General features: G+C 41.2%; 2 protein-coding genes, 1 long non-coding RNA gene and 1 pseudogene across 3 annotated transcripts; 3 read left to right on the forward strand and 1 right to left on the reverse strand.

Moving 5' to 3' along the window:
* The first annotated feature begins 36,824 nt into the window (after positions 1–36,824).
* Positions 36,825–211,490, forward strand: KCNQ5 (potassium voltage-gated channel subfamily Q member 5). The gene is made up of 16 exons (XM_067532665.1): positions 36,825–36,852; positions 38,486–38,796; positions 42,981–43,084; positions 47,837–47,927; positions 90,521–90,647; positions 137,647–137,822; positions 139,265–139,390; positions 156,029–156,139; positions 158,559–158,654; positions 167,834–167,928; positions 170,061–170,087; positions 178,540–178,760; positions 195,249–195,357; positions 204,312–204,443; positions 205,385–205,514; positions 205,956–211,490. Exons 1-16 carry the CDS (start codon positions 36,825–36,827, stop codon positions 206,901–206,903), a joined length of 2,832 nt encoding a protein of 943 aa, XP_067388766.1. The 3' UTR covers positions 206,904–211,490.
* Positions 100,574–101,568, reverse strand: LOC137143035 (mpv17-like protein 2 pseudogene; annotated as a pseudogene).
* On the forward strand, positions 118,966–128,905 carry LOC137143082 (uncharacterized). Its single transcript, XR_010917106.1, has 2 exons — positions 118,966–119,161; positions 127,867–128,905. It is a non-coding gene; the product is annotated as an uncharacterized lncRNA (long non-coding RNA).
* A 2,715-nt stretch (positions 211,491–214,205) lies between the features above and the next one.
* DDX43 (DEAD-box helicase 43) lies at positions 214,206–276,129 on the forward strand. The gene is made up of 17 exons (XM_067532619.1): positions 214,206–214,587; positions 215,801–215,856; positions 216,917–217,049; positions 218,565–218,714; positions 219,327–219,408; positions 222,114–222,270; positions 222,360–222,478; positions 222,801–222,911; positions 224,292–224,433; positions 228,786–228,886; positions 239,840–239,927; positions 250,369–250,496; positions 254,958–255,071; positions 255,816–255,950; positions 260,310–260,397; positions 275,080–275,217; positions 275,579–276,129. Exons 1-16 carry the CDS (start codon positions 214,206–214,208, stop codon positions 275,191–275,193), a joined length of 2,100 nt encoding a protein of 699 aa, XP_067388720.1. The 3' UTR covers positions 275,194–275,217; positions 275,579–276,129.
* Positions 276,130–285,461: the final 9,332 nt, after the last annotated feature.

A 285,461-nucleotide genomic window follows, 5' to 3' on the forward strand; every position in this document is an offset into this window, starting at 1 on the left:
CTATTCAGTGTGTAAAGTTAAGCATGTGCATAAATCTTTGATGTTTCAGGAAGATAGTGTGTACATTGTAGGTTTTTATTAGTTCATTCCCATGGATATTTTATTTCTCCCTCATGCAAAAATCCTAAAAAGATCATGCAAAAAGAAGAATCTCCTACCCAAAGTGACTGTTTTCTAACGGGGCATTTGCCTGATGAAAAAATAACTTTTAGATTTAGAGGTGGTCTTCCACCAGTAGGCAGGATTTGTACATTTGTGGGTTATTTTTGTTTAGTTGCTCTGAAATCATTTTAAGTACTGTGTTATTCAATAAAGGTTTTTTTACTACTTCAATTTCTATGATAAATGCTTTCTTCTCTTTATTTCATAATTGTATATGGAAAAACCTCAAACTGCTGCTAAATAACTTAAAATAGGACTTTGGTGCAGGTTTTGGTTTGTTCTAAGTGCCAAAGAAATTACACTATATCTAGAATTGAGAAAATTATGGCTCTTTTTTATTAATCAGGAAAAGTGTTCTGAATTGGAAAGTGCTCTGTTTTGTATTTTATGGGCTGTCATGGTCTAATTAAGTGCAGAGCTGCTAAAGGACAAACTGACTGGGAGTGTTCCCAAATCTCACAACTGCTAGGGGCCTCATAGCACACAAGGAACTTTGAGTCATTAACAGAGGAGTTCTATAATACAAGCTGCATCAGAATTCTCTTCTTCTTAGGAGCCTTCTCTGCTTTTTGCAAAGACTTCTTCAATCTCTGTCATGATTAAAAAGGATAGCATCTGAAAAGAATTTCCATTTAATGTAGATTACATGAGTAAGATGGAGGTATTTAAATGTTGTCCCTTTAAATTTACCTGTCTCAGAAATAGAAATAAATTACTTCAGGTCCCACTTTGAGAGAGGTCAGTTGAAGGCTAATTAGCATTCAAAAGAATCTCAGCCAAGAAAGGCAGAGGGAAGAGGAATGTTGATGTATGCTAGGATTAAAAAGAAAAAGATATGTAAATAAACTTTAATTTGAACTGGGACAAATGAAAAGATTTGTTAAAAAATTTGGAGAAGAAACTGTTGTTCATGGACAAGACAAGAGGTGGAGGACACACAATTTACTTCAGGATAAAGGGAACGTTACAAAATTGAATGAAACTTGAGTGGATGGTAGACCACAATGTTCTCATGCAAAGAGGTGAAAAAGAAGGTGTATCTATTCCTGTGAAAATATGTGGACTTTCAAGGATTAGAATACAATTATGGGCTTGTATTTCATTGACAAAGTGGTTTTTACTGAAGGATAACTAATGTGAATTAGCAATCCCCACTGTAAAAACAAACTGGAGACAAGATACTGAAGAACCTGGGTGAGGTCAACCATGGGCGGGGTTATAGTGTTGATCTCGCCTAGCTATCTCAGAATAAACACAAGTGCGTGTCTCCATGTAGGATTTTACATGGAGATAACAATTGTGCATTTGTTATCTCACTGTAAAGAAAACCACACACACACTCATTTTGAAGTAGCGAAGACAAAATCTGTGAGGGTATAACAAGAGTAACTGGCTCAGTGGTTGAGGCTCTGACCAGCCCAAATGCTAATGTGAATATTTTCCATATTCTGTTTTCTCTGTGATATAATTACCAGCTTGCTATAGCAATTGTTGATTATATTAATTTGTTTAGTGTGCTCTTACTGAATGAAGAATAGATAAAGTAGGCTTTCCTACCATTTACATTAATTCTGATACAATTTTTTTTCTCATGCTCATTCTAATAAGCCCTGTTTTCTTTATGTACACAGTGCAGTTGTAGCTGTGTCAGTCCCAGGATATTAGACAGACAAGGTGGGTGAGGTAATATCTGGACCAACTTCTGTTGGTGAGAGACAAGCTTTTGAGCCACATAGAGCTTGGATAGCTTGTCTCTCTCACCAACAGAAGTTGGCCCAATAAAAGATATTATTTCAGTCACCTTGTCTCTCGTTTTCTTTATGACAGTTGGGTCTCACACTCTTGGGGAATCCAGAGCTACCCTGGAGAGTTAAAGAGTACCAATCCCCAAGAGCAAAGTAAGAGTAAATGGACTGATTCACATTCATAAGTTGTTTGCTCTCTCTGCTGCTGTTCACACTCTCACAGGAATTATTAGGCAGATGTTACTGGCATGCCAGACATTTTTTACAGTGTTCGTACAGCACCTAGCACAATACAATCTTGGTCTATGACTAAGCCCCCTAGGTGCTATAGCAATACAAACAATTAATACAACTACTAATGTGTTGGAAGGATATTGGAAATGCTCTGTACATCAACAATGCACCTTCTCTTCACTAGAAATTCTGAATCATCTGCCACCATATCATCAGGGAATGTGACCTATTTGGTATCTCACTTGTTTTCCAAATTATTACAGCAGAATATGAGCCTTTTTAATAGCCATGCTAGATCCAGATGTTACCAACTAATTTTTTAGTTTGTGGACATCAAAAATTATTATTATTATTATTTCAGTTCAACCCCAAAAATGAAATTTTCCTAATCTTTTTATGAATCAAAAAGTCAAAAGTATCAGTTGACCTGAAATGAAATGTTTTTTCAATTGAGTGTTAACATTTTAAAAATTATAAAATTGAAGGAAACTTTTAACCAAAAAGTCATTTCAGATAAGAATATCAAAACATTCCATTTTGAAACATTGACTTTTTTGGAATTGTGGTTCAACATGAACAATTTAGCAAAATCTACATGAATATACTAAGTGATGCCAAATCTGCAAATTTTTGCCAAAAAAAAGTTGGATGAAAAATTTCACTGAGTTCTACCTGTAAGCCCTGGTGTGATGCTGAGCCAGAGAGGGTTAAGCAACCAGCAGGCAATGTGACCTGAAAACAATCTGTAAGGACATATTAGAAGAGAACTGAAATGATAAACAGGGTCATCCCTTATAGACAGTTAGCAAAGCCATGTTAAATAAACTGGGGTTCTTGAAATGTAGGCTTGCATTGTTAGAGAATCCGAAGTAGATACTAACTATATTTGTGTTTATCTATAACTGGTTAGAAGTTTAACAATGTGATATAATTAGCTTAAAGATGCTACAGTTCTCTTCCTGTCTCTGATACTTCATTACTGTATTCTATTGTGTTAGAGATCAAAAGGGGATATTACCATTTAAATGGAACTTGTGGTGTAATAATATCATTGACTTCATTCTTCTTTAAAATTTGTAGTCGGTGGCGGCAATCCCTCAATAGTCGAGGATGATCTTTCACAGATTTTATTTTATAGGGGTCCTTTGGTGACTGAGGGGTCCGATCCTTGAACCACAGACTCGTTGGCAGACATTGCAGGTGGTGTTGGAAGACAGGGTTGGGCCAGAATTGCTGCATGACTCTTTTCTAGTGTTTTTCTGTGACCAGGGTGAGGTGATTTTCCTCAAAAGTTGTTGTTCCTTCCCTGACCAGTATTCGCCAATTAGCTCTTTCTTGGGCTACTGTCTCCCACTGTGTGTTGTTGATGCCGCATCTCTTGATGTTTGACTTGAGGATGTCTTTGAAGCGTTTCTTTTGCCCCCCCCCCCCCCCCCCCCCCCCCCCCCCCCCCCCCCCCAATCCTTTCTCCTTTGATGAATTGAGCATACAACAATTATTTTAGTAGGTGTTTATCAGTCAGTGCCCACTCTACCTCAGCTGGTGCTGTATAATCAGGGCCTCAACACTGAAGATGTTGGCCTCTGTGAGGACAATGATGTTACTGCGGCGACCTTCCCACATTAGGTTGAGGATCTTCTGGAAAAAGTGCTGATGCTGGCGTTCCAGGTTTTTCAGGTGTTTTCTGTAGGTCACCCAAGTCTCACAGTCATAGAGGAAAGTTGGGATTACCACCACTTTGTAAACCAGAAGTCTAGTGTGTGTTCTGATGTTGTGGTTATTGAACACTCAGTGAGACAGTCTGCTGAAGGCAAGGTTGCCATAGCAGATTCTGTGCTGAATCTCAACATCTATGTTTGCCCTCTGGGAGAGATGGCTGCCAAGGTAGACAAAATGTTCTACATTTTCCAGTTCCTCTCTGTCAATGTAGAACTTCCTTGCTGGATCTGATGATTGCCCAGGAGCAGGCTGGTGAAGAACTTTGTTTTGCCCATGTTCAGGGTTAGCCCTTGGCTTTTGTAAGCTTCAGAGAAGCAGTTAAGGGCGGTTTCTAGACCCTCCTTTGAATATGCAACTACAGCACCATCATGTGTGTACTGGAGTTTGGTTATTGTTGTCGATGTTACTTTAATTTTATCACACAGGCTAGAGTGGTTGAAGAGGTGGCCATCAGTCTGATATTGGATGACAAAGCCTTGTGGCAGACAGTCCTGAATTAGCATTTTCATAGCTGCTAGGAAAATGGAGAAGAGAGTGGGTACCAGTACACAACCTTGTTTACACTATTTCGGATGGCAAAGGGCTCAGAGGTAGAGCCACTATACAGGATGGAGGCAGTCATTTGGTCATGAAGGAGTCTTACAGTGGTAGTAAATTTGCTTGGGCAGCCAAACTTTGACATGATTTTCCAAAGAGTCTCTCAGTTGACAGAGTCAAAGACTTTGGTTAAATTGATAAATATACAGCTCCTGAAGTTGTTCTTGACATTTTTCCTGGATCTACCTACCTATGAAAATCATGTCAGTGGTGCCTCATAATGGTCTGAAGCCACACTGGAAATTTGGGAGTACTTCCTCAGCAAGAGGGAGAAGACAATTCAGAAAAATGTTAGCAAGAATCTTCCCAGCAGTGGGGAAAAGGGCAATGCCTCGATAGTTGTCATGGTTGGTCCTATCTTCCTTTTTGAAAATGATGTTGATGTTAGCGTTATGCAAGTCAGGAGGGATTTCTCCAGTGCACCAGATTTTGTAGAACAGCAAATACCAAATGTTTGTCAATGTTTCTCCCCCCCCCACTTTCAGTACTTCAGCTGGCATGCCATCAGGACCTGATGATTTACTGTTCTTCATTTGCTTAATTGCTTTGCAGACCTCTTCAGGTGTTGGTGGGTTGGTGAGAGTTTTCCAGGCTGGTGCTAAGGGATGGAGCCAATGGTATTGTCAGTCACAGTCAATTCTCAATTTAGAAACTCTTGGTAGTGTTCCTTCCATCACTCTTTGATGAATTCATTGTCTTTAAGAAGTTCTCTGAAAACATCCACTCAATGTGCAGCGGAAGACAAAAATGCTAACAGAATACTGGGAATCATTAGGAAAGGGATAGATAATAAAGCAGAAAATATCATATTGCCTCTTTATAAATCCATGGTACACCCACATCTTGAATACCATGTGCAGATTTGGTTGCCCCGTCTCAAGAAGATATATTGGAATTGAAAAAGGTACAGGAAAGCGCAACAAAAATGATTAGGAGTCTGGACAAGTTTCCATATGAGGAGATATTAATAAGACTGGGACTTTTCAGCTTGGAAAAAATATGACTAAGGAGGGATATGATAGAGGTCTATAAAATAATGACTGGTGTGGCGAAAGTAAATAAGGAAGTGTTATTTACTCTTTCTCATAACACAAAAAGTAGGAGACACCAAATGAAATTAATAGGCAGCAGGTTTAAAACGAAAAAAAGGAAGTATTTCGTCACACAACGCACGTCTTTCTTCACACAGTCAACCTGTGGAACTCCCTGCCAGAGGATGTCGTGAAGGCCAAGACTATAATGGAGTTCAAAAAAGAACTAGATAAGTTCATGGAGGGTAGATCCATCAATGGCTATTAGGCAGGATGAGCAGGGATTGCTGTTTACCATAGACTGGGAATGGCCGACGAGATGGATCACTTGATGACTAACTGTTCTATTCATTCCCTCAGAAGTACCTGACAATGGCCACTGTTTGAAGACGGGATACTGGGCTAGATGGACCATTGGTCTGACCTAATATAGCCATTCTTATGTTAAACTACCTATGAACTGTTTGAATGGTTAATTGCGTTATGCTAATGAATGCAGCTAGTTTCCGGTGAATGCCTTGCAAATAGGGATTAACTTCAAAGCAACAGTATACATTAGCTATTCTTCAGACCAGGAAGCCCTGCTGTGGCCACAGCTTGTTTCAGCTATAAAGGAAGTCAATCCTGATCCTGTTTATCTCAGAGCTGCTTAAACTTTCTCAGGTCAGGGAAAATCTTAAATTGCAAGATTGAGGTCTCCATGGCTATTCTGGATTACCCAAGAAAAATCTCATGGAAGAATTTGTACAAATGCTGCACCTGGACTGCCTATTGGACTATAGCCTATGGAACTGATTCCAGAAGGACGTTTACAAATCAGCAGCCTCACCATCTCTGCTATGAAATTGACCTAAGAACTTTATTCATATCTGTATGTATAATGATCTTTTAACCACAATAACTTTTTTTTTCTGTTTAATAAATATTAGATTAGTTAATCAGAATTGGCTGCAAGCATATATTTGGGTAAGATCTTGAAATATTCATTGACCTGGTGGATAATGTGTCCAACTCTTGGGATTGGTAGAACTTTATATTTGGTGAATAAAATTTTAAGTAATCCTCACTATATAGACTTGGCTGTCTGTGTGGGATCCAGCGGCTGGATTGGGAACTGCATTTTGGCTTCTTGAGAACCAGGAAGGTATTGTAGAAGTGGTTTGGTTACTGACTTGGTGAAATCTAATTATAGAATAAACCATCAGTTTGTGGGATTGTTTGCCCTAATTTTTGCAGTTTGTCCTGATTGAGCATTCTCATTCTCCAGCGACCATGGTCACACCTTGTAAGGTTCAGGATCAGAACAGGACAAGTATAGAGCAAAATGTAGTATTTTCTAGTTGCCCATTCAAGTAAAGTCTAATCTGATTTGAAATCTGTACTCATAGAGGTTCCTAACTTGTGTTCTTTACCAAAATCTAGTATTAAAGTTTAAAACAAATCTGATAAAATCTTTGGAGGACAGGATTAGAATTCAAAATTCAAAATGATCTTGACAAACTGGAGAAATGGTCTGAAATAAACAGAATGAAATTCATTGAGGACAAATGCAAAGTACTCCACTGAGGAAGGAATAATCAACTGCACAAATACAAAATGGGAAATGACTGCCTAGGGATGTAGTATTGCAGAAAAGGATTTGGGAGATTATAAATATGACTCAACTATGTAATACTGTTGCAAAAAAAAAGTGAACGTCATTCTGCCATGTATTAAATGGAGTGCTGTAAGCAAGACACAAGAAATAATTCTTCCACTCTACTCAGCACTGATACATTCTCAGTTGGAGTACTGCATCTAGTTCTGGGCACCACACTTTGGGAAAGATGTGGACAAATTGGAGAAAGTCCAGAGTAGACCAGAAAAAATGATTAATTGTCTGGAAAACATGACCTATAAGGAAAGATTGAAAAAATTACTCTGGAGAAGAGAAGACTGAAGGGGGACGCGATCACAGTCTTTAAGTATGTAAAAGGTTGCTATAAAGAGGAGGGTGATAAATTGTTCTCCTTAATCACTGAGGACAAGACAAGAAGTAAGGTGCAGAAATGGCAGTAAGGGAAATTTAGGCTAGACATTAAGAAAAACTTCTTAAAGCTAAGCACTGGAACAAATTACCAATGGAATGGAAACTCTGTCATTGGAGGTTTTGAAGAACAGATTATAAAAACACCTGTCAGGGATGGTCTAGAAGATAATACTTACTTCTGCCTCAGTATAAGGAACTGGATTACATGACCTGTTGAGGTCCCTTTCAGTCCTACCGTTCTATGATTCAATTATTCTAAGGTTTCAGAGACTTATTTAAACAAACTCTTAAATTAAAGAGCTAATTGAAAGAAAAATATGTTTTAATACTGACTGAAATAGTACAATTTAATAAAGAGAGAGCACATGCTGTTCTAAAGTTAGCATGCACTGTTAATGAAAACCGTTAACTGGGATGGAGAATGTCAACATAAGGAATGGGTTAGCTAAAATAAATGAAGTGTCAGACTGTTTTATTATTACTTGTCAACAATCTTCCAACAACATATTATAGAATTTAGCAACAATTTTCCATTTCTTTGAGGTAAACAAATGGGCAAATGTGTTAATAGAAGTCTTACTAATACTTTGTGGTAATACCTGTAATTATTTAGAGTAAGTGTCCATGAAATGTAGACCATATTCAGAGAATATGGAACGATTAGCTGAAAATAGTAAATCAATTCTGTGAAAAATAAATATGCCATGGACAGTGATTGTTACAGTGTGCACTTACCATAATATTGCCCCCTTATATCAGGCATAATGTTGCAGGTAACCCTGGCTCTAGCACCTCTTATAGATCACCAAGACCATAGACCAACCATCCAGCCAAGTCACATAAGAGTTCAAAGTTCAATCCCTTTCCAGACTAATTAGTCTCAACATAAACACCATCCTTCAACAATAGTTCTAAGTCAATCTTATCAAAAAGATGCTTCATCACTTCTGGGCTCAACTCACAGTTCTTCCCATGCTTCTCTTCTGTTCTCTGCTCTTTAGAGGCCCTAGCTCAGGATCTCGTGTAGGAGCATATCCGGCTCTCTCTGGGTCTCTTCCATTTCCTGTTCCTCTTCCAGAACACCAACCCCAGGTCTGCCTCCCTGGACATCCAGCCTCATGTTCCAGGGGCCCACCACAGGATTTAGCTCTACTCCAGTGACTCAACTCTCCACAACATCTAGCCTCAAATTACTAGCCCTTCCCTTACAGGATAGATGATATATCTCCCCACTGAGCTCCTTCAGCCTGCTTATAAGGCCTACATGCCGAATGGATTATCACCTAGCTCCATCCCCTCTGGGCAGGAGTGAACTGATCAATCACCCCACAGCTATAGAGCATGTTTCTCTTTTCCCCCCCTTCTCTGTGTTTTAAATAAATTTGTTTTGAGAAAAGTAAATGTGTATTTCACATATGTGCTCACCCACCTTTTTGCTATTATTTAATATATATTATGTTATTCACCCATCATCAAGGTCACTGATCTCTAAAGGAGATGCTCATTTGAGCAAAGGTTGACACCAGGGATGCCTACTTAGTAAACTGTATAGGTATGCAAAGTTATGCGGTGTATATTACACAAGGCCTTTATTCAAGGGGTTTATCTGACAGTTAGAATTAAATATAGATGTCGATCTACTGGGATTCAGTGGATATTATAAAGCTGTATCAAATACATTTATATCATAATGGCTTTCCCAAACCTCTTTCTATAGAAATCCCTTCACTTACAAATCTAGGAAGTTCCCTGTGAGAGGGTGACAATGGCCCATTATGAGGGAGCAAGGTCAATGCACCTGTGCCTCATCAGCTCACTCCATTTGTGCTTAAAAGAGGGTGCTGGGTCCTAGAGGGAAGTCAGTGAGTGAGCCACGGCTGTGCCTGGGGAAAAGAGGAGATTGGTGGGAGATGTTCCTTGTAGGAAGGCTGATGGCAAGGAAAGCAGTAGAGGTCTCAAAGCCAGGGCTGGAGAGGGTTGAAGGCATGTGAGCAGTGGAGGGGCTTACCTGGTGATATCTCCGAGCTGGACCCAGGGGAACAATGAGAGACTAGGTGGAGTGAGGGATGCTCCCCTAATGAGGATGATTGTCCAATAGAGAGGCTAAGGGGCGCTCCTTCTTAGAAGAGCGGGGTTGCACTCCAGATGGAAGGGCTGGGTGGCTATCCTTGCAGAGGGAGAAAATACAGAATGTTAGAGTCTTCCTTGAAGTAGAAAAAAAATAACAAGAACCAATGGCTGGAAGCTGAAGCCTGACAAATTCAAATTAGAAATAAGGCACAGATGTGTAACAGTGAGGGTGATTAACCATTGGAACAGTAGAGAAGTGGTGGATTTTCTATCTCTTTTTATCTTCCAAACAAGACTGGATGCCTTTCTAGCCAAACACAAGTTATAGGGCTCAACATAGGGCAGCTGTATGAAATATCATAAAGATTCTGAACTAGATGATCTAATGGTCCTCTTTGCCTTAATCTCTATGAATCAACTCTTTTTCTGTATCACATTCAAACACCTCATCCTCACCCTTCGGGCCTTTCTCAGTTTGACCCATTCCTACTGTGGAGAATGAGGGAATTAAATGTTATTTTAATAAATACATGCACCTCAGTGTGTGTGATGTTATCCTGCCTGAATGCAGAGTGTTAAATCAAAAAAGGCTGTAAGAGGGAAACCATCAGGAAACTAATCAATGGCAAAGATGAGGTGCTATCATAAGGAATGCCCAAGGTCCTTGAGAAAAAAATGGGGAAGCTATTAAGTGAGAAATAACCCCTGGCCAGACTGGTAAAGTTTAACTCTTCCCAGGATGGCAAATCTTCCTCTTTCTAGGCTGAACCTAGGATCAAAGGGTAAACTAAAACCTTGAAGATGATAGGGTAGGTAGGAAGGGGCAAAAAAAGAGTTTTGGCAGACTGAGGCTCTCACACAGCCGGAGTAAGACCCAAAATGCATGCTGCAGTGGCACAGTCTGCTTCATCCAACCAAGAGATTGAGATAACTGGACTAAATGGTGCATATTTCCCCTAACCTATAGGGGAATATGCATATAGGCTTTTTTTCTTTTATACCTTTGCTCCATGTGCTTTTCGCATTTGGGTGAAAGAATAAATAATGCTTTGTTTGGTGACAGGCTCCCAGAGGAAAAAGGTTTACAAGTACTAACCCCATTTGGATCTGTTGGATTAACATGGTTGGTAACCAGGGGGGCTGCAGCCCAGAGATCTAACCTAAGAGTAGTTGGACTGCATGAGTGAAATTAACCAGGCCTGTCATCTGAAGGGTGAATTCAAGAGGGTCTAAAAGTGCAGGTCACCTGGTAATCGTGACTCCTAAATCTCATCTACCACTTTCCCACTGGCTACTTCTGCTCTGCCAATTGGACAATGCATCTTTATGCTTGTTGTTTCTCCGTGGGAGTAGAACAATCTCCCACTTGAGCAATGAATCAAAGAAAACAGGAGAGAAGAAGCTGCAAGACAGAGCAGCTGCATTCATTCTCCTTCTTCCTGTTCCGTAAAATAGGTTCCTAGAGTGTGGGCTGTACTTACCCATCCACTTTTTCTTTAGCTCAGTCTCTTCTTATCTTGCTCTAGGAATAGGCTATCTGAGTATAACCTCTTCTAGGATGGCATTAAGAAATGTTGATGTCACAGCAGGGTTGCTGTTGTGATGAAACACCATGCTGGGACATTCTACTCTGCCAAATACAGTTACAAAATGTTCAGCTAAACAGTTTTTTGTACAGCTTCTTATATTTCCTTGGACCGTTTATTCCTGGCCTGATTTATTTCCTAGTAACTTTCAAGTACTAGAATTGAACCTACAACCACAAAGTTAAAATCATCTAACCCATTACCATTCCTCTGAATACTCTTATTTATTACTTCACAACTCTCAAAATATTTTCCGAATAGTTGCAGAAAACTCTATTTTAATAAATCTTGTTGAGAATTACACACCAATCCTCTTCAGTGCCTTACTGTGATATTTCAGGATTTATAGGCACCAGTGTCCCAAAACACATTGTAATGGGCTTAGTACGGCTCCCAAGAGAGATTCCTCTTCCACTTCAAGAAGATAATTTAATAATTTATATATTAATTTAAAAGCCTAAAATAGGCTAACTCCTGGCTCAGAGTTGATTTTCTAAATTGTTACTTAGTTTTCATCTCTCTTTCTTTCCATGAACTACTTTTTGTATCATTCATTCATATATTCATTGACAAATTGATCTGCTTTGGAAATATTCCTATGAGATATATATGAGATGTATAATATACAGTAATTTCTTTGGCCAAAAAATGTGGTCAATGCAGAATTAAAGTTGAGAATTTGAGTGTAACTGTGAATCAGAAAGAAAAGATATTTAATGGGATGTGGCCCTGACATTGGAGCCTTTCACTAGTGGGCAGATCCTTCCTGCTGGTCAGATACAGCATGTGTCATGACAGGAGGGGTTAGCTTAGTTTCCTCAGTAGGCATTAAATTGTGTGGTGAAGTTAGGTCTCCTAATTCCACAGTGGTTGGAAGATGTCCTTTCTAGATTAGGTATCAAACCACCTTGGCATGCTGACATCCAAACTCTCAGTTTAAGGTTTGTTTAATTCAGTGTAAAAGCTCTTTAGAGTTTGGAATTAAGGCCATCTCTGTCTTGGAGTTCAGAAGGCTGATTTAAGCCTTAGAATGTTCAGTGTTAGAATATTACAAGATGGTGAGGGTATTATGCCACTGTCACTTCTCCTTATCTCCCTCCTTCCCTACCTTTGTTCTCACCATTTCCGGAGGTATTGCCTTTAGATCAAAACTTGTAAAAATATATGTCTATTTTAATATTGACCAGGATTTATATAAATTAGTGTCTTTTCTCAGTTGTCCCTCAGCAACTAGCAGGTTATAGGAGAAGGGAAAGACCGGATACTGGGCTAAATGGACCAGTAGTCTGAACTAGTATGGCCATTCTTATGTACTTAGGAGATGGTAGCACCAGAATGGCAATGCAGAGGAGACCCTCCTCCGAACTCTGTTTCAGAAATTTGGGGAAGATAGATCCCCCAGGCCACTGAATTTTGGGGGAGGAAAGAGAAGTTATTCCAGAGATGTTTTGTTGTATGGAGCCAAAAATTAAGACAGTGGAGACATCAGGAGCTTTCTATGTCCTGGGCAGCTCCAAAAGTTATAGTTACAAAGCTGGGGTTTTTTTCTTTTAATTTTGTTCATGCGGTAGACACATTTTTATCCCAATACATGATTATGCTTTTGCTTACACGATAAAAATTGAAATATACTAAATAAACCTATATTCAGCAATAACTCTCACCTAACTCTACCAGAATATTAATATTCTACATTCTTACATATCAAATGCTACATTGTTATTTTCATGATAAAACAGTGAAGGTAACTTAGGTACTTCAACTTTTTGTTTGCTCAAGTTGCTGAGACACTATCACTGTTATTAAAGAGCTGGGAGTTGTAAACTGGGTATTGGGTTGGATTGTGCTTTAGCAATTAAGCATACCACTTTGGTTCTTTATTAAAACTGGGCATATTCTCTTAGATAAAAATCTCCATTCTACTGAACATTTTAAAACATTCTAGTTATAACCCTCTAAAATGAAAAATGAGTACCATAATGGAATTGAAATATTTGTCCAATTTTATAGACTAGAGAGTGCAGTGATTATATCCTATAAAATAAATAGCAAAGATTCAATGTTTAATTCTGTGTTCTGTATCATGGAAATAAAGGCCCAGTTCTGCTCCTACTGAAGTCAAGAATTTTGCCATTTACTTGGTGAGACCTAGCTTGCACCTACTGAATGTGTGCTTAGGACTTGAATTGACATGCTACTTTGGAAAGCAAATATAATCTCATTTGAACAATGCACATCTTCTATTCAAGTGAGAATTCTCAGTTCGGTACAGTTAGCTGCAGACAAGAGAGTGAGAGGGTTAAATTAAAGGTAAATGTATTTTCCAAAGGGATTGTGTGCCTTGAATGCAGAGCAATCAGTTGAATTGTGTTTCATATATTGTATTTATACAAAATGCAAGATGGTAAATATGACGATATTGATTGTACAACACAACCATCTTATATGTTACTTTTTTGAAAGGTGAGAATAGTATTCAGCATCAGTCCATTAAGGTGAAATTACAGTGAGTCTGGGAGAAAGGATGGAAAGGACTTTCTTGCCTCTCAAGACAGGCTATGGGCTTCATTCTCTCTCCTTTCTGTGTGTGGAATCTAGAGAGACTAAAAACCTGATAAGGAAACCATCTAAATGTTTTGTATGAATCTGTACCAGGGTGGCTGGAATTTAATTTTGAAAGTTTCATTCAGGGCTATTTGAGACCTGTCTGTGAAAAGAGCAAGGTAAGTGAGGAATGCTTTAATTATCAATAGGAATTAGGTTGTGTGTGTTTAAAGGGCATGGTTTCATTGAAAGTGGAAGAGTTTATACTTTTTACACCCACTCTCTGTCTGGCAGTTTAGATTTTACATGTACTTGCTTAACAAGCTTGTGCTGACTGGAAAAGAGCCCCAGTTCTATAATAACACCACTTAAGATAGGCAAAAAACACTTCACAGCTGCTCCATTGGAAAAAAACGGCTAAGAAAGGAATTTTTTTTCTTTATTGTGGACAAGAATCCACTCAGATGCCATGTGAACGTTCATGACAAGATGTCCTCAAGCTTTTTTTAATTATAGTTATTAAAACCTTTTTGCACGCTCCATTAATGAAACATTTGTTTTAAAATGTAAATACACTTTTGAGGTAATCACCTTGATGAGAACAGTTTTAGTTGTTGAGCTTTAACCAGAGTATTTTGTTGGCTTGAATCTAAAATGACAACTATGTACCACAAAATGCGCTTTATTAAAAAATACTGCCTCTCCAAAAAGGCTTAGCACAGAAAGATGGTTTGGATGGTTGGCTCCGCTAGTGCAGTAAAATCATGTCTGACATCTGTTTAATACAACTACATGGAGCTTTAAAGTAGAAGGGCAAGCCTGAGAATTAAAGCTGATAGAAACCTGCTGCCAATGCAGTGTGTGTGCTGGTGTAGTTTATTAATCTTGTCAGCTGTTATTACCTTTTATCTGGATCCTGTTAACTTAGGGTTTGTATTTAACTCATGGAAAAGATCCGCTTTTGTTTTCTTTGTTCAGATATGAAAAGTCTTTTGGCATGCATCTTCAAAGGCATTTAAGTCAGTAGCATCATGGAAATTTGGCTATGATTTGAACACTTGAAAACCTATAAAAATTAGTTTAGGTTATTTTACAAGCAATTGTTTCACAATCTACCTTTCTTCCAATTATTTTACCTTTTAGCCAACTTCTTTAATAATATAAAATAATTTCTCTCATTCTAAAGTCTGTTAAAAGTCAGTAATCATCAGTATTTTATGGGTAATTTCAACATTATATGTCAATTAGACCCATAACCACCACACAGGAACATAATCCAAATATCAGGGACCTGTCCACATGCCAGAGAAAAACACCCACTCTAACTGTCTGCACTAAACTTCGCTTAAACTCAGTTTCTTAGGAAAAAATACAATAATAAAATATGCTTATGCAATACATCATGAATCAGTGGAACATGTTTGTTCATCACATTCCTAGTTATTTAATCACTTACACTTGATTCTTATTATATTGTTGGATGATCTCCTCTCATCCATGGACAAAAGACAAATGTCAGTGCAGATATGAAAGAGAGCAAAGAGAGTGAAGGAGCTGCCTGCAGGAAACTTGAAGCCTGGAGCAGGCATGCTATATGAGCCAACCAGAGACACATCAACCAGGGGGTTCCTTATAAAGAGAACTGAAGCACGTCAGGGGTCTGACTCTGGGAAGTCTGCTAGGGAAGCATCTACAGAATATTATTCTGATTACATATGTATAAGACAGAAGCCAATGGAAAGATATAAGAATGTGAATAATACGTTAAGACATTCATGACCTATTTAGAATTCAGGCAGCTGCAGCCTGAATTTGTTAGAGCTAATGGAAGGTACCTGAGGTGGGCAGTTACACACCCAGGCACCTTTTCACGCCCTCAGGCTCTGAGGTACAGATTTTTGGGACTTTGTGTTTTTTAAGTTTTTAAGTTTATTTTGTCTGAATAAACCCAGGCCCCAGTAAGGGTGTTGTGGCTGGATGAGCAAAGTATGTGGAATTTGTGTAAAAGGGTCTGGCAGAGGGTGAAAAAAGAGCAGAGGAGGGCAGAGGGACCTCTGGCCACAGGAGGGCGCTCTCATAGAATCATAGAATATTAGGGTTGAAAGGGACCTCAGGAGGTCATCTAGTCCAACTCCCTGCACTGGGGGCAACCAACTTATTTAGAAAGTAACATGTGCCAGCTGCTTTTTGATTATGACCATCCTGAGAGACCTGAAGGGGGAAGAGAGAGTCCTTAAGAATAGACCAGGCCTATGTGTGTTCTTTTCTGGTAGACAAGATAGTGTCATGATCAGCTCCTGCTCCCAGAGTTTTTGCCGGTGGAGTCTCATTAGGTTTGATCTTGTCTCCATTCCTTTGTAACGGGAAACTTTGAGACACTGTGGTCTCCAGTGCCAGCATCACAACAAACACTCTACATCTGTCTCTTCAAATGCAGACAGCAACATCTCGCAGCTGCTCTGGTGCCTGAAATAAGAACCTAGATAAAGAACAGATGGTTTTAAACCTAATCCAGACAGGATAAAAAAGATGTTGCTTGGAGGAGTCCAGACTGAAGTCATAACCATGACCTCTCTCCAGAGTATCTGCCATCTAGCTGTGAAGATGCTGTTCAGGTTTGGGGTCCTACAGGACCACCTTGCTGATCCTGGATGGCCTCAGAAATGTCATCTCCTTTAGCTGGTCAGGAGGCAGCCCCCCTCCTCTCAGTAAGAACTTAGTCATAGTGATTCACAGGATCATCGCTTCCAAGCTTGACTAATGTGATACCTTTGTCTGGAGAAGAAAACAAAGGAAACAAGAAAATTCCAACAGACTCTTCGTGCAGCTGTTCTATTATTTTCTGAATAGGACAGATCAGCAAGAGTACACCACACCAGTGTTACAGGGCTTGCCAGATCTACTTCAAGATCCTGGTCATCATCTACAAAGCCTTCTGAGGATGTTAAAGAGCCATCAACCGTTCCTTTCCGTCCATACTGTTATAGCTCTCATCCAGAGCCTCATTATCATACTGTTATAGCTCTCATCCAGAGCCTCATTATCATACTGTTATAGCTCTCATCCAGAGCGTCATTATCATGCTGTCTTAATCATTGCAACCTCCTCCTCTGTAACCTCCCTGATACTCACATTGTCCCCCTCCACTACAGAATAAAGGACAAAAATTGCTGCTGAGACCATCCACCCTGATCTTAGAAACCTTCCATTTGCTCACCCTTCACCAGAAATCAAGATAAAGCATTTTTGTTCTCTCCTTCAAAACACTACAAAACTCAGTCTCTCAATCCATAGCCGCCTCATCATTTAATGTGTCACCTCCACTCTCTCCACCCTGCCAGTAATGCCAGACTTGATGCTTCATTTATCCTTCATTAAATTTGTTTTAAAGTCTTTACTCATAATGCTAAGCACTAACGTTTGTTTAGTTACTGAATAATCTTCTTTTATTTAATCTCCTCCAGTCCCTCTGTCATTCTGTGCCCATGTCAAGTTGGATCATGTCTGAAATTAGTCTTACAAGCTCTTCAGCACTGGGATCGTGTCCTCTTATCTGATTGTGAAGCATATTCTTGGGCTCTGTAAAATTTTTTCCCCCGTTACCTCTAGTGTGATACTTGGCAATATCACCACACTCTAGGCAGATAAAAGTGTGACACTGATATGTGTTATAATATGTCAGGTCAACTGAGTGAGACCGAGTGTTTCCCAGACTTAGGAACTGCTGTTACACTAAAAGGAGATCCTGTGGTGGTCAAATTTTTTTTTTTTGTAAATTGTACATGATGCAGCTGTACGTTGTTGCATTGTTGATACTATTATGTATTGTTTTATCAAACTAGAGACCAGAGACCCAAGTCAGGATCAGGAACACATGATGTGTTTGCATCAATTACCTTCAGTTTAAGTTTTCCAGGATGTCTTTGCAAGGATCTGGCCTAAGGACTTTTTTTGAAAGAGAAGACTGAGGTGGTTCTTTACATGGCCCAAATGCTGCCTCAGTTAACAAAGGGGCTTCTTGCACTATGCCTCTGCAAGCATCTCCACCATATCAGTGCTTTTAAAGTTTTGACTGTGGCCAGAGATATTTCCTCTTCAAGATGATAGTTACAATGTTCTGGCAAATCAGGCCAATTTCCCTCCTGCACTGTTTTAGTCTCTTAATAGCTTGGGTAGGAGCCAGTAAGATAAATGCATTTCTCTAACCCATTTTCTAATTAACACTATTAAATGTTTTAGGATTCTGGATACAATTAGAGCTTTCTGATTGGCTATTAATCATTAATGTCATGTCTAAAATGCCCAGTCTGTACACAGCTCCATAGTGCCTATGGTGTGTGAAGCACTTTACAATTGTATGTAAAGTAATAGACCCCACGCCAATGAGTTTACAATCCAAGGTCTAGCTTCTCTTCCATAATTTTACAGAAAAATTTAATTTCTTAACAGTGAAAAGATATGCTGAGCACTACATTTTACTGCTCTTCTTGCAGGTTATGGTTCTTTGACTTGAGACCAGTGTCAATAGTGTATTACTGTTCAAAACATGTTAGTTAAATAAAGAGTATATATTTGAATTTCATTACAACAGAGCATGTTGTGTTCGAGGGTAAAAGTTTCAAAAGTGCTATGTGACTACATAGTCAATGGGACTCAAGCTCTGATAAAGTCACTTAGAATGAAATAGCTAAAGGTATTTAGATGCGTAAAGATGTAAATAGATGCCAAGCAGAATTTTCAAAATCCCATTCTGTGCTTATCTGCATCTTTAGGCACCTAAACATCTTTTAAAATGTGACCCCTTGGTGCTTTGAAAATTTTCCTTTAGTTCTTTAGCATGTTATGCAACCATCATAACAGGAAGTCTGATTGCTGTTACAAAGTCTGGTTCTGCAAATTCTCTCTGCACAGAACTTCCCCTGACTTCAGGGGTTTCCTTATATAGTTGGGGCCCGGGTACACAAATACTTGGTATTTCAAATTGTAGAGATTTTTTGGAGAGAAAGAAACTTTATTGAGGAAGTTGCTTCCCTTCATAAACAAAGGTTGATTAGTGCTGTGCAATCTTTAACTCTGAACCTGTGTTATTCATCCCAAGCAACATAACAGAGATGCTAACAGGAAGAGGGAAACATTTGGAGGAGTAGGCTGAGACAGTTCCCCATCTGTGTACAGCATTTGCTTGCTGATAATCAAGGTGTGTAGTATACAGTCTTTGGTTCCTTTTGGATTCATCACTTCTCCTGGACTCACAAGGAACAACAGTGGTGTGAAATGCCTACTTCCACATTGGCTAGCCAGATTATTGCATTTGTTCCTCTTGGATAAAGATCTGGCCCCTGATTTCTCCTTTTTTTCACCTCCAGATGGGGTCAAGATTGCTGATGATTCAGTTTTTCATTATTAAAAAAATCAAATAACTCCAACTCTATGCAGAAACCAATACAATTACAGCTCACGTTATCAGGGAGTGATTGAAGAGGCTTCATGGAAGCTACAGTCTACAGATCTTTTGCATAAGATTTTATTATGTGTTGCCTAGTTTCCATGGTGATGTGGCACATAGAAGAGAGACACTAAAGGAACAAAAGCATTCAATAATATCACTACAGAGAAAAGGAAAAATTGTATCTTTGTTTTTACAAGTACAGGGCACTACTCTGCTTCTCAAAATAAGAGGAACTAAAGCCAATAAAGTGGCATTTTTTTCCCTAAACTGATCTTGCAGCACTGCCTTCACAAAAGAAACACAAAAAGTAGGGGAGGGTGTGGTGGAAAGCCACAAAGGTATATTTTTTTTAAGATTGCTGATTATTCAGTTTTTCATTATTAAAAAATCAAATAACTCCAACTCTGTGCAGAAACCAATACAATTACAGGAATAACATCCTAACAGTGGGGCAGTGGAGTTTGGTGTGGTGGATGGCAATTGTTACTAAACTCTGTCTCTCAGTGGCAAGTTTTCATCATCTAATACTGAAAAAAAAATGAAAACAATATTTTGTATGCCTTTAGAATTGACTGACAGTTTTGAAAATATGCCAGAGTGCACTAGACACAGGTCAGAGGATGTGAGATGCCACAGTGTGCATAATTTTGTAAAGTTTCATTATTTAAAAATATGGCTTGTGCTGGGATACGTAAAAGGCTTCCTGATTCCATATTCCAAAGAAATGTAAAAGTTGTTTAACACTGAAGGGGCACTGGCAACTTTTTAAAGCCCAAATCTCACATACCCTATGTTAAAGATTCCACTGGTGTTCTTTTGTAACCAGTTAATGGGGAATTAAGTTATCTTGAAAATAATATAAAGTCAAATTCTGACACCCTAATTCAGTTTTTACTCTGTTCTTACTCAGGCAATATCAATCGTATGAAATCAATTCGAGATTGCTTGAGTAAGGACTGAGGGAAAATTGAATGCCATCAGAACACAGCATATAGGGAAAGGCCAACGCTTGAATGAGCCTGGAGGAGGAATTAGCTTTTCATTCACTAGGTGTGATATATCCAGAAAAAGGCTGAAGCACACAGGATTATCAAACCCAAGTGTTCAAAAATCCTGGGTCAGACCTGAAAAATTATGGGATTGTTTTAACATCATTAGATTTTAAAAATTAAAGTTTGAGGTTCCTTTTATTTGCCTTCTGGATTTAGAGATTTTGGGGTTCATAATATTAAGCTTTTCTTAGCAGTCATGAAGGCTGGAAACTGATTTTTTTAATGAAATCTGAAATTCTCACATGACTCCAGGAATTCCAGCTTTAACTGAAACACCAAACATTGCAGTACAATTGCAGAAGTTGGCGACAGCCTGGGGAAGTTTACACTACTGCTGCCTTCACTTGATCTGACCTTGGCTGTAAATCCAGCACCTTTTACAAACACCAAATTTGCTTCACAGGAAAAATAAATTTTAAGGATGAAGTGCTGGTCCTATTGAAATGAATGGCAAAATTTCCATTGACTTTAATGGGACACAGTTTCACCCTAAATACGTATAACCTTGCCTTTCTGTGTCCCCTAGCAAGAAGAGTACCTAAGCAAACCTGCACACCCATGCTCTGTGTCTCATAATACTACGTACATAGGGATGGATTTGCTTATGTTATAGACCACAAAAGGTATTACTTTCCATGCTGAACCAATAGGATTGAAAAGGGGATGAGCATTGAAGAATCCATGCTATGACAGATCTGACCATCACAAGCAGATGTTTGAGATTGTTGAATCCACTTTATAAAGGTTATCTGTAACTTGTGAATCAGGCCGTGGAAGCATGAAAACTTCAAACTACTGACAGATCAAGGAGCATTGGTCTCAAGGTGTAGTGGCGGAGGTCTAGGTTGGATATTAGCAAAATCTTTTTTACTAGGAGGGTGGTGAAACACTGGAATGGGTTACCTAGGGAGGTGGTGGAATCTCCATTCTTAGAGGTTTTTAAGGCCTGGCTTGACAAAGCCCTGGCTGGGATGATTTAGTTGGGGTTAGCCCTGCTTTGAGAAGGGGGTTGGACTAAATGACCTCCTGAGGTCCCTTCCCATCATGATATTCTATGATTCAATGATTTTATACTATATTGAGATGTGCAAGATGCTATGGACCCGCAGAATATTCATAAACTTGTGTGCTGTGTGTTCCTGGCTCACTGAGTAGGTTTCCTGTGGACTCATGAGGGGACAACTAATGCAAAATCCCAATGCTGGTTATGCAGATACCCAGTCTTTAAAGCTTCATCTCTGGGGAAAGGGGCATTGACTGGTTTTACCTGGCTCAGGACACCTGAGAAACAGTGACCCCAAAACCATATAAGGGGTATTAGCCTTTTATATATATGCTTTTAGCACTTTGGTTGTTTTATTATATGTTTTCTCTGTAATGCTTTCATCTTAAAATAAATGTGCTTCGTCTTGTGAAGGCTGTATAGTCACTTGTTCCACTTGTTCCTTGTTCTCATTGTTCCAAGAGAAAAAAAGTGAAACTGCAGGTGCTGAGCTAGATCAGATCTGCTGGGATAATCATGGTGAATTGCATGGGAGCTGCAGCCTAAACCCCTAGTGTAGAGGGACGGGGATTTGGGTCCTTGCCAGAATGAAGTAAATGCTAGAGGCCTAAAACCTAAAGGGGCATCCCGGGAGCACTTCACAAAGGTGGTCAGAAGTGCAGTTACCCTGAAACTGAGACACATGCCTTTGTGCTTGATAGGAAAATAACATTTAAAGAAAGAGGTTGCATGGGCCAAAAAAGTTAAGTTTTCCTGTAACTTTTCTAATATGAATAAGTGGAAAGGGTATTTCTGGTTGATGAACTAAGACATAACACTTACAGTATCCTCAGGAAAATATTCAAGGACCTACTTTGGTATGGACTATGCTGTGTCTGTTTTTGGAAACATGGCTGTTGCTTCAGTCAAAAGTGAAATGTATCCAGTAGCAGATGAGTTACAAACCCAAATTGATGGCTTGTTTATCCAAATGTTACAAAATCTCTGATTTTCAGATTTCCTTTTGTGGTGACTACTGCCTCAACTATGTAAGCGTGGCTACCAAACTATGGTAATTATAAATGAGGGATAGAGCCTTTGGTGATACTGATGCAAAATATGCAAATAGCTTTGACTAAACATAGCTTTACCATGGTTTTGCTGTATAAATGTCAGGCTGAATTTAAGTGTTATGGAAACATTTGCTTTATCTTTATATACTGGAGTGTCTGCACAGTTACAATTTTCTCAAGTACAATTTACATTTATGATATTGTTTAAACGTATTTTGCATGCATTCAGCATGCACAGAATATTTTTTTTAAAAGCAAGCTAGTTAAGGTATTTTGCACAAACTCAGGGTCGAAAGGCTGCTTTCACATATATATACATGTTGAGTTTAGGATGACTAGATAGCAAGTTTGAAAAATCAGGATGGGAGGTAATAGGCATCTACATAAGACAAAGCTCTGAATAACAGGACTGTCCCTATAAAATCGGGACATGTGGTCACCCTAGTTGAGTTCCTGTTGATGTGAGAGCTGGACGTGTAGAAATTGGCACAAAAGATTTGATCTTGCAAAGGGGTATGGTGCTGAGCATCTTCTATATGAGGAAAATGTTCAGCAGACTGCAGAATTCAGCATGATGAAAGTATCATTATTTTAATATAATGACCTAATTTCATTGTAAAATACCAGATTGGGTAGCTCTATTTCAATCAGAAATTTTGCACTTCATGTAGCACTTATAGGAATTGGACACTTTCCCCTCATTTTCTCTAAGCACCTGGGTTGAAACTTGTCTAATGCTTAGAATAATAACTGGGTTAAGAACACTACGGCAATTTTAAAATTAAATTATATTGCCCCAGATAACCACATCTCTAAGTGTAAACAATATTGCCATTTTATGTTGTAATTTGAACTGATTTTATTAAGGGGTTCAAAATAGTAACACAACTCCAGAAGTTTATGTCGGACCATTTCAAACATATTAATATTCCTGTAGCTTACTGGAGTAGTAAAAAAAAAATATTTCAAAATACTTTCATAGGATCATCCTCTTTACTGAGGTACAGTAATAAGCACAATACAGCTTCATTGAACACATCACTAAACAAGAGGCAGCTTCATTGAACACATCACTAAACAAGAGGCCTCAAGAGACTATTTTTGCTATGTAGCTGTGCTTCACTAAGTCCCTTTTTTGCTTCCATACCAGCAAAAAAATGGTCCGTCTTTCTTTGATTGTGGCAAAGGACATAGTCTGAAAGCTGTATACTTAGAAAGTGTGATCCGAGGGTTCATCATTTTCATCCTTCCTTTAGTTGCCTATATTCTTTCAGATTGGGATGAATTTTGACCTCTATATTGTATTTCACCAAGCAGATATTTTGCTATTGCTTGATGCTAACAGAATGTGCTTACGTCTAACATAAATACATGTCAAGACCATGAAGACATAGTCAGAAAACATAACGCACACCTCTTATGCAGAGAGTATGGGGAATCTACAGACAATGGAGACTCATGATAATGATTAATAATAATGGTGCCTTTTCTAACGTGGACTACTTGTGTGGGATTTTTATAGGCCTTTTGCCTGGGCTGCTTATAACATTGATATTATCTGCTTTTGTTAAGATACCTAGAAGCCTTCAGGCACTTTTTTTTATTTATTAAAATTATTTTCCCAACCTTTTTTAGTGAAAGCCCCACTAGTTAACACTATCAAAAACACGTGCCGCCCCTGACATGCCCCCTCACCGGCCATAAACACATATAACCCCTATAAACACATATAATAATAATAATAACACTAAATTACATAAATAATAATAATTAATAATAAATTACTCTTACCTGAGTAAGAAGCTAAGCCTTCCCTGGCGTAGTCACCGCCGCAAGCCCTGTGTGGTCCCGCCTCTTCCCATCTCTCATGGATGGAAGGTAGTGGAGGCAGGTGCTGGCAGGCTGGCCGGGGCTCCCCCTGACCCCCACTGGCACAGGGCTGCTCCGCTCCAGCCAGGCGCCTGGCCGTTTGGGGCTGAGGGGGGGTACTGCTCTTCCACTCCAGCCGGTGCAGAACTCGGGGCTGCTTCTTTGCTCTGGCCAAGTGCCTGGCTGGCGTGGAGCTCGGGGGGTGGCTGCTCCTCTGCTGTGGCTGGCGTGGGGCTAAATGACCTCAATATTACTGAAGCCTCACGGACCCTTTGTAATCTTTGGCGGAGGTCCCGCACCCCAGGTTGGGAACCCTTGATCTACATGATCCACCTTGACACAGAGTGTGGCTCATTGCCCTGACATTACCAAGTATTGAAACATTTTCTTTGGGTTTTTTGCATAAACAAATGACTAAGAGCACATACAAAAAATTATTGTGATAGATGCCCTACTTTTGAGATGTTTATTTCAAACTATAAGGGAAATTTTTCTCTTATTTATTTAGAAGGAAAATATATCACTTTTTTTTTTTTTAATTATAATTTAGAAAAATGGGGGCCCTCTGGTGGCCAAAATAATATGCCAAATTTGTGTCTGTTATAATTCTAAACACTTGGGACTGACTAGAGTTCATTCTAGGTTAATCTGCAAAAAACCTGGTGGAGGTTTCTGGCCCTGGAAAGCTTACCAGGGGACAGACTGCTGTGGGGCTCCCTTACACCCAGATCAATGTAGTTGGTAACCCTACACAAAAGGAAATTTTCAGTAGAAAGGGACATAGCCAGTGTGACTGGGGAGTAGCTGATTCAGTGTTTTGAGATGAAGGCACTGGACTAAAACTAAGGAGATCTGTGGCAGAGATGGCAGTTTAACTCAGATTTCCTGTGACCTGGTGCTCAAACCCACTGGAGTTTGTTTTAGTTACATTATAAAGGCTTTCACCATGCAATCAGTCTGACTGTGGATTTTGTTTTGGATCGTTTTACCGAAGCAAAATTAAAATAATAAGAATAAATCTGAAGTATTTTTAAAAAGTAATGAATGAAAAGATATTTCTGATCGTTATGCAGCTACTTTCAAACAGTTTTTAATGGCAATTATTAAGGGCTTAATTGTGGCTCTTAGCCACTGCTCCTTGTTGTGAGTGGTGCAGTCCCTCAGGGGGTGATGATCTAGTCATTAGGGCACTAGCCCAGAACTTCGGATGTCTGGATCCAATTCCCTGCTCTGCCACAGATCTCCAGAGTGACCTTGGGCAAGTCACTTAAGGATCAGATTTTTAAAAGTATTTAGGCACCTAGAGATTCAGAGAAGTGCCCAATGGGATTTTCAAAAGCACCTAGGTGCCTAACTCTTCCTTGCCCAACTATTGGGTGTCTGTTGTACCCGGGGTCACTAGAAGGGAGCAGTCCCAGTATTTAGGGTGATGCAAAGTGGGGAAGGCTCCCTGTGCCCTACCCCCTTGTGAAACCATGCAATGGGCATCCATAATCAAGCCCAACAGTATATATGTATCATAAAGAGAATTTAATAAACATCAAATCTTGATGGTATCAGTTTATGGAACATTTTCCTAAAAATACTGAGATATAATTATTTCTATGCAGTAGGACCAGGAAAGTGAGTTGACATTTATAAAGAATGTACTAAAGGTTCCCAAAACACGACACAAGCCATGGCCTGCCTCCTACAGCTCTAAATCATACAAACAATTCTAACAAATGCATGTGGTGCCATTGCCTTCAGTAGGATTACTCTCATGAGGAAGAGCGGCATGATCAACATCTATGTACATACAGCACCCTGAAATGCCTCAAACTGTGCAGTGGGGGACAGCAACTAGTTAGTAAATAGTGTAATGCACAGCAATGGATGGAGCAGAAACTTTAGCAAAATTCACTGGAACAACCTCCAACTCTTATTAAATTTTCCACAGGATCTGTAATGTCCATGAAGAGTAGACAGAACCAAAGTTTTTTTGTGGTCTCATCTGAAACAAGTCTGGGCCCAGATCCACTGAAGAACTTAGGTGCCTAACTCCTTAACTTTATTACAATCTATCAATATCATTTAAATACAAAAAAATAAACAGTACACGTTTGTCATCATGTTTTAAAGAAAGCCAAACCACTGAACTGGTTTGGAAGTTATTGGCTATGTACCTGGAACCAACCAGAGCTTGTTTAAGTGCTAAACCAGCTTTTGACAGCAGTAGCCTTTTCTGCAAGTGCAGAATGAATATTATCCTCATTTTGATTTATTCAGTTCATTCAAAGAAACCAGTAGGGAGATGAAAAAGCAGGAAAGCTGTTTTTTCTCTTCTAATCTATTAATAAAAACTATGTGTGAGAAGGGGAGATCTACTAGCTCTAAAATCTTGAAGGCTATGATGACCAGAAACAGTCAGTTCAATTCACTAACTACAAATACTGCCTTTATTTAGTAAATCTGTTTGTTGTAAATGCACAACATGTTTTGCATATATTTGCAGCCTGTTTATTAAATAAAACAATATTAAACCACATTAAAATGCTGTTTTTGTTCATTTTAATTGAATCTGAAGTTTCATCCAAACACAGCTTGACATAAATCACAAGTAAAAAATTAGTCATCTGGTAAACAAGAAATGACTCATCCACTATTTTCTAATATAATAAAAAATGTAAAAATTAAAAATCTGAATAAAAGGTAAGCTATATAATTGCTTAATTCAATTGTATAGGTACAGTGTACCCTCCTGGTTAGGAAAAAGCAGCACCAAATTTAGTGTAATAGCTATATTTAGTTGCTAATCAGCACATTCTAATGGTTACCAATGGAAAAGCAATCTTTCTTTAGGATAATAACTGAAGTACAAATGTGAAACAGTTAAAATCAATTATTTAAATCAAGGTTTCCTGCTTGTTCATTTTAAAATCATGATTAAAATCACCCTGTGGGTGGCTAGATGCCTCAAAGCTAGATGCTACAAGCCCCTTTGTAGATTTTTTGGCCATGATAATTGAAAATAGATCTCTGATAAAATGCTAAAATGAAAGGCACATACAAATGTAATTGATTCCACAATATTTCTCAAAAATGGAAGCTGTGCACTTATATGTATCTTTCATATCCCATTCATTCTTGAGTACCAGTAATCCTGGCAGGCAGTGCAAACAGCTGTAAAATGAAATGTTGGAAAGTCAAAGCATCGGGATACAGTGTCCCCAAGGAGACGAATTGCATCTTGAAGCTGTTTAAGAAGCTCAAGGAAACAATTGGAAAGGGAAGTCTCTCCCCATAACTAAAGTGATCATAGTGAGTTTCATACTCTGTTATAAATTGGTGCAGAACCTGTGTTTCCAACTTTAGTCAGCATTTTAAAAAAATAACCCATTACCAAAACAGAAATATTATTGCAGCTAAAGGAATGCGCAAGTATACCACTGGTATGAGGAAAGTAGACATGCTAGCAGGAGCCGACTTCCTTGCAAACATTGCATGACATGTAGTCCCTGCTGTGTAAAGAAAAGATGCTGCAGTCCCTACACTGCTACCTATAACAAGTATACCGTCATTTGAGGTTGTGCCTATTAACTTTTCACAGTTGCATCCGGGCAGGATTTTAGATTATATTGACTAATTTAGCAGACAATAAGGAAAAACATTAATGTATCCCCCAAAATTGCCTAGATTTTAAAATGGAAGTCCCTGAAAAATTGAGTGTGGAGATCAACATTTCTGTAGGAGGGCTTTGTGTACATGGATGCATTCCATAGGTTGCTTGAAAGCAGTTTTGAGTGGGGAAAAAACTGTGGAAAATGAGTGTTGTAAAATATCTCAGCATTGTGGGTTTTTTGTCAGACGAGGGCACTGTACAAAATCATTAAAACATAAGAACGGCCATACTGGGTCAGACCAATGGTCCATCTAGCCCAGTATCCTGTCTTCCGACAGTGGCCAATGTCAGGTGCTTCACAGGGAATGAATAGAACAGGTAATCATCAAGGGACAATTAAAGATTGTATAATTTGCCATAATTATTTAGAAACTTGAGGACACAAATGGTTCTGTATTTGCTAACACATTCAGATGATGGGGTGGGGGTGAATACTTCTATAAAAGTTGTTAAACTCACATGGATAGTTTTGCATAACAGAAAAAGCTATATAACATCTATCCAGAGAATAGTACCCGTTGTTTCACTTCTTAGCTATCTTCCTTCAATTCTGGTTTTACCATAAGTAATATTAAATAGAAAGAAGAGAGGTTATGAGACTGATTTGCTTGTAATGCACAGATTCTGTTTGGTATAATTAATGTTTATAAATTGATAAAAATGTTCAAAAACGGGTAAAATCCTGCTCCTACTGAATACTGAAAGTCCCCTTGACTTTTGTAATAATAAATACCAAGTTCTTATAACACCTGCCATCACTAGTTCTCCAGATGCTTTACAAAGGAGATAAATAGCATTGCTCCCATTTTACAGATGGGAAAGCTGAGGCACAGAGAGGCAAAGTGATGTGCCCAAGGTCACTCATCAGGCCCCTGGTAGAGCAAGAACTAGAACCCAGGTCTGAGTTCCAGTCCAGTGCTCTATCCAGTAGGCCAGGATTTTACCAGAGATGTCTACCTAACAGTCAAGCACATTGATGTGCATTACAAAACACAAATCAGCTGAAACTAGTAGCACTATAACAGCCTCCCCACCCCCAAAAAAACCCATGACCTACTGCACAATTCCCACAAAGCTTAGGCCCCTTCACATGCCCTGGGAAATAGAAATGCATTGCTGTGTATTGAAATATCAGATAGTCTTCTTAAAACTCTCTGCTCCGGAGAACGAAGCTGAAGGTGAAGTTTGTTCCTGAATGAACAATGACAATTGGCTAATGAACTTAAAAGGGTAAGGAAAGTAATGGTATCTGAAAGGCCCATGCAGTCTGACAGGTTACTAAGGCTACACTGTTTAGCTAAAACAAAAGAAATGGAATCCCTGTACTAGGCTGTATTTCCCACTGAATCTTATGCTGTCTTAATTATTATTTATTATTGTAATTCCTAAGAGTCCTAAGCATGGACCAGGATCTCATTGTGTTAGGGAGTGTACAAACACAGAACAAAAAAGTGGTCCCTACCTCACAGAGCTTACAATCTAAATATAAGACAAGAGGTGACAGGGAGATATAGGTGAATGAGTACAGGGAAACAGTGAGACAATGTTGATCAGCATGAGAGGTTGTAGTTTCAGCACACCGGTGACCTAACAGTTGCCAGTGTTTTTGTAGGCATCATGGCAGGAGAGAGATTTAAGAAGGGATTTGAAAGCGATAATGAGGTAGCATTTTTAATCAATATTTTACATCTAAATTTTGTACTTTTTGTGCAAAAGTAATTTGACTACCGCTAAGATTATAGACAACATTCAGCCTTAAATACTCCCTATTCCCTTTAAGTCAAGGTATGTTAATGAGTTAAACAAATACATTTTCCTTAGTAAACTATTGACAATCAAAGACTAGTGGATTTTTTATTTGATTTATTTATTTATTTATTTAGGAAATGGAGAAAGTTGCTACAGACATTTGTAGTAATGGTTAAAAAACCCTCTGAACAAGGGCTATAAAAATTACTCACTGAGAGGTTGGGGCAAAAGGTACAGTGGTGCAACACCAGGCAAGAAAAAATCATTGTGGACTTTAAAAGTGAGTTAGCTTTCTAGGCAGAGAAGTGGTTCAACCATACCCAAAAGTGTCTAATCATTTTAGTAAATGAACTGAGGCCAACATTTTCAAACTTGGGTACCTAAACTTAGGCACCTAAATCCATATTTTGTCACGTAAGTGGCCTTAATCAAAAATAGAACAGAGGTTGCCTTTTGAACTGAGCTCCCACAGGTCACTTCTGAGACTATGGCTAAATACAGATTTTGGTAATAAACTTTAGGAACTTCCATTTGAAAATTGTGGCCTGCATATGCACCTCTCTTTGAGTCTGCTACAGTGAAACTTCTGTCAGCTTCCATAGATTTTAGAGGACGGTGGGTGCAAAGTTACATGGAGTTCCATCAAACCTGGCTCCTAATGAAAATGGACATGGATTCTAGTATACAAAAATTACAACACACCTCTTCTTACTAGGCAATTTGAAAGGAGCTACAGTTTGGAGGAAAAACACATGCTTCCAAACAAGTGCATCCTAATAGGATGATTATAAACAACAGTTTCAAATGAAGCCATTTGACTCAATCCAAAGAAATCTTTATATGCTGTCTCAGTGTTTTGTTAAACACTTGTACATGTGCAACATGTGCCATTAAAGACTAATTCCAAAGGGATTTTTCTATTGTACATGTTTGACAGAGAATGGTGTTTGTGCTTACTGTTCCCTAGAGAAATTTATCTTGATGCTTTATTTTTTCTCTATGGTGAACCAGATCATGAAATCTGCTGCCAATAACACAATAACACTTAACTTGGTGTCTCAAGAGCTCTGCTGCTTTAGCCACTTTACTGCTTACCTCTGTAGGCCAAATACAATAAGCTAATCCTGGAACACAGTCAGTTGGCAGACACTGACTGTTCATTTTCTCACTAAAAATATAACAAAGAAGATCAATTTAGGTCTACAAACATTTGTGTCACTGCTAATTTAAACCCTTTCATATGATGTGAATTGTTGTTCTGTTCTAATTTTTAAATCAGTGAATGCACAATATATAAATTAACAAGGAAATATTGTGTGAATAAAACTGTATGTCAAAGCCTATCAAAACAAAAACAACTTTTCAAATTGGTTTACAATGATGAGTTCAATCGGCAGCAAAACCTCGGGTTTTTGGCAAAAGTTTAATATTCTCTAAAGTTCTGTATTTCTACAAAAGTTAACAGTTAATTAACCAGAAAACAGAACTTCTAACGCAGGTTGTGTCACATTTTTATTTTTTTCATAACACACACACAAAAACCATTTAAAGTACCATATTCACATGTATTTTCATGTTTTAAGGGAGTTGAGAGCCCCATCCTCTAGACCTTCCATGCACAAGCTCAGTAGGCTTTCTTACAGAGAAGGTTTGCAGAATTAGGCCTTAATGTGTTACACTCCTATAGTCATAGAAAAGGTTAAAGAGCAAGTCATTTTAAATGAAAGTTTACAAGATAAATTTATGAGCTTTTTTCTATGGGAGAGCGCTTATACTCCACACAACTCTTGTCAAACAATTTTAACAAATTGTAATAACCTTTGTCATATCTCATTTTCTTGCATAAACAAGTCACATTGAAACTGTAAATGATGGAAAATTTAATCCACATGGCTTGCATTATCAAAACTGTTAAACTGTATTATTTTCCACCATGTCAGCAGTGCGTTATATGTTTTAAAGAAACACTGAAAAGATTACTTTTTAAGGATGATACCACAGGACCTGTGTAAATATGCCCCCCAAATCCAGACTAGCTGACATTTTCACTTTCGGTTATTTCTGAGGCTAGCAGAATATCCTAGAGCTTCTCATTCCATATCATTGTTAGAGACATTATTTCAACTGACCTCAAGGAATTTACTAGTCAGTGATATTAGGAAGAACAGTGGAACTCACTGGCACTGTTAAGATTCTCCCATCATCCCTATGTTGACTGTATACATTTGCTCCAGGATCTAATTTGGATCCCAGCCTGAGAGCATTTTTTTTCCTATATACAAGCCAATTGGAAGTTTTACTGAGGGGGGGGGGGGGGGGGGGGGGGGGGTGTGTGTGTGTGTGTGTGTGTGTGTGTGTGTGTGTGTGTGTGTGTGTGTGTGTGTGTGTGTGTGTGTGTGTGTTTAGAGGTATATATGTTTGCGTATTGTGTGCCAGCACACTCCTGTGACTATATAAAATAAGAAACTTCAACCCCAAAAATAATTCCTTATGAAAAGTAACTTTCTTAAATCATATGAAAGTGAAAGCTGTTAAATTTTCTGCTGATGTCAAACTAGTGGTCAAATATTTGTATTTTGGCCATGTCTTCCCCACTGTTCTGTTTGCTTGTCTGTCCATCTCTCACTCTTCACCTGGCATGTTCTCTGGGATATTTGTTCTGACAAATGAGCTGCTTCTCTCACCCTGGAAATGCTCTTCTGTCTTATCCTCAGCTTCACACTACACTAAAGCCACCTTATATGTTTAATTTCAAAATTGTAGACATCAAGATCTCCATGTATGATTTAAATCTGATTTTCTTGCATCTGCTGGTTGTCCAACATTCTCAGCTTTTTCACCTTATCTAGCTCTCTAGCTATTTGATACAGTGATCACTTATTAAGCTTCTTTTCATGAGTTTTTTAAAAAGAGTATACGGTTGTAGTCCACGACACATTAGAGTCTGCAAATTAGTTTGTTTTTCCTCTGCTTATTGTTTTTCATCTAGGCAAGATGGACCTTTTAAAAATTAACTTTCAAGGATTTTCTTTCCATTGTGGTATCCATCGAGGACATAGTGCTTTGTATGTGGTTTTTTGCTAAAGGATTGCATATGGAGAATGAATGGTTGGTTGTGTACAACAGGGAGGGAGGTGTAGGCTTCATGGATTCCATTGTTATTGATTTACTGTCTCCTATCTTTGCTTTACTATCTCCTATTAACCATACACTTTTTCCAGTATTTCAAGAACTAATTGTTAGGTAACAACTAAGTGATTCAAGAGAGAATTATAAAATATTCTTGAGTTTGTAGTCTGCCCATCCATTTGATATCTTGGACAAGAGTTGCTTTTTATTTGAAAATTACACATTAAAACTAAAAGCATTTATCTGAGCCTTTTCCTTATACTACAATAAAACAGTTCTGTGTCTACTTTAAACCCTTTAGATCAATCTCAGCACCAACATCTACATAAAATTAGCTAATTAGGATATCCATTTGGTAACGCCTTCTCCCAATGAGTCCCCAAAATAATAACCATACACTCTTGACTGCATCATTCAAAAAAGCCCTCACTGACCAACTGTACAACCTTTATCTTCCCTTACTGTTGTCTTGTTTATCCCTCATTATGTTGTGTTACCTCTGAGTATGAGGTGATATTTGAAGCTGGGTTGCATGCCAATTTGGGAGCCAGCAAAATAAGTGGCAAACTTATAGGGTCATACATTCAAACATTGTTGTCTGATCTGCTACTACAACATTTGCATGTGTAACTAAACTCACATTTGCATGTACTAAATGAGTTATTGTATAACTAAGGAGGTACTTTTATGTGCAGTTACCCACCATATGCCAGAAAGTGTGGGTTTTGTTTTGTGCATCCAACAAATACTAAATCATATTTTAAAAGTGTCATTTGGAGATCAAATCCTGCAAGGTGCTGAGCCCCTCCTTGGAAGCACTCAGCACCTTTTGTTGACTTTGCTAGAAACAGATATCGGAGGCACTCAAATCAGCACTTTGAAGAATCAGATCCTAGGTATCCACATTTCAAAATCTAGCTCATATACAGAATTGATCTAATAATTAATAAGTTCCTGGCTAGTTGGGGCACTGAATACATATTACAAGGATAGAGGGAATAAAAACATATATTTTTACAGGTGAGAATTAAAGGTCTCATTTAAACCCTCAAAGAAAAGACATTCAGAATTAGGACCGAAACTCCATTCTTCAATCCACTAGTTCAAACTCTGCTCTAAGATACCTTTGTGTATTCTCTGAGCCATGGAATTAGCTCTGTATTTACACCAATGTAACTGAGACCAGATTTTAACACTTTATTATAGCTAAGAATTTCTGGAATTTTCAAACATTTGTTCATCTTGCATACCACATACAATATGCTGTATCACCTAAGAAAACAGAGTGATTTAAAGATAGTTACAGCCATAATCCTGAGTATCCTCACTTTTATAGGATTTAAATTAGACTCAGAATAATAATTGAACATAACTTTGGTGGTCTAATTATCTAATTACGTAATTGAACAGATACATTTTTATTATTTACAAAAGAGGCAGTAAAGCAGTTTACAGATGTTTTATTTTCTGATAGTTTAATTTTAGCTAAATTATGTAGCAAATTAGCTTCTAAAACTCTACACTGAGTACATATTTCATTTATATAGTGATGTTACATGGCTAATGTTTTAAGAATATTTTTAAGTTGAACATGATTGATTTTACAAACCACCAATAAAATGTCAAGATAAAGTAGAGCTCTATTGCAAATTAATTAAATGCAGAATTACTGGTTCCTAATTAGCTAACACAAAAGTTTTAGATATGACTTGAACAAATATGAACACATGTGAGATTCTATTATCTTTCATGAATTGGCCCTTTTTCCATTTAGTCTGTTCTTTCAGAAGAAAGGAAATAAGATGAAAGGGTCTACATCAAAACTGATTCTGCTGAAACAAAATGGAAGTTGCTGCTTTTGATAAAATACAACACTATAGCTGTGGCTGAATAATTTTACAGTAACTTGCTGCCTAAGGCATATGTTTTACTGTCTGAAAGTAAATGCATGAGAGAACAGACCATCTGTTTTCTTCAGCTTGAACCAATATATGGTCCAGATTGAACCACTAGAGGCTGAATATAATTACAATACATTTTGGTCTGTCTGTCCTGCACCTGCAATGGCACTCTCTAGCATAGGTGCTGGAACTAGGCGTGCTGGGGGTGCTGCTGCACCCCCTGGCTTAAAGTGGTTTTCATCATATACAGGGTTTGCAGTTTGGTTCAATGGCTTTCAGCACCCTCAGTATACAAATTGTCCCAGCATCCCTGTTCTCTGGCATAACCTTGCGATTCCAGCTCCATGTATTAACAAAGCAGCACACAATTCAAATACTGGCATTTGAAAGTTCCTTTTTCATCAGACAAGGCATATAAGATGATTGTGCAAGTCCTTATACCAATCCATTATTCCTTCACTTCATCCATCAATGTAAAAATGGGTATATCAAAGCATAGTAGATGTAAACAAGTTTTTATGCATTCTTATTTTTGCAATGTTCTGAATACTTCTATCTTACCTGGCCTTAGAGCAGCTGTTTTGCTGTTTCCTGTTGTTGGGACTTCATCAGAAATTCTCTCTAAGTTTCAGCTAAGTGATGTATCATGGTCAGTGGAACTGGAGGCAAAGGACCCAGGTTCCCTGGAGGGAATATTTATTGAGGGGGACATCAGTGGAACAGGGAATGTAGGGCATTCAGCTGGAACTTACAACTTGGTCACACAGACAGAGCAGCGCACAGGGTTTAATACAATTCCGCTGGTTCAACTTAAGCTGCATTCATTAGACAAATGAACCTGTTCTGGGCATTCTCTGCAGTGCCGCAGCGGGCAATGTGAGCTCTGGAACTCAGTCTGAAGCCCCCTCAGAGCCCTGGAGTATGCAGACACAAACCTAGTTGGGTGATGGACCTCATGGAAGGAGGAGTTTGAGCTGTGCACAGACTCGGCCATGCAAGAGGAAGACAATAGCAGGGAACTAAAACTTACTCATCTAACTGGGGAACAAGGCAGAGAGGTCTGCAGCACGCTGATACTCATCATTACCTCAAGCCTCACAGCAGTCCTAGGAGCTCTGAGGATCTATTGCTCCCCAAAGCAGAACGAAACTGTGGAGCAACACAGGTCTTTCATGAGAGACTAAGTCAAAGGGGAGAGGGTAGATCCATTTGTTACTACCTTACACACACTGACTGCTACATGCAGTTCTGGGGACTTGACAGACTCCCTAATTCAGGATGGGATAGTCTGCAGCACTTGTTCACCACCTGCTCTGGGAAAGCAAATCTCCCATTAGATGTTTAGATTCATGGCATGCAGTTGAAGCCTCAAGAGAAAAGATGAAAGCCCTAGGAATTACTTAGGGTCACCAGATGTCCCAATTTTATAGAGACAGAGCTGATATTCCTGTCTTTGTCTTATATAGGTGCCTGTTAGTCCTCTACCCCATCCTGATTTTTCACACTTGCTATCTGGTCACCCTAGAGTTACCACACCCTGAGAATTACATTCTGTGAGACAACAACAAAGGAGAGTAGGTGGCCAAGGTTCCATACCCAAAGTGAGATGCATTTACCATGGGAGATAAAGGAGAAGTGCCCCTCCCTAGGACAGCATTGCAAGAACGTGGCAATTTGAACCATGATAGCAGCGTGTTCAAGAGCAGAAGAAGCTCTCAGATTCAATCAGACTTGTGCCTTCCCCCTCTTGTACATCAGAAAGCGGTGACGACAACATGACTCTCTCCTTGAGTCCAAGAGCATATGAAATTCAGGCTGTTGGGACAGAAAAATAACAAGGGACAATACCCCTCTGTGTATGCAACAGTGTTAATAGGGAAATGTCCTGTGACACTTCAACTATATAATGAAGCCTCCTGCAGTGTGATTCCTTGGTGGGAGTTGGACTTGAACACACCCATTACAAAGTGCAGGTGCAATCTAATAATATATAGTGAGAGCATAGTGTAGTGTACAGAAAAATGTGACCTCACCATAACTAACTCAAAAAATAATAGACAGTACTGACTGAAGTTTGTGGTGGATGGGAATCCCCACAGACCCTTCTTGGGGAGTACAGCCATGATCTGTTCAGGGAGCAGTCTTAGAATTTTATAGCTGCAGTGTAAGAAGCAAAAGGGAGAATCTCATGGACAATGGAAACAATTTTAAAAGCCTTTGGAATTGTTTTCAGTGGGGACGGATGCCTCAAAGGAAAGCTATGACTGAAAGTAGGCTGCACATTGGAATCTGTGTGCTTACCACACAGGAAAATTCCACTGGCACTACGTAATTCAGTATGCAGAGAACTCTAAAGTCTGCAGAACAGGGGTAGCATAGCACCTGTGGAGGCAAGTACAGCCAGGGCAACCAGTATCTGTATAGACCCAAAGCCACTGAACCAGGCATTGAAAAGATGCCACTATCCATTGTCCAGAATTTATTATTTCTGCCAGAACTTCCCAAAGCCAAAATCTTTATGATCTGTGATGCAAGGAAGGGGTTTTGGCACATAAGTCTGGATAAAGAGTCCAGCATGCTGACAACTTTTTCAACCCCATTTGGTTGCTCCAGAAAACTCACTCATGTGCTGGAAGGATTTCCCAGGGTGAAAATAATTGTAGAGAATAGCTTTATTGTAGGTGAAGAGAGCAATGGCACAGAAGCCGAATGAGAACATGACTAAAACTGCAAGCTCTTCTACAGCGATGCTGGGACAAGAACATAAAACTCAACTCAGAAAAAAATGTGACTCCTATTGCGGAAGTTGACATACATTGGACATCTGCTTACAGCAGACGGACTGAAAGCAGATCTCACCACAATCAAGGCAGTCAAAGACATGCCAGCTCCAGTGGATGTAAAAGGGGTATAGCGTTTCAGAGAAATTATCAATTTTCTATCCAAGTTCTGCCCATTACTGCAGCCAGGTGTGCAACCTACCTCAGCTCACAAGGCAGGCTGTTGAATGGAACAGAGCAGGTCCCCAACAGCAGTCATTTGATACGCTGAAACAAATGATAACAGATGTCCTGTCCTGAAGTTCTACCAACTAGGACAGCCACTGCCAGTCCAGTGTGATGCATTGGGAAAAGGATTGGGTGTACTTCTTTTGCAGGAGCAGCCAATTGCTTATGCCAGCAGAGCCCTGTGAGAGACTGAACAGGGGGTATGCCCATATAGAAAAAAAACAGCTTCTGGCTGTTGTATTTGGAATGGCCAATCCCATCAGTATACCTATGACCATCTAGTAATGGTGCAGTCAGACCATAAACACAGAGAGACAATCATAGCAAAGCCTCTTCTTAGTGCTTCAAAGAGATTGCAGACCACATTGATGCAACTCCACCACTACCAACTAGAGATGATATATTATCCAAAAAATTACTGCTGTTAGCTGACACCCTCAGCAGGGCATATATACCCAGCATCAGTGAGTTGGGGGAAGGGAATCCGGACATTGAATCCATTAACATGCTGCAGCTTCAATGGTGAAGCCGAGGGAAAGCAAAAACGCTATAGAAAAGAACGTCCAACTACAGCAGTCAAGAAATAGATACCAGCAGGGTGGCCAGAAGACAAAAGCCAAGAACTGGTAGGAGCAGAACCATATTTTCAAATTAAAGATGAGCTGAGTGTGCAGGATGGAATCATATTTCAAGGACCGAGACCTGTTGTCCCCACCTCATTCTCTAGGCATGTCTTTCAAAAAATACATGCCTTAGACCTGGGCATCAGCAGTATGTTTAGTGGTCAGGAATAAATCCATCTATCCTCTGTAGCATACCCACAGAATTAAGGGAAGGTAGAATCAGCTCTGAAAACACATAAGACTGTAACACAAAGCTGTTTCTTCTGGTTCAGACACCGTTTTAGCATTTTTTGGAACAAAGGAATACCCCACTGAAGGAGCGTCAAAACAAGTCAGCTCAGGCACTGATTGGACAAATGACAGAAACCCTGTTACCAGTAAAGGGAGATGTGCTGCAGCGAGAAGGAAGGAGACGGTGCTGAGAGGAAATGGCCAACAATCAGAAAGCAGGCACTGGGTACAAGCCAAGGGTCTGCCGGCCCTGGAGACAGGCACTTTTGTGAGAATTCAGCCACTAGAGAGACACCAGAAACAGTGGACTAAAGCAGTCATGAGGAGTATGGTGGCACCTAGGTCATTGAAGGTGACTATGCAAGAGGGACAAATGATCCAAGGAAACAAGAGGCACTTACAAGTCAGCAGACACGACACCCAGAGACAGCCTACAGATACAGAGGGGTAGCCATGTTAGTTTGTTTTTAGCAAAACAGTGAGACTCCTGTGGCACCTTAAAGACTAACATTTATTTGGGCATGAGCTTTCGTGGGCAGAAACCCACTTCGTCGGATGCATTTCTGCCCACAAAAGCTTATGCCCAAATAAATTTGTTAGTCTTTAAGGTGCCACAGGACTCTCGCTGTTTTCCTACAGACTCAAAAATCCTCACTGAACAGAGACAGAGAACCATCCAAAGGGCAACCCCATAGGGAGAAATGAGACTTCATAGAGAGAGAGTTTGCCAGACTCAAGATAGATGACCGGGAGGCAGAGATAGATCACTTCTGGTGTGGTCGCCTGTTGAGGAAATCAAACCATCTCGAAGACCGTGTAAACCAGCTGAGTTAATAGTAAAGACGAGACTCCAACTTGGCTATGTGCTAACAGCCTTTGGCTGAAGGGACGCAGGGTGGGGGCTAGAGGATCAATTATTTGTTTTCAATGTTTATATTTAAATGTTTGTAAAATGGAGAAAATGTATCACAAATAGTGGAACTAGAATCCGAGGGTTAGTGGTCCCTGGAGGGACTGCTAGTAATGGGACGACCGTGGAAAAGGAAGCTCATGAGTTAGGCTGGAAGCAACTCAGGCACATGGACGGAGCAATGCACAGGATTTACTAAAGTTCTACATGTTCAATTTAACCTGCATTCAGTTTCACTCTTTGAATACAACAGGTGAAACACATTCCTTTGCTCCATAATTAGAGATATATAGGGGAGCTCAGACAAATGGAGAAAGACATTTCCATTTCAGCGACCAAATATATATATTTAAATTAAAAAACAAAAATCCAGAAAGTAACTTATACCTGTTGCTTCATTCTGAAGAAAAGCATGTCTGTGATAAATAAATTGCAGAAATTATTCAAAAACTGTTAATGACTTTACTGTTGTTTAATGGGTTTGACATCACCTGAAAGCATGCTGAGTGCTTTATGAGACAAATAGAAAAACTCTCCCCAGCAGAGTTTACAGTCTAAGTTTAGACACAATGTGATGAGTAGGAGTGAAAAAGAGTAGGTAAGAGGTGGAGTGAGAAAACAGTGTTTACAGCATAAGATTACAAGATTATTTAGTTCAGATTTGTTTATATCCGGATAGATAAATTCAAAGATTTTTGTTTTGTTCTTTTATAATAATAATTATTGCCTCAGTTCATGTGCATGTTCTGGAAGAAATGAATATGAAGGAGTTATCTGATTGAAGGATGAGCAGCAGTTTGGTAAAATATCCTTCTAAGAATATTGCCCATGTAATGCTATGGGGCCTGCGTCTGCATGGATAATTGCAAAATGAATTATGTCTACACAAGGGCTAATCTAAATTGTGCACTTGGCTTTCCCAAACCTTTACCTTATTTTGATTCATAAATTGCTAGACTAGATGAATTCTGACTCTTTACTCATTTTCTAGTTCTTCATGAATTAATACTTTGTCCACTCTGATCACCTGGATAGCAATCCCCCTGATGTATGTTAGTTAATCATCATTTTCTGAAAGGAAGAATGGTTTTGTGATTAGGGCATTGAACTGGAGATTAGGGTTCATTTCCTGGCTCAGACACAGCCTTCTGGTGTTACCTCAAACAAGTCACTGAGAGCTAGATTAACAAAAGGATTTAGGCACCTAACTGCAAGTTTAGGTGCCTAAATCCCATAATCAGGTTCCATTGGAATTCAGCCAAAAAACCCTCAGCTGCTGTTGAACTCTGTAGTCACCTAAACTCACTTGGCACCTAAATGTTTGCAGTAAAAGCTCCTGAGACTTAGAATTTTTTCTGCATATGTTTCTACTGCTGGCACCGCTGCCTCCTCCTCATTCTTCCTGCCTCCTCCCCCCAGCTTCTGGCAAAAATGGAATAGGCTCCTAATGCCAAGAGAGGGTTTGCAGCTGAGAATCCCAAGCAGAGGGGAACATCTCCCTGCAGCCCAAACTCAGGCACCTATCTCCAGGAGAAGTGGGGGTAGCAGAGCTTAGCACACTCATCTTGGCACCTCCCATTGGCTAGTTTAGGCAGCTCTCCACCTAGCATGTGCTGGCTTTTGTGAACTCCACTCTGAGCCCCTCATCTCTCCCCTTTCATTTTGCAGGGAGCCAAGGCACTTAACCCGGGTGTTGTGAATCCCACTGATTTTCTAGGCACTCAGTGTCACCATGCCTACATTTCTTTGGGAAACTAGCTCTTGCTCGTTTTGTGCTTCAGCCTCCCTTTTCCATCCTCCCTCCCCCCGCTCCCATCCTTTCTCCAGCCTTTTATCTGCCTCATCTATTTAAACTGTCAACTCTTCAAAGCAAGGACTGTCTAACTCTGTGTTTGTACGATACCTATCTCTACCAGGGCCCCAGTTTTGGGTGACACTACTGTAATACAAAGAAATTAGAATAATTTTCAATAAATATACATAAAGGAAGCAAGATACAGTTAGAGCATAACGCATCATCACTTGAACAGTTCAGCAGATGGAGATCACATCCTGTTACTATAAGTCCTCAATCCATTTTATTTTGCCCTCCCTGACATGTCGTAGGCTTGATCTACACTAGCAACTTCTGTTGGCATAACTACATATTTCAGGAGTGTGGAAAATCCACTCCCCTGAGCAACATAGCTACCACCTCTCAGGGAGGTGGATTACCTATTCTGATGTGAGAAATCGCTGCAGGATTTTAAGTGTAGACAAACTCTTAGCAAAGAGAGCCAATGCTTCTGCAGTTCAGAGGATAGTCTTGTCAGCTGGGGGATGTAATTACAATGGGTTCATATTTAAAAGTGCTTACTCAGGCAAAACTCCCATTGATATCAGTGGGAGATTTACTGAAATAAAGACAGCAGGAGAGGCCCAAGGTGAATTTTTGCCACTTAAGTGTCACTCTGTGAAGGTTAAAATATGTATCTGCTATTGGTTTGGTTTTTTTGAATGGTGGCTGGAAAACTGCTTGCTGGCCGAGTGTGTGAAATGGGCTATTTTGCCCTTCTGCATGTCATAAAATTCTGTTGCTTTTCAAATATTTGCTTTTTCTGTACTTCAGAAAACAGTTTATGTGCAGGGTCGTCTTAGAATTGATCTTCAGAGTGGAATTAGTTTTCAGTGAGTCTAGTAAATGCTATAAAAATGTGCTTCCTCATATATGATGAAAAAATATGAAAACAATTCCAGCGTGTATCATGCTTGGTTTTCTTTCCTAATAGTATTCTTCCTTGGCATCCTTCAGGCTCAAGAGACCATGGGTATGTGCCCCTTAGAGATTTACTCAGTGGATTTTATGGCAGCCGTGGCTGTAGCTGAAGAGACTTACTCAAGAGAGACAATCTCTGCCACATTTGTCACATTTAAACGTGGTGTTTCGACCCTTTGTGCTCTGCTTTCTGCGAGCTTTTTTCTCCTCTACTAAGTTGAACTGCTTCCTCTCGTAGCTTTTGAGACCTTTATAAAGCTCTTGTTTCCAAAGGCTGCGGTCCTGAGAGTGATCTTGCCAGGTATCCATACCCATGTCCATTTCTTTGAGGTCTTGCTTGCACACATCCTTGAAATGCAGTTTTGGGCACCCTTTAGATCTTTCCCCAAATACCAATTCATTATATAGAATGTCCTTTGGGATGCACCCATTATTGTTTTGGCACACATTTAAGGAGTGTTTGCATGCTGGGTATATTGGCCTGCTTGAGAAGCTTAATGTTGTTGTCTCTAAAGATTCCAAAAATTCAATGAAGACAATGCATGTGAAAGCTGTTGAGCCTTTTTTCTGAGGAGAATATAAGGTCCATGTTCCGCTCCCATACAAAAGAATACTGATAATACATGCACGATATGCACAGATTTGTATATGTTCTGTCAGTTTGTTGTTTTGATATACCCTCTTGCTCAGTCTAGGTATTGTTGTGACAGCTTTTTCCAATGTGAATATTGTGTTCCTTTTCAAGTGAAAGGTTGACTGCAATAATAGACCCCAAGTATGTGAACTCGTTCACCACTTCAGGTTCATAATTATTGATGTTGATGGAGGGTGGTTCTTCAACTCCTTGGCACATCATGTTAAATTTTTTTAGGCTTACAGTAAGCCTGAAGTCCTGGCAGGCTTTGGAAAAATTGTCCATGAGGTTTTGGAGATGGGCTTTGGTGTGGGTTGTCATGCTGCGTCATCAGCAAAAAGGTAATAGTAATTCAAAAGAAAAGCACCCACCTTTGTTGGCTAATGTACCAACTATATAACAACCCTCCATTGTTATCTCATTGGAACACTGGAATATCAATAAACACAGGACACAGTACAGATGCTAAAGCAGAAGAGGGGTGAGGTGGTTAATTAAAAGCTATTTTCAGTGTGAAAAAATGCACAGTGTGGTGTTATTGTTTATATCCTACATCTCTATTACTTTGGAATGCTAGTACAGCTTGTGTAGTTCAGAGCAGTCACAAACTATTCCGGACACATGTGCCTACACTTTTTAGAGTCCAAAGAAACATGCAATTTCTTCCTTGAGTTTGGCTTTATTTGTAACTCAAACAACCATAAAAAATATAAACCTCAGCATAAACTATATGTGAGGCTTGGTTGTTCACACATTTTCCCAGTAGAACCTCCTCTGTCCCAGGCCCTGTTTCCTTCTGCCCCTGAGAGAGGCTCTAAGCCCCCTCATGGCCTAGGGGAACTAAGGGCATGTCTACACTGCCGCGTTGGCAGGCATTGAAGCAGCGGCATCGATTGAGCGGGTCTATGTAGAGTGCTCTCCTGTCAACTGAATTAGACCACCTCCCCGAAAGGTGGAACATAGCATTGATGGGAGATGCTCTCCTGTTGACGTCGCATTGTGAAGACACTGTGCTGCATAGACATAAGTACGTCATAACGTAACTAGCATATCTCACGTTGACCCAGCGTTGACCAGGCCTCACTGAATTTTCCTGGTTGTATAACTCAGCACTACTTGCACTGTCTCTATATAGGGTTAAAGCACATGATAGCAGGATGAGTCAGCAAGGAAACCTTGCTTCCCTGTGCAGGGTCCTGTTTCAGCTTGCTGTGCTATTGTGTGATTGACAAATGTTCACAGAAGCTACTAGTGGAATATCAATAGTATTGAGGATGATCACTTAGCAAAACAGTACAAGCGCTATAATGTATAATGCTCAAATTTCTGTCACTTTAGATTATCTAGGTGGGTAGTTAGTGACTGTAACCAGTTCATGGTTTGCAGGAAGTGAGTTGTTGCCTTGTTTGATGGAGCGGGAGTGGAGTGGGGGGGCCATGGGCAGAAGGGGCCTGAGACTTGACCTTGGACGCCAGAGTAAGCTGTAGCGACACTACACAGAGTAAGAAGCCCGCAAGGAGTGTGGCAGGGCTCTTTCAGAGACCCTGAAACAACAGCAGAGGGGAGGTTTTGCCTGCTGATGTTTCAAAGCCTCAGAGAATTGGACATGGCAGGCAGAGACCTGTGGAAGGACTGTAAGTAGGAGAGAACTGGGAGTGGCTGTTTTAATTAGTTTGAGACTTTGTGAATTATTTTGAACTTTATTTTAATAAACCAGACTCCAAGAAGGGCTATTTTTGTTGGACCTGTCAAAGCCTTTTTGGGGAGTTATTGAGGCGGCGGAGGGGAAACTGAGGCAGGGTGCAGCAGAGCCATCCTGGTCCATGAAGGGGTGCATGGGAGGCAGCTGGCCCTGTTACGCTACTCAATCTGGAGAAGACTGCACTGATGTTTTTACCAGTGCTGAACTAGTTCTGTGTATAAATAGAGGGCTTGTGTTTCTAGTCCTGTCCATCCGGTAACTCATCTAGATTCCCTTATTTGGTAGGCTTAAAATTATACAATCCCGAAAGTGGAAACTGGTCATTTAGGAAAGTAATGCCCTAAAGGTCTTTACAGCATTGCATTTGGACCCTGTTCTAGAATTGCATCTGTACTTGAAGTCTGTTGCTTTGAAGGAAAACATTTAATACAACAAAAGGTCACAAGCATCAATTTGCAACAAAAGAGCAGAAAATAAAAATGGTAAATGACATATTCAGTATAGGTGAATATAGAATAACTTGTGGACTACAGTGCTAAGCATAGCGGAAAAATACTCCAAATTCACAGCCACAATTTAGCCTGTTGCTTGCCAAATTTCTAGTAACTGCTATCAGAGTAAAAGCGGAAGGTTGCTCCAGCAGCTTCTGCATCAATAGCAAAGGCAGGGCTACTAGAGAAGGAGCAAAGGCTGCTCTGGTTACAAACAGACATTAAGAAGAGGAGATGCACATAGAAATGAAGAGGTATCCCACAAGAGGAAAATGAAGGTGGAAAGTTGACAACAGGAAGGGGGAGCTGAGGACAACAGTAACAAAGTGAAGGAGAAGGGCAGTTACAACAAGGGGAAGGGAGTGGAAATAAAACCAGTATAGGGATGCAGGAAGCAGCAGCAGGGGGATATTTATAGATGCACACTTAGGCAAATTTTGAATCCGAGGCTATGCACCTGATTCTCCAATCACATTAGGTGTACGCAGCAAATAAAACTCTATTGATGAGCACGTGTTACAGAGATGATAGCTGATGCCATATAAACATCTAGACAGACAGATGTCTGGTAGACTTCTATTGACGTTATTCCTGATTACATTGCTGGGAGGGAGAATTTGACCCTATAAATTCTATTTTAGGGTTCTCATGGCAAACAATTTGAGCTTCATTCTTCTGGTTTATTATGTCACCAGAACATCCAGTGTAACTCCATCAGTCGTATGCAACGTAATGGCAGTTGTGTCAGTCCCAGGATATTAGAGAAACAAGGAGGGTGAGGTAATATCTTTTATCGGACCAACTTCTGTTGGTGAGAAAGACAGAAAGCTTGACTCTCTCACCCAGAGAAATTGGTCCAATAAAAGATATTACCTCATCCACCTTGTCTCTCCACCGGTCATAGTTATGTTATTTATTCTGCTTCTACAGAACCAAATCCTGAAATTCTTACTCTATTAATAATCAGACGTTATTCAGGCAAAACTCCCATTAAAGTGTGGATGGAAATTCTTCTAGAATAGGGTCTGAGTATTAACATAGTAAGGACTTCAGGATTTGGTTCTTATTCAAGATTTTTCTAAAATGTAATACAAAATTTCATTATAGAAATACTAATACAACATTTCACTTAAAAATACCAATTGCAAAGAAAAATGTTGCAAATTAAATTTGAGAGTCAACCAGTTTATAGAAAGCCATCTTACCATTATCCTTTGGATAGATAAACATTGTGTAGAGAGTCTTCTGCATCATTAAGATCATACTGGCTCAGACATGCTGTATCATTATCTTCTTATACATGAATTTGATATGACATATAAATAAGGTTAAGATTTTGTCATGTTTTTTATAGTAAAAGTCACGGACAGGTCACGGGCAATAAACAAAAATGCACAGACCATTTGTCTGTGATTTTACTAAAAATGGTGGGTGGACAGGAGGGCAGGATTGAGGGGAAAGAAAAGATAGGTTGGGGCAGCAGTGGCTGGGGAGTGGGGGTTGGCCTCCGCTAATCAGCTGTTCTGTGGCTGCCTGTGCTGGCCCTGAACAGCTGATGGATGAGGGTTTGGCCATGGAACAGCTGTTCCGCAATTGGGGCAGCTGCTGTTCTGGCAGCCCCAGGACTGACAGCTGCTTCAGCCCTGCCCCAGAAAAAGTCACGGAAGTCTGGAAAGTCATGGAATCTGTGATCTCCATGACAAAATCATATCCTTACATGTAACTCAATTAAACCGACACTGTACATTTACCTGTATCATCTGCAATTAAAAAAAACCTCAGAATATCATAACATGCAGTAAGCAGATGCTGCCTGATTTGTCCTCTAGGAACCCATGTCTTTGAAATTGCATTCCAAATTGCTCCTGCAACTTTGCCATCATTTTGTTATACTATTTAAATGTAATAGTTTCCTTTCTTGAATCATGGTCTATGAATACTCAGCTCTGACTTGAATCGTCAGCTTGTAGCCAAGATAGATATTTCCTTTCTTTGACTGGAAAAATACTTAGTGAGGATTTTATATCAGGTTTTATTTTCTCTTTTCAAAATGTGATAATTTTCAAAATGACAATTTACAGTCATAGCATTAGGGGATGTGCCCAATTGTCATACAAAGCAGTGAGACAGTCTGTGACTTTGCTCTCTTTGATCTACCTTAGGTGGTAGTGGAGAAATCTTGTGGCCAACATCAAGGGATCTTTCAGATTATGGAAAGCTTCTGTTATTGATGATCTTTCTTCAAAACCCCTCAGACTAGTAGAGATGTGTGAATAAATAATATTTTGGGTTCAGTGGATGAACCGGAAAAAAAATGTTTGGGGACAAACAAAATATTTGGTATCGTTTTGGGGTTGTTTTTTTACCTTACCAAAAAAAATAAAATTGAAGTAAAATTTGAAACAAAAGTCATTTAGAATCAAAGTTGAAATATTAATTTTCAAAAACATTGAAACAAAATGTTTGACTTTTTTAGAATTGTTTTTTTTAACCAAAACAATTCAGCAAATTCAACCCACATTTGTGAAATATTTTGACCAATCCAAATCTGCGGTTTTTTCAATGAAAAAACATTATCTCCAAAAAATCTCATCCAACACTAGACACAAGTTCAGACTGGGTGTATTTCTCAGATTGGAATAGCAAGAGACAGCTCAAGCATACTCAGTCATCTCACCGAGAAAGACTCCTGTGTTATTTCCTTTAATTCTATTACCCTTTTATTATACTACTATTTAGAAATTTGTAAGTTTATAAATATGTAATTCTACCTACATTTCTTTGTTACTTAGCATAATATAGTGCCATTTTATTAAATGCTCCTATTTGTGAAATGCAGAATCGATGGACATATTTATTCATTGTTCTTAACAATTCTTTAATATTCTTTTCTTTTTCAGTTTTCTTCTTGTGTTTGGTTGCTTGATTTTATCAGTGTTTTCTACCATTCCTGAGCACACAAAACTTGCCTCTCGTTGCCTCTTCATTCTGGTAAGTGAAACTTATGAATACAAGACAATTTCACAGCCACATTAAACTCCATCTCACCCTAAACAGAGTAAGGTAATTTATGCTTTAAAAATATTTTCATCAACAAGGTGGAAGAGGCATAAAATAGGCCCATCATAAACAAAAATTGACAGGATCACTATTTCCTTTGGGATTTATTCGGCATAAAAAAGTGTTAACAAATACATGATTGTATCTTTGTTTTCCTCTTGAGAATTGCCATACTTCACTACTAATAGTTCTTCTGAAGCTTGGCTGTGACTAGGCGTGAAATACCCTGTTGCTGCTGTGGTCATCTACAGCCAGTATGTGACAAGTATTTACAGTATGATACTGAGATACCACAATCCTATGATTGGTAAACTGGTGCAAGCAAATAATGTGTTAATATGGCCAAATGTAAAGTTATACTTCTAGGAACAAAGAATATAGGCCATACTTACAACATGGGAGGCTCTATCCTGGGAAGCAATGATTCTGAAAATGATTTGGGAATGATGGTGGATAATCAGCTGAACATGAGTTCACAGTGCAATGCTGCGGCCCAAAGATTTAATACGAGTGTTGGATGCATCAACAGGTGACTCTTGAGTAGAAGTAGAGAAGTTACTTTACCTCTGTATTTGGCACTAGTGCAACCACTGCTGGAATACTGGGTTCAGTTCTGGTGTCCACAATTCAAGAAGAATATTGATAAACTGGAGAGGATTCAGAGAAGAGCCACGAAAATAATGAAAGGGTTAGAAAAGGGACTCATGGGCAAAATTTATTTAGTTTAACAAAGAGAGGACTAAGGGAGTGATTTGATCACAGCTTTAAGAACCTACAAGGGAGCATATGCTTGATAATGGGCTCTTCAAACTAGCAGTTAAAGATATAACAAGATTCAATGTCTGGAAGCTGATGCTAGACGAATTCAGACTGGAAATAAGACACACATTTTTCCCAGTGAGGGTAATTAACTATTGGAACAATTTACCAAGGGTTGTGGTGTATTCTCCATCACTGGCAATTTTTAAGTCAAGATAGATAATATCTTTTAGAAAAATATCCTATCTTAAACAGGAATTATTTTGAGAAAGTTCTCTATGGCCTGTGTTACACAGGAGGTCAAACTAGATTATCACAATGTTCCTTTCTGACCTTTGAACCTATGAATAACACATGTTTATTCATATACTTCTTTATGGGCCAGTGATAGCTTTTGGGGCACAATAGTGTTCATTTAAAAAGTCACCAGACACCACAGAGTTACCACGGTTATTTTGTATTCCAAGAACACAGACAAACAGCAGCATGCTAGGTAGACTCCACTGCATGGCGACTGTTGACAAATGTTGACTTTTTATGGTAATCACTGTATGTGCTCATTACTCATTCTCATCATAACAATTCTTAAGTAGTTAAGGAGTGGGCAGGCTAATTGAGGCACTGTAATTTCCAATGCAGTTACTATAGTGATTTCAGACACCCTCAAAAAATCAGTTAATAATGATAGCATTCAGATCCAGTTTCCTTATTTACTGATTTGAACAACACCTTGCAAATGAGTTTGTTTGGGCATCCTGTAATTGATGTTGTTAATGTAATTATTCCACTACTCTTAAAACTGTCTCTCTTTGCAATGAGTACATTCTGAAGTGTGACTGTAAAACAGCTTTGTGGGGTCCTACATTTACTCTCAGTGATGTGTTCAGGTCCAATGAGATCTATTCGTATGATTTAAGCATATAGGCTAGATCTTCACTGATGTAAATCATCATAGCTTCACTAATTGGGACTACTGTGTGTAACTGTCCAGCTCTGCAACCCGTTTTTGCTGTTTGGATTTTAGAGTCTAACCAAGCCTTTCTATCCCTTCATATGATCCTCAACAATTCAGAATGTAAAAATTAGGACATCTGTAGATTAGGCTGTTCACAAAAGGTTCTCTCCCTATTCAAGGAGTTCCATGAAGGAATGAAGGTAACCATCCAATATGAAAATGAAACATCATCAAACTAACCCAATTAGTGAAGCTAATTAGTGAGGACCTAGCCTGTATGCTTAAATCATTACTAAACTTGGAGGAAGCAAGGCTGCGTCTTAGCGCCCAACGACTTTGGCATCTTCTTCTCTATTTTTCTTAAGTATGCCTTTGGAAATGATCATTCCGGCATACTAATTTAATCAAGGATGGACGGCACCTTGTTTAACACGAGAAGATTACAGAGCAGAAAGCATGTCACCCAGCTTACTATTTGGGATCTACTTTTCACAGAAGATGCTGCATTCATCTCTAATTCATCCGATGCAGGTCATGATAAACAAGTTCTCTGATGCATGCACCAACTTTGGCATGGTAATCAACATCAAGAAAACGGTTGTCATGTCACAAAGTACCAGCATTCTACCTAAAATCTATTTCAATAATGACGCTCTGGACAATGTGGATCACTTCTGCTATCTTGGCTAAATTCCTACCAGCTCACTTAACGTTGATAGGGAACTTGATGCTAGAATCAGCAAAGCTTCTGTCATATTTGGCAAACTTACCTCACATACTTGGAACAACAAATTGTTAACCTTGAACACAAAGATGTCCAGCTATCACGCTTGTGTCCTTAATACCCTCCTTTATGGTTGTGAAAGCTGGGTCACATACTTCAAACAGGAGTGAAGATTGAACAGTTTCCACCTTCGCCGTCTTAGAAAAATCCTTGGAGTCACTGGGGACCAACAGATCACCAACAACAAGATCCTTGAGAGAACCAGCCTACAGTCTAGGCAGACTATGCTGGATGTTCGCAGGCTTCACTGGTTGGGACACCTAGAGCGCATGCCTCAAGATCGTCTGCCAAAGGCTGTGCTCTATGGCCAACTCAAGAACCATCTTAGACCCAGAGGAAGGCCAAAGCTTCAATACAGCGACAAGATCAAGCAAGGACTCAAGAAATTCAGCATTCCCACTGACAACTGGGAAAATCCTGCCCATAATCATTCAGTTTGGGGAAACCGGGTTAAGACTGGTGCAGTCACTGCAGAGACCCATCAGAGAGTTTAGACTTGAGGCCCGCCGATGAGCCAGAAATCATAGTGTGCTTCAACCTCCTACTGATGAGTGGACCTGTAGCTACTGTGGGAAGGACTCCGCTTGCACATTGAGCTCTTTTCCCATACCATTGTTAAGCACCACTGATGGACTGACTTTGTCACATTTCCTTTCATCTGTCAGGATGTTGGATGGCCAATGAGATTAGGGTGATGATTTTAATAGAAGTGGATGAATAATCTCTGAGGCATTAATACTAGTTGAAGTAGTCTGATCCAACATTTCTATTGAATACCCCTATGTGTTCGTAGAACCCTTTAGGAAGAATAAATCCTGTGATGAAAATTTTTTACACTTCCTGCTGTGTCTCTCTAATGGAATGAAGTATAAACACAGCAAAGGTCCAAGAGAAAACTGAAACTTAAACTGGTTCATTCCTGTTTGCTGGACCACATGTTCTTTTCTTCATTTGCCGACTCATTAGTTAACGTTAGCAAGTCTAGCAATGCAAACTTACAACCACACAATAATACAATTCAACACTAATGTTTAAGCAATTGCTTTGACTACATAAACACTCTGATCGTAGTCTTTAGTGCCACCAATTTTCACAGCTCCCTTACATGTTCTTGCAAATGTTCCACTTACACAATTTACCACAGTTTATATTAAATATCAAAGAATTGTTTGTTTCATACCGATGAGATACAGCATAACATACTTCTTTTCTAATGACGTAAAGTGGAAGTATAACAATCTCTGAAGTCGCCTGCTGGAATTCCATGAACAGACCACTTCATGGACTTATTCCAGATCATAGAAGATTAGGATTGGAAGGGACCTCAGGAGGTCCTCAAGTCCAACCCCCTGCTCAATGCAGGACCAACCCCAACTAAATCATCCCAGCCAGGGCTTTGTGAAGCTGGGCCTTAAAAACCTCTAAGAATGGAGATTTCCACCACTTCCTTAGGTAACCCATTCCAGTGCTTCACCACCCTCCTAGTGAAAAACTTTTTCCTAATATCCCACCTAGACCTCCCCCACTGCAACCTGAGACCATTGCTCCTTGTTCTATCATCTGCCACCACTGAGAACAGCCTAGCTCCATCCTCCCTGGAACTTCCTTTCAGGTAGTTAAAGACTGCTATCAAATCCCCTTCATTCTTCTCTTCTGCGGACTAAACAGGCCTAGTTCCCTCAGCCTCTCCTCATAAGTCATGTGCTTCAGTCTCCTAATCATTTTTGTTGCCCTCTGCTGGACTCTTTCCAACTTGTCCACATCCTTTCTGTAGTGGGGGGGCCCAAAACTGGACACAATACTCCAAATGTGGCCTCACCAGTGCTGATAGAAGCGAATAATCACTTCCCTCGATCTGCTGGCAATGCTCCTACTAATGCAGCCCAATATGCCGTTAGCATTCTTGGTAACAAGGGCACACTGTTGACTCATATCCAGCTTCTTGTCCACTGTAACCCCCAGGTTCTTTTCTGCAGAACTGCTGCCTAGTCAGTCGGTCCCCAGTCTGTAGCAGTGCATGCGATTCTTCCATCCTAAGCGCAGGACTCTGTTGAACTTGTTGAACTTCATCAGATTTCTTTTGGCCCAATCCTCCAATTTGTCTAGGTCACTCTGTATCCTATCCCTACCTTCCAGCATATCTACAACCCCCCCCAGCTTAGTGTCATCCACAAACTTGCAGAGGGTGCAATCCACCCCATCCTCCAGATCATTAATGAAGATGTTGAAGAAAACCCGCCACAGCACCGACCTCTGGGGCACTCTGCTTGTTAACAGCTGCAGATGGTATCAAAGAGCCACCCTAATTCACTACCATAAAACAAAACCAATAATGTTTCTCATACTCATATCTATTTTATTTTATTTTATTTTAGCCTTATTTTGCCTTGCACAGGATCCTGTGGCTTTTTTACTTATTTTAGCTGCTACTGGCAAGGTGAAAGAGAAGAGGTATAAGTAGGTAATCTAGTCTCCACCTCCTCTCTACAAAGGCCAGAGGAGCTGTGGGGCTTGTCTTCTTTCCCACTCTTTCTACATGACTGGGAGGATGTGACTATCTGCCAGCCAGAGGTTGGAGCACATTGACATCTGTCACAGACAAGGCATAGCAAGGCATTGATATGTGTACACACACATTCTCTCTCTTAACTTTTGACTCCTGAAAGCAGCAGCTGGGATGGGTGAGCTAAAGATTTAAAATATCTCCATTGACATCAAGCTTCAAAAACTTTCCAAGAGAATTGAAAATCTAGAATAAACAAGTCTTCCCAAACAGCTCTGTTTACTTAATTTTCAGGAAATAATTAGCCTAAACAAAAGGAAAGAAAGCATCAATCATCTCCTTATATCTAATATCACAAATAATCCTTTAATCTGTTCTCTGTATACAGTTGATGGCACTTGGATCTGAATACTGATGTGTATCCCATGCAGACAGTAGAATAAAATCTACTCCAACATCAAAAAATCCACAAGCAATTTAAGAATCCAACCAACAAAGCAGGAAAATAATTCTTGGTGTAATACTAGTTTCCTACAAGGAAAGCCATGCACAGATACAAAATTTGTATCCACGTCTGATCTGCAATCCACAGAAATGACCTGTGGATATGAATATCTGCAGATATAAAGTGGATATCCGTGGATTTGCAGGGCTCTATCTACAAGTACAACAACTACTGGCACTGTATCAAATAGTAAACATTAAAGAAGTAAAACTGAGCATGGGAAGGCAAAAGTCAAATCTTCTTGAGGAAGCTAGCCAAGAAAATAAATCTGGCACGGGGGATTGTTCTCTCTCATGACCAAATTCCATATATTTTAAGAAATCTTATAACACAGAGCCTGATTTTGCCACCAATATTTTTCGAGCCAGTGGTTGATTGTCTATGAATGATTTTTCAGTGGAAAATGAGGTTTCCATGCCGCAACTGGACTATATCACCAATGATACAATTCAATCTCCGTTCTAATTGATCAGCATGGTGCATCATGGGAGTCACAAAGCTAGGGGCATCCTGGGAGATGTAGTACAGCCAGACAGGCCAACCCTTAGGGACAATGGGGGCATCAGGCACCTGAACTACAACTCCTATGAGGCAATGTGCATTATCAGGAAATGCAATTTAATGTTAAACATACTTGAAACTAAATGTTTTGGGTTAGAGCAACAAACTAAAATGAAAAATTCCAATTCCAAAATATCAGAATGTTTTGACTGAAAATGTCAAAATGGAATGTTTAATAACTTCTAAATAAAAAATTGAGAACGTTTAATTCTGCCAAAAATGTCTACTCTTTGTATCCCAGTTTTGGACAAAAACAAATGTAGAAATATCAAAATTTCTCATACAATGGATATTCCAGTTCTCACTCAGCTCTACTTAGTCAAGTTCATTAGCACCTTTCTATAAGAGTGGTCCCATTCACGTGAACGAAAGGGATGAGCAATCAGAGCAACAAAAAATGGTTTTTAGAAGTTTTGGTGAAAAAATACTGTTGCAAACATTTCAAATCCATATCTACACCCAAAATGATATACAGGACCCTGCATTGAGTGCATCTCTGCATGAAATATCATTTAAAACAAGCTGTCGTATAGAAACCATTACTTGCATGTGTCTTCTTTCCGTGACCTACAGTATATAACTAATACACTATGTGACAGGGCCAGACCTGACGGCTATAGGAGGGTGCTGGAAGGCATCTATATCAGCCCCAGGCTCAACAAATCCTTGTTCCCTAGGTAATTCAGCCAGGGTTACTCCAGATCAGTTAGCTCACCTGAAGTCAATTAAGGAGCTTGCCACAGCAGTTAAAAGCCTCCGTTTCAGGCAGACAGGGGCAGCTGAAAGGGAGTTGGGAGAAGGAGCGGAGCGGAGCTGAGCTGCTACAGAGCATGGAGCTAGTACTGTTGCTGCCACAACACCAAGGTACGGGAGTTAGGGGGAAGCCCATCCAGGCGGGGCTGAGGGACCTAGGCCTGAAGGAGGACCCAGCCACTCAGACAACTGAAGGGAGGAGTTGAGGTGGAGGGACCTCACCCACACAGGGGAGGATCACAGAGACAGAGAGACTCAAGGCGAGGAAGGCGGAAAAACCCTCCTCCCCGATTCCAGGAAGAGGATTGCAAGCAGGAGGGCCATGGACAAGCGACTCAGGGAAGGTCGTAGCTCTCATGGACTAAGCAATTTGAGGTTACTCCTCACAGGGTCCCTGGGTCAAGGCCCGGGGCAGAGGGTGGGACCAGGCCCGCCCCACCCCACCCACCACCAGCGTAGCCAAAGAGAGCGCAGGACCCGCAGGGCAGAATAGGCCTCCCCCGCTACAACTAACACAAAACCATTATTAAACCATACTGTGCTACTTAATCTGAATATTAAACTCTTAATTCCTGTTACGTAGTCTTTGCATGTTAAAAAGTCACCTTATATTAGTGTTTCCAATCTATATATACATATTGTTTGATTCTTTTGTGGTGGTGGTTGTTATATAAGGCAAGATTGTCTCTAATCCTAATGTGGCCATGCCATGGACCCATTCCGTCTACCTGCATGGTCACATTAGGGCTACACGGATCACAGCTGTTAGTACCGTGTAGAATGTAGTTCCTGGACTTTCACTGCCCTCCCGTAGAGAGCCAGTGAGCAAGAGGAGGCAGATGATCTGGACTGTGCCGTAGGCGGTCAAACCTAGTGGTCAGGGCAGTGGTGGTCAGAGCAGGAGCTTTAAACCAGGAACCAGAGCAGGGACTCAGAGCCATAGACTGAGACAGAAGCCAAACCAAAGGTCTGAACCAGAGTCAGTACTGCCAGGGATGGGGATGCAGAAGCAGGGATCTGGAGCAAGGGAGGTGAGTAGGAACTAGGAACAAGACAGAGGTCTGGAACTGGGCAGGTCTCAGGATTTTTGTGGACAGTCAGGGTCCAATGTAGCAGCCAGCCTAGGATATTAACTAGTTGCTCCGACAACTTCCTGTGCCTCCTTCTGGCTTAAATAGGGAGTTTGAACCAATCAGAGAGGCAGAATATCAAATCCAATAGTAGGCAGTGCCTCTGGTGCACTAGTGTCAACCAGCGCAAATTCCTTGCTGGTACCAGCGGGCTGCTGGGTGGTAGCTGCTCTCTGAGAACTGCCTGGGGACCCGTGAACCTGGGGTTGAGATCCACAGTCCCTCATAGCAGAAAACCATGGCTCAACCCCCCATAACACCGCTGTCACTGGAGTGGGCAAAGAACAAATGGGGAAGTCAACTACCCTTCAGAACTATAGTAAGTCATTTACTTCACCAGAGTAAGAGCTGAGGAGGGGAGGAGACATAATCCCTCCTCAGTGTTCCTTCAGGGGTGGCACAGTTATGGGCTGCCCCTTATTCAGGGCTAAGCCTAAAGATTCCATCTACAGTCCCTGCCTGGAAGAGCTTGCAGTCTAACTTGTGTACAGGAAATCTAAATGTTAAGCATAAGGCTAAAAAAATTCCCCAGACTCTTACACATTCACAGAGACATACATCATTCCAAACGGCAAAGATAAAGATGGGCAGGAGAGCCAGGAGTTTTATGTTTGGGCTCTTGCACTAACCTGAAATGACTTTACTTAACTTCCTCCCCAGCAGAGAGCCTGAAAATGCCCATTAGTGAGGTAAAAGATCTTCTGACTTTAGTGAGGCTGAAATGATGTCCAGAAATAGTGCACCTTTTAAAGAGGAATATGGGTAATTTTTTTCCAATTTTGGCTCCTTGGGAGATTTTTATATATAGCACATAAGAAACCTTCCACTGTATTCCTTCCACACTTAAAATTTCTATCAATTTAGTTGGGAGTTACAGCACAAGAAATGCTAGCTCAGGCCTGTCTTTTCCATTGTCTGTCACATCTTAAATCAAAGACCCTTACAATGATATCCATCTGCATTTTCCAGGTGTATCTGTAAAATAAATTAGTTTGAATCTGCTTCTAGTATCTGTATTTTGCATTTATAATGAATGAGGTATATTTGTATATCATATAATGTTAGAATTAGAGTTCCAAATTAAGACCCCCAGTCCTGCAAACACTTATGTATGTGTATAACTTTGCACATGTGAGTAGTCCCATTGACTTTGATGGGGTTACACATGGTGCTTATGAGTTTGTAGGATCAGGGCCTAAAAAAAAAGATTTTGTACCCTATACAAATTCTCATGGTAGAAATAGCTCCGCACGAGATGAAAGGGAAGCTGGCAGATATGGGCTGTATTTGAGGCCACCTTCTTCTTAGACCAAGGTCACTTTATGCCAGTACTAAAGGAAAGCCAAGTAAATGCTTCTGATATTGTAGCTTATGCTGTTAGATGCTAGAAGAGATTGTTTAGCATATGTGCATCATGGAAAAGTACAAACAGGATGAGCATTGATTAAGTAATAGTAGAAGCACTGGCTACAAACTATGTAAGATGCAAATGTGGGTAAAAGTGGAGAGGGATAGTACTACATATGAAAGATACCATTACCTGTTTTAGATTTATTGACAGTTCAGAAGCACTGGATCTTGAATGATTATGGTTCTATGTGCTAACTGATAAAGCACAAGATAGAGTCTGTTACAGGCCACCAAATCTGCCTAGAACATGACAAGTGGCTCTGTTAGTATCTATAATGAGCAGAAAGAAAGCATGGATTATCATAGACGTCTTCACCCTGTGTTGAAGATCTCATGCTGCCACTAATAAAATGTCCTTGAACTTTCTAACAGGAAAAATATTGTACAGAACCATGGGATAATTAAATATTAAACCCACTTCTGACAGGTAAAGATGAAATTGATCACTGAACTAAAAATTATCCACTGTATACAAACAAAGATTACTTAAACTGGTTCAAATTCACAATTTCCTGCAGAACACAGATTCTGATATTTCCTTTTGTCCCAAATTGGAGTGAAAAGTTGAAGTTTCAAAATTACCCACAAAACATTTTTTAAAAAACTTTGTTTTAGAGATATCAAAAAGATCTTATCAAAACATTTTGTTTTGGTAAGATCAAAGCTCTTCATTTCAACTTTATAATATGTTAGCCAAAATAAGCATGGCAAAGCGCTCCACCTGGGTCCCTAGGTGCCGGGGTCCCTGCTGGAGCCAGAGGAAGGGAAGCACTGATCTCTCATCCCCCTAGCTGCTGAAGGGAGCCACTGCCTAGGAACCCATGTGGCGCGCACAGGGCTATAGGACGCATGCAGTTTCTCTGCTGCAGCCAGAGGGGGCAGGAGATCAGTCTCTTCGCTGAACTCCTTCTGTCTGGCTGCAGTGGGGATAGGGCGGCTGGCGGAGACTGATGGCCTGTCAGGGTTTTAAAAATGATATCTGTGGCCCTCGAGCCAAAAAGGTTGGGAACCACTGCTCTAGTTCACATTTTATTATTCTGTTTTATGTAGTAACCATTCGTTTCCATTACGTTCTTGTTTCTAGTGGAAACTCTTTTTTCTTAAATAAACCTTTTGTGTTGTTCTAAGTGCTCGTAAGTGCTGTGCATTCTACAGGATCAGGAATTTAAGGAAAAACTGGTAAACTGTGGTACCTTTTATCTTTGGGAACAGAGATCTGAGATTTCGGTGAGTAGCCAGTGTCAGGAGCTGGATATCACATGGGAATGCTTCAAAGGGATTTGGAGACTGGGATGCATATCTTGTTAGCCTGCAAGGCAAAGACAGGGCTGGCATAGCCCAGAGGAGTGTGCTCAAGTGGCTGAAAAGCTGCGGGTAGTGGCGAGTTAACACCCAGCCATTGCAGGCAAGACTCCCACTTGCTGGAGGAAGGGGTAACAAGCTGACCTACAGTCCTGGTTACCCCAGGAATTGTCACAGATGGCAGTGACTATACATTATAATTACAGAAACTCAGACAGTTGATAATAGGAGCTAAAGGTGTCAGTGAAAAAGCTATATCCAATACGGTTAAGTATAAAGAGATGAATTTTTATAACATATCAGAGAAAAAAAGAAATCGTAACAAAAGTATTCGTCTATTACTAAATGGACTTCATTATATTGTCAATAATACCTTTTTCTTTGTCCTTTCTTTTCTTTCTCATCTCTATTCAACATAAATAACATTTGTAAAAAGGGCTGAAAAAAGAAAATATATACATGTGAATAAGAACATTTTTCTTTTGTAAATAGGAAATTTAGTGTTTTGTTGTAAATGTGTAACTAGAGGTTTCTGTGTGACTAAGTGGCATTAACATTATGTTCTATGAGCAATACAGAGTAAATTTCCACCTATTGTAAGTGATCAGGGTATAACACAGATATGAAAAGGGCTCCTAAAATGCCATGTAACTATTTCTGTAAAAAGCAAAATGAAATCTGGAGTTACAATTAGAGCATTTCCCAGGCAGTGAGAACGATCTATAATTTTTCTTCTGCAAGAAATCTCTGTGAATTATATAATGTCAAGATTACCAAGGTTGTCACATTTCACTGCCTGTAGAATTACATATCATCCATTAAATTATTTCACTTGCTCTCACTGGATCTACAGTGTATTTCCTGGGGAAATACGTAGATATTGTAAAATGACAAAATATGGCTTGAAAGAGCAAACCACGAAGAGTGGTAAGTGCAATTTTATCTCTAAAACAACTAATCTGTACAAATCCAGAGCTAATATTTTAAAACCAGGCACCCCATATTGTGTTCTGTTTCTGTCATCTATTTATTGTCAAGGGGTTGATTCCAATAGTACAAATGACATCATCTGGCTTATCTTGAACTTGGTAGTGTTATGCATGCACAAAGTAAAAAGTAGGTAGTCAGACAAGTTGGAGTCCTGAATACCATTCTTGGTTACACTCCTAATCACTTGCTTCCCAAATCAGGAAGGAGTAGGAGTGTTGTGTGGGCAAGATGCAGGTCCCTGGGGGTGAAGGGACTGTTACACGTTACGCAACAGAGAATGTTCCAGCCAGTCAAGGAGTGGTTTTGAGGGGAGTCTTATCCTTCTTTGTCCAGACAGATGGTAGTCATAATATGAGAGTTTAAGGTAATAATCTACAGGGACAGAATCAGGTGGAAATATCAGGGTTCAGATTGGGATGTAAATAATTCCTTGGAGGGTAAGGAGGTGTCCCCTTTAAAACTAACAATTTTTTTTAATCCCTTTGAAATAAAACTGGCCAAAACTCAGGATTTCTGGTTTGTGAGAAATTTTGAGTTTGTTCCAAATCAGAATGGACCCGAATTTCAAAACACAGACATTTCTCACAAACACTTTGAAATTTGGATTCATTCCAATTTGGAACAAACCCAGATCTTCTCACGAACCAGAGATTCTGAAATGAAGCTCTTCTTTCAGAATCTCTGAACACACACCAACATTGTGTTTCTGAAACAAAATTTGTTCCTCAGGACTGGCAGCTACTGAGTGAAATTGACATTCTTGTGAGACTGACAAGAATGTTAGTTTCACTTGGCAGCTCCAGGGCAGCCCTGCCATGAGGACTGTCCCAGAGCCAAAGACCTAGAGCTTCCAGACCCCTGACCAGTGAGAAAAAAGACTACAGAAAACAAAATAGCACAGGGGAAAACATGCCAAGTACGGCACTACATCAGTTATATGAAAGCTTGGTATGAGCACAGAAAAAGTTCAGCATCTGGACAACATGCAGGAACAGAAATAAGCCCAGCCGCACAGCAAAGATATATAGACAAACCATGAAAACACACAGATTGTTACAGACAGAATGTGATTAAATCAATAAAAATAATCAATAAAATATTTATAAATAATTAAAAAATAAACTGTAAACCCAAAATAATGGCTAATAAAAGTATACATAAATGACCTATGTGTGTCATACAAAACAGACAAGGGTATAAATGTCTGAAATACAGCAATCCAAAGAGATTATAAAGCTCAATGGATGAGACTAAAGTCATGTAGCGAGGAACAAATTCCAATGCTGGGAGAAAGTGTGAACTGTTACTGAACTGCAGGGGTAAAACCACCAACCAATAAGTTATTATATAACATTGGTATATAATATAAAATAATATGGTATAACATTGAGGAAAACAAATCACACACACAGTACCTGACCTTATTAAAACAATGTATGCCATAGAGTGTCAGAATAATGGTATCAAACCTGAACTAAACATGAATGAGTTAATTTGTATATAGATATGATCACAGGAAGTGGATGTATATATACTTGGGAGATGGGGGATGCAAAGTCGGTTATAATGACACCCATAGTATTCCATTAGCCTTGAAAAAGAGATGATAGCTGCAAAGCGACAGCAGATGGCATCATTCATAGAGTGGAAGACCCAATAGACTGGGTTCATTCCTTAGTTATGGTAGAGAAAAAAAGGGGCAGTCAGACTTTTCATTGACCCCAAGGAGTTGAACAAGAATATCAAAGAACATATCCTCTTGCCAACAAGTAACAGAAGTGGTTGAGATTACAGGAGCTAAATTCTTCAGCAAACTAGATGCATCAGCAGTGTTTTGGCAGACTGGATAGAAAGAGCTCCAATACTTGCTCTTTAAATTTACTGTTTGGCAGAAACTGCTTTCTTGAGACTGCCTTTCTGAATATGTTTGGCACCGGAAGTATTTCACTGGATATTGTCTCAGAAGTTAGAACGTTTCACAGGAGTCAAGATGTTCATTGATAATATGATAATCAAGGGCAGTGGTTCTCCACCTTTTTGGGCTCAGGACCCATTTGTAAATGTTTATGGCCTATCGTGACCCAGTGAATATTCTGGGAGTGGAGTCTCTGGGGTGGTTTTGGTCAGGTCCTGCCTCTTGGGAGGGAGGTTGGGTGGGTTGGGTCCTGCCCTGCACTCACCCCACAGTGGAAGCTTCTGCAGCTCATGTGCTTTGGGGCTGGCTGGGCTTGGCTCTCCACTCCAAGTGTTGCAACCTCTGATGTTGCATTGCCACTCAGGTTTGGCCCCGCCCCCTGACTGGACCCAATTTGTGAGAGTGGAGTTGTGACTTGGCTCGTGGGGTTGCAGTGCCACTCATTCATATTTGGCCTACCCAGACTCCCGTTGTCATGACAGCTGGGCCAAACCTGAATGGTGCTGGTACCTCAGAGGTTGCAATGCCTGGAGCAGGGAAGCAAGCTCAGCCAGCCCTGTGAGACATGAGCCACAGCAGCTGCCACATGACCTTCTGAGACATTCTGGGCACCCAATTTTGGGTCCTGCCTGGTCTAGGGCAGCACTGCTAACATACTTCAGGAATGACTGCAGAGAGCACTGGAAGAAGAAAAACTTAAAACTGAACAAGGCAAAACAAATGAAATCACCCAGCTAGGAGAGAAATTGACCATGAGGTGAATAATGTCTGATGATTCTAAGATCCAAGCAATTCCAGCAATGCCGAGACCCAAAGATTGAAAAAAAGAGACCACAAGCATGTTGTGTTGTGTGATTCATACCTATCTGTGCTGCTCGAACAGTTAGCCTACGTCAACTTCTTCCCAATGATATGGAATGGACATGGATATCAGAGCATGAAAGAAATGTAAAGGATTTGAAGCATGTACTGGCTTTGGCATCAGTGCCAAGTTTCTTTTGGACGCAGTAAAAGAGATCAAACTCTCCACAAATGCGTCAAAAGGAGGGTTGAGAACTGTATTGCCACAGACACAAGGGACTGATTGTTTGCCTGTAATATTTAACTTCATTGCTTTAACTACAGCAAAAAAAATGTGTAAAGAAATAATAAAAGAAACCTTAGCCTTGCATATATGTCTGTACAAAGCACTATGATTTTCTCTATGGTCATAATTTCAACATATAAACGCTGGATTGTTGACTACCCAAGGAAAGGACTTGGAGGAGCCTGTATGGAAGAATACAGAGATTGCTTTGGAAAGAAGGAAATTATGATATCACAATGACCCTTCTCACCTTGTAATCTACAAATATGATCTTGGTCTTATGGACATCATCTTGTCATTGCAGACATGTTGCCAAGAGCATCCATTGCGCTTCACACATATTCCAGATCACTTTTTCATGCAATATAAGTAAATGTAAACATAATAAAATCTATCATGTGCTGTGTTGCTGGGACTATGGGATGAATTGGAAAGTGAAATCAGTTAAGGATGAAACACTATATTCAGTATCACAAGCGATAAGTAATGGCTGGAGAAATCAGCACTTCCTACCTGCATATTGCCAGTATTAAAGGGAGCTTTCAGTGATTTCAGGAGTAATCATGAACGTACAAAAATAGTAGTCCCATACCTATAAAAATTTTTTGTGTGGGGGTGGGAAGCATATAGATTTTAAACTTGCATAAATTTAAATGTATTTGTATATTTGCATAAAGTTACTTAAATTCTATACCGTAGTGTCTGTTGGTGGTCCAGCTCCTCCCAAAACACACAACTGCCAATTCGTTCTGCATACCTCCAACCCAACATCTTCCCCTGTCTTCCAGCACATCTCAACTCTGTCTTCAGCTCTGTAGTTCTTCTTCCCCCACCTCAGACGTGGAGGTGGGAGCAGCTCCAGAGGTTCTTTACTGTCCTCCCCCCAGATCTGCAGGCTGGCAGGAAGCACAATAAGATCAAAGGGTTGAGCACTCCAGTCGTTTGTGTAGAAAGGTGAAGGAGAGAGGTAGACACCTGCTTCACGTGCCAAGAGAAGATGCCTCTCAGTAAGTGTAGCAGCACTCTTTGGTTGCAATTCCCTATAAAGTGGAATAATGGTGAAAGACAGTCGGAAGGGGAATTCCCTGTAAACTGATAGGTTTTCTCCACAGACTCATGGGAAGGTCAGGAAATCCACAGTTGGGGGGGGGGGGGACTTATAGGTTGGCAGATCTGTAGACCCCACAGAGATAAAGAAAATGTTGTAAAGAATACACTAAGGGCACCTAGGAAAGAGTGAGTCAAAAATGGAGCTGGAGAAGTTGTATTCTGGCTGGAGATTAAGAGTGATATAGATAAAATGGTGAGCAGCTGTGGAACATAGCTGAAGTACAAAAATACACATGGGAAAGAACATCTGATAATGCATGGGACAAATTCAGAACTGATGTGTTTGCTCTGGAAAAACATGATGATGATAGTTTCAGCAATGTGTTATAAGTAGTGACGCTGAAAGGTACCAGAGCTTCAGTTATGATCCAGCCTGTTAAATCCATGGTTGCTCATCATAGAAAGCCAAGAATTGTAAAAAGAGACAATAGATTATGGGTCATGAACAGGGAATTCCTGGACAGAGCTGAAGCTTACAAATTTCATCATAAGATGTCCAGTCCTAGATACCAACACTGAAACAAGCTAGCGAAGTTCTTTATATAGGAAAGAACTTGCTAAGAATGATGTAGGCATTTACAGGACATTCATCACTGTGGTATCTGATTCCTATGCAATTGTACCAGCAGCACCCTCCACAGACGAGGGTGGATACAAGAACCATGGTGCCTGTGAAGTGGGTCTTCTGGTGCTGTGTGACCTGGTTTGAGGATGCAGGAAGGGATTCTGATCTTCCTTCATGACTGGTAGGGAACCTTATCTCAGGCCTGCTGCAAGAATAATGATTTGGTTCACAGACTAAATACTTGATATAAATATAATGTAGTAAAGAAAAAGGTTATTAAATTGTCAAAGAAACAAAGTCTGTTTGTTCGGTGTTTGAAAATACAGTCTGTTTGTTCAGTGAAGGTATAGTGCTACAAGAGTCAAGATCACTAGCACTTACTGTGACAGGGTCCCCAGGGTACAACCTGGAACTGTGGGAGCACTCAGCCTCTAAGCCCACCAGCCTGGGCTGTCTCTCATGTTGTGATGCTAGTGTCAAGCTATAAGCCTCCGACAGGCACTGCACTTATACAACCATCCACAGGCAGAGACACATCCAACTGAGTTACTTACATGAATGATCTCCCAACCACTCATGAACCAATCAAGAGAGCGGCTACAGCCAGTTCCCCCAACTCCCCAGCCTTGTACAAAGTGTATAGTGCTCCCTTTTCATTATTTTTATTAGAAATATTTACACTGTAAAAAAGATAAACAAAAGAAATAGTATTTTTCAATTCAACTCATACAAGTACTGTCGTGTAATCTCTGTATCATGAAAGTGCAATTTACAAATGTAGATTTTTTTTGTTATATAACTGTACTCAAAGCAAAACAATATGAAACTTTAGAGCCTACAAGTCCACTCAATCCTACTTCTTGTTCAGCCAATCACTAAGACAAACAAGTTTGTTTACATTTATGGGAAATAATGCTGCCCGCTTCTTATTTACAGTGTCACCTAAAAGTGAGAACAGGCGTTTACATGGCACTTTTGTAGTCGGCGTTGCAAGGTATTTACTTGCCAGATATGCTGAACGTTTGTATGCCCCTTCATGCTTCGACCACCATTCCAGGGAACATGCTTCCACGCTGATGACAGGTTCTGTTCAATAATGATGCAAAGCAGTGTGGACTGTCACACTCTTATTTTCATCATCTGAGTCAGATGCCACCAACAGAAGGTTGATTTGCTTTTTTGGTGGTTTGGATTCTGTAGGTTCTACATCGGAGTGTTACTCTTTTAAGAATTCTGACAGCATGTTCCACACCTCATCTGTCTCATATTTTGGAAGACACTTCATGTTCTTAAATCTTAGGTTGAGTGCTGTAGCTATCTTTAGAAATCTCACATTGGTACCTTCTTTATGTTTTGTCAAATCTGCAGTGAAAGTGTTCTTAAAGTGAACAACCTGTGCTAGGTCATATCTGAGATTGCCATAACATATATGGCAGAATACAAGTAAAACCACAAAGCAGGAGACATACAATTCTCCCCCAAGGAGTTCAGTCACAAATTTAATTAACACATTATTTTTTTAATGAGTGTCATCAGTATGGGAGCATGTCCTCTGAAACGATGGCCGAAGCATTCTTTTTTCCAGTGCAAATATTTGTAATAAAAAATAATATAAAGTGAGCGATATACACTTTGTATTCTGTATTGTAAGTGAAATCAATATATTTGAAAATGTAAAAAACATCCAAAAATATTTAAATAAATGATACTCTATTGTTTAACAGTGCAATTAAAACTGCAATTAATTGTGATTAATTTTTTTAATTGTTTGACAGCCCTTCTCCCAAGTATTGCTAAACATTGTAGTGCAAAGTTCTGTGTATCTTTTAACACTTTCTGGATCAGTCTAGTGATCTCAAAATTTAGCAAATGTGTCTTCTCTGGGTTGCTAGAAAGCATCTCTTTGTGCCAAGTTGTTAACCCTTCTGCTTTTCCAACTGTTGTTTACTTAGTGTCAACATTAATGTTTTCTAGAGTATAGGTATGTTGGCATTCATCAATGCAATGAGGTGGTGTGCCTCAGTTTCCCCTTCCAAACAGACTGGGTTTATTATGGCTTTTCTTCAGTGACAGGTCTCAAGCCTGTTTACAGGTATTAGCTGAGAAGCAGCATTACCATAGAATTCTTAGCAGAGGGTGTGTTCTTATTTACCACCACTAGCATGTCCAAAAGCTTTTCTCAAAGATCATGCATATTGCACCTTTTCGTAAGGTTTATCATCAAGTTTTTGTTATCAGGTTTAACATTTTTATCATGCAGTTTAACAGTAACACCAAACCCTTTATCACAGGTAGGCGTTCACAAGTTATTTTTATCATACCACGCCTTCTGTTTAGACAGTCTGGTTTGTTCAATACCCATTGTGTCTTTCAACTCCTTCCTGAAACTTAGAATGTGTTCAGTTACTGGTTTTATTTTCCCTTTAGTGTTCTCTTCAGTATGGGTCCTCAATCCAGTCATATCTTTGAGACTTTGGTACTCCAGGGTTTGGTGAAGTAAGGATGTAGGGGAATATTGCATATTGGCTGGCCTCTGTGGAGCTGTCTCCCTACCCCCAGGTTATGCACATGCAAAAAATCCATCCCCTTCTTGTGGTTACCCTGTGATCCCCACTCCCAGTACTGGACTTTCCCCGCCCCCTTTTTATAAAGGGTTATTATTTGTGCTCTCTGGGTTAAGAGTATCTATTCTTTGATTAGATGTAGCTTTTCCCAGCAGCTCTCCCTCAGCTGCTTTCTGTGTCTTATCAGCCTGGGGGAAGTCCCTGTCCCCTCTGCCAGCTGTGTCGTTTGCATTCTCACAGACTCTACTGCTGCCTCAGTAGAATCTGCATCCTGTCTTAAAGAGACACAGTTAATTTCCATAGGCATGTCAAGACCAGTGTCCTGGAAAACTCAGACCTCGTTTGGGGTACCCTCCATTACCCCTTTCTCTATTCCCAAGAACAAGAAGTCAATTTTGTTACTACTCCCCTCCGGAAGGTCAGTTACACAGTTCCCTCTCTGAACCTGTGTTATGGGCTGCATGCCTGGATGCACAGATGTTGAATCATCCATTCTATCCTGGGCATTCTCTCCCAAGTGACAAATGAGGAGTACATTCATGTATTCCCACTATTCTTTCCCCAGTTTCCTTCTCTAGGCTCCCCTGGGGCCCCTACATCTCTCTATGATCTCTAGAGTGAGATCTGTCCCTTGTTCAGCTGCAGCATGCTGACTGCTAACAACCTAAACAATTTTCTGAGGCTATGTCTACACTGTAGGTGGCACAGCCAGCCATGCAGGATTGATTTTGCGGGTTCAGTTAAGCAGCAGTAAAGATTTGCTCAATCGAACGCGGCAGTCAACGCTGTAAATCCACCCCGGCAAGTAGCATAGCATTGTGTCGACAGGAGGGCATTTCCCATTGGCGCAGTGCAGTGGAGACGCCGCGGTAAGTAGACGTTAGGAAGTCGACCGGAGATATGCAAGTTATTGTACGTAGCTTGCATATCTCGGTCAACTGCCGCCGAAATCCACGGCCAGTGTAGACCAGGCCTCAGTGACAGGCACTCTGCCTGAGGAGATGCTGCCTTCAACTGCAGTGCAGAAACTGGTCTCAACCCTCCCCCTTTATCCCCCCCCACCAACTCACACACCCACACACACTTGAAAGCATGCTGCTTTCCTCTGCTGCAGAGGAATCAAAGAGACTTTCTCCCTTTCCTTCAGCAGTTCCTGGGACTTTCTTTTCCCATCACAATATTCCTTCTTGCTACAGGCAAACACCTTAACAGCCTGAGTTACACAGAAAAAATCATTTCCAATAAGCATGTCAAACAGGATGCTTTTCCTCACCCCCACAATCAAACCACTTTCCAAATCTTCCCACGCTACATGAGTTCTAGCTAGTGGCAAAGGGAATCTGGTTCCACCCACCCCCACAATCTCTGCTATTTGGCCAGGTAATATCATAGAACTGAAGGACTGGCAGGGACCTCGAGACATCATCTAGTCCAGTCCCCTGCATTTATGGCAGGACCAAGCATTACCTAGACCATCCCTGACAGGTGTTTGTCTCACCTGTTCTTAAAAATCACCAATGATGGACATTCCACAACCTCCCTAGGCAATTTATTCCAGTGCTTAACTACCCTGATAGTTAGGAAGTTTTTCCTAATATCTATATGCTGACATCTGGCACCATACTCTGCTCAACCAGAGAAATTGGTGCCCCTATATCCTTCCACCCCAGGTATTCTCTACCATTAATTTTGATAACCTTAATGTGCTCCATGTCTGGCTCTGCAGAGGCTCTTCTCACAAAACCAATATGATAAGTCTCAAGCACCTGAGGTGTCTATGCTGAGGACAGCAGCATTAATATGGTCTATTTGCTGCCTGCTTCCTCCCAGCACAGGGCATTTATCCTTCAGGTGATCAGTGGAATTACAGTGATAGTACCTTTTGGGCTCATCTGTTTTCACAGGAGGTTTGGGATGGGAATTAAAGGAATGGTTTTGTGGAGGTGAGTGCCCAGCTTCCCAGCTACTCCTTTTTCCCAAGGGTAAAACGGGAACCCTGATTCCCACCAGGTTTAAACCCCTTTTTCTGCAGTTTAATCTCAATAAATGCCTGGGTCTTCTCAAAGGCATCAGCTAGAGATGCCATCCCATCCACAGTTTTCACGTTTGTCCCATGGGCACTAGTTCACATCATCTTTACATATGCTTAGGAAATGCTCCTGAGCAACAAGATGAAACATTTCTTCAAAACGTTCAACACCTTTTCCCCTCACCCATTTTCCCATCAGCTCTTTCACCCTGTTTCCATATTCCCCATTACTCATACCAGGACTTTTCTTGAGATTTCTAAATTTTAACCCGTGTGTTTCAGGGGTAATATGAAATCACTTCAAAATAGTTTCTTTGAATTTACAGTAATCTAAAGCATCCTGTACTGGCACTTCATTGAATATATTCAGAGCTTTAACAGTTAACTTTGCAACCAAAGTGGGGATTTTCTTGTCCTCGGGAATCTCATGAATTACATACAGCCTCTCAAAAGCAGTAAAACATTCTGTGACATCATTTGTCACAATTGTTCCAATTTGTGGATTTTTGGAGAGATGGCAATCAGTGGGGTTTGAGGGTTCTGATTCTGCTTTTCTAGCAAGTCCAACTGATGTCTCCACTCTCTTTCCTTCTCCTCCATGGCTAATTTCTGGACCTCAGCTTCCTTGGCTTTCAGCTCTAGGCCCTGTTGATGTGCTAACGCATCAGTTTGCTTCTGGGCTCCTATTTCCAATTCCTTTAGCTCCAAGATTCGCTGATGTTCTTTCTTTCTTTCTGCCTCCTGCAGTCTGAACAGCTCTGATTTGCAACTACATCACACTCACCCATCTGTCTGCTTTTCCTGTTCTGACTTCCCTTTCCTAAAATAAGCAAACAGAAAATAACAAACTGGAAACCTTCTCTTTGACTGTGCTCAGCCCCCAGACTTAAAGGCTTACTTAACATCGCTACACCAGTGGATGGAAGTGCAAATCTCACTCAGAACAACAAGCTGTGCACTTTACCTTGCTTGCTGTGCCACTGTGATGGAGTCCCTGTCACACTTGGTATAAAAGGTCTGCATCATGTGTGATATGTGATTTATGACACATGACCATCTGATCATACGCCATTTCAGTTAATTATCACAAAAATATTAGAGAAATTGGGATATCAAAAAATAATCCATCTATTAACACAGAATCAAGATGCAAAATCTCAGTCATAATTTGAAAAAATAAACTTGTAAAAGAAGCATGTCCATTATATAACTGATTGATGCACATTTTAGGCATTTATCTCCATTTTTATCAGGTATTACACTGGGAGCTGATTGAAAATCTCAGATTTTTTTCCCCATTAATAAAGTCTATTCCAGATTATGTTTTTCAGATTTATGATGCTACATCTCACACTATTTAAAAAAACTGTTGAATGGAATTCCATCTAACTCTGAAAGTGTGTGTGTAATTTATCTGCTTCTAAAATTTTACTTCCTAAAGTTAATGCTGGGATCATACTTATGTATCCAAGTTATAACTTCACTTTGAATAGTGAAGTGCACACATTATATTACTTTTGTCCACTGATTTTAATCTGGAAATGGGACATTGTAGCAGAAGTGGTAAAATTATACAGCTCATAAATATTTGAAATAAACCTTTTAATTAAAAAAAGGAAGGCTGAAATCAATAAAAAGTAGTGAAATAAATTATCTGATATGGAGAAGAATGTTCTGTAAAAGGAAGTACATATAAAATAATTACAGGAGACCATATCAGCGCAATAACATTAACTAGCACTTAAGTAGAAAATTTACCAAATTTTCTCATCTGAAAGGAAGTTCAGAACACATATTGTCTCAAATGTTTTGAGCAGGGAGATGACCTCCTGAGATCCCTTCCAACCCTAAGATTTTATGATTCTGTGAAAAACAGAGGTGCCTTTGACATTCAAGCATATGAAATGGGGCTGCAAATGGCTTACTTTTATTTAACAGGGAAGACTCCAATGCCTACCCCTTATGCAGAGATGATTTTGACTGATGCCTGTGGGTAGACAGGTGTCAAATGCCAGACACCTGAAATAAGAGAAATAACTAAAAATTTATAGTTTACAGAAAGAGGAAATGGTAGACCAAATCTTCATTATACCTTGGAGAGGGAATCCATCCTGTGGGGACACTTCTTTAAGTATGTTATTTTCCAAAATCAGTAGTGAGATCTATCTGTATCATAGCTAACTAAAACATTTTAAAGATGGTCAAAGGAATTTTGTTTAAAGGTTGGTGAATCTTGTTTGTTTTATCAAGGATAACATAAACAGTTTATAAATGGGCAGCAGTAAGTGATAATTAGTGGTGAACTGCACATCTGACCCTCCCTTTTGGTTTCTCTGAGTGTATCCCCTCTCAATACTCCTAGATGATTACACAGCAGTTCCACAACCATCAGAAACTTAAAACACTTCAGAGAGTACAGCTGCAACGCTGCAACTGCACCACACTAGAGCTTCACTGCAGATATTTACTACAGCAATGGAAAGGGTTCTGCTGCTTCTGTAGGTAATCCACCTCCCCAAGAGGAGGTAGCTACGTCAGCAGAAGAATTCTTCCATCAACCTAGTGCTGTCTACACTGAGGGCTGGGCTGGTTAACTACATCTCTTAGGGGTGTGGTTTTTTCGCACCCCTGAGAGATGTAGCTATGCCACTATCACTTTTCAGTGTAGATCAGTCCAAAGTTCTATGAAGTGAAAAAAGTATTAAACTCAGGTTCATGATGAAGCCATCCAAAAGTTCTCAAATGAAATAGTTTCTTATGCACCCACTATAAGGGACCAAGGAATAGGTGGTCTGGCCTAGTTCACAGCTGGGCTTGTGTCTACACATCAAGGAAAGCCAAAAGACAATAGTCCATGAACAGAGGTTGAAGTACTCACTAGAGCTGGGTTCAATAACCAAGAGTCAGAGTCAGAATCCAGCTGGGGTCAGAGACCGGAGACCAAAGGTCGTACCAGGCTGGAATCAGGAGGCAATCGTCAGGGTCAGAGTCAGCCTGGGGTCAGAGACTGGCAATCAGAAGACAAGATGTCGTCAGGAATCTCAGCAGGCCAGAAGTCTGTGTGGTTACCCAGACAACTTCCTGGGGCAGTCTCCATAGTTAATCATAGAATATTAGGGTTGGAAGGGACCTCAGGAAGTCATCTAGTCCAACCCCCTGCTCAAAGAAGGACCAACCCCAACTAAATCATGCCAGCCAGGGCTTTGTCAAACTGTACCTTAAAAACCTGTAAGGATGGAGATTCCACCACCTCCTTACGTAACTCATTCCAGTGCTTCACCACCCTCCTAGTGAAAAAGCTTTTCCTAATATCCAACCTAGATCTCCCCCACTGCAACTTGAGACCATTGCTCCTAGTTCTGTCATCTGCCACCACTGAGAACAGCCTAGCTCCATCCTCCCTGGAACTCCCCTTCAGATAGTTGAAGGCTTCTATCAAATCCCCCCTCACTCTTCTCTTCTAAAGACTAAACAAGCCCAGTTCCGTCAGCCTCTTCTCATAAGTCATGTGCTTCAGTCTCCTAATCATTTTTGTTGCCCTCTGCTGGACTCTCTCCAACTTGTCCACATCCTTTCTCTGTAGGGGGGGCCCAAAACTGGACACAATACTCCAAATGTGGCCTCACCAGTGCTGGATAGAAGAGAATAATCACTTCCCTCGATCTGCTGGCAATGCTCCTACTAATGCAGCCCAATATGCTATTAGCCTTCTTGGCAATAAGGGCACACTGTTGACTCATATCCAACTTCTTGTCCACTGTAACCCCCAGGTCCTTTGCTGCAGAACTGCTGCCTAACCAGTCGTTCCCAGTCCATAACAGTGCATGGGATTCTTCCATCCTAAGTGCAGGACTCTGCACTTGTCCTTGTTGAACCTCATCAGATTTCTTTTGGCCAAATCCTCCAATTTATCTAGGTCACACTGTATCTTAGCCCTACCCTTCAGCATATTTACCACTCCCCCCAATCTTAGTGTCAACTGCAAACTTGCAGAGGGTGCAATCCACCCCATCCTACAGATCATTAATGAATATGATGAACAGAACCAGCCCCAGGAGCAACCCCTAAATTGTCCTCTTGACCAATCAGAAGGCTGCAGGGTACTGTCACTCTGGACCCTTTAGGCAGTCAGTATTTCCTGCATATCCAATCTCTACAGTGTTCCCTTTAGGTGGCTCTGCCTGCTCTCCTTGTGACAATGTGGGAATGTCAGCCATCCCAGCCTCAACAGACTTGGGTTCTAGTCCCACAAATCCTTACATTTCTCCCCTCTGTAGGGGTGCTTTTCCTCTGAGTTGGTGCTGGGCCTGGCTTGTCCTGCTGGTCTTGAAACCTTTTCACCAGCTCATGAACAAGGACAGCAGGTTCCCAGGATCACTCTTCAGGATCATAGCCCTCCCAGTCAATTACGTTGTACAATCCCCCCCTCTGCAGTTGAGAGGTAAGGATAGGATTCCTCATGCCCTTGGACCTGGACTGGTGGGGGCAGCTGTTGGGGCCAGTCAGGAAAGGGGTCCTCTATGTAAGGCTTCAGGAGAGATACATGGAAAACAAGATGTATTGTAAAGGATCAAGGAAGCTGCAATTTGAAGGTGATGGGATTGATTTGCTGACAAATCCAGAATGATCTGGGGAATTGGTGGTCTAGCGTGTGGGACCTCATGTTTGTATGGAAGTGTTTTGCTGCCAGCCAGACTTTTTGAACCCCCATGGAGAATTGGGCCTTCCTGGAGTTGATGGTCTGTGTACCACTTGTATTCCCTTTTCACATCTTCAAGGTGATCCATGAGTTTCTCCTGAATATGATGAATTCATTGGATCCATTTGGTGTCTGCTGGATTCAGGGAGGCTGTTGGCATGGCCTAGTGGAAACATGGGTGGAACCCATAATTTGTAGTTAAAAAAAAAAAAAAAAAAAAAAAAAAAAAGGCTCTGCCCCATGTAAGTGTGATCACCATTGTTGTATGAGAACTTGGCATAAGACAGGAGGGAGAAACAATTATCTTGATGGTAGTTGACCAAGCACTTTAGGTATTGCTTTAGTACTTGGTTCACCCTCTCCATCTGCCCATATGTTTGAGGGTGGTATGCAGAGAAGGTAAAAGCACGAATATACATTAACCCAGGTGTTTCAAACCAAAAGCTTTTGAGACAAGCTGCAGACCTCGAGGTGCCAAGTGGTACAGTCCAGAAGCCCACAAAGACGGATCACATGCACCAAAAATGGCCTGCCAGTGGACAGTCATGGCAGACATGGAACACTTCTAGCCAGTAGAATGCATATGCACCCATCAACATAGATGATCCTGTCCTGTGTGGAGCACTGCATTTTGGTTCTGGCTCTTGTTTGTTCAGGATGTTCTGGCACCTCCTGGGCTAAGAGATCACCCTGCGAAGTGGATCAGATTAGATCAATCATGTCTTGGTATATTGTGGCACTAAGGAAGTTGTGAGGTTTTAGGAGACAGGGTGGTTCTTTGGTAGGCTCCTCGCCCTCTTGGTAGTATTCTACCTTTCAGGTAAGCCATTGACTTTCACGTTCCTGGTTTCCAGGTGATAGGTGATGATGAAATTAAACTGGGAGAAGTATAATGCCTACCTGAGCTGTCTTTGGTTCAAGGCTGAAGCCTCATGCAGAAATTCAGGTTTTCTTACGGTCAGCTCCCTTCAGCTGATGGTGCCTCTCGTCGAAGGCTGATTTAATCACAAGCAGTTCTTTATCTAATATTTCATAATTTTGTTCAGCAGGAGTGAGTTTTCAGAAGAAGAAGGCACAGGGGTGAAACACTTGTTGTGTACCAGGCCTCTGAGAGAGTATGGCCCAAATGGCTACCTTGGAGGCATCAGCTTCCACTATGAATGTCTGGGCTGGGCCAGATGTGCTAGAATGGGAGTGATGGTGAAAGCAGCCTTGAGCTGTTTGCAGGCATGGTAAGTTTCAGGCATCAAAACAAATTTGACAGTCTTGTGGAAAGAGACATGTAATGGAGGCTTTTGGCCCTGAGAAGCCTGGAATGAAGAGTCGGTAAAAATTCATAAAGCCTAGGAAGTGCTGTAACTCTCAGAGGGACCTGGGCCCTGCTCAGCTGCGGATAGCATCCACCTTCTGGAGTTCCCTCTCAACACCCTCTTAGGAAGGATATAACCCAAGAATCCTGTGGAGGATTGGTCAAAGGTATATTTATCCAATTTCACAAACAGAGTGTACTTCCGTAGTCTCTCCAGGATGGAACGAATGTGGTAGCAATGTTGCTCAGGATTATCTGAAAAGATAAGTATGTCACAGAGAGAGATGACTACATACCGGTCTAGGATGTCCCTAAATATGTCATTCATGATGTGTTGAAAAGTCACAGGAGTCTTGGTCAGACCACATGGCATTACTGAATATTTAAAGTGGCCATTGAAGGTTTGATTCATTTCTGGTCCTGTTGCACATGAAGTTGTAAAACTTCTGGAAGTCCAGTTAGGTGAAAATCCTGGCAGACCACACATGACCTAGTAACTCTGAGATTAAGGGTAGGGGATACTGGTTTTGGACTGTCGTCTAGTTTAGTGCCCAATGGAATGCTATGACTCTGTGTAGACTGTAATTTTTTTCTTAATGAAAAGGAGCAGAGCCCCTTCTGGGGAGGCGGAGTGCCAGATGAAGCCCTAGGTCAGGTTTTTCTGGATGTACACACTAAGGGCTGCCAGTTCTGGCTCAGACATTGCATAGATCCATCCGTAAGGGGCCTTCTCCCCAGGTTGCAGGTTTATGAGGCAGTTGTAATTCCAGTACAGTGGTAATGTGGCTGTGTTCTTCTTTTCCAAAACATCTGCATAATCCCAATACTTATCAGGGAGATGGGGACATGCACTTGAGCGGTTCTTACTGGCCAGCCTTCTGATCAGCTACAGGAGCTCAAGACCAGAGGGTTGGGGTAGACAGAACCATTGGCAGTATTTAGAGAGAAATTCAATCCTGTACTCTCACCAGAAGATGCAAGGGTCATGTTGCTTCAGTCAGGTGATGCTGAGAATTAGGAGGAAGTGTGGACTGGAGGACCCATCTATCATCTCTACAAGGACTGATGTAGGCTTTAAATGGAGGGAGATTTGTAGTGCTTGAGTATCTTTAGAATTTATGAAATTATTGAAGAAGAAGAAGAAGACAAGGCCCACTAAGGGGGAATCAGCTTGGCCTCATACATAACTATATTCATACTTGGAAGTGTAGGGAGGACCCATTTGTCTTGGATCTGGTTTCTTTCAAGGTCTGGGGGGTAGTCCTGAAGCATAGTGCCCTAATGGTGCCCAAATTGTCATCCCCCCCTAATATGGCCTAGGCTTTCTAGTTTCCCAATTCTTTGCTGGTTGAGGTCTGTGATGGGCAAGAGGTGAGGGCATGGTCTAAGTAATCTGCAATAAAAGCATACATTATTATGCCATCACCATTCCTTTTATTCCAGGATCAATCATCAGAAGCCCAGATCAGCCTACATCGCTTCATGGTTGGGCCCTAGGGCCTTTGGCATACGGTGTAGGTGAAGCAGTGGCATGGTGGCTCTCCTTTCATTCATGCAGCTGGTTGTCAATGAGAGATCAATGGAAGTATCCAGGCTGGCCGGGGTCTTGATGTGGACTAGCTCATCCTTTACCTTCTCACTAAGTCCACACCGAAAATGATGCAATTGTACTGCCTCATTCCATTCAATGTCAGCCATGAGTTGCCGGAACTGGGCAGCATATGAGGCAGTTGGTCCTTGCCCTGGCTGTAGCCTTTGTGGTGCAGCTTACGCTGAGCAAATGCAATGAGTGTCATCAAAAAATGTGGAAAATGCTCACAGGAAGGCAATGCAGTCCATTGACACTGAGTTGTCTTGCTCCAGCTGGGGGTGGCCCAAGTCAGCGTTTCTCTGGCTAGCAAACTGATCACTAATCCCACCCTGGCCTGGTCAGTGGGATACATTTGAGGACAGACCAGAAAAAGGAGATAACATTGGTTCAAGGGCCCCCTGAGCTTGTGATGGTTCCCATCAAAACACAGTGGTACTATGGGATCCTGTTTGAAGGGCAGTGGCCCTACTCAAGCCCGGATAGACTTCTTTTCTTGAGACCGTGCAAGCTGCTTGCAGAATGTCTAATTTTCTGCTAGGAGCTCTGAGAACCGCAGAACCCACTGAGAATCGCAGCAGATAGTTCTTGGTTTGGAGTTGTGCAATCTGCTCCTGCAGATCCAGTACCCCATGGGGTCCAACCCACCCCTTCTATTTCAGCCATTCTAGGCTTTACAGATCTGGGTCCTAATCACATAGCTCCTTACGCTCATCAACTCACTTTAAGGAATGGTTTTGAGACAGGAGTATTAATGAATATTAAGAATCTCAATTCAAAATAATTCCCATTATTTCTCTGTGTAATTTATTTCCTCTGCAGGAGAATGCATTTGGTACAATCTAATGCTAAAAGAAGTTTTAAGTACCTAACAGTGTTTCAATATCCAATTATAATTATAACAAGAACTGATTAAATCAAATCCCTTTGCAATGCTTTTGCAAACATGATGTCACCAATGATGCTGAAGTTTTGATGGTGTCATCATGTTTCAGAAGCAGATCTAGCCTGGAAAATTGCATCTTCTTAGTGCTGTTTTTGGCTTCGTTCTTTGTCTTTTGTTGCTGTATACTTGCTTGGATGAGATGAGATGAGATGAGATGAGATGAGATGAGATGAACAGGCTCAGAAGAGATCAGAGGGCCGAGTTGGTATGTCAATTAAGAGAGAAAGAAAGAGAGAGAGAGACTTTTCTTCATCCATAGTTTCTGAAGGTAGTAGATGGACCTCTTTCATCAGAAGCTTAGCAGGATCCAAATATCAGCTGTCGTTACCCTTTCATTGGTTGAGTACCTTCATGGAATGATCTTGGTAGCATCTTCAGGTCATGAATGTGCAGTCTAATAATTCATAAATTAGTAAAGTTGTAAATCATCAACTTCATGAACTTCAATGCCACTCACTCAAATTTGACCCGTGCCTTGTGATAGGAGCAACTGGGATCGGGAGGAGCCATCCTAGCCAAGCATGGGAGTGGAGCGCTAAGGCAGGAGTGGGATGCTGGAAAGCAGCCAGGAAGGTCACATGGATGGACTAAGTGGGGAGTGTTGGGAGGCTACAGGGCAAGGAGTTGTGGGGGGAATAGAGGATGTAAGGGGGAGTGGGGCATGTTAGGGATTGTGGCCTCTGGGGCTGAGGTGTTGGGAGCTGCTGTGAGTGCGATGTATGTCAGGGCTCCTGTGATGTGTGTAGGAGCTGTTAGGGTAAGAGGGGAGCTGATGGAGGGTTGTTGGGGTATGTATGGGGTGGAGGCACTTTGCTGAACAGTCCATTCATGCTATACAGGGCTGGCAGCAGCTGGAGCAAAACTAGATCAAAGTCGCAGTGCTGCTCAGTATTGGCCCAGCTGCCCCTTCATCATGACGGAGGGATGGCTGAACCAAATTTGAGTGAAGATGCGGGGCACCTATTTCCACAGTGCACAGGCCCCAAAATTCTTTAATCACCACTGGTTACAGTGGTGCTTTGTGGATGTGATATTATGAGTTTGGCCTGATTTTGCAAATTGGTCCATGTGGGCAGATTGCTGCACCCTCCCAGAGTGTCACTGAAGTGATTGTGGTTTGACACTTTATTGTTCTGGTGAGCAAAAGCTATGCTATGCTCTTGCCAACTAATATGTTTGTTCAAAAATATGTATATTGTAAATAAATCAGTAGTATCCTGTGTCTGCATCCACTCCTTTCCTTCCCACAAAGGAATGAACAGACTTCTTGGGTGAAATTCTGAAGTTGTTTGGAATTTTTTTCATTGACATCTACAGGGCCAGGATTTCACCCCTGGAGTTAAAATATTTGTACTACATTTATAATTATTATTTATTTTATTATTGCACTTAGGAGCTCCAGTCATGGACCAGGACCCCATTGTGCTAGGTGTTGTACAAACAAAAGAACTAAAAGATGGGTCCCTGTCCCAAGGAGCTTACAATCTAAGTATAAGACAAAAGATGGATACAGACAGGTGAGGGAATACAAGGAAACAATGAGGCAATACTGGTGAGCATGATAGGCAATGATCTCAGTAAAGCAGTAGCCTAACTGTTGTCAAGTTTTGTAGGATATTATGATTTATAGTTCCACTACCACCCACTCACCCTGATCAGGAATTCTTTGTGCTAACTGCTGAAAAAGCAGAGGTATGCACAGTCCCTTCCCACAAGAGAAATCATATAGTGTAACCTCAAAAAATGTAATCCTTTATTTGATATAACTCTTGTATAGAAATAGGGAATATATTAATCATTGAGGAATTGTTAACAAAAGGAGCAAATGATGTCATAGAAAACCTTATGATACCGGAATATGGTTTCTGATATTAGAATTAGAATTTCTGCTATTAGAATTGTACATCTAGATCAAAATTTATTAAGCTGTGGGGAACTAACTGTTTCCATGATATTCCATTAGTCAATGCATTAAAATTACTATTTTACATTCTAATTTCAGATGTTCCCCACTTAGCACAGCCATACTTTTGTTTTGATCCTGGATTTCTATGTGAAGTCACTGACTTTTTAAGTACTTAGCAATCACTGAAATCATTTTAATAGAAAAGGTAGGCATTGTCACAGAAATCTAGTATGTATTGAATATAAAGTACTAGAAACAGTGTTTTTACTTGAGTTCTTAATATTGATTTGTGAAAATGGAATGACAAACAGATGAAGACCTAATGGCAATAAACTATTATGAACAGATAAATGGATAACAAATATGTAAAACACAAATCACAGGAAAACAAGTAAGGCTTTATATAGTAAAGAATTAAATTAAAGGAAAAATATCTAAATAAGGCAGAATTTTATAATTCTCTTGGTTTTACACAAGTTGGAATTCACATTGTCACACTGTCTGAAGTGCCCTACAACTATGAGTGCCTACTTCAGGGCAGACTGTCAGAAAACAAGGCAGACCCCCAAGTTGGTGGTGTGTTCTATAATTAGATTTCATCAAACCAGTAACAAATGTGAACTCCTGGATCACTATACTAGTCTTACCATGGAGTCACAGGCAGTCCTCTTTGGCTCTCCAGTCTATCTTACCACCCAGACAAACTGGACTTTGTGATAAAAAGGTCACATAAACCAAAAATCACACCACATCAGATTGCTCCCAGTCCCAAGAAACCAGTCACTTACCCTAGATCAATTGGTACTCTAGATCTTACACAAAGACAATGCTGGTAGCCAGTTCTATAGCAAACTAACTAAAGGTTTATTAGCTAAGAAAAGGAAGTGAGAATTATTGAGAGGTTAAAGTAGATAAAATATGTGTACAGGTAAGTCACAGTCTGTAGTTCCAAATAGTCACAGGGATGTAATAATCTTCCAGTTTCCCAAAAGTCTCTCAGGGCTACCCAGAATAACTCTGGGGATCTCCATCTTCTCATTCAGTTATTCTACCATGTTAGAATCCAAATAGTCCAGAAATGCAGGATCTTTCCTTGAATCCATACTTATAGCTTCTTCTCACAGAAAACAAGCTTATAGACTCATAGGCTTTATGATCAAAAGGGACCATTATGATCATCTAATGTGACCTCCTGCACAATGCAGGCCACAGAAACTCACCCACCCACTCCTGTAATAGACTTCTAACCTTATTATTGAAGTCATCAAATAATGGTTTAAAGACTTCAAGGTACAAAGAATCCACCAGTAAGTGACCCATGCCCCATGCTGTAGAGGAAGGAAAAAAGTGTCACTACCTACATGGGCTTTTCCTTTGATGACAGAGAGTGAGGAATGCATTTAGAGTCTTTGACGTCCAGTCATCACACACAATGATCACTTGCTCTGAAATTAGCATTTTCCTGTTAAAGTTCTTCATTTGCATTCCACAAGGTTTCTTCCTCATTTGATGACTTATTTAGTTACAGGGGTATACACAATGTAAATGTTTGCTACTCAATTATAGCAGGATGCAGATAAGTGAAAACAATGCAAGTAACATCCCATTAGTTTTTATGAAGTTGAAACACCAAATACACGCTTATACATTTAACAATTACTTCGATCTATACTAATACACAAGTGAATTGACCTGGAGCTTCAGCATGAGCTGGCATCTGGTCTGCCAGCATCACATGCATTAATTATAAGGGTTAAGAAAAATGTCTCCAGAAAAGATTGCATACACATAACTGTTCTTACCACCATCTCTCTTCAAGATTTAAAAGCACATGGATGACTTAAGTGTAGTCGCTTGGGACAGTGGAAATAAATATTGTTAAGATCTGAATATCTATCAATTGAGCTAATATCATGACATCAGATTTTAAGTTGTGTTCCCTACTGCTGTGCAGATTTAGGGTTTTGGGATGACCTGTGATACAGAGGGAGGCCACCTGCAAATTGAGATCTGTGGTTTGGACTTTCCTTTCCTCTTGGTGGTAATTATGATAGTTTGGGAACATGTCTGTATCAACTTAGGAATTCCATTGTGTTTTGTGGATGCCGTTCTGTCTTTGTAACCTTCACAGTGGATGAAAGCATACATTCCCTAGCAGAAACTTGATGCCTAATGAACAGATGATGTCTGAGGAGCTGTGACAGAGCAGTCAAGGGCCATTAACATTGAAGGGCACTTCCCTAAAGGAACAATGGGCTTCTGTTAGGAGATCCATTTACTTTGAATGACTCTCTACACAGAAGCCGAAAAGAAGCAGGGGGCTGGAGCCTGGACCTCCCCATAGCTTGCAATACATGGGAAAGAGTCAGCATTAAAAGGGGTGTTTCTCTAAAGCCAGCGCTATTGTCATGGTACCTCTGTGGGTCACAGCTGAAAATACCAGATTCAGAACAATCTGCTGAGAAATAGGGCAGACTCACCCCAAACTGGTGGTTATTCTATCATTAGATATACCAAGCCAGTAACAAAAGTAAATTTCTGTCTCACCACACTGGTTAACAAGAAGTCAAAAATGCAGTTTCCTTAGGCATTCTAGCCCTTATTTCACCATCCAGACACTAGACTTTATGATTAGTGGTTATTGAAAACTAATTTAATCAAACAACGGGTTCTTCTGATCTCAAAAGATCATACCCAGGTCAGGATATAACTCAGTTCTTACCCACAATCACACTTTTGTCAATCCTTTAATAACTGAAATCTAAAGGTTTATTTATAAAGAAAAGAAGAAGATGGTAATAATTAGGAGTGGTTTAAATGGTTAAGGAAATCATAAACATGCAATAATTGCAAAGTTATTATATCAGGTTTGAAGCAGTGATGGAATAAACTGCTAGTTTGCAAAGTCTCTCTGGAAATTACCCAAACAGCTTGCAGGTCATCCGTCCTGGATTAGAGTTTCCTTGTTAGAAATCCAGCCCCAAGAAATGAAGCAGGAAATGAAGAAAAAAACAGAGATGTTTCCAGGGTCTTTTATACCCTCTTCCATGTGGAGGGCATTTTACTGTCCCAAACACAGCCCCCAGTTTGTGGAAAAGTACAGGCACAAGATAGATCTAGGGTCACATGAGCAAGTCAAATGCCCTTACGTAAGTTTCTGACTCACAGGGGCAAGCCAATGGCCACTTCAAGGGTAAGGCATCTGCAGGAAGAGCCATCTGGGCAGACTGAATTTCTTCTATGGTCCATTGTGAGAATCAATTGCCTTTGATGGGCCATCAACCCAAAGCTGTCTGGCTTCAGTTTAGATCTTACCTGGTGGGTGTTACCCAGGAATACACATATATAGGATACCAGTACATAGTCATTATTTATAAGTTCAGATACAAAAATGACACATGCATATAAACAGGATTATCATACTCAGCAAATCATAACTTTTCCATTGACGCCTTACATGACCTACTTTGTACAAGATTTATTGCAATTGTCTAACAGTGGTAGCAACAATGATACACATGGTCATATTTCAATCATACAACATCACAGCTACACTACAAACTTTTGCCAGTTTGATGGGGTGTGATGAGATGTGATTCCTGACTGACATAGCTGTGCTGGGAAAAGCCCCTCATGTAGACGCAGTCATAATAGCAAAATTGCATTTTTGCTGATATAGTTTATTTCAGTCAGGGGGCTGGAATAAGCTACACTGGCAAAAGCTTTGTTGCCGGTGTAAGTTGCCTCCACTGATATAGCTATACTGGAAAAGTGATCCCAGCGTAGACCTGACTAATGTAAGAGAGGTCAACCAATGCCAGAAAGAAGAAGAACAGGCCAAGCAGGCAAAGAAGAGTGACTTGGCCTGAGGTCTTGGATCAGGCCCAGGACTCACAGGGTTGGTGACAGACTGAGGGGGTTGCATTCAGGAGTTTGTTTGCCATAAATCTGTAACTTCTTTGGGCTTTGTAAGTGTAAAGTGTTTGTGGATAAGAAATTCCTTTGGTAAACCTGTGGTTGTTCCTTGTTTTACTACTATGTGGTTCCTGAGGGATGTAACTAGGAAACCAGAGCTTCCACAGCCAGGTGGATTCTTAGGGAGAAATGTATAAGCTACTGGGAGCTCAGGCAGGGTATGGCACTGGTTCCAGAGTCTAGGCAGCCATACTGCAGATCCCACAGCCCAAGAAGGATGTCATCCATGCAGTCTGCACCTGAGTGTGCACCTGAGAGCTAGGAACAGTGACCAATCACTGCCCAAACCCAGTAGCATAGCAGCATGTGGAATTAATTGTTTGAATGCACAACAGACTGGTGTCAATCCAAATATGGGGGTGGAGCCATGTTGTAACAGTTGGAACTTTTGCACTCCCCTTTGTCAAAGTGTTGCACCTGGCTGATCCAAAAGGGTCAAAGAGGGTGTGGGGTATAGTCTTACTTGCCACTTAGCCCTAAAAGGGTAAAGTGTAGCGTGAACCCTCTTAAAGGGGAGATGCAGTAGCTATGGTTCCCCTGGAACTCTGGGAGCCATTGGAATGTTTGAGGCACAACACCTCCCAGATATTCAGAGATGGAGTAATGCATAAATGACACAATTTTATGTCATTTTGAAAACAAGAATAGTTAAATGTAGGGCCCAATCCAGCACTCATCACTCAAGAATCAGCGGAGTTTTGCCTGACAGGGTGTGCAGGGTATGGCCCTGGAACCAAGATAAACTATTATGATCTTCTTTTAATTGAATAAGCAAACATTTTAACTTTTAATGAACTGTAAATAATTAATAAAGCATTATTATTATTATTATTTTATTTTCATTATGGTAGCACCTAGCCATTCTTATTTGGATGATGCCATTTATGTGCCATAGAAGTTTTACATGTTACTAAACTGAAATGGCAGAAGGTGATGCAAAGTCATCAGTAACAAAAGGTGTGAGAAAATGTTTGTTCTTCTTTTTCCTGGTAGCTTAAAAAGAATAGATCCATTTGCTTTCAAGACTTTCTGGATCCGAGCTGTTGTAAATTGGCATAGCTCCATCTGACCTCATTGGAGTTATACTAATTTACACCAACTGAGAAACTGGCTCTATATTACCACCAACCACCATTAATAGACAGATGCTGACTTCATCTGAAGTTTAGATTAAAGCTTTTTCATAGAACTATTTTGATATATTCTGGTCCACTTTCTGAGTTCCAAGAAATATTGTCCGTTGGCATAGAGGCCTCAGTCCTGCAATGAGCTCTGCATAGGCAGGGTCTGTACCCATTTGAAGGCCCATTGTAGACAATGTCTTAGTTTAGTGGACTACTTAGTATTATAAAACTTTAAGTACAAAAAACATAATTAAAATAAGAGAAGAGCTATTGTTTTATATGCAAATCTCTGTACACAATAGCTAGTATAACTAATTAACTATGACTCCCTTAGGACTGAGGAAAATTACCCAGAATATACAATATCAGCATTTTTTCTTTACTTAAATGCCATCTGATTCTGTAAAATAATGGTTTAGAACCACGGGAACCTGATGGCCACAGCAGGTATGCGGGAAATTAACCAAAAGTTATTTAGAGTTTGAATGGTTAATTGATAAGAAAACTGTGATAACAGTTCTTAGCCATTTGAATGTTATATTAAGGGAAATTTCTTATCACTGAAAAGCATCTAAGAAGCATGCTAATTTAACAATAAACTACAGCGTGAATCCTAATTAGACAGACAAAAAAACAAACAAACAATAAGCACCAACTATTTCTAGCTTTTGCTCAGCCTCTTTGATTTCTTTAATTATCAGCCCAGTTCATTGGAGCCCTATATAACCTTTTGTTAATTTCATACTTGATCTGCTGTGGAGGTCCATAGATCAGATACATTATGCATTTGCAAGGGCTGCAAGACTGGTTATGTCTACAAAGACAGCAGCAAATTCACCACCGTCGGATCAATTTATCTGGTTCGATTGGGCGGCGGTGAAGACACACTCAATTGATCCGGAAGTCGATCTAATAAAACACCTCTAATAAAACCCCTCCCTAAAAAGCTCCATCTATGGGTATGCATTTCCCGTTGGCGCAGCGCAGTGGAGACAGCACACAAAAGAGAAGTTATGAAGTTGACGAGAGTTACTCAAGCTACTCTGTGTAGCTTGCGTAAGTCCTGTCGACTGCTGCTGAATGTCGCTGGCAGTGTAGACCATGCCTGAAACACATGTTTATCTCCTCCAGATGTTAATGAAAATTCTGAGTGCAGAAAAATGTCAATTCAGATGGAGCTGATACTACTGTGTTCCGTTGAGCAGAATTAACAGTATTCCAGGAAGTAGTGAAGACTTTTTTCCCACCCAAATCAACCAAACAATCTGTTTTATCAATTACTGAGGAAAATTTGGATTGGTAACTCACCCCCTTCTACAAAAGGCTACAGTTTGTAGTATATATGTAATCACAGGTGCAGTCTGCCCTGATGGCTTTCTCAAGGAGGCCAGATTAAAAAACAGTGAGGTCTTATTCTGATTTACGTGTGTGTATCATACACATATATATGTATACACCATCTAAAAGGCATGAGCTGCTGGTGCATTGTGATTAGAATGACATATTTACAGTGTCTTTTAAAATGATAGTCATTATAAGAAGTCTAATAACTGACCAAATTATTAAGTGTATTTCCAGTTATGTTTGGTACTTATGTTTCCATCACTGAGGGACAAACCAACAACATGCAAAGTATTTTAAAGTCTGGATTTTGTTCTTGTTTTAGTAGTTAGTAGAAATTTTCAGCAGGCTCATAACTTCACTTGCTTTCATATATAAAATCAGAATCCTAAATTTGATCTGTTTCACACAGGAGTAACTCCAGTGACCTCAGGGAAGTTAATTATAGGCACGTGCTGATGTAAAGAAAATCAGAATCAGACAAATTGTGTCTAAATAGGTGAGCAGTCACACATAAAAACCATTTGGTAAAGTATCCATATGAGTCGGATTCCGCAGTCTTCATATGCCAAAAGTACCATTAAAGTCATTATCAGTTTGGGGAGAGTACGGACAGTGTAACTGGGTCCCCAAAGCCATGCCTAGACATCAGTAGGTCAGAAAATGGATAGGGAAGTCTGAAATTCTATCTCCAACTCCCCCACTTGCTCCCTCAGTATTGAATCTTCTGTAGCATTTAAAGTCTTCCAGCAGTTTGAGGCATCTCACAGCAGCTCATGACAGCTGTAATAACTGGCACAAGCGGTAGGTTCATTCTTTACTCTGATTTTCCTATCCTTTGGTTTAAGACAGAATTTCAAATTTATTTGAGTGTAGCTTATGACCGATGAACTTCCTATACACTTTAAATGATGAATTGAAAAAAAAATTCATATAGAAATATAGATTGGAAAATGGTGACTCTTCCAGTCATTTAGCTACAGCAATGTGCACTAGGGACCAGATCCTGCATACCTGTGCAAGGTATATAGCAATGGTTCCCAGCCTGGGGTGTGGGACCCTCTTGGCGGGGCACCAAAGATTACAGGGGGTCTGTAAGGCTTCAGTAATATTGAGGGCATTTAGCCCCCGAACCCCACACCAGCTGGAGCAGAGGAGCAGCCCCCCCCCCCCGACCTCCACGTCAGTCAACCATTCGGCCAGAGCAAAGAAGCAACCCCCCTCATCCCCCCCAAGGGAGCACGAGCTCTGCTCCGGCTGGAGCAGAGGACCAGCCCCCACGCAGCCCCAAGCAGCCTGGCGCCTGGCTGGAGCGGAGCAGCCCCGCATCAATGGGGGCCTGGAGCAGCCCTAGCCAGCCCGCCAGCACCTGCCTCCGTTACCCTCCATCCATGAGGGATGGAAAGAGGCGGGGCCACATAGGACATGCGATGGTGGTTGTGCTAGGGAGGGCTTAGCTTCTTACTTAGGTGAGAGTAATATATTATTTATTATTATTATTTATGTAATTTAGTGTTATTATTATCATTGTACGTGTTTAAAGGGGTTATATGTGTTTATGGCCGGTGAGGGGGCAGGACGGGGGGGGCATGTGTTTTATCCAGTGTTAACTAGTGGGGCTTTAATTCAAAAAAGGTTGGGAACCTCTGGTAGGATCATTTGCCAAGTGGCTGCACTTAAAATTTATTTTATTTGTGAAAATTTCTGCTCGTTTGAGAGAGATTCCCTAGACTTAAATGGGCAATACTGCTAGAAATGGTAATGTCTCTCAGAATAAACTAAGATGTTTCAGTCTATGCATTCATTCTAAAAGAACTCATACACTTGCAAAGAATGTCTGAAAGCAAACTCTACCTCTTTTACTCGCTTGATTTAAATATGCCCAAATGGAATTATTTTTTCTTCAAAATGTGTGTGTGGGAGAAAGCAATTGTGCTCCTATCACAAAAGACCTCATACCACAGGACGCCTTGAATCACATACAAGATTTCAGCACACAATGAATTTTTGTATCCACTTACAATAGTTATGAAAACACTGAGAATTGTCATTCTTAATGGTAATATTGAAAATGAACTCTAAACGAAACTGGCAGTAGCAGGCACTAGTGTAAAGTTACATAAAGTTTAGCACACTTCACCTCATTCATTATATAAACAATTTAGAGAATGAGTTTAACCCAAAAGGTTAATGCTGTAAAATAATACTTCTATATGGTGTTCATGAATTAATTTCATTCTTGCCTATTCCAGCTCAGAAGCATTAATAGGGCCTGGAGCATTAAGGAAGGCATATTCTGATGTGTGTAAATCAGATTTAGTACATGGGATTAAGAGATTATGACAGTTTCAGCATGTGTGCTACACAACGGGTGCTTCCCATGCACATGCATACCCAGTTTGCCATACAAGCTAGTTTTGTAGTAATTCATTCTAAACGTGACTAGATTTTAACAAGCAATACATTTTATTGGGAATCAAGACAATGATTGGAGCTCTGCCATGCTCCCCTCCTTCCACTTCCCAAAGAAAAAGTAAACTTCACCAAGGGAATCAAGTATAAAATGACCTGGATCCTTTCCATGAACACACAAAAAGTCAGAAACTTCATCTGACCATGTGCAAGCCAGATTTAACAATTTACCCTATAAAAGTGGTAGTTAAATAACTAAAATACTGTTTCTCTAATTTTTCCAATCAGATTGTATTTCCTGTTTTCATTCTTGGCCTATAGGAAATTGGCCTACAGGGAACGTGCCACATGGTAAACAACTATTGAGAATTACTACAAATGGAAGTATTTTGCAGTATTGTTAATGGATTCATTAAGCAAGAAAAGTAATAAAGAACATAAATACAGTAGAGTACAATGCAGTAATTCTGTCCATAGATTACCTTAGTGCTTGCTAAAATAGTGTAATTAAAAAAACCTACTAACCTAACATGTTCATTATTCCTTGGGTTTTCTTTAAAACAAATCATTGCTAGGCCTTTTCTGTTACTGTGTTTTGGATAAGGAGATCTCATCGTAGGTTTATATGTGATTTATGAATTTAAATACAAGGATTTACAAAGCTGAAAAAAGGAAGGTTCCACAGGAGCTTGTAAGTACAGTTTAATAAATGTATTAAATTTAAATCAAACTGACTCATCATTTTAAGAACGAATTGCATGTTTGGAAAAAGCTATATATGAGGATAGGCAAACACAAAGCACAATATATCAATATAAGGCCATTCATTATAAGTTAAGTGGGCCTTATTACACAGCACAAAACTATTTATGCCATTAGTTCATGTAAATGAGTTAGCCGCAGGTGCTGTCTGCAGCTGACTTGCTTCAGAAGTTTTACTTACTGTATAAAAAATATATGAATGATTTACTGGATAAAAAAAGGTAGGTCAACCCTTTCCCTGAAAATATTCCTCTGTTTAATTTATTTGTAATGCTTACTTACTGGTACCTTACTAGTCCTCATCCTGTAAGGATAACAAATTAATTGGTTGACACAGAACAGCTTTATTCTGGATAGAGAAACATTTTCACCTGCCAAATAAATGTAACTTTCATCCTCCATTTCTTGATAAACCACTTAATATGTTGCTTCAAGTACTTCCCTTTGCAATTTAACCAAATTCTCATTTAATCATTTTAAAACCAGTATACCATAACAATGACATTTTGGAAGTAAATCTAAATGAAGATTATAATACCAGATCTGTATTTAATACACTATTCTACATCACGTCCTTGAATTCAGATCACTTTAAGAAATGGTGAGCCAAATTCTACTTAGTTATACTACTGCAACTCCATTGACTTCACTGGTGTAACTGAAAGCAGAATTTAGCCTGCTGTATGTGCCACAAATATAGGCTGGAACTTTTGAAATGTGAAGACAATTGAAAGACAATTTCAACTTGAAAGTACAGAAAGCAAGGCCAGATTTTCAAATCTTTGACACACACAGTTGTATCTGGAAACCTTACACCTAATTTGCACACGTATTTACTGTCACACAAACTGAAGTATGCCATTGAACAGTTGTGGTCACTGCTTTACCTGACTTTATGAGAGCAGGAACCAGCCCTAAATCAAAAGGACAATACTAACACATGCTGCACCAGAAGACCCCATGGTGGTTTTATCTCAAACTGGTACAGAATAAAACAATGTTTCCTGAATTCTTCTGTGTGATCTAAATTATTTCACATGCATATCATTACCATGGAATGAAATGAGAATATGTCTGCCAGAATAATAAACTTTCAAAATAAGAGCCCAATTTTGAATATGGATGTATGCCATCTATGAGTGGGTAACTTGTAAAATCACCTGGAGCCTGATTGTGGAACTTGGAAAGTCACTGAAAGTTCTGCCATTGATATTTATGGTACAGGACTGGGTCCTTAATTCTGTCATATTAAGCAGCAGGCTTTAGAAGATATTTAGTGATGTGCAGATCAGGATTGTGTCCTTACTAGGGAAACTTTTGAGTGTTCATATTTATTGTATGGACCTGCAACAGTCCTAATATTTTGATGCCATAAAAGAACCAGTTTGGTTTGATTTAGGAAAAGGAATACAGTTAAATTTCAGGTGCATTAAAGGAATTGACTCATCAGGCATAGTTGTTGTCAAGTATTTCTTCCTATTTTGTTTCTGTTGCCTGCAGACAGAAATAAGACAGACATGTCTCTTCTTTGCCTTTCCAGGAGTTTGTCATGATTGTTGTATTTGGTTTGGAATATATCATTCGTATCTGGTCTGCTGGCTGCTGTTGTCGATACCGAGGATGGCAAGGAAGATTGCGATTTGCGAGAAAACCATTCTGTGTAATAGGTGAGTATCCCAGTTAATTTCAATTTAATTCCAAACGTTACAACCTAGCCATCACAGGTTGGCTGATTTCTTGCACACAGCATAGCAGATTGGGCTTATTTGCTTGATTTTTCTGTAATTTTTTTTTAAATGTCTGATTTGGAACCAATAAGTTGGTACAATAGTGAACCTGTGTAACAGCAGGTTCATTACCCTCATCTTCTGACCTCCTCGTTCTCTCCAGTTGCTAGTAACACTCACTTGTTGCATCTCATTTCAAAATAGATCATAAACTCTTAGGGGCAGGCAACACATTTCCCTGTGTGTTTGTACAGCATCTGGCACCAGGGGGTCCCATCCTGATTGCAATAGCACCCAAAGGCCCAAATGCAAATAATAAATAATCTCACCAAACAAGTCCTTCAATTGTAAATGGGGCTGTAATGAGGGAAATATGAGTAGATAGAGTTCCCAACACCATCCCAAAAGTATCACTTTTGTAGAAGCTGTGCCCTGGTCGACACTTACGTGGAGATTTGGCGGCAGTCGACGGGGGTTACGCAAACTACGCAGAGTAGCTTGCGTAACTCCCGTTGACTGCTGTGCTTCCCTTCTGCGTGCCGTCTTCACTGCACTGCACCGACGGGAACTGTGTTCCCGTCGACAGAGCGCTACACTACTTGAGGGGGTGGTTCTACTCAGTCGACTTCCTGATCAATTGAGTGGGGTCTACATTGACCACTCAATCGATCCAGAAAGATCAATCTGGCGGCGGCGACTGTGCCGCCATCAGTATAGACATATCCTGTGTTGTTTAGAATGCAAGAGCAGCCAGTATCAATGATGCTGCAGGTCCCTTACAAGTACACTAGCCAAGGTAAGTGTATGTGTTCATGTAAAGGTTGATTGGGAGTGTATAGGGAAGGTCTCAGTGGGTTTATACCATTTTGCATTAGTCAGAGATTATCGTCTTTAAAACAACATTAAGCACTGTGCAGTAATTCCTGTAATTATCAGTTGTAAGGCCTGTTTTTCCAATAATTACAGTAGAATTTTGAGTCCCATATCCAAACCATGGTTAGCCAAAATTAACATGACCTCAGGGAACCACATGTTCCCTTATTGCACAGCTGGCTAAAGAGGAAAGCATGGAGAGGAAGTTACCTATTTCCCCAAGGCCAGCTGACTGAAGAGGAGACAGAAGGTACTTGTGTGTGGAAGCACCACTCTCTCCTGCCCTCCCCAGGCAGCCTTCATTGGTGAAGCCAGCCCCTCAGACGTTCTCTCTCCCTGCATTCAGCCATTTGACTCTCCTGATTAACCAAACCCATAATTATTTGAAGGTTTTTGGTGCACTCAACTCTTTCTGGTGATGAAGGTTCTACTATACATAGTTCTAGATAACAAAACTAGAAAGTTCAGCACCGGTGGTTTATTAAGGATAAAATACATCAAATATTTAAATAGAAGAAACATTTAAAATTCCAGATTACTTGCTGCTCTCCTAGAACTCTTTGTTTGGAAATGGCCACAATTTGTTCAATCCAGTTTCAGTTTATCTTCAGTTTTCTTTCCTCCTACTGTGTGGAAACTTTTTAAAGGTGTTAATTTGTTTCATAAAGGAAATTAGTTAAGGGACACAGTCATGTTCACAGTTACAATATATATCCACACCTGTGTTACTGATGAACCTTTAGATAATTAAAGAAAGCCAGATTGTGGCCTATTCTGGGCGCTAACCCAAGGGAGTAAGGGGGTGGAGGGGACATAAAGTGCCCTATGTACCCAGGCATCATAACACTGCTTCCAGTGCCTAGTGTGTAACATGCTTCACAGTGCTGCTGTGTCCCCTCCTGCATGTGAGCAGGAAGAAGTGAACACAGCTTTGACTTTGACCCCTGTATCTACACCAGCATAACAGGGAGCACAGTCTGCCAGTCATAATCTCCCTTCTGGGCCATTCCAAGGGCAACACAACAACATGAACCCCATTGCTTGAGGCTAGGTCACAATCTAGCCTGGAATTTTAAACAATTGTTATATAATTTTCACTGTTTTCGTTGGTTGTTTCTTGCTCTTCACTGGTTGCTAACTATTAAAATGGCCCTATTTGTTTCTATCTGCTTTTTTAATGGTCTGGAGTATTTTCATGCTTCATGCCTCATGCTGCAGTATTTAAAAAATGAACTAATGGATAAAAAAACTTAATGAATACCTTTCTATTTGTTAGCATATGTAAAATGTTTTTCCTCGGGGTGGGAGGACTCTAAATGTTAGGCCTACACTATGTGACAGTATTGCTCTAAATACTTAGCAGTTTTCTTTTATGAGTTATTTTATTATTTCTTCTTGGATCACTTGAAAACTAGCATTCTTTTCTGTTTTAAAAAAATAGGTCTACTAAATAGTTATATGGCAGATAAGCTATAAGATATAAGAAAGTTCTGATAAGCAGAACTCCCCATTAAAGTCTGTGTAGAGGTCCTCTAAAACCCCATGATTTGAGATTTCTGATGAGGTTCAACAAGGACAAGTGCAGAGTCCTGCACTTACGACAGAAGAATCCCATGCACTGCTACAGACTGGGGACCGACAGGCTAGGCATCAGTTCTTCAGCAAAGGACCTGGGGGTTATAGTGGATAAGAAGCTGGATACGAGTCAGCAGTGTGCCCTGGTTGCCAAGAAGGCTAATAGCATATTGGGCTGCATTAGTAGGAGCATTGCCAGCAGATCAAGGAAAGTGATTATTCCCCTCTATTCGGTATTGGTGAGGCCGAATTTGGAGTATTGTGTCCAGTTTTGTGTCCCCCACTACAAAAAGGATGTGGAGAAGTTGGAGAGAGTCCAGCAGAGGGCAACAAACATGATTAGGGGGCTGGAGCACCAGACTTATGAGGAGAGACTGAGGGAACTAGGCTTGTTTAGTCTGCAGAAGAGAAGAATGAGGGGGGATTTGACAGCAGCCTTTAACTACCTGAAAGGGGGTTCCAGAGAGGATGGAGCTAGGCTGTTCTCAATGGTAGTAGATGACAGAACAAGGAGCAATGGTCTCAAGTTGCAGTGTGGCAGGTCTAGGTTGGATATTAGGAAAAAGTTTTTCACTAGGAGGGTGGTGAATCACTGGAATGGTTACCTAGGGAAGTGGTGGAATCTCCTCCATCTTTAGAGGTTTTTAAGCTGGGGCTTGACAAAGCGCTGGCTAGGATGATTTAGCTGAGGTTAGTTCTGCTTTGAGCAGGGGGTTGGACTAGATGACCTCCTGAGGTCCCTTCCAACTCTAATATTCTATGATTCTATGACTTTTTGTTTTTTAATCCTTATTTCCAGTTTATTCATTCTTCTTCCCATTTCAGTGTAATATTGATATTTTTACAGCCATGGTCTGTTTGCCCTTAATTTAACTTGCCTGTATATCCTCAGCAGATCTGATTACTTTTGCAATCAAACACAATTACTTAGGTCAGTGGCCTCAGAGCTGGAAGTAATAAATGTTTGGATTACCATAAAGGTCAAGTTCAAAAAGTCTTTTTTTTTCCCCCAACTTTCATTAATGACCTATCAGTATGTAGTACTCAGAACCAAAGGCGAATTCTTACAGTAATGAGCTTATGATATCAGTAAGTCTGACAAATTAGTTTACAAAGCAACTCTGTGTGCTCTTTGGTAAGAAAAGATACATCAGTACATATTTGTCAGCCTTGCACCCTACTCTCTGTCTCAGACAAATGGGAAATAGAATTATACTGTTCATCCTGGCTGTGTATTTTGTGGTAGATTTAGAGTTGCCTGCTGTCCTTTATTTTACCTAATTACTACTTGGCCAATGCATCTCGTCCAAAGAGCACACACACACTGACCCATGTACTAGGCATGTCAATTTGAAGCTGGAATCTCAGCGCCGCAAAGGAATATTGCCATGTTCTGCTGTAGAGGCACAGAGCAGTGACGGGATCAAGGCCCTCACTTCCTACCCTCTTTTTATTGGGCCCATTGACTGTTGATTTAATACGTGATCTATCCTAATTTTGACATATCTGTCCTTTATTTAGAAGAGTGATTATTGGGTTCCTATACTATTTATATGGGTCTTTAATTTATCCTCTTCATTAAGGCAGTCAGACTGGTCAGACTGTGCCATTAAAGCATAGAGTTGTGTAGGAGGAAGTGCACAGCCTTGGGGAAGCTTCCAAATGCAGTTTGCCTCAGGAGGGAACAATGCTTTCTGAAGTTCTCCAATATGCAAGAGGAAGGGTGCCCATGTGCCACCCATGAGGAGAATCTGCATACTCTCCCCTCTGTGCCTGCCCAGTGATATAGAAATGGCTGATGATTATATTAGCAATTCTCCTCTCTGGGCAATAATCCTTAGAGTGTCATCTATCATCAGAAGGGATCAATATTCAAAGTGCTGCCCATTTTCCTGCACATTTACCCAAGGATGTTCCAGCATTACAAAACAGAAAATCAGAGCTAGTGCAAAATTACACTATTTTCATTAAAAATCAACAAGAACAAGTCTGTGTTTGTGCAGCACCTAGTGCAATAGGGTCCTGTCCATGACTGGGGCTCCTATGTGCTACTGCAATATAAAAAAATAAATAAGAATACTATCAAGAAACTATCAGTTCTGGTCAAAAATTCATTGACATCCCAAAACAAAAAGTGCACTTGACTGGCAAGAGTATACTTTTTCCTTTTAAGGGCATTGGCTTTGTAGCATGCATGGGGGAAGGATGGTGTTATTATTAGAGCAGGGTGAAATTTTTTTTTTTTGACAAATAGTTTACTTGCTGAAAAATGCAATGTGACGTTCCCCTCTGCAATCTGAGCTGGTGAATCACTGTGTCACCCCAAATCCTTCACTCTTGGAGCCTGTCTTACCCTGCATTGCGGTGAGAACCCCCACTCCTGGGCAGCTCATGCACAGCCAATAGAATGTAAGTTGCTCCCAACTCAGTGAGTGAGTGCCTCTAGCCAGTCACTCATGGGATTATGCATGGGCAGGGTTATGCACCAGCAAATATCCTGGGTCCCAGGTGCAACCCTAGGAACTGCTGTCTTACAATGTTCAGTGCTGCCCACTGAACAATGCAAGCTCATATATTTGTCAGTTTATCAAAGAAATTGATGTGCACCCGCCTTGTTACTTCAAATGGAGTCTCTAACACACCTTAAACCAAATGCACTCTTTTAGGTAAAATAAACAAACAAATGTATTAAACTACAGAAGGATTTTAAGTGGTTATAAATCTGAGGAAAACAAGTCAAATTTGATCAAGATGAAACAAAAAGCAAATCTCATTCTAACATAAGCTTAACACTTTCAGCAACCTTACAAACTCAAATGATTCTCACCACAGGCTGGCTGGATTCCTTCAGCCATGCCCTCCCACAGTGATCAGCACTTCAGTTGTTTGGTGGTGTTTATAGATGTAGATGGAAAAGAGAGAGAATGCGGCAAAATGTCTCCCCTTTTAAAAATGTTCCTTCTTCCCTCTGGGGCCTTGTCCCCCTACCCCCGTTTCAGGTTAGGTGACAAACAATGTCCTTGTATGGGTTCATCCATGTCCTCAGTGAGCATTACCTTATCGTGGCTCCAAACTAGCCAAAGACAAGTGGGGTAGCTTACTTAACAGTCCCTTTGATCCTTTGTTGATACCTAGGCCAGTCCTTTGTTTCTGGAAGAGCTGGTTTGTTTTATGCATGCCTTAGTGAGGTTCAAACTGCCCCTCTTCTTTTGGAGGTTTTTGCCTGAATTGGCTTCAAGATATGAAACACACCTTTGGGAACATTACATAGTGAAGCCTCATAACCATACATATGATATTGCAATAAAAATACTACTATAACAATAAGGTTCAGTTGTCACGAGCATTCCAAAAACATAATACATGACATACTTTGCATTAAAAAATACACAGTTACACTATAAAGGTGATCATGGGGCGTGCAGTGTGTCACATGCAGTTTTGGTCGACCCAAAACTATTTGCAAATTTGATCCTATAAGTTTCATCTGGGAAAAATTTTTCCAGAGCCAGATTCAGATAGTGTGAGCATTTCCCCCTGACTCCAACCTTTAGCATAGTGGTTAAGGCACTTGGGACATGGAAGACCCAGATTTGAATCCCCTCTCTGGTACAGGGGGACCTGAGCACAGATATTCCTCTCCCAAACAAGCATCCTAACTACTAGCCATTAGGTTATTCTGGGGTGAATTGTGCTCACTCTCTCTTGTTGAAACCATTTCACTTTGTGCAGACTTTGACTCTCTCAGGGAGCTGATGGGCAGGATCCCCTGAGGCTAATACGAGGGGGAAAGGAGTCCAAGAGAACTGGTTTAAGAAACCTTATTGAGGGCACAGGAACAAACTATCCCGATGTGCAGAAAGAATAGCAAATATGGCAGGCGACCAGCTTGGCTTAACAAAGAAGTCTTCGAGGAACTTAAACACAAAAAGGAAGCTTACAAGAAGTGGAAGCTTGGACATATGAGGGAGGAGTATAAAAATACTACTCAATGAAGGGTGAAATCAGGAAGGCCAAAGCACAATTGGAGTTGCAGTTAGCAAGGGATATGAAGGGTAACAAGAAGGATTTCTACAGATATGTTAGCAACAAGAAGAAGGTCAGGGAAAGTGTAGGCCCCTTACAGAATGGGGGAGATAAACTAGTGACAGACGATGTGGAAAAAGCTGAAGTACTCAATGCTTTTTTTCCCTCTATCTTCACAGACAAGGTCAGCTCCCAGACTACTGCACTGGGCAGCACAGAATGGGGAGGAACTGGGCTGAAAGAACAGATTCAGGACTATGTAGAAAAGCTGGACATTCACAAGTCCATGAGGCTGAATGCAATGCATCCGAGGGTGTTAAGGGAGTTGGCTGATGTGATTGCAGAGCCATTGGCCATTATTTTTGAAAACTTGTGGCAATTGGGGGAGGTCCTGGATGATTGGAAAAAGGCAAATATAGTGCCCATCTTCAAAAAAACAGAAAAAAGAAGGAATTGGGGAATTACACACCAGTCAGCCTCACCTCAGTCCCCAGAAAAATCATGGAGCAGGTCCTCAAGGAATCCATTTAAGAGACTTGGAAAAGAGGAATGTGATCAGGAACAGTCAGTATGGATTCACCAAAGGCAAGTCATGCCTAACCAACCTGATTGCCTTCTACGATGAGATGACTGGCTCTGTAGATTTGGGGAAAGCAGTGGACATGATATACCTTGACATTAGCAAAGCTTTTGATACGGTCTCCCATAATATTCTTATCAGTAAGTTAAAGAAGTATGGGTTGGATGAATGGACTATAAGATGGATAGAAAGCTGGCTAGATCATTGGGCTCAGTGGGTAGTGATCAATGACTCAACGTCTAGTTGGCAGCTGATAACAAGCGGAATGCCCCAGGGGTTGGTGCTGGGGCCAGTTTTGTTCAACATCTTCATTAATGACCTGGAGGATGGGGTGGATTGCACCCTCAGCAAGTTTGTGGATGAGACTAAGATGGGGGGAGTGGTAGATATGCTGGAAGGTAGGGATAGGATAGAGAGTGACCTAGACAAATTGGAGGATTGGGCCAAAAGAAATCTGTTGAGATTCAACAAGGACTAATGCAGAGTCCTGCACTTAGGATAGAAGATTGCCATGAACTGCAACAGACTCGGGACTGACTGGCTAGGCAGCAGTTCTGCAGAAAAGGACCTGGAGGACAAGAAGTGGACAAGATGCTGGATATGAGTCAACAGTGTGCCCTTATTGCCAAGAAGGCTAACGGTATATTGGGCTGCATTAGTAAGACCATTGCCAGCAGATCAAGGGAAGTGATTATTTCTCTCTATTCGGCACTGGTGAGGCCACATTTGCAATACAGTGTCTAGTTTGGGTCCCCCACTACAGAAAGGATATGGACAAATTGAAGAGAGTCCAGAGGAGGGCAACAAAAATGATTATGGGGCTGGAGCACATGACTTATGAGGAGAGGCTGAGGGACCTAGGCTTGTTTAGTTTGCAGAAGAGAAGAGTGAGGGGGGATTTGATAGCAGCCTTCAACTACCTGAAGGGGGGTACAAAAGAGGATGGAACTAGGCTGTTCTCAGTGGTCGCAGATGACAGAACAAGGAGCAATAGTATCAAGTTTCAGTGGGGGGGAGGGTCGAGGTTGGATATTAGGAAAAAGTTTTTCACTAAGAGAGTGGTGAAGCACTGGAATGGGTTACCTAGGAAGGTGGAGGAATCTCCATCCTTAGAGGTTTTTAAGATGTGGCTTGACAAAGCCCTGGCTGGGTTGATTTAGTTGGAATTGGTCCTACTTTGAGCAGGGGGTTGGACTAGGTGACCTCCTGAGATCCCTTCAACCCTAATCTCTTATGATTCTATGAAATACATGAATATTCTCTAAAGCAGGGACTTGAACTCATGTCTCCATCCCAAAAGTGCCCTAACCATCAGACTAAAGGCTAGTCTGCTCTCAGTCACTCCTGCTGAAGCAGTTCCACTTTATATAAACACAGAAACATTCATTGGGCCAAAGAGAGACTGTGAGAACAACTCTTTAGCCTGGTGATTAAGGCATTCACCTGGGAGGTAGGAAAGATGGATTCAAATTGTGTCTCTGCCTGATTCAGAGAAGCCATTTGAATCCACATCTACCTCCAATTGAAAAATCAATTATTTGACTCGCTCTGATAGTTATCCATTGTGATGGGGAGAGGAGGACATGGGGGTTCTGTTTTAGGTGGAGGTAAGACATCTAGGAAGAAATGTGCCAGAGGCAGCTGCAGAGACCAATTAGAGAGGTGGATTTATGACTCATCAGTAGAAAGATGATAGCTGAAGCCATGACAGAAGGTGAGGTCACCCAGGTCTAGAGAGAGCAAAGGAAGGGATGTGTCCCTTTTGGTACAGGTTGGAAAGTAGGGGAGGGAAGAAGGTAGAAGTGCTAAGGAAGAAGATACTAAAGGAATAGTATGAGAGGTAGGAGAGCTAGTTAAATAATTGTTCTGAAAGCCCAGTGATGACAATCAGTGAGGATGGTGTAGTGTATCATTTCAAAACATCAGACAGAAAGAGGAGAATGAAGAAGGAGAAGTCACACTTGGATTTGTCCTGGCAGCATTGGCTGGTGAATTTCATTAGTGCAGTTTGAATGGAGTGAAGTAGGGGAAAGCCAGATTGAAAAGGCTCCAAAAGTCTGCAGTGTAAAAGCCAAAATAATAGGTCTAGGCAACATGCTCAAAGAATTTGGAAGTCAATCGGAGGAAAAAGATTAGACAGTAGCTGGACAGGCAGGAGGGATTGAAACAGGATTTTTTAGGGCAGATCCATGTCTGAGAGAGAGAGAGGCAAAGGAATCATATGAGAGACAGAAAGAGATTATACATGGGTGAAAGAAGAAGAATAATGGCATGAGGGAGGTCGTGAGGTGAGAGCAGATGAAAAGGAAAATTGAGTAGATAATTACTGTTATTATTTCAGCATGTACCTTTCCAGCCCTAGCACCCCCCAGTCAATACATAGCAATATCAATCATCAGTTTATCATAGCAAATACAGATTTAGGTAGAGAAATCAGACAATAGAAATATACAGTAAAATTTTCTCTAAATTCAAAAAAATATTTGTAAAGGGATTGAGCAAGTGGCATGTCTACATAAAAGTTTAATGAAATCAAAACCTTGATCGATATATTTCATACACATCTACAACTGATTCAGCCATTTCCCTTCTTCAGGGAGATAGGACTGGATAAGCATGCCAGATTTTGAATACTCCCTCAGTGTTACATATTGCAGGGTTAGACTGAAAAACTCTCCTACATCCACATTATTATTTTTAAAGAATTTTCATGGACATCTTATGGAAACCTATGGCTATAAAGCTGCTCTAATGCTGAGGCGTTTTTATTATTGGTCAGAGCATCACTGCTCTTAGAATCTTTCTCCAGTGTTTATAGTTGTTTGCTTCTGGGTTTGAGGTATGAAAGGGATGTGTTCCATCACAGAATAACCATAACCACATAATACACTTGATACATAGAGTGAGGAATAGTAAGTTAATCACCTGAACTTACGGCCAAACACAGAGATCTGCCTTGTAAAATTCCCCAAACTTCTTGAGTTCCTGCAAGTTTTCCTTCATACTTTGGCCCTCCAATGAACCTAGTCCCATGAAATACCACCCTCTTATAACTGAAGAAACTACTATCTGATCAGTGGATACTTTTGTAAGGACATTATTTATCCTTTTAAATCCCCTTCCTGAATGTTCCTTCTAATCAGAGGTACCAATAAAGTATTAATTGTCCCATGGATGCACCGGTAGCCAAAATACATGCTGCCTAGATCAGCCGCCACTTTGGTTTGTTGTTTGTCCTGATTTCCCAAGTCTGCTGAAGTATGTCTGCAGTCGCTAGCAGTGTGCCACTGCTCACTGTGTTTGTAACCAGAATGAACTGGCTACTGAAAAGGGGCTTCCTGTACCAGGAGAAGAGAGCAAAGAGCTTACTACCCTGGCCAAATATCTTTCTCCTTGTTTCTTTTTCCTCTTCAACAAATCCATATTAACGAGGTAACTCAGACAAGGGCATTTGTCAGTGATCCCTCATCATCTTCCTTTCCCAGACTCTGAGAATTCTGTCCTGTGAGAATTACCATGTTATGATTTTCATGGGTCTTATTGTAGAATGCAGAAGCTGGAAAACAGCTTGATATCTTGTTGAAACAGCTTGAGATCTTGTAGAAAATTAATCAAGGCCATGCATAAAAGGCACTGCTAGCAAACATATCATTAGGTTCTAGTTAAGAATTCTGCTTTTGAGCTTTATTGTGATGTCACCACCACCCTGCATTAAATTGTGGCATACAGCAGAGAGAAAATATAATTATTGAACTTGCATACACAAAAGCAATACTTAATGTATATGTCAGTACCTGTGCTGTTCATATTAACTGACTGTCTACAAATACAGGGTATACTTACATATAGCTTTTGTACAGAACTATCATTATAGTGCTCATTCTAAAGCTGAAATGATAGCTTCAGGCTTTTAGTTGGTTACCAATAAAGTTTTGAAGTTTGTAGGCTACCTTATTACTCTCTCGCTTTGCAAGGTGTCTTCTTTCTACTGATGGCCATAGTCAGAGAATTGTGCAACTTGCAAGATAATTATATTCTGGCATCTTCTGCATCAACTGTGGTTCACTAGCCACTGAGCTTCCTCCCCAGCAGTTGCCAGTGTCTCCAACAGCCCCTGAACCTGGAACTGCAGTGTGTAATCTATCTAGCTCTGCATCGAAGGATAATTGTTCCTTGGCAGTTCTTATGAAGCTACGGTTCTGGCAGTAGAGTTTTCCATTGAATCTGAATGCCCCAACCTTGTGCAGGTCCAGATTCGATTGCGCCCCTCATTTGGAATGTTTTGACCTAAGGTTTTGGTTTGAGCCCACTGTGACAGAAAACACCCCTGTATTCACACCCTCCACACTATTGTAATAATCTTTCTACAAAGTATGCCTTGTAAGGTATCATTTGAAGACATAATTTGGTGGTCAGCATTGTCCTGATCAAATATGTGTGGCAATAATGTGAAGTTATAAGATTCCCCTATATGGCGTATGTTCCAACCCGATAGCCCTGCCCAAACAGAAGGCAAACAAGTCTGTCCTAACCAAAGGAATGTGTGCTCTGCTTAATTTGCATTTAAGCAATAAACAGGCATCAAGCAGGAAGGGAAGACAAAGGAAGTTCAAAAGGTTGAAAAAAAAAGCAGGGAATATCCTTCCACATAGGCCAGTGGCTCTCAATGTGTGGCCTGCAAGCCACTTACAGCCCAGTCAGCACATGCTGTGTGGCCCATGTGACATCTTCAGGGCCATACAGGTAGTAAATATATTGTGTGGATGCAGCCCGCATAACACACAGAGAGCTGCATATGAGTCCCACAATGGTAAATAGGTTGAGAACCACTGACATAGACGCTTAGACTCCAGGGTCTCAGCTGGAAATGTTTTTCAAAAGGGGGACTGAAACTATAAAAAAAGAGGGACAAACACCCCAAGAGACCCCTCTTTCTCTCCCTGCCTATCCCATTCACCACACCTGAAGCAACAAAGGAAACAGGTGTTGGATTCTTGGGGGAGAGGTCCTGACCTGACCTGAGAGTTTGGTCAGTAATCTGCTGAAGCATCTGGTGAGAAACTTTGCTTGAATCCAATATAGTTTAAGTTAAACATTAGTAAATGTTCTTTATTTTTCTTGCAACCATTTTTGTTGACTTTTATGCCTCATTATTTGTACTCACTTAAAATCTCTCTCTTTGTAGTTAACTTGCTTTACCGTTTTATGTAATCCACTGTGGTTAAATTGAAGTGTCTGCATAACTGTTTGAGATAATAAACTGGCATATTATTCCCTTAAAGGAATAACAGACTTAATATATTTGGACTGTCCAGGAGAGGGCTGGGCAGTTCAGGACATTCATTTCTGGGGAGGAAACTGAGACAGGGGATGTGTCAAGGTCAACCTGCACTATAACCAAGACCGGTTGGAGCCAGAGTGTAACCCAAGTGCAGCTGACAGTCTGTAGTTACACACAGACACGCAGAGTGTGCCTTGCATGTTGGAAGGCTGTTTGTGAGCAGCCCAGGTGGGTGGTACTTCAGCAAGGCATTGTAAGGCACCCAAGGTTTCAGGGCAGGGCTGACCCCTCCCCCCACCTCCCCACTGATCTGGACTGTACCCTGGTATGTTACACCCACCCCTAGTGATATAAGATGTTTCCAGTGCAGGGCAGCTGTCCGTGCTTTCAATGTTGTATTTCTCCAGTCCAGTAATGCTTTTCATGGATCTCAGTTAGTCCATTAGTAGTTTCCTTACAGCTGCTCCTACTTTATCACTAGACTAGCTGTAGTACTTGGAAGTTATAAAAGTTCAAATTCTGCTGATATTTCAACTGCAAATTCTCAACAAGGAAACTTAAGTCCATTCTCCATAATCAGTCTCTTGGATGTCATGCCTGGCAAAACTTGCTTTAGAGCATTCAGTGATAGCAGCAGTTATCATATGTTACAGGATCTATTTCTCATTAATCAAAGCAGTAATTACCATCACAGGATATTTTTGTCAGCCCACTGTAAACAAATCTACATCTAGGCTGCTGCAAGGTCAGCTGGGGGTTTAATTTATTTATGAAATGATATGTTATGCACCCATCACCATAGTATTTAGGTCAGGGCCCCCACATGGCGGGGGGAAAAGGGTACATTTTAGCAGGGCCCAGAGGTCCTGGGGGGCCTAGCCCAGGCTCCAACCCCCATTACCATGAGGAAAAAATTGAGACTAAATTGTAGATCGTGCCTGAGGATATTTATAGAAACTTATTTCCCTGTAGCTATGTATCTATGGTCCAGATCTTGTGAGATTTGCTGGAGCCAATCAGAAGCAGTGTTAAAGCAGTCTCAAGCAACATTCTGAACAGAGAGTTGCTGGGCCTGCTGGCCCAGCCCAGGCCCTTCTCTAGAATAGAGAGTGTGCGCTTGTGCAGTTAAACTAGGACTTGTAGTTTGAGACTGAGAGACAGAGAGATTCGTGCTCCTCTCTGTGACATGGTCTATTATATCAAGATCACCAGTCCCAGAATTCCTTGTGCATAGGCAGGAGGGAGGGACAGCTGGTGGGAGGGGCAAAGCAAAGCACCATAAGACGGTGGGAGCCAATGCTGCTGCTTCTTCTGGTAGGATTTGCAGGCCCAAAATATATGTGAGTAAGTGTTTAATTCACTCACAGTCACACCCACACACCCCATACTGCCATGTCTGGTGGTGGCTATAAATACAAATCAGACAGCCAGAAACGTAAGGAGGTAAAAGAAAGGGCTAAAGAAGCTAAAGGACATCAATCTATCTTCCGGTTTTTCAAATCAGACAAGGCCTTTCTGCAGTCAGGCAATGTATTAACTGGGGAAGCAGATAAACAAAATCAAGATGAAAATTATTTCAATATAGAGACTGTGTCTATGGCACTGGAAATTGATGACAAAGAAAGCTGCCAGAACATGCATCATGTGACTACAATCTAATGCTTGAAGATAGTCAGGTAGTATCACCATTAGCACCACCACATTCAGAAGGTTTACAAGAAGCAGGAGAAAGTGGTGCTACACTATCTAATTCTTGTCTTTTCAAAGATCCAGGCCCATGGCCTGAAAACATAACAGATTCTATCCATCAGAAAATTGTTCTATCTGGTATCCTGACTTTTGAAGAAATGCAGAAGCTAGCAAAGTCAATGCCAAAAGATGTTGATGGGCATAATTTTCCTGAATTTCTTCTCAAATGTAAGACTTCCAACAAGAGAGAAAAGATACTATGCGACTGGCTTGTTTGGAGTGCTATCAACCAAGCACTGTATTGTTTTCCATGTCAGCTGTTTCCTGAAGAGAGGCTGAAACAACACAGTATGCTGGCAAAAAATGAAGGGTATTCACCAATTGTGAAAAAATGGTGTAAACTATATACTAAACTTCCTGAACATGAAAAGAGCATAGAACATAAAACTTGCTATTGCCAGTAGAAGCAATTACAGCAGTCACTGTCAGGTGGACATGGAGTGGGCGGTGAGATTCAAAAACAAATATTAACAGAAGCTACAAGATGGAAAGAAATATTGGAAAGATTGTTGGATGTTACCTTATTTCTTGCTTCACGAGGTTTAGCATTCCAAGGAGATAATAATCTGATAGGTGACCCACACAATGGTAACTTTCTTGAAACTCTTGAGATTATAGCTCATTATGACAGCATCACTTGTGACCATTTGGCTAAAGTCAAACAGAAGCAAACAGACGGCAGAACAATGAAAGGACAGGCTCATTATTTCTCATGGGAGAGTCAGAATGAGTTTATTGAATTATGTGGTAAGAGTGTGCAGAAGGCCATCCTTGCAGAGAGAGAAAAGGCCATTTATTATTATACCATATGTGATGCTACTCCTGATCCTCTCACCATGAACAACATGTGTTGATATTGTGATTTCTATTCACAACAAAGACAGTGGTACATTTAACATTAAAGAAAGGTTTCTTGAGTATATCAACTTTGATTTTAAAAAAGGAGAACAGATAGCTGAAAGACTGATTGGCAGCTTGAAGCGTCATAACATTCCTCTGGATGATGGTAGAGGTCAAGAATTTGATAATGGCTCTAATATGTCAGGGAAAATAAAAATGCAGGCCTGAACACCTATGTCCAAAAATGAACTTGCTGTGTATTCTCCTGGTGGTTCCCATTCACTAAATCTTGTAGGGGTTAATGCTGCCATAGCCTATACTGAAACATTAACATTTTTTGGTTGTGTTCAGCAACTTTTTGTGTTTTTCAGTGCTAGCCCAGTGAGATGGAAGATTATAACAGATAGCTTACACTGCTCACTCCACTCTCAGTCAGACACACGCTGGAGTGCACGTGCTGATGCCGTCCATCCACTCACAAAGCATCTTCCAGGTATTCTGGAAGCACTGGAATCTGCTCTTGAATTAAACTTGACACATGAAGCTCAATCACAAGTAGAAGCACTGAAAAGGTACTTCAGCTCATTTTTATGCCTTTTGATGGCTAGCTTCTGGTACAAAGTTCTTTCAAGTACTGAGAACAGAAACAAGAGTTTACGAGCCAGAGCAATCTCTCTTGAATCAGAGGTAGATCTCATTGCTAATACTATTGAAGAAATAAAACAACTTAGAGTTCAGTGGCCCAAAATTCTACAGAAAGCATGTCTTGTAGCAGAAGGCATGGAAATTTTGGCACAATTGCCAAAGAAGAGAGGAATGAAACGGAAAAGATTTCATGATGAGACATCTGAGCCTGAGGAATCCTGTTCTATCATCTCTGAAAAAGAACCAGAGTCTTTATTCAGAAGGAATGTTTTCGATGCAACTTTGGACTATGTCATCTGGAAATTAGAGCACAGATTCAAAGCAACCAATGACATTTGTTTGACATTCTGTTCAGTCCTAAAATATGTGACACTAGAGCCTGGGGAACTGGAAGAAGCTTCTAAATGTCTACTTTACAAGTGTCCTACAGATCTTTCTGAGAATTTTCCTTGTGAAATGTTGCACCTGAAAAAAAACCTTCAGATCTACTTTTGGAAAAGAATATACCCCCACTTGACTTATTAAATGAGATTTACAAAACACAACTGCAACTCATTTTCAGTAAAGTGTGCATAGCCCTATGGATTTTTTGCACAATGCCAGTGACTGTGGCAGAAGCTGAAAGAAGTTTCAGCAAGCTAGCATTCATCAAAAACTGAAGGCGTTCTACGATGGGGCAAGAAAGGTTAAGCCACCTAGCTATCTTGACTATTGAGTGTGAACTTGCAAGAGAAATTGACTTTGGGAGGCTAATTCATGATTTTGCAATGAAAAAGGCCAAAAAAATAAAGATGTAACGTTAATTGGCCTAATTATAAAATGTTTGCAGTCACATTGGTCCATTAGAATAAAAAAATCAAAACATTGACAGGATATAAAAATCAATAGAATAAAGGGGATATACAGGATCTATAATACCTTTATAATGACCAAAAAGTTACAAAATAGTCAGCAAACTTGTAGGACTCTCAGGCTGGCTGTTATGTTAAACAAAAATAGCAAAAGGGGAGGCATTTTTCAGAAATGTAGAATATGTAATAGTAATTTCAGAATTCTTTTTTCATGGCTCATGAGATGGTATGTATGGGATGAGAGATTGTGGTATGTGTGTGGGAAGGGGCCTGTGTTACAAGTTTGTACTGGGCCCGAAAAAATTATGCTTGGGCCCTGATTTAGGCACCTTACATAGGCTAAATGCAACTAGACAGTAAATCTACTGCCCTCAATAAACAGCATAAACAACCCCTTTTCTGTATCCCCTGAACTATAAACAATCTAATGATGGTCCGTAGTTAAGTATATGCTTGACCAAAGAGACATGCCTTGCATTACATTCTAAAGGTTGGCAAAGTCAAGCTCAGGAAGGATCAAACGTCATAGTTGGGGACCGTCTGCTGAAAATGCCTTGCTATAAACTTCAAGCAAACAAATTCAGAGCCAAACCTTGCTCGCCTTACTCCAGAGAATAGTCCATTTATAGCCAACAGGACTACTCACTTGAGCAAGATGAACAGGATTTGTCCCTTAGTGACTGTTCAGTGAAAGTGCCTCCGATGATCTTAGTTGTCCCAGTGAGGTGCAGAGGAAGAGTGAGGGTTTTTAAGGTAACTAAGTCCCAAACTCTATAGGCCTTTTTTTTCCACAGATGTTTAATGGCATCCCTTCATGTCTGGCAGTACTGACATAAAAATTTTTGTAGTGTCTGAAACACTGGATAATCTCTGTGGTTCTGATTCTGTCACCCTTACTCTTGCTGAGTAGGTCCCTATTCAGTATAAGAATGGACCTACTGGCAGACTCAGGTACTGCTTACTGTGAGTAATGATGACAGACCAGTCCTCTATTTTTATATGCTCCTTACTCACCATTCAAAGGAAGTCTGCTTGGTTGATATGCTCCAGTTCTTGGTTACATGTTTTTGACGAGCTGAGATCTCAGCAGTCACTTTTTTTTGTGATCTGATTCTGCTCTATATGTGTTCTTATATCAGCAGTAGCATCATAGTACCTCAGCACTTTCCAGTAGTGCATTAAGTGATCTCATTAACATCTGTCATGTGTGGGTCATTCTCTCTCTCTCATCCTCTCCCTAGGGAAAGAATTGTGTGTGCAGCGTCATCTTGTATTTTGGTAGGGTTGCTTTTAAATCCACACTGCTATGTGTTTATATTACAGCAGGCAAGGTTGAAGAAGTACACCTTGCACTTTAATCAGAAGGTGGTGAGGTTTATAGTGATAGTTAGCTCCTGTGGAAGTTTGTTCCACTCTAGGACTGGCCTCCAAGAAAGCTCTGTTTCCTTCACAGATGAGCTTTACCCTTGTGGTAGAAAGTTCTGTTGTGCCCGAGGAGTGGAGTTGTTGGGATTAGGACCATAGTCAGAGTATTATGTGATCTTTTTAAATATGTTGGGCCCAGGCCCTTGAGCACCTTAAAGATATTCTATGGCAAGCCAATGCAGAGAGCAGAGGACAGATGTGCAGTAGAAAGTCCGTGCTGAATGTCAGAGACCCTTTTTTGTACTGTCTATCCAAGTGATATTTTAATTACTTTCTTTGAAGGTCTTTGGGAGTTAATAACAAAAACTATTGAACATTATTTCCAAAGCATTATGTACTGTGTCCACATGTGTGGTCTCATCCCAGATTAAATCAATCAAACTTGGTACTTGCAAAAACAAAACTAAGCATTCCTTAAACATTTGAGCATAGTTTTTGCTTTATTGTAAAAAGTGTCCTAAAGTCAAATGCCACAGGCTGACCATTTAGCAGTCAGGAGGAGGCTCTTAATCCATATTCACCCTGTAATTGCGTTACAGATTCCTTTCACATCATATTTCAGAGCTGGATGGTTGGTCACTAACCTTTGAATCTCTTTGAAAACATTTTGATGCTAGAATTCCCAGCAGCATCCCTGAGACTTCAACACATCAAAAGGTTCATTGATCTTGCAGAGGTGTGATAGGAATTGGACAGATAGTCGACAGCCTTGAAGAATACTGTACACTTTGTGCACATTTTACACAAGGCACGTCCAAAATTGCTCAAATGTTTTTAAGGACTGGCTCTAAATCATCTGCTATTAGAGGTCTCCAGTATATGAAATTGCTAGCAGAAGTGGCCTCTCTTCTTTTCCCCTCCCCGCCAACACTCTTTTATTCAATCTGAGATTTACATTCTGTGCTCTATTGAGCTGTGTTATCAGATTACACTCATGATCTCTGTTGAAATTCATAAGATATTTACCATGCCCCAACCTAAATAGTCATCTGCAATAACATCCGCCTCCCAGAGCACTTTTAGGACTTAATGTTAATGTTGCAGTCTCTCATCTAGAGCAGGATTATGCCAGATATTCACAGACATCTATGTCAACTGAATGGAGTCCGCAAAGTAGTAAAACAGCTCCTATCTCAAAATAATTGTCAATCCATTTTTACCTTCTTTTTTTTTAAAAAGAACTGCTTTAAATGTTGGTTGCCGTGAGAGTTTCCTTTTGGTATGACATCCAGTGAGATGCTCCAGGCAGAGAGCTGAATAATTTAAAACCTTCCCATATTGATCAGCCACTGGTTCCTTTTTAAGATGTATATTATTGTATACTTTTGCAACTATAATATTGCCCTCTAACTGAAGTGCCCAATCTTTCACTAGATTCTGGTGGACGAGGGGGGGAACTGCCTGGTGACAGATTACGTTAAAGTCCAATTTGTGGCATTTCCCCTTATGAGCATGCCAGTATGCATTTATCTGCAAGGTACCCATATGTGCCATTGTCAAACGTTAGTCTAGAGTTTCTGTGCATGAGTTTGTGCAATCTGTCTTGAGTCACATTAGGGTAATTGTTAAAGCTTATTACATTGAACACAGGATAATTGTCAGTCTGATATCTGGATATCTGAGCTATGTTTTAGGAGGCTTTCAGGTTTAGTTGTGCAATCAGCTCTTTCTCTTCGCTTGTAACAGCCCCAGTGGGTGATGGTGCAGATAAACTCATTTGAAGAAATATGATTGTTGTTACCTGCTTGGTGTATATTATAGGATCTCTCTAACACTACTTACAACTTCCTTGATTTTTTTTTTAATTGTTGGTAATCACATTAATCTCCTTTGGCACTGATGGTGAGCATTTGCTTCACTCATGTTTTTTCCCTCTAATAAATACATTTTTGCAGTTCTTTGCCTACAGAAGGCTTTGGGGTTTTTGTTTGTTTTGTTTTTTTGTTTTGTTTTTCAGTTTGACCTATGATGTTTGAAACTATCTTGTGTGCATTGTATGTCTTCCACTCTGTCTGATGCTTTAAGTTTTTGTAGCTATTATTGTTAGTATTTATTTTGCTTGTTTACTGCTGCAACTTCATCATTATTTGTGCCTAAGACTAGTTTGTTTCTAATAAATTCATCTGTAAGCGAGGCTAGATGGTGCAGAGTAGAGGGTATATCAGGATGCGGGTAGATGATACAGTCACATTAGTATTAGTCTGTAATTACTGTTTCATTTTGATCAAATGTGTTGTAATTTAGAAAAGGTGCATTCTAATTTCTTTTGGATAGCATGTGTTTTTCAGAAGTGGCTAAAACTTCTGTTGTATCTTGCCAGCCTTAATTTGTTAATTGGAAGTGATGACAAGTTAAAATGCAGGCCTTGCCCATTGCAGGCCTTGCCCATATGTTCAATGTGGCCAATCTGATTGCCAAGTCTTTTTTATGTAGACTTACAACCACTTCATAATTGATCACAATGTCAGAAGAAGCTCCATTTTCCACAGAGAATGGAATGTTGCTCATAGTCATTGCTGAAGTGACTAAAACCCTGATCTTCAGAGTAGTGCAATGGGAATTTCAGGATCAGGCCCCAAATGACTATCCACAAACTTATTTTTGACACCATATAAAGTGGAGCAAGGAGGAAACATTCTGCAGCACAACAACAAATTTATTAATATCACACATTTAACAATATTAGATAATACCACATGCCAGTAAATGGTGCTTTGTATCTACAAATACTACATGTAAGTATATACTTTCTTTTAGGGATCAAATCTGGCCAGCTTGCAGCAGTTCTGCTAGTTGGTTATTTTCCCCTGTAGCTACAACTTGTGCTTCAGAATCTAAACTCCAATTTTTAAGAAAATACAAGTTTTTAACCTTTATTATTGTAGCGATAACCTTAAAAATGTAAAGCAGATGTAACAATGCAATGATAACTATCTAGTTTTGCAGATAGGCTGAAGTAACAGGTCAAAGAAAGATGTCAGTGACCATATTTGTTGCAAAAGTATGTTAACTCTGAAGCTTAATTATAAACATTTAAATGTCAACATCGTTAATTATTACATTGTTGTTTAAAGCATGAAAGAGACAAGAGGAATGACAGTTTGCAGTGGCCTTATTGGTCCCAGTACATTAGAGAGACAACATGGGTGAGGTAATATCTTTTACTGAACCAACTTCTGTTGATGAGAGATGCAAGCTTTTGAGCTTACACAGAGCTCTTCTTCAGGTCTGGGAAAGGTACTCAGAATTGCACAATTAAATACAAGATGGAACTGATTGTTTAGCATAAGTAGTTAACACATGTTGTAAGAGACCATTCAAGGTGAAGTGGGTAGTTAACACCCCTGAAGTCACAGGAAAAAGGAGGGTTAGTGGGTTATAAATTGTTGTAATGAACTATAAATCTAGTGTCTTTAATGAGTCCATGATTTTTACTGTCTAACAAAATTATGTTTTTAGTGTCTAACAAAGTCCCAGGCTTGTCTTTTAAAGGTGTTATGCAGGTTTCCTTTGAGGACAAGGATTAAGAGGTCAGATATGGAGTGATCATTTTGTGAAAAGTGTTTGCCCATGGGTGGTGTGGTGTTTTTGTCTCATCATTTGCCTGTGTGAGTTCATTCAAGAGTATAGTGATTGTCTTGTTTCACCCACCTCATTGTTATTGAGGCACTTAGTGCACTGGATGAGATACATCACATGTTGTGATAGGCATGTATAGGACCTCTGGATCTTGAAAGGTGTGTTGTGTGTGAATTGATCTCCATAGTAATGGAGATATGTCTGAAGGTTTTGCATCTGTTGTTATGGCAGGGTCCAGTGCTGCTTTGAGTTGTTATGTCCTGGTCTGTAGGGAGCTTGCTTCTGATCATGAGCTTGGCAATGTTGGGAGACAGGAGTTGTTTGAAGGCCAAAAGAGGAGGTTTGGGAAATATTTATTTCAGGATGTGGTCCCCACTGAATATGCATTGTAATTGTTTAATAATACCCCTTATGAGTTCCAGAGTGGGGTAGGTGACAACTAGGTGTGTGTGATTGGAGGATTCTTTTTCCACATTGAAGCAGTTTCTCTCAGATATTTATATGGCCAATTCCGTGATGTGATCTACTTGTCTGGTGGATTATCCTTATTTGGTGAAGGTGTTTTAAATGTGTTAAGGTTTGTACCCCAGACTTTCTCCTCAGAACATATTCTGCGTTCTGAGGAGCTGAGTGTCTGGTTGTAGATGACAGATTTCTTGGTATGTTTGGGGTGGTTGCTGGATCTGTGAAGGTAAGTGTGGTGATCCGTGGGTTTCTTTTATATAGTTTTCTGTAGGGTTCTATTGTTGAGGCTGATCATGATGTCCAGGAAGTTGATAATGGTGTGGAAGTGTTCTATGTTTGATGAATCGGGTGGTGGCTATTGAAGTTGTGGTGGAAATTTGTGAGGGTGTTTTGGTTGTCTTTCAAGAGGATGAAAATATCATTAATGTATCTCAGATATATCATTAGTTTTGTGGTGCATTTGTCCAAAAATCCTTTCTTGAGGTGACCCATGTAGAGGATGGCTCCTTAATATGCCAACCTCAGTACCTGTGGCTGTTCCCATGGTTTGGATGAAGTGTTTGTTGTTGAATAAGGATGTTATGGGTGAGAATGAAATAGATGAGTTTGGGGTGGGTATCTGAGTATTGTCCATTGTCTTACAGATATTTGAGGCAGGCAGCAATGCCATCTTTGTTGGTGTATAGGGAAGTGACATCCAGGGTGGCAAGAATGGTGTTATGAGGGAGGTTGTTAATATTGCAGGCTTTCTGGAGGAAGTCGGTTGTGTCATATTTCAAATATCTGAGTAATCTGCTCTGAGTTATATCCCATTTGGGGGTCAACTGTGTGAGGCATGGAAGAATATCACCACTTATTTTTCCCATCTGACCTTGACTTGCATTTCAAAGAATTCTCATAACATCCAAACTTTACACTGCACAGTTTTCTATCATTCAGAGCAGGACTTCTTAACCTGTGCAGGTTGACAGGAAGGGTCACATTCCACTAGTAGAGAAATAAAATGCAGTAAAATCCTGAGGTTGCTAAAACCAAATGAGACCTGGGGTTAGGGAAGGAAGGAAATGATCTTCTCTCTCCATCCTTCTCCTGATGTTGCTGCTGTCTCTGCTTTTTCCCTGCCCCACCCATTTAAAGAGTGGCTTCCCTCCCCCACACTTCCCTTCAGCACAGGGATCAGCTGTAAGGTAAGTGGTACTCCATGTGGCCATGGAGCTGTCTTCACAGCTTCTTGAGGTGCTGCTGCCCCTCAGCTGACAGTTGTGTGACCAAGGAGAAGAGACCAACTCCCATTCCGCCCCCCCAATCCAGCTACAGCATCTTCACCAAACAACCCAATACAAGACTCCCTACCCCATATCTAGAACACCCAACCATCTCCCAGGAACCCCACTACCTAGTGAGCAACCCCAGCATTCACCGGCTCCTACCACCACCCCAACACTAGTCCCAACAGTATCCACACTCCCAACACCCCTCACCCAGCACTCCTCAAAAATAACTCACAGCTTCTTGTTGATACCGTAATACCACAATCTTTTGTAGTCATGGTGAGTGGATTAAGGCCCCCCCAAAAAAAAGGTGGTTTGGGTGTCCTGAGTGAAGAATGGTTGGAACTTCCGATTGGGTCTCTCTCTGTAAATAATATATCAACTATATATAATTACACTGCGCCCCCAGGCCTCCCCTCCCCTCTGAGACCTGCTCCCTCACACACCATTCCCTTCTTCCCCCTTCCCCAGATTTCCCCCCACCCACCCCCTATGGACCTACTTCCTGAATCCTTCCCTTCTCTCCAGTCCATTTATGGCACTACCAGCCAACTTCCATACTGAAAACTGAATACTCCATTTTTCTATATCTTAATCAGTTTGTAATCCAATAGATCTCAACATTTAATCTATTTACAATCTATTCTAATGCAATATGAAGTTCACTCACTCCATTTAAAAAAGGGAGAATGGATGACCCAGGTAATTATAGGCCTGTCAGCCTGGCTTTGATCCTGGGCAAAATAATGGAATGGCTAATAGGGACTCAATTAATAAATAATTAAAGGAGGGCAATGTAATAAATGCCAGTCAACATGGGGTTTTGGAAAATAGATCCTATCAAACTAACTTGATATCATTTTTTATAAGATTACAAGTTTGGTTAAGAAAGGCAATAGTGTTGAAGTAATTCACTTAGACTACTGTAAGGCATTTGACTTGGTACTGCACAACATTTTGAAAAACTAGAATGATACAAAATTAACATGGCACCTCACATTAAATGGATTAAAAACTGGCTAACTGATAGGTCTCACTGTAACTGTAAATGGGGAATCATCACTGAGCAGGTGAGTTTCTAGTTTGGTCTGCTCTGATAAATGGAACTAAAAATTCACCCTAAACTCAACTGTGAAAAGTATGTGAAAATTCATAAGATATCACAATAACCTATGACTTTTTGCCTGCCTGAGAATTAACCATAAAAAATAGGTCAAGTTGTTTTCAACAAATAAATGCTATGAAAAGGTGTAAGAAAACCAGAGAAAAATTGAACAAACAAACTGATATAAGTCAAGGTCTGTGATTAGATCATTCGTGGCAAACAAGAAAATGTGGGAACAAAGTTATCTATGTCAAATTTGGCCTTGTGGAAATGGATTTAATTTATAGACAAAATAATGAGAATAAAATATGCTACCCACTTTCACGTCCATCAAGGAAGAGACTTCGGAGGGGCCGGGGAGAGAATAGATGGAAGAACAGATTGAGGCTACTGAAGCAAGCTTCACCATCATGGCTGCTATCCTATCATCTCCTTGGACTCAGAATCTTCTTTGTCCTAATCCTGAGGAATGTCCTGACCAGCATCAGCCAAAGAGGAATCCAGATGACATCACCACCCCTACCAGCTCCAGCTGAATCCCACATACCACCTGAGATGAAACATGATCATACTTTAACCGCAGCAGCAACAACAGCTCATCTCAGCTAACTTCTTCTCTTTTCCTGAAAAGGACAGTTATTGCCACCTTTGATATCATCTAAGAGACTGTCAAACAAGGGTTTTTCCTTATAAAATTCTCTCCAGCTAAAGGAAAAGGGAACAAGAAATGTTGTTAAAAATAAAAGCCTGGTTTAATACTTTACATTTCAAATGCTTTAACTGTTTTTTTCTTCTTTTCTGTCTCTTTATTAAAAGGTTAAAAGGATTTGTAATAGTGTGTTTGCAATGATACAAAGCAGGCTGAGGTCTCTATACCAAACCCCGGACCTTGTTTAACGCTGTTTCATGTTGCATAATGACTGGGTTAGGTTAACACTTTTGGCCCATATATTCCATCTAAATTAATACAACAGGTCTCACAGGAATCAGTTCTTGGCCCTGTAATATTTTTATTAGTGACCTGGAAGAAAACATAAAATCAAGTTTACAGATGAAAAAGATTGGGGGAGTGGTTAATATGAAGAGCACAGGTCACTGATGCAGAGCTATCATTTGGTAAAGTGGGCTCAAGCAAACAATATGCATTTTAATATGGGCAAATGTAAAGTAGTACTCTAGGCAAAAAAAATTGAAGGCCATACTTATGGAGATTTTATCCTGGGAAGCAGTGACTGAAAAAGACTGAGGGTTCATGGTGGATATTCACTTGAACATGAGCTCCCAATACAATGTTGTGAGCAAAAGAGCTAATGCAATCATTGGATGTATAAACAAGAGAATTCAAGGAGTAGAGAAGTTATATTACCTCTAATTGGCACTAGTGTAAATGCTGTTGGAATACTGTGTCCAGTTCTGGTCCCCACAGTTCAAGGAGGATGTTGATAAATTGATGAGGTTTCAGAGAAGAGCCACAAGAATGACTGACAGACTAGAAAACATATAGTGAAAGACTCAGTATTGTATTTAGCTTAATAAAGAGAAGGTTGAGGTGACTTGATCGCAGTCTATAAATACCTATATGGGGAATAAAAATTTGATAATGGGCTCTTCAATCTAGCAAACAAAGGTATAACAAGATTCAATTACTGGAAATTGAAGCTAACTAGTAAGACAGGAAATAAGATGCAAATTTTTAACAATGAGAATAATTAGCCACTGGACCAAAGAGTTGTGCTGGATTCTCCACCACTGGCAATTTTTACATCAAGATTGGATGTTTTTCTAAAATATATGCTCTAGCTCAAACAGGAATTGATTCAGGAAAATCCTTTGTCCTGTGTTATACAAGAGGCAGACTAGATGATCACAGTTGTTGCTTTTGGCCTTAAAAATCCATAAATCTCATTCTTAAAATGAACTCACATCTTAGATCTTAAGTATCTCACTGTTGTGCTTCTGATCATCGGGTATGTTTCACTAAAGATTAGTTTTGTTAAAGATTTTTCCTATTAAAGTAAGGAGATATCCCATTTTATCTGAGAGAACCAATCCTATAATTAGATTTACAATCAGAGAGTATCATTAGTTTGATGTTATGGGGTAAATTTTTAAAGCAATTCATAAAGATTTAACAGTGTGACTCTCATTAATTTCAATGGGAGTCGTGCAGCTAAATCACTGCACACAGATATGAAAATTTACCCCTGCATGTCTCAAATTTTTAGTGCAAAAGCTGTGCTGTGATTCATTCTTCTGGTTAATAGCGGGCTTTTAAAAAGTAGATAATGTTATGTATGGTGGGTGATACTTTACAAGTAAGTTCTAAAGATAATTAAGTGTTAATGCTCTGGAGTATCAGGTAATGTATAAATTGCTGATAATGGCAGGCTGCCATTTCCACTAATTGACAATAATTCTAAATATCTAATATTTAAAACTGGATGAAATATTCATAACAAAATCTTTTTTCAATGAAAATTACCTGATTTCAAGTTATGGAATATCCATAAAATGCATGTAATTTTATTAAATTTTAAATTGCCCAAGAAAATTTTGTGCTTTTCTTTCATGCAAAAATTCATATGAAACATTTTCACATAACTTTTTTAGATTTCAAACTGGGTTAGATGCTTGTAATTGATCACAAAAGTCACACGATATTGGTTCTGGTTCCCTATTTGGCTGGAGCTGTGTGGGGAGTTCACAGAAAACAGACTGGCTCACTTTTCAGAAGGGAAGTTGCTTTTGAGTGTTGTGTGTGAAACCATTATGAAAAGCTGAAAAGGGCACAGCACATTTACACGGTGCTTTCACATGTGGTTTAGCTATGCAAATTACAGCATGAACATTTCTTGTAAAGTTTTATTCCTCTTGAAATCATAACATACTGATCATAAGAATCAAGAACACTTCGGTAAACTGAGATTCTGGTGGGAAACAGGATGAATTTGCTCCTACTCCAGACATCAACCAACAGTAAAATAACCATTATTCTAAAACTCATTGACCTTGCTCAGCCTGCCCAAATTTGAATGCAAAAAGTCATGAGTCCTCAACTGGCTCCCCTGTTGGCAGCCGACATGTCACACCATAGATGATGGAGGAGCTGGGAACAGGTTTTTTAGCTAAAACAATTGTAGTAGCATGACCAGTAGTAAAGCCAGCAAAGTTTCTTGCATTGATTTCCTCCTCCCCCAGGAACACCCAGTCACTTGCTTTGTAACTAATGGACATCATCCACCACTAATACTGAGCAGTGGAAAGTCCCGGTTGTCCAGCACCTTCTCTTGGTCATCAAGTGCTTAGTCACTTAGTCCAGCACTTAGTCATATTCAACAAAAGTAGTCCTAAAGCAGAGGGAAACAGCTTCCATTTGGACCCCGCCTACTTTCACTCAGCAGAAAGTTCTGATAATTGCTTTTCCACTGCAGCTGCCAGTGCCCCAGTCTAGCTACACCTTGGAGTACAGGACCTGGTACACACCTGCTGGTATGACTGATGCTACAAGGCAATCATGGCTTGTTTCTTTGTTTCATTAGTTGGCTGCAGAAGGCTTTTTATACACTTTACCAGATAGGAGTGATACATAGGCTTCTTCAGTTACCGTGTTAGAAACTCTTACTCTTCCAGAGATTTATTGCTGAAAGCCATAGATTTTGTCAGCTGTCTCAAAAGCAAGATTAAAGTGCTACTTAAAGCATGGTGTTCTGAGTGTTCTGGTAGGTGCATATGAATTTGATCTGATTAAATGTTTAGAGACCAATTAGCGGAAAAGGCTAATAATACATGAATCCCTGAAGGGCTTCTACTTGAATCTAATCTTACTTTGCAGAAAGCTTGCAAGAGTAAAGCTTTCTTGAGTCAGCTATTAATAATGCAAAGATGGTTGAAGTCAAGAATAAGGCCCTACAGCTACAACTGCTCCGTCTTCTAATGATGTAATGAGCACAGCTGGGTCACTTCACCTAAGTCACCTGATAGACTGCCCTGACTGATTGGCTGAGGAAGCTAGCATGCCTATTCTTGAGCTCCATAGGAGGTTGTTGGCTGCTTAATGCACAGCTTGTAGATTCTCTGTCTCCCTATGGCTGTTTTGCATCTTTTGTGCTCTAGTTTAAACACTATGCTGTATTTGGTTGGCCTTGTTCCTGTTCTATCTGAGTCTTGCTTCTGCCATCCATGACTGCAGGTAATCTGATTCTGACCTTTGGCTCTGATTCCTGTCTCTACCTTGACTCTAGCATTCAGACTCTGATTTTGATTGCTGGTTCTGTCTCCTGCTCTGACCACTAGGCTTGACACTTGCTGATCGGTTGGCTCAGTGCATACAAGTAATTCAGCCTAGCTAGGACTAACAAGCTAAATTCCAATAATATGAATCAATGTTTAATGCTCCCACTAAATGCAAACAAAAATAAACAAAAATATAACATGCATGTTTCAATCATGGCTCTCGATTTACTGAGGAAACATGCTGGAGTATGCTATATAAAATGTTGTTAGAAAATGGGGCAATATTGCACAGCAGTGTCCTGCTATGGATAAATGAACACTCAGCATGCAACAGTACTTTATGGATGTATTAATGAGCTGTAGAAGTTGCTTCCCATTTAGGGATTAAACTAGCTTTGCACTATAAACCTGATTTGAAAACACCTGACTTTCCCCCAAAAGAAATCTGTCTCTTGAATTTTTATATGACTCAACCAGTGGTAGAACTTTATTTTTCCTGGAAACTATCATGGTGTATTCAAAATTTGTCACTGACTCTTTGAAAATGTTCCTAATCTGTTTTGGGTCATAGTGTTTCCTAAATGACTTGGGTACACAATTCAAGTTTGTTGTGTTTGGTTGTCCCTACTGAGAAGTGGCTTATGGGTTTGGGTGGGAAGTGTTTGTTTTGCTGTGGTGTGTATGGGGTTTTTTTTTTTTTTTTTTGTTTGTTTTTTAAATTTCTTTACAGACTTCTCCAAAACTACTGTATTATAATTCAGTATAATCAACTTGTGATGGGGGTGTACATAAACAGACTCTAAGATGTAGAAAAGGGATTAAGTAAGGGCTCATTAGAGGGAGGATATACCAAGGAGACACAAGGAAGCTCTACTTCTCCTCAATGTGGAAATGAGCCTAAATCCAGGGAGTTAGAAGGATCTGGGAAACTGACTCTGTAAATTAGGAACTGTTTGTTTCTCTTCCTTTGGCTGAAGTAAGAAATCTTTTGCCTTTTCGCTCTTTTTCTCTGAGACCAGGCTGAAGAAATCCTAGGTCCTGACTCCTCATACTTCGAACCGGAGTGGGGAAAATGTACTGAACAGAAGTGTGTGTGTGTCTGCACACCCTGAAGTGGCAGTATTTGTTTATATCTTTCTTCCCTACGCTCCATTTGCTGTTATCAACACTACTGCCTGAGTCGCACTTGTTCAGAAATGAGTGGGTGGTAGAGAGCCTGGGAGGGAATGTAAAAGGGAGGAAAAAATTGAGAGGGAACAGAGAGGAACATGGTCTTTGGGAAAGGAGGCTGAGGCTGTATGAAGCATGTGACATGCAGCCATGCCTTTCAGTCTCAGAATGGGAAGTTATAGGAGAAGCAAGAGCAACATGGGTGGGGCGGGGTCGTCATTGAGAAGGGTATACAGAAAACTGGGGGAGACATAGGATGCTGCAGAGGGGTAGGGTGGAAACAAAGAGGTGCAAAAGGGAATGTCAGGCATGGAGGAAGGTTATAATAGAGTGGAGGACATAATGGGTGTCAGGTAAAGGTTGGTGGCTGGGTTGTCTGGACCATCATATTCATTTTGTGCTGCTTGTGGGATGCAAAGTAAACCAGAGAATTCTCCCTGTGCAAGGGGAATTTTCACTAATATGAAGCTGGAAGTGGTGGCAAAGCAGCCCCTCTCTGCTCTGTGTAAGGGGGAAGCTAAATACTTAGCTGACAAAATTACTTTTTCTTTACAAAAATTCTGTACTTTTTTTTTTAATGGAATAGTTAAGGGATCCAAACAATTCTGCACCGTATAATCTTTCCTCATCACTCACTATAACTTCACCCAATTTGCATCACCCACTCTGCCTTAAGTTTGTTCCTGGTTGTAAATATGTGGGTGGCCCAAAGTATAGGCGAGAGGAGGAGGAAATTCTGCCCTAAGATAATCTAGCCCTGAGGTAGATAGGGTGCTGTTGAACAAGGTGCTGTTTTTACATAGTCACTTTTTAGAGTACATCTTTACTTGTACTCATAAGTTGCAACAATGTACATTCAAACTACTTTATAACAGATGTTGTCTCCTTTAAGTGTGTTCAAATATCTTAACTGACTTCTGGGACCTTGTCAAATGTTTCATCTAACTCAATGTAGGGAATTTGAAGGTCAAAGCATTGTAGTGTAACTAATCCCCAAAACACTTGCAATTTTATAACCCTTGGACTGATATCTTATCTGATTCCTGTTTTGTGCATATTTTATTGGTCATGGCAAGAAGATACCTTCGGTAAACTATTTTTATGTTCCATTTTATTGACTTTCTCCTATTTTTTCTCTTTGCCAAAAATAAGTCTCTGTACTCTGTGATGAGCTAGTTCTCCAAATAGATCAGCCTTGGCTACTTAAAAATAATTGCCAGACTAGAACAAACAAGTCAGTGAATCACTTTTACTTGTTACCATGATCTCTAAGTTATTTTATCATCTATTCAGGTAATTCCAAATACAGTGATGATGAGGAAAGGGAAGGAAGAGGAGAATTCAAGACAGAACTTGTATTATTTGGTCTTTTCATGGGAGTTTTTGAAGACTGGCTTTGCATGGTTTAGGAGCATGAAAGCCCAGATTTCTGCGCAAAGATCACTCTTATTGACCTTCAAGTAACTGGAGTCAATAACTAAAGTAGTCTTTTACCACCCTGGTAGAGGAAAAACTCAAGACAGTAGAATCAGTAAGATTAAAAAAAGGAAACCTTCGGTGCCCAATCATTGTGACACATTTGCACATGATATCCTTTTTCTGTAATCCACTATCTCATAGCACTGTTGTCCTGTTTTTCAATAGTAATAAGCCTGCTCAGGTGTGAACATTTACTATTATCTTGACATCTAAGCCATTTCACTTTCTTATTTCTGGAAATACCACTATTTTGCACCTTGAAAGAGACTGTAATAGCAAGTAAAACCAATGATTCTTTTAATGACAATTAATATGGCTCCCATCCAGAGAGTGTTATATACTTGAGAACTCAGAAACCTTTTGGCTAGAGTGATGGCAACATCTGTGAAAATCAAACAGCATCATGTATCCAAAGAATTTCCTGTAGGTGTCCTGCCAATTACTTTTACTAGTAGGTGATGATTAATCATAACCTGTCTGGCATCTGAGCAGAGAGATCAGATTCCATAGCCGAGAGAAATGCTGTTTGCAAACCCTGCTGAAAACAAGTTTTGCTGGGATGCTAGAGCCTATGTACTGTTCAAATATCTTTAGTAAATGCAAAATCAGGGTATCTGTGTGTGCTTAGTTTCTGTTTTGCAAAACTAATGGCTGATCCTGCCAGGTTGCTGAGCACTTTCAGGGGGATGCTGAGCCCTCTGAACTCTCAGATTAGGCTAATCTTACTAAGAGAAGACCATTTGACAGATAACTTCGAACTAAGTAGTTATGACACAAATATTAGAGTATATTCTATCTCTCCAGCCATATTCTATTTATGTATTATATCTCACTGTCTGGTGCTAGAGGATCTTGAATGACTACGTTGCTCATAACTAATTTGCTGAAGTCCAATTTGGGCCAGATTCTGTCACTGTTGTTCATGTTGAGGCGCACTTTATTCCACGAATAGTTCTGCTCATTCCAATAGGACTACTTAAGTGTAAGATACTGTTCATCATAAGGATATCAGAATGTGGCCTTTAATTAGTTGTTCTTTGAGATTTTTTTCAGTCCTGTAAATTAGTGAGGTTCAGGATAGTCTTAAAGATTCAAAATATTGAAAAAAGCTTCTATCATTTGCGTTTACACACCAAATTAATGTTACCAGGATCTCCTACCTAATATTGGACCAGATTCTGCTACCCTGTCTGTGTGAGAGACCCCATTGGTTTGAGATGAGTGGGACAATTGACAGAGTAAGGCACTGCCAAGTGTGGTAAAGACACCGGAATCTGCCTCTCTTTAAATCATTGCAATATATTATTATAACTGGTTTTACTCTTCCCCTTTTTAAACTGTTTCTGCCAGTGGAGGGAACCAGTCAGTGAGACCCTTATTGAAGCTGAAAGCATTTTCATGGACAGCCATGGTTCGATATTTCCCATTTTCTCACTTTCCAAGAAATGCTAGAGGAATAATTGTCCATTTTACCGAAGAGTTATGATGTTTTAAACTGTTTTGAAGGTCTCTTTTAGAAGAAGCAGAGATCAAAATGCAGCTAAAACTGAGTGACTTACAAGGTTGTGTCAAAAGGCTTCTATTAGTGCAAGCATTTTTTAAAGTATTTATGTGACCAGATCCCTTCTGTTAGCAGTCTGAACACACTAAAACGCGTTAGAGACTCAAACTTCATTTTGATATACTGGTAGCACGACCACTTTAGGAGTAAAACCAGGCTTATCCTACACTCATTAAGTCAGTTCCTATGATGGTGTAAATTAGTGATTTGCTCCAGGCTTAGGATCTAGCTCATTAAATATATTTTAAGTGATGTGCTTGTGTACAGTGTTCTGTTAAACATATTTTTTTTAAATTGTGCATTTGTCTGATAAAAATCCTAAATGAATTTATATGCAAATTAAATGAAGCCTTCAGTCCCCTGCCAACTTGCCACTGGGGCCATTGATCCCCAAAAGGTTGTGCATCTATATAGACAAATTGGAGCGAGTTCCAAGAAAAGCAACAAAGATGAAGAGACTAGAGGGATTGACATATGAGGAAAGATTTAAAAAAAAAAACTGAAGACCAAATTCTGCCCCAAATTAAAACCCCCTTTCAGCCCTGTGGACTTCAAAGGTAGGAGAGACGTTTTAATGAAGGGTAGAATGTAGCCAAACTATTTTATTTATTCAGGTCCAAGGCACTGTGGAGGAAAGAACATAACTGCTCTTATATAACTGAAGGATGAATTGTGTTAAGTGTTAAAGTGAGAGGAATTGCTTAGTGTGCTACCATGCAACTGCAGACATGCCATTACAGCAAGTGCCTGAGTACCCGTATCTACTTGACTCTGCTGATTTGCTCATGGAGTACAATAGCTTATCCACAGAATAATGATTCAAAGCTATGTAGTGCTTTTCTTGATGTGTATCTTTCAATTTTACAGAGTTGACTTGTTGGTTCTGTTTTGGTTTTTTGGCTTTTTTTTTCCAAAAAAAGAGGAGAGATGACCAGAGCAGAAGAAAAGCTTTCATTTTGCCTTGTTTGCAGGCCCACATTTGATGAAATCAGAAATATTGAGCTTTTCCTGATTTCCATTTACCGACACTGTGTGTCTGTCACTCTTATCCATTAACTGCATAGGTGTGGGATAAACCATTTTAAAAGTGCTCAAGTGACTTAGGAGCCTATGCCCCATTTTCAGAAATGACTTTAGACACTTACACCCAGATTTTTAAAGGTATTTAAGTACCTTTAAAAATCTGGACATTAGGACCCAATGTTTAATTGAAAGCCTTAAACTTTCCTAAACCTGAGTCATAAATCCCAAACTTTAGGATTTGGGCTTCTTAAGTCACTTAGGCGCTATTGAAAGTTTTACCTGTGTTCTTTCACCCTCTTGGCTCTGATTTTATTTATTTTTTTTTTTCTTAAGGGTTATTATCCCTTTGGGCCCCTTTGGTTTTACAGGTGGACTTAAAGCTCAGAGAACTCTTTTTATAAAAACTGTAGCACATATTAACTTTCTTTTTTGTTTGTACATTTTATAGTATCTTTACATATATAGCTTAATTTTAATCATATTTAAAGAAACTATAATGAAATAGTAAAATACAGCAACAATGTGTGTTGCCTGTATGACCAACTGACAAGATCCTGAATACTGAATTACGTTAAACCTCATTGAATTAGGATTAATACCTTGGGGTACCTTGTATTAGAAATGCAAATATGCATGTGCTTTTGTGACATTGTATGGAAGTGCTTTAGCAGGAAGGCAAGATTAAGGCAATCTCTGGAAGTTCTGAGGAAGTTCAAAGGTCTTTGGCACAGTACATGTGAAGTGGATTTCCAAAGGTGGATTGCCTTGCTGGACCACTGAAGGGAAATATGGAGGCAGTTGCTCTGAACTGTGACAGTCTGAATCCACTTGTGAACATCAATCCTGGGCTGCAGGAAAGCACCCACACACTCTTGTAAATTAAGGTTTCCCAAATGGGTATATTAAGAAGAAGAAAAAAATGATAGCTCTTCATTTGTTATATGACTAAAATAAGCATTTTGTGTTTTTAGTATGTTATGCTAGAATTTTTAAACAAGTATCTCATCAAAACATTTCCTCTTAATTCTTTAGTGTTGCTGACTCTCATGAGTTTCTCTTGATATTTGGAATTGGAATGAGGCTGGTTTCTGGGCCTTGCTGTGGGGATCACACTAGTCACCTTTTGGGCCTGGAAAGGAATCTTTTCCATCACTGCCAGATGGACCTGGCTGGTGAAGGGTTTGTTTTTGTTTTTACCTTCCTCTGAGTAGCCCAGGAATCCAGAGAGAAAAGCTAGAGTCTGGGGTCAGAGTCAGGACTGGTAACTGCTGGCAGAACCGAGGTAAGGGCAGGAACTGGAGGAGAAGTAAGGATCAAGCACGGTGGGAACAGGAGCAAAGGCAGGGGTAAGGCAGGAGCAGAGCAGGAACAGGTTTGAGCACAGGAAGCAGGATCCAGTGCTGCCACAACAGAAAATCACCTTGTTTCTCAGACATCTCCTGTCTTAAATAGGATGACTGGACCAATGGGTGGAGCTGGCTGATCCTCCAATCAGGGCTCCTGTGGGTGGTGCCATGGCTGTGGCTATAGTCCTACTAGCTTCTCAATCCACCAGGTTTCTTCAAACACTGGGTGGAGGCCATCTTTAAACTCCTAGGTCTGGTTTCAAGACTGGTGACATCACAGTCTATTTCATTGATAAACTGGAATTAGAATCAAGATTAGGACTCCTCCTAAAGAAGGTGGGGAAAGGGCTTAAAGCTCTTAATGTATGGTATAGCAAGGGGGTCAGTCCCTCTTCTCCATACCATCAACCCCCATGAAGGGTGTATGGTGGTGGGGTCCTAGCTATAATCATCAGCCCAGGTTAAAGGGGGTTAGGGAAATGTGGGCAACCCTTCCCTAGGTGGTACGGATTTACAGAAGGCAGGTTAGCCTCCACTCGCTGAGTTGTTGCTGGATATAGTTTCCTTGATGTGTTAAGTTAATAAAGTTCCAGTTTCATTAAACCACATTCTTGCTGTCTTGTCTTTTCTCCTACTCTGTTTGGGATAAATGGTTCCTTGGACCTCTCCTAAGGCAACTATGCATCCCCCTTCATTCTCAGCAGATTGACTGACAGTCTGTCCTCTGTTTACCTATGAATCTTATAAACCAGAATAATTTTCAAGTAATGTGCACAATTATTTCAGTGATCAAAAATGAATTAAAATTAAATGTATGCTATGTTCTATCCAGATAAAAAATAAGAGATGAACACTGCAAAGCTCATATCAGTTCACAATGTCATTTTATTTGGAATAAGATATTCTAACACAGCGGTTCCCAAACTCTACCACATTGCATACCACCAACCTAAAACGCCACCACCAATTTTTTATAAAGAGACTTAATGTAGCTGCCGATTCTCCACTTATAAGCTACCTTGGCAACCAGTTCCGGTTATGTGGCCGGAAGCCAGAAGTTTGGGAAGCAACCAGCCGAGAATCCCTAAGCTGCCCGCTCCAGTTGTCAAAGTAGCTTAAGTGGCATGTCAGGAGCAGCTTAGCCTGAAGTTCTGCTGCTGACACTCTGCTTAAACAACCTTGGCAACTGGAGCATCAGGCAGCTTAGACTCGTACCATTGGGAGGTGGCCTGCATACCACTGATGGTACACATACTGCAGTTTGGGAACCCCTGTTCTAACACATCAGTGCTGAACATGGGTAACAAGAATAGCTATTGGTTAAAAGTCTGATATACCTAAAATGTGAGTAGTATGGAACAAGCATAGATCGCACAGGCCTGACTGACATCAGTGCTATAGTTTAAGCATGCTCAAGTCTGGTGAGAGACCATCATTAACCATAGTTCCTGATCACATTGACACTCCTGTACTGTGTATTTAAATAGGTGATATGCTACTAATGCATTTATTTTATTCTACACCCTAGAGACATGATTGCATTCATCCATTTTCCTATTCTAATCTGGTTCCTAAACTGTATCCATCAACATAGTACCTTTTGAAGCCTTTAGAATTTCACAGCATCCAAAGCGTTCATAATAGCGACATTACAATGAAAAAGTCTTTCTACGTAAATCAGTCTATTAAGGTGATTTGCAATACCTCATTTTTCATTATTATGGAGCTCTTAGTATTAAATAATCCACTATTATACTGTCACCATTGAAGCGCTTATAGTTTAGGTGTGCCAATAGCATTTTATTATAAACCCTCGTTTCCAGAAGTTTATAAATACACTGTAAAAATATGCTTTGGTCTGAAATATGAATAAGGCAGCCTATGATCAGCTTGCATCTATTTGACTGTTAAATTCAGGTTGGCACATCTCACGAGTAAATTTGCTGAGTTTGCAGGTGGTTAGCATTGCTGGACCTCAATCACTCATCTCTACTTCCATGTTTCTATTTTAGAGGTTTGTGACAATCTATCAGGCATGCTGAGTCACACACATTTCCTGGGCTTATCTGTTTTATTTTTCAGCCTCCAATGTTGCACCCTGGTAGTCACTAACAAAGCCATGATGTTTCCAGTGTCTAAGGAACAAGCAGCTCTACCTTCACTTCAATTCAATTTGCCATGAAATGTACTGGCGTCTCTACATCCAGAATAGAAGAATCCATTGTCTGAAATTAAATTTGAAATGATGTATTCAAAAGTTAATGTTGCCCAGGGTTTTTTAGGAGATTTATAATCTCCCTTGGAGTTCAGAAGGGAACACAATACGTGCAGGGAAAGTAGAACGGGAACATATTCTAAAAAGTTGTCTAAACCCACCACTGTATTTGAGGGGCATCTTGAAGTTTTGGAAAAACAAATATATGTGCAGGATATTGGCTGGAATGAAGGCTTTTGAAAATAGTCCTGGAAGCAGATAAAGAATCCCATCTATATAAAATGTTAACTGTCAGTTACTATAGAGAATGGAAGTAGCTAATAGTAAACTGGGGAGCAATATAATTACAAACCTTTCTGGTATTTCACTGAAAGATGTCGGGATAAATCTGAACTCTGTTGAAGTAAATGGGAATTTTGCCATTGACTTCAAAGGAGCTGATATTTCACCATAATCCTTAAAGCAACTAATGAAAATATACAAACCAACCCACTATCTATTTCCCCCCTCCTACCCCCGATCTAAGTTTCACCACTGAGAATAGGAGGAAAAACTTGACAGAATTTTGTTAAATCTTTTAAGAAGAAAAAATCCAGATGGTTCAAAAACCAGTTCAAGAAAATATTAGTTCTCTTACTTAAAAGGGAGTAAATGCCATCTGAGTCAGTGGGAAGACATGAGTATAAAACTGCGGTTAAGACTGGTGAATGAGGCCCTTAAGTTTTAAGTGTTCTACTAAGCCCTTGTCTATGTGATAAAATTGTACTAGGTTAACTTAGTGTTGTTTGTTTGTTTGTTTGTTTGTTTGTTTGTTTGTTTTTTAAATGAGATTGTTAAACCAACACACAAAGCTGTGTGGACACACTTATTTCACTTTACACAGACTTATTTCTGAAACCTGTTCCTGATTAACTTAATCTAGTCTGTCTACTCCACGGAGACAATATCAACATAGTTATGTTGGCACAGGGCCCTAGTGTCTACACATCCTACACCAAAAGGAGTTTTTCCTTTTTTGATGTAGGAACACCAATGCCACCTCCCTGAGTGATGTTAACTGTGTCAATGGAAGCATTCTTCCATCGACACAGCTGCATCTATACTGGGGGTTTTGTCATCATAACTACGTCTATCAGCAGTATGGTTTTTTTTCCACACCACTGAATGATGCAACTGTACTGCTATAACTTTTCAGTGTACTCTAAGCCTGGATACACAAAGGCCATGTCTATACTAGCACTTGCATTGCAAAACTTTTGTCTCTTAGAGGAGTGAAAAAAACACACCCGGGTGACATACATTTTACCACCATACACGCTCGTGTGCACAGCGCTGTCGGCGGGAGACGTTCCTGCTGACATAGCTATTGCCACTTATTGAGCAGGTTTTATTATGTTGATGGGAGAGCTCTCTCCCATCGGCATAACGCAGCTACATGAGCGATCTTATAGCAGCACAGGTGTATCAGTACAGCTGTAAGCTTCTAAATGTAGACCTGGTCAAAGCCTAGTTAAACTGAAATAGGAGTTTCTACACAGCCTTTTGCACCAGTATAACTATATGGGTTGAAAATGACATCTTAAATTAAATGTGTGTAGACAAGGTCCCAGTCTTTAGACAGAGTGTTAATGGAGACTTCTCATGGCGGAAATGCCAGTAGTAGGCATATTATCTAATAAAGACAAATGGTGAGAGAACTTACTCACTATTTCCCATTTGGTTACTGATCTTGGATTTAATTTCACTGAAATCTATCTGACTGTGCTGACCAGAATCACGATGAGATTATTATGGATAATTTTTTTGCATTTTTCTGTGGCTTTTGAGCATATAGGTTAACATTTGCATAGATCTCTTATTTTAAATTGTAATCCTCCTCCTATTTGATAGTTCTTTCTTTTTCTGTTAAAACTGTAATATGCCCTGTCCTTGCACAAGCGTCCAAGGAGAGGGAGGTGACAGAGGCTCTTCCTTTATGCCCCTATGCAGGGATTCACCAAAAGTCCTTCCACTCACCTGATGGAAAGAACCATGTGAGGCCGCACTAGGGAGGAGGGGTGCAGACAATTGGGGTTGCCAACTCTCACCATGGCAAATAAGATGATTTTGGTCCCAGCTGGAACCCATCTGGCAATGACTCGAAGCTCCAACCTGCGTGAGAATTTCAGCCCTGATTGAGGAAAACCCCTGATTGGCTGTCTGCCTGCCCCACTTCTGCCTCCTGGAAAGAGCAGCCAATCACAGCTGTGGCAGAAAGCTGGTAGACTGCCCTTTCTCTCTTCCCCCAGGAATTTTCGAGGGGGGGGGAAAGGGGAGAGGAAATAGTCAACATCATTCTTACAGAGGGAAGGAAGAAGCAGAAAGAGTCTGGCTGTTCCACTCCTTCCTCCCCTCCTGTGAAAGATGGGTCAACCTGCTCTTTGCTCCTCCCCCTTTCCATTCTAGCAACATCAGGCCTGGGAAGGGAGATGTGTGAAGGACATATGGAACTGCTCCCACTAAGGCCTGGGAAAAGGGAGAGTGGACCCCCTTGCGGCTGCCTCCCCAAGCCTGTGAGAGGACGTATAGAACTCCTGGAGCTGCGAGAAAAGCAGATGGTCAAGGGGAAGATGTGGTGAATCCCTGTATGAGGGAGGGCAAGGCTGGGGGACAGGCAGATGTGGGACTGGGCGGTGCAGAACTGATGTAAGGCTGTATGGGATGAAGCAAAGTTGATTGGGGGCTGCATGATTAATGACTGAGTAATCAGGCAGATATGGGCGTTGGTGTGGGGGGAGCCGATGTGGATGTTTGGGAGATGTATAATTCATTGCTTGTGTGGGGGACAGGTGGATGTGGGTTGGTGGGGCACAGAACTAATTAGGATTTGGGAAGAATCTGGAGTCTCTGTGCCGATAGGCAGCTAGCGAGAGCCACTGTAGTGACCACCAAAATTACTGGGCCCTAGTGATTTGGGAGAGTCACTGTCTCATGCAAATTCAGGAGGAGCACAGGATGTTCAAAAAGCAAGAGACCAAACTACAATATAAACTTTGTCCCAAACATTGAAGTTTTTTTACAAATCTCATATTTGGGGGGGGGGAGAGCATCTAACTTATGATTTTTTTAACTTTGTGGTCAGCAATGCTGCACTTTGTGCCTTCTTAAAGGATGATCGAGTGTCTTAGCACAGCTCCACCTCCCAAAAGGACCCACTGGGCCAGTGCTGCCCCAATCCAGGGTAATGTCAATTATGCCCTAAATGCATGGCAAACTGAACATATTTTTGTACTCTGGACCAGTGATATTCCTTGTTTAACATAATTCATGTTTGCCCCAACCTTCCCAACCCCTTAACACTCTCCATCTTTTTCTTGATCTCCAGCGGAATGTGTGACATCCTTCACATCTCCTTGAACACAAGCCCTCCCCTGATCACTAGGTTCTTCTCCCAAATCTCAGCAAGCTCCCTGCTTCCCAGCTTCTTCTCAGTCACCTCAGACAGACCTTTTACCCTGGGCAATATTTTTTCTAAAGGGACTGAAGTCTGACACCATATCTGAAGTCTGACCCCATAGCCGCACAGCTCTGGTCAGTTGCATTCAGCACTTGTGTGCTTGGGGACATGTATTGTTCAGATGTGCCCCAAGATGCATTGCCTCACTCTGCCTTCTGCAAAGTTTTAACACTTGTTGGATTTTTAGAGTGCAAGTGATCCAAGGAATATAGCCAGGCCTGATGAGACCTTTGCTCTGTTCATTTCAGTAAGAATCTGCCTGTTGGCAGTTGAGAAGAGGCCACATTGTTTGTAATATAGGGCTTTTCAACTTGGCTCAGTATGAGGTTTGGGTTGACATTCAGGCTACTTCTTACTTTTGGTGAACTAATCCATGGTAATTACGTAATCACTGGGTTCATGTGTTTCCATATGGATTAAACACATGGGGGGAGCCCTATACTATACACATGTGGGGAAAAAATGTGCAGGGCAAGTTAGTAATATATACACAACTTTGCAAGTAAGGATACCTGGAACTATTCTCCCCTTGACTTACTGCCTGTGCAAAAGAAACGAGGGCTATGTCTTCAAAACTGTGCTATATGCTGGTGGCACTAAGGAAACTGGGGCCATGTTTATAAATATAGGGGTTTACAATCAAAGGGGTCCATCACTTCTCTTCTGTGTAGGCCCCTGTGCTCTTTGGAACATGCTCACTTTTAGGAGCTGTTCTGCCACTGGGGGCAGATACATAAACTCACAGAGCTGCATGGTAGAAGTTGTGCATAGGATTCTATGAGAGTTGAGGCTAAATGTAAAACTAACTGTTTCAATGTAGTTCTTCTTAGTAAGCTCTTAACGTGTACACACGCAGACATAAAACCTACTCTCATACACATAACTATGCACATAAAACAAACCCCTTACAAGCTACACAAGCTATTTCTTCTATAAGTTGTGAAAGAAGAAGAATAGAGAGAGCTAATGTTAATTATTTCTAAATACTTGGGAAGCACACTCAGATGCTACAGTAATGGGTGGTAGATAAGTACCTACACGGATAGACTGGAAGGTAGGGTAGCAGGTGTTATAACTGTCTTTGAAAAGGATGAAGATGAAAATTGGAGCCCAGGGAGCCTTACTACAGTACCAGTGGTAGATTAAGTGATTGTTCAAAATAGAATTATAAAACACCTAGATAAACAAGATGGTGGTAGAGGCAAGGAGGGTGATGCTTGCAGAGACTGGTACTGCTTCATTTAGAAAAGATACAAATGAGAGGACACAATCCAGGAATATAAACTAATGAATAAATGAAACTAAAAGACTACAAATTTAAAAGTGATAAAAGGACATGCTAGTTGACATAATGCATAATTCATCTGTGGAATTTATTGCCAGGAGGATAGCATCAATGGAAAGAGTGGAGTCGCAGTTTTAAAAATCAATATTTTAGGGGTGAGAATGTCCACAATTAGATACATTTACCAAAAACAACTTTTAAAGCATATAAGCCTTTATGCTTTCAGAGGGGATATAAACCTTCATAGCACGAGTCAGCCACTAAGTGAATGGGAGGTAAGACAGTAACTTCCCCAAGGGGCAGTTTATTCCACAATTATCCGTTATAGATTTCTTACACCTTCCTCTGAAGCACCTGGTACTTGTCAGAGGCAAAGATGGGATAGGGGCTAGACAGACTTCTTGTTTGACCTGGCATGGCAATTCATACATTCCCATACATACATTTAATTGGGGAATCCCTGTGCAGTTGGGGATTGATGCCCTTGACAGCAGCCATTCCTTTCACCTGCAGACCTGACCATGGAGGGCCTTCTGTTGGATCAGAAAGTAGATGGGAGAATGCTGTGAAACTGGCGCACATGCACATGCTTTTGTATCTCATCTTCCCAGAATCATAGCTTCCCCTGAGTAAAGAATGCAAAATCTGGCCTGACGTACATTTTTATTATATTAATGCAGGCTCCATCTTCTGGCCAAACAAAGCACTTGGCTGTGAAATAAAGTCTGTATAACTTAAGGTCTGCTTTATGTTTTAAAGGTACATTGCAGAGTTCAAATCCTATTGGGAATGTTTTTAATATTTTTAAACTCCCTTCTTTTCTGTCAGTGCCATATAATTCACTGCATTTTCACCATTTAAATATCTGTTTAATTCCCAAAATACTCTGGACCAAATTATGGCAGCTTCAGGTCAGGTGCATTAGGGAATGGGGTTGCAGGGAGGAGGGTTGGCTGGATGAGGGGAAGGACGGTCCACTGGTTAGGACACTAAGTTAGGACATGGGAGATGTGTTTAATTCCCTGCTCTGCTATGAACATCCTGTGTGACCTGGGGCAAGTCACTTAGTCTCTGTGTGTCTCAGTTCCTCATTTGCAAAATGGGATCGTAGCATTTCCCTAGTTCTCAGAGGTGTTGTGAGAATAAATATATGCATTAAAGATTGTAAGGCACTAGATTCTGTACTGGTGGGAGTTGTATAGGTACTTCAGATAAACAGGGCACTGACAGTCTATTACTCATGCCTGCACAGAAAGCAGCCATTATACTGCTGTCTTGTGCTCCCTAACCACAAGGGAGCTACTACTAGTACTAGCAGCATTGCTCAGTGTCTTGTGGGTCATGTCCAGATGTGGTGATGGAGTGACCATTGCTCAGCTCAGCCTTCCACACAAGAGCTGGGAGGCTATGCTTGGGGGTGTACAAGCTACATTTTTTACAAACAAGTAGCAAGGGCCACTGGTGAGTACACCTACCCCCATGTCCTCTGGTGGACACACCTCAATATCAATGCAAAACTGATGGTTATAAAATTATCACTTTTAAAATATTAGATCATTACAAATTTGTTTGCACCTTTACTGAATATTAAGATATAGATACAACTATGTTATAGCCAGGATGCTTGAAAACATAATAAAACCTGTGTATATTTTAGTTAGTTATGTTAGAAAATGTTCAGGCTGGTTAAAGAAATTGCAGGAGGTTTCTGCTTTCTATCTCCCATGGACAAGCAAATGTAAGGAAGATAACCCTTTCTTAGCCATAAAACCATGCTGATTTCCCCAAAGCATTGTACAAACTCAAAAAAGCTGCATTTAAAACTTTGCTTTAACTTTTACACTATTTTCTTTTGTGCTATGTTTAAAGAGGTATTGGTTATGAAATTTGTACTTTGAACAAAATATTTAATAGAAGTTTAATTGCTATAACAAATAGGTTGTAACTCTAAGTAGCTTGGGTCAAAAGAAAGAAAACCAAAATAGTGTTTTACCTAGACCAGCACACCTCCCTTTATATAAGATAGCAGTATGGGACAAATATAATCCTTATCTCAAGAAAACAAGCCATGTAAAACATTGATGTTCTTGGAAAAGACCTGATCATGTGGGGGAAAAAATGTGAGGATGTTCCTTATGCAGGATACCTCCAAAAAGGAATGTGTTATCAGAGCAATAAATCTAGGTGGTAAAGTGGGCTATACCACCTCCCCCCCGTCACCATCCGTCCGCCGCCCGCCCCCCACACACACTTTTTTTTCCAAAGAAAAACATGTGAGCTGGAAACGTTTTGAACTTTTTTAACTGTTGAAATGGCAAATACCTTTGTGAAATGTGTACTTGCAAATATGTCAGCTAAATGACATATAACTATAATTTCCTAACATCATTGCTATGTAAAGGATAAAATGCTTTCTGTACCAGTGTTGAATCTACAGACCTTGCTAAACTAATTACTAATGTAAGAAGCCATTTAAGTATAGAATATTTATATTCCTGGGGAATTAATTAATTAGTGGCAGTGCTCAAGCATCTTCCAAATCAGGAAAATAAGAATCATTTTTCCAAAAATTGCCATGTAAAATCAACAACTTCTTTAAGTTAAAGAGACCTTTAAAAATGACTTAGACTGTTTTGAGAACTAACACACTTCCTATAAAGAACAAGAGTGTTTGGTCTTTTTGAAAACAGAATTTAATTTCCTGTTGAAGTCTAGTAAAATTAAAGAAATATCTCAGAAATGTACTGAATAAAAAGAGGGAATTAAAACTCGAACTTTAACGGTGTTCTGAGAATCTTCTACCACAAAAATGAAGGGACTATAATCATCCAGAAAGAATTACAACTCAAATGCCCATGTGCATTAACAATTTACATATTCATAAGATGAAGAGGCTCCTAAAGACAACCCATGATGGTACTGAGCCAGTGAAAGAAGGACAGCAGCCAATGTGAAATTAAACAAGCCTGAAAGAGGTGTGTTTTCCTGTAACTTGATGGAAGTAGGCAGGAGAAGAGTACTAAAAAACTCTCAAGTGAGCACTGCTCACACAGACTCTCCCTGCTACTCTGCTCAAAAACACACAGCACTCATCCTGTCCGTCTTTATGAGCAAGCTACCACAGTGAGCTAAGAAAAACAGAGAAGGCTCAGGAAGAAACCAACCCAAGGAAAACTTCTCCAAGACTTCCTCTCACTAATCCAGTTGAAATTAACTAAAACACTGCCAAGGGATTAGATTTAAACTCTTGTAATGATTTTATTGGGATATGGAAGTGCTGGTGTAACTTAAGATAGTAACCGTTTCTCCTGCTACTCACCAAAGGGCTAGAACATGTATTCTTGGAGAGAGACCAGCTGGCCATTGGTAAACAGATTTCATTAAATTTAAGATTTTTAATCATAATTGGCCTGTTTAAGACAGTTCCTTAAATGGCTTCTTCTAAATTGCACAGGTAGCAGCCGCCTGAAGCCGGTGGGCACATACTTGGCATCTCTCAGCTGTGCCTCCACTGCTGCTAGACAGGGTACTGCCACTATACTGCTATTCAGCACAATTAGGTGCCACACCTCTAGCTCGAAATGTACCTATGTCACAGGTGTTCTTTTGCATGCTTTAGGAGACAGCATGATTAAAATCAAGCAAAATCACAATTGATAACCATGGTTCTTTTTTTATTAAAGAAAGGGGGCAAAAAAACATTAAACAAAACAACATACATGGTAGAACACAAGTGATAAACTGGTTACTTCCATTATAACCTCTTCTGTACGCCTCTCTGTGGCGCTAGTGCGCTAACTCAATGAGAGCTAGCATGAGTATGGGTAAGCGAACAGCTACGCACCACTAGCTCGCAGTATAGACCTAGCCTAAAACAGTGGGAGTCACATCCCTGATTTGGTGGTAAGAGAAACAATTAGTAAGAGCTAGCTTACCATTTCTTGTTTCTCTGAACTAAATATTTTTAGTAATTTTTAAAATAAAATTACTTGGCATCCAACAATTTTAAATTACCCCTTTCTAGCTCATACTTCTCATAGCTGCCGCAGACCATAATGCATCTAGCTGTCTCTGCTTGAACAATGTTTCTTCTCCTCATCCTCTCCCAAGCATGACTCTGGCTCCAAGAGCTATAAACAAGCATTCTGCACCGAACAAAAGCTTTAAAACCTTTGTTGTGAAGAAACAAATTCTAATGCAAAGTATTAACACTCAGAGTGCTTAGAGGGCATTGTACCCAGAGTTATTTTTTTGTTTTCCCTCCAGGAAATTTTATATAAGGGGAGTTTGTATCCAGAAGCTCTTTACTGCACAGTTGCATCACATGGTATTTGCACTCATAGGAAAGAAAAATGTGTGTTTGTAAGTTTAAATACTTTCATTTGACTCATGTAACTGAGAGGGCTCTGTTTTCTCTTACTAGGTTTGTTTTCGTTTTTTTAATGCCATTTCATAGGAATGTTGCTATGGGGAAAAGCAGCACCGCAGTTTTAAACCATCTGATGATTTATACAGTTCTATACAAATACAGTGTCTTATTTTTTAGTGTCTTATTTATACAGTTTTATACAAATAGGACTTGAAAATACCCTCCACAAGGCAGCTAGTTCTTTCTGTACTTCCCACCTTAACAGTGTATGTTTTTTTAATATTTCTAATGGAGCTAATTTTCATCCTGAAGGGACTCTAGGCACTTTTTTAGACTCTTGTCTTGATCCCACAGTTCTAATACTGATAAAATTACCAGTGAATTGAATAGGAGTAAGGACGCCTTCTTATGTACAACTCCCTTCACTCAGCGCATGTACATATATGTTAATGATCACTTTATGTACATTAATATCTTCTGTAATGTATTTCTTTCAGACACCATTGTTCTCATCGCTTCAATAGCAGTTGTTTCTGCAAAAACTCAGGGTAACATTTTTGCAACATCAGCACTGAGAAGTCTTCGTTTCCTACAGATCCTTCGTATGGTGCGCATGGACCGAAGAGGAGGGACTTGGAAATTATTAGGTTCAGTAGTTTATGCACATAGTAAGGTAACTGTCACTGCAGTTCATTTCATTTAATTCTTCAGTGGATAAAACAAAACTCTGTGAAACTCAGTGAATTAACATCACCCCATATATTGATCAGATTCCAGTGAATACCTAAAACTTCCTAAAGTAATGTTGGCAATGTTGTGCATTATCAAAAATACATTTTTTCATGTTCATGTTTTTTAAAATATGCTAAAAATATTGGCCCTAATTCACCACCGGTTGGATGCTGGTGTAATTCCATTTAAATCAGTGGAGTTACGTGTGTGTGTGTGTGTGTGTGTGTGAGAGAGAGACACCCCCACATCACAATAGAATAGCCCATTAGTGGGTATTCCACTCCAAAATACAGAAACTATCACAGAAGGTAAAACAGAATCTCTATTAGCTGCAGTAGTATTAAGGCATATAATCTCTGTGGGCTACTCACTAGACCAGTGTTTCTCAATTTTATTTCCCCCCGGAACCCTCGCGCACCCATGCAATACCCTCCGCTGAAAAGTCGAGGAAATCTTCCTCTTTTCGGTGGCGCGGTGTAGGATTGTTTCAGCGGCGCGCTCTCCGAGCCATTTTCGGTGGCCCCATCAGCTGTTCAGCGGCACCCGATTTTTGGTACTTTCGGCGGCGCGGTTCCGCTTCTTCACTGAACCCTTCAACTCAGCCCACGGAACCCTGGGGTTCCACATAACACCATTTGAGAAACACTGCACTAGACAGTGGGTAGCATACTTGAAAAAATGTCAGAATGTTTGACCATATTCTGGGGCAGGGGTAAGTACTCCCATTAGCCATTTCATTGCATACTCCCTTCACTTAGACAAAGCTCCTGAGTTCTATCATTGTTTACAACTTTGAGGTCCATGGTGTGTGGTATAGTTAATGACCATGAAATCTTTTTGTGGAATCACTGGCATGAGCTGTTCAGAAACAGATAATGTAAATGAAAGAATAATATCTCTCTGGCCCAATGAATATGTAATTACTTATACTTAGTGGAACAGCTCCAACAGGAAGGACTGAGAGAGAATGACACTGTAACCCCCTGGTTGGGGGCACTCACCTGGGATGTGTGAGACCCAGCTTCAAGTCCCTATTCCAAATCACACAGACAGGAACTTCAACCTGGGGTTCCCCCATCCCAAATGAGTGCCCTAACCACAGCCTATTGGCTGTTCAACTTTAGGTGTGTCTTTCCCCATCCAGTACCTGAGAAACCTTTTTGATGAATCAGCATTTTCCAATGGAAAAAACATTCCACCAAAAAATTCCCAAGCACTTCTACCCATTGCTTAGAAACAATTTCTGTGAACTGAGAAGCATTTGATTTTTAACTGCTAAAATGCCAAAAGTCTCTGAACTGTTGAATTATTTCTTTCTTCAAATGCCACCCCACTCTGTTTGATCTTTTTAATACAGATTGATCTTTATTTTCTTTTATCTAGGAATTAATCACAGCCTGGTACATAGGATTTTTAGTACTCATCTTTTCCTCTTTTCTTGTCTATCTGGTGGAAAAAGATGCAAATACCCAGTTTTCTACATATGCAGATGCTCTCTGGTGGGGCACAGTAAGTATAGAAAGATCATTTGAACTATTTAACTAATACTGTAGAATATTTTGTATTATATGAATGCAGATAATAGTGGTCCTGAATATCCCAATGCCTGCACTTTGAGTAGGCATGTACGTCCATGAAAAATTAGTATGAATGCTATCATTCCATTCTAATTTGCTAGCATTTTATTCCCATTTTATACAGATGTAAAGCCCTGATTCAGCAAGACCTTTAAGCACATCCTTAACTTCAAACTTTGGTATAGCTGCTTTGTCGAAGTCGATGGGACTTAAGAACATACTTATGTGCTTTGCTGAAAGGGATAAGATTACTCACCAACTTAAGAGTAATCGTGTGCTTAAGTGCTTTGCTAACTGATAACTATACGTGACATAAGAAAATGGAGAATCAGGTCTAGATGTTTGAAGTTTATTCAAATTTCTCCTTTTTGATCTTGAAATCTGGTTTAAAAATCTCATCAGAACAAGCTTTCTTACCAGATCCCTCGTTTTTCTGTTTTCAGTGGGAATAGAATTGGAAGGTTGCCCTTACAGGGCAGCTGTTTGTTCATCTCCTATAGAGGCATTTCCAGGGGGATAAAGCAGCCCTCCTGCTCCCACTGGCATAGTGGAACACCTTGTGCTCCAGCAATCCCCAGCCAGTGCAATGATGCTATTAGTGTCAGCATAATTTAGAGTATCCCTTAGGCTGACTAAGGGGAGGCTGAATCAGATTCTGGCACGCTCCATGATCAGAGGACTAAAAGGGTAACTTTCTCACCTTAGGTCTTGCACTGACAGGCACTCAACTGGACCCAAGTCTTTCTTGTACTTCACCGATCCAGTCAAAATCTGAACTTGCTTAGAGAAACAACAAAAAAACAAATTCCCAGACACTTCTGAACCCAAAAGAATGGGCAGTTTGGGATTTGTTTACTTTTTGGGCAAAAGATCAGGTTGCCCAAACCTTTTTATTCGAACCAGTTAGCTCATTTATAAACCATAGGTTATCCTTCTCCCCCAAGGGTTGTATTTTTGAACAATCAGTGAGTAGAAATGCGAGCTTGGAATATGCAGAACCCAAAGTATCTGTTAGTTGCATAGCAACAGTTATAAAAAATACAGAAGTATTTTGCCTGATGAGACTTGTTTTAAATATCAAGAAAAATGTCTAATAAAATATTTAAAGCTCATCCTTTAATCGTAATGCAGGTAAGATTCCCATTGACTTAAGTTAAACCATCCTATCAAACTCTGTTCTCAGTTACACCAATGTAAATTACTCTGGATTTACTGCAATGCAACTGAAAGCCGACTTTGGCCTGAAGTCATTGAGTTCTGGCTGCTTCAAGACAGCAGGATCGGGTTTGTAGTTGAATAGTGGGCCTTTGACAAAGTCAGGCCATGACCCTGCTGTCAGATCCACATGATCTGGGCAGATCTAATTGCATGAACGAGAGCTTAGTTTTATAATTTGCTTCTCCCCTTCCTGATATTTTAGAAGGAAAAGCTGTGCTAGGAAGCAATCATTTCACAAAATGGTGGCTTAAATACTTTCTATACAGTGAAAATGAAAATGTATGACTCATAGGTCAGATAATTTGTGCAAACTGAGAAAACAGGAATTTTTTCTTGCCATCAACAGAAAAACAAATTATAATCAAAACCTGAAACTTTTTTTTTACAGTTAACCTGAATGCATTTAAATTCTTAATGTATTCAGCTGCATAAAATTACTGAAAATCAGTATATTCCCCTAATTCATTATTTTTGTTGTTTCCCTCTTAATGATAATTGCTGTATTATATGTAAAACAGTATGTGGGAAATGCTTAATGTGCTTCTTACTTGGTCTTGCTTGTTTCAATTGCCAAAATAACCCACATGCAGATTTTGAAAAGGTCAGATCGCATTCTAGGGGGCGTCAAACTTAGTCTCATTGAATTGTTTATTTGCAACAGTTATTCTAATTTACATTACACTGTACACACCAAGTCCCAGAATGGTTTTGTGATGCTCCTGGTTTTTGTTTTTGTTTTTTTTTAAAAGGGGGGGGCGAGGGCGAGTAGGGGTGCAACTCGCCATGAATAATCCTCTGAAATTCCAAGCTTCCAGAAACACTCATAATGCCATCTCATCATACCTGGTATGCAGTAATTAATTGACACTAACACACTCATTAAGTCAAATTATCGAAAGGCCATATCCTGCCATCATTCCACGTGTGATACTCTTATTAAGGTCAATAGGGGTTTTTCACTGAAATCAAAGAGAGGATATGACCTCTTAGTTTAAATACATCTAGATTTCCAATCTGCAACTCTAACATAACATAAATGCCATCAATATGGATTTTCTTGTGGCTGGAGCCCGCACAATTCTGGATTCTGTATGCCAACCAAGATTAATAGAGACACAAGTTAGATGATGTAATATCTTTTATTTGGCCAACTTCTGTTGGTGAGAGAGACTAGCTTTTGAGCTATGCAGCGCTCTTCTGCAGGCCTTAGACATCACCCACCACCTTGTTTCTCTAATATCTTGGGACCAGCATGGTTACAACAAAACTACATACAATATACCATACATACATACAATATACATACCATATAATAGGTGTCATGCAGCGTTCAAATAGCAAGAGTGCTTGGAGAGGATGACAAATTAATTAAATAAAATAATTCATTTAATAGACCATATATATTGTGGGGGCATAAAGCAGGGGGCATTCCTTGGCTTAAATATTTGTTATTCGAGCCCTGTGTGAGTGCTCTAGCATCGTCAGTGTTATGCTAAAGTGTGTGCTTATTGCAATTAACATATATGGTAATTTATTTTACCTGAAAATATAATTTAGCCTGGTGTATAAAAGATTCTTGTATAGCTGGCATCTTTTCAGACTTTCTCTCAGTAATATTAGCTTTTTCTTTTCTAATCATGCATTGTAATTACAATAGAATAAAGGAATATCTATGGGCAGCTGTGTGAATACCAAATGAGTTCATTATGGATGATAATATTACAAGGAATACGAAATACTGGTGATACATTTCCCATTCAACGCTATCAGAACTTGAACAAATTTACTTCTTGCAATTAAGTTCATGGCATGCAGAGATTCAAAAGTTAATTTATTTAAAAACATGTAAATGCATCTGATAAAGAATAAACTATTACAATGTGAATTAAACAAAGGAAATTGTATTCTTGGAACCCTTGGTTCTAGGTGATGCTGCTTTTTTTGGATGATCAATACATGTGTTCTGGGCTGGTGAGATATGGTGACATTAAAACAATTAAAACAGATCATTTGCCTCTGCTATGCAGAGAGGGCTAACAGTTATTTTGTCAGTTCTCCAGAAGCTTTCCTCACAAATTGAGCATCAGCAGTGCTCACCACTTTGTTAAGAGGGGACATTGTTTTTATTCTTCAACCCTGAAATTCCACTGCAAAATGTTTCCCAAGCTTGCTTACCCTTGGAATCTAATGGCAAAATCGTGCCTATTGCTGTTAGCTGAGAACACACTGCCTTACTTCCTATGTGCATGGTATAAGAACCATACTGCTGGTGTAGGACAAGAGGCCTCCAAAAGAGCAGAGAGTCATTGATACCCTTCACCATATGGTAATTTTTCCATGTTTTCAGGACCTGACAGGAGTGCACAGAATTGCTTTAATATGGTTCTGCTTTTTTCTTCCAAGAAATTCCAGGGTTTTATGCTGAGTGACTGCTCTTCTCTCCAGAGGGTTCTCAGGTGTCAAGACCCATAGGGCTCAAAATGTATGTCTAACTTTTTGGGAAGGTTGTTACCCTACATTCTCATTAATATGTAGATGACACTAAGCTCCACATCTCCTTTTCAGCAGTCCTACTGAAGACATCTCCTTATTCTCCAGTTTCTGACAGAGATAGGAAAATGGATGAAAGCAAGTTGATTTAGGCTCGGTCCTGAAAAAGAGGTAGATGCTGAATGGCAGGGGGAAACACTTTGAGGAATTAGCGAAGTCAATAATCACTCTGTCAATGGAAAGCATCTGCCTGCCTTTTGTCAAAATGATTCATAATTTCAGGGTCTTACTAGCCTCATAGCTGCTACTGGCTTCCCATCTGGCAACAGTGTTTGTCAGGCCAAGAGGCCATTCCGTTTGGATGTGGACCCCATTATCAGTCTGTATCCCTGTACTCACCCTTTTTTTAAAACAGTAATGGATTTGTACAAAGAACGCCTTGTGAGGTATCATTTGAAAACTCATCATTTGCTGATCATTATTGTCCTGGTAAAATGTGTGTGGCAACAAAGTATGTAAAGTTATAAGATTCTACTGTATGATGTTACTAAAACATATTCTAAATCTGAGGAAACGGCCACAAACCAGTTCCTCAGAGACAAACTGATGCCTCAGTCAGGTGTCAGTGAAGTCAAATAGACTATCACATGGCTACGCGGCCATTCTTTCGCAAGAAGAAGGGTGTGAGTGATAAATTTACATCTTGGCAATGAACAGCTGGAGGTTCCTATCTCCATAGACTGTCTCCTGAATCTCAGCTGGAGATGATTTTCAAAGAAAAAGAGAGCTATAAGAAAGGAGAACAAAAGCTGCAAAATATCCCTTCATCTCTATTCATACAACACCTGAAGGACAAGGAAATTAACAATGAACTGGGGGAGGGGTCCTGGCTGAAAGAATTTCCGCCAGTAAGACAGCTAAAGCATGTGGTGAGAAAAGCCTTTGCTTTGAATTAGCGTAGTTTAAGTTAGATATTAGTTGTGTGTGACAGGGTCAGACTAGATGGCTACCAAAAAGTGCTAGAAGGCCAATATATCAGCCCCAGACACTCAGCAAGTCCCTTTTCCCCTGGTAGCTCCGCAGGGGTTACTCCAGGTTAATTAACACACCTGGAGCCAATCAAGGCCCCACCCAGCACTTGTTAAAAGCCTCCCCTCCAGAAAAAGGGTGTGGCTGGAGTTGTGAGAGTGAGGTGAGCTACCAGAGAGTGTTTGAGTAGGCAAGACATTGTCAGAAACCAGGAGGGTTTAGGAGAAGGAGCAGAACGCTGGCAACAGAGAACCCTGCAGGTACAAATACATGGGGAGGGAAAAACCCTTCCCGAAGAGGGCAGAGGACCTTTTCCAGGCCTGGAGGCCTGAGGGAAAAGACCCTGCCAGAAGGGGAAGATAGAACTGGACATTTGGTTCGGCACTACCACGCCCAGTGGGGCTGTCAGAAGTCAAGAGCCTCCCCTACCAAGGAGGCCAGGAAGGGCCCCTGTCTGAGCAGAGACCAGACATTAGGTCAAGGGGCACGAGGAAGTAAGCTAGGGAAGCTAGCGCTTTCCTGAAGCCACAGGACGAGGCTGTTACTTGTAGGGTCCCTGAGTTCGGGCCTGGAGTCAAGGGTGGGACGGAGCCTGGCCACCACCCCCACCCTATCAGCCATTCACTGGAGGGGCAGGAGCCCCAGCGAAGAGGCAAGGGTCTCTGAGAACCAGAGACAGGACTGGGACCCAGCAGGGAGTGGTCATCTTAGAGAGTCTGTATTATCCTCCCTCACAACTAGAGGGTGGAAAAACACTAAGGGGTGAAGCAGTTTCCTGACCTACCGCTAAAAGGAAGCGCTGGACCCACCAAGGTAGAGGAATAGCTTTGTCACCATTGTGTTTTACCTTTTATTTCATAGTAACTAATTCTGACTTTTATGCCTCATTACAGAAAGTTAGATTTTAAGCGATTACAAGTAATTAATAAACTTGTTTCATCTAAACCAATGTGTGTTTGGATTGAAGTTTTTGGGAACTCCATTTGGAATAACAAAGTTTGTGCATATCATTTTCTATTAATGAAATGATAGACTTTACATAAACTTGTATTGTCCAGGAGGGTGCTGGGCAGTACAAGACACACATTTCTGCGGAAAGTCTGGGACTGGCAGTCTGCAATGTAATTCAGAAGTGGCTGGCTAAAGCACTCATACAATATAGCTGGGAGTGATTTACGTGCTGGTGACTGTGTGTGAGCTAACCAGGAGTGGTTGTTCTTGCAGCAAAGCAGTGTAAGAGGCATCCCAAGTTGGTGAATTGAGGGAACAATGCTGTGCATCAGTCCAGATTGTACCCTGTGGAATGTCACACTCCACATAGGCAGGCTGACATTACTATAGGTCATTCTACTAGAGCATAGCCTTGACAACCACTTGAATATTTCAGCTAGTGTAGTACATGGCTGCCTCCTCTAGCTAGCCTGTCTTTCTCTAAGCCCTGGCCTATACTTACCTGGCAATTCAGCGGCAGTCAATGGGAGTTTCGCAAGCTACACAGAGCTCTAGCTTGCATAACTCCAGTCGACCGTTGTGCTTCCCTTCTGCGCAGCGTCTTCACTACACTGTGCCGACTGGAACCGCATTCCCATTGACGCAGCGCTACGCCACTTGAGGGGGTGCTTTACCAGCGTAGAATTCTGGATCGATTGAGGGGGTCTTCACTGACCGCTCAATGGATCCAGATAGATTGATCTGACAGTGGCGACTTTGCCACCATCAGTATAGACATACCCGAAGATATCACTCCTGTGCTTTGTCCTCAGCAATGGAAGCAATTCAAGGTACTGTTTGTTATCTACGACCCCTAAATAGCTTACATCCCATTTACTTAAACTATTTCATTCCCCTTGCCCACTGATGACCATTGCATTAAACAGCACTGCTTTGTCCACCTTTCCCAAGGGTGACCTTTGAGAGAGCTAGAGGCAGGATGTTGTCAGTAGTAGGCATTTTCCTTGGAAATTCACTTTTGCCAGACAACTGTCCAAGCCTGAGCTTGGCCACATTTAGAACATTAAGTAAAACAGTTCTTTTTGTCCAAGCTTTCCATTAATCGCAAGCATTGGAATCCTTGGCACTTAGCTTATTCTTGTCCATCTCTAACCTTTAAAATTCAGTTTGCTCTCTTTTGGATGTGAGCCATTTGGAGTTAAGTAAGCCCACTCTGTCCATAAGTAATTTTTTGCTGAGGATGAAATTCACTCCACTTGCCTAAAGCTTGAATATACATGCTCTGTGCAGGAGAGGTTCCAAATGGTTCCAAATGTATCGACTTCTGTCCTTCCTTTGGTCTAAGTCAGTGAAGCTGAGAGGGAGACGCTGACCCATGGGCAAAGCAGCACCTCCATATTAATTGTCCAAGTTATTTCAGCCATATTACATGGAAAGGACACTTCATCCTTCCTGGCAGCATGGACATAACATGGAAGGTGGCAGTTGGAAAAAATAAGAAACTAAGAACTTTGTGGCTTGGAAGCTGGAATGTTAGGACCATGTGCCCAGGACTGACTGGTGAGGACAGCCTACAATACACAAGCACATACGAAAGTCAGCTTTGATAGACCACGAGCTGTACAAACTCAGTGTTGACATTGCAGCACTTCAGGAAACAAGACGTGGAGATGCTGGTTCTGTCCAAGAGGCCAATTATACCTTCTTTTGGCAGGGTAAAAGCAATGAAGAAAATTCTGTATCGTGTTGGTTTTGCTGTGAGAAATAAGTGGGTAAAGCTCCTAGAAAAACCTATTGGGAAGTCAGAGTGCATTATCGCTCTTAAATTTCAGACAATTATTGGTTTTGTGAACATCGTTAGTGCTTATGCACCAACACTCCAATCTAGCCCCAAGGAGGATACATTTTATGACTCTGTATCAAGTCATCAAAAGAATACCATCAACTAAGCAACTTTTCTTCCTTGGTGACTTCAATGCAAGAGTCGGCACAGATAAGTCATGGCCAGATTTGCCAATGCTAAAGTGTTGTGGGCAGATGAATGAGAATAGTCAATAACTTCTTGAATTCTGTGGCCAAAACCAAATATGTATTACCAACTCAAATTTTACAGGAAAAGATTGCCACAAAAGGTCATGGCAACATCCACGATCAGCCCACTGGCACCAATTAGACCTTGTCATTGTCAGGAGGAAAGATCTACCCTCTATAGAACACTTGCACATGTCATAGTGTTGATTGTGACATCGAACACTTTTTGATCATTAGCAAAGTGAAGATTACGGCTAAGAAACTATATAGAGCAAAACGTGGGAGCAAGCCCAAATTCAACGCTACTAACATCTAAAACCAGAGAAAATGCCAGGAGTTTGTGAAGGCTTTTGTACTCGGCATGCATGGGAAGTCACTACCAGAGAAAGCAGAGGAATTTTGGGGAGATTTTAAAACAACAATCCATGAAACAGCTTTAGCTACATTTGGGTGAAAGAGATCATAAAAAAGATTGGTTTGAAGAAAATTAAAATGAAACTATTAACTTTTATTAACACTAAAAACACAGCCTATCTGAACACATTAAGAAACCAACAGAGAACACCAAAGTGAGACTTTGACATGCAAAAGGCAAGGTACAGTGAGCAAGTAGATGCCATGTAATCATTACTGGACCAAGTTTGGTGAAGAGATATATAACAGCGTCAGATACAGGAAATCTCAAAGTAATGTATGATGGCCTGAAAAAAGCTCTAGGCTCCACTATCAATAAGGATACCCCTCTTAAATCGCAAAGTGGTGAAATTATTACAGATAAAAGTAAGCAGCTGTCTCATTGGGTTGAACATCATTCAGAGCTATATGAAGAAAGGAACATCACCAGTGAATCACTGGATCAAATAGCAACTCGACACACTATGCCAGAATTAGATGTGGAGCCCACTGTAGAAGAGCTAAGAAAGACCATTAATTTGTTATCAAGTGGTAAAGCTGCTGGAAAAGACGGCATCCCCATGGAAATTCTTAAGTGCAGGAAAGAAAGCCTACTCCCGTGTCTCTATCAGTTGGTACTTTTAAAAGCTGGAAAAGAGGCTGAGGTGCCACAAGAGATGTGTGGTGCAAACATCATAACTATAAAAACAAAAGCAAAAAGGGCAATTGTAACAGCTATAGGGGTCTCTTGCTACTAAGTGTAGCAGTAAAAGCTTTTGCAAAAGTCATCTTAGTGTGCCTACAACAGTTGGTGAATCATGTCTACCCTGAATCACAGTGCGGATTCAGGGCTGAAAGATCAACTATAGACATATTTTCTGTGTGTCAACTTCAAGAAAAGTGCAGAAAGCAAAACCCAATCATTCTACCAACCATTTTTGTGGACCTAACCAAAGCATTTGACACAGTCAGCAGAGCAGGTCTATTTGCAATACTAGAAAAGACAGGATGTCTGTCAACCTTGTTAAGTCTTATATGTTCATTTAATGACAACATGAGCGCAAATGTCCAGTTTGATGGGTCTACTTCAGACAGCTTTATGATGAAAAGTGGAAAGAAGCAAGGATCTGTTCTTGCCCCTACGCTGCTTGGAATCTTTTTTTCTCGATACTCCTGAACTGTGTGTTTAAGGACGTGAACAATGGAGTGGATGTCCACACAAGATCAGACAGGAAACTCTTCAATCTCTCATGCCGTAAAGTAAAAAAGGTGTTAATCAGGGAACATCTATTAATTGATGATGACGCCCTTATAACCCATGATGATCTACAACAAGAACTCATGGACCGCCTTTTAAATGCTTGTCAGGTATTTTCTCTCACCATTAGCATTAAGAAAAAGTTGTATTAGGAGGGGGGGTTCTACAAGGTCCTTTGATCATCTTAAATGTAAACTAGCTAGAAGCAGTCCAAAAGTTCAGCTATTTAGGTTCTATAGTGACTATCCATGTATCACTGGATGAAGAACTAAACATTTACATTGGAAAGGCTGCCATCAGCTCGAGTAGACTAACTAAAAGAGCACGGAATAACTCAAAGCTTACCATCAAGACCATGGGAAATATGGACAACTTTTATGCTCATCAGAAGAAAACATTAAAGTTTCCATTTATGCTGCTTACACTGCATACTCAACATCAAATGGCGAGATAAAATTGCCAATGCATAGGTTCTTCAAAGGGCAAATGTACCAAGTGTGAGAGCCCTGCTCAAGCAAAGACAACTGTGCTGTGACTGAGGCATCTGAGTAGGTTGGAAGATGGATGCATAGCTCCCCATATAGTATGTCCTTAGGTATCAGAGGGAATAAGAACAACAGGATGTCCCAAGCTTTGCTATAAAGATGCATGCAAGCGAGATATGAAGAAATTTGGAATTGATCCTGACTGATGGGAAACTTGGCAAGTGATCATGGCAAGTGATCCTAACAAGTGGCGCCATCATCTCCATCAAGGCATCAAAGTCCATGACGGGCTGGCTTCTATAGCTTGAAGAGAAAAGAGCTTGTAGGAAGCAAGCCGCTCCCAACCAAGATACATATATTTGCAATAACTGCCAAAGATTGTGCAAATCTGAGATTGGACTATTTAGTCACATGAGACATGGCAAACCATCTGCATCATCATAAAGGATGCCAATCAATCAATCATGCAGAGGAAGTGCAGAGGCAAAATTCTCTCAACAACCCAGCCCCAGGGTGCAGGGTTGCTACACAGCCCCTCTGACACTCTTTTGCCATGGGTTGTATTCCAATCTGTAGGCAAGAATAGCACTACAACCCTTTTGTGTTGGTTTCCTGGGTACTGGAACACTGTGAATATGTACCTGTGACCCCTCCTCTGACCATAGCTTCAAAGTAACTTTTTGTGCCAGTGTATGGAGAGCTGTCTGAGGCCATTTCATTGGCATGGTGGAAACCTGCCCCTCATACAGCCCTTGATACAGAGGTGCTGTTGCAAGGCATTGTGATGACAGTGACGGTGGCAATCCCTCGATTCAAGGATGATCTCTACCATGGATTTACACATGAGTCCTGGGTTGACTCAGTAGTCCAATCCTGGAACTACAGATCTGCCTGCTGGAAGAAAGTTATTTCTTTTTCTTTCCTTCTTTCTCTCTTTTCAGTTTCGAGGGCAAGACACTTCTCCTCAAAGTGGGCCACTGCCCGATGGAGGATATGACGCCATTGAGGTTGATTGGTGGCTTGCTCCTTCCAACTTATGATGGCCACATCAGTTTTCTTAAGATACACTACAAAGATACGGCATATCTTTGTAGTGTTTCCTCTGATCACCATAAGATCTCTTACCATAGATAAGCTCTCACTATCAGCTCGTTTTGGAAGGTGAAAATCTGGCATCCACACACAATGTCCAGCGCAGCAGAGTTGGTGCATAAGGATCATTGCTTTAATGCTAGTGACATTGACTTCAGTGAGGATGCTGGTATTAGTGCGGCGATCTTTCCACTTGATGAGAAGGATCTTCCAGAATCATCATTTGTAATACCTCTCCAATCTTATAAGGCGGTGTTGGTAGGTCACCCAGGTTTCGTATCCATAAAGGAATGTAGGGATGACAACTGTCTTATAAACCTGAAAATTGGTATTCTTCCATAGATCACAATCCATGAAAATATGTTGAAGCATTTTTCCCAGAGGAAGCACTTGCGCACTGGATCCTATGCTGAATCTCACTGTTGATTTTTGCATTTTGAGAGAGTTGACAACTGAGGTAGCAGAAATGTTCAAATGTTTCTAAAGTCTGTCCTTCAACAGTAATTTTTGGTGGATCATGTGCAAGACCTGAGGCAGGCAGATAGAGCACTTTAGTCTTCTTAATATTAAGTGGGAATCCTAGGTTTTGGTAGGCTTGTGCCAAAAAAAAATCCAGTATGGACTGAAAGTCATTCTCAGTAAGCACAAGGATAACACAATCATCAGCATACTGAAGACCAATAATGGATGCCCTAGGGATTTTACACTTCGAGCAGAGACATCGAAGATTAAAAAGCCACCCATACATTGAATGTCAACTCCAGTGAGGAGATGGTCTTTAATGAGGACCAGAATGACTGCTAAATAAATGGAGAACAGGGTTGCCCAATAACACAACCTTGCTTAACCGCAGTTTTGATGACAAAAAGGTCCGTCTCCAAACTATTACAAAGAATGGTAGCAGTCATCTGATCATGAAGAAGTCTTCAAATCTTAATGAATTTTGGAGGACAGCCAAATCTAGCCAGCACCTTCGACAGGGCTTCATAATAGACTGAGTCAAAGGCATTCATTAAATCAATGAAGGCTAGGTACAGGTCCTGATTTTGCTCCCAAGACTTTTTTCCTGGATTTGGCAGGCAATGGAATATCATGGAGGTTCTCCCATGAGCTGGTCTGAACCCGAACTGAGATTCCAGTAATATTTCCTCAGCAAGGGGACATAATTGATTTAAAAGAATACAGGCAAGAATTTTCCTTGCTGTAGATAGCAAGGCAATGCCTCAATAATTTCCACACTCTGACTTATCTCCATTCTTAAAGATAACAAGATTGGCATTTCTCAAATCCTCTGGAATCTTCTCATTATATCAGACTTGAAGAAAAAGTTCATGGAGCTTCTTTACCAGTTCTTCACCTCCAAACGTATAGATTTCAGTGGGTATGCCATCTGGTCCTGCTGCCTTGTTGTTCTTAGTTTGCATAATGGCTCGTATTACTTCTTTGAGGGCAGTGGGATCAGCAAGTGATTCTTTTTCATGTCATTGAGGTATGGATTCAACAGTGGCATCAGAGATGGTTGATTCATGGTTCAGGAGTGACTCAAAATGCTCCTTCCATCTGGCTTTGATGGATTCACTGTCTTTAAGGTACATCAACCCATCTTGGGCTCACAGTGGCACAAGACCATAGGATCATGGACCATAAATAGCCCTTGTTGCCTGAAAAAATCTCCTCATGTAATGTTTATCAGCATAGAGCTTGATCTCTTTAGCCTTTTCTTGCCATGACCTATTTTTGATGTCACGAATTTTCCTTTGGGCCTTAAGTTGCTTATATGACACCTTCTTCTGTTGGTGTGCTGCCATATGCAGTGAGCTTTCCTTTCTGGTCAAGCAGGTCCTGAATCTCAGCATCATTCTCATCAAATCAATCCTGGTGATGGTGGGTAACCTACCCAATAGACTCTCAGCACAAGCTAAGAGAATGTCAGCCTTTAGTCCCTTACAGAAATTTTCATTATCATCATTTATAGGCATGGTGGCAAACCTCTCTTTGAGAGACTGCTGTAGTTTCTCCCGAGTCACTATATCTTGAAGAGACTAGATGCTGAATTTCTTTCGTACTGATTTTGCCTGCTTATGGTGCCTTGAAGTGATCTGAAAGTTCATGATGGATCTAGCAAGGCAATGATCTATCCAATGGTCATCAGTTCCATGCACAGCCTTCATGATGCAGATATCTTTCCGATCTCAAGCTCTGACAATAACTTAGTCAAGAAGGTGCCAATGCCTGGAGCGAGGATTTCTCCAAGAAGTCGTACACTTCTCATTTTGTCTAAAAATGGCATTCATGATAATCAGGCCATGTTCTATGCGTTTACTTAGAAGAAGGATGCTGTTGGAGTTGGCCTTCCCTTCTCCTTCTTTTCCAATAGCACCATTCCAAAGACATGACTCATGCCCGACTCTAGCATTGAAATCTCCAAGGAGAATAATCTTTTCCTCCTTGGGAATATTAGTCAATACTAGGTCAAGATCTGAGTAGAATTGTTTCTTGATATTCACATCAGCATCAAGTGTTAGGGCATATGTGCTGATGACAATAGCAAACTGGTTGTTGCTAAGCATAAGGTGTTCATTGATTCCTACAAGTAATTCTGTAAGCTGCCTAACAAACTACTTCTGAATTGCAAAGCCAACACCATGAATGCATCTATCTTCTGCAGATTTCCCTTTCCAGAAAAAAGTGTAGCCTCCACCTTCTTCTCTCTGGGCACCTTTTCTCACTCAGGGCAGTGATGTTGATGTTCTGTCTCACAAGCTCCCTGGTGACAAGAGCAGTTCTTCTTTCTGGTCGTTCATTATATTTGTTACTCATCAGGGTGTGAACATTCTGTGTAGCAAAAGTCACTGTCTTTTTATAATTTCGACTGCAGGCAGAGTGATCCCCCTGGATGTGGTAATCCAGCCAGGAGTGGATGAAATTGCCTACGTCTGGGGCACCTCTTCTAGCCCTCTTCCCGTATGGGGTGAGTAGAGGGGATCCTAAAGACGACTACTCAGTCACAAATAACAGCTGCTAAATTACACCCTGTCTTGGTCCAGGTGCCAGACGACCATCTAAATATTGCCACCTACATGTAGATTTGTGACTAGGAACTGTCAGATTCAGTAGATGCACTAATCCTGTCCCCATAGTCCATCACCACAGGACTTGGAAGATTGGAGAATGTTATTTCCTGTGGTAGAAGCCTGCACATGATTTCTTTTAATATGGAGAGGCTGATGCACCTAGAGCAACCACAAGATCATGACAGGCTGGCAGTCTGGAATCCAGTGGCAGGGAAAGGTCCAACATGACAAGATCTCCAACTTGCATCAGCCTTCATCTGCTTTCACAACTGTTGAGTTCTCGGAGGCATCTCTTCTGCTTGATCTGCCACTGAGGACTGGCGGGGGTTGGTCGAGGGATTAGGACCGTGCTTTGTCTGGGACCTCCTCTCAGACCTGTTTGCCTTGGGTGACCCTATCGGGAGTACGAAGCTCCTGACAACATAGCTCTGGGAATCATTGGAACACCCATGCCCCTTCACCACAATAAGGTGACAGTCCCCAAAAAGGTTCCAACCTCTTCCCAGAATGAGCAATATGCATCTTCTGGAAATGATTTCTGTGATCTATTATCTTTGATGACTGATATTAAACAATCTTTTCCTGATAGTGTGCCCCGCAGTGCACATCTGTTTCTCATGCTCCATACTTAAGATACTACAATCTTGGGCTTGTTATGCCTTTGAGACATCTTAATAAACTACATTAGACAGTGGAACAACATCTGGGATACATACTGTAGTCAGCAGTGGAATGAGTTCAGTGAGTGGTGGTAACAGCTGATTTACATGGGCACAGCCTTCCAACATATACTGAGCACTGTCATAATCTGTATTTGTGCTACCCAGCAGTGACCCCTGCCTCTACATACGGCTTTCTAAGTGTATATGCACTGTCTTTGATCACCTTTTCATATGAAGGAGAGTCATGAATAGTGTTTTACAAATGCCATCCTTCTTCATTTATGCTATCCTCTTGCATCTCTGGGCTAATAAAAGATGATTTGAGCTACTTCTTTCATTAGTGTAACAAGGACACCTCACTCCAAAGCTGAGTGCTCGGGTGCAGCTCTGTGCAGGCTGCTGTGGGCTGAGGCTCAGTGACACATAATACATGGTTTTTACTTTGTTTGACTTTCCATATGCCATCTTTGCATTCGGGAAAGTTATGGCTAATGATTAGTGTTTGAAGTGACAAATTCCTCTGAAGTCGTTGAGACACTAAGGCCAGGTCTACACCTAAAAAATTAGGTTGACCCAGCTACGTTGTTCAGGGGTATGAAAAATCCATATCCCTGAGTAATGTAGGCAAGCTAGCCTGCCCCCTGGTGTAGACCACGCAAAGCTGACCTAGCTACTGCCTCTCTGGGAGGTGGATTGATTGCAGCGATGGGGAAAATCCCCCCTGTTGCTCTAGTGAAGTTTTAGGAGGAAGTGCTATAAGGGCTTGGCTGTAGCACTGTGCTGCTGCCACGTTTCTAATGAAGACATTCCCAAGGTGCTTTTTTTACACAGCCTTGTTGCAGTGTAGCTTGTGATGCCTCTTTTCACCCTATGTGCTTGGGGTTTTTATGCTACAACAGAGAGTATAGCTCTAATTATCCAAATGAGTTCATAGAAAATATAACTTCTTCCTGCACTTCCTTTGACCTTGGCTTATCTATTAACTTATACTTCCTTTTTAAGCACTGGAGTATTAAATCTTTGCATTGTAGTCTTTGGCACACATGTAGTTTGTGCAAATTCCTGCAGTGTACTCCGTTTGTTACACTTTTCTGTTGACACTAAATGGTGCAATTACACATGCACACAAAATGACAATGCCTCCTGCACGATTTCCATTTGCTCAGATCTACTACTAACAATTTCATTGTCAGAGATGACACACAACTCTTGATGATGGGGGGGAGCTACAGTTTAAATGTTGTGGGGGAGGGCACGTAACCACCCCACGCATCACCTCTGGGCTGAGGAGCAGCAGCAAAACCACGAGCTCCAGGGCAGCAGCAAGCAAGCGCCTCATGGAGCATCTCATGGCAGCCAAGCTCCACAGGCATCGGCCAGCTCCAGGCAGTGTCACCGGCTGGCTCTGGGCTCTTTAAGGGAGAGGCAAGAGCGTGTAAGGGGTGCAGCTTGGAACACCCAACCCAAGGAGCAGGAGGGCTACCAGGCAGCCAGCCAGCACCCCGGCTCCCACAGCACAAAGCTGGGGCCTGAATGGGCCGGGTGGCTCCCACTAGCTCCTGGCAGAAGGCAGCAGTTTTCAAAGTTTGAAAACCTCTGTGCTGAATGGAAGACAGAAATCTGGGTGGGGGGGCACGTGAACCTGCATGGCCCCCCACGCATCACCTTTGTTCATTGTTACAAATTATTCATATCCATTTATTTAAATAACCTTTTTCCTTTACAGATGTGTTCTAAAATAGAAGGGTGTGTTATAAGAGAAACATTTAGATTTTCATGTATCTTGGCAAATGATTATTTACAGGAGAAGTTCTTGCATTCTGTGTGTCTGACCTCTAGCTTTTCTTTCAGGTACTTTTATTACACATGATATTTATTTCGTTTCAGATCACATTGACAACAATTGGCTATGGAGACAAAACTCCTCTTACTTGGCTTGGAAGACTGCTTTCTGCTGGGTTTGCTCTGCTTGGCATTTCTTTCTTTGCACTACCTGCTGTGAGTATCTTTACAAAAACTAAGAAAAGGTAATAGGAACTTCAATAACTCCTAAGGCTGACACAATGTGAGAAGCAGCAGGAAACTTTCAGCATAAAGGGTCATTGCTTGAATATGTAAAGCTCCTTCAGTAATGTTAAAACATTTCTAAAGTGCCTTTTCCTAGAGTAAGGAAATCGGATCATGCAGTTGGATCATCTACATATAAAGCCCCTTTTCCTGTGGTGTTAGCCTGGAACACTGTGTTGTTATAACTCCAATGTTTCTAAAACTGTAGAGTTACTCACTTGTGAACTAGTACTTCAGATATGGCCATCTGTTACCTAGCCACAGAGTTTAAGTAGTACATTATTCAATTTAAAAAAAAAAAAAAAAGCATAGGCCCGTATGGTCAGTTTTGAAGCAGAATTCTTCACTGGTTTAATTGGTTCACTGTCAAAATTGATGTCATGATATGGCCCAAATGAAAGTGTTGTTGCAAAGACCTATCGTTGTTGAGTTTGTGTGGGTTCTCTGGCCTGAACAAAAATGGAAAATATCTTTTTCCAGGATTTGATCCTGCTGCATTCTGAAAGTCAGAAATTCCTTTCTCTGCCCGTGAATTGTGCTGTGTACTAGCAGTATGTTTCTCTCAGGGCTTTGAAATTATTGAGCAGATACCTTCTTCTGGATTTATTGCTGTTGGAAAAACTAGGACATTGCTAGTGGGTGGTCTGCAATGACCATGTTAGATCTATCAATTGACTGTAGTAGAATGCATTAAATCAGGCAGAAATTGTAAACCATATTGCACACACAAACTCCCAAGCTGCTTTTTATCCATTGTGTCCAAGGATTCTAACTGGCTTGTTATCCCCTTGCCTTGTTCTATTTCCTGTAACCCGAAACAAGCAAAAGAAAATAATAAACCATAAGCTTGTACTTTGCTACCTCACGTTTGAATCTGTCATAGGGGGGAACAAGCGTTTAACATATAGCTTCTGGCTTAGAGGCTGTCCCTCATTTTTCATAAAAACTTGAGTTTTGAGCCTCTTTTTAAAGAGCTAACCCCCCCTCTTTTTTTTCCTCCTTGCATGGTGACTCGGTTATTTATGGTGAGGAAATTCAAGCTGTGATATCTTAATGTTTTCCCATTAATGCTAATGGTCTTTTCTTGGATTGTACCATGCTAGGTGCTTGGAGCTAGCTCATCTAGTTGATCAGTCAGCAAGGAGAGGCTGCCTTTCCACCTTGTAATAGAATTTAAGGTCAGAAGGGACCATCATGATCATCTAGTTCTGACCTTCTGCTCATTGCAGGTCACAGAACCTCACCCACCCACTCCTGTAATAGACCCCTAACTTCTGTCTGAGTAACTGAAGTCCTCAAATCATGGTTTAAAGACTTCAAGTTATAAAGAACTTCAGGTGGAGCTGAATGTTGTGGCACAACTATGAGCAGTTTTATATCTGCAGAAATACATAAATTCATAACCACAGTCTGTATACATGTCTCATAATGTTCAAGTTCTGAACATTATAAACTCTTTTATAGAAGGCCTTACCTGTCATACTTTTATACACAATAACATTGCACAACCAGAATAGTTCCAGAGGGGTAGCCGTGTTAGTCTGTATACAGCAAAAACAACGAGAGTTTTGTGGCACTTTAAAGACTAACAAATTTAATATTTGCAGACATAAGCTTTTGAGAGTCTTCAGGTCTCTTCTTCAGATGCAGTAATACAGAAAAGGTGTATTACTGCATCTGAAGAAGAGAGCTGAAGTCTCTCGAAAGCTTATGTCTGCAAATATTAAATTTGTTAGTCTTTAAAGTGCCACAGAACTCTCGTTGTTATTGCACAACCAGTTGATTCAAGTAAGGATTCTGTTGGCTGACCTGGGACAAAAACAACACATTTCAACTGCATAAAACATTGTATCAAAAGTGGTAAAGATTTAATTATAAACTCTATTTCAAACCCCATAGAATGAATACTACAGATTGATTAATTCATTAAACTGAAAAACTTGCCATATGTAAGCTATTTTTGAGTTTTCTAAATCAGAAGTTACAACACAAGGTTGCGACTATAAATGAAGTCTATACATGATTGTCTGCCTACACATACCATGTTTGGAATATCAGTAGCACACAGTAGCCCATAGCAAAGAATGGTTTAAAGATGAGCAGCCATTCATAACTCTGCAAATGTTACTTCTTATGTATGAATCTCATGTCTTACAGTGAATGGACATTGTCTATTGCTAAACCTTGTACTGTAGCAAATGTGGTTGTTTGAAGTAATCAAACAAAAAAAAACCTACTGTGAATGGTGATGCTCTATTTTTATCATCCTCACAATAACTTCAGAGCTGATGTATTTCAACTAATTTTTAAAATTACCTTCCTAATGATAAAAACTGTTGTTTTATTCTAGGGCATTCTTGGTTCAGGCTTTGCATTAAAAGTACAAGAACAGCATCGTCAGAAACATTTTGAGAAAAGAAGGAATCCAGCTGCCAGTTTAATTCAGGTAAATATCAAAGCAGTGAGAGGATAAAAATAGATTTATAAGTGCTTGTTAGGTAAATTGTACCATCTGTATTATGCAAAGTTCTGCAGAAATATTGTTTAATAGCCACAAGTTGAAAATTTTGTTAAGATGCACAGTGTTCAGTAAACACCATGTACAGCATTTGAGTGCCTGGTTCATGCATTGTTGAATTTCAGATTAATATCCAGGCCAAAATGGCCATGCAAGGATGCAATTTTATGTGCATTCCTGCATGACAGTTTATTATATAAATTACTTGGAAAAACAGATTTGATTACTAAAGGACAGATTAAGAAATAGCACAGCACTCTTGCCCATATTCAATTACATTTCACTACTAGAGGGCTCAGATGAGTAATACATTTTTTTAGAATGTAGATTTTCCCATCCAGAGACTGGCTTTCAATATCACGCAATGTAAGAGCTAGAAATATGGTATTGAATAGTTCAGTGTCTTGAAATGATGAGCATCTTTTTACTGGTTGTATTGAGGTGACGGTGCAAAGCAAAGTTTTAGAAGAGAGAAAAGCAGATGAAAATTTTTAGCATATTTGATCATTTAAACCAGTGGCTCTCAACTTTTCCAGGCAACTGTACTCCTTTCAGGAGTCTGATTTTGTCTTGACTACCCTCAAGTTTCACTTCACTAAAAAATTACTTGCTTGCAAAATTAGACAAAAATACAAAAGTGTTTCAGCACACTGTTACTGAAAAATTGCTTACTTTCTCATTTTTACCATATAATTATAAAATAAATCAATTGGAAAATAAATATTGTACTCGTATTTTAGTGTATAGTATGTAGAGCAGTATAAATAAGTCATTGTCTGTATGAAATTTTGGTTTGTACTGACTTTGGTAGTGCTTTTTATGTACCCTGTTTAAAATTAGGCAAATATCTAGTTCCAGAGGGGTAGCCGCGTTAGTCTGTATACAGCAAAAACAACGAGAGTTCTGTAGCACTTTAAAGACTAACAAATTTAATTTCTGCAGGCATAAGCTTTCGTGGGCTGTAACCCACTTCATCAGATTAAAGAATAGAAATCAGATAGGAGGTGTATATATATACATCCAAGGGTAAGGAACAACAATGGGGAAGGTAGGTAGAAGCAAAGTCATTCAGTTAGAGTAGTTGAGGCCTATTCACAACCATTGATTAGGAGGTGAGATTGTGTGAATAGTGACAATTACTTCTACTAATGAGATAACCATTCCAAGTCCCTATTTAGACCCAGTTTGATTGTGTCAAGTTTGCATACGAGTTCCAGCTCTGCAGTTTCTCGCTGAAGTCTGTTTTTGAAGTTTTTTTGTAGAAGTATGCCAACTTTCAAGTCAGTTACAGAGTGTCCTGGGAGATTGAAGTGCTCTCCTACTGGTTTATGGATGTTACCATTCTTTATGTCTGATTTGTGTCAATTTATTCTTTTGCGTAGTGACCGTCCGGTTTGGCCAATGTACATTAATAGATGTGCAAGTGAATGAGCTCCTTATGGTGTGGCTGATGTGGTTAGGACCTGTAATGGTGTCACTAGAGTCAATGTGTGGGCAGAGCTGGCAGCGGGGTTTGTTGCAGGGATAGGTTCCTGGGTTAGTATTCTTCTTGTATGGTGTACGGTTGCTGGAGAGTATTTGCTTCAGGTTGGGGGGCTGTCTGTAACCAAGGATAGGTCTGACTCCCACAGCTTGAGCGAGTGAGGGATCATCTGCTAGGATAGGTTGTAGATCCTTAATGATGTGCTGGAGAGATTTTAGCTGGGGGCTATAGGTGATGGCCAGTGGTATTCTGTTGTTTTCTTTGTTGGGTCTGTCCTGTAGTAGGTGACTTCTGGGTACCCGTCTGGCTCTGTCAATTTGTTTCCTGGAAGACCTCTGCATACCCCCCATGGTACATGTACCCCTGGTTGAGAACCACTTATTTAAACTGTAATTTTGAACAATTATCTTAACTTTTTGTCATAATGGATTTCTTGCTGATGACTCTCATACTGCAGGTCTCTAGCTCTAAGCATAGGAAAAAAAGAGACTGAAATCAGTTTCCTACTGAACTTTATTGTATTTGATGTACTGGACTGAAATGCAAATATCACCTTAATGTACTTGTTTTGGAAACGGTCTTTTAAATATTTGCCATAAGGTGTCTCTTTTTCATACTGGTGTGGCAAATGAAAACAAAGAATCTGAACAGTTCATATAGCATTGTTTTGCTAAGCTCAAGAAGATGACAACGGTAACTTTGTCATGGTCAGGCACTTTATAAATTATTAATTGACTTAGAATTAATAAGTACCTTATCATTCCTTTTGCATCTACTGTCGGATGAGTAAAACTCTCCAAAATACATACGTTCTGATTGCATTCTTTGACAAGATTACAAATTTGGTTGATCAAAGTATCTGCATAGATGTACTATACTTAGACTTTTTAAGGCATTTGATTTAGTACCAATGTGTCAAGGCCAGTCATGGATGGACAGCCTAGTGGCTAGAGCCAGGGTCAGACATCAGAAATCAGAGTTGGGGGCTCAGTCTAAGATTAGGGACTAAGGATCAGTGTTAGGAGTGGAGGCTAAGTCAGGAGCTGGGAGTCGGTGACAGGAGGCAAGGCCAAGACCAGGAACCAGAAGTCAGAAGCAGAAGATAAGCCTAGCCATAACCCTGGTATCAGAGCCAGGAGGTAAAGCCAAGTCAGGAAGCAGGATGAGAAAGCAGGGTCTATAGCAGCAGCTGGCTGGGATTCCACTTAATTGCACAGACAAACTTACTAATTAAACCTGGGGAGGATTCAGTATGTCTGGACCAATCAGGAATGTTCTTTCAATCAGGCCATCTGGGGGCGGGGGGATGTCCTGTGATGTCTGTGCATCCCTGAGGCTCATGATCTGCTGAGTGTTTTCACTACCAGAGCATTTAGCTGGTAGCAAGGAAGTGGTTGCTGCTCAGAGAGTCTGCAGACCTGGGTTCTACACCTGCTGCTCCTAAAATAACCTCCCCTGCTCAGGGGCAAATCTGTGGCATCACTTGTCCAGGCTTTTTTGGGTTGCCTTTGTGGAAAGCCTCGATAAAGTTGAGGGCTTTTACATGGTGGGCTGGTTCCCAGGACTGCTCCTTGGGGCCATACTCCTCGCTGTCCACAAGGTACCCTGCTTGATCCTGGAATCCAGTATGGTCTGGACTAGGTGTTCTTCATGGCCTTGGACATGGATAAGTAACAGAGGTGGTTGCATTTGGCCCAGAAATGGGTTTTCTGTGAATGGCTTCAAAAGGGAGATTGGAAAACGGTGTATTTTGAGTGACCTCAGCAGGCAGAGTTTAACAGGTTAATTAGCTGGCAGATCTGAAATGAACATCACATAGATCTGGCCATACAGGACTTTGGCTGCAGGTCTATCAGACAGTCGTACTCTTGATGTGGGCACAGAGTATCCATGTTTCTCTTTTTGAAGACGTTGGCATGCTCCTGATATTTTTGGGGGTATGGAAGGATATCTCTGGGGAGTGTATATTCTAGCCAATGGCTATTGGCGCAAAGTCTGGCCAACACTGGGGTTGCCATTGTCTGGAAATGGGACCAGGGATCCAGAGTCTTGCGGTCTGCAGTGCACAGGCATCTCTTCCTCAGACTGCAGGCAGATAAGTCTATATCTTTTTCTCTTACGGTTGTAATGGGGTCGCATTCACCTCTCACGAGCATCCCCTGCCAGCACACTCTCTCTGTTTGTGGTGGGTCTTCAGTGGGAGGGCTGAGTCACACAGAGTCCGTCTGTCTGAAATAAAAACCCCTTCTGGGGAACCAGTTCAATGGGGGGACCTATCCCAGGACCCCTCAGTTGTCCTTTCTTTCCCTGTAGCTTCCCTGGGCTCAGGCCCTTAATCAGTCAGGCAGTCTTTAAAATGGCTTTGGCCCTGGTATTGAGCTATACTCCAAGGCTCCCTCCTTGGAGGCAATGTTCTCGTCTTCTCTAGGCCCTAGCTCTCTGGCCGGGCCACTAAAAGAGTTCAGTTCCCCTTTTGAGGTTCATTAAAGTCCAGGAGACTTTCTCAGTGGCTTGTGGGTGGGACCCAGGCCCTTTACTCTGAGTCTCAGCCCAGGGACCCTAAAGATAGCAGCTATCTGCTGTGTCCCTTTAATTAAACTGTTGCTGCTACAATTTCCCGAGCCACTTTCCCGTGGCCCCAGCATGTGCTTCACCCTTACGTCAGGACTTTGTCTTTGTATCCCGGCCGCCAGCCCAGATCTCCTTCTCACTCCCACCGGTCTCTGCCAGCACTGCTTTGTCCAAGGTCTTCTAGCTCCCTCAGCCAGCCCAGGCACACCATCCACACTCTTCCACCTCCAGCAAGGAGCTGATCTCACTCTGGCCCTGAAGCTCTGAGCCCTGATTGGCTGCTCTATGAAGCCTCTCTGATTGGTTGCTTCCCACACAGCTACTCTAGGCAGCTTGGAGGACCTCTCTATTGCCCTCTTCTGGGCCAGGATGCAGCAGGGCTACAAGACTGCAGCAGGGAGCCTCCAGACCTAGTCCACCCCATCACAGGTAGATACGCAGGTCACAACATGCCAGCCAATTTATGCTGAGGATCAAAGGCAAATGTAGGGAATGGACTATCCTGAACCACACCACTTCTCGATGCCCCTGTATTGCAGCTTCTAGCAGCGCGGTCTCCTGTGTCACTGGTCCTGAGAACAGGAGAGTCCCAGTTGTTGTCTCCACAAGGTCAGGCATGGGTTTCTGCATGCTAGGTATTTGCAGAGTATGGGATATCTCTGCATCTCTGAAGCTGTCAGTGGCACCCAGAGTCAATGAGGGCCACTGTAGGGGAATTCTCCAGGCCTTGCCTGGAATGTACAGCTGAATTTGCACACAGAAGTGTGGCAAGAGTCTTGGCAGCCCAAGACGTGTCCCTGACAGGCTTGAGGTGGTGGCAATGTGGTCCCTCTCTTGTCTTCTTTGTACTCACACAGCCAATTATCAATGCGAATAGGTCACGCTATGTATGAAAGTGGTGAAGCCCATGAGGGCCTTTTCTGGTGCCACTCATCTTTGACCTGAACTGGCTCAGCTGGGCTATCTCCTTCCATTTGGTATCTGTAATAAGTCTACAGATCTGAGTGGCATATGTGTGGTCGGCCCTGTTCTTGCTGGAGTTTCCAAACAGGAGCCTCAGCCATGTGGGTGCAGTGGGGTCGACAAAAATGATGGAGCAAGATGTTCCAATTGGTCAGCACTTCACTGCCCTGCTCCACTAAGGAAGAGGCCCAATCTAAGGCCTCTCCCAACAGCAGTTTTATCACCATACCTACTGTGGCCTGTTCGATGGGGTAAATCAGAGGACGGAGCATAAAAAGCAGGCGGCATAGGTTTCAGAAGCCTCTGAACTTCTGCTAATCCCTGTCAAACCGTTCGGGCAAAGGCACAGTGAGGCCTTGTTCTGGGGGTGGAGCAGCACCTGAGCTTGGAGCATGGCATTTCCTGCTTGCAAATGGGCCACCTGGTCACAAAATAAGATTTTTTTTACCATCAGCTGCACCACTTGAGTCCACAGGGCCTGATTTTTTCCACCTGGATTTCATTGTTCTGCTCCTGCACATCCAGAGCTCCTCGGGACTCACTGGACACCGGAACACCTCCTTTCTCTCGCTAATGAGTTGGAGGAGATGGTTTAGGTGGTCTGTGCAAACTGTCTGTCTGGGCTGAGTCGTGGGTGGCATACCTAGTAGCTAGAGCCAGAGTCAAACATCAGGAGTTGAAGTCGTGGGTCGATCTGGTGTCAGGAACCAGGGGTCAAAGTCAGGAGTTGAGGCCAAGTCAGGAGCCAGGAGCAGATGCCAGGAGATAAGGCTGAGGCTGGGAACCAAGGATCAGAAGCAAAAGACAAAACGCAAGAGAAATGGGGTATCAGAGCCAGGTGGAAAAGCCTAAATCAGGAGCCAGGGATCAGAAGCAGGACAAGGAAGCTGGGTCTGAGGCAGCAGCTAGCTGGGGTTCCACCTACTTGCACAGACAAACTTCCTGTAACCTTCTAGACTAGACCAATCAGGACCATCTGGACCAACCAGGAATGTCCTGTCAATTGAGCCCTGCAGGGGTAGCATGTCCTGTGGTGTGGGTGGGTGTCTGTGACTCACGGCCAGCCAAGTATTTCTGCTGCCAGAATTGCTAGGTGGTGGCTTGGGGGCAGTCGCTTCCCAGGGAACCTGCAGACTCCGGTTCTAGATCTCCTGCTCCTAACACAATGATATTCTAATTAAAAGATTAGCACTAAACAGTGTCAGTAAAGCACCCATCAAATGGATTAAGTATTGGCTAACATCTCAAAAAGCACTTGTCAATGGGGAATTGCACTGAATGGGGATGTTCCTAGAGCAGTTCCACAGAGATTAATACTACGCCTGACACTATTCAACGTTTTCAGCAATGATCTGGATGTAAATATAAAATTACTGCAGATAAGATTAGTGGATAACACCAAAGATTGGCAGAGTGGTAAATATTGATGAGGAAGAGGAAGTCATATAGTGTAATCTGGATTTTTTTGGTAAAATGGGCCCATTCAAACAAAATGTATTTTAATACAGCCAAATGCAAATATTCATACCTGTAGAATGGGGATTGAATCCTGGAAAACAATGACTCTGAAAAGGACTAAGTGAACAAATAACCCTACACAAGATCCCAGTGTGATGCTGTGGCAAAAGAGGATAATGCAATCCTTGTATGTATAGACAGGGGAGTAGAGAGTAGGTGTAGGAAGGTGATTTTACCTCTGAATACAGCACTGGTGAGAATGGAAGTGGAATAATGCATCCAGTCCTGGTGTCCATATTTTAACAAGGATACTGATAAATTTGCAGTGGGTGAAGAAAAGAGCCACACATTTATTCAAGCACTGGAGAAAATGCTTTACAGTGAGAGATTCAATCAGTTTAGCTTATCTAAAAGAAGACTGAGAGGTTACTTTATTGCAGCATCTAAGCCCTGGTCTACATTTACCTGAAAATTTGGTGGCAGTCGACAGGAGTTACGCAAGCTACGCAGAGTAGCTTGCGTAACTCCCGTAGACTGCTGGGCTTCCCTTCTGTGCACTGTCTTCACCGCACTGCACCGACGGGAACCATATTCCCGTCGACGCAGCGATACGCCACTTGAGGCGGTGGATTTACTGCGTCGACTTCCTGATTGATTGACTGCTCAATCGATCCAGAAAGATGGATCTGACAGTAGCGACTTTGCCGCCATCAGTATAGACATACCCTCAGTAACTTCCTGGGGAGAAAACACTGGGTACTAAAGAGCTCTAATCTAGGTGGAGAAAGGCATTGCAAGAATCAATGCCCTGAAGCTGAAGCCAAACAAATTCAGATTAGAAATTAGCCACAAATTTTTAATAGTGAGGGTGATTAACTATCGGAAAAACTACCAAGGTGAGTCTGTCTTCAAATCAAGAGTGAATGCCTTTCTGAAAGATGTACTTTAGTCAAACAGAAGTTAGTAGGTGCAACACAGGTAACTAACTGGGTGAAATTTAATGACTTGTGTTATACAGCAGGTCAGAATAGATGATTTAATGGTCTCTTCTGGCCTTTAACTCTATGAACCTATGAATAATTCTGGGATAAACATGATGATAAGGTATTCAAAAGCTTTATTTATTTTTTCACACATTCAGTAGCAATAAAAAAATGCACATTTGCAACTGAATAGCTGCAAAATCTACTGCTGGTCTTGAGAGCCCTGATTTTTCAAGTGTGATGGCACTGATAGCATAGAGCAATGCAACATTCTGATACTCCACTGTCATGCCCCAAAGTAGAAATTTACACATATGCAAAGCAGATGCAAAATGTTACCAAATGAGAATGGTAGCATGTTACACCTACTTTGCATTCTCTTCACACAGATGTAAATCACTAGATGGGATTTTACAGTGGAGAATCAGGCTTAATATTTCTATTCTTCCACTCCAGTTGGTACTAAATATGTCCAGGCAGAGCACATTGAAAAGACCATAGATATATGTAACCGAGATCCTAAGCTGGTATAAATTGGTGTCTCTCCACTGAGTCAGTGGAGACCTGGCTCATATTAGTATGGCATGACAGTACATATTGGAAATAGTGGAACAATATTCAGGAAACCTTTTAACCTAACTGGCTAGATCCTCAGCTTCTGTAAATTGATGAAGCCAATGTAACTACAATTTAACTACACCAATTTACGCTAGCTGAGGATCTGGTTCACCATTTTTGTCCAATTATAAATTTAAGAATTGAAAATACTTTTGATACAGTGTATTTGCTTCCCACTCTTCAAATTATTCGTTTCATAGCTTTAAATAGTCAAAAATCCCCAAACCAAGGAGAATGAGTGAAAAATATTGGAAAGTCTAAATAGTTCAATTTACATTTTCAAAACAAAACATTTTGACTTTTCATTTTTAAACAAGGTTTCATTTCTGTTTGTTTAAAAAAAAAATGAAAAGGGTAAAAAACCACCCAAAACCAAACCAAACCAACTTTCTTCCTGAAACAACTGCATGAATTTTTAAACCTGGAACAATTTTTTTTTCTTTCTGATTTTTCAATTTGGCCCCAAACCAAAAAAATATTTATTTGCTGAGCTCTAATTATGATACCCTTTTTACTTCAGTCTGCAGCTTTATGTTAAGTTTCTCCTGTGGGATTTTTACACTGCTTACCATGCTCCTTTTGTTTACAATTGTATTGTGATGTTTACCCAGAAATTATTAGACATATTTTACCATGTCCTGATTAGCAATATTTGCTAGATTGTATTCGTATCAATGTTTATTTAGCCAGCCTACCAGGTAATGTTCTTGGTTTGAACAAAGGCCAGACTTTCCATAATCAATATGGTGGCATTTTCATTTCACATATTGTTGGTTCCTTTGTGCTTTTCTATTGTTTCCTCATACCAGGCTGCTTGGCGGTTTTATTCCACTGATTCCAGCCGAACAAACCTGACAGCCACCTGGCGATATTATGAAAGTATTCTTCCACCCCTCAGGCATGTATCAGTGCTATGAATGATAAAAAAAAGCCATGACTTGTATTGGTTTACTAATCTGCTTTTCAATTTTTGTTTCATCCCCTGCTCCCTCTTGCCTTGTTTTTCTTTTTATCATATATCCTGCACGTAGTGTGTATGGCGTAGTTATGCGGCTGATGAGAAATCGGTTTCCATTGCTACCTGGAAGCCTCATTTGAAGGCCTTGCATACCTGCAGCCCTACAAAGTAGGTACAAATATGGCAGCTGGTGCTGTTCTTGATGTCTGTTGAAGCTTATAGAAAATGAATATTTCTGTTTGGTTTGTCTCGTTCTCTCTCTCTCTTTCTCTTTTTAATTCCTTTCATTAAAGCTCAACTAACAAATCGGGCCAGTATTCTAGAGGCTCCAAACTAGTGGGGATAAATTTGAATCCATTTCCATTTACCTATGAAATATTACTGCACTAACATAGTAGAAGCATTTTCTCCCAAACCCTCATATTCAAGGTTAATATGTTACTAGTATCCAGGCATTCTACCAGTTATGTTTTAACTATAATCAATACACATTAATAATCACAGTCTTCATGTCCAAGTTGGACTAATTCATCCTACTTACTGTAGTAAAGACATGTTAGTATTTTTAGTGCTCAGACCTATTGGTTTCCACAGAAAATCTTTTCTTCATAGCTCAACGAATGGTGCTTAGTGACTGACTGAATAATAATCAACTACCCTGGATCTTGGAACTTAAGATCCTGGGCCAGCTCCTCACCTGGTGTAAATCAGTTTAGCTCCACTTAAGTCAATGGAGCTGTGTCATATCAGCTGCAGATCAGGCCCATAGAATTTTTTAGACCAGAAGCAGATTTATTTGGAAGCACATGTAATCATTTATCCAATACAAGCGTTGCCTTTTTCTCTACTTACATTGCTTTTTACATAAATAAATTACACTACTTTGAACAGAAGTTTGAATTTCACTTTGTTATCCTTATTATTCTTTTGAAATCAGCATGTTTATTTTTCCAGTGGCAAATCTTCTATAGGGGAGCATAGGCAATATAATTAATTCAGAGACTGCTCTTTTATTCTTAAGGGCAGTATTTTTCTACGTTGCATTATGAGACTTTAGAAACATCCCTGCTTGCCAAGTGGCAAAGAACTTTGACATTCCATCTCTTAGGGAATGCAGCTCATAGTCATAACTTCAGGTACAATAAGGGTTTCCTTAGGGGATATTATGTCCTTGGATATACGCACATGTAATCAGTGGACTAAAACCACGTACCTCTGATGTCAGAATTTGGCCAATAGGGAGTACATTGATATCACAACCTGGATGAAATTCTCAGTACTTTGGCAGAAATTCACCTTTTAAAATTGGTTCAAGATTGTTCAGCAGATCTGAAAAATTTAACACAAAGCAATATGCCAAATGCCCCAAGTGTGGGATATATATCTTGGAATGGAGGATACTAAGTACAGCTTTGAAAGGAAAACAATGGCAGCCTTGCATGAAAGATGCAATAGAAGTCCTAAGTAATAGTAGTATTGTTGTTATGGTCAGTGCAAGAGACTAGCTGTTCATCTCAAACTTGTGCAATGAACACCCACACAGCAGTAAAGAGAAGATTACATGCCAGATACATTTAGCCAAAAAGGGTTGGCTGACTACAGAAAGCTGATCTGTGAATTTCAAAGAGTTGAGCAGGACAGAGCCATAAGTGATCCATTACCTCAAGTATTCATCCTGAATGCTTCAAACTAAAAGTAGCTTTCAGATTAAAACTTAACACAGAGTTCAGAAATATTGATTTTAATAAATGTGAAATATTGTTTGAGACAAATAGATATTCAGGTATAGGGCAACTTTTGCATAAATTAGTTAATATGAAGCTGTATAAATAATCTATATCCTGTCTGAAATAGTCTAGAAAACAATTATAGCCCAAGAAAAATAAAGCATAATCATGATTTTAAATAAACCCATTGCTGAGATATCCAAGTCCTAATTAAATCAAACATTTCATTACTACAGATAATTTTATCAAATAAAAAGTCTACAGCTTTCTGTTATGTATGTGTCACCAATGCATTTTGCCTAAGTAAGTGCTTTGCCAGCTCAGTCTGCAGTGGTATGTATTAAGCACGTTATGCATGTATTAAGGTGACTGAGATTATTTTTCAGAAATATTGTAGTTCTGAATGTTGCTTGAATGTTTTGTGCTTGCACTATAACCTGTGTGTTTCACATTAATTTAATTAACACATCCATTTACAATTTAACATTTATCTAACACCATCTGTAACTGAGTATTAACAATTGCTATCTGCATAACAAATTTGTTTTTCCCCCCATACTCTGACACCTGAAGGAAAGAACAAGGGGAAACTTCTAGCAGGTTTGTAGTTTTTCTATTTGTTATGTATTTTTAAATCTTCAAATTTTATAAAGGTGTTTTGAATGTCTTGTGTACAGCAGATTCCAAATAGGTTGGCTAACACAGAGTTGTAATAGTTGGAAAATAACTTTTGTAAACTTTTATTACTATATTAGCTGAAATCTCATTTTTATTTCTCGTATATTAGCACCATAATTTAGCAGAAATTTGCCTCCTTGTCTGTTTTCTCATGGGAAAATCTAGGGGACTACTAATCTTCAGAGCCACAGAGCATACCCCTATTCTGAGGGGAGATCCCAGATTTGGTGACTGCAGAATGATTTAGGCATCCTCTCCAGTTCAGAGTCTGCGAGCTAGATTCTGCCATAAGATAGATGGGCACAATGCCCATTGATTTTGGTGGAGGCTGTGGTTGTGTCTTTGAATCTGGCCTCCCAATTTCAGAGACTCCATCATCATTCTAACACAAAGGAGGAATCTTCCCTGACACAACTGTATGTCAGTCAGGTGACATAGCAGACATAACCTGTAAATTCTGGTCTTCTCCTTACTGGCAGCTCAGATCCAGAGAGCAGAGTCAGAAAAAGATCAGGTGGCTGGAAGAGTAACTACCCTACCCCAAAAACTAGAAATGGGGTATAAAGAAGTCAATTCTCCAGCACAAAAGTGATCAAGGAAGGAATGGTGGAGCTTATCTCACTATCTGCATGACACCCGAAAACATTTTTTTTAAAAGAAATAAAATATGGTCCAGAGCCAAACCTGCCCCCAAGTGCAGGTGCATGTGGGACATATTACAGTCCTGTAACACTTGTAGGCTGTGGAGCCCCATTTGAGGAGTTTGGACATTCCAACAGTCTAAAACATCAAAGTGAGGTGAACTTGTTTACATGGGCTTGCCATCTCTCTAGTGGCCCTGCAACTTGCAGCTTTTCCTTCTTGCTTTTGAATCTACAGTTTTCTGATTTTTCTCTTGATGTGCATATAACTCCTATTAATGTTACACACCTACATCTTGAGGTTACTAGATTCATTCTAAGATATCCATAACATCCAATTTATTTAGTCTCTTTCCCACATAACTGGCTTGATAGTGTTATCAAACTTGTCTTTTCATATGTAAATATGAAATTGAGCCCACTAGCAATTTATGCTACTTGTTAAATTGCACTGAACTGCGTAACATGATCAAAACTTTGCAAACATTATTCATACTTATTTTTCTTTTAGCAACAGTGCCCAAAAACTGATTTCAGGTTTTATAAAAAGATGTTTGTAGCTGTGGTTGGTCATTACTTTTCCCCTTACATTATTTTCTCAAAAAGAATGATTTTAGACAAAAGAGGAGCAAATTAGTCCCACCTTGACAGGTGAGCGTTTTTATACACACAGTTCCCTTTGCTATAAATAGAAGTTACACATAAAAGTCCCTGAACATAAAGATGATCATATATCCCATGATAAAGATAATGTGTAATAGTTTTATAGTCTAGGGGATTTAATCATATATCTTCAATGATTTTTTCATTGAATTAATACAATAGATGATGTATGGCCACATCCCCTTTGAAGATCTCAACTAATATTTTCTGTTATTGTTGTATATTGAATAGGTATCAAAATGCACTTTTTTTGCATATCATTAAAAGACCTTGCAATAACTTTTACACCGTAGTATGTTAACATTGAATTTTCTCAAGGAAATAATACAGTTGAAAAGTGTTAAAGATTATCAATCATTTTTAATTTTTAACTGATATCTTGGGCTTTAGTATAAACCCTGCTGACCACTCAGTGCCTTTTTAAGTGAAGTATTGTGTTGTTGTCAGTGGCTGTTAATATTTCTTACAGTGTAGTGTGGCTGTATGTTTATGACAGTTGAAATACGTAATGTACGTGGTCTTTTGCATTAAATAGGTAAATGCAATGTGCTGCAATGCCCTTTCTAGAGTTAACTGTCTTCTAGTCAACTTCTTTTTACTGTGATGCTGAGTGATTTGCATGTGATGCTGTGTGAACTAAATAGTGTCTTTACATTAAAATGTGTGTGTATTCACACTGCGTTGGATTGCTTAGTGAACATGCTCTTTCTTCTTAATTCTGTTTTAATAAAACAAACAGAAAATGTTTATCAGTTTATCTGAAGGTTATTTTAATTTCTTACCTATAAAAATGAATTTTGGACATACTATAGATTTTTCATTCATTAACTCCTGTTTGGACCCAGAACCTTTCAGTGTGTGGCTAAGTTGTCACTGAGTGTTTGGAGCATAGAACTGAGTCTTTGAGCTATATACTGTATGAACATTAATTTTGCTAAGGAAATGCACAACAGGCTATATTTAGTATTTCTAAATATTAAGTGCTGTTTTATTTTTTATCTTTTTATAAAGTTAGACAATCTTTTTATAGTATTTTCTTTGGTGTAAAATAGATTATTCTGTAAATGTGTTAGAGTTCTGCAAGCCATTTTAAATCTGAATTCCTATACACTGTATCCAAATATAAATATATAATTTAACAAATAGAATATACAATTTCTGTGTATTTATTTATCATGAGTAAAATTCATCCTTGTGCAGAGGACCAGCACAAGGTCAGTGCAGAACTTTTCACTTCAGCTCTTTATTTGGACTTTGCACGGCCTCAAGTTGTCTATCAGCCTTGTACTGATTCTCTCTGTAAGAAAGTAAATTTCACCTTAGTAGTGTAAGCTTTCATTATAATTTTAAATAGAAGTACTAAATAGTAGGCCTGATCCTGCATTCATTATGCTGGCAATACTCTCTATTACAGTCAATGGAAGTTTTGCCTGCATAAGAGTTCAAGAAAAGACCTATTATTGCTACCATCTTTTTAATTGGTTCTTTCAAATGTGTTATATTTTGGAATCTCCATATACATATCGTATTTGTTTCTCATAGGAGATTTAAATTAAATGATTGCCTTGTTTATTATCTTTGCCTCCACTATTGTGATAAAAGAATTGCCAGTGATCTGAAACCTGTCTTGGCTTATATGGAAAACCTAACTCCTTTCCTAGTAGTGGAATGCTTAGTAATACAATCCTCTATTTCCCCTCACTCCTAGTAAGCTCTGTAGTAATAAACAGAAGCTCTTCAGGATGTACAGCTCTCGGAAACATAGGTATCCAGCATCCTGTCTATTCACATATTTGAGAATGCCACTAACATCAGGTGCATGATTAGTTTACTTCCCCTTCTTAGTGCTTTACAATTTCTTACTTCTCCTAGGGTCCTTTCTTGATTTTTTTTTAAATGCTTGTAATTTTCCCTGTTGCTTGTTGCCTGCAGTGCTGTATTAATACAATGGCGATAAAGTGTTGTACATTATAGTATTGTTTATCAGCACCTCAAAATTCATGCAATTGGACAACTGCAGTGTGCAGCACGCATTGGCTTGTATAAGCCTAGATACCCTCTTCCTCCTGAGACTTGAATTTTTGGAATGCTTGATCCTATAAAGAGCTAAAACAGTTCTTGGATATTTGGATAACTACATTTTCCTAAATCCAAGAGGATTACTGCAACAGTGGAGGTTGTGTTCCCATGTCAAATAAATGTTAATTAGTGGGGAATACTAAGGTATCACACACGAGGTCATTTCAATAACTAAAATTTATGGTTGTTACTGAGAAGAATTCCCTTGGAGACTATGCCTGAATCAGTTCATTATCTACAATGTAGAGGAATGCATGCTAAAACAATGGTTTGCTTCAACTGGATTCTGTTGACCTCCTTATCTCTTACCAAACATGATCATTCCTAGCTTGTGGATCTCAGGGGAAAATCCTTTACTCTATGCCAAAAACTTGCTACATCAAGTTTTGTAAAGGTTTTTTTAATGAAATTATATATAAAATATAGTTTCTATTTGTGCAGAGACTAATCTGAAATAAATGCACTATTTTTCAAAACAATTCACAAAAAGCTTCAAATGTTTGTTTTTAAATTCCATTTCTATATTGAAGTCTAAAATAAAATTACTTCCTTGTAATTCTTGCCTTTGCTCATAGAAAGTACAAGGTATAACATAATCATTCTTGGGTTAGCACTTCTAGCGTGAGGCTGGTGGAGGTGTCTTACATCTTAAACTTCTAGGGTTGGATTATCAAATACATGTGAGACACTCAGGTTGATTTTAAATAGGAGTCATGTGCCCCCAGTTGTTGGTGTAATCAGGCTCCTAAGGTAATTTGGTCCAGTGGGGAATGTTGCTCACTGTTGCTCCAGTGAAGCCACAGTGACCCCTAGTGTCTCCCACCAGCAGTTCCTTCGTAAGTGAAAGACAGAAAATAAAAAGAAGTACAAAACTCTCTGGAAGAGAACAGTTCATGCATATGTTGAGCAGGGTGTGGAGTGGGATTGATGGGTGATATGTTGTAACTCATGCTTTCAGAGCACAAAAATTAAAGAGAAGTCCTCCTCTTTATTCCAAAGGTTCCAGTTGTAACTGATCCCCACTCTTACAGACTTTAACGCTCCAGCACTATAGCTATAAAAACATACAGACTTCTACAACAGTCGGGAAAAGATCACAGTGGGTCCAAGAAGATGGCCATTGTCAAAGTCAACAAATGGAAAGGAATAAAAGATTGGAGAGATAAAATATAAGCAACGAAGAACAGAGCCATCCCCCCAAAATAATAAAATTGCTAATGGGTAGGGAATAGTGGGGGTCATTCAGATTCTGGACATTTGGTCCCTGGTTCAGAAGACCATGCCACTTCAGGAAAGCACTTTTAACCATCCACTTCCCTGAATTGGTGCCTTAAAGCTTTTGTTGAGGTGGTCAGCGTTCATGGTGGAGTTACAAGAATCCTTGAGGGGAGCCTGAGGGCCTTCAAGCATTAATCCCAGAACCTGACAGTCCACAACAACATGTGCACACATGCCCCACAGTCTGCCCCATGCATTTTCATGATGTCATATTTGTCTCTAATGGACATCAACAGGATGGCATTCATTAAGGCACTACATCCATGACCTCTTTTAAAAAGATGGGAGAAAAGAGATTTGTATTAGTACAAATGAGTTGATTTAGCAGAAGTAATATCTACTTTTCATCTAATTTCATTTTTTGCTTGCAGTTACTGGGGTAATAAAAGAAAAAATATAATGCTTATCAGTCCTTGTTATGGCTACTTTATCAGTTTTCCATTCATTTTAATTAATGTAGGACAAAACGACATGTCCAGAAAGCTTTTGCTTTATAGGATTTCTCTAGAAAATAATCATTTGATTTGATGCTTGAGTAATTTAAAATTTTTACCCCTGGATGGAGCAAATACAGTCTATGGGGAGCACATGTACAGAGATAATACCCGTAATAAGAAATAGACTTGCATTATGTAATTCATGCACACTAGTGTGAATTCATTGTAGTGTGACTATTAAATGACTGCCTCTGAGATTACATTCTCATGACAACAGATGACAAACAAGTTACTGAGAGTTCAGCTGAGGCTTGAAATGTAACTGTTATAGTAAAACAAACCTTAGAACTTGCTTTTCTTTCAGATTATAGGTTCTGAGGGTCTTTTGTATTCAATATACTACAGGATTTAGTGTTCCAGGTGTGATTCCTATTTTGCAATGGAAAGAGATGACATTTCCAGTATCATCCCATGTTTGTTTCAACAATTGCTAACTTTGGGCAGGGGGAAAAAGGGATTAGATTGAGAAATTATAGAAACAGGTATTCTTTAAAGCCATATTTGTCTAATGAAGATCTTTCAACTGATGTGATATTTTATAGCATTCTTGAAACTGACTTCATTATAAGCTGCTCAGCATGTGCTTTGCTTGCTGCCTCCTGCCTCTCGGCCAGTCTCAGCTGTGTTTTGTATTCAAAGTGAGACATATTATGGTGCATGGAAAAAGATTATCTGAAAATTTCATAACTTCAGTAGTTCATGTGATTCCATTTCATCAGGGCCCGCACAGAGAGGGGGAAAAGGGTACACTTTAACGGGACTCGAAGGCCCTAGGGGTCCAGTCCCAGGCTGCAACCGCCATGGGTATGTGTGTGGGAGGGGGCCTGTGTTACAAATTTGTATTGGGCCTGAAAAAATTATGCTTGGGCCCTGCATTTCATATAGTTACATATGAGAATGCTGTCTTTTCAGAATATAGTGGAACAGTACACTTAAGTATTTATGTTTAGTTGCAGAATACATGGCTGTTGAAAACACTAATTTTTCAATAAAATGCAGGGACCAGAGGCAGTGTCTCAATTTAATGAGCAGTTATAGAAACAAGCAGATAGTCTTTGCCATGCTCCCCAAAAAGGTTTATTGCCAGTGGAGGGTCATTTCCTTAGTGCTAGAGCCAATAAATTCACATGACGCTCTCCCATGAGTAGCCTGTGATGGATTCCCAGGATCTGGTCTATGCTTCAGCCTTTAACCTGTCTCCTGGGAGTGCCCCTTTATGTGCTGGACCCCAAGGATCCCTACTGTTCCACAGGAACGGACCTGTGACCTCCACGACTCCAAAACTGGGCCTTCAAGCCCCAGCAACCCGTCTTTGTTTCTATGGCTGCCTGAAGCAATCCAGCCAAGCCACACTCCTGCTAGATACTTTTCCCCCACTTCAGGGCACATTGCTCTTCAGTAAAATATCTGCAGCAGCACCAGGCAACCTTTTCAAAATAAAGTAATGATTTATTAGTCACCTGGAAGATGAAGGCTGAAAGTCCTGGAGTGAGCCTGAGAGAGGTGGACTTAGGAGAGGGTTCAGGCTGGAGGGAGACAAGCTTTTGCCATGCCCTGTTTCCCTAAGAGGTCTTCCCGTCTCCTCTCCCTGTTCCTTTTGTCTCTCAGTCCCCAGTGAGCTTCCCTGTGTCTGTGAACCCTGCTCTTCTTAACACAGACACCTGACACATTTGTGTCTTTGTTCTCCAGACACAGCCATGCTGATTGTGTTCATGTGTTCAGCTACCTATGCAGCTAGGAATTAATTTTTAGTCGCTGAAATTTCCTGACCTTTAGAGGATCTTCCATTCATCTAGATTGATTCCAGCCTAGTTCCTGATAGCACATTACTACTACCCCAGGCAGCTACAGGGCCCAAAACACCTCATACTTCCTGCTTTATTGCAGGAGAAGCAATTTAACCCCTCTGTATCCGATGAGTAACAATACAAAGTCAGATGGGGACATGCATATATTGTTCATAAAAATATTACAGAAAATTCCCACATTTGTTACATAGCCACAATACAATTGTCTGTCAACCCTTCTTGGCAAGAATGGAACAAGTGCACAAGAAAATCTTCCCCTTGCACAATATGATTGAACTTAATCATGTAGGTACAACGTATCTTCATGCCTCCCAACTGCATACACAGGTTCAAAGTGGCTTCCTCCATTCAGTTTCCCATCTGTGTCTCATATGTAAAATAGTGACAATGAGTAGTTCAGATTTTTTTTATAGAGCGATAGAAAGAAAAGTGTTACATGCAAACAGCCAGAGTGATCAAATCAAGCACATTACATAGCACATACAAACGTGAACAAAGTTGGATTGTGCATTCTGTAAATTAGGGGCTCCCAAAACTCTGCACATGGGTAAATGGAAGGGAAAAGCCACAGATGCAGGAAGAAAAGCACTTTTTTTCCTGTAGTTCTCCCAATGTACTGGCCACCTTAAATCAACCAGTCACAATCCCTAGCTTGGCCAGTTGCAGTTGACTAATCCTAAAGTACCAATCTACTAGTGGCTGTTGCAGCTGATCAGTTCCCAGCTCCAAGACAGGAAATTACTTTATTAAACATACAGTATAATATCACATTTTTGTGAATCAGCCATCACATCAATAACATTTCTGGGGGTGTTTCGTTCATTTTGCTTTTTGTCTTGTCCAAATGAATGCTGTAACAAAGAATTTTAAATTTATGTGATCATTAATAATGAATATGAAATGTTGGAAAATGTCGTGTCTTGAAAATGCACGAACATAATAACATTAATCTTGCCTATTTAAAAAACAAAGCTACATGGCATGCAGAAATAATAGAACAATTTGTCTTGTTTATCTGTAGAGATGATCAGAAATGCACTGAGCTGGGCTGTCTTACATGGAAATATATTTATAATTGCCTAAAATTTAAATCCTAGCCTTAAAAGAATGTCTTTAAAGTTAAACCATTATTATTGGATTACATTTTATTAGATTTACTATATACTTTGATTATAGCTTTAATCTTTACTGTAAGGTGTGAAATCAGTGATAATGTCTCTATAGAATTACACTTATTTCAAATGAGTGCTATCCCAATGAATGAATATATTCCATGAAAGTGAAACATTGGTTAAAAATCTACATTGTGCTATCTTAAGTTTAGTTGCTGGAAATAAATATATCTATCACATGACAAAAGAAATGGAAATTAATTAAATATGAAATAATATATATTTCTCTTTCACAGCCAGAAGTTAAGTTTTAAAGAGCGGGTACGGATGGCTAGTCCAAGAGGGCAGAGTATTAAGAGTAGGCAGGCATCAGTTGGAGACCGACGGTCACCAGGTACTGACATTACTGCAGAGGGCAGCCCAACCAAAGTGCAAAAGAGCTGGAGCTTCAATGACCGAACCCGTTTCCGACCTTCACTGCGTCTGAAGAGTTCTCAGCCAAAACCAGTTGCAGATGGTAAGATATTTTTCATGTGTATTTTCCATTATACCTTGTCCCCAGTCTCTTCTGCCACAAGCCCGCCAGACATCCCTTACCATCCATTTTGCACAGTTCTAGGAAACCGCTGCAGATACTCAAGTTTGGAGAAGGGGTACTGGAAGACTGGCTTCCCAACTGGGATAGAGCTCAAGCTGTACTGCTTTTTCTGTGGTGTACTGTTTGGTGGCTGTGCTAGTGGTGAGCTTTGTGTCTCTGGTTGGAGGAAGGAGATGTACTATTAGATGTTTTAACTTTTCATTTCCTTTATTTTTATGGTTTTGTCTTAGACAAATTATGCGTAGACAATCCTTAACAGATAATGGATAAACAAGATCGTGGTTTTGTGTAAGGACATTTTGAAGTGACAGAATTTCCCAGAGAATGGAGATTCCAAGTTTTGTCCACTTCTAGTTGTTGGCTCCTCTTTTACGGAAGCTGTAGGAGAGCAGTAGGATCTGAGGTTATGCTTCTCCCCTTCTCCTTCAACCAGCGAAACACTTTCACAAAGATCCTGTTTTTTCACTAAAGGAACCCTGACTTCACCAAAGATCTTCTTCTATGATGTCACATAACCAGGGGCCAAGTGACCTCTCTAGCCAGGGAGAACCAAGGATATGGAGACCAGACGTAATGCTAGGCTTGGGAGGACTAAGACAGCAAGAGAGTCTGGATGACAGCCAAGAATAGGGAGAACCAAGTAACGTGGAGTCTAAGTTCAATTTGAAATGTAGTCAATTTCAAAAAGTGAGTTTAAAAGTAGATTTAGGTATTACAGTTGCCTCAGTGTTCCCTGCCAATTTTGGGTTTATATAATCACGTTTTCCTGTTTTATAAAGATTTGACTTCCCCCTGAAAAGCCCACATGTAAACAAGAAAGGAATAAAAGGGAAGCAGCAAAAATGATTGTACACAAAGTGCTGTCAACTGCAAAAAAGAAACCAATTGACAAAAACAGAGAAGTGTTTCTAATCTCTTTCCATGATGATAATCATGTATGTAACTTCTAATAATTGTGTAATAAAAAAAATCAGATATGAGTGTGATTTAGCTATCTGCATCCCTTACAAATCACATATGAGCACATACATAGAACCGAAATACATCGTAAACCTCAACTAAGAGTCTCCTACTCAACAGACCTCTTCAGGAAAAGCCTTGATAAATAAACAGGCTTAGCAACATTCCCTGACGGGCTGAAAACAAAACAAGCAGACCACAGGTTCTGTTGGCCATCAGAGGATCAGCAATCTGGAGTCAAGGTCCTGCTCTGGGAATCCTCAGATGTACAAATGTTGAAAGCAATGGTCTCAAGTTACTGCGGATAAAGTCTAGGTTGGATATTAGGAAAAACTTTTTCACTAGGAGTGTGGTGAAACACTGCAATGGGTTACCTAAGGAGGTGGTGGAATCGCTATCCTTAGAAGTTTTTAAGGCCCGGCTTGACAAAACCCTGGATGGGATGATTTAGTTGGGGTTGGTCCTGCTTTGAGCAGGAGCAGGGACTAGATGATCTCCCTAAGGTCCCTCCCAACCCTAATATTCTATGATTCTATGAGACTTTCATTTTAGAGGTTGAGCATTCCCTGCTGATCTCAGCAGCTATGGTAGAACAGTGGAACAGAAAATGGTTAGTAAGATATAAACCAGAAAGAGCTTTATATGTTAAAACCAATACCATGAACTGCACCTAGAAATAAACTGACAAGCAATGCAGTTTGATGAGCACAATTGTAATATTCCTTTTAATTTTACCACTTATTTTATACTCCTATCTTTCATTCTCTAGTCACATCACAGAGGCGTTCATTTCCTTTTTACCAACTAGACGACATCATTTAAAAATCTTTGCAAGCACTGCCAGATATTTTTTCCTAGACATACTGTAACGTATAGTCTTGTAGAATCATCAGAAATTGAGAAGTAGGAAGTTCCCATGCAGTCTTTGTTTTAGGGAAAAGATGCCAGGAATTGATCCTCTGGAATCTCTACAGGTAAAAAACTAAATAGAGTTTATAATTCTTCACAATATGCTTAAATACTTTTCAATCCCTCAGTAACTGCAGACTGTATGCATGTCAGCAATTTCCAGCTGCATGTCCTCCATTATGTACAGGAGCCAGTCAATATGTCAATTTCTCTTCTATGGCAGAAGGAGCAACAGCTTTAAGTGACACCAACTTTCTGGTGAAGTTTCCACTGGAGGACTCTGTCCAGCAACCTCTGTGATCAGTGGACATCAATTTGATGACAGCATGCTTACAACTGATAGGCAACACTTAGTAACCTCAAGTTCGCACAGTATATTCAGCAACTTCGCTTTTATTCCTCAGATACGCACTACCAACCTTGATGTGTTCAAAATTTTTCCGCACTTGCTATGGATTCCACACTTATTAAATGCTGTCTCCAGGTGGATGTTCAATAGAAAGGGTTTATAAACTGCATATTTAGCTTAGAGCATTTTTACTTCTTCTTGAATGAAAATACAGCATTTTATTTGTTGTAGTAATGTATTCTCACCTCCCAGGGGACAGGTCACTACCTCAGTTTTCTTCCTGAAGATGATCTCCCACTGGCTATTTGGCTGGGTGATGTTGATACTTTGGCTCTACAACCAAAGCAAAAGCTCTCCTCTTCTGGGGTAAACAAATATCCAAACACAAAACACCACACATATATGGCCCTCCTTGAGCCATGCCATTTGCCACCTATTAGTGTAGGAGCTCAGTGATCCATCTCTTGTATCAGGATTCATCTCTTTTTAGGCAGGGCTGGTACCAATGATTGACTGACTTCCCCAGGCTAAGGAACTTCTTCATCCTTCCCAGATTAAACAGTCTTTTCCTTGGTCTTCCATCCTTAACGCAGGGGAGTGAAAAGGGCTTCCTTCCACCCTTTCTTTCAAAATCCAGCCCGGGGTCCCTAAACAAAGGCAGGTGCTAACATCAGACCTCCAGCCCACTCTGTTACTGCATTGCCCCAGCCCTTTCTTTCACTTGCTTTGTCACATATCTGAATCTTCATACCTTTAGTGCAGAATTCACAAGCAGTCTCTGACTACTGAAAATCTTATCCCTCATAGGGATGGGAAGTTATTTTCTCTCCTGCCTCAACAGGCCTTGGACAACTTATTCTTCCCTGTGTTTCCTGTCTCTTCACAGACCCTTTCCACAGACTCTCCAGGGCTACTTCCCCAGCTCTGCTGGTGGAGAGCCCCACTCCAGGTCTTGCTGCATCCCTGGTTTATTTTCTTCCTGAGAAACAGGACCTGTTCCCTTTCTCCCCATCCTCTTCTCAGCTGGCATTGGTCTAAATCACCCTTTCTCTTTCCTTTCATTCTGAGATGAAATGAGGAACCGGTGGTACTGTTGTCTTCTGTAAAGGGCCAACATACCTTCTTACATTGTATTCCACCATTTTATGCTTTCTAGCCTTTGCAGGAGATATATAGCATTCTCTGTAACCTAAAGACATCACATAGTTTATTGAATAGTGTTCAACACTTGAGAAATTACAGACATATTTCATTTGATTAATTGAAAAAACCTCTCCAAGGAAATAGTTGATTTCTGTTCCTATCTCTAAGCTTAACAACAGAACATTATAAACTCACATGAACTCTCTGCCCTTCCATTCTCCTGAGAGTACTTACACTGAATCCTCAGGGTGAATGGATTATGAAAATCATGGAAAGAATGCAAATGTATACTTCAGCCCCCATATACTTAGTTATTACCATGTAATTTATGTATTGTAAAAATGACAGCTTTTTCTTTCAATAACACACACACATCTTGCCCTCATCTAAGGTTCATTTGATCAGGGGCAGGTCCTTAGTTTAGTTGTTTTTAAGCCCTCATTAGTTAGCAATTACTGATTAAGAGTTAAGCTGTTTGGTGTCTTTAATCTCTCTTCTGGATTTGTATGATCCAATATCTTGGGATAAAAAGATGCAGTGCTGTTAAGAATATGTCAATTGATATTGGTCAATAGGGTAATTTTTTTTGATTGTTTAAACTGATAACATATCTCCTCTGATTTTCATTATAGTTTTCACTGTAATTAGTAAGATTTTATAAACATAGTCCACCATTCTAATTTGAACTCTGAACCAGATCTGCTGCTGCAAATCAGCATAGCTCCACTGGTTTTGATAAAAGTTATTTCAATTTACGTCAACTGATGATCTGGCCCTATGATTCTATCATTCAATCTGTATATCTACAATACATATGGAGGGTCTAATTGTGCAAACTTTACTCACATAGGTGAGTACTCAATGACTTCAAAGGGAGTGGTTGCCTAGATGAGTGTTTAGCTGCAGAAGTAAGGGCTGCGCAATTGGGCTCAGAGAGAGAGAGAGAATACAGTATGGTGTGCTACAAAGATTTGACCTAAATGAATTTCAAATGATCATACACTCATGAGTGGTGAAAACATGAGTTATGAAGTCATGTCCTGCTTTGAGCAGGGGGTTGGACTAGATGACCTCCTGAGGTCCCTTCCAACCTCTATGATTCTATGTCACAAGAGTCCCGATTAAACCACTGTACCACACTGCACTGCCATGTATTCTGCACATGACAAATATATTACTAATTTAGGAATGTTTTAGAATTTTAAAAAATATTGTTAGAATTGTTCTTCGTAACCTTCTGCTTGTAAAGACAAGTGCTCTCATTACCATTACCCAGCAGCTGGAGCCTCTTCTTTTTTAATAGGAAGGGAGAGGGAGCGAGGACCAAGCTGACCCTAATGGGGTGAGTGCTTGGGGGCTTTAAGTCATTGCTGCTGCTACCCCTGCCCAAAACTGGGTGTTTGGGCTGAAGGCTCTCCAGTGTTGATGTCTGTCCTTGCCTGCCAAGGACAAGGGGGCTGGAATTTCAGAGCTCATATCAACAGAGCAGTTTTGTGGGCAGAAAACAAGAAATGGTGCAGTTTCTTACATGGCTATACCTTAACGTGTGGTGTTTACATACATATATAAGTGTAATAGTTTTGTGCAGGGCCCCTTGCTGCTCAGGTCCTCTGCTCCCACAAACCATTCACAGATTTCAGCTTCGTGCTACCACCAGTGTGCTTATGTACAGGTTGTTACCCACCACCGTCTATTGACACATAGTCCAGCCTAACAGCCTCAGGGGCCTCACAGTTTAGCCACTGACCAAGGGGCGCTCCCCCTCCTGCTGTGGCTTCTCCCTTTCAGGCTCTTTGCCTTCCCCTCCACCCCTCCTCTTGCATTCCCTTCCTGTGAGCCTTTATAGCACCTGGCTAAGAAGCCTGGCAGCTGCTCCCCATTGGCCTGCTCTGTGCTGGCTTACTCAGCTGGCTCCACTTCTCCCTCAGTTAGGGCTCCTGTGGCAGAGGGCTGGCTCAGCCTGTTTTCACCCAGCCCCCTGTCACAATGAGATGTGTCTGTGTGTATAACTATATCAATACATATAAATTAGGTGTAGATTTTTAGTTGGATATAATTTTAAAAGTTAAAAACAATCAAAACAAAATCATCCTTTCTTACTCTCGGTTTATGACCAGTTAGTGACAGATCAGTTAGTGATTCACTGTTATGATGTGATCAGCAATTTTAACTGTAGAATCATTGTGTCTATAATTAACTGGTTTTAGAAAAAACACTGATTCTGATTCATCATTCAACACGGAGGAACTCCTTTTTAATTAAGTATCGGGAGCCACTCCATGAAATATTGCCAGTATTTCTGCAGCACATTTTTCAGACGTTTAATAGCAACTAAAGCTAACTGATAATTATGAGAAGGGAATCTTTATGTAATGTTCATTATACAGGCAGAATTTTGGATTTTAGGATCATGCATTAATTATTTGATAGCCAATAAAAATGAGGCTTCTGATCTTAAAGAAATACTGGAAGTGTGCTGAAAAGAGAAATTAGATAAAATATAGAATAAGATAATTACTACTCTATGCATAGAGTAGTCTACCATCTAGCATATACACTGTCTGCATTGTATGGACTCTAGTTTTGCTTTAAAACCAAGCACAGGACAGGCTAAAGTGTGGAGCCACCAAAGTGGAAGCTCCGTTGTGTTGGATGCAGGATGGCCTCATACCTGTCACCAATGAGGGGACCAGTTTCATGACCTGCCTGAGCTTATTTATCTCTGTGGCTCATACAAATGTTTCTGACCAGGACCAGATTGCTCCAAATGGCAGATATTTCCAAAAACACTGCCAGAGAAAAATATCTCTGGATCCCACAGATCCCTTCGTGCTCAGCCCCTCTTCCAAATACACAAGTGGAACACTGTGCTGAACTATCAGTAAACTCTGTATAGTTTTTAGGAACAAAGTTTTTAAATATTTCAAGCAAAATGCAGATTGATATAAGTTTACTTTCCAAGTAGTGTTGCCTCCTTCCTTGGTTATGGCCTCCCTTCAGAACACTCCTTACAGCTCTCCTTTACTGTATGTAGTGGTGTTGTAACTGTGTCGGTCCCAGGATATTAGAGAGACTAGGTGGGTGAGGTAATGTCTTTTACTGGAGCAGCTTCTGTTGGTGAGAGAGACAAGCTTTTGAGGTTACCTGAAGAACAACTCTGTGTAAGCTCGAAAGCTTGTCTCTCTCATCAACAGAATTGTTCCAATAAAAGATATTACCTCACCCACCTTCTCTCTCTCACTTTCCTTTGCTGTGAGTCCTGAAAAAAAAACTTGACAACAGTTAGGCTGCTGTTGTACTGAGACCACTAGCTATCATGCTGACCAATACTATCTAATTGTTTCCTTGTACTCCCCCATCTCTCAGTATCTATCTCGTTTCAGGTTTTTAATCTAATCATAGAATCATAGAGTTGGAAGGGACCTCAGGAGGTCATCTAGTCCAACCCCCTGCTCAAATCAGGACTAACCTAAACTAAATAATCCCAGCGAGGGTTTTGTCAAGCCACAGCTTAAAAACCTCTAAAGATGGAGATTCCACCACCTCTCTAGGTAACCCATTCCAGTGCTTCACCACCCTCCTAGTGAAAAACTTTTTCCTAATGTCCAACCTAGATCTCCTCCACTGCAATTTGAGACCATTGCTCCTTGTTCTGTCATCTGCCACCACTGAGAACAGCCTAGCTCCATCCTCCCTGGAAGGTAGTTAAAAGCTGCTATCAAATCCCTCTCATTCTTCTCTTCTGTAGACTAAACAAGCCTCGTTCCCTCAGCCTCTCCTCATAAGTCTTGTGCTCCAGGCCCCTAATCATTTTTGTTGCCCTCCGCTGGACTCTCTCCAACTTCTCCACATCGTTTTTGTAGTGGGGGGCCCAAAACTGGACACAATACTCCAAATGCTGAATAGAGGGGAATAATCACTTCCCGTGATCTGCTGGCAATGCTCCTACTAATGCAGCCCAATATGCTATTAGCCTTCTTGGCAACCAGGGCACACTGCTGACTCATATCCAGCTTCTTATCCACTGTAACCCCCAGGTCCTTTTCTGCAGAACTGCTGCCTAGCTCATCGGTCCCCAGTCTGTAGCTGTGCATGGGATTCTTCCATCCAAAGTGCAGGACTCTGCACTTGTCCTTGTTGAACCTCATCAGATTTCTTTTGGCCCAATCCTCCAGATTGTTTAGGTCCTTCTGTAGCCTATCCCTACCTTCCAGGGTATCTACTACTCCCCCCATCTTAGTGTCATCTGCAAACTTGCTGAGGGTGCAATCTATCCCATCCTCTAGATCATTAATGAAGATGTTGAACAAAACCGGCCCCAGCACCGACCCCTGGGGCACTCCGCTTGTGACCGGCTGCCAGCTAGACATGGAGCGATTGATCACTACTCGTTGAGCCCTGTGCTCTAGCCAGTTCTCTATCCATTTTATAGTCCATTCATCCAACCCATACTTCTTTAACTTGCTGATAAGAATACTGTGAGAGACCGTATCAAAAGCTTTGCTAAAGTCAAGGTATATCACGTCCACCGCTTTCCCCACATCCACCAATCTTGGGGGTAGGGAACTAGCTTTTTGTTTTGTTTGTAAAGCACCTAGCACAATAGAGTCCTTGGTCCATGACTGGGACTCTTAGGCGCTATGGAATACAAATAAATGTAAACTGTTAATATTATTATAACAACAGGCAATTAATAAAAAATTTAATATAAAAATGGAGAGAAAAGAATATAGAACATTTTATAAATATTAAAATATTGATTTTGACAATGGCATGTCCTCCTCTAGAATACAGTGACTCATTTAGGTTGCCTCTTTAAAGAAGAGAAAACTAAGGGTGAAAAGATTCAGAGAGAAGGGCAATGAAGATATGGCAGGATTTTAATGAGAGACAACATTATCAAAAAGCAAGGTTATTTGTTTTGGAAAGGAATATTAATTCATGGGGAGTTGGTACTTAACTGATGTATTCAAAATCATGAAGGATACAGGCCCTTATCAAGCAAAGTGCTTAACTTTAAGCACTAAGTCACATTGAACTCAGTGAGACTACTCATATGCTTAAAGTTGTGTGTAATTAAATGTTTTGCTAGTTCAGGGACAGATTGAGAAATAAATCCATGATTTTTACCCGGTCTCATAACATGAGCATAAGGAGAAATTCAAGTACAATAAAAGCCAATGCATTGACAGTAGAACATATTGTGACACTTCCTGGGGCTACCCAGGGTTGTGAAGCATCTTGTTACCACCTACCCTTAGTGTAAGGAATCCTGGTCTGAGCCTGCCGTGTGTCAGCTCCCCACCTCCCCAGCCAGGGGCATCAAAGGGTCCCTGGCTCACACATATAAAAGGAAATATTACTTTACACAGAATATAGACCTGAGGATTTTGCACGTGGGCAACAAATCAAATACTTTGGGTTTAAAGGGTGCCCAGATCATTTTATGACCACTAACACTAGTTGAAGTAGAATGACATTCATAAATCATTGGGCATTGACTTATTGATATTAAAATATCCCGCTCGGATTTAAACTCATACCAACACAAAAATAAAGAAATTAAGTCTTCACACCACACATTTGCATAGTTACACTAGGCCTTAATTATAAGTAACAAATATTTCATTTGACTAAATTTTTCTGTTTGCAAATTATTACTAATTTTTGGCAAAGATCATTTAAAGAAATTTCAGCCTAGTTGGGAACTGTTCACTTTAACAATTTATGTGGTATGAATGTGGTCACATAAATCACATATATACTTTTTACTTCCTACTGGGTATCTGAAACATTTAAAGAGAAGAGGAATCCCTTGTTCATGTGAGAATATAGGTATTCATATAAAAGACAGCTATACCTAAACATTTGTACAAACAGAAATTGATTTTTGAAAATGTTCATGAACAGAAATTAAAAAGAGACACAAAACATGATAGAAGTGAATCAGAACCTAAACAAATGATAAACTCTCGTGCAGTTTTCAACCCGCTCTAGGGGCTAGTTACACAAAGGGGACTTAGGGAATGCCTACCTGGTGCTTTAGTCCACATCTCAGGGGTGTGTCACACATTAACTGTCCCATGTGGGCCCTGCTGGCACACACTAAAAGTTCCCTAGTGCATGTTTACATAGAACTGGTTAAAATGGGTCTATCTCTCACTGGACGATCGAGATGCTAAAGGAGCACTCAAGGAAGATAAGGCCATTGTGGAGAAACTAAATGAATTCTTTGCATGGATCTTCATGGCTGAGGATATGAGGGAGATTCCCAAACCTTAGTCATTCTTTTCAGGTGACAAATCTGAGGAACTGTCCCAGATTGAGTTGTCATTAGAGGTGGTTTTGGAACAAATTGATAATTAAACAGTAATAAGTAACCAGGACCAGTTGGTATCCACCCAAGAGTTCTGAAGGATCTCAAATGTGAAATTGCAGAACTACTAACTGTGGTATGTAACCCATCATTTAAATCCGCTTCTGTACCAGATGACTGGAGGATAGCTAATATGATGCCAGTTTTTTAAAAAAGGCTCCAGAGGCCATCCCGGCAGTTACAGGCTGATAAGCCTAACTTCAGTACCAGGCAAATTGGTTGAAACCATAGTAAAGAACAGAATTATCAGGCACATAGATGAATATGATTTGTTGGGGAAAAATCAACATGGTGTTTGTAAAGGGAAATCATGCTTCATCAATCTACTAGAATTCTTTGAGGGGGTCAACAAGCATGTGGACAATAGTGAGCCAGTGGATACAGTGTACTTTTTCATAAAGCCTTTCACAAGGTCCCTGACCACAGGTTCTTAAGCAAAGTACGTAATCATGGCATAAGAGGGAAGGTCCTCTCCTGGATCAGTAACTGGTTAAAAGATAAGAAACAAAAGGTAGGAATAAATGGTCAGTTTCAGAATGGAGAGAGGTAAATAGTGGTGTCCCCCAGGATTCTGTAGTGGGACCAGTACTGTTCAACATATTCATCAGTGATTTGGAAATAGGGGTAAACAGTCAGTGGGCAAAATTTGCAGATGATACAAAACTACACAAGATAGTTATGTCCAAAGCAGACTGCGAAGAGTTGCAAAGGGATCTCACAAAACTGGGTGACAGCACCAGAATGGCAGATGAAATTCAATGTTGTTAAATGCAGAATAATGCACAGTGGAAAACAGAATCCCAACTATACATATAAAATGATGGGGTCTAAGTTAGCTGTTACCACTCAAGAAGGAGATCTTGGAGTCATTGAGGATAGTTCTCTGAAAACATCCACTAAATGTGCTGTGGCAGTCAAAAAAGCTAACAGAATGTTGGGAATCATTAGGAAAGGGATAGATAAGACAGAAAATATTGTATTGCCTCTTTATAAATCCATGGTATGCCCACATCTTGAATACCGCATGCAAATCTGGTCACCCCACCTCAAAAAAAATATATTGGAATTGGAAAAGGTGTACAGAAAAGAGTAACATAAATTATTAGGGGTATGGAAAAGTTTCCATATGAGGAGAGATTAATAAGACTGGGACTTTTCATCTTGGAAAAGAGATGATTAAAGGTGGATATGAAAGAGGTCTATAAAATCATGATTGGGGTGGAGGAAGTAATTAAGGAAGTGTTGTTTACTCCTTCTCGTAGCACAAAAACTAGGGGTCACCAAATGTTTAAAATGAACAAAGGGAAGTATTTCTTCACACAACGCACAGTGAAACTGTGGAACTCCTTGCCAGAGGATGTTGTCAAGGCCAAGACTATAAGAGGGTTCAAAAAAGAACTAGATAAGTTCATGGAGGATAGATTCATCAATGGCTATTAGCCAGGATAGGCAGGGATTGCTGTTTGCTAGAGGCTGGGTATGGTCAATGGGATGGATTGTTTAATGATTACCTGTTCTATTCATTCCCTCTAAAGGACCTGGCATTGGCCACTGTTGGAAGACAGGATACTGAGCTAGATGGACCATTGGTCTGACCCAGTATTGCTTTTCTTATGTTCTTATTCACGTGCACCAAGGGAATTTTTAATGCTTTCCCCCAGGATTTACATGAGCCTGTTAGTTTGTGAAATGCTAGTGCAGACTAAAATTTATACCACTTTGTGCAAACTAAACCACCATGTGGACAAGCCCTTAGACTTTGCACTGCACAGCCTAACTTTCAAGTGCCCTGCCCGTGAGTCCACTCTACAGCCCTGAGTTAGGTGCCCAGGCTCCCTATGAAATTCAAGAATGCCTCTTCTCTTTTGGTTCCATGATTAGCTGCTCCCAGAAGCAATTGTTTAAGGGGTCAAGAAACTTTATCTCTGCATCCCATCCTGAGGTGACGTACCCAGTCAATATGGGGATATACAATGCCTGGAGAGACTTAGGTGGTTGAATAGCATTCACAAAAGACAGCATGCTGAGCAGGGAGCCGCATAAGCTAGCCAATAGGAAATGCCATGTAGAAGGGTGTGGCCTAAGCCCCTCCCCTCAAAGGGTATTAGCACCTAAAATAAGCACCTTCCTCTACTTTGGATTCACAGTGGTGGACTGTCTGCTGGAGACAGGTGCTTAAGCCAGGTCAGTCCTTTTGCACAAAAGCTGGTGATGGTCCTCTTTAATCCAATGAGCCAGTGGCTAGAGCACTCAGCAAGGATATGGAAGGCCTAGGTTCAAATCCCCACTCTGCATGATGTTGAGTAGGGACTTCAACCCAGTTCTCCTAGCTATCAGGTGAGTGTCCTAACATTTGGGCTATGAGGTGTTCTGGGATACAACTCTCTGTTGTTCTACTTTTGTATAAAATACTGAAGCATTCATTGGAGTAGGGACTTGAAATCAGCTTTCACACATCTTAGGTGAGTGCCCTAACCACTAGAATATGGAGTCAAAAACTCTTTCTTGCTTACTGTCTCTCTCCCTCAGTATGCCTACTGAATGGGGTCCCTCAGGTGAGGCAATGTCCAATTTGAGGAACCCGCTGATGTTTAGGCATGAGCTGGGCATCAACACTGAAGGGGCTTTGAGCATGTCCACCAGCAGAAATGTAGGCACCTAGGGACTTGACTGAAAAAAAACTAAGGCATCTAGAGAATTTAGGGTTACAGGGTTTGCCTAGAGGGTTAGATGGCAACTGAGCAATGGTTTTGATTATCTAAATATTTGGACTTAGATGACAGTTAGGCACCTAAATTCTTTGTGATCTAGTTCTAAGAGTTAAACAAGTAAAGAGAAAATAATCTGCATATGGTAATATTTACAGATCACCTTAGAATGTACAAATGAATTTAACAATATTGTAAAACTTTTTAAAGTAAAATTAACCAGTGTCATATGACAATGAGAGAGAATCACAGAACCAGTCATTCATCTAACAGTGAAAAAAGAATGTTATTAGAATAAGGAAAATAGTGTTATTCTTGAAACATATATGTCTTTCTGGCTGTTCAGCTGTACAACTTTTGCCTAGACTTTTCCCCAGACTCAGTACTGCTTGACCCCTGCTTCACTTTTGAGAAATAAACCAGTATCCACGTCCTACACACACACAGGTTTTAATTTAGTTTAAAACATTAAACCATATTTTTTGCAATAGATTGTATATTAAATCATCAAAGATCTATACTAAATACTTATTACCTCCATAATATATCATCAAAAGGCTTGTTTAAGCTGATAGAAAAGAAGAGTTTCAATAATATATGTAAATTGTTGTAAAGAAGTGTGAGTATGTGCATATGTGTCTGTATGTGTGTGTTTTGATCTGAGCATACAATACACAAAGTATTGTAACCTGGTATCTAACTGCAACATTGTATAGTACTTGTCCTGATGCTTTCAGAAACCAAATCAGACTTTATTGTTCACGTTCTTTTAGGAGTTCAGAGCTAGATAGACTGAGTTTCTAGACCTTGATCATTACTAGATTATTGTTGTTAGCACCTGGCTATTCCCAGGAAACAAAGGAAAGGGAAGAGGATAAAAGCTTTTCATTTCTCTTGAACAGGCAAATATGTCTTGAATGTTACTAACATTGCTAGTATAGTACTTTGAGGAAGATCAGAGCCACGTCATAGTTTTACTATAGCCAAAGTACATTGCTAAACAACAGAAAACACATGGCATTTGGAAAATATAAATCAAACCCCAGGCATAACTTGTGCACCAAACCATATGACATACGTTTATGAAGACAGATAAATTCATGGGATTAAGCAACAGGCCACAACTTTTATTAAACTTTAATATAGGGGAGGTCTTTACCTACTCATCACCCATCTTCTCCTATAGCAGGCATTTAATTGGTTCCAGGGAGAGGGTTACAGGGTTTCTTACCATATAACCCATTAAGTGGCACCAGGGTGCAGGGCTCATTACCATATAATTTATAACTAGCACAAAGTTTACAGGGCTCCTTAACATATAACCCATAACGCAGGGTGGCTGTCCTTGGCCTATGCCCCAGGTCTCAGATCTCTCTGAGTCTTAGCATCCCCCTTCCCCATGAGGGGGAAAGAAGGTGCAGCAGGGTAGGGACCTTGGTCCACAAGAGCCACAAGGTCTGACCTTTGCCCACAAGGCCGCACTCATCCTATTGTGGGAACCCAAGGCCCATTGCCAAAATCCCAGGTCTTTTGCCTCCTGGAACCATTCTGGAAACTAGCCATAAGTTCTAATGAATAAACACCACCATGCCAGTACCTTAGTTAGGTACTCAGTGCATTCCTCCTTAACTTGCTGTGGCTTGTTGGTGCTGCGGAGAAGGCAAAAAAACTCCCTGGTCCTCTGCCAATTGGCCCATGGGAGAAAAAATTCCTTCCTGAGTCCCTAAACAGACAATTGGCTAGACCTTCAGCGTCTGTCAGGCTGGGTTCCCATTCCTAGTTCAGCTGGGTAGGGTGGGCTGCTGGAACGAAGCCAAAAGAGGCTCCATAAGGCCCCTGGCTGGACTAAATCCTGGGAGCTGGCCAATGGGTGTCAGAAACTCCTGGGGTGGAGCTACCTATTGTCCCTTGGCAAATGTCTCCCTCCTTTGCTATTGGGACTATCCCCGTTTCACTGCCATCCCCATCAATTTCCCCCAGCCATTGATGTGGGTTGGTGGCATTTCCAAGTCTTTAAGTATTATAAAGAAATATGTACATTTTTCATATAAATCAAATAAGGTTTATAGCTTTTCCTCAGAAACATCATTGACATATTATATTGAACTCCTGCCATAGTGAGGGAAACTTATGTTAGTGGAAATATTAAAAAGAAAGAAGGCCATTTATTATGAGCAGTACCTCTTTTTCATGTTGGCTTAAATTTACAAGAACTTTCTGTTGTGTAGCTATAAATGTATTTTGACTGTGTTTGTGTCCATGAACTGCATGGAGAACGTCACAGATTACATGAGTCTGATCCAACACCAGCTTTATGCAGATCTTTCTTCGCAATGCTGCACTAAAGGAGCTCTTTCATTAATTAAGCAACACTTAGAACAAGACCCAGGAATTGTACTCTAGAGGCCACCGTTTAGAAATGTACTTTATTTTAAACTGCAGAAGCTAGAATCTCTTCTTTCACTAGTTTTATACAGTTGTAATTCTATTGACTTCAACAAAGTTACTCCAAATTTACACCAGTGTAAGTGAGCAGAATCAGACTCTTAGTGAAAATACCACTAGAGTAAAGGGAGACTAGTTTAGTACGGTACTTAGGGATGAGGAAAGAGATTCCATAAATAGGAGAAGTTATTGGAAAGACTAAATCAGAGACAGAAGTGTGGAACACCTGGAAAGTACATCATTTATGGTTTTTGGTTATGATTTTAATTATTAGTAGCTTTGGTGATGAACTTCAAGGTGGTGTATATAAAATAATATAGCAGGATATGTACATAGTTTATTAAAATTAATTAATAATTTTGGCAGGCATCCAAGCATTTATTAGGGCGGGGTCAGGGGGCATAAATATTTTATGCATAAAATAAACAGATTCCTTTGGTGCCAAAGCATGTAAAAACATGTCAGAGGAAGGATGCTTAACATAATTCCATGCATAAGTCACATTATAATATACTGGTGGAGGGGACTCCAAAGCTTATTAATATAAATATTTTCTTTATTTAAGAGGTAACATTGAGAACTCTTCAACACTGCCATTTATTTTTGTGGCAAAGCACTAGAGCTGTTGTAGATCATTTCATTTTTTCCACATTATTCTCTGCTGACCTTTCTGAAAGTAAAATATCCCATTCTCCATAGATGATAGAAGGTGGTTCTTCTGGCAATACCATTTCAGCATGATGCAAAGGAAGTACAGTGTTTCAGTGGTGAGGGCACTCCCCAGAAAAGGTCTCTGTACTTACTATTTTCTATGGGAAGTGAGACTTCTACATCTTAAGACTGGCTAGTACAGAGAGCTTCCTCGGCTCCCACTATGGCGGAGAAAGGCAATGCTTATGTGGCTTAAAGGCAGAAGGCTTATGTGAACTGGGATGGATTTCATCCTATGTCTTTCTTCTGTTAAACACAAGTTTTATCTGAAGTGGAGTGTTTGGTCATTTAGCTGTCCTCACACCAAATAAAATGCGCTCTTTGGAACAGGGACCAAGTCCTTTATTTTTCCGTTAAATGCCAGGTACGTTTATAGTGCTATATAAATAATAACTAATAATTAATAATTACAATATCTGTGTCTTTTATATATATTCTGGTTCTGCCATGGTTTCTGTTATCCTGTTGCTTCTTTCTAAAATAAAGAATGTAATGTGATGACACTGAAATGCCACGCAGACCTGCATTATAAATATATTGGTATTACAGTATCTATTTGGGGTATACAGAACAATCCCGTAGCAGGAAAATAGATTGGATGATTTAATAAGTCTCAGGCCTTTTTCTGTCTGTTACTAAAAATCTGCTTTTCTCTCAGCTTTTAGGTTGAGACTAGACAGCAGAACTTGGTCTCCTTAATATAGTTTTATTTCCCCAATATAGACAGCATGAGAAGAAAGCTACCTAAATGTACATGTGTTTTGTCTTGAAGTGCTTGTTACTTAGCCTGCAATTGTATCCTGCAGCTGACACCACTCTTGGAACAGATGATGTTTATGATGAGAGAGGATGCCAATGTGATGTATCAGTAGAAGATCTGACTCCAGCACTTAAAACTGTCATTAGAGCTATCAGGTGGGTGAAAAATACTTAGTGAAGAAATATCTGAGCGCTCTATTATTGACTGTTGAAATTATTGTATGGCTATGCTTTTTGCATCACTAGTAAATATGCTAGTATAATTTTTCTGCCCACTGCTATTCAGCAGTATGCCTACTAGAAGCTGAAATATTTCCACAGTTCTAAGTTGTCCTCTTTTCAACATTTCGAAAACACATTAAACAATATGGGTCTGCTTTGAATGGGATGAGAAAGAGAAAAGTGAAGCTTGATTTACAGTACATTTTCTGCAATTAAAAATACACTCAACATAGAGAGGCAAAGTCACTGAATGTATGTTACCAGGCCTGAAAAAGTTATAATATTTCTCACTTTGCAGCATCCAAGAATAGAAGAGAATCAAGGTGGGTGAAGTAATATCTTTCATTGGACCAACTTCGGTTGGTGAGAGATACGAGGTTTGAGCTACCTAAAGAAGAAGAGCTCTTTGTTGTTCGAAAGCTTGTTTCTTCACCACCAACAGAAGTTTGTCAAGTAAAAGATATTACCTCAGCCGCCTTGTCTCTCTAATATTTCTCATTGTCAACTTGACATTTTGTATTGAATTTTCTCACTCCCAAATCTTTCTGCAAATAGGGGCTGCTGCATCTCTGGAGGCAGAAAGAACCAATGTGTTTTTCAATGAAAGGAGCTTAGCCTGTCCCCATTGCTCACAGGTTTGACTGGCTCCAAGTAGTAAGGGCGACTGAAGACTCACTCAGTGGATCTGTCCAGTAACAGTTCAAGCAAATCGGGCTCCGTTCAAAGTTATACACTGGCTACAAGGCCCAAGGCTTCTTCTGCCCACCTGTTGCAGCCTCCTATGCCAGGCCAGCTGAGGAAGGAGGGTCACATGGGAAGACAGGGAAAGTTGTCCATAATTGTTGTATGTGTTTGAGGAGAATGTTAGGGCAATAATGAATTAAGAGAAATGGTGCAGTATGCCTCACTCAGGGCCAAACTAAAGGGATCAGTGTCCTGATTCCCCGAAGGATCGATGTCTCATCATAGAGCTCTCAGTCATCATGAAGCAGCTCATAATCCACACCATGCAGCAGAAGAGCAAAAGCAGCACACATCTAGCTAGATTTTCAACCTGACCCTGGTGCACCAGGTCCCCCTATGGTGGCAGGTTGGGCAGTATTATCTGAACCAGTCCAGGCGTACTTAGACCCACATTGTTGACTCCAGCATGGTCAAGTAGGTATTAGCAATTGAACCCTTTAAGAGTTTATTTTTATACCCTTTAACATACAAATGATGTCATTGCTAGTTACTGACTTGAGCTAAAAAACAATTTGGGACAATTCACCCTTATTTCCAGTCTTAATCCAGATAAGATTTACAACCTCCTTTCTTCCCAAGGCCTTTCCTTTCTTATCTGCTCCCTCATTCCTGGCTTACCAGCAGAAGAGTGGGAAGGTTTGGGCTTTTTTTCTTTTAAAACATTCTATGGCCTGGTCTACACTTACTGCGAAATTTAGCAGCAGTCGACAGGAAATATGCAAGCCAGTGGCATACTGAGGGGGGGGCCAGAGCCAAGCCTGCATTTGAGCCCTTTCCCTGCAAGTACAGACACCCCTCCACGGGGCAGCTGGGGGGGTGGCACCGGGACCCCTCCTGCCCTACACGAGGGGGGGGCATGAGGCAGGGGGCGCAAATGTAGGTTTGGCTCCCAGGTGCCAGAGACCCTCTGTACGTCACTGACGCAAGCTATATAGAGTAGTTGCGTATCTCCCATCGACTTCCTAAATTCTAATTAGTGCGACACCCCCCCTACGCTGCACTGACAGGTAATGCCCTTCTGTCGACACAGTGTTAATCTTTTTCTGGGGGTGGATTTATTCAGTCGACTTCCGGATCAATTGAGCGGGTCTCCACTTCCGCTCAATCGATCCCAAAGAATTGATCCGGCAGCGCCGAATTTGCTTCCATGAGTGAAGACATACCCTTTGTCTTGTTACTGCAGCTCTTTATCTTATTAGCTATTTTTGAAACCATACATCCTTCCCACACTGCAAGTAATACTGCTTATTATTTATGGCCTTCCTTTACTTGCTGATTAGGGCCTTCCTTGCAACACACATTAACCAAATATAAATTAACTTTATTTCTTTCATTTTATACTTATCCTACCATTTATGAATTTGGTTTAATTTCATTTTCTTTAAACTCCATCTCTGCTATAGTTTGAAATGTATTTCTCATTTATTATCCATTAGAACTTTGTCCCATGGTGTTCTGTTTCATATGCCTATATATTTTAACGTATAACATACTGTTTCCCCCTCCCCTACATGGTTCTAGAGTCTCAACCAGACTGTTAGGCATGTGTAAAGATCCTGTGCCTAAGAGAAAAGATTATTTCTGGCTGCTGGGATGTGGCAGGTTATTATCCTAGGGAGAGTCAATCTTGCCCCAATCTGCCTACACCTTGAACACCCCTCTTTCCCTGGCTTGTATTTCCCATATGATCTGCCTCCTTGCTACAGTTCCTGACCTCTTCTGGAGGCAGAAAACCAGGAGGAGTTGCATGGGGAGCTGAGTTTGAGGAAGGGAAAAAACAGTCATGGAACTAGCAGTGTAGAAGAGCACTGAGGTAGAGCCAGCACCCTGGGCAAGCATTATGGGGCTGCTGAATTGCTAGAAGTGGGGGAGCATGTTTTCAGACTCAACAGTGAAGTTGTGGGAGTCTCATTTAGTTAAGGGGAAGGCAATCTTCCTAGATTGTAATCTTCAAAGCAGGGACTATAGCATAGTATGGGTCACATGATGCTTGTCAGACTGGTGCTCCAGTCCTTACTGAGGCTTCTGTGTGCTCTGGCAATATAAACATTTTTTTAAATGAAGTGAGGGCAGCAGAGTCACTAAAGGAACTGAAGACACATTTGGTCAGCCCCAGACTCAGTAATGACAAGCATATTTGTACATAACACTGTAACTGGCAACATGAATGGGGAGGAAAATGCAACATCTGCAGGGAAAGAAATACCAAACAAATGGGAAGCAAAACCTTGTACAAGAAGAATCTTGTCCCTGTAATCCTTATTTCTACTGCTCTTGCATTTGATGTTGTTTACATGAGGTGATGCTGCTAATATTGTTCTAGTTGGACCTGATTGTGCAGTCCTTGCTCATGCAAGACTTGTCTAAGCTTCAGTAGACATTTCGATTCACTAAAAGTGCAGAGCAAGTCATGTAGAGATCCTTGGGAGCCAAATTTATTAGAGGTGTAAGTGAAGCAGTTTGATACAAAAGTGTCTGAAATCATTTGGCGCTCAATCCAATACAAAATAATTTACCTTCTGCTCTCTCCTGGATGATGAATCAGGCCATTATTTATGGATAATTCTTATGGTGAAGTTGTCTTACACCATCTGTAGTTTTATTAGATGAGTTTATTATACAGGGTATCATTCATCACATTTTATTTGAATTATAGAAAAATGATCCTGTTATATTTAACACAGTGACTCTGAGAAAAAATAATTAACCTTTCAAATAGTCAGGGGACTGCATAGTTCGGTTTGGTTTGGTTTATTTTACTTTCTGCTTAGTCAGAATTTGTTGTGAGTAGACTTCCTGTGGACTACTCAGCTTACATACAGCCTAGGTTTATGGTGAGTCTTTTTTGCTCCCTTGTGGTACAAGTAGAAAACAAGCACTACTGTGTGTGCCGTGTGCCTGTTGTGTGCCTTAAGGCCCAGTTCTTCAAATCCTTGAGCATCTGAATAACTTGACTTGTGGGAGTAGTGCCAGTGTGTGCAAGTGAAGTCATCCAGCTTGTAAGTGTTTGCATGATCAGACCTTCAGTTTGTAGCACACGTGAATATAAAAAAATAGTTTAACATTATGACTTTTAAAATCAACAAATACAAGGACATTCAAAGTTTTTTGATTTGTTATGTAATTCTTTTATTTTGAAAGAAGTCCATAAAATTGTTACCATAAACCATAATGGGTATTAAAATCTATTATATAAATGCTTACTTCAGAACTTTAAAAAAAACAGATTGACATATTTTTAACTGAGATTTGCTGAATCAATAGAATGTAATAACTCCAAAGGTACCCCCCCCCCCATTCCATCATTTAAATAATCCCTGAGTTTTTATGTTTCATAGTAACAAATAACTCCACTCTTTTTAGTTCTTCTTTATTATTTGTATAACTCATAACCTATCTCCTTCCCCTCCTTCCTCCTGTAAGATATTTTACATGTATTCTTGGAATCCAGTAGAAAACTTCACATATTTGAGGCACAAAGGGAATAAAGGCCTGATCCAAAACCCAATGAAATTAGTGGAAAAATTCCCATTGACTTCAGTGGGCTCTGGATCCAAATCCTAAATACTGAAATTTTTGAGAACAGGGCTCTACTGAAATTAAGCCAGTGCAATTACTATATAACCTCATGTCTGGAAAGAAATGGACGCAGTCATTACAGGTAGGATTTTTCAAAGCACTGGGCATTGGCCTAATTCTGCTCCAACTGAAGTCAATGAAAAACCATAGACGCAGAGCACTCCTAGTTCAGAGGAGGCAAGGAAAAAGTCCCTTGTTAAAAATTTCCTTGGAGTGTGTAACAAAATATTTTGCTCTAAAACATTAGGAAACAGTGATATATTAAAACAGATTCTCCCGAGATAGCTAGAATCATCCTGAATTCCAAAACAAAATAATCCCTTGGTCAAGCTAGGAAAAATGTTATTGTTTAACAGCCTTGAATAACCAACTTCCTGGTCTACGCAAGTGAATATAGTAACTTACTGCTTTCAGACAAGCTGCTGATCTACACTTAAGATTTTTCTGTACACTGATTAAGCGGGTTTATGGCCTGATAATGAAAATTGACCTTCGGCCTCAATTTTCTTGTAAATACCACCCAATAGTAGGTGTGACCTTGGCCTCTAGGGAAGCTACACTTAAATAGCTTAAACAAGTAAATCTGCAAAGAATGGGGCAGGCAAATCTCCAAATATTCTTCCATAAAATATACCAAGCCAGCAACAAACAGCTTCTGATTACTTCACTGGTTATTCAGAAGATAAAAATACAGTTCCCTTAAAGCCATCCAGCTCTCTGGGTTCTACCCAGACAGCCAAGTCAAATATGACAGGGATTACTGAAAATCTTGTCTATCATATATAAAAAAAAGTTCTACCAGTCTCACAGGACTGGACACATTATCAACTAGGTCAATGAATATTTCAGATCTTACCCAAATACATGCTTAAAGCCAATGATTACTAACTGAACTAATATTTATTTTAAAAAAAGAAAAGAGAGAATATTTATTTAAAGTTCATATACATACAGTTCCAAAGTAGAGATGATAAACTGAGTTGCAAAGTTCTTTTAGGATCAGGTTTTTAGCAGTGGTGAAATAAACTGCTAACTTGCAAAAGCCTCTGGAAATTACCCAAACAGCTTGGGGGTCATCAGTCTTTGTTTAGAGCTTTTTTGTTAGAAATCCAGTCCAGAGACAGTGAAGCAGGAAATGAAGACCAAACCCCACACTGGCAAGCAAGGGGCTTGCCAGGCAGCCCTGCCCAGCCACACCTGCGGGGCCTGCACAAGCTAGATGCAGGACTTTAAAAAGGGGGAAAGAGCACTTCAGAGGGAGACAGTGGAAAGGAGGAGATGGCTGCCTGGAGCACTGAGGGGAAAGTACTGCCCAGGAACTCAGTGCCTGAGACCTGACAACACAGAGTCCTGTGCAAACCCATAAAAGTGAGGCAAGTAACTGAGCAGGCGGTTCAGAGACTTGATTGGTGTGATTTACTCTTGGAAGCTAAAAGGGGCTGGGGTAGGAAGTGGTCCAGGGGTCCAGCAGCCTAGTACCCCAAGGTGTTGGGTGTAGCTGTCCAACATAGTGCTCTGGATTGGTGCCCGAAGGAGAGAGCTGGGGTGCTGAAGGACCAGACTGTGCTTTCAATGGGGAGACGCCCTGCCAAAACCCCTCCTGACCACTAGGCGGCACTGTTGGTGATTGTGCACATTCTACAGATGAGCCAACAGTTTTGTGTTTCCTACCTGCTTATTTGGACTAAAGAGTAGTTCTATCTTCGAGTGATTGCTCATATCCATTTCCATATAGGTGTGTGCGCGCTCCGTGCACAGTTTCCCGGAACTTTTTTGCCCTTAGCAGTCCCGGAAGGGTCGGCTCAGGCGCCCCCTGGAGTCCCACGCCCATGTCGCGGTACATAGGGCACTGCCGACCCCACCGGCCCCCAGTTCCTTCTCTCCGCCCGTTGATGGTTGCTGGAACTTTGCCTCTTGCTTGCAAGTCGCAGACCCTTAGTAGTTTTTGTCATCCAAATTAGTCAAGTTAGTTAGATAGTTTAAGAAACCCTCAGGGGTTTATTCTCCGTGTTGGGCCATGCCTGGCTCAACCGGTTTCAAGCCCTGCACCGAGTGTGCTAAGCCAGTCCCTTTGAGTGACCCTCACTCACGCTGCCTCCGATGCCTCGGGGAGCAGCACCGCAGGGACAAGTGCAAGATTTGTAGAGCCTTCAAGCTGCGGACCCAGAAGGAGAGAGAGGCGGGGCTGAAGGCTATCTTGATGGAGTCCACTCTTCGTCTGGTCTCCGAACCAGCGAGGTCATCTGCGGCACCGAGCCTCTCCTCGGTGCGGAGCGCTCCACCGGCACCGACATCGACGTCCCACTACGCCATCGTACAGCAGGCGAGAGAGGACGCGGGGTTTGGCAGAGCGTCCTGGCAAGGGCGGCGCAACGCTAACTCCTACCCACCTCCAAGTATGGCTATTTAGTCACCTATATGGGAATGGATATGAGCAATCACTCGAAGATAGAAAACAGGGTTACTTACCAGTAACTGTTGTTCTTCGAGATGTGTTGCTCATATCCATTCCACACCCACCCTCTGTCCCCACTGTCGGAGTCGGCAGAAAGAAGGGACTGGGGGCTGGTGGGGTCGGCAGTGCCCAATGTACCGCGACATGGGCGCGGGACTCCAGGGGGCGCCTGAGCCGACCCTACCGGGACTGCTAAGGGCAAAAAAGTTCCGGAAAACTGTGCATGGAGCGCGCACACACCTATATGGGAATGGATATGAGCAACACATCTTGAAGAACAACAGTTACTGGTAAGTAACCCTGTTATATTTTCAAGTTGTGACTAGTGTCCTTCTTTTATCTCTTTTCAACACAAAGCAGTATGGCCAAACTTTTCAGACTCCCAAATATGCTAAGTTTCCACAACTCCTGTTTAAGTCAGTGGAAGTTACAGGAGCTCAAGTCACCTTTGAAAAATCTGACCGCTTTTATTTAGGTGCCTAAAGTTACACAAAGTTTCCTGTTCTGAAAAAAATACCCATTGAACATCTGATTGCCATGTAAGTTGCACAAAATTGTGTAAAATTGTGCAAAATGGTCTTTATGTGAAATTTACATTAAATTTACGTTGATTATTTGCTGTTGAAGGGCACCCTTCATTGATTTGCAGTAAAATCCAACAGTCATACACCACAATCTTTATTCAACCATAACTCACATTGGTTTCAATTAGGAAAATGTCATAATTGTACTTAAAAGGGAACTGTGCCTCAGTGAGATCTATGACTGCAATGATTGGTCCCAAATCAGCACAAAAAAAAAAAATTAAAAAAGGAGAATACTGGCCTGCATGAAGAAATACGGCTAATCAACAAATGAAAAATTAATGAGAAATAAATTGGATGCACAAATTAAAGATATTTACAAAATGAGACGTGTGGTGCTATACTTATAGGGAACACAAGAAAGTGCATGCTTGTAATTAAATTAATTATTATGTTTTTATCCTCCTCCCACTAAAATCAGTGGGAACTTTGCTGTTGACTTCAGTTGGAGCAGAATTGAGGCCTTTAAATTGCATACAAAATTGTGTGGTTTGACTTAAATTGTCATTCATACAGCCATCCATCGCTATATATTTATCTCTAGGTATTAGAGAGAAAAGGTAGGTGAGGTAAAATCTTTTATTAGAGCAACTTCGGTTGGTGAGAGAGACAAGCATTTGCGCCACACAGAGCTCTTTTCCAGTGTTGCTCGAAAGCTTGTGTGTCTCATCAATATAAGTTGGTCCAGTAAAAGATATTACTTCACCCATCTTGTCTCTCTCATAGCCTGGGACCAACATGGCTATAACTATATTGCATAGATCTCTGGATATAGCTATCTAGATATAAATGGATGTATATCTTACTATTTTCTCTGCAGAAAATAAAAGTACACCCTTTTATGTGTACAGATTTGTTTATATAAAAGTACAATTAGCACAGCAATTTTTATCATTTAAGTTATTCAGCACGAGTGAGTTAGATTAAAATTATACACAGGAGGGCATTTGCTAACAGCATTTGAAGCTTTGAAAGGAACCAATCCAGCAACAAAACAAAATTTATGTATTCCATTGTTGAGACTTAGCTGTGAACATTCCCTGAACATTAAGGTCCTGTTTCAAAAAGTTGCTGTAACTTTTGAGAACCTGAGCAACCTCATTGACCTCAATGGGACTACTCACATGCTTCAAGTAGTCACATCTTTAAGTATCTTGCTGACTTTGCACCTAACAGGAGAGAACTCTTTGATGAGCACACATTTATAACTTTAAACAAGCCATTGCCTTTTTTAAAATTCCATGTAACATGTCTTTTACATGATAATTCTACACATGCAAAATGCTAACTTCTGTGGAGTTGTGCTTATAAGCTCGATGAATCACCTTGAAAAAGAATGGTTTCATTGACTATAACTCAGCAGTTCAGAAAAAAATATCATCAGCTTACCTTCATTTAGCTAATGTAACACAAAGCTGTCAGTATTATGATAAGATAGACAGAGCAGACATTTGAACCAGTATTGCTGACATTATTATTTTACAAAAATGTGTAAGGATTAATCTGGAAAAATGTTTCTTTCACAGAATCATGAAATTTCATGTTGCAAAGAGAAAGTTTAAGGAGACATTACGTCCATATGATGTAAAAGATGTAATTGAACAGTATTCAGCTGGTCACCTTGATATGTTGTGCAGAATTAAAAGTCTTCAGTCACGGTAAGGAAAGAATAATCCTTTATCATTGAAGATCCTTCCTGTGTAAAAAAATACCTTGAACTGTTTTGTCTTTTAGCATCAGAAGAATTGTGTGTCTTTTATGTTACTAAGTTCCTTTTGGCCCATGTTTTCATCTGTGCTGCAGCTTGGCATTCCTTTTTGAGAATGCAGTTGGGCCTACAATTAAATGGTGGGTGGAAAACATGTGGATGTAAATTGGGCCCAGAAAATTTTAAAATGTAGCCCCCGCCTTTTTTAAAAGCACATTCATAAATTGATAGAATATTTAATTCAGTGACTGTTTAAAAACTATTTTCACATCCCTTATATTCTCATTGAAGTTTAGAGTAAGAGCACACATTACAATAAATCTCTCCATACCACTCTCAATACTTACTTTTTTTAAAAAAAAATTCTATATTGTACTGATTTAATACTGATACAGCTAAGTATGAGGCATAAATGTTCAGCCCCATCCTTTAAACATTTTTGGTCATATTTGACCAATGGGACTACTAATGGTAGGAAGCAATGTATCCAGTAGTAAAGTGTTTGGAGGATTGAGAAAATAATTTGAGACTAAAACATTCCTCACAAATATATTTACTGTTACTTAAGAGATTTGTTACACGTGTAAATAAATGATAATAGAAACATAACTTCATTGCCATTTAGCTTCACATTCTGCTCTCCCCAGATGCTTTAAACCATGCTCTTTTATAGTATCTCCCCAGATGCTTTATTTCATGCTCTTTTATAGTATTTTTGTGAACTTTGATTACTATTATTTTAACAAGAATAAGTTCATCCTATTTCTTCGGCATTATTCAGAAACTGTTAAATAGCTGTTGTAATTCCAGTTTTCAATAAATGTACACAGTGCATACTTCCACAATATCAAAATTTTCAGGAAACATGATAGTCTCCAATTTCTTTCACAGTGTTGACCAGATTCTTGGAAAAGGACAAATCACAACAGATAAGAAAAGTCGAGAAAAGAATACTGCAGAGAATGAGACAACTCATGATGACCTTAGTATGTTAGGGCGTGTAGTCAAGGTGGAGAAGCAGGTAGAATGACTGTTTGAGACCATGATTTTGTTTTGTTGCTTATCACTGTCCGTAATTAATAATGGATGTTTTCAGTTTTTAACAATTTGGTAAAATACCTTTTTCTGGCATATGCACTATTTTAAATGTAGAAGTAAAACACACATAAATTATATTACATTAAATATGCTTTGTATACAAAAATGGAGAAACCTATATTACTGAAATCTGCGCCCTTCGGTAGATAAAACATTAACTTGATTATGAAACATCTGTAAATACACTGCTTTTAATAGCTTTATTTTTGGCGAGTAACTTTTCTATACAGAGAAACACAAGTTTGCTTTATATGCGGATTTTCCCTATTATCTGTTACATTTTCTCTTTACTTAGGATCTAGAGAGACAAATATTTTTAAATAATATTTTGTATTCACTTTAACCTTTTTTCCCCAATCTGCAGGTACAATCCATAGAGTCAAAACTGGACAGCCTGTTAGATATTTATCAACAGGTCTTAAGGAAAGGATCTGCATCAGCGCTCACTTTGGCTTCATTTCAAATGCCATCTTTTGAATGTGACCAGACCTCTGATTATCAAAGTCCTGTGGACAGCAAAGATTTATCTAGTTCTGCACAAACTAGTGGATGTGTATCCAGATCAGCTAGTGCCAACATGCCTCGTAGCCTACAGCTTATACTGACACCAAATGAATTTGGCACTCAGGCTTACTATGCTTTTAGTCCAACTATGTATAGTCAAGCAACACAGGTGCCAAATGATGGACCTGCCACAATAATAACTAATAATACATCAAACCAAATAAACCAGGCAACTAAGCCAACAGCACCTACAACATTACAAATACCACCTTTCTCCTCAGTCAAGCATGCCAACTGGCCTGAGCCTCTTCATACTATTCCTGTGACCACACAGAAAAATATTTCTGATGTCACCACTTGCCTTGTTACTTTAAAGGATAATGGACAAGTTGCACAGCCCAAAGTGACAAAGGATCTTTCATGGAGAAAAAGCCTTGATACTGAAGGGGAACCATTGGTCCCAGTTAAACCAATAGTGCAAATGGATTTAGGAAAATCTTTATCTGTACAAAACCTTATACAATCATCAGAAGAACTGAATGTACAGATTGCTGGTAATGATGCCAGTGGCTCAAGAGGTAGCCAAGAAGTGTACTCCAAATGGAGGGAGTCAAAATTATTTATAACAGATGAAGAGTTGGAAGTAGAGACAGAAACAGAGACTTGTGAAACCATCTCTCACTCATTAGTGGAAACAGCTCTCTCTACTGACTCTCCAAGGACTGGAATATCAAGATCATCTCAAAGCATTTGCAAGCCAGGGGACAGTACAGATGTACTCAGCTTGCCTCATGTCAAACTTAAATAACAATTTATGGGTTTTTTTCATTGGCTGAGTAATTCCTTTAGTCATACATATCATAGCATGAAGTATTTCGAAAGCCTTTTTAATAAGATAAAATTGCAAGAATCAGGAAGAATCTGAAAGGCAGTTGTATGAGCCCATATCTTCTAGTTGCATGAAAATGCATGTTTAAGTGACAGCTAAAATTCAGATTTATACCTACAGTACATCAACACTTTTGTATAGTACAGTAGGTTTAAATAATGAGTAATCTTCAAAGCTAATATTGCAGGATGTGTCGAAAAGCAAAGATCTGAGCATTTAAAAATAGTGTTGTTTCTACAGTGCAGAAGTAAAAATTGCAAGATTCAAAGCACTTTGCTTCTGAATTAATTAAAAATGTATATGTTCTGAATTAGATGATAGTTTGTTTACAACAAAAATATTATCCACAGCTGCTAGCAAGGTACCAAGGAAACTAGTAATATGGGACTAGAAATGGCTGCTAGTTGCAAGATATACACATTAACTCATCATTAATCGATTATTTTAACACTCTCAGAATCAGAATGTTAATTTCTGTAATTTTTTTGGTGATTTAGTGCTGTGGCAAGGTACTTTGCACACCACTTTCAGGTTGTTCTTTATGATAAGAACATTCTTTTGCTATGAAATGTACAAATTCGAAGGATAAGGGCTGGCCATCGAAATGGATGATCTGGACTATTGCACCAAAAATTCATGAGCAGCTTTCTTTACCCCAGACTTACTGATATTACTGACGTGCCCTTCGTGGGGATCTGAAGCATTATTTCTGGCCGCAGAATCAACAGGAGAGGAGGAGGCACTGCCTTTGTTGTAGAAGCAATTCTTCCTTCTGCCCTGAAGGTGGCACCATACTTCACATTTGCACCCTGATACTGCATGATAGTGTCAGAAGTCTGTGAAGGAAGTGAAAGTGATAACATATAGGGTATTGAAAGCAGAGGAAAAACAAAGGGGATAAAGGAAGAGAGAGAAACTACAGAAGGGGTGAAGAGGAAAAAAGAGAGCTGAGATAAACAAAGGAGAAGGAGAATAAGTTGGAGAAGAAAAAAGAGATGGGAAAAAGAAAATGGGAAATAACAGCAGGGAGGCCGAAACAGTGAAAAAGATCTTTAAAATTTTGGCCTATTGGTCCCAGACAGCTAGTGTTTCTTCCAAAAAGCGATGTCAGGCATTAGGAAATGGGAGAGGTAATAGAGAAAAACAGCTCAATTGTCCAAATTGAAGAAGACTGAATTTTTAAAAATGAGAGGGGAGGAGGAGAGAGGGAAAGGGGTCACGTTCTTATTAGCTCTACAATGCCATTTTTGACAAAGGTGCCAGGAAAGGACCCTCATACTCCTTCCCTATACCATCTCCCACCTAGTTTGGGGATTCAAGACTTGCAGCATATTGAACACTTTCCTTTGAGATCTCCTCTTGCTCTCATAGCCTTTCTACATTTCACTTCTGCAAAGGTGCAGTAGCAGTACTAGTGCCTATCTACGAGTCCTTACCAGGGCTTGGCCATGGAACCCTGTGAGAGCCTCCATCCTTTCCTACTGAACATGATTTCCATCTGTTGTCTTCCCTCCAAATTACAATGTACATTTACCACTGACTCATGGGCAGCCTGTTATGACCGGGCCACCTCTAGCAACAGGAACTCCAAATGTATGAGAGTGCCAGTTCCGGCTCACTCAGAGCACTTTTTGATCGAGGCCTGGCCCTGCTGATGTCACAGCAGTCTTAATCACGGCAAAATGCTGTAGATTGTATTGTGAAGGACTTGAAGTCTTTACTATGAATCCATTGTAATTTCTGCCTTCATATTTCTTTTACAGAAGTATTCCTGAATGTTACATGATAATCTTATGTGAAAGTACATGCATACTGTAGAGTGTATATATATTGTGTCACTGATACAGGATTTGTGGATAAGTTGCATTCTATGGCTTGGGCCAGAACAAAAGCTCAGTTGGTAAATTCTGAAAGATGTCTTGAAGCACAATTAGCTATCACTGAATTGCCATATAATATATCGCATTCAACCTTTACTACATTCTTCAGTGTGCTGTCTGATCATATTAAAGCCTAATTGCAAAGATATTTTTGTGATGATAAATAGGTTTTTCAACATCTCAGAACATTTAAATATTGACTTATTTGAATGTCTGCAGTTTGTCCAGCCAAATCTGTAAATTTAAAGTATTGTATAATATCTAAAAACTTTAAAATTTTTAGGATTTTATTTTCTTTTTCCTAATGTTTTATGGTGCCTTTCTTGCCATTTATATAAAATCTCATAATGTTCTAAGTGTAAGTCTGTACTTAGGTCTGATGTAGGGTAAAGAGCTGGGGCACAGGACAGCTAAAAAATGTGTCAATAATTAGACTCACCTCCCCCTTTCTCATTAAATATGAACACAACGGCATCATGAATTAGGCCCTAACTGCATCTGCTTGAGTGGACCCTGGCATCCACATTGAGCCTACTGAAGTCAGTGAGCACAGTCTCTGCCTGCACAGATGTAGTTGCAGAATCAGGATCTTGGTTTTTACTGATAATGTATCTCACTGAACTTGGTATTTTTGCCTTAAATGACATGCCTGAGTCCTCCTAATTTTAAGTTAATTTATTTAATACAATTCTGTGCACATAAACGAATTCTAATTCTATATGAAAATGTAAATGTCTTTACAAAGTTTGGATAAATCAGGAAGACCTTTTTATTTTTTTTAAACTTGAAATTTCTGATTTTTTTCTTTTATTGTCACCATTACACTTTTTTTTTTTTTGGTAGCTACAGTTCTTATCCTACAGGAAATTTCTTAACATTATATTGATGGAAATTGATGGAGAATAATTAATGAATCTGTAGAGGTCTGGAGAGGGTTTATTATGTGTTTTGATTTTTAAAAAGTGAGCTGTTCTTACCTTTTCTCACCAGGAATTTCCTGTGTCCCCAGTATACCTTTAATTACAATATGAGGACCAAGCCTGCTCCCATTGAACTCAATAGCAATAATTTGTTGATTTAAATGGGAACAGGATTTGGCCTTATGGGTCTTGTCCTGATCTACTTACTGAGTCAAAGCTTCCATTTTAATCAATATGAGTTTTACATGAGTAGGTAATAAGGATCAAATTCTGCCCTAGTTTACTCTCCACTGGAGGATTGCACAGTGTGTCAAACAGGACAAAATTTGGCCCTAAGTAAGGATTTCAGGACCGGGCCTTACACAAATAATTCTGATCAGCATGTTTGTTGTACCTGATTGAAAAGAGAACTGAAAAGAGTAGTTTTTGATGATGATGATGTGTTTTAAATAACTCTATATGCTCCTAGCTCATGTGATCTATACTTTTTATTTCAGTATGGATATAGTGTTTAGCCTAGGGTTCAAGATTGCAAAGATCATACACTTTTATTCACATGCCCACAGCTGTTATATGTGTTTTTGAGATAATCCCACTTAAATGACGGCTCTCATTACAGTATGATGATAGGTAATACACCTACTCTTCTGTGATAAATCAAGACAAACTGAAGTATTGATGTACTCAGGAACACCTGATATACAGTATTATTTGAGTCTGGGCCTGCAGTTCTTACTCAAGCAAAAATCCCATTGACTTCAGCAGGAGTTTTGCTTGAATCAGGAGTCCAGATTCAAACCCTTGTTTTGTTGGGCATCTATTTAAAGTGAAAATGATAATATTCCAGTTATTTCCTGAGGAAACTAATGCTTAGCTGAATTAAACCATATGTCACATTGACTATATAAAAAGTAATGCACAAAGTAGGGATGAAGGGAAGGGTAATTTTAAAAAAGCACAGAGAAAAGTAGGTCAGTCAGAAAACAGAACTAAGCAGAAAAAGAAGATATAAGAGCAACGGAATGAAAAAAGTGATTAAACATCTGGGGACAAATTCATCCCTGTGTGGCTCCACTGAGCTTCAAAAGAGTGAGAGCAGAAATGGGCCAAATCAGCCTTCTTTGGTGTAATCAGGCTCAACTCCATTGATCTCAATGGGATTACACCCACCTACACCAGGAGTGAATTTGTCCCACTGGGACAATTTCTGTCCTGACTCATACCTTGTACAATCCCATGGAGTGCAGTAGGATTGAAGGAGGTGTTAAGGAGAGAGAGAATTTGTCCGTCATATTTCTGCTTCACATTTTTTAAATCAATTTAGTTCAAATGGATTGCAACATCACACAAATTGCTATAATTATCCAAAAAGGTGAATCAGTTTTTAAATCTAAACCAAACCCCTGCAATGTCAAAGGAAGCGTATGAGGGGTTGCCATGCATTCAGATACATATGGGACACCTCCATAGGCACCAAACATCATCTGCTATTGAATGTGTTCTGAGACACTTCTGCTAGCCAATATGGCTGGGAGCAGTGTTAAAATGTCAGTTTTATAATGGTTATGGAAATTATAAGGGACACTTTCTCTGACGCTGCAATGGCTTTAGCCATTACATTACAATACAATGTTAATTGTAACTTCATGGCAAAAGTGAATCCATATTGTTGTTAATAAAAATGGTTTAAAAGTAGCTACTATGCATACTTGTAGTTTTTTTTTTTGTTTGTTTGGTTGATTTTTTGTTTGTTTGTTTTGCTTTGATTTTGATTAAAGATAAATATTGGTGCTTCATGTAGCTCAGGCAGGACTGGGCAGAATTGTGCACCTGAAAAATGCCCATGATTTGCTCGGTTTTTCTTTCAAATTTTATATGGCTTTGATTCAACTTGACCATGATATCACAAAATAAGTTTATTTGACCAAAATGTCCATACAACATAGGCAAGTGTGACACCTTCTAATGATTTCTAATGATGGTTTATCCGAACACGCTTCACCTTCACAGGATACAAATCCTCTCTGAGAGTGATTTTGGAAACTATTAAGAGCAGTATTAAGGAATTTCAAACAGCAGTTGCTGCACTCAGTTTTAATTTTGACCACTGATTAAATAGGGATTTTTGAGGAGAGCAGAAACCATAGTTCTTATAACTGCATGTATGTTCCCCTTTCATGCCAGGGAGCTCAGAACGCCCTCTGAGGCAGCGCTGCTCTATTCTGCCTCTAGTGCAGGGCTATGCCTATAGGACACATTTAAACTCTCAAACACTTAGTAGATTTGTACTGTTGACTAAAAGGTTTGTAATACTGTGTCTGCTTTAGCAAAGTGGGCCAAATCCAAATTTTCATTACATAGATGTGAAAGTATCAGGGTTATAATTTAACATACTAACCTGACTAAAAATTCAGTAACCTGACAAAATTAATCAGTTTTACCCCCAACTCTATTCAGTTCTCTGTTCCCTTCCTTTCAGTGATTTATTTCTGGTCTACTCACTTCCCACTCTATCAGTTCTCAGATTCTCCATTCGCAAACTATCCATTTCTTGCCACTCCATAACCTTGAACAGTCTCCTCCACACCATTCTGTGGACGTCTGCTCAGGTCTTTTCTTATCCTGTCCTCCTGTCCCAAGCTCTATTTCCAGTGCTGGAGGTTGCTGCTAGCTACTTTTAATTTCTGCTTCTGAGAGAATGGAGAGAACAGGAAGAAGAGGGGATGGGAACTAGAGAATCCACCCCGTATATATGGCCTGTATGGACAGGACTTGGGGGAGAATCTGGGAGAGGGAAGAAGCAGGGTGACAGAGAGGTTTTGGAGGAGCAGCTAGGAGGTGTCTTGAAGCTGCCTTCCTCTCCCCCTAGCCATCTCCAGCTGGGAAGAAATTATCCCTGTGGTTCTTTCCTCTTAGAGCATCCCAGTTTTTGTGAAGACCACTTTACGTCTTCCCAGGCCTCTCCTGGCTGTAGTGATGGGTGTTTGTGTCTTTGCTTCTCTCTACTCCTCTTATCTTTCTGGATGGTACAACAAGATTATTTCTGCCATTGTACGTTTTCTCCAGTCCTGACAGGGAAATAGATTCAGTGCCTGCATGTGCCTTCCCAAGCTGCAACAGAATGACATTTATTTAATTCTTTTCAGTTTCCCTAGTGTGCACAGGAATCTGAAAATCAGCAGTAAAAACTAACAAAACTGGCTGGTTTTCACTGTATTGCAACTGTTGGAAGTTTTGGGTGGCAACAGAGTGCATCTAATTTGTCTGAGGATTTAGGAAGACAGCATTGCATCCTCTTACCTTTGTCTGCATTTGGAAAGCTAACTTTGCAATCATTCAAGTTAAAAATATTGTTTTCTTTTTCTTAATGAAAGCTTACCTTCAGCAGAAAGGAATGGCACTCACCTGGGAACTATTTGCCCTGGGCACGAATGGATTTTATTGGATTTTTTTCAGCCAATGTCATGAATAAAAAGAACTGAATATGGATAAGGGAGACTGTAAATTAGGCCCAACAAGTAGATTCAAGAAATACGTCCACTATTTATTTGTATTACTATAGCTCCACAGAGCCTGATTCATGGACCAGGATCTCACTGACCTAAGCATTGTACAAAGAAAGAATGAAAAGACGGTCACTGTCCCAGCGAGTTTACAATATAAAACGAGACAACAGGTAGATACAGATGGATGTGAGACTACAAGGAAACAGTGAGACAAATGGGGCAGCATATTAGGCCTCAGCACACTAGCAACCTAACCACTGTCAAGGTTTTTTTTAGGCATTACAAATGTTTCTGTAAACTGCTCCCTAATGTCTCCACTTCCCTGTGGTGGGAAGCTTAGAGAGAATCTGACCCTAAATTAAGGGTTATGGCAGTAGAAGTGTTTTGGCATGGGATTGGAGCTGGTTATTTTTCTTGGGGGGGAGACCTGCCAGTTGGGAATTGGACTGATGCCACCCAGTTCACTCAAATAACTGGTGCATCACTGTAGCAGCAGTAGTGGCATGTAGAGACCCCTCACATTTCGTGCACATGCAGCGAATCTTGCTTAGTGTCCGCATAGCCCACGGGGGGTCCTAGGCTCCTTGCCTATGGGAGTCTCGCTGAAAGGCAAAATCCGCTGGGGCGGAGACAAGCCCCAGCTCCGCGGCTCCCAGCTGGAGCCTGGGGTCAGGCGACTTGGCCCTTCGCTTCCTCCAGGGGGTCAATGGACAGTCATTCGCAGACCGCGGCTAAACAGCCAATCACTTGGTAGAAGCGAAGCGCGATGGCCAATCAGAGCGCTTCCCGGCCTCAGGCTGTTGGGCGGGGCTTCTGCGGCTGGGCACGTGGCGGCGGTTGTAGTCTGTAGCTTAAAGAGCGCGCGAGCGAGGCTGCGCGAGCGCGACGCCCCCACCGGTCCCCACCGGCGCTGCCATGTCCGACTGGGAAGCAGACAGCGACGAGGAGTCCCGCGCCGGGAACCGACCGCTCGCGCCCGCGGAGTGGCGGCCGCCGATGGCCCCCGCCCCGGGCCGGAGGAGCCCAGCGCCCCCGGCGGGCGACAGTGGGCGACGCGGAGCCGCCGGGCAGTGGGCGGAGGGCGAGGAGCAGGGGCCGGCCCGGAGAGGCGGCGGTTCCCAGGGCGGCTGGAGGAGGCTGGAGGGTTCGCGGCCGTTCCCGCCCCGCGCCGCGGCACCCCGCGAACCCTGGTTGTCGGGACCCCGGGAGTATCGGCCCCGCGGCCCGCCCAGGGACCGGGCTCAGGGGGTGCCGCTCTGCTTCCAGCTGGACAACACCGTCATCGGGACCCTCATAGGTACCGGCTGGTCCCTGCCCCAGCGCCTGCCTCTGCCTGGCGCGGGCGGCCCCGCAGCCCTGTGCTGGTTCCTGGGCAGGGTGCCTGCGCGGCGTGCCGGGCTGCTGGCTGGCCTCGGCGTCACGTTTGACGTCCCTGTGGGGAAGCAGCGGTGATGCGTGCTGGTCTCACCTGCCCCCCCCCCCCCCCCCCAGAGACTTTCAGACTGCGGGGTGCCCTTCCCCCAGGGGCATGGAGGCACGCTGCGGTGGGGAGCGGTGGTGGCAGGTGACTTGGGCCAGCCCCGCACCGCAGGGTTGGGGTAGGGAGCACCAACTCCGCCCGCTGCCTCACCTCAGGGACGCTCCTTCCCCGAGCGCTGGCCCGATCTACCGGCTGTTGCCGCTCACCACCCCAAATGTTTCTGCACCCCATTGGGAGGGCGTGTAATGCCATGTGCCCACCCCCGTGTGGCTTCGGGGGGGCAACACCTGCCATATCCTCCCAGTCTCTGCCCCTGCTGGGTGGGTGACTGGGGCAGCGCTGGTAGGTGGTGAGCTTAAAGCACTTAGCAGGCTGCTGAGGTGGAGGGTGTTGGTGGGGGCTGGCTGTGGCACTTGCTTAGCCCCTTGGCCCTGTGGCTGGCCCTGGTCCCTGTTGAGGCAAGGGGTCATGAATGCCCTGTGATGCCCTTTCCCTGATGGACACATGGTCACCGGGGGAGGCCAGGCTGCATGCTTAGCAGCTGCTTGCCTGATTTCCCATTTGATCACCCTGAAGAGATGATGGCCTGCCTGGTGGGAAGAATTCACCACAAAAGACTCGCTCAGCACTGTCTGTTGGCTAGCCCCAGTGGATGCCTGAGCGCGCCTCTCAGCTAGCAGAGGGGGAGATGGAGACAAAACTTTTGGTGGCCAGGGAAGGAACTTGAAGTGTCTGCCTGGTACTATATTTGTTCCTCATTCCCCCCCCTCCAACTCCCCCCCCATTCACTTTTTTCTGTCTTGATTTTAAACAATCACAAATAAGCCAGCCTACTTTTTTTTCCTGCGTTTTCAAGCTGTGATTTCTTATTGTTAAATGCTCTGCCCTTTTTTAAGAAAGCAAAGGCTTTCTTATTTGGCGACCGTGTATAATGATAAAGTAATGATTGACAATAGTATACTTCCCACTCTTAGGAAAAGTTGGTCTGTGGTCAGGATTTGTTTAATATCTACAGTGTATTTTGTAACAGGTCGGGCTGGAACTAAAATAAGAGAACTTGAAGATTCCTCAGGTTCTAAAATACAGGTAAAGTACATTTTGTCAAGAAGTTATTGCTCAGTACTCTCTCCAGGGCTTGCTGCTTACGCTTCTATATATGCCAGTGATTGCTGCACTGTGATATGAGAGATTCTCTCCTTTAATCTGTCATTCCAGATGAGGTCTTTACCAGCGCCTTGTGACACCTCCCTGTCTCTACTGAAAATACCTCGCTTGATGCATCCTCTTTCTCTCCCTCACCCAATGGCTGTTCCACTGTGGATAAAAAGTTAAACAGACATTGGACCAGAGAGTTAGAATGACTTTGTAAGTCAGTGGTCAGGGTACCAACCTGAGAGGTGGGAGACCCTGGGTCCAGTCACTCATTATCCTATCTCCCCTCAGGCAGCAACGAGGTAATAGGATATGGGAGACCCAGGTTCTAGGGAAGTGCTCTGACCATTGGGCTATAAATTACAAGGTGAGCACCACCACCTCATCCAGCTGTTTTATGTGTGAAGTGAGGCAGGCACATAGGCTTGGTCTACACTAAAAAATGAAAAATCTACACCCCTGAGCGATGTAGTTATACCATCTTTAATCCCCCTGTGTAGACAGCGCTATGTCACCGGGAGAGCTTCTCCCATTGACATAGCTACTGCCTCTTGTGTAAGTGGAGTTAAGCAGGTGAGAGAGTTCTCTGAGAGACCAATTTGAGCATAGGCACATACACAATTATGTCAATGTAAGCTGCCTTGTGTCGACCTAATCATGTAGTGTAGACCCAGCCTAACCCCCAATGTAGACATACCCTTAAGTGTACTCGTACCCTTAGGCATTAAACTCTCCACGTTCATTGTGTAGGGAAGCTGAGGCACCTAACTTTGGGTTTGTGAATTGCAGTGTTGTTCTTGTGACTTTTCTAGGTGCCCAAAAATTAGGCACCATGATGTTTAAGACCCTTTGTGTAGCTCACCATAAGTCCTATGTTAGGCAGAGAAATTGAGACTGCAGAAAGGGAAAAAAACATAAGGAATGGATACCTGTGCATATTCTAGTGTATGAGGCTTGTGCTATATAAAAATTTAATTTGGCTTTCTAATTTTAGGTTATAAGGGGAGCACATGAAGCAGAAGTAAAGATTTTTGGCAGTAATGATACACAGAACAAAGCCAAAATGTTGATAGATGATCTTGTTAAGAGGTGTGGCCAAAATTACCGTGGAGACAGGACTGAGAAAGGTAAGAAACTTAGAGTGGAGAAATTGTTGCGTCTTTGACTCATGCTCTATTATAACATTTGACTTGTACTTAACTTTTTAACATGTACAATATGCCTCTATGCTGTACCACAAAAAAACAGTCAAAATTGCTTCAGGGGAATACCACACAAACTCTTAAAAACAAAAAAATTCGTTAGTCTAGCTAATGTAAGTGTTAGAAGAGGATACATCACATTTACCACTTGCACTGACAGACTCAGTGCCCCTCTGTGAAGACATGTCCTATGCCTCCAAATGCATTAAAACAATATATATCATATTACTCACTTCATTGAACTATGACTCTGATCTCGACATACATTTCTGTTAAGCATCAGTGAACAGGCAAATTGTAGGTATTTTTCCCATGAAGAGAGTAAGAGGTCAGTTAAGTTTCCACATAATAAAGTGTGGAATGTAATGTGTATTGTTACTGTATAGGTTGTAGGGATGCTTAAGCAATAATTATATTTTCTCCTCTAATATTTTGCTTGTGTTGTCTGTTATTTGTTTTGTTTATTTGTATTGAAAGCCCTTCGGGATAAGGACCATGTATGTCTTCAGATCTGGACTGAGGCACTAAAAGGGCAGAAAGGAATTGAACTCAGAGTTAGGTTCCACATTTCCAAGAGGAGGAATAGAGCGAGGAGTTGCCTGCCCAGTTTGGTGGCAGGTGAAGCTGTGAAATGCCTAGCATGGAGGACTAGCGGGTGTCTTTGAGGAAGGAGCAAAGCTGTAGACAGGAATACTCATAGTGGATTTCTTAATATACTTTCTGTATGTATCATAGCTAAGAAGGGACTGAAAGCTGCTATTCTGATGCACAAACAGACCAGAGCAGTATGAGAATGAAGCACACCACTACATTTTCCCCTGTGCTGACCCAGTTTATCATTGGGACTCACTTAATCACGGTCATCACCTGTGGTATTTATTGCAGTTGTGTCATTATGGTTAGATCTTCTTTCTGAGATATCCTAATTTAATTAATCTAATTTAAATGTACTGTACTATGCATTTGGTGTGTGTGCAGGGTGCATACTATGCATTTGGTGTGTGCTGCAGAAATGCGCCTTCTTTCCTTACAGTTGTTGAAAACAGATTTTTCTGCTTGATCCTTTGGGGCTCTGAGAATTTACCTCCCATTTTCTCCCAGTTCACACTCTGTCCCTGAAGAACCCATGTCACAGCAAGCCTTCCTTCTAATTGAGAGCGCTGCTTGGAGTTCCCTTTAGAACCTGTCAGTACTACTCTTGAGTAGCCAGAGTTTGCTCAGTGTCCCACAGCACTCTTTATTCTCTCCCTTTCCCAAAAATGCATTCATGCAGTTTCTGCAGACGTTTCTGACCTATAATAAATTTGGATCTGGAGATCAAACCAGGCTTCTAACCATGAGCCCAAAGAAAGAACTTTCTATTTAAACATAACATCTCAGACTTCAAATGGAAAAGATTTTGTTTGTTAAAAATAAAGCAAAGCTATTGTTTCTCAACAGGTTCCTTCAAACACCAGGATTTTGGCAGTAGGTGTTCCACTGAAATCCATTGTGATCTTATCAAGTCTGGAATTGGCCCACAGAAATCCGTGATTAACTGGGCCTCTCTCCGGGAAAATAAAGCTAAATATGAAGCTATGAAGTGGGCAGGTTAGTATACAGGCTTTGAAGGAGTGTGGTGTGCTAGTCTTGAATATAAAGTCTTGATAGCCTGTAACAGATTTTTAAAATGCAGAATAGAACATTTTTAGATCATGTGTCTGTGTTGAGTTGAAATGGCTGTGTATTTTTCACTGTCTGAATTATCAATTCCTGGTAGACTCTTGCACTTCCTTTAGTTTTGATTAAATGTAACTGCTTAGGCACTATAATTTTCAAAAGTGTAACTCTCTGCATCATATGGTCTCTGTTAGAGGAATAATTCCAGTTAGCTTAGACTAAAAATAAAGGGAGGTGATTTATTTAGCAAATACTTAAAACCCCCATATTTTTTATCTCTTCCTCAGTTTTTAGTTTACATGCTTTCCAGTAAGGAAGCCTCACACTACTTCTGATTAGTTTCTTAGTAGGGAGTGATGTGAGGATTCACAATGTTGTGTGGGTTTTGGGCTCTTCCATCTTAAATCTTGATCATAATTTTGGCAGGCTTCTACTAGTAACTGTTTTTTTTTAAACTATATGTTATACTTCTCAATAAGCACGTCTTTCACCAGTTTGGAAAGTTAATTTTTTAATCGCCTGCTTTTTTCCTAATTGTTTAAGATTTGCCTCCAATTGAGAGAAACTTTTACAAAGAATCACCAAAGATTGCTTCCATGTCACAAGAAGAAGTGGAGAAGTGGCGGTAAGATCTTTGTATAGGAAGCAACTGGTTGTTTTGGCATTGGAATGGTAAATTATTTATTGTTACATAGGGACTATATAAATGTTAAAATTTTCTTTTCGTTAACAGTTTTGTGGATTTTTTTTTTATTTGGGCTGGAGCCAAGGTGGATTGACTTTTTTAAAATCAAAGTGATTTATGTCACCGATTCTAATTATGACTTAAATCAGCAAACAGGAATCCTTGATTTAAATAGTCAGTTTTCATTGTGTTTTCCATTTGTACATCAAGTTATTTTCATAAAGATTGTTTCTCATTGGTTGATAACCTTAACTATATTTATGCTAAATTTGGTGCTGCTTTTTAAACTAGGAGGAAACACTGTATCTTTACACATTTAAGCAACTATATAGCTTAACTTATATTTATTCAGATTCTTAATCTTTGCACTTTTTATTATGTTGGACAATGATAAATGATGCTTTTTTTTTTTGTTTACTAGCTTAATTTTTTACTTGTGATTTGTGTTAAGCTTTATTAGGATGGAAATTAAAATTAAATTAAAATGCACAAAAACATTTTAATTTTTTTATTAAACTACCTTAAATATGCTGGATACATAAGAAAAAAGTTTATCAAGGCATGTTTTGCATTTAAAACTGATTTATTAAACAAAAGTATATCTGTAGTTAGTGAATTGAACTGATTGTTCTGATCACCAGGTCCTTCAAAATTTTTAGAATTGGCAGATCTCATTCTCACACAGCTTTTAGTCATAGATCGGAAGATGAAAACAAACTTTCCTGCTTTTTCAACTCCCAGTTGGTTTCTTTACTTGACTGAAATTAAGAAAACAGTCTCTCACCATATACGGAAGAGGCTACTGATGTCAAAAGATGGTTTAGCACTTCAACATGCTCTGGATCCAAGTGCTTAGCCAATGCCTTCCACCAATCAGGGATTTGATTTTCTTTAAAACTTGGCAGCAAATGTACTTTTTAAGTTTTTTTATTTAATTTAAATGATTTTAATACATTATTGTAAATTTAGGCCTTAACCTGGGTTGTCAATTTCAATTTTAATTAAAAAATCCATTATTTTTTAATGAAATCCTTGATTTTTATCCACCATGGGTTGAATATTGGGCAGTGCAGACATTTTTTCAAACTGGTAGAAGATGGTGGCTATAATCTCTGTAAAAGACAAATGTCCACAGTCTTTTTTTCTTGAATTTCAAAATCCTCTCTTCTTTTATGTTACAAAAAGATGATACTGGCAGTGTAGATGGTGCACAAAACCTTTAGTGTATCTACCTCCTGGAGTTGGGCATATTGTGAGATAGTGGTTTAGAGATCATTAGTTCCTTCCAGCTGTAATCTTCTGAACATTGTGTTTATCTTAAATGCCCCCTGAACTCCCGTTTCTTCATCAAAACCTTACTCAAACATCTTCCAAGCATTAGAACTTTGATTCCCACTGCCATCCTACTCTGTCCATGCCAGTAATCCAGGTAAGTACTAACTTGGTTAATCACTAAGTTCCAGCCACTTTGAAACAAGTACAAAGAGCATTCTACTTCAGTCATCTCATGTTGGCTCTAGTATTCTCTCTCCAGTAGTAACTCTGTTTGCAACCCTCTCTTGCCACCCTGAAGTTTGCAACCCTCTCTTGCCACCCTGGTTGCTATCACTTTTCCATGTGTGCTGCCCCAGCAGCTTTATCAATGTGCCTAACATATGTGTCTCTGTTAGGAAATATAACCTGTAATGTGAACTGGGATTCTGGTTATTGTCTGGAGGTATGTGTGCATGCTTCTATTTGCCACTTTTGTATGCTGTATGGAACTTCTTTTCATAAGATCAGAAAAGAGAATGTAGGGACCACAGCTATGGGCGAGTAAAAATATTCTGTAGTCTTTCCTCTTCTCCATTCCCATCTTACGTTATATGTGCTTTTATATAATTAATGTTTCTGTAATTTGGTTAATCTTTTTAAATAAGTGTAACTGAGGGAAATATTGATTGAAAGTGCTTTTCTCTTCCTGCTCCCTAATTGAATCAAAGATGTTGGTTGAATTGAATTTTGTATTTAGGATGGGTAGAGATGGAAAAACTAAGACAAACGGTTGATACATATTTCTTTCTTTAAAAAATATTAGGCCCTTTAAATATCTCAATGCTTGAGTGTGCTGTAAAGCCAGTTAAAGTGGGTTGCATAGCCTTCGAGTCTTTAGACCTTTCTGTTTGTTAATCTGGCATAGGTTGGTTTATTATTCTTTTGTTTTACTCTAAATTTGTGATATTTGTGGCTGTTTTGTTTGTATGGAGTGCTATGTCACAACCACTATTCTGGTGAAGGCCTAGATGTGATCCATTTAAAACTAGTCAGTGGTACTTTTCAATGACTTGGATTGCAATAGAACACAGATATTATTAGCAAATGTATAGTTCATTCAAGTAGAGTGTAATCAAGGTCAGATGTATGGCTAGGGTGTGAAGTCATATGCATTTAGAGCATCTAATTGTGGAGGGGAGTATCTAAAAGTGAAAATGAGAACTGAATGATGTGGAAGGGTGTCTCCTTTGTTAACATAAGAGGGATCATGGTTCTCTTTTTCCCAAGAAACTCTTGTAGACTCCATTATTTCTCAATTTCTGGAATATTTTTCTGTTTTGGTGTTCTTTGATTTTAAAGATACTACATTTATATTTTAAAATTCTATACAGAAAAGAAAATAATAATATCATGTGTGATGACTTGAAAGAAGGTGAAAAGCGCCACATTCCCAATCCTGTCAGTAAATTTGAAGATGCATTTAAGTATTATCCTGATGTTATGGCAAATATCAGAAAAATTGGCTTTGAGAAGCCTACACCAATTCAGGTACTGTGTGAAATTAATTCTGGTAAATGTCATATTTTAAAGAGAAATTTGCAATTCATATGTTAAGCACTTACATTGCTTTATTTCAGTCACAGGCTTGGCCAATCATACTTCAAGGAATTGATCTCATTGGTATAGCACAGACTGGTACTGGGAAGACATTAGCTTATTTAATGCCTGGATTCATTCATTTGGATTCACAACCAATGTAAGGGCTTGATGGAATGAAACTTTTTTAATTTTGTATTGCCTAACTAAGTTTTTTGTTTTTTTAAAATTAGCATTAAAACACAACTTACAATATTTTTAATCATTATTTTTAAAATTAACTATATTCGTTTAAGAAACTGGTAGCCCTGCTTTGTCTGAATAAAAGAATGTGGCAGTATATTGAGAAACTCTAGAAAAATATTACATTAAAATGTTTTAATATCTAATGTGACTATACTCAAGATCATGTTTTTCTATAGTATCGTATAGCTATTGTATAAAGCATTTTTAAAACATTTTTGTTGAATTCTTTCTTACAGCCCAAAAGATCAGCGTGGAGGGCCAGGTATGTTGGTCCTTGCTCCCACTCGAGAACTAGCTCTTCAGGTGGAGGCAGAATGCTCAAAATATACATACAAAGGAATTAAGAGGTAATCTTTATTCTCACCAGTTTCTTAATATTAAAGACACAAGTGGTAGCAGAAGTCTTGTATTACAGTAAGTCATGTCACTTAATCCTAAAGTATTATAACAAATACAAAAAATTTGAATTATCCTGTAGTCTTTAGGATATCTGATTTTCCTTTTGTTTTTTCTGGCAATGGAAGCATGCTGTTCACTTTGTCTGGGCCACAGATGTCTGTCATATTCTTCATTATGGAGTCTCTAAATAGGACTACTTCCTTCTGGGCTCTCTTTCAGTACTTGGTCAACAGTTGAGCTTCCCATAGACTGAACCTATTCCTCCTGTGTATTATTGTGAGGGGAAGATATTTTATTATTGGTGTAAAGTCTAAAGAGGTCCTTAATTTGTAGCTTTTATTTACAGCTTTTCCTTCTGTTTCCAGTCTTTTTTTGAGGCCATATTTCTTCATCTTCCTTAATTTTCCTCCTTTATCCAGTCTGTGGCTTCAGCTTGCTATGGGTTATTCTCTCTTGACCTCCTTTGTACTTCTTAATAGTTCTGAACTGAAATTCAGGCTCCACCACCTGTTCCTCCAGAGGTGAAACAAAGGTACAATTCATACATTTTATTCGTCACAGAATTCTCTTATAAAAATAGGACATTCTGTCAGTAGTTCTTCATTGCAATTTACTTCAGAATGTCTTCTCACGTGTTGACTCATCTGCATGCTAAGGTGCTGTGCTACCTGAAGAATTCTAATTCTCTTGTTTGCTGCTAGGTTAACTTTTTTTAAATTTTAAATTTTATGTATTTCCTTCTCTTTTAATGCTGCTGTGTGCTATAATAGGTGGTCATATAACTTGGGCTCATGCCTAAAATACTTTTCCATACCTTCTGTGATCTTTTGTCATTAAGTTGCCCTCCCAGTATCTGGTTTTTGTTTTTTTAATATACTTTTAACAAATCATTCAGGTACTCTGTCTATCTGGGATATGGGATGAGAAATTTCAAAACTGCCCAGAACAGTATGTAGAAACTAAAGCAGCACATTCAGTGAAAGTTATTAAAGATGAGGTTTAAAATGTAGTCAATTTCTCAGTGACCTTTTTATTGTTCAAATTTGTCGTGCTTAGTGTCTCTGAACTTAACTTTTTTTTTTTTTTTTTTTATCTGTGGCAGATTAAATAAATATGTTTTACGGTAAATAAAAAATTTAAATAAATCATTTGTGCATTTTGAACTATTTTGAACTGTAATCTTTTCTTGAGAGCTTTTAATACACAAATATTCTTTAAATATTATGAGGCAGTGTGATGGTATTATTTTCAATTTTGAAAGATTTATTTTTAATTGAACTATACTATTCAACTTCTGGAAAAAATTTTTTTTTTTTTTTTTTTTTTAGTATTTGCATATATGGTGGTGGAGACCGAAAAGGACAAATAAACATGGTTACTAAAGGTGTGGATATTGTTATTGCTACTCCTGGTAGATTGAATGACCTTCAAATGAACAACTTCATAAATCTGAAGAGCATAACATACTTGGCAAGTAGTCATCATACAAAACTAATGCACTTATTGGGGTGGAGGTGGATTAATCTGAACAAAAAATTAATTCTTTTAAAAAACTTAGATTTATTTTAATTGAATTGAGAATTTAAGGCTAAAATATGAAAATCTTACTCAGTACCATTAACTGAGTATCTCTGCTAAAGACACTGAACCACCACCCAGGGAAAACTAGACTCCTGGTATATGTAATCCATTTTCTTAAAATGGAAAATAACTTTTGTGGTCCATCTTTCTAAAGGTAACTTGAAAAGAACTTTTCTTAGATTGTGATGCTAACAGTATTTTGTACTGAAAGCCTTAAGTCTTTCTGGCCATTGGTAAGGAATTTTGTTAGATTTCTTAAGTGCATAATGTCCTTCTTAACCTTTACTTTTGATACAGTCATCTTTTTAATGCTATAGATACTCTGTTCTCTCATGTTCACAAATTATTTGTCAGTGGCCTTTTAGCTCTTAGGATGCTGGTTAATCACTAAGGATAACAGTTTAAATTGGCCCTTTTTTAGATTAACCCTATGAAATACTTTACCAGCTGGTCAGGACTGGATCTTCTTAACAGGCCTAGTTTACTTGTTAAAGTATCACGGCATGCCTCCCCTGATGCCACTACCTGCCTATACCCCAGGTTTAGAAATGATAATGAACCTGCAGGTCCCAAATATGTTAGGCTGTTAATAGAGATAGACAAGCATCATCAGGATTTTGGCCAGCTGAGAAATAGAATAGTAGTGGCTCTAGAGAGTAGCCTTATTTGATTGTAAAGTAGGAATGAGGGTGCTTGTTGGTGGCAAGAGAAGTAATCCTAGAGAAATTTTTTTTCCTCTCCATTTTTGTAGTAAAGAAAAGAAATGCTAGTTTTTAGTGCTCTAACAGCAAAATATTATATTCAATCTTATGCACTTTTTCAATCCTTAGAAAATAAAGTATGTGGTACTGGCTCTAACTAGAACAAAAGCTATACGTGCTGAAAACAACGTGACAGTTACGTTGCATGTTAACCAAAAGGCCTCACCCATCATCTTTCTGAATCACATACAAAGGGAGAAAATGGTTCTCCTTGAACTTCAGTTGTCAGCCCAGACTCTTAAGTATGGTTCCACTTTTCCAGCAGATGGGATACATACTCAGAAGATTGAATTTTGAAAGTGATCAACTTTAGGTACATGTAGACTGATTTTTTTTTCTAGAAGTGCTGTACATCCTCTACTCCAGTCCAGAAGTGTCTAAAGTTGGACCCAAAACTGAGATCATGTTTGAAAATTTGCACCTGTGTATTTTTGTCTCCCTCCCTTCTCCCCACCATTATAAGAGGCTTGCTGCTTCCCAGAGCTCAGTTATGTCTTCAGCAGGCAGAAAACACAATATCTTTGCTGGCTCATTGGAGAGATGATCAAAGAGTATTAAACTTCAGATTCCCATCATTCTTTTGTATACTACACACACAGTTTACATTTAAGATGCTGAAGGACTTGTGTATTTGGGAGAAAATTCACTGAGACTGCCTACTACCAGGCCCTGCTGCAAACCTCTGCTTTGGGCTTATCCTTCCTAGTAAAGTAGAGGAACATGAGACAGGAAATGGTAAGAAGAAAACAGAAAAAACTCTCCATGAAACACACAGCACTGCCCACTTCAGCAGGTGCACAAAAGATGTGCACAAGATGGATCAGCACCATCCTCTCAGCGCAGTCACATCTACTTAGGTCAGTCTGCAGCCTAGACCCAGCTCAGTAGTTCTTCAGTAACCCAGCCCACCTCTGTTAGTCTTCAACACTTCTTCAAAACTTTAAATGAAACTGGCATCTTCGCATCTACACTGGTCAGATGCATGTCCTCAGTTGAAGTCAGCATTCAGCTCTTCCCTCTTTGATATAAAACAATCCTGTGCTGTCACCTGGAATACTGGAACAGTTTTGAGCATGCCATATCAACACCTGTATAGCAGAAACCGAAGATAGTTTAGAGACATATGTTTAGAATAATTAGGGATAACAAAAAACTTAGAGAGGAGACAAAAGGGAACACAAAAGTCTACAGGTCACTTAATTACTTCCTTATTCTATTCAAGTGCTCCTATTTACCCTCTCTCAGAATACAAGAACAAGGAAACATAGCAAAACAGAAGAGACAAATTTAAAATTGATAAAAGTAAAGACTTCTCAGATAGTACCCAACTGCCCTGTGAAACTCTTTACCATAAGGTATAACTTAGACAATGGTCTTCAAAAAAGGGGAATGGGCGTTTATATGGATAGCAAAGAATGGCTAGAGTGTGAAATAATGAATATTAACATGTTGGAAGTCATATTAAATCTTATGCTTACAGGAATAAACAGGTGTCCAACTGTTGAGGATTTGGAAAAATGTTCACAGGGGGCTGGTTATCCCATAAATGCCTACTGCAGACTTTATTGTATCTTTGTCTGACATATCTGGTCCTGGACACTGTCGGAGATAGGGTACTGAACTCAGAGAAACCACTGATCTGATCCACTATGGCTATTCATATGTTCTCTTCCCTCCCTTCAGCTACAAAAATAGCTCACTTCCTAGCCCAGGAAATGCCTTCTGTCCTATCAGGAAGGACACTGACATCATACAAAGTGTTTAGCTGCTCACTATAATCCACAGTAGAGACTCCAGCCTTTACACTCCATTGTAGTATGTATAATTAGTGAAGAACAAACTTAAATCCTTTGAACATGAAGAAGGGCTAATAAAAATATTGAATCCCCCCCTTAATCTCTCAAATGAAATTCTGTTCATACATACGTTTCAGGGAATTCCAGTGGCACTGCAGTTTTGAGGAGTCACAGCTAGACTGGGACATCTGAAAAGGAGAAAATTGGGATGAAGATGATCAAGGGGATTGCCAGAAAAATCTCTGATCCTCCAGTATAAAAGAAGAGAGAACTTGGCGCCCCCCCCCCCCTTTTTTTTTTTTAAAGATATCTGTGTAACTGAGCCTATAACCCAAAACTGAAAATTAAAGGAGGAAAGTCCTCTGGACCTGGTTCTGAATGGCTTAATAGTTTTAATTTATATAGGATTCTGAAATTCTCACAGTTGCGCCCCCTTGTCAGAAATGGAGTGGATCATGAGTGGGGCTCAGATTAAAAAAAATTCCAATAAATTGCGAATCTCCATGCCCTATTTCCAGTAAAGATTTTTTAATAGAAAGTTATTAGATAGATGAAGTCACTTCTCATTTGGTCAAACTAATTTCCAACGCCCATGTGAGAGTGTGTATCCCTAAAAGACCTCCTACTTAAGTGCAGCTTTTAAAACAGCCATCAGATCTTTCTGTTTCCAGAGCAGATTAGATAGTTAAAGGTCAGGAGGTTATTAAAGCTTTCCAAGTCTTTCCAAAATAAAGATGTCCAGTTAGCACTTAGCATATTGCCCTGTGTAGGATCATCAATTTCACTTGTTTGTGGCACCACTAATGCCTCTGTGATGGTATCAGTAGCAGGCAAACGACTGGGGCTCAAACAATAGCCAGCCATATGTCCAAGATATAGCCTCTCTGTTTTTCTGTGAGGAATCACACCTAGCTTCAACCTCCGAGTACCATTCTTTCACTGTAATTGGGATATTACTGTGGTCAAACCCTATCACCTGCAAAGAGTGAAGGCTCCATTGTTTAGCCATTACAAGGTCTGACTCAGAGACTTAGGCCTCAAAAACTTAATTTTTCAGGAGTAGTAGGAAGGATCAAGTAGTGGTCAAGTGCACTTTATCTAGTGGATAAGAGACGGCTGAGAACTGGACAGTCCTATTACAAATGTTGTGATAAAATGTCTTTTTCTTCTCATAGTGAAGGACAAATTCATATTTCTGGACTGGCATAGAAAAGCTCTAACAAGTAAAACCGGAAACTTCATTTTAAAGTTTCTGAAGAAGTCCTCTTGATTGAAATGGTGCTGGGGGTTTTTTTGTTTTGTTTTCTGTTACATAATCAAAACTTCTGTTTCAATTTATATGCCAAATGAATTGTGTAGGGGACTATAGGCAAGTGAAAACTATTCAAAATCCTGGTGTTCTCTGGCTTTTGTTCTTGGGGGTATGAGTGAAAGCATTTTCTCAGAATATTTTCCTGTCTGGAAATGTGCCAGGTTTACCTCTTCATCAAGGAGTAGCACCAGAAACAATTTAGATGGTGAAAACTTGAAAAGTAGTGAACAGGTTTTGGAGTGGCAATAAGTAGATTCTGAAATGGGTTTTAAGGGGAGGAAGTGAGAAACATCTCTTAAGGAAAGTTTGCTGTGTAGTATCTTGCTGAAAACTTAACTGTAGAATCATAGAAACTAATCTTATTTTGCATAGGTTTTAGATGAGGCTGATAGGATGCTGGATATGGGATTTGAACCTCAAATAATGAAGATCTTATTAGATGTACGTCCTGACAGACAAACAGTCATGACTAGGTATGTAAATATTTTCAATAAATTAGAATTAAGGCTGGTATTAGTCATTGTAAAATTGTATAGTTATACTTATTTTTAACATCTAATGTTAGTGCTTTTTAATATAAAGCTTCCTAAATAATTACTGTGTTTATATTTATGAGACAGTGGATACCTGCTGTAATCTTTTTGATTTATCATCTTGATGTCAAATAGGGGTTGTTTTTTTCGTTTGTTTTTGTTGTTGTTGTTGAATTCAGTTTCATGGGAATTTTCAGATAATCTTGATATTGACTAGTTGGATAACTGGAGGCCTGCAAAGCTGCAGATCGGATGTGGATGCAAATTTTGTATCTGCACAGAGCTCTATAGCTAACGATTGGTAACTACTTGTGTCTTAGATTTCAGACAAAGACTAATAGAATGAAGTACTCGCCTAGGCCTGTTTGTCCAACTTAATCAGTGATAAATCTTGGACTGAAGAATTTATTGGGGTATTTAAAGATAGTTCACCTAGAGATATGTAGTACATAATTAGTTTTTTTTAAAATAAAAAATCCAAATGTGCAGGCTGAGAGAGGCATTTGGTACACAAAAACCAAATTTTCAATGTACTATATCTGTTTGTTTTTGCAAGCTTGTGATGCACATACCCACTGCAGATTGCCAGCTACTGCTTGGTGTGATACACGAGCATGCACTCTGCTTATATCAGTCTCTGCTACCCCTTAGCTATCCCAGTGGTCTTCAGTGGTAAGTGTCATTCTTCTCCAATATATGACCAGAAAGAAAAATATTTGATCATGCAAGACACTGGTGCACAATCTTTGCAACACAGAGGACTGCATGGTAACCTAACAAGATTCCAAGGGTTGTAAATAATTTTACGTAGCACTAAGTCAGTAAAAAAAAATGCTGTAAGTATGCACAGCATGATTGAATGTATGCCTTGGGGGCTTCAGGGAAGGTATATCAACAGGAAGACTATCTCTGCTTTGAAACCAAATTCTTGATGTCTGACTTAGATGTGGTTGTGCATGTAATGAAATGGAGACTTGCCCTTTGTGCAGTATGTAACTTTGATTCATAAGTCTTTTTCACAAAGTACTTGAGAGATCTTTTGTACAACTAAATAAGTCACACGGAAAGCATTTACAGAAATTCATTGTTTCCTTTGTGACATTTGGACTGAAGTTTAGTACATCAGTCTGCTCTAACTGAATTTGATATCTCTTTGGAGTCAGGTGAAAAATGGGTCTGCAAATAATTTAAAACTTGTTTTACCATGAAAGTCTCTTAGCCAAAGCTCAAATTTACCTTGAAGTTTTTTGATCCATGCATTCTAAATACAATGGTCACTCACTTTTTGAGAACTGTTATATTGAGTGAGGTGGAATAAATATGCTAAAGGTGTTAACATAACCCTGTCACTGTCCAATGCTAAACAGTGTTAAATAATGTCTGGAGTTTGGTATACAGAGAACTCAGCCTATTTAGTACTATGGTACACACACCATTAAAATCTTTTATTAAAGATACAGAAAAGCAGGAAAAACAGTTAATGTAATTGAAATGTAAAACATTAAGTAAGCCTTTCATTTTAACAACATTCCTTATTCCCTTTCCCTTTAGCTGGAGAGAGTTTTAGAAGGGAAAAAACCTTGTTTGGTAGTCTCTTAGGTGGTGGTAACTGTACTTTTTGGGAAAGAAAAATTTAGTTGAGATGAGCTGGAGCTGCTGTTGCTATTGAAGTCCCATCCCATTTCATCAAAGGTGGTGGCTGGGATTCAGCTGGATTCAGTAGAAGTGGCAATATTATCTGGATCCTTTTCTCTGGCTTGGTCTGGTCAGGACATCTCTCAGTATCAGGTTGATGAAAATCTGGGTTCCCATGAGATGTTAGGGGTGGCAGCCATGATGGTGACTGTTCTTAGGCCCATTGCTGCTGAAATCCCAGATCACCTTATCTAGGAACAAGAGCTATCTATGTTGCCTAACACCAGAGAGAGCATAACAACTTGGTAACAACTTATGGATGTTTTCTCTGTTGCACACCATGTATGCACCAGGTCTCTTGTAATTTCAGTTATATCCAATTTGCTTGGATATTTCTGCTAAGATGAGTTGGGAGTAAACTAAATGTTGTTTATCCTGTTAATGTTATGTGCTGGAGTGACTACCAGGTCAGAGAAGTGAGAGTAGTTTACACTTGTTTTGTATCTCCTATCTGAAGAAAACCTTCTGATTGTCAAAGTTTTTCTTTGCAGTCATGTGGAAGAAACAATTCCTTAAATTCTGCAGAACTGAAATACTACTGGGGGGGTCTGCATACATTAGACTGCATACCAAGAAGTCATGTGCTACAGCCTTAGGTTATAAAATATCAAGTGTCGTTTGAAGAAACTGGAGTTGCCTATAGACAAACTCCCCTTTCCAGCAGTCTTCAGTTGAGACCTTGATATCCTTTGAGAGTGCATACTGGGACATCACATTGAGCAGGAATTAACAATCTGCAGCAAATATGTACTTGGTAGTTTGATCTTCTGAGAGTTTAATCAATAGTTAATTAAATTAATGTCCTCTTAACCTTGTTACCTAGACCATTCAATGCTTAATATTAGGGCTTGTCTACACTTACCTCCAAGATTCATCAGCAGTCAACTGGAGTTATGCAAGCTACTCAAAAAACGTGCGTAACTCCCATCGACTTCTCTGCTTCTGTTCTGTGCGCCATCTTCACTGCACTGTGCCGACGGGAACTGTGTTCCCATCGACACAGTGCTACATTGCTTGAGAAGGTGGTCTTAATACGTCGATTTCTGGATCAACTCAGTGGGTCTTCACTGACTACTCAGTCGATCCAGAGAAATTGATCTGACAGCGGCGACTTTGCTGCTGTCGGTGAAGACGTAGCCTTAGAATTCTAGAATTAACTTCTAAAGTTCATCCAAGAATCCAATTTCTGCATAAAAAGTTTGATACCTTCTGCACAATGTTTTTCCTTATCTGAAAGTTGGTTAACAATAGATCAGATATGAAAATAACTTAATAACCCACACCTCTTGATAATTAGGTGGAGACATGACTCCCATTGTTGTCTGACTTTTCCATGCTGCCAGTATTTCATGAAGTTCTGGCACTGGGCCCTGTACCAAGCACCAAGAGTAGGTTCCAGAACTGAAGCAATAACTGATAGAAGAGATTTTGCTCCCTCCAGACTTGACTTCCTCTTTGTCCTCTCCAGACAAGGCTGTTTCATCCAGCACGACTTCAGTCCTCTGGATGATTTTAAAATGTATCAGGCGTTATTAAAAGAGAGAAGCTGCAGGCTTAGGTATACAGGTTGAAGAGGTCAATGAGTCCTCATGTCACCTTTTACCTTCAGTAGGTTCATCCAGGGTAGCTCTGCCAGTTAACAAGGCAATATTAGAGCCAATAAAGGCTTTATGGAAGACTCCATTCTCTCTGCCTCCCATTTCTAAAAGTGCAGAAAGAAAATACTAAGGGTTTGAGTATCTTTTATACTCTCCGACCTCTGTGTTCGTTAGTTGTCACAGTGACTAATGAGATAATGATGGGGCACCCAGGTGCCACTCCCAAATAGAACATAAGAACCGCTATACTGAGTCAGACCAATGGTCCACTAAGCCCAGTATCCTGTCTTCTAACAGTGGCCAATGCCAGGTGCTTCTGAGGAAATGAATAGAACAGGTAATCATCAAGCGATCCATTCAGTCAGCCATTCCCAGCCTCTGACAAACAGCAATCCTTGCTTATCCTGGCTAATAAAAAGATGCTAAGAGGTTAGACTTATTCAGCAGAAGGTTTAATTCAACAGGGTTTTCAGCTTGCATATCATCAACTAACAGGTTCAGTTGGGACAACACAATTTTAATTTATGGGGTTCCATGGTAAAGCTCAAAGAGCTGCTTCTGGAGGGTGCTAGACAGGAGTTCTCTTCCCTGATCAATGAGGGAAGACTTGTCGCAAGAACTTCACTGTGGTCAGGGCTAAATGCAGCAGACTGTGCAGCTAGAACCATTGCCTCTTCAGTGGCCATTTGTAGTTCATCTTGGCTGCAGTCTTTTGGTCTTCCCTATGAAGTCCAAAGTACTATCCAGAACTTGCCATTCAAGGGTCCTTCTCTAGTCTCGGACTAGATGGACAGCAAGCTCCTTGGATGTAGGACTCTAGCGCCATCCTGAAGTCCCTGGGTCTGTACACATCTCCTCTGGTCAAGAAGTAGTATCAGTCACAGCAGACATACTGACATTCTGCTCCTCTTTCTCAGCAAGATCTGTCAAATAAGAGTTCCAAGACTTATAGGCATATGCCTGACCCTCATGCTGCTTCAGCTCCAGGCCCTCAAGACAGCTGGGAACTGCAAAGCAGACATTTTGATGGGCCAGGCATACCAGTTTCCATCTCTCCAACCCAGAACCTCTTCACCTTTTGCAAATTGTGTCTCATGTCCACAGTGCTTGGTCCTGGATTACTTCAGACTAATGGTTTTGAGCAGTATGGAAGTGGGATATACCCTCCAGTTTGCTTCTACCCCTCTCTCCTCCCCTTCCTCCCTGTACCCCACAAGAAACTGCTTACTCAGGCAGTGCAATTGCTCCTTCACTTGGGAGCCGTAGAGGAGATTCCATGTGGTCTCAGGGGGATGAGGTTTTATTCCCAATATTTTCTAGTCTCAAAAGGATGGTCTTAGACCAATTTTAGACCTGTCTCAACAAATTCTTAAAAAGGATAGTCTCCCTTGCTTCAGTTATCCTTTCCCTGGATCCTGGGGACTGGTATGCTGCCACTGACTTTGATTGCCACATGGAAGTAGGCATTTTTTTAATCAAGCTCTCAGGAAGTACCTCCGATTTCTAATAAATCAGAATCATTACCAGTTCACTGTACTTTTTAGCCTGTCAGCAACTCCCAGGGTTTTTATAAAGATCATGGTAGTCGTGACTGCATTCCTCTTAAGATCAGGAATGCAAGTTATCCCTACCTATGCAAGGAGCTTTCAGAGGTTGGTCCAAAATGCAAGTGCAGAGCAGTGTTGTCTTGATCCAATTTATGTTCAATGCTCTGGGACTATTAATCAACAGAAAAATTTCTCCTCTCCCTGGTCCAGAGGGCAGAGTTTTTAGGGGCTGTGTTGAGGTCTGCTTGGCTGCCTTTACGAAGACATTCAGTAAAACTAAGACATTCAGTAAACAGGGGTTTTTTGTTTTTGTTTTTACCCCAACCCTTATCTTCAAGGGAAGAAGCCAGTCTCCATACTCAAGATGTGAGAAAAGTGACTGCCTTCTATCTCAATAGGACTAACCCCTTTAGATCAGTGGTTCTCAATAGGGGGTATACAGAGATCTTCCAGGGAGTACTTAACTCCTCTAGATCACTGTTGTTCAACCTGGGGGTTGCAGCCCCCATGGGGTCACGGGACTGGTTTGGCTGGGGTTGCAAGTGTAGATCTAGCATTAGGGGGTGGCAAGCAGGGCAGTTGCCTGGGGCTGCACGTTACAGGGGGCCCCACAAAGCCTAAGTTTCATGCTTCAGCCCTGCTGCCTGAGGCTTCAGAAAAGGCTCTCAAGTGAAAAACATGCTCAAGTATCCCACTGAAATGTAAATACAATATTTATATTCCAATTGATTTATTTTATATGGTAAAAATCATAAAGTAAGCAATTTTTCAGTAATAGCGTGCTATGACACTTTTGTATTTTTATGTCTGATTTTGTAAGTAAGTAGTTTTTAAGTGATGTGAAACTTGGGGTATGCAAGACAAATGATTTCTGAAAGGGGTACAGTAGTCTGGAAAGGTTGAGAACCACTAGCTCCTCCCCTAGACTCTGTCTGCTTCGCAGAGGGGATGAAGAGAGCCTATGTTCCCATACAAAGACTATCTGAGTGGGTATCAAAATGTATCTTCGCTTGTTAAGAAGTTTCTGAGTTGCATCCTCAGCCTAGGATGATGGCCCATTCCACCAGGGCACAATTTCTTTCTGTCGCCCTGCTTAATGTACCCATTGCAGACATTTGCAAAGCTGCTACCTTGTCATTTGTGCACACCTTTTCCCAGCACTATGCTAGCATTCATGTTCCTAGAACAGATACAGCCTTTGGTGAGGTTTTTCTCTGAACCGTGTTGACTCTGTCTCCTCAGCATCCTCCTCCATAATCAAGGAACTGCTTAGGAATCACTTGAAGTGGAACATCCATAGGGATAATAACTTAGAGGAGGAGAGGTTATTTACTTGTACAGTAACTGGAGTTCTTCTAGATGTTTTGTCCCTATGGGTGTTCCTCTGTTTGCACTCCCCTATCACCTCTATTTTGGAGTTCTTGCTGCTGGACTTCATGACTGAGAATGAACTGGAGTAGTGGCAACTTTGCCCCACCTTATATACACTCAGTCCTGAGTGCAAAGATGAGCAGGGTGCAGGCACAGACCCACAGACTGCTGACAGAAATCTGATTTGAAAGCGCAAGGTCATTCACAAAGTGGAGCACCACTGGAGACAAAATATCTTGAATTACAGTTACTGTACAAGTAAGTAGCCTCTTCCTATAGATTGGAATATGGTTTTAGAGTGAAATCTTATTGCATTTGATAATTTGTGGGCAAAGTTTCAAATAGTATGTGTGCAAGAAGCATTTGTTGCAAAGGTATTAACTACATTTCATGACAACTTTAACATATTTATAAAATTGAACAAATCTTTGCAACCTGTCTTTCCCCACCTCCATTCTAAAATATCTGTTTCACAAAGGTGTTCTGAAAATACTTAATGTTTTAAAATGACTTTTTGCAGAGGTAAAGAGGTATATGAATGCTGATGGCATAGTACATAATACATTTCCTAACAGGTTTCAGGATTATCAGTGACATTATAGTTCAAAACACATCAGAGTGAATGATTTTTGTCTCAAGTGTTGGTATAAATCTTATTTTATATATTAACATGAATATAAATACCAATCTATGTATTCTTCAGTCTCTAACCACCAACTCCCTGGTTCTGAGAATCCAGGCCATTGCATGCCACATCATAACTAGCAACAGGAAGATAATTCAGGTATAGGAGAATCCGTTAGTGTAGAGCCAGTGTGACTGCTTCTGTGTTACCCCACTGTCTGTGGCTAGCTGAGGTTTGTGAAAAAGAGAATGGGGACATGGCTGGGATTTTTCTGTGCCCCAGTGATCTCTAGATACTATAGTAACAGCCTTAAGGCTGTTAACAGCCTGTTTACTTTAGTGAGACAAGGTGGGTGGGGCAATATCTTTTGTTGGACCAACTTCTGTTGATGAGAGAGATAAGCTTACACAAAGCTGAAGAAGAGGAGGTTGGCCCAATATTACCTCACCCATCTTGTGTGTCTAATATCCTGGGACCTACACAGCTACAACACTGCAACAACACGTGTACTTCAGTGTAACCGTCAGGTGTTCTGATTTATTCTGGGAGCCCAGAAAAGTGAAATTTGGCTAAGGATTTGGGAATTCAGAACCACCTTTACACACTGACTCCTCTTCCTTCCTGGAGTTCCATTGTGCACTGCTCAGTCATAACCAAAGTACTGGGCCTAGTAGCAGACACCTCCAAAAGGAATTACAGGCAAAATTCAGAACAGATGTTTTTTTCTAGAAGTACAGGGAATTGTGCTATTTACTACTGAAAACCGTACTTGCAATTCATTGATTAATAGATTCCAAGGCTAGAAGGAACCACTGTGATCATCTAGTTTGACCTCATGTATAACACAGGCCATACACCTTCCTCAAATAATTCCTAAAGCATACCTTTTAGAGAGAGATTCATTCTTGATTTAAAAATTGTCAGTAATGGAGAATCCAACATGACTCTGGGCAGGTTGATCCAATTATTCATTTCTGTCACCATTAAAATTTTACATCTTATTTCCATTCTGAATTTGTCCAGCTTCAGCTTCTAGCCATTGAATAATTTTATACCTTTCTCTGCTAGACTGAAGAGCCCAATATTAAATATTTGCTTCCCGTATAGACTGTAGTCAAGTCACCCCTTAATCTTCACTTTGTTAATCTTAAATGGATTAAGCTCTTTGGGTCTGGTCACTTCATCTCAAAAAAGAAATACTGGAATTGGAAAAGGTACAGAGAAGAGCAACAAAAATGGTTAGGGATATGGAACAGCTTCCATATTGGCAGAGATTTTTTTTCTGCTTGGGGAAAAAAGACGACAAAGGGGGGATATGAGAGAGATCTATACAATTGTGAATGGTGTGAAGAAAGTGAATAAGGAAGTGTTATTTAGTCCTTCATCTAAGACAAGAATCAGGGGTCACCCAATGAAATGAATAGGCAGCAGATTTAAAACAAACCGAAGGAAGTACTTCACCACAGTGCACAGTCAATCTGTGGAACTCATTGCCAGGGGGTTTTGTGAAGGTCAAAAGTATAATGGGGTCCAAAGACGAATTAGATAAGATCATTGGTGATAGGTCCATAGTGGCTGCTAACCAAAATGATCAGGGATGGAATCCCATGCTCTGAATGTCCATAGCGTCTGCCGAAAGCTGAGAATGGATGACAGAGGATAGATCACTTAGTGATTGCCTGTTCTCTTCATTGCCTTTGAAGCGCCTGGCAGTGGCCACTGTTTTGAAACAGGATACTAGATAAACCATTGGTCTGACATTCTTCTGTTAGTCTGTCACTATAAGGTATGTTTTCTAATCTTTTAATTATTCTCGTTGGTCTTCTCTGAACCTTCTCCAATATTCTGCTTGAATTGTGGATACCAGAACTGGACATAGTATTCCAGCAGCAGTCACACCAGTGCCACACAGAGGTAAAATAAATTCTCCACTGCTATTCAAGATTCCTTTCTTTATGCATCCCAGGATCACATTAGGCTTTGTAGCCACATCATTGCAGTGGGAGCTCATATTCAGCTGATTATCCACCATGAACCCCAATCTTTTTCAAGTTATTGCTTCCCAGGATAAAGTTCCCCATCCTGTAAGTATGTTCCTGGATGTATACATTTACATTTAGCCATATTAAAACATACTGTTTGCTTGAGCCCAGCTTTCCAAGCAGCCCAGATTGCTCTTTATCAGTGACTTGTCTTATTTATTTTTTATCACTCCTCTAGTTTTTGCCTCATCTACAACTGTTATCAGTGATGATTTTGTTTTCTTGCAGGTCATTGACAAGAATTAAATAGCTTAGAACCAAGCATAGAATTTTTACACTTATGAAATAAAAAGGATCTTATTCAGGGGACAAGGCAGTATGCCGCATTTATTATGAATACAGAAAATATTTGAAAAAACAATTGTCTGAAACACACTTCCACATACACATGCACACAGTTCTGCAGGAGGGATATAATTACCAGCTTCTGTGTTACTTGAGCTGAATCACTGGCCAGGTGACTCATACACGAAGATGGAGCCAGGTCACGACACGATGCTCCTTGGGGTTTGCAGAATGAGCCCAAAGTCTAGTTTTATTTTATTTTATTTTATTTTTATATTTATTTATTCCTATTTGTGTCTATGGATTTTGTCATGTTATATAGTCATTTGGTTGATATAATCGTCAATTACGTTGGATATCGCAAGTGTGACAGCTTTTCCATTATTCTTTTATTCCTGTTTTACATTTTGTCTTGTTCCTGTCCTTGGGTGTTAACTCCCGTTTTCTGGGGTTATCTTGATCTTCGGCCATCTGGGTTGTACAAGTTCTTCAAACAAAAGCATCTTCTTTCCCTCCTGCCCTTGGAGGCCAAGAACCATTACCTCAGCAATTACTCCTTGCCGTCTAATCTCAGCAGACTCAGACTGCATTCACTCATTATTCATATTTATTAAAAATTATTATATTTTTATTTTATTTCATTGGTATATTATTTTATACTTACTAATATAATAAAATTTGTATACCTATATTAATGTTATTAATACCGATTTTATTAAAAGGAAATAAAAGAAATCTTATTTGTCCTCTCATTGCCCCATGATTTACACATCAACCACATTCCTGATATGCATTGGGCACTTTACTTCACTTGTAAATTATCACAATTAGATTTCAGGATGTTCCCAACATTCATACGTAGATGTTCACAAACAGGGCCCCAATGTGTCATAAATGTTAAATCACAAAATGTTTAGGCAGGATGTTCCGATTCATATGTTCAAGCAGTCAGTTATCATAGTGGAGCCTGGGGTGGCATGAACAATCAATCAATGTGTCCAGAACATTCCTATCTGTAATGCCTAGTTTTGTTCTTTCTTAGTGTGAGAATTAACCCTTAAGCTTCAAATACGTGTCTATGGTCCGGCCCTGCTCTGGTTCAGGCCTACATCACAATGCTGGGGCCTACATTAGAAACATACTCGATTTCCCTTTTATGATTACATTTTGAGACTGTTAGCCAGCTTTTAATCCATTTCATGTGTGCCATGTTAATTTTGTCTTTCTAGTTTTTAATCAAAATGTCATACGGTACCAAGTCAAATGCCTTATAAAATTCTAAGTATATTATGTCAACAGTATTACATTTATCAAACCAAAAAAAAGATATCCGGATAGTTGGACAGTTTTATCTGTTATTGATCTATAAATCTTCAAGATCATTTTCTTTTGAGTTATCAGTGACTCAGAAACAGGGAATGCCATTTTTGACAGAGTGCCACTCCCCCTCCCTATTTGTCCATTCACTCCTTCCTAAGTAAGTTATAACCATTGACTTTAACATTCCAGTTATATAAATCATCCCACCAGGTTTCAGTAATACCAAATTAATTGGATTTATGCTCATAAATGAGCAATTCTGATTTTTCTTGTTAAGGTTAGTACATAGGCATGACCACTATTGAGGGTGTAAGACCTTGCTGGAACGTATTGGGGGTGGGAGAGGGATGAATGGAGTATATTGGAGACTTTTTGCACTTTTAAAATATGTTTTTCTTCCCTCCCACCAGTGCTACTTGGCCAGATGGTGTTCGCCGCCTTGCAAAATCCTATTTGAAAGATCCTATGATCGTATATGTTGGCACTCTTGATTTAGCGGTAGGTTGTTTTTTGTAAAGTAACCCTTAAAGTCAAATTACTCCTTGTAGTTGTACATAACGTTAAGCGTTTTGGAACATTCCGATATTTTATTTAGTTAAAAGCATAACTCATTCTGGTCTTTCACAACATGCTCCAAGTAGGTAGAAATTAGTGGTATTTTAAAAGACCATAAGAACGGCCATGCTGTGTCAGACCAATGGTCCATCTAGCCAGGTATCCCATCTTCAGACAGTGGCCAATGCCAGGTGCTCAGAGGGGACGAATATAACAGGTAATCATCAAGTGGTCCATCCCGTCAACCATTCCCAGCCTCTGGCAAACAGTAATTCCTTCCTGTCCTGGCTAATAACCATTGATGGACCTATCCTCTATGAACTTACGTAGTTCTTTTTTTGAACCCCATTCATAGTCTTGTCCTTCAAAACATCCTCTAGCAAGGAGTTCCACAGATTGACTGACTGTGCTTCAGTGAAAACCCAGAATGCATCTTAGAACTGTAAATGGAAAAGAACTTTATAATAAGGATGTAATGAGACATGCCACAGAGCATTTAGGCAGAGCAGTCAGCTTTGGTAATGGACAAATGATGAAACAAATTTTATGAAGCTTCTAAAGAAGTAATTTGGTTAATAAAGTCTAGGGATAAGACTTTATCATAGAAGTCACTGATTCTGTGACTTCTAGAGACCTCCATTAAATTAGCCTTAACGGCTTCCACCCCATGACGTTGGGCTGTGGGACAGAAGCTGTCAGCTTCTGGGGGCTGCAGAGCCCTCGGGGGGTGGCAGCTGTCAGCAGCTGTGGGGATCCCCAGCTCCGAGCCCCGTGGCTGGCGACAGAGGTCCCGCAGCTCCGAGCCTCTGGCAGTGACAATGACCCCACCTGCTGCTGTCAGCTGGGGCAGGCGGCAGGGGCATCCTGTGGCTTGGAGCCAGGGTAGGCAGTGGGGGAACCCTCAGAGCTCCAGGGTCTTTCCACTGTCCATGGCGTCTGAGTTCCAGGGTCCCCAGCACCCATAGAGGTACCTGGAGATCTTAGCCATCACAGAGGAATCCCACAGCTCCCAGTTGCTGTGGGCGGTGGAGGAATCCCACTGCCCCCAGCCATGAGGGGTGGTGAGGAGACTCCCCAGCTCTGAGCCACCACAGAGGGACCTCAGACTGGAGCTCCGAGCCACGGGCAGCAGGAGGATGTCAGATCCTGGGATTCTTCCACCTCCCATGGTGGCTCTGAGCTTTGGGCCCCCCACCACCTGCAGCAGCTGACGGCTGGGATCCCTGGAGCTCACAGCCACAGTAGGGTGACCCCACAACTCCAAGCCACGGGTGGGACCCCAGCCTGGACCACCCTAGCTCCCAGCAACTGCACCTGCCCCCCTCTCCTCCCAGCTGCGCCTCCTCCTTCCCCCTGGGCAGCTCCTAGCTGCTGCCCTGTTATTTTTAGTAAAAGTCTCAGACAAGTAATGGTTTCCGTGAATTTTTGTGTATTGCCTGTCCATGATTTTTACTGAAAATAACTGACAAAATCTTAACAACGTTCTTCTCCATCGATACGTAAATGATTTCAATAGCAAATATTTCATCCAAAGCTACCTAATGGCCAGGGGCCCATGTACAATATTCTATAGCCACAAACTGCTATAGAAGTGCTCTTTCTGATTGTTATGTAATTTTCATCCAGAATTTGTCTTTGTTTTAAAAAAATATTCTGGCTCTTTTAGTTACAAAGATAACCTTTTAAATTGTGAAACAAATGTAAATTCAGTGCTCTGAGTATACAAACAACCTGTAATGGTTCTCAAAGGTGTAAAGTTCCCCTTTTATCTCCGTTTTTGTATTGACTCTGAAACCTAACAAATTTAAAAGTCAACTGCATTAATGCTTATCATTTTAGCAGAAATATCAAACTGGAATATTTAGACCTATTTGGATGTAGCATCAGATACTAGATTGGGATGAAATGTGCAACTGGTTGCATTCAAGGTTTGGGTTTGGAGGAAAAAAGAAGAAATTCAAACACCACCTCCCTAAATGTAAAGTTGCCTCTGCCTAAAAAACAAAAGGGAAAGATGTACTACTTCCCCAGTATCAGAAGTCTCAACTGGATGCTTCCCAAAAACAAACAAACAAAAAAAACTTTCCCATAGTTTCCTGGTGCCAAAAGGATTCACTATCCCTTATATAGTTGCTATATCTTCCAAAAGCTTCAGCAATGCATTTTTATTCTTTTTCAAGTGCTTGCTCATGTCCATTCCAATGTAGCTATGTGCACGTCTCATGCTCTATCGTCAGAAGCTTTTTTCCTAGTGGTATCTGCTGGTTGGCGCCCTTATGGCGTGGTTAATAAACAACTGCCACCCCCTCAGTTCATTCTTTCCATCAGTGACGGTCACTGGAATGTTGTTCATCTCTTGCTTTGCAAGCAATACTCCTTGGTGGTTATTTTCCTGTAAATAGATGCAAATAGTCAGTTAATAGAGTGTAAATAGTTAATTAGATTGAGCATTTACTCAGTTAGAGTCCTCTACCTTAAGGCTGAGGTTTTGAGCCATCCTCTGTGAAAGCTCCTGATGAGCTTTGTAGTCGTCCTGCACCGGTGCTATGGATGTACCAGCTACTGCTTCGTCTGGAGAAGAGGAGGAGGTGGCTAGGATTGTCCCAGGGTCCTGCACTTCTGCTGGCGCAGATGGCCCCCTACGGGGATATCATGGGCCTCTGCCACCTCCGCCCCTGGAACTGAACCCCTTCCCCATGGGGAAGGAGTGCTCTCACCTCAGAGGGCACTGAGTGTGAGCGACCTGTGTAGAAGCCTTAGAAAGCCTTGGTTGTCCACAGTGCCCACATTGGGCACTGAGGTGCCATCTGCCAATGGGTGGGAGGTCATGCTGGCGGGACAGGTCCCTGAGTTACAGCCACATATTTCTGGCCTGCTCAATACATCCTCCTTTCTGACCCATACGGCTCTGCCTGGGATTCTCAGCCATATATCGGTGCCGCAGCAAGGAACGGGGTACTGCGATCCAGCACAGTTTGACTCCCACACCACTGTAAAGTCTCTGGGCCTCCACACTCCAACCCTATCTCGAAAGCACTTCAAGCCTCAGCCTTTGGGCCATTTCTACCCACCACAGAACCAGCAGAGACAGGACTTTGGCAGATGTCAAAATAAGGACTTTAGAAGGAGGCACTCCCATAACTCTTCATCAGGCCCTAGGCAGAACGTTTGAAGGTGCACTCGGTAGTAACACACCAGACCAGAACCTGGATTTTACCCCTACATTTGGGAACTGTTTATCCCACTTTTACCAGGCATGAGTCAATGTCACCTCAGACCACTGGATGCTCTGCACAGTAGAATTGGGATACACCCTTCAGTTTATTTCTTCTCCTCCTTCCCTCACCATCCCTCTTTGGGGACCCTTCTTTCGAGAGACTTCTAATCCAGAAGGTAGTCGCTTCTAAGGATGGGAGCTGTGGAGTAGGTTCCTATGGAACTAAGAAGCGCGGGGTTCTACTCGTGCTACTGCCTGATCCTGAAGTCCAAGAGGGACCTCAGGGCTATACTAGATCTGCAAAACCTCAACAAGTTAACGAAGAAACTGAAGTTTCGCATGGTCTCCCTATCCTCAATCATCCCTTTCCTAGATCCAGGGGACTGGTATGCAATCCTCCATTTGAAGGATGTATATTTTCACACAGTGATATTCTGAGGCCACAGGAAATACCTCCAATTCATCGTAGGCCACAACCATTATCAATTCATGGTGTTATCTTTCAGCCTGTTGGTGGCTCTGAGAATATTCATAAAGTTCATGGCAGTAGTGGAAGCTTTCCTCAGGAAAGCAGGAGTACCGGTTTATCCATGCCTGGACAATTGGCTAATCAAAGGCTGTTCCAGGGAACTGGTGGAAAGGCACGTAAAACTCGTTCAGTCCACTTTCTTGAATTGGGGGCACCTAATAAACCAGCAGAAGTCAATATTCTTGCCAGTACAGAGGATAGAATTTATTGGGGCGGTCCCCAACTTGACACAGGCCAGAGCCTGCCTCCCAGAGAGTCATTTCAGAGCCATTGAAGCTCTCATAAATTGTCTAAGAACCTTTCCCATCACCACAGCAAGGGCTTGTACCTCTTGTACCTGTGTGGTGCAGCATGGCCGGCTCAGGGTGCGATCCTTCCAATCCTGGCTGGTGTCTGTATATATACTAGACTGTCACCCATTAGACAAGGTGATCACAAGTCCTCTAGCAGTTGTCCTTGCTCTAAAAAGGTGGCAGGACTGGAACATGGTATGTAGGGTGTCCCCTTTATCATGCCAGTCTTTTCGATGTCGCTAGTCACCAGTGCCTCAGATGGGGCCCCTCAAGACTCAGGGCCTCTGTTCACCAGACAAACTGATCCTGCACATCAATGTCAGGGAGTTGAGAGCAGTGCACCTAGCTTGCTAGGTGTTTCATCCCACTTGCAGAGCAAATGCATATCCGTATTCAAGGGCAATACAACAGCAATATTTTATATAAACAAATAAGGTAGAGCCCACTCTTCTCCCTTGTGCTAGGAAGCACTGAGTCTGTGTGATTACTGCATAGTCCAGTCCATTCACCTGGAGGTGTTTTACCTACCAAGCTTGCAGAACAAGATGGCAGACCACTTAAGCAGATCCTTTGTCAACCATAATGAGTGTTCCATTCACCCAGATGTCTTGAATGTTATTTTCCAAAGGTGGAGGTTTTCCAAAGTAGACTTGTTTGCAACCAGGCTCAGCAGAAAACATTTCCAGTTCTGCTCATGCCTGGGTCACAGCCTGGGAACCCTCTCGGATGCCTTTTTCTTCCTTTGGGAAGGGAGTTTGCTTCATGCTTTCCCTCCCACAGCCCTGATCCACAGGCTATTGCTCAAGGTCAGGAGGAACAAAGCAAGGATGATCCTCATAGCCCTGGCATGGCTGTGACAACATTGGTTCTCGATCCTCCTACACCCGCCAGTAGACAAGCCTATCAGCCTCTCCTTGTTCCTGGACCTGATCTTGCAGGAGCATGGCTGCCTGTTCCACCTGAACCTCATGTCGCTGCATCTGACAGCATAGAAACTTTGTAGTTGAGTGAGGCAGAGCAGGATCTACTCGGTGCGAATGCAGCCATCCTTAGAACAGCAGGAAGCCGTCAACCAAAACAGCATATTTGGTGAAGTGGAAGATGTTTACATTGTGGGCATCATGGAAAGGGGTCATCCAAATGAGACCTCCTTGCCCCTTAGCCTAGATTATTTGCTCCACCTGAAGAATGAAGGTCTTGTCCATATGGGTTCACTTGGCTGTGATTTCGGCTTTCCATCTGCTGTTAAATGGCCGATCAGTGTTCTCGAACCTAGTTTGCTCCCAGTTCCTGAAGGAGAGGGAGCACTTATACCACGGGTTCTCAAACTTTTTTTTCTGGGACCCCCTTTGAAAATATTTCAGGCTATGATGACTCCCCGCAAAAAGCGATGACCCCCCCCTTGACATGCCACTCTTATTTCTGCATTGCTGCTGGGGGCGGCGATGCCTTCAGAACACCTGGTCAGCAGCCACTGCTCTCCGGCCTCTCATCTCTGTAGGGTTCTGGCTGTCAGCCATTCACAGCATGTGTAGAGGCTGACAGCTTGTGACCCCCCCTATAATAACCTCGTGACCCCTTGAGGGGTCTCGACCCCCAGTTTGAAAACTCCTGGCTTATACCCTCAGGTGTGTCAACCCTTGCCTCCTCGGAACTGCTATCTGGTGCTGTCAAGACTCATGGAAACCTGTGTTCGAGCCTATGGCGACATGCTCCTTGCTCCATCTATCTTGGAAAGTAGCCTTTTTAGTGACCATTACTTTGGCTAAAAGGTATTAGATCAAAGTCCGTACCTCCAAACAGCAACATACCATTTTCTTAAAGGACAAAGTACAACTTTGATCACATCCATCCTTCCTCCCTAAAGTGGTCTCGTATTTTCATAGTAGCCAGGACATATTTCTCCCAGTACTTTATCCTAAACCGCACGCTACCGGGAAGAGCATAGGCTTCATTCTCTAGATGTCAGGGTTGCCCTGGCTTTCTACATAAAAAACCTTTTAGAAAGACCACTCAACTCTTTTTAGCAATTGCAGACAGAATGAAAGAAGATGCAGTCTCTGCTCAGAGAATCTCTTCATGGATCACATCATGCATACGAACGAGCTATGATTTGGCAAAGGTATCACCTCCTCACCTAACAGCACACTCCACGAGGTCGCAAGCTTCAGTAATGGCTTTTGTGGCACAGGTCCAATTCTGGACATGTGTGAAGCAGGGACTTGGTCCTCCATCCACACACAGGTTTACTGCACACTATGCCATCACGCAGCAAGCTAAGAGCGAAGCAGTGCTCCAGTCTGTATCAAAACGAAACTCACCCACCCCCTAACTAATGGCTTGGGAATCACCTACATTGGAATGGACATGAGCAAGCACTCAAAGAAAAAATGGTTACTAACCTTTCCGTAACCGTTTTTGGAGATGTTGCTCATTCCAAAACCCACCCACCTGTCCCTGTTGGAATAGCTGGCAAGAAGGAACTGAGGGAGTGGCGGATCGGCAGCTGCCTATATACCGTGCCATGAGGGCACCACTCCGGGGGACTCCAGCTGACCCAGTAGTTACCACTAGGAAAAAGCTTCCAATGACAGTGCACATGGTGCGCGCACACCTACATTGGAATGGACATGAGCAACACATCTCGAAGAACAGTTACAGAAAGTTTAATAACTGTTTGGGGGGTGGGATTTGGACTGACTGGTTATAGATTGAATTCATATTGTACTGAAATGTTGTAACAGCTAATGTGGGTTTTTTTAATCCTGTTTATAATTTTACTATAACCTAATGAGAAACTTATTGTTCAAAAGCATTTTCCTCACAATTTTATGTAGCATGGATGTTCTGAAATTTATCACGTACACGCTATTTGTATGCCATTTCACCCCTGCTTCACCCTACGTGCAGTAGTGCCATAAAGAAATTAGTACTTCTTTCACATCCAGATTCATTATTCTGACAGTGAGCGCGCGCTCTCTCTCTCTCTCTCTCTCTCTCTCTCTCTCTCTCTCTCTCTCTCTCTCTCTCTCTCTCTCTCTCTCTCTCTCTCTCTATATATATATATATATATATATATATATATATATAAAAAAATATATATTAAAATATAAAATATGAGCTTCTGTATATCCAACCATAGGCGGGACCTGGATATTTTATCCATCAAAACAAGACTTGATTCTGTTCTTTATGTGATTCCACTATTTCCCTCCTGCCTCCAGGCAGTTTTCAGCCCTCTTCGTTCTGCAGTGCAAAAAAGCTATCTTCCTTGGTCTGCCAACCTTGTTTTAATGATTGAATCCCTCGTTTATCTTTTAGAGGTTCAACAAATGCAGCTCAGTGTCTGATCTCCATGAGCAAAGTTTGCTCTCTAGTTACTATGTAAATATGATGATAGCACATAGATAGGATAAAAGAAAAAAGGGACTGTCTGTACACCTTTATAATAAGGTAATTGAATTTTATATTACCTGGGTACCTTATTTGTTTGTTCACCTTTCCCCATCCTCTGTCGTCATTGTTATTTTTAATTAGTATTAGTCATTCCTACTGGTCCCCAAACAAGATTGGGACTTGCATCTGCTAGTCACTGTGCAAATACATAGTAAGAAAAGTCCCTGCTTCAAAGAGCTTACAATCCAAAAAGCTAATACAGAGAAAGGGAGAGAGTATTATCATTGTCAATTTACAAGCAGAGAACCAAGGCACAGAGTTTGTGACTGTAAACTCGTGGGCTAATACACTAGCTAGATGAGATCATGCTTCAAACAACTTCACTGTTCCAGTTCCTTTGTTCAGGATGTTCCTTTATTAACTTAGAAAAAGATTTAAAACAAAGCAACCAAAAGATCTCCAAACTCCTCATGGTGTTAGCTTAGTCTTTCTTTTAGGGATTCACAACCTTCTCTAGCTGACGCTTCACAACAGCCAGCTTCTGTACTTCGCAGGTATCTCCTATTCTGGACCTTCTTTCTGATAGGTGAAGATATATCCCTCCAGAGTCCTCCTTTCCTCTGTGATGCTCCTGTCTGCTCTTTTGCTGAAGGAGCAGGAAGTCCCTATATGAAATTTCTTATAGGATACATGACTAGGATGAAGCATGTGACCTACAACTACAGCTCCTAGTTTTAAAGGGCCCAAGGGCTGTAACAGGCTCAGTAGGATGCATCTGTCTTCCCAGAGGTCCAATACCCTATTACTCCCTGCATGAGTGACAGCTAATAACTGTATGTGGCAGAAGTGGGAACTGAACACAGATCTGAGTCTCAGTCCAGTATTTTAATTACGAGATTCTTTTCTCTTTGCTGGTTTTTTTTTTTTTTTTTTTAATAATATAGTATCTTTGGGATAGGCAATGTGTCTGTCTACTTGTATAGCAACTAGTACAATTTGGGTGCAACCAGAAACCAATACTAATTACCAATGATATTGTGGTAATCACCACTTTTGTAAAAGTTCCCATAATCCCTTAAAGAAAGGACATTCCTTCCCAAAGACGGTGCAGATTCCAGTCTTCTTTCTTAATGTTACCAAACAGCTACTGCATTTCTACTGGCCTCTAACATTCATCTCCTTTGCAAGAACCTTTCTTGTTTGGAAAGGTAGCCTCCTAGACAGTGGAGAAATGACTTGATGTCAGTACTTTAAAAAAGTTCATTTAGCGACTTTCTTTGTATTTGTCTTCTCTTTCGACTCTTAAGTTTTGTGCCAAGAGCTATGGTTTATAATTTAATGGCCCGAAGACATCTATGTGTAGCAGCATGGACTGCAGATGTCCAGATCAGCCATTTTATAGCAACCTCCTGTTGCAGCTCAATTCCTGCAGATGGCCAACCTTCGCCGCCGCGCCCCCCCCTCCCTCCCCCCCATCCATTCGGGCTAACAGTCAACCCACGACCTGACCTTATTAGGGCAGCCAGCCAAAGGATCGGCTCCCATGTCATACATGGGAAATGAAACTGGCCATGGGAAACGAAACTTACCAGGAAACTGAACTAACTGCAAGTGTCCCCCGGCCATTCCGGTGCTGGCACATAGCCCATAGTTTTTATAAAAGGGGGTCTTTCCCAAGCCCCAGCGGAGAGTCTCATCGAAACCAGCCTGATCATCTGGTCCCAATTCTCCCCGCTCACGTCTTCCCCTTCCCACGTGTTTTGCCGGCCGAATCGAATAATGCTGTGGATATTAGTCTGGTGAGAAGTTAACTATCAGTCTGTATTTTACAGCTACGTTGTCTGTTTAACTGCCCGTTTGTGTCTTGCAATTAACTGTCTGTGTGAAGTCTCTGTGTGTCTGTGTAAAAGCCTTCTGTACTTTGCAGTTAACTGCCTGTTTGTGCCTTGCAGTTAACCGTCTGTGTGACCCCCCTTCTGTGCCCTGTAATTAACTCATTGTTTGTGTGAAGTCTCTGTGTGAAAGCATTCTGTCTGTCTCTGCCTCTGTGCTTTGTAGTTAACCGTCTGTGTAACCCCTTTCTGTTTCGTGTAAGCAACTAATTGTCTGTATAGCATAGTGGTAAGTGTCCCTGTCTGCTATGTGGGAGACCAGGGTTTGATTCCCCGTCAGGGAACCCCTGTCTGTTCAATATTAGTTTAGGTCTTTATAGTTAGTTGCCTGTTTAATACTTTCTTATATCAGTTTATGTTTTGTGCTTAATTGTTTTTATGTCCTTTTATATTAGTCTATATTTTATAGTTAATTGTTTGTTTAGATGAGTATAACTAGTTAAAAATCTATATTACTCCTGTGTTTATAATAAAACTCATTTATTTCCAACCAACTCATTATTGTCTCTTGGGGATTACTAACCTGTCGGAACACCTCCGTATTTGTTGGAGGAACATTTTCTTTGCACAGGCCTTCAAGGCAGTGTTAGAGTTAATGGGCAGGTATTTTTCCCCCTCCTCTTCAATCAAATGACATATAAGCCATCCCTTTTCTTTTTCCCAAGATTCATCAGCTGAGACAATTATTAGTCCAAAGAATGTTGGAACAGTACGGATGTAGATCTAAAACAAACTTCAGACTGCCTGCCACTAACAAAACATTAGCAGGGTTCTCCATCCTGCCTGCCTTCTGAAGCTTACAATTTACTTTTTTCTTCCAAGTTCTGCTCAGCGAAGAGTAGCAGACTTATCTTTCTAGTGTTTGACATGATCACTTCACAGGAAAATAGACTATGTAAGATTATCTCCTGGTGTCATTTACTGACTGTCAAATATATCAAATTATGAAGTGAAGTCTGTGGCTGGAGATATTAAGATGTGAGAATGAATTAACTGGAGTGAAATAAAATTATTCAAATTTTGTTTTTACTTAACATCATTTTTTCATGTTTCACAGGCAGTAAATACAATAGAGCAGAAAGTTGTTATTATCCCAGAAGAAGAAAAGAGAGCTTTCACACGCTACTTCATCGATACTATGAAGCCTAAAGATAAAGTCATCATTTTTGTGGGAAAGAAACTTACGTATGTAATTGTTTATCTAATGTTATATTTGTCTAGTTTCCTACCATATCTTGCTCATTATTTAGAAATTACTCTGGTATTCTTAGATAATAATTACAAACCATGACACTCTTAATTACTTTTAACCACAATGTAGTGTTAATATTTACTTACTATATTTCCCTAGCACTGTATATGACCATTACCTTTTACACAAGTTCTCTAGTATCGTAAAATTACTAATATGCATTGGAATGTCTCTGCATTGTGTTTAATTTAAAATGGGCTTTAAGATTTTCTATACTAAAAACTTTAAACTTAATGTCAAATGATATGTTTTGAAATTATTTAAATGAAACATTTTGATTGACCTGATTTGAATTTGTATTTATTTACTGGACTATCAGTTCATGAAAATTTGAGATTTTGACTTTTTGTTCCATTTTGGATGGGAAACATTTTCAAAAACTCTTGTGAGATGGGAAAACAGTTTTCCACTTAATCATCTTTCCCAGTACTGTCAAAGAGGAAGCTGAAAAGTCTCATTTGTGACTTTGCCATAGTACCCCCTTCAAAGCCTGATCTTCACTATGGTTCAGCTGTCCCCCCCAGTGCGCGTTCTTTGGCACTGGCAATCAAATACCAGTTGGGCTTGCTTACAGATCCTTTTGTATGGGCACCAGCTACATTAGTACCATCCACACTGATGACATTGCAACAGAATGAGAGATGAGCCCCTCTTTGGTGCTTATCCCTGCAGTACTGTTGTCTTTTGTACCACTTTTCTTGATACATGCAAACTTTACATTTACAACTTATAGAGACTTGGCTAAATTACACCTGAACCAGAAGCTCCTCTTCTCACATAAGACTGATAACATCTGCAAGACCTGTATCCGCAGTGGAACCAAAGGTACCAAAGATGAAAATTGCCATAATCACTGGCATCCATATTTCATGGAACATCATCCCAATCTAACTTTTTCAGCGATCAGCCTCTCTTCTCAGAAGTTTACTCTTCTACTTCTTCCTTCTCAGGGGATAATAGGAACCCTTCTTCCAGAGTTGACTTAATCTTGAGTGGGAGTCATAAAAGGAGACTTCAGAACACTCTCTTCCACTGACTGTAAGACACAGATTGGTCAGGTTCCAAACTACTTAGATCCTTTCATCTTGGCCTTGTGTGCCACCATTGGCCACCATGGAATTCTCAAACTAAATTTCCAGGACCTGGTAGAAATTCCCCCCCTTCATTTAGGACTAAATTACCCACGCTGGCTAGGTCTCCAAGAATGATGCAAGCCTCTCAGCAGGGTGAAGCTCACAACCTGGAGCAGAACATCTGGAGTGGTGGTGGCCATCTGGAGGAAAATTCAGTTCTTCAAGTGCTTGCTCATGGCTGTTCCATTTTAGGTGTGTGCGTGCCGCGTGCACCTTTGCCTGAGATTTTTTTCTCTCAGTGGTATCTGTTGGGCCGGCTATAGTGCCCTCTGGAGCCATGTGCTTATGCACTATATAAGGGGTGCCACCAGCTCTGCACGCTCTGTTCCTTCTTACCACCCGTAGTAGTTGCTGGCACAACCCTTCTTGCTACGGCAAGGCTCCAGTGGTTTTGAATTCTTCTTCGTTCAAGGTTATCATAGTTTAGTGTCTATAGGTCTTGTAATTAGCGTTAATGTATATAGTAGTATAAATAGTTCCTCTCATCAAGGAACTCTTTCACTCCAGGGGCTGAGCATGGCCAGGTCCCTGGGCTTCAAGCCTTGTGCCTCCTGTGGCAAACCTGTGTCGATGAGTGACCTGCACTTCAGCTGCTTAAAGTGTCTGGGGAAATTCATGAGGGACAAGTGCAGGTCTGCTGGGACTTCCAACCCTGCACTAAAAAGGACAGACACATTAGGCTGAAGGCTATCCTCATGGAAGCTGTTCTCAGACCAGTCTGAAAGCTGAGCTGCTTCAATTCAGCACCAAGCACTTCACTCCCCCGGCACTGAGCTCTTTCCAGCACTGTTCACCATCTCCAGTGCCAAGGAAGAAGAATAAGAAGCAGTGCATTGAGAGAGGGAACTCACTGGTGCAGAAGAGACAAGTGGGGAGAGGGCAGCACAGTGAGACCCGTGCGGGGCCATTCGTCCTTGCCCAGGCCAGTGATGGCACCATTGAGTCTGGTGCAGGACCCTCCATTGACATCCGAGAGCCCACCAGGGTGCCAGCAATCTGATTGTGTTACCCAGGATTCCTCGACCCAGTAACTTTAGTCTCTGCAAGTCGGTGTCAGGAAATAAACCAAAGGAAACGCAGTACTTCTGCCTGCTATATGGCTAGCACAGATAAATCCAAACCAAGTGCTTTAACTTTAAAGCTTTACTTAATGATCTCCACCAATTCCCATTAGAAGATTTTACCAAAGTCTCCACTTATTAGTTTTAAGCACATACAAATACAATAGATGATTAGAATACCCCAAAACTTAATAGTTACCCCCACTAATCTGAGGCAGTCTATGGGCAGTCATTGGGTGAATCAGTCACAGATTTCCAGATGGCCAGTCCTTCCATCTGTGCCTGGAGATCCTTCCAAATTTGTCCATGAAGTAATCCACCTGGCTCAGACTCCCTACCTCCCTCTTACACCCCAAAAGTTAAAGACATGTCAATCAAAATAATGTTACATAGCTGACCAAATAAATCAATCACTGGGCAAAAGCAGGAGTTAACAATTTTTTTTAGTGACGTCGCTAAGCGAACCGTCTTAAGCTATAAGGCTAGCAATAATTTCTCCATAGCTGCAGTTCTAAAATCTGTCCAGACTTCCTGTTTTTCACAGACATCTGCCCCAGCATATTCACAGAAAGAGAGAACGCATAGAGCCAGGCTCACATCACGTGTTCACTGTCTTCCTTCTCACCCTCCTCCCCAGTTTGCCTAGTTATGCTAAGTTACTGGAAAGGTCTAAAAATGGCTAAAAGCAGCAAGAAGAATAATTGATAGTCCATCCCAATAATTGGCAGTGGCTTGGACATCCATCTTATTGCTAAAATGCCCCTGTACAACCATTCCATCAACCCTGGAGGCTTTCCAAGTAGCAAAGGACCTTCTTTCTCTGTCAAGGGGTACTGGTACCCTCTTAGGGCAAGCCTTCCATGATCTTGGCATACTAATTGCCAGTCCCCAGAGCCCCAGCACCACTTGGAGGCAGAAGTGGGTACTGCTCTGCCATGATCTCAAAGAAAAGACTCCTCTTCGGCGTCCGAAGGGGAATCTTACATGCCACCTAATGCCCAGCATTGGTACCCAACTTATGCATCACCAAACTTCAGTACTGGTCCCCCTGCTGGCACCTAGTCAGCTGGGTCACTGGCCAGTGCAGTGGCTGCACTGGAACCCCTGGGGGTTTCCCCTGGTGCCGGGGTCTCCCTCCCATTTTTCCTACTCGGTGGTTTCAAAGAAACCTACTGGTCCTTACTGCTCGGCACTGACCCCATTACCAACGTCCAAGAGATGACGCAGGTGGACATAGTGCAGGCAGAGGAAAGAGCTTGTCCTCCAGCACAAGCCACTTCCTCATCCTCCCCAGACAAAGCTGTTGCGGGACCCAGTAACCTGCTTCCACAGGCTAACTTGAGTTTCCATGACTTGAGCAACCCATTAAATCAGGGGTTGTCAATCTGGGGCTCATGACCCTTCAGGGGGTTCCGAGGTTATTATGGAGGGGTCATGAGCTGTCATTCCTCATGCATGCTGGTAAGGGTGGCATGGCATAGGGGGTCATCACTTTTGGGAGGGGTCGTCACAGCCTGAAATATTTTCAGAGGGGGGGTGCCAGCAAAAAAAAAGTCTGAGAACAGCTGCATTAAATGGCCTGAATGCATGCCAATAGTGGGAGAAATCTTGAAATTGATTCTGCTTGTTTTTTAGTATGCTCTTGAGCCGCTAAAGGTGCAAAATAGATTTTATTGATAGTTTTTTCTTTTCACACATTCTCTAAAAGTGATCACAAGGAAGAATAGTCTTGTGGTTAAGTCATTGGATTAGAATTCTGTTCTGGTTCTGCATCAGCCTTCCTTGAAAGAGTCCCTAAATCGGTCTTTCAGTTCTGCCCCTATAAAGTAGATATCATTTTCTTTCCATCTTTTAAGGGTATTGTAAGGCTAAATCTATAAATACACAGGAGGCTTTCAAATGCTGCTGTGATAGGGACCATGTGAGTACCTACAGTCATACTCTAATTTTATTTCCTGAGCTGCTCCCCAAAACTCCAGCAACAACTCTGACCTGAATGAGCATTCTGACACTGACATTCAAAAGAGTTTACCTAATATATGCTTATGGATGCTCACTTCCAGTACTGTCACAATAAGTATCTTCTTAATTAGAGCAGGGTTTTATCTACGATAGATGTGAAGACGGGAGTGCTTATATGCTAGTGGGTCATTCCACATACATTTTTAAAGTATTTAAAAGTACCTCTATCTAATTTTAGAGCTGATGACTTATCAAGTGACTTTAGTCTCCAGGGAATTCCAGTTCAGTCTCTTCATGGCAACAGAGAACAGTGTGATCGAGAACAAGCTTTGGATGACTTTAAGAAAGGCAAGTTTTGCCGTTGAATACAACTCTGCTGAGCCTAGCAGTTTGTCTGTATTATATAAAACTTAATATCCACACTAGCAGCATAATGGTTTTTATCACACTTAGCAGTGAAAAGTTAAAATAACTTCAATGTTAAATGTGTGGGAGTAAGACTCAGAATATTTTTTTAATTGTATTAATGTATCAAATACTAGCGATGGAAAAACCTGATTAAGCAAGAGGAGATAAGTTGTTTCTTTATAAGTTTAAAAACTTCAGATTCCCAGGGGTGAAAATGAGATGACAGCGTAAAGTATTGCTGCCTTCTCTTTTATATTTTGGAAGCTTTAAAAAAGTCAGTATTTTGTTAGAATAAAGGCTATGAGTATGAAATGTAAGTGTCATTGGGTGGTGGTTTTTGTGTAGTAAAACTCACCCGGTCCATGGTTATGTCCTGCTTGTAGAATGGCATTGAGATGAAGGCTATTCCAGCGGTTGGGATACTAACTTGAGACTTGGGAAATCTGGGTTCAATTTCCTAATCCACTACAGATTTCTTGTATGATTTTGGCCAAGTCTTTCTGTGCCTCAGCTCCCCATCTATGAAATGATGCTCACATGGTGCTGAGAGGCTAAATATATTTGATTGTGTGATGCTCTGATATTAGTATAATGGGAGCCATATAAGCATTGAAAGTGGATTGTATATTGTACATTAGCAAGATAAAAGATCAATGTCTTATTTTCCATACATGCTTATTGCAGGCAGAGTGAGAATACTGATAGCTACAGATTTAGCATCCCGTGGGCTTGATGTACAAGATATTACTCATGTTTTCAATTTTGATTTCCCTCGGAACATTGAAGAGTATGTTCATAGAGTAGGACGTACTGGACGAGCAGGGTAAGTGGTTTTTCTAAATATAAACCGAATGCTTTTTCATCATTTTAAAATGACTGTAATGACTACTACTTGGGATACTTACATTTGTATTTAGCGTACATTTCTAATATATGGTTTCTAAAACATTAGAGCAACAGATAATGTAAATCTTACTGCTGATGCAACATGAGATCAACAGTAAATTATGGTTCCAGGGCATGATGTGTATACCAAGATACACATTAGCAATTAGCAAAAGGCACAACGGGGTTCTGGTGTGAGATTGGTAATTACTTGGGTTATGAACAAAAAATGAAAACTAGTTTACACCTGAGAGTCATGTTTTTTAAGACCTTACGTGCAGATATTCTAGATCAACATATTCTTGTCCTAAGTCTATTTTCCATTATAAACTACTGTACAGAATTCTCAATCAGTCAATTTCCTATGAATTCCATCAACAAATACACTTTGAATTTCAAGAGTTTCATCTTACTACAGTCATACGGCTTGTTGGCTTCAAAGAGAGGTTTGAATGCCAGATAAGCTCTTGAAATTTAACAAAACAAATAAGATGATGGAAAAGCACACTTTCTATATAGTCTTCCATCAGTGTTTGGTGATACATGGTGTTTGTCAGAAACTAGATGCAATCTTTTTTATTTCTTCTTAGCCTTGAGCCATAACAAGTGTGCCCATAATACCAGCAAAACAAGTGCCATTTAATCAATTCCTGTATACAATGTAATAACTTAAGTTCATAGGGAAACTCTCTCCATTAAAGATATAAGCATGGTTTTGCAGTATGTTTAAAATTAAGATGTGTCCATTGTTCTGACTGCAAGTGAGCGATCACAGAGTAAGTATTTGTCTCCATAGTAAACTGAGAAATGGAATTTGAAAACATTATTGGTATTTCTGAACGTCTTGCTGGTAGTTGTAGTCCTTATGCTCCAGTGTCATGACCGTCACTGGCAGTACAATGGGGTTTTAAACCTGTTCCCATTCTACTTTAATCAAATAATAATAAAAGCACAGAATATTGTAAAATTACATTTATACAATATTGTTCATCCTAAAGAAATCATAATCTCTGTGGGGTGGTGACCCTCATTATGGTAGTCAGTTTGGGACAACAGTTCAAGAAGTCAAATCCAGGGAGCCAAAAGAAAGTTTAAAAGTCTAGAAGATGAACAAATGATTCTATTATATAAGAGTGAATTCAGCAGTTCCCAAACATTTTCCCTGCATGACCCCCTTTCACATGTGTTGCTTCCCATTGTTGCAGCAGAATTCCCAGCATATGCCCACCCCTCGCCCCCCGCCCGCTCGGTGCCAACAGTAAAACCGTGACCTGACCTTATTAGGCTGCATCTGTTGTTTACAGCATTTCGTTGTTATGCTGTTATAAGAAAACCACCTACGCACCCCAGTGTCTTTGTTGCCCACAGATAACGGGCTATGTATCCAGTGCCATAACAGCTTCACCCAAGGCCACAGGCCTCATCATAATCTGGCACGTACTAATGTATATCCCTCCCCCAATCCAGAGCAAACCAAACAATGCGACGCATTCTCTAGTATAAAAAGGGGTACGCCCCATGCCCAAATTGAGAAAGCGTTCGCCAGCCTGATCACCTGGACCGCCCCGCTTCTCCCGTTCCCGTACTCTGAGCGCGAATCGTGAAAGCCGGCCCGTACCGAACGATATGCTACGACTCCTTCTCTGTTCCTAGTGGTGAGATATAAAAAGTAACTGCTTTGCCCGTTTCTCTGCCTGCTTTATATGATAATCATTTAAGCTACGTATTCAGTATTACAGCGTGTACCCCATATTCCTTAATAAAATTTTGTTGTATTATCCAACTGACTGATTATTGACTCTGGGGGATCCATAACCTGTCGAGACACCCATGACCCCAGATAGCATGGAGGATGCCATTTAATGGTATCCTCCATGCAGTGTGACCTCATGCACACTGTACGTGCAAGGTCGGGCCAACTGGACCTGTGTGGAGTGTGTGGGGTCACACTGCATGGAGGATGCCATTTTGTGGAGCTGAATAACATCCTCCTATGCAGCATGAACTTGCACATGTGGCATGTGTGGGGTCATGCTGTGCGGAGGGTGCCATTTTGCAAAATGGCAACCTTGCATAGTCAGGATTGCTACAACCCCATCTGCTGATGGAGTTACTCCACTTGGGGTTGCGACTCGTAGTTTGGGATCTGCTGATTTACCAGAAAGGAACAGCAGCTGCTAATGAAACTGCTTTACTAAGGCAAAATGAGACCGAATTCTCAGGTGTGGGTTGTCTGAGAAGACTGTACTGAACCTCTGATGGTTTGGAGCTCTGTTGATAGGTGTTGTCCTAATGATTTTGTTAGTATGTTTCTTGGCTTTTATTTTGGAGAGTTGGTTTTAATATATCATACAGATTTGTTCCTACAAAATAAATAAATATGGAATACGTGTGTGTGTGTGTGTGTGTGTGTGTGTGTGTGTGTACGGAAATTGCACTGCTTTTAAACTATTGATGTATGTGGTTACAGTACTTCAATGTCAGGAAAAAAACACTTTACTAAGTAAATGTTATACTTTTTAAGTCATATTAAGCAGAATGGAAACTGGCTGTACTGACTCTCATATTGATTTTCATACTACAAATGTCAAAAATGACGTTCTCCATCAGTAATAGGAAGTAAATTTTGAAAGTGGTCATCGTATCTGCAGCATGGTCAAGTGGGATGAAACATAGACTAGGAATTATGGGACCAGATTTTTGGTTGCAGTTCTGCCATTTAGTTAGTTTTTAACCTAGGGCAAGTCACTTAACCTCTGTGCCTTCACTTTCCCATTTGTAAAATGAGGATGATCTTATCTGGTTATGTAGAGTGCTATGAGATCTACAGATGAAATGTATAAGTGGCTAGTAGTAAGAGTGTTTATGGACTATTTAATGCAGCACTATTGTTTGTAACCTCATTAAGGGTATGGTCATCTTTCAAATTGTTATGACAAGACATAAGAATGTAAAATGTCTGACAATTCATTTGTGCCTAATGTGGATGAGATTTTGGACTGAGCTCTTTAAATGTGTATATGTTTTTGGTGGTGAGGATGATTGGGCTTTTTCACTGCACAACAGCAGCTTGTCAAATCATATGCATAGCTGCAGATGTTTTTAAAAAACTGTACCAAGCCTTTGCAGTTGTTGCAGAGGAGCGACTAGGAAGCTAGAAAACATTTTCTAGGATCTAGAGGTAAAGGAGAAAGATATCCAGTCTCTTCCTAGCCCAGGCATTATGATGATAAAATACGTGCTTGGGAGCTTGTGCACAAAAAATCCATTCTGTGGGAGGAAAGCCATACAGGAAAGACATGCAGACAGTGGGCCAAATTCTGAAAACCGGTGACCAGCAGCACTGGAAGGCATCAATCTCTGTAGTGCCTTGGAGCTACTGTAAATTGCTCAGGGAAGTTGTCTGCTCTCTTCTTTGGCTTCTTCCAATGCCAGTAGAGAGGGTACTTCATAAGAATATCAAGTCATATCTCTGACAGGAACAGCATGGAGGAAGGGTTGTAGTACCTCTGTTTATGGGTTTATCACTATGTTTCAACCCTGCGATTATCACTATGCACCTTGTTTTCCCCGATAGATTATTCCTGCTTCTGGCTGAAATAATTGATTTGGAAAGAGGAAGAGACCATTACAGGCTAGACAGAATACAAACACGTAGGCTGCTTTTGCAATTTGCTTTTGCACCCACCTTATTATGGGTCAGATTTGTGCTTTTCTGAATTTGGCTTAACATGTTCAATGTTTAATCTGAGGTCTTCTAGAAAATTAGTGTGTTTAGTGTTGTACTAAATGTTAATCTTTTTCGAAGTGGTCCTTTATAGGTATAGATATACCATATTCAGAAATGAATGGTTAATTCATTCTTGTAGAAAACACATTTAAATAGCAGGCCTAAAGATGTTAATAGGGCAGCAATAAATCAGTTTACATAGTAAAGGCCATACCATTGAGAAGTCTAGTCTTCTCCACAAATTCTGTTAGAGAACTTAATTTACAAATGGCAAAGTTATTTCTGAAATCTCAAAACTCTGAGCTCCTGGCTTTCTCCTCTCCTTGCACTAGCTTAGCTGCTTCTGCCTTTGCTCTGGTTAGCTGACGTTCTACATACCGTTTCTAAACGGACACCTAGTCACCTTCAAAATGGGTTGGCATCAGATACTCTTGTCTTTTTTTGCTGTAGGTACAGGAGTATCATCTGAAGTCAGTTCTGTTGCTGTCAAGTATATACTGATAGGAAGTGTTCAACAATCTAGTTTTTTCTCTTCTCTTGAGGAGTAAGCATGTATTTTTCTCTTAGACGCACAGGAGAGGCTGTAACACTTGTCACTAGGAATGACTGGAGGATTGCATCTGAGCTGATCAACATTCTGGAAAGAGCAAATCAAGTAAGAATGTTTACTTATCAGGGCACGGTGTGCATAGCTCTCAATTGTTTATATAACGACTAAATCCCATTTGAAATGGTATTTTAGTGTGAGGAAGGACCTTACTGAGGTCTGTCGTTAACCATATTGTCTGTAGTGTCCCCAAGAAAATTGGGAGTTTGGGCCTTCCAGCCTTTTAAAAAACAAATAAACTTGAGCGACTGGACATTCTGTCAGTTGTATTTTACCTCAATTGTAAAAAGGGAGACCAAAAGACAGAAGGAAGCTGTTCAGTATGGCAGTCTGCCTAACTTCTGTTAAGCCCTTTAGTATCCCAAGAAAAAGCAACTGTTAAGCAGACTGGCTGAGCAGAGAAAAAGGATGGTACAAGGGAGTGGACTGGGTTTTCCAAAAAGCATTTGTTGAAGTGCTTGTTCATACGTAATCCACTCTTGGTATGCATGTGCCCTATCTTCTGGCCAGCATCATCCATTGGGGCCGTGCATAAGCCCCGAGTGTCCTTCTGCCCAGTCCGAAGGCATAAAGGCTAGAACGGGGCCAGCTGCCCCTCATTTCCTTATTACTTAGTGGCTTTGAGATGGAACCCTGGCAGTGTCCAGGCCTCAGTGGACTTGTGTAAACTGTTTTCCTTGTAGATACTTGCAAATATGTATGTGAGGATTAGGGTTATATGCAGTGTGGAATATTAGGTATAGTTATTTTTCTTATTCAAGGGAAAATATTTTCCCCTGGTACTGGGAATTACTCATAACTGAACCTAAGTCTCCTAGCTTTAAAACCTGCCCCTCCTCCCCCTTGCTGCTTACTGATGGCCACACAAGATGTTTATTTTGTCCCAGGGAAAGGACATAGACTTGATCATTTTTCCATCTGTAGTCCTTTTCAAAAAGGACCTAGAAGTTGAAAGAGGCTCACTTCAAACTTCCTTTTAGACTGATCTGTAGCCTGTTTTGCATCTGGATAAGCAAGGAAACCTCCCTGCCCCTCCCTACCTCCTCCCTCCCCTGAAAAACTCACCCTAGGTCCAGAAATGTTCTAGTAAGCTTTGGATCAACAGCTAATTTCTGAGCCCCATCCAAGAGCATCCTGGCTGTGGAGTGTGGTAGGACTGTTTAGATCCCCAAGTAAACTTTAGTTGGGGTAGAAAGGATCAGCACTTCTCTGTGAAGCATAAAGATAGATCTCCTTGTGCAGACCTGAGTCAAAAGGCTGATATTGCCTTACTACTCCCAGTCTAAGGGGACTTCATGGCCTGGATCGGGTACTGCTGGACCCTTGAGGGTACTGGACCCTCAGTACTACCTTTGGGCGGTACAGAGCCTCAAGTACTGATGATTCATTTGGCGCCAGTCACATCAGCATTTGGTGCTATTACCCCCCTTCTCCACTTCTCAAGGCAATCTCTTTTGTACTGAGATCATTTGCAGTAATGGGAGCTACCAGCTGAACCAGAGTCGCTGTTGCTGTCCTTGGTGCTGAATGTGCCAGCTATCACTGCTGCTGTGGTTCCAAGTTACCTCTTCAGCACTGGTTGAGCCACATTTGGGGGTGCATCCTAGGATGCCCAAGTAGGGTAACTCTTCTGGATGAGGAGTGCGCCTTCTCTTCATCTGATTCAAATCAAAATAAAGAATAATCTCTTGAGGTCATATTCATAGGAATCCCTTATGACTCTGATTTGAGAGCCTCCATCAAGATCTAAAGATTACAAAGACAGGCACTCTCTTTCTTTGGTGAAATCCACCTGGCTCTGGGTCCTTTCTCTTAGACATAAACTCCTAGACCTACTGGAATATTTGGGGCTTAAAGCAACTGGGACAACCTCCATCTGCACCCCCTCCAGAATTAGGATCACTTCTCCTGTAGCACCTTAAGGCATGACAGTTTCTCAAGCTACACTGCAACACACTGAGCACCCCAGCAGAGATATCAAAAGAATAGCATCCTTCCATGGGAGTTCAGGCCGTCTGTGGCCACTTCATTATCACCTGATGAGGCAATGATTTCTTTAACTCCCTTTCAACCAATTATAAAAGTTTTAGGACTTTGTACCACATGCACAGGAATTTCTATTAAATGTTCTGTCTGGTGGACCGAGAGTTCCCACAAGGTCTTATCTATACTCCATGTCTAGTTGCCAGGTATAACCTATTAAAGAAGCCTTGTTGGAACTGGCAGAGGACATCTGGGAGACTTGACCGTCAATTGCATTGACATCTAAGGCGGCAGATAAACTGTATAGGGTACCATCCTCCATCTAAGAGTACCTATAATACCTAATGCACTAGGTACACTTTGTGGTCACAGTGGTCAATGAGAAAAACAGAAAGTAGCAACCAAAAATTACATCAAAACACAGAGGGCCAAAGTGTATCTAATTACTGAACAGTTAGCCTGCAATTAAGAATTGATAATTATCAGCCTATTTAGTAAGATACAATTACTTGAACTGGCATAAGGTCTCGGACTTTACTCATAAGCTTCTTCAAGAGAGTAAGGAAGAGTGCAAGTTAAAAACTTTCTGAGAGCAGCTGATAGCCCAAACATCTTTCCAGGCCACTTTAGATGCCTCCAATACCACAACAGGATGCATAGCAATTTCTGTCACCATAAAGAGAGCATCCTAGCTATGGTCTTTAATGTTGCATGGTTGGGGAGATGCAGACAATTAAAGATCTCCTCTTTGAAAGCTCTGAACTCTTGATCACAAATGCAGATAGTGAATCCTAGTCCAGTTTCTAGGAATACACACACCAGCTCCTAGAAGGAAACAGGGAATATGTCAATCTAATGTCACACACAGACCATGGCTGAGCTCCTTTTTCAAGCAAAGATCCTTGGAACCTTGGAGGAAGACCTCTTCCAGAAAAGAAGATCTTCAGACTCTACATATCCTGGACCAGATCTTTGGCCTGGATATAAAGATATAGAGGACATTACATTTCAGCCACAATCTTGGACAGACCGTCACCTGATTAAGGCTATTGTCAGAAACTTTCCAGCACCCTGGCAGTAAGGAAGACCAACGATCCTGATTCGACCATGAAGACTTATGGACTTCAAATTCCAAAGCCTGGTGAAAGGCAACAGCACCCTATCCACAGGAAGAGAAGTTGAGATTCTGATGAATCATTATTATTCTATACGAGTCTCAGACATTGACACACTGATCCACATAGATGTTATTGGTTTTCAGACACACTTCACAGGCTGAAGAGAAGGGGGAGAAACTTGAGCACCAATGGTAGAAACAAAGGCTGATTCTGACTGGATGAAACATTCATAATTCTTAAAGCTTACGTTGAGGCTATATTACAGGCCAAAATAGCCTTCATATGAGCCTCCATTTAGGCTACCAAACCCTGCCCCAAGAGTGTAAGTCACTTTTTCAATCCTGAATGCCTACAACCTACATCATAGCCAAGCATGCATCCAGTGTTGCAAAGAACTATCATTCAGATTTGCAGAAAAGATCACGCATGTTTAGGAAGCCTTCTCAAACAGCCTGTATCTGCTCTGCCTGCACCCACCAAACAGCCCACCTACATTCCCAGAGTTCAGACAGTCACTCATCAAGAAGTTCTACACTCCCTAAAGAAGTCCCATCCCAAGATTTGCGAATCCAACCCATATCCTTGAGAGAGTCATGAGCAGTTGGTGCCACTCTTAACTAAAATAGCTCACACCTCATTCAGAGATGGAGTTGTCTTTCCTTCCTCCTTCAAAAAAGCAACCATCAGACCAATACTAAAAAAACCCACTCTGAATACTTCAGTCCTTGCCAGCTATCGCCCAGCGTCAAACCTCCCATTGCTAAGCAAGCTCATAGAGAAGCTAGCAAAAGGCCAACTATAAGCTCATTTAACTAAAGCTAACATTCTAGACACAGCATTTTGGATTTAGGCTAGGACAAGAAACTGAAACTGTTTTTATTGGCACTAATGGATGATCTGCTGACCAAGGACAGGCATGAATTCTCTTTCTCCTGGACCTGTCTACAGTGTTTGACACTGTTGACCATGAGATACTGCTTTCTTACCTGAATGATGGGAGGAGTCTAAAATGGTTTGAGTCCTTCCTGGAGGGGGACACTGAAAAAGTAGCACTCGACCCCTCATGTGTGGTTCCACAAGGATCAGTTCTCTCTCCTGTTCTTTTCAGCATCTTCATTCTTCTGGTACGTGAATTGGTCAAATGACATCAACTCAGGTGCCAGCAATATGCAGATAACACACTGCTCTGCTTATCCTTCACCACGTGAACATATCACTACAACCAAGAAGGCCCAGTGCTTAGATGAAGAATACCTTGCTGAATCTGAACCTGAAGAGAACATAGATGACGCTGGTGAACAGAGGAAAGTATTTTGAGGAGTTGGCAGTCATAATGCGGTCTGCTTTTGGTTGACAGTTCACATCCATAATTGGTCAATTCAGTCTGTAGTCTGAGTATTCTTGGATTCCTTGCTCATGCTGAGTTCTTACACCCAACAAGTGATGCTTCCTACCATCTCCATTTGGCTAGGAGACTCCATCCCATCCCTGCAGGCGAAGACTGGCCTCAGTTATTCATGCCTTCATCACTTCTTGGCTGGTCTACAACAGTACAATTTACCTGGGCATGAAACCTTCAGCATTTAAACTCCAACTAATAAAAAGTGCTGCATCATGTCTTCTCACAACACAGGCTACCATGAGCACATCACACTGGCTTCCCATAGAATTTTGAATCAAGTTCAAGGTCTCGGATTTACCTTCAACGCATCCAAGGCCTGGGCCCTGGATACCCAAAAGGCCATCTGAAGTCCCATACAAAGACCAGGGTTGACTGCTTTGCTTGTCTGGCACAGTGGAACTCTCAACAATAAGAGTAAAGCACATCTGTGAAGGAAACTCAACTTTCTTCAGTGGCGGTCTAAGATTCTGAACTCCCCCAGGAATAAAGGACCATCACATGTCTCACCACTTTCTGCTTCAAATGCAAAGTGCATTTTTTTAACCTTGTGTTCTCTAATATAAACACATAGCAACAGGCAGGTATAGTTTTTTTTGTTTGTTTGTTTGGTTTTTTTTGTTTTTTTTTTAAAGAAACATTATCAGAACAATACACTCCACTGCACATGCTTCTTTCTCTGCGGAGACTGAGAGAACAAACGTGACAGATGTGTAGTTATAGTGTATTGTTTAATACACTACTGGAAGGCACTCAGATACTAGGGTGATCAGCACAGTATAAAAACCTATGTAGAATAAAATAGGTCATTTACCTGTCACACTGGGATCAACTTGCAGTAATTGTTCTGACATATTGGTAGAGAGCTGCCTTACAGACAGTCCACAGGATCTTTATCGCCCCTCAACTTATTTGGGGACTGCCTTTATTTTTGGAGAGAATCTTGTAACCTCAAATAGCTGGATTCTGAAAAAATCTCCCTGGAATTATCTGAAGTTCCATACCATCTCTACTTCTCCACCTTCCCCATCCCTATTCAGGGACCCCTCTCATGAGTGTCTGGAATTGCTTCCACTACAGTACAGAGGGAAGGATTTTACTCCATTTATTTCCTAATCCTGAAGAAAATGGGGGATTGCATCCTATTCTGGATTTGATGGACTCAGTGACTTCATCTGCCACTTCAGATTCAGTTGCATCACTAGATCCACAGGATTGGTTTGTATCTTTCAACCGGCAAGATGCTTATTTCCACATCTCCATTCATTCTGGAGATACGTAAGATTTCAGGTAGACAGACATTATTGGTACAGGGTCCTGGTCTTCAGACTGTCAACAGTCAAGAGTTTTTACCAAATGCTTGGTAATGTGATCGTGGCTCACACCAGAAAACAAAGGATAATAATGTTACCTGAACTTTGATAGGCTAGTTTGAAGAAATTGTCCACAGCAAGTAGAGGAATCCATTAATTGAATTCTCTGACCTTTTTCCTAATGGTGGACCTAAAAATAGATAGATCATCCTTAATACCTATACAAAGAAAAAAATTCATAGGGGCAAATTCCACTACAACCAGGGATTACCTGCCCTGGGACAGATTTGATGCCATGTTCTTATCAACCAATTGCAGGAGCAACCAGGCACTCTAATGGGAACTTTCCTCAGGCAACATGCCAGATTTCACCTTCATTGCATGTGAGGCTTGCTGAACTCTGTGTACCTGCCAAGCAGACACTACATAGACATGTCAGTGCAACTCCCCTTCAAGATTCCCTTATTCAGTTGGAGGATCTCAATCAAGAGTGAAAAGTGGGGGTACCATTTTCCACACCAATACCTTAGTGTCCGATGCCTCCCTCCTAGGATCAAATGCAAGCTCTGTGGACCCATAAGGAAACTAGAGTGCATGTAAATAAATTAGAGCTCAGGGCAATTCGCTGAACCTGCACTCTATTGCTACCAATGATTCAGGGACTGACAGTACAGAAAATGACTGACATGTTTTATATAAAACAAACTGAGAGGAGCCCAATCATAGCCCCTATGCCAGGAGACTATTTGATTCTGGATTAGATGCATCCACCAGTAACTCTCTTTCAGAGCCCTACACCTCTTATAAGATGCCCTGAAAGATCTAATCAGCCAATTCTCGATCGACTGAGTGGACAGTCAGACTCTATTATCCAAACATCTTTCAAGAGTATTGTCAGACATCAATATACTTGTTTGCAAGAGACACTAATGAGAAATGTCTTGAATTCTGTTTGAGAGGAGGCCTAAGTACAGGTTTCTTGTCAGATGCATCCTTCAGTCTATGGTCTCCAGGATGATGATGATTGAGTGTATTGAGAAAGATCAGATAGAATTCAGTCACAATAATGATAGCACCTACCTGGCCAAGACAGTTTTTAATATTCAGATTTCAGTCTTATCAGCTCATCCTCCAAAACACTTCTTCTATTGGACTTAATCTCTCAGGAATCTTCCTGCTTCTGGACCCAGCCTCTTCCCAGCTTACAGCTGGAATGTTGGCAGGATAATGGTCGCTCAGAGATCTTGCTCTCTGGATGTCCAGAACACTTCAATTCAAAGTAGAAATGATTCCACCAAATCAACATACACAATCAAGTGGAAGAAATTCGTTGTTTGGGCTGAGTAATGCCATTTATTTCCTATTGACACACACATCTCAGTTATCTGGACTACTTGCTGAATTTAATGCGTTTGGGACAGCCTGTTAGTTCTGTTCTTGTTCACTTGGTAGCCATATCACTATGTTCTCCCACCCTTCCCTCATCCTCAAACATTCAGGACCACAGTTTTCTCCCACTTTGCAGTGGCTAGGTTCGTAAAAAGGCATGACAGGCATGTTTTGCTCCTTGTCGGGGTGCCTCCTCCTTCCTGAAATATTGATGTAGTCCTAGCAGGTTTGTGCCCCTGGAAACCTGTTCCCAGCTACACAGGTCTAAGAAAACAGCCATCTTAATAGCAGTTCTTCTTCGAGTGCTTGCTCATGTCCATTCCACTATAGGTGTGTGCACGCCTCCATGCATGGTTCCTGGGACTTTTTTCCCCTTAGCAGATCCTGTAGGGCCGGCTCCGGCGCCCCCTGGAGCCCTGTGCACTTGCCGTGGTATATTAGGCGTTTCTGGCCCTACACCCTCTCAGTTCCTTCTTTCCGCCCGTGACAGTTGCTGGAACTAGACTTGCTCTTAGCAAGAACTATTCCCCTTCTTTGAACTTGTTTGTTATTCTAAGTAGTTTAGTTAGTTAAGTAGTTGTTAAGTGTTGTTGAAAAGAGTAGTTAGAGATAAGGCAAGTCCCTGCGGGGACTTAGAGCGGCCGGGCTCTGCCCCGGTTGCTGGGATTCAAGCCGTGTGCCTCCTGCGGGAAGGCCTTCCCACTCAGCGACCCCCACAACCGCTGTCTTAAGTGCTTGGGGGAGGCACACAGAAAAGTGCAAGATCTGCAGGGCTTTTAAACCGAGGACTCAGACTGAGAGATCCAGTTAAAAGACCTGCTGCTGGAGGCAGCGCTCCGCCCGGCGTCCGAGCCAGCCTGCTCCATCTTGGCATCGAGCGTGACCTTGTTGCAGAGCGCACTGCCGGCACTGGCCTCAACTTGGCACCGCACAACATCGCTGGTACCGAAGAGGAAGAAGGCGCACACGGAGCACAGACAATCCCCTGAGCCAGCAGTACAGGCAGAGTCGAGTATGCAGATGCACCGGACCTGGCCCGTTGAGTCTTTGCCAGTGCCTGCATCTCTGATCAGGGAGCCTCCCCCGACTCCTGGGAGTGGGAGAGTGCCCCTGTCGACACCGGAGGCTTTTCAGGCAGCAAGAGCCTTGTTGGTCTTGCCTACGCCACCTCCTTCCCCCCTCCGCCGAGAGAGAAGGGGCTGGTGTCATGGGGAAAACCCCCATTGGATCCCCCTGAAGGGCGATGAAGATCCCCAGTACGGGGAAGATCTCCTGCCGGACAGCCACCAGGGGTAGAGCAGTGCTGGAGTCGTCAAGCCGGCCTGCTTCGACTAGGGACGCAGAGTCTCGCTCTCGGTGCGGACGTCAATCCCTGGCACCGAAGGCAGCGCAGGCCAGGAGGCAGTTCCAGTTGAGGTCTGCCAGGCAGCGCTCGGACAGCTCCCATCCAAGTTCCCCGGCACCAAGGTGGCACAGAACCCGGTCACCATAGGAGGATTTCAGGGCGCACCAGGAGCTGCTTAAGAGGGTTGCCTCCAACTTGGGGCTGGAGGTGAAAGAGTTAGAAGAGGCTGAAGATAGCCTCTTTAATGTGCTGGCAGTGGCTGCCCCAGTGAGAGTGGCCCTCCCAGTCCACGAAAGGGTCCTTAAAATTGTAAAGGCCCTCTGGCAAACCCGTTCCTCGGTCGCCCCTGGGTAGATATAATTTCAACTTGTGGGACTCCCTCAGGCGGTTTTCTGAGGCCCTGCCCGAGGACTAGGCCGCAGACTTTAACACCTTCATGGAGGAAGGAACCACTGTGGCTAGGGCAGCGCTCCAGACGTCCTGTGATGCTGCTGACTCAGCGGGCAGGGCCGTAGCCTCCGCCATCTCCATGAGAAGGTGCTCGTGGCTGCCATCCTCAGGCCTGTCACAGGAGGTGCAGCAATGGATTCAGGACCTCCCCTTTGATGGGTTGGCCCTATTCTCTGACCAGACCAATGCAAAGCTGTACAGTCTGAAGGACTCCAGAGCCACGCTTCACTCCCTGGGCCTGTACATGCCCCAGGCTTCCAGGTGTCAGTCATGGCCCCAGGCGCAGCAGCAGCCAAAGCCTCCGCCCAGGCCTTTTCAACCCAATAGGAACAGGAATAGGGAGTTTAGAAGGAGAAATCAGCCCCCAGCTTGTCTTCAGCCCCCCAGCAGGGGCCCCCGAGGGGGTCGGGCAACCAGAGGAGACAGTTTTGATGGTGCGCCCAAGGGTGGCGCCCCAACTGCTCTCCTGGATCTGCCCTGCCCCTTCCGAAACAGGTTAAGGCCCTTCTATCCCAAATGGGCAAAGATCACTTCAGACCGTTGGGTCCTTGGGATAGTCTCGGGGCTATGCCCTACAGTTTACATCTACCACCCCACCCCCCCCCCCCCAACAACCCTCTCCCTACGTCACTCTTCAGGGACCCCTTTCATGAGCAACTTCTCTTGCAGGAAGTGGACACCCTCCTCAACATAGGAGCAGTGGAAATGGTCCCTCAAGGGGGAAGGGGTTCTATTCGAAGTACTTCCTCATCCCAAGGCGAAGGGGGGGTCTGAGACCCATATTAGACCTGCATCATCTAAACAAATATGTCACACGACTCAGGTTTCGCATGGTCTCCCTAGCCTCCGTAATCCCTTCCCTGGATCCAGGAGACTGGTATGCCGCCCTCGACCTCAAGTACGCATACTTTCATGTATCTATCCTTCCTAGCCACAGGTGTTTTCTCTGTTTCACGGTGGCTGGCTCCCTCCACCAGTTCACAGCCCTGTCCTTTGGCCTGTGTTCAGCTTCAAGGGTGTTCACCAGGTGCATGGCAGTAGTGGCTGCCCATCTGAGATGAAAGGGTATGCAAATTTTTCTGTACCTGGACGGTTGGCTGATCAGGGGCAGGTCCAGGTCCCAAGTTCAGGAGAGCGTGAACCTCACTTGCTCCACGTGCAGCAGGCTGGGACTGCTCATAAACGAGCAGAAGTCCACACTAACCCCAATGCAACGCATAGAATTCATTGGGGCCACCCTGGACGCTTCCCAGGCCAGAGCCTTCCTGCCTCAGCCACATTTTGAGGCGATGGTCTCTATCATCTCCCAGCTGCACCGATGCCCCACAACAACAGCCAGGCATTGCCTACAGCTGTTAGGCCACATGGCGGCCTATATGTACATAGTGAAACTAGCTCGCCTGAGGTTCAGACCGCTCCAGGCATGGTTGGCCTTGGTATATGTGCCAAGCAGACACCCATTGCACTGGGTGGTCACAATTCCCCTGCCTGTCCTAGCCTCCACCAAACTGGTGGCGGACTCCCAGGGCAGTGATGAAGGGTGTCCCGTTCAGGGAACTGGTTCCGCCGGTCAACCTGATTTCCGACGCTTCGGATGTAGGATGGGGAGTCCCCATCAGCACCAACTTTAGGCACTCAGGGGCTCTGGTCGGGGGAGGAGAGGCTCCTGCACATCAACATGAAGGAGCTGAGGGCCATTCACCTAGCGTGCAAGGTGTTCCTCCGATTTCTGACAGGCAGAGTAGTGCAGGTGCTGACGGACAACACTGCAGCCATGTTTTACATAAACAGGCAGGGGGAAGTGCACTCCCCAGCCCTCTGCGAGGAAGCTACCCATCTGGGGACTTTGCCATGAGGCATGATTTCCACTTAACTGCCTCTCACCTCCTGGGAGTGAGGAACGACAAGGCGGATTGCCTTGTTTCTACCCCGCCACAACTGGTCGCTGCACCCAGTGGTGGTGGCTCCGATCTTCCAGAAGTGGGGTGTTCCCCAACTGGACCTATTCGCATCGGCCTGGAACACGAAGTGCCCAAGGTTCTGCTCACTCTGGGGTTGTGAAACTGGGTCGATTTCTGAGGCGTTCCTTATCGACTGGATGAGGACCCTCATGTATGCGTTTCCGCCCATTCCGTTCCTGCCCAAGGTCCTGCTGAAAATAAAGAGGGACAGGGCGGACGTTATACTTATCACTCTGGCCTGGCCGCAACAGCACTGGTTCAGCATGCTGCTGGACCTTTTGATCGCCCCACCCCTGCAGCTCCCGAGACAACACGACCTTCTATCCCAGGACCACGGTCGCCTGTTGCACCCGGACCTGGACTCCCTGCACCTCACGGCCTGGAGGCTATGTGTCTGACGGAGGGAGAGAGAGCCTGTTGGGTGCAGGTCCAACAAGTCCTGCTTGGCAGCAGGAAACCTTCCACACAGGTCATGTATCGGGCTAAGTGGAAACGGTTTACGTCTTGGGCGGAGTCCCAGGGTATCCCACCCAGCCTCTGGCCTATACAGGCGATCCCAGAGTATCTGCTCCAGCTAAAGCTCCAGGGTCTGGATCTGGCCTCCCTGAAGGTTCACCTGGTGGCCATTTCGGCCTTCCATCAGCTGCTAAAGGGGAGATTGCTGTTCTCCCATCCCAGGTCAGTCAGGTTCCTCAAGGGGATGGAGAGGCTTTATCCGCAGGTCCATGTCCCGGTGTCTCCCTGGGATCTCAACCTGGTCCTCACAGGGCACCCCTTTGAAGCCATGGCTTCATGCCCTCTGCTCATGCTTTCATGAAAGGTAGCCTTCCTGGTGGCCATTAGCTCAGCTAGGAGGGTCTCCGAGATTAGGGCCTTGACCTTGGAGCCCCCTTACACAGTATTCTATAAGGATGAGGTGCAGTTGAGGCCGCATCCAGTCTTTCTGCCCAAGGTGGTTTCACAATTTCATTGTAATCAAGATATTTTTCTCCCCATGTTTTTTCCCAAACCGCACGGTTCGGAGGAGGAGAGGAGATGGCATTTGCTGGACGTGAGATGAGCCCTGGCCATCTACATCGAGCGTACAAAGCCGTTCTAGAAATCGGCGCAGCTCTTCGTTGCAGTGGCTGACCAGATGAAAGGCTCATCTGTCTCCACCCAGCGCATTTCCTCGTGCATTACATCATGCATCAAGTTCTGCTACGAGCAGGCGAGGGTGCCGCTTCCAGGAACCATCACAGCACTCAACCAGAGCTCAAGCCTCATCTACAGCCTTCCTGGAGAGAGTGCCCCTGCAGGACATCTGCAAAGCTGCCACCTGGTCATCGATGCATACCTTCATATCCCACTACACCATTGTTCAGCAGGCGAGAGAGCACGTGGGATTCGGCAGAGCGGTGCTGAGGGCAGCTCGCCAATAACTCCTACCCACCTCCAAAGTATTGCTTGTTTGTCACCTGTAGTGGAATGGACATGAGCAAGCACTCGAAGAAGAAAACAAGGTTACTTACCAGTAACTGATATTTTTTGAGATATGTTGCTCATGTCCATTCCAAAACCCACTCCTCATCCCCGCTACCATAGTTGGCAGAAAGAAGGGACTGAGGGGACATAGGGCCGGCAGCACCTAATATACTGTGGCATGTGTGCAGGGCTCTAGGGGGTGCCGTAGCTGGCCCTACGGGATCTGCTAAGGGGAAAAAAGTTCCAGGAACCATGCACACGCCTTTAGTGGAATGGACATTGGCAACACATCTCGAAGAACATCAGTTACTGGTAAGTAACCTTGTTTTACATGAGCCCAAAGAATTGGAAAAATACAGGCACTTATGCAGGCCTTCTATATTAGCGCCTATCCCCATATTTTTGCTTAAAGTATCTAAGATTTTCATTTGATGCAAATGATTCATTTGCTGTTGACTTTCCCTACCCCATATTCTAAGTGGGGGAGGCTAGAGAAAAGACTCTGCATGCTCTTAGCCTTATTTTATCTTCATAGAAATAAGTCATTAAGTGTCTTGGAGAGACTCTTTGGCTATGTATACACCGACGGCGGCAAATTCACCGTTGTCAGATCTATTTTTTCCAGATCAGTTGAGCAGCAGTGAAGACACGCTCAATCTATCCGGAAGTCGATCTACTAAAACCACCTCCAAAAAAAGCATAGCGCTGTGTTGACAGGAACACATTTCCAGTCGGCACAGCACATCGGAGACGGTGCGCTAAAGGGAAGTAACGAAGTCAACGGGAGTTATGCAAGCTACTCCACGTAGCTTGCATAACTGCTGCCAAACTTTGCCAGCAGTGTAGACCTACCCTTTGTGGCATTTGCAGACCGATCAAAAAGAAGACTGTATCAATGCAATGGTTATCTAAGTGGGTGTCTAATCTCAACCTGTTATGAGTAGTTAATTTAGATCCCCCAGCACATATTAGGACATATTCCAGGAAGGCTTAAGCAGCTTCTGTGGCTTCCTTGAGAAGCGTACCCATTTCAGAAATATGCAGGGCAGCTACATGGAGTTGAGTCCATGCTTATAAGATATTATTCCTTGATAGAAGCATCAAGATTTCATGTTCTTTCTAGCAGAGTAATGCTACAATGTTTCTTTAAGTAAACTCCAAGCACCAGTGTTTCATCGGTTCACTGTCTTGAGCCACCGAGAATGGAACATATATGGAGAAGTACTCAAAGAAAAAAGTCACCTTATAGAAACTCCAGTTCTTTGAAGTGTGGTGGTATATATTTTTCACTACCTGCTACAATGGTATCCTCCATATCTTATAACAAAATAAACCCTTAAAAACAGTATCCATTTGAAAAGGAAAAATCAAACATTTCATATTCTGAAGATACTAAAATGGGACACTTTGAGATTATTAGACTTTTTCCCTTTTTCTCCCAGACAAAATTTTAGTGAAATTTGCTGTTTTACAAAGCATTTCAATTTTGACAGATCTGCATTTTTCTGACAGAAAACTTCCATCAAAGATGTGAGCCATTTTCACTATGGAGAAAAATGTATTGTGAATTGGAAAACTATAATATTTCCTCTATCCTGCAATTGCATCAGAAGGGGGTTGATGATCTTCTTCACTAAATAAAAATACTAAACTGTGGTATTTCTTCTTTAAATTGAATTACATTCTTCTTGAATTCTTGGTCTTTTCATAATTGAAGTCCAGTAAACTCTAACCTCATGGTCAAATACCCAGGCTTATATGGATGAAAAATCCTAAAAGAATTCAAGTTACCTTAAAAACATTTTTAGAACTAAAAAACTGCAAATACAACCAAACCTAGCTAGCTAAATTGCAGGTGCAGAAATGGAGTAAACCGTATACATTCAGTTAGATTGTTTAGGGCCAAATTTTAATCTACTTGAATTTTATGTCCTTTTCCCATAACTTTTTCTCAGGAGTTTAACTCAAAGGCAAAGGTCTTTGAAATACACCATAGGATTTTTTTAGCTGAAGATACAATGGTATTGGTTCATCTAAGTACACTGGAAATCCATTGACACAGCACTATTTATCACTCAAGGTACAAATGATTTTTCCTTATTTTTAGGTAAAAAGATATCTTCCTTTGGCTTTTCATTGGTGTGCTAATACAGTATTCAGCCGCAAAGTTGCAGGAGTCATATGAATAATAGAAAACATTCTGGATAAATACTTGAGTAATTCATTGACTTCATGGGTATTATGACTGCAAAGTTTAGAGAATCACGTAGAATCAACTTTCTCCCTAATGTAACTTTCTAATTATCAGCCAGTTCCTGAAGAACTTATTTCAATGGCAGAAAGATTCAAGCAATTTCAACTGAAAAAAGAAATCGAAAAGGATTTAGGAAGACCTCATGGAAAGGCCCGAAAAGGTTTTTAATACCCTTGGAGATACTTAAACAAAGTGAGTGAATACTTACGGTAAGAGTAGTATAGATTTGAATTTATGGCCAGATTTTCAAGTATGTGTACTTTTGTACATGTTTGTCTTATACATACTAATTAGGGTCTGGGAACTTTTTGAAAATCTGGTTTTCCTTACATTTAATGATATGTTACGATGTTTAGACATCACTCTCAATTTTTCCTTAATCCATACTTTAGGGGGGGGAAAAGAATGTGTCAAGGTTAGTAATTGCAATGACATAATTTTTAAACATTGAAAAGGTGCTGAAAAAAAATTAAGATTCTGTTTTTAATTTGACAGACTGCAGGATTTTTTATATACAAGAATTGAAAAATTAACTTCTCCCTTATATTTTCAGGGAATCAGATTGGTGCATGCAAGCAACACTTGTCAACATTGTTTCAAAATAACTTACATGCCCTTAATCTGATGCACTACCATTTATGTCACAGATAAGGCATGGAAAACTGATGGGTATCTTCTTTCACTGTTGGAAAATGAAACATATTTCTACATTAACAGCTAAATACATCTCTGAACTAATATTTCATCAGGTCTCTCGTACTGAGTGGAGGGAAACCCAGCAAAATGATAGAACAGTACACAAATTTCATGAAGCCCGAGTTTTGTTTTTTGTTTTTTCTAATAAGGTTCTATTCTGTCTATTTTGATTCTTCTGGGCCTCTTATTTTTTTTCCTGTTAAGCTTATATAATTTGGATGAAATCCTGGCCCTTCTGGAGTCAATGACAAAACTCCCATTGACCTCAGGAGGGCTAAGATTTCACCTTTCCTATTTATTTTTATGTTTTTGACCTTTTATAAGAGAATAAAGGAATATAGTTATGTGCTGTACTAAAGTTTTCAAATGCTGTAAAATTTTTGCATTTGTTAAATAAAAAACTTAAAAATGTAATAGCTCTTCCATTAGCAGTATTTTTCCTATATGCTCGTTTCATGGAGTATCTTAAATTCTGTTTGAGCAGATATAATACATAAAGTCAGTTGTAGCTGCTTCTTGTACTTTGACATCCAAAAAGGAAAGTGCAACTATAGCAGTTAACTTAAAAGCAGGATCAGTAAAAAGTTTATGTTCAGTATCCTTAAGCACATTTCTATTTTGGAATATTCAATACCCAAGTATCCAACAAAATACCTCAAAGCGAACAAAGTAACGGATGAAAGAAAATTAAACTATGATTTTGTTTTTTTGCAAGCTATTACTCAGTAATGCCTCTTCAGGAAGTCAATTACAGAGGTCAGTTATGATTGTTGTCTGTAAATACATATGGAGGATACATAGCAGTGAGGGAAAAGAGTTATTTAAGCTGCAGGACAATGTTGGCACAAGAACAAGGGGTACAAACTAGCCATGGATAAAAATAGGTTGGAAATAAGGTTTCTAACAATCAGAGCAATGAGGTACAGGAACAGCTTTCTAATAAGAGTAGTGGGGGAAAACAACCTAGCTAGTTTTAAGATGGATCTGTTTATGAATGGAATTATATGATTGGTTTGCCTGTAATAGTAGGGGATTGGACTCTGACCCAGGAGGTCCTTTCCAGTCCTGTGTCCTATACTTGTATTTATGTGGCTGTAAAACATTTATACCTTCTAAACTCTCCTACTCATAGCCCTGTTTGTGTGTTGCAAATGCAGAAGCCATGAGGGTACATTGTTACCAGATTTGCCTGTCCCCTTGAGGTGTGCTCATTTATTAGGGTTACCTTCCTGAAAAAGAGGGGGGGGTGATTCTATTAATGTACTGCATGTGTTCCTTGGGTGTTCATATGGCTACCAATTCTCTCCCATTGGAGCTATCCTGCAAGACCTAAGGTTTTCAAGGCTGGGTTCCTCCAGCCCCAGATTCAAATAAACCCCTACAGATACACACACACACACACATTCCAGATTAACTGAGTGCGTCTGAGCGGCCCAGGCTATCAGCACTCTCAGCTGATCCCTTATATGAACTCAGCAGGCTGGGTGACACAGCACTTTCCAGCTGTCATCCTTATATGCCGCTGGGTCAAACAGCATGTTCAGCTGCCACCTTTATATGCCCCTGGACTCGGTAGGCCAGGCAGAGCAGCACTTCCCAGCTGCCTCCCCCCTTTACTCTACAATTATTCTAGCAGTAAACTCCCTTGATGAGCAAACCCCATAGGATTTTTGGGCACTCCAGGGATTCTTTGGCTTAGGTAAAAGAAGCGTTGCTGCAGAGCAAGATAGGGACCAAGAACACAAAGGAGTAAATGCAGTTTGGAGAGAGAGAGAGAGAAAGTGGCAACCAGCTTGATTATAACAGTTATTTTATTGCCAGGTATATAAAACTTTTGATACTAATAGTAATGCCATACAAGGAGAGAAAAACAATCAAATGCTTACAATACTACACAATTACAGTTGGGGTATTGGAGAAAGCTAGCCCAGGTTTGATTACAAAAGTAGGAAGTTATACCTGGACTGAGAGAGAGAGAGAGGGAGAGAGAGAAAGAGAGTGTTGGGGAAAGAATGGGGAGGGGTTTCACCACTCTGTGTAGTTCAAAGGTTCCCAGGAGACAGGCTGTTCAGCTTAGGGTCTGGAGCACTTGAGACAGGCAGAGCCCCCAGCACAATCAGTCAGGAAGAGGGGAAGTTCCAGTGGGACTGATGCAGAATTTGGATCCAGGCATCAGAACAGGGGTTTGAACTTTGGTAGGGGTTTTTGTAGACACCAGGTTTGTTTATGGGTAAACAATGTCTCAAGGAAGTATCCCAGAGTGGTTTTCTTTATGCTGGACAATAGGAGCTGATCACTCCTGGCTATGGGCAGTGTTCCTTGAGGGAGCTCACAATAAACCAGAATCAGTGTTTTGCATATCAGTAACTAGAATGGTCTGATAACTGCAGAGCTGGATGTGTGCAGGTGTTAGTTCATTTACATCAAGAGCAGAGATCTCCCATCATGCAATGTGTCCCTGCTTTGGCAATCCCAGAGTTCAGTGTGGTCCCTGCTTTGGAGGTTGCTTCTCCATATGCTATGCTAATTTTTGTTTCATCTTCGATGTAGATGAGGCTTCTTTTCTCCATTCAATGTGATAATTGAGATGCCTCCTTTTTACATCTTTGATGCAGATGAGGCTAGGGGCTGTTGGGAGGGTTTTAGGTGTGTCTTCCACTGCCTTTTCATATTGAGATGCCTTTGGTTTCTGGTTCAAGCAGGGGCTGGGGGGCGGGATTCAGGTGAGCCAGAGAGAGTAGGGGTTTTGCGCCTTGGTTCCCCAAGAACACAGAGCTGCCAGGTAATAACATACAGCATACAATCAAACTGCAGGATCTAAATGAATTAAGCACTTGTGTGCATATGCCTTTGCACTAGATTGCAAACATATAAAGTGGCTATAATTATTGTTGCATTGTGATAACACTAGCATTGCTAACTGCATCTGTCACTTGATTGTTGTTACCAGTGTTCATCTGTACTATCAGGATCAGGCTGAAGTCTTCCACTTTCTAATCTCAAACACCGTTTCCACCAACTCCATGTTGGATAATTACACTTAATAGTTATAGTCCTTTGTACTTGCAAAGTGCTATGGAAACAAATCCTTGGAGCATCCCTGAAAATACATAACTAGATAAAATAAGTTAGTTGGAGGAATCTATATGAAAGTCAGTAACCAACTGGTGTCAGCTACTGATGTTTGTCTTTCACATAAATAATCATTGTTCTCTCTTCGAGTGATTGCTCATATCCATTCCATTATAGGTGTGTGCGCACCCCGTGCAGAGATTCCCGGAACTTTTTTCCCTTAGCAAGCCCCGGAGGGTCGGCTCAGGCACCCCCTGGAGTGCCGCGCTCATGCTGCGGTATATAGGGCGCTGCCAACCCCGCGGGCCCTCAGTTCCTTCTTTCCGCTTGTGATGGTTGCTGGGAACATCTGCCTCTTGCATATCGTAAGTAGCCTCCCTTAGCATTCTAGTGCTTTTCTTTGTTAGTTGATTGTGATAGTTTACAACTCCTTAGTAGATAAGTGGATAGCAAACAAGTGCCCTTCGGGGCTATGTTAGAGCCATGCCTGGCTCCACCGGCTTTAAAGTCTGCACCATGTGTGCTAAAGTCTTCCCCATGAGTGATCCTCACGACCGCTGCCTCCGAGAGCAGCACAGAAGAGAGAAATGTAAAATCTGCAGGGCCTTCAAGCCACGCACCCAAAAAGAGCGGGATGCCAGGCTGAAGGCTATCCTCATGGAATCCACGCTCCGGCCAGACTCCGAGCCATCACGATCGCCAGCAGCACTGAGCGTCTCCTCGATGCAGAGCGCCCTGACGACACCGGCACCGAAGCCAATGGTGCCAAAGAAGAAAACGCGGCCCGAGGCCGCACACATGGACTCCTCCCTGCGACCAGTACAGCAGGGAGTGACTCAGCAGATGCCCCAGCCATGTGCCGCGGAGGTTACTCCGGCACCAGCATCTCCTCGCAGGGAACCTCCCCTGACTTCTCAGGGTGGGGGAGCGCCTCTGCAAGGGCCATCGACACCGGAGGCTTTCGCGGCGGCACGCACCCTCATGGGCCTGCCCACGCCTCCGTTCCCCCCTCGGCCGAGGGTTCCGGAACCAGCATCTCGGGGTAAACCCGCAATGAGTTGCCCCGGTGGGTGGAGGAGACAGGAGTCAAGGTCTCCCCCCAGGCAGTCAAGGAGGATTGAGAGTGCGGGCTCCCCCCCCAGCTCCGACTCTGAGTCGTCGAGCTCCTCGACACTGTGGCACTGAGGGTGGTCGAGAGGCAAACGCGTGAGGCGATGCCGATCCAGTTCCGCCTCGCGCAGGGATCATAGCTTCGACTCCGATACCTCAGTACAGAGCCTCGCTTGGCACCGAACCCCAACTCCAGTGCGTAGCCTGGAGCGGTCCCCGTCTCCGACGCGGGTGACGGTCGCTGCATCGGGTGCTCCAGCATCGCCGGCCTTGGCACAGCTTGCTCCGGCACCGTTCGTCTCGGCACCGCGGAGTCGGCTACGCTCTCGCTCTGTTTCGCGGAGACATAGGTGGCACCGATCCCACTCCCGAGGTGGGAAACGTCACTGCAAAAGATCGAGGTGCAGGGGGAGTTCTACATCCCACTCCTCCAGCAGCTCGTCCCCCCGACGACACCGGAGACGTCGGCACCGGCGCTACTCATCATCGTCTAGGGGCCGCACATCACCCCGGGGCCACAAATGCCAGTCTAGCAGCTCGGGATCCCAAGCACGCCATCCACTGCAAGCTCCAATGCAGGCAACGGCATGGCTCCAAGGCCCTTGGCAGTGGCCATACTGGGGGCCGTGGGGTACCCAGATGGGTCAGGACACCACGTCAATCCACTCTTCGGTGGCTCAGCCATCACCCCCGCCTCTGGTCCAATCGGACCAGGGCCATCCCTCTGAGGGCTCAGACCCTGAGGAAGGTCCCTCCACGGGGCCCCTCCCACAGTCTTCCTCCTCCTCCCCAGATGAGGCGGCGGCTAGGGACCGTAAGGCCCCCTCTTTGACTTCAGGGCCTACTAAGACCTGCTAAAGCGGGTGGCAGATAATCTCAACATGGACCTCAGAGAAGTCTGAGGAGGAAGACCCTCTCTTTGGGTCATCTGGTTTCGCAGGGCCTTTACGTGTCGCCCTCCCGGTGCACGAGAGGGTCATGAAACTCACCAAGGCCGTCTGACAGACCCCCTCTTCCGTGGCCCCTACCTCCAAGGCCACGGAAAGGAAATACTATGTCCCCAAAGAAGGTTTTGACTTCCTGTATACCCACTCTGACCCGGGGACACTGGTTGTAGACGCTGTCAACCAGCGTGACCGACAGGGCAGCCAGGGCAGCACCCCTAAAGATAAAGACAGCAAGAAGCTGGACCTTTCTGGCCATAAGGTGTACTCCACCGCGGCACTGCAGCTACGCGTCACCAACCACCAGGCGCTCCTGAGGAGGTATAACCTCAACCTGTGGTCCTCGCTGCAGAGGGTCCAGTCGGGGCTGCTACCAGATCAGGCCGCGGACTTTGCCACTGTGACCCAGGAAGGAGCGGCAGTGGCAAACGCAGCATTACAGTCAGCCAGTGATGCAGCGGATGCCGCCAGCAGGATGATGACTTTGGCCATCGTCATGTGCCGCTGCTCCTGGCTGCAATCTTCAGGCTTATCCCAGGAGGTCCAGCAAGCCATACAGGACCTCCCGTTTGAGGGGGGGGGGGCGGTACTCTTCTCTGACAAGACAGATGAGAAGCTCCATGCCCTGAAAGACTCGTGGGCCACCCTGAGGTCCCTAGGGCTCTACACCCCACAGGCCGCGAGACGCCAATCTCGGCCTCCGGCCCAGAGGCAACCACCACCTCCTCCTAGGCCAGCCCCCAGACCCGCTCAACCCAGGAGGGGTCGGGATTGCTTCAGGGCACCCAATCGCCGTGACCGCCAGGGCCAACAAGGCCCAAGCAAGGGCAACAATGGAAATAAAGTTTTGATGGTGCACACGAGGGTGGCACTCCTTCATGGCCCCTGGATCTCTCCCGGCCCTTTGCCCACAGGTTTCGGCCCTACTATACCGAATGGGAAACCATCACCTCGGACCCCTGGGTCCTCGGCGTAGTCCTCAGGGGCTACGCCCTTCAGCTTACGGGACTTCCCCCCCGGACTCTCCCCCTATCCAATCCCTCTTCAGGGACCCCACTCACAAGCAGCTACTCATACAGGAGGTCAACTTCCTCCTCTCACTCGGAGCGGTAGAAGAAGTTCCTCCACAGGAACGGGGGAGGGGATTTTATTCATGATACTTCTTAATCCCCAAGGCCAAGGGGGGGCCTGAGGCCCATATTAGACCTCCGTCGTCTGAACAGATTCATCAGACGCATCAGGTTTCACATGGTTTCCCTAGCCTCCATCATTCCCACTCTAGATCCAGGAGACTGGTATGCTGCCCTCGACCTCAAAGATGCATATTTCCATATTTCTATCCTCCCCGATCACAGAAGGTTCCTCAGGTTCGTGGTAGCTGGCTGCCACTTCCAATTCTCGGCCCTGCCATTTGGCCTTTCGTCAGCCCCCAGGGTCTTTACGAAGTGTATGGCCGTGGTAGCGGCCTATCTCCACCGCAAAAGAGTCCAGATCTTCCCATACCTGGGCGACTGGCTGATTTGGGGCAAGTCCAGGGCCCACGTGAGGAACAGCCTAGCACTCACCTGCGCGACATGCACCAGACTGGGGCTGCTCATCAACGAGCAGAAGTCTATGCTCACCCCGGTGCAGCACATAGAATTCATAGGGGCCACCCTAGATGCCACCCAGGCCAGAGCCTTTCTCCCACGGCCTCGGTTCGAGATCATGGCCGCTATAATTACCGAATTACACAGGTCCCCCATGACGACAGCCTTCAGCTGTTGGGACATGTGGCGGCATGCACGTATGTAGTGAGGCTGGCTCGCCTCAAACTCAGGCCTCTCCAAGGGTGGTTGGCCTCAGTGTATGTATCAGCCAGACATTCATTGAACAGGGTGGTCACAGTTCCCACCCAGGTACAGTCCTCCCTGAATTGGTGGAGGAACCCGGGGGAGGTTCTGAGGTGTGTCCACTTCAGAGACTTGGCTCCTTCAGTGACTCTCGGAAACAGACACCTCAGATGTGGGATGGGGGGGCCCACATCAGCAAAGACTTGAGCACCCAGGGGCTCTGGTCACCGGACGAAAGAGCCCTCCATATCAATGTTAGGGAGCTGAGGGCAGTCCTCCTGGCCTGCAAGGTCTTCCTCAGGTTCCTGAAGGGCAGGATGGTTCAGGTCCTCACGGATAATATGGCAGCCATGTTCTATATGAACAGGCAGGGGGGAGTGCGCTCCTTGGCTTTATGCCAGGAGGCTACGCGGCTGTGGGACTTTGTTGTGAGGCACGACTTCCATGTCTCTGCCTCTCACCTCCCTGGGGTCAGGAACGACAAGGCAGACAGCCTCAGCAGGTCATTCTTACCCTGCCACGATTGAATCTACCACCTCCGGGTGCAGAGACCAATTTTCCGGAAGTGGGGAGCTCCCCAACTGGGCTTGTTCGCGTCATCCTGGAACAGGAAGTGCCCGAGGTTCTGCTCGCTCCGAGGTCGCGAGCCGGGCTCCCTCTCTGACACGTTCCTTCTAGACTGGATGGGGACCCTCACATATGCGTTTCCCCCCATCCCGCTCCTACCCAAGGTCCTCTTGAAAATCAAGACGGACAGAGAAGACATGATACTGATTGTGCCAGCTTGGCCGTGGCAGCACTGGTACAGCATGCTGCTCGACCTGTCCATCAATCTCCCGCTCCCGAAGCACTTCGACCTGCTCTTCCAGGACCAAGGTCGCCTGCTGCACCTGGACCTGGACTCCCTCCACCTGACAGCATGCAGACTCCGTGGCTGATGGAGGGAGAGAGAGCCTGCGCCATACAGGTCCAGCAGGTCCTGCTGGGCAGCAGAAAACCTTCCACCCAGGTGGTGTACCGGGCAAAGTGGAAGCGTTTTACCTGTTGGGCGGAGTCCCAGGGTATCCCACCGAGCTGTTCGCCCATACAGGCGATTTTGGAGTACCTGCTCCATCTAAAGCTCCAGGGTCTAGCACTGGCCTCCCTGAAGGTGCACCTGGCAGCTATCTCGGCCTTCCACCAGCCAATGGAAGGACAATCCCTGTTTTCTCACCCCATGTCAGTCAGGTTCCTCAAGGGGGTGGAGAGGCTATACCTGCAGGTCCATGACTCGGTGCCTTCCTGGGATTTGAACCTGGTCCTCACCATGTTGCCAGGACCCCCCTTCGAGCCCATGGCTACATGCCCACTGCTCACCCTCTCTTGGAAGGTAGCCTTCCTGGTGGCCATTACATCAGCTAGGCGGGTCTCTGAGATAAGAGCTTTGACCTCGGAGCCCCCCTGCATGGACTTCTATAAAGATAAGATCCGACTGAGACCCCACCCGGCTTTCCTGCCTAAGGTGGTGTCTCAGTTTCATTATAACCAGGATATCTTCCTCCCCGTGTTTTTTCCTAAACTGCACAGTTTGGAGGAGGAACAGAGATGGCACTCCCAAGCCCTGGCCTACTACATCGAGCGGACTAGGCCGTTCCGGAGGTCAACACAGCTGTTCGTGGCAGTGGCGGACTGGATGAAGGGCTCACCTGTCTCCACCCAGCACGTCTCCACCTGGATCACCACCTGCATCAGGACCTGTTATGAGTGTGCGACGGTGTCGCTCCCAGGAGCTGTGACAGCGCACTCAACCAGAGCCCAGGCCTCATCTGCAGCCTTCCTGGCAAGAGTGCCTCTGCAGGACATCTGCAGAGCAGCGACCTGGTCGTCGGTCCACACCTTCACGTCCCACTACGCCATTGTACAGCAGGCGAAAAAGGATGCAGGCTTCGGCAGAGCCGTGCTGGCGAGGGCGGCTCAACGCTGACTCCTACCCACCTCCAAGGGTTGGCTATTTAATCACCTATAATGGAATGGATATGAGCAATCACTCGAAGAGAGAAAACAAGGTTACTTACCAGTAACTGTTGTTCTTCGAGATGTGTTGCTCATATCCATTCCACACCCACCCTCAGTCCCCACTGTCGGAGTCAGCAGAAAGAAGGAACTGAGGGCCCGCGGGGCCTATATACATGAGCGCGGCACTCCAGGGGGTGCCTGAGCCGACCCTACAGGGCTTGCTAAGGGAAAAAAGTTCCAGGAATCTCTGCACGGGGCGCGCCCACACCTATAATGGAATGGATATGAGCAACACATCTCAAAGAACAACAGTTACTGATAAGTAACCTTGTTTTTATACTGTTGCAACTCCATTGACTTCAGAACCGCACCAGTGTAACTGGGAGTATAATATGGCCATTTGTCTGTAAACTTGTTTGACTGTCATTATTCTGAGTCAAATCCTCATTTGGTTTTTACTACTGAGTCACTGCCGCCTTTGTATTTAGAATCATAGCGCTTGTCTACACAGTGCAGCAATGTGCACTACAGGGTGTGTGATTTGTAAAGCATGCTAATGTTTTGCATGCTAATTGGTCCACATAGACCCTGCTGGTATACACTAAAAGTTTCCTAGCATACTTTAGTGTAGAACTATATTATGTTAAAGTGCATGAGGGAACATTTAGTGCACACCAGCAGAGACAATGCAGACCAGTTAATGTGCAACATGGCAGTCCACTTGAGAAATCACGCCCCCGTGGTATGCATTGTTGCAGTCTGTAAACAAGCCCATAGAATTGAAAGT

This window comes from Emydura macquarii, unplaced genomic scaffold (assembly GCF_026122565.2).
Source record: "Emydura macquarii macquarii isolate MOO-44397 ecotype Brisbane River unplaced genomic scaffold, CSIRO-AGI_Emac_v2 contig_3295, whole genome shotgun sequence".
Taxonomy (NCBI): domain Eukaryota; kingdom Metazoa; phylum Chordata; order Testudines; family Chelidae; genus Emydura; species Emydura macquarii.

Coding starts and splice junctions, on each gene's coding strand:
- KCNQ5 (XM_067532665.1), top strand. CDS start 36,825: ATGCCTCAAAGGAAAGCTATGACTGAAA. Junction 158,655..167,833: donor CAGCTGCCAGTTTAATTCAG/GTAAATATCAAA, acceptor TCCTGCACGTAG/TGTGTATGGCGTAGTTATGC. Junction 204,444..205,384: donor ATTAAAAGTCTTCAGTCACG/GTAAGGAAAGAA, acceptor TTTCTTTCACAG/TGTTGACCAGATTCTTGGAA.
- DDX43 (XM_067532619.1), top strand. CDS start 214,206: ATGTCCGACTGGGAAGCAGACAGCGACGAGGAGTCCCGCGCCGGGAAC. Junction 214,588..215,800: donor CGTCATCGGGACCCTCATAG/GTACCGGCTGGT, acceptor ATTTTGTAACAG/GTCGGGCTGGAACTAAAATA. Junction 255,951..260,309: donor GGACGTACTGGACGAGCAGG/GTAAGTGGTTTT, acceptor TTTTTCTCTTAG/ACGCACAGGAGAGGCTGTAA.